General features: G+C 38.7%; 16 protein-coding genes, 2 long non-coding RNA genes, 4 other non-coding genes and 2 pseudogenes across 29 annotated transcripts; 15 read left to right on the top strand and 9 right to left on the bottom strand.

The window, feature by feature from the left end:
• The first annotated feature begins 2,941 nt into the window (after positions 1-2,941).
• LOC143846571 (uncharacterized) lies at positions 2,942-5,754 on the top strand. 2 transcript variants are annotated; one of them, XM_077355041.1, is made up of 2 exons: positions 2,942-3,183; positions 4,317-5,754. In XM_077355041.1, exon 2 carries the CDS (start codon positions 4,335-4,337, stop codon positions 5,601-5,603), a length of 1,269 nt encoding a protein of 422 aa, XP_077211156.1. In that variant the 5' UTR covers positions 2,942-3,183; positions 4,317-4,334; the 3' UTR covers positions 5,604-5,754. The 2 variants fall into 2 exon arrangements, with proteins under 2 accessions (XP_077211156.1, XP_077211157.1); XM_077355042.1 differs by lacking the exon at positions 2,942-3,183 and adding an exon at positions 3,242-3,855.
• Positions 5,755-6,606: 852 nt separating this feature from the next.
• On the bottom strand, positions 6,607-10,221 carry LOC143846588 (uncharacterized). The gene is made up of 3 exons (XR_013234791.1): positions 7,289-10,221; positions 7,061-7,130; positions 6,607-6,934 (listed from the first exon to the last, which is right to left on the bottom strand). It is a non-coding gene; the product is annotated as an uncharacterized LOC143846588 (long non-coding RNA).
• A 7,325-nt stretch (positions 10,222-17,546) lies between these two features.
• LOC143846576 (heterogeneous nuclear ribonucleoprotein 1-like) lies at positions 17,547-20,811 on the bottom strand. Of its 3 annotated transcripts, none has more exons than XM_077355051.1 (5): positions 20,574-20,811; positions 20,309-20,411; positions 19,782-20,009; positions 18,404-19,583; positions 17,547-18,093 (listed from the first exon to the last, which is right to left on the bottom strand). In XM_077355051.1, exons 3-5 carry the CDS (start codon positions 20,001-20,003, stop codon positions 18,080-18,082), a joined length of 1,416 nt encoding a protein of 471 aa, XP_077211166.1. In that variant the 5' UTR covers positions 20,004-20,009; positions 20,309-20,411; positions 20,574-20,811; the 3' UTR covers positions 17,547-18,079. The 3 variants fall into 3 exon arrangements, with proteins under 3 accessions (XP_077211166.1, XP_077211165.1, XP_077211164.1); XM_077355050.1 differs by having other exon boundaries at positions 20,309-20,404; positions 20,521-20,811; XM_077355049.1 differs by having other exon boundaries at positions 20,521-20,811.
• Positions 20,812-29,410: 8,599 nt separating this feature from the next.
• On the bottom strand, positions 29,411-32,147 carry LOC143846376 (putative inactive receptor-like protein kinase At1g64210). The gene is made up of 2 exons (XM_077354807.1): positions 30,505-32,147; positions 29,411-30,236 (listed from the first exon to the last, which is right to left on the bottom strand). Exons 1-2 carry the CDS (start codon positions 31,709-31,711, stop codon positions 29,590-29,592), a joined length of 1,854 nt encoding a protein of 617 aa, XP_077210922.1. The 5' UTR covers positions 31,712-32,147; the 3' UTR covers positions 29,411-29,589.
• Positions 32,148-35,651: 3,504 nt separating this feature from the next.
• On the bottom strand, positions 35,652-39,242 carry LOC143846577 (putative serine/threonine-protein kinase WNK11). 2 transcript variants are annotated; one of them, XM_077355053.1, is made up of 3 exons: positions 39,066-39,242; positions 37,695-38,198; positions 35,652-36,454 (listed from the first exon to the last, which is right to left on the bottom strand). In XM_077355053.1, the coding sequence occupies exons 1-3, from the start codon at positions 39,141-39,143 to the stop codon at positions 36,053-36,055; spliced, it is 984 nt and encodes a 327-aa protein (XP_077211168.1). In that variant the 5' UTR covers positions 39,144-39,242; the 3' UTR covers positions 35,652-36,052. The 2 variants fall into 2 exon arrangements, with proteins under 2 accessions (XP_077211168.1, XP_077211167.1); XM_077355052.1 differs by having other exon boundaries at positions 37,695-38,201.
• Positions 39,243-55,963: 16,721 nt separating this feature from the next.
• On the bottom strand, positions 55,964-57,851 carry LOC143846579 (uncharacterized). Its single transcript, XM_077355054.1, has one exon. The coding sequence runs from the start codon at positions 57,611-57,613 to the stop codon at positions 56,099-56,101; it is 1,515 nt and encodes a 504-aa protein (XP_077211169.1). The 5' UTR covers positions 57,614-57,851; the 3' UTR covers positions 55,964-56,098.
• Positions 57,852-59,222: 1,371 nt separating this feature from the next.
• On the top strand, positions 59,223-66,383 carry LOC143846584 (truncated FRIGIDA-like protein 1). The gene is made up of 3 exons (XM_077355058.1): positions 59,223-60,665; positions 65,402-65,577; positions 65,662-66,383. The coding sequence occupies exons 1-3, from the start codon at positions 59,903-59,905 to the stop codon at positions 66,145-66,147; spliced, it is 1,425 nt and encodes a 474-aa protein (XP_077211173.1). The 5' UTR covers positions 59,223-59,902; the 3' UTR covers positions 66,148-66,383.
• LOC143847711 (small nucleolar RNA SNORD96 family) lies at positions 65,243-65,333 on the top strand. Its single transcript, XR_013235223.1, has one exon. It is a non-coding gene; the product is annotated as a small nucleolar RNA SNORD96 family (small nucleolar RNA).
• A 1,252-nt stretch (positions 66,384-67,635) lies between the features above and the next one.
• Positions 67,636-68,303, top strand: LOC143891937 (FRIGIDA-like protein 2; annotated as a pseudogene).
• A 3,685-nt stretch (positions 68,304-71,988) lies between these two features.
• Positions 71,989-72,069, top strand: LOC143847712 (small nucleolar RNA SNORD96 family; annotated as a pseudogene).
• Positions 72,070-89,335: 17,266 nt separating this feature from the next.
• LOC143893088 (uncharacterized) lies at positions 89,336-89,930 on the top strand. Its single transcript, XR_013255716.1, has 2 exons — positions 89,336-89,628; positions 89,718-89,930. It is a non-coding gene; the product is annotated as an uncharacterized LOC143893088 (long non-coding RNA).
• Positions 89,931-91,469: 1,539 nt separating this feature from the next.
• LOC143891938 (uncharacterized) lies at positions 91,470-91,844 on the bottom strand. Its single transcript, XM_077396429.1, has one exon. The coding sequence runs from the start codon at positions 91,842-91,844 to the stop codon at positions 91,470-91,472; it is 375 nt and encodes a 124-aa protein (XP_077252544.1).
• A 1,879-nt stretch (positions 91,845-93,723) lies between these two features.
• On the top strand, positions 93,724-106,237 carry LOC143846592 (FRIGIDA-like protein 2). Its single transcript, XM_077355065.1, has 3 exons — positions 93,724-94,875; positions 105,127-105,302; positions 105,387-106,237. The coding sequence occupies exons 1-3, from the start codon at positions 94,092-94,094 to the stop codon at positions 106,086-106,088; spliced, it is 1,662 nt and encodes a 553-aa protein (XP_077211180.1). The 5' UTR covers positions 93,724-94,091; the 3' UTR covers positions 106,089-106,237.
• LOC143847708 (small nucleolar RNA SNORD96 family) lies at positions 104,037-104,125 on the top strand. The gene has a single exon (XR_013235221.1). It is a non-coding gene; the product is annotated as a small nucleolar RNA SNORD96 family (small nucleolar RNA).
• Positions 106,238-109,435: 3,198 nt separating the features above from the next.
• Positions 109,436-117,017, top strand: LOC143846594 (FRIGIDA-like protein 1). Its single transcript, XM_077355068.1, has 3 exons — positions 109,436-110,445; positions 115,942-116,117; positions 116,203-117,017. Exons 1-3 carry the CDS (start codon positions 109,659-109,661, stop codon positions 116,824-116,826), a joined length of 1,587 nt encoding a protein of 528 aa, XP_077211183.1. The 5' UTR covers positions 109,436-109,658; the 3' UTR covers positions 116,827-117,017.
• A 5,889-nt stretch (positions 117,018-122,906) lies between these two features.
• Positions 122,907-129,909, top strand: LOC143846595 (FRIGIDA-like protein 1). Of its 2 annotated transcripts, XM_077355070.1 has the most exons (4): positions 122,907-124,029; positions 128,675-128,850; positions 128,936-129,311; positions 129,375-129,909. In XM_077355070.1, the coding sequence occupies exons 1-4, from the start codon at positions 123,219-123,221 to the stop codon at positions 129,767-129,769; spliced, it is 1,758 nt and encodes a 585-aa protein (XP_077211185.1). In that variant the 5' UTR covers positions 122,907-123,218; the 3' UTR covers positions 129,770-129,909. The 2 variants fall into 2 exon arrangements, with proteins under 2 accessions (XP_077211185.1, XP_077211184.1); XM_077355069.1 differs by having other exon boundaries at positions 128,936-129,909.
• On the top strand, positions 128,010-128,098 carry LOC143847709 (small nucleolar RNA SNORD96 family). The gene has a single exon (XR_013235222.1). It is a non-coding gene; the product is annotated as a small nucleolar RNA SNORD96 family (small nucleolar RNA).
• Positions 129,910-154,928: 25,019 nt separating the features above from the next.
• LOC143845638 (uncharacterized) lies at positions 154,929-160,463 on the top strand. The gene is made up of 5 exons (XM_077354020.1): positions 154,929-155,008; positions 156,753-157,090; positions 157,176-157,553; positions 157,939-158,922; positions 160,095-160,463. Exons 2-4 carry the CDS (start codon positions 156,758-156,760, stop codon positions 157,996-157,998), a joined length of 771 nt encoding a protein of 256 aa, XP_077210135.1. The 5' UTR covers positions 154,929-155,008; positions 156,753-156,757; the 3' UTR covers positions 157,999-158,922; positions 160,095-160,463.
• A 324-nt stretch (positions 160,464-160,787) lies between these two features.
• Positions 160,788-167,114, top strand: LOC143846597 (truncated FRIGIDA-like protein 1). The gene is made up of 3 exons (XM_077355072.1): positions 160,788-161,880; positions 166,104-166,279; positions 166,365-167,114. Exons 1-3 carry the CDS (start codon positions 161,070-161,072, stop codon positions 166,953-166,955), a joined length of 1,578 nt encoding a protein of 525 aa, XP_077211187.1. The 5' UTR covers positions 160,788-161,069; the 3' UTR covers positions 166,956-167,114.
• A 1,963-nt stretch (positions 167,115-169,077) lies between these two features.
• Positions 169,078-169,151, bottom strand: TRNAT-AGU (transfer RNA threonine (anticodon AGU)). Its single transcript has one exon. It is a non-coding gene; the product is annotated as a tRNA-Thr (tRNA).
• An 8,505-nt stretch (positions 169,152-177,656) lies between these two features.
• LOC143846599 (vesicle transport v-SNARE 13-like) lies at positions 177,657-183,277 on the top strand. Of its 2 annotated transcripts, none has more exons than XM_077355075.1 (6): positions 177,657-177,916; positions 179,411-179,539; positions 181,232-181,290; positions 181,384-181,572; positions 182,549-182,719; positions 182,941-183,277. In XM_077355075.1, exons 2-6 carry the CDS (start codon positions 179,446-179,448, stop codon positions 183,091-183,093), a joined length of 666 nt encoding a protein of 221 aa, XP_077211190.1. In that variant the 5' UTR covers positions 177,657-177,916; positions 179,411-179,445; the 3' UTR covers positions 183,094-183,277. The 2 variants fall into 2 exon arrangements, with proteins under 2 accessions (XP_077211190.1, XP_077211191.1); XM_077355076.1 differs by having other exon boundaries at positions 179,428-179,539.
• A 3,994-nt stretch (positions 183,278-187,271) lies between these two features.
• On the bottom strand, positions 187,272-194,317 carry LOC143846600 (putative yippee-like protein Os10g0369500). Its single transcript, XM_077355077.1, has 3 exons — positions 193,994-194,317; positions 192,705-192,813; positions 187,272-187,622 (listed from the first exon to the last, which is right to left on the bottom strand). The coding sequence occupies exons 1-3, from the start codon at positions 194,134-194,136 to the stop codon at positions 187,539-187,541; spliced, it is 336 nt and encodes a 111-aa protein (XP_077211192.1). The 5' UTR covers positions 194,137-194,317; the 3' UTR covers positions 187,272-187,538.
• A 2,644-nt stretch (positions 194,318-196,961) lies between these two features.
• On the top strand, positions 196,962-216,918 carry LOC143846601 (WRKY transcription factor SUSIBA2-like). 2 transcript variants are annotated; one of them, XM_077355078.1, is made up of 6 exons: positions 196,962-197,382; positions 199,492-199,686; positions 207,900-208,464; positions 208,561-208,729; positions 209,132-209,290; positions 215,986-216,918. In XM_077355078.1, the coding sequence occupies exons 1-6, from the start codon at positions 197,068-197,070 to the stop codon at positions 216,563-216,565; spliced, it is 1,983 nt and encodes a 660-aa protein (XP_077211193.1). In that variant the 5' UTR covers positions 196,962-197,067; the 3' UTR covers positions 216,566-216,918. The 2 variants fall into 2 exon arrangements, with proteins under 2 accessions (XP_077211193.1, XP_077211194.1); XM_077355079.1 differs by lacking the exon at positions 196,962-197,382 and adding an exon at positions 198,572-198,726.
• Positions 216,919-229,457: 12,539 nt separating this feature from the next.
• LOC143845470 (uncharacterized) lies at positions 229,458-231,304 on the bottom strand. The gene is made up of 3 exons (XM_077353831.1): positions 231,154-231,304; positions 230,558-230,639; positions 229,458-230,212 (listed from the first exon to the last, which is right to left on the bottom strand). Exons 1-3 carry the CDS (start codon positions 231,163-231,165, stop codon positions 229,638-229,640), a joined length of 669 nt encoding a protein of 222 aa, XP_077209946.1. The 5' UTR covers positions 231,166-231,304; the 3' UTR covers positions 229,458-229,637.
• Positions 231,305-250,157: the final 18,853 nt, after the last annotated feature.

The raw sequence follows: 250,157 nt of genomic DNA on the forward strand, positions 1-250,157 counted from the left end.
ATTGAGGCAATTTCCTTCAACTTCTACTTTCTATTGGTTGATGATTTGAGGCAGACGAAGTCATTTGAAGTTTTGAACTGAAACACCCACAATCAATTGCTTGGGGCTGTCTTATTTAAAGCTTTTTGAAACCCAAGTTCCCCGAGAGTTGGAGAGCTTGTGTTGTTTTAAGAAACCCGGGGGCCTAATTAAACCCCCCTAGAGTCATCCAATTGAATGGCTAGGCTTATCCAATTGACGTAATTTTTGGGTTGGACATTTTGCCATTTGTACGTTGTGTGACATGACATGATATTGGAGAAAGAGTGTACACGGTTTCATTTCTTTAGGGATTCTTCCTACTCTGCCATGCACTTTTCTTTTTCTTGGTCAACATTAGCATAAATTCTCCTTAATGGTATCTTTTGGATGGGCCCTGACATAGATAGTGCGTGCCCAAAAAATCAGCGGTTCATCCTAACCCTTCAATCTGTGGTCGAACCGTCAACTGAGGAGGCCTACCTTATACAAATTGAAACTACAGGAGGTGTAGTTGTCACGTTTTAAACTACAGAATCGCTTGTGATTAATGGTTTAGGGCCTCTTTGGACAGTGCTAAAAATTATTTGTTTATCATCTTATATGTAAGATTCAATCCTTCTAACGTGAAGTACATCAGCTCCTCTACAGTCATTGATACACACCCAACAACCACCTCAAATAAATTAAATGAATAAGAGTATAAGACAAACTCTGCTAATTTTTTTTTAATTTTTTATTTTGGGTAGGTAAGCTGGGTTTAGGCAGACCCCGACCAGATTCCATTAAGAAAAGTAGAGCCAGCATGGTTGTTGTCGTCGTCGTTATTTTGAAAAATAGAAAAGTCCTAACCCAGAAAAGGAAAATTATTTAAGATGGTTGGAAAAATTATATGAAACTTTGAAAAATTGAACAGTAGTTTAGGTAAATAGAATGTCATTAAAATATCTAGTAGGTAGGAACAAGTGATTTTGGAAATTTTGGGAGACAATTCGGGCAAAGAGTAAACTTAAGATTATGCCGAACGCTAGCCTCACTTGTGTTTGTGGAAAAATGGACAATATGTGCAAGTTCACAGGGATGCACAATGGCGTCACACATGGATAGGTATAGATCCGTATGATGTGGTAGGAGTCCCAATGCATGCACTGAGACATGCATATGGCACTGGAGTAATGCTAGCAATCCTCAAGATTATCCAGCGTTTGTTAAGATTTTGGGAATGGATTTTGACCCCAGAACTGATTATTAGACTTAAAAATGCGTCTATTTTTTAGTCCAATAATCAGTATTAGACTCAAGATGACCTTTAATTTGAAGCCAAATAATTGGTTTTGGACTCAAATTACATTAATTTTTATTGCAATAATCAGTTGGGGCTGTTAACATAATCTCAAACGAACAGGGCCTAAAACCAACGGGGCCTAAAGTGTTTCAAGGTTATGATTCATATTTGAGAAAGCAAGAGCATTACATTGTTGGGGAATGATACGATGAGATACAATTCTAAGGTAATTGTGTCCATTTAACTGTTATTCACCAAAAGGTTAGAATTCTTTGGTAGATTAATCTTGAGCTTGATGTCTCATTTTTTAAGGGTCGAGATCAAGTTAATTTCATGTGGGTGGCTCACACAACCCAATTTTCTGAAATTTTTTTAATAGATATGAGAAATTATAGATACACATGAGAAAAGGGAAGTGATATATTTGCCCCCTTTTCTTTCTTGGGCCACCCCCTTTTAGTGTATTTATGACAAGTTTTTTTTTTATAATAGAAGGGTGTGGCCCAGGGGAGAAAGGGGGGTGAATATATCATTTCCCTATGAGAAATTATATTTTTGTAATTCTATGGAAAATTTTCTATTCAGAAAACAATTGCCCTCTAAACTGAGTTTAGAAAATGGATAAAAATTCCAAGGGAGCTGCTAGGCAATTTTTTCTGAAAGCTATTTCAGACCGACTTTTGCACGAGAGATCAGGCACAGAGGCTAACTTCTTGGGTGATTTTGTTGTATTCATTTAATTCATATGAGGTGAGCGTTCTCTAATGCAAAAGTCAGCTGCGAAATTGCCTAGCAACAGTAGGGAAATAATATATTTGTAGTTAGTGGAGGTGTTTTTAGGGATTGCTTGGGTGATATCATCTTTTCCTTTTTGGGCACATGTAATCTATTATTTTTTAATAAAATTGTTATCTTCATAAAAATAAAAAAAAACAGCAGCATGTGCATAAGATAAGTGTAGCGGAGATGTGAATGCTTAGATGGATGTGTGGCAGCACAAGGTTGGGTTGGATCAAATTAAAAATGAAGACATCCGTAAAAAGGTGGGAGTGGCACCAATTGAGAAGAAGATGAGAGAGCACCACTTAAGATGGTTTGGGCATATCCAATGTAGGCCTTTGGATGTTCCAGTGAGAAGAAGTGACTCGTGCCAAGTTGATGGAGTATAAAGAGGTAGGGGTAGACCGAAAACAACTCAGGTAGAAATAGTGAGGAAAGACTTAGGGCTAGAAATATAACAGAGAACATGACCTTAGATATGATAGAATGAAAGAAATTGATCAATGTAGACGAACCCAACTAAAAGGGTGTGTCCAAGGGGAGAAGAAGTGACTCGGTCTACACCAAATTAGACTCACTCAATTTGAGCCGGATAGATCCTTTCACCTTCTTCATGAAAATTTTCTAAAGGATTTATTAGCCGACCCAACTAGTTAAGTTGAGTTATATATATATATATATATATATATATATATATATTTGCCCATTTTTTAAACTCAGGACAGCCCCCTCTAGTATAAGAAGTATATATTTGCCCATTTTTTAAACTCAGGACAGCCCCCTCTAGTATAAGAAGTATATATTTGCCCATTTTTTAAACTCAGGACAGCCCCCTCTAGTATAAGAAGTAAGACAACCTTGTCAGACACAGTAATCCCCAAATTTAGGAAATTTTACAGATCTCAATGAAGCATGCCGTATAGTCGTATAGACCTCAAATAGAGGATAAACAAAAACAACAAAAGCAGAGCTCTCAGACCAACTTGTGATTATTCCCGTTGCAATTTTCTACTAAATTAGATTGATCACGAGGTGGGTTTGTCGACAGATGTGGATAATAACCGGAAATTCTATCGAAATCAGTTGACTTTTATACCAAGGCAAGAAAACCATCTCAGTATATCCTCTTTTTTCCTCTTTGCTCACCTTTTATATATGTTTTCTTGCTTTTTTGCCTTATATTTCTCGTGTTACGCACTTATTTAGCTTCACGGAATTCTTAGGACTGTGTGAAAAGGCTTGGATTACTGTGTTTTGCTTTTTTCCTTGTTTCCCTCCTTGGATTCTGGAGGTGTCACTTTTCTAAATAAAAATAGTATAGCTTCATTGGACTGTGTGGGCTTTTGTGGGATTTAAGTTTGGATCTTTGTGTGGAAAAAGACTGTAATTTTTCTGTGTTTTGAATTTGGGTTTTGGATTTTAAGTAACCCTCTGTAACCCAAGTTAGGGTTTTGGAATTTGGGTCTGTTATCTGATGAAATTGTCTGAAATTTCATTGTAGGATTTGGGTTTTCTCAGTTTTGACTAGGGTTTTGATTTTTAAGTTTTGGGTTCTTGGCTTTTGAAGTAGTACTAGTTGTCAGCTTCCAAATTAGGGTTTTGAGGTTTCAAGTCTTAGGTTTGGGATATTGGGGTTGCCAAATTAGTCTTGTGTTTTCTACTTTGGGTGCTAAGTATCAAAACTTAATCTGAAATTAATACTTAGGGTTTGTAATTTGGGTATCTGGGTTTCGCAAAAATTAAGTCTGTCTCAGAGCAGGTTGGAAGAACCAGTAAGCAATTTCTTCTCAGTTTTCTGTGTTGATGTTCCAGATTTCTACATTTAATATTTGATTTTAGCTTAGGCCTTGTTTGGATTGCAAGGATTTTCTGGAAAAGTTTGGAAAGGAAAAAAATTTCCCAAGTTTCCTGCTTTATTTACGCATGAAAAAGGATAACTTGAACCAATACTATTCAAATTTTACTTAGAGGGTGCTTCAATTTATGATGATATCCCTCTAAATTGTGGAAATAAACGGTCTTCTTTAGATTTTTTTTCATCAAAAACGTTTTTCTTGCAATCCATACAGGCCCTTAAGGTTTTATATTTTGAGGAGCCAGTCTTCAATTTTCCAAGAATCAGTTCTTAAGGTGCTGTTGATTTGGTTTTGTTTTACCCATCTGCACTTTTCAACCTTAGTTTTACTTTCTTCTTATTTAGGCCACTGTTCTAATCTGTTATTCTTTACTCCAGGAGTAGTGTCTGGTTTTTATGATGGATGCCCGCCAATCGTTCTTGTCATCATTCGCAAACTCCTCTTCTGTTGTCGAATCCAAGAGCCAAACTTCTGATTTAGGCACTCAGAGTTCCGACACTTTCTCTGCAGAAATTGGCACCCAGCAGAAGAAACAAATGATAGGAAATTTAGCTGGTTTCATTGGTGTTCTAGAGGTGTACATACATCAAGCTAGGGATGTCCATAACATCTGCATATACCATAAGCAAGATGTTTATGCCAAGTTATGCCTAACCAGTGATCCCGAAATCACCGTGTCTAGCCAAATCATCAATGGTGGAGGGAAAAATCCAGTCTTCAATGAGAACGTTCAACTCAATGTCCGAACGATTGACTCGTCACTCAAATGTGAGATATGGATGCTAAGCAGGGTGAAAAATTATCTCGAAGACCAGTTGTTGGGATTCACGTTAGTACCTTTATCTGAAATTGTTATGGCAAATGAGAGATTGATGCAAGAATTTTCGCTCTCTTCAACTGATCTTTTCCATTCTCCCGCGGGTTTTGTTCAATTGTCACTCTCCTATAGTGGCTCTTTGCCAGAAGTCTTGGCTATTTCTGCTCCTCCCACTTTAGTGGACTTGGAAGCAGATAATTTGCTCCCAAGTGAATATAACAAGATTGAGTTCCCTGATCTGAATATTGTGAATGAGAATCAACTTATGGTGTCAGAGTATTTTGGGATACCTTGCACCAATATGGATTCTGAGAACTCTGAGAGCTTGGTTACTGCGGAAAATGGTAATCACTTGAGTTCTGGAGTTCATGTCGTGGAAAGCTTCTCAGCTGGTAGTCTTGATTCCCATGTTTCAAAAAGTGATACACCTCCGAGCAGCTTTTCAACTAATGGGTCTCCTTCTGATCATATTACCTCGAGCTCCCAATCCTTCTGTGATCCTTCAGGAGTGTCAAAATCGCCAAGCCAGGACCAGTTTTCGTCTCGGGAAGAGAAAAGTGAAGATGCCTCAAAGGTTGAGGGGCTACAAAATAATAATGGACTTGTGCAATCCCTAATCAACATAAACATTGAGCCAGAGCAACCAGTGGTGCAACAAGAGATTGTAGATATGTACATGAAAAGTATGCAGCAATTCACGGAATCCTTGGCAAAAATGAAGCTTCCGGTGGATATTGAAAATGACACCAACAATTCTGAAAATGCTAATTCAAGCTCTGATAAGAAATTACAAGGATCAAAGGGTACTGGCTCAAGAGTGTTTTATGGGAGTAGAGCTTTCTTTTGAACTTTCTATGGCCTGTTTCAATGGATATACAGGTGACTTTAGAATTAGCACTGATGATGGTAGTACGTCTATAGTACGTGGGTGTATCAACTTGTATGTGTAACAAGCTTTGTGCTATTACAACTGCAATATCTATGTTTTTATGTTTTCATCTTCTCTTCTATTTTGAAAGTTTACTAATTACTTATGTTTTACCTTTTCCTATTAGTTTTATGCGATGTGCGTTTGAAATTCTCATGGTTCATTTGAAGTTGAAACGGTTATAGATTTGAAGTCTATTCTATTTGCTTCTGGCTCCCCATCAAACTGAAAAAGCAAAGTATATCTGTCTTGCTAGATTCCCACTTTAATCACAAGGGTGATGCTTGGAGCTGACTTTTACATGGAAATGCAAGATATGTATCAATGAGCAATTGGTGCCCCCAAACTAGGGGTGCAACTCGGGTCAGGTTGGGTTGGGTAGAGGCCAACCCAAGATAGCATTCCTTCAGCCGTTTCCCGACCCAACCTGAGCCTCGGGTTTAGGAGGTCAACCCTAACCCAACCCGCCTCCTAATCAGGTCGGGTTGAGTCAGTATGGATTTGGATTCATCTAGGGCCAAATTGAAAAATAGAAGAAAAAAAAACGCACAATCATAGAAAAATAATGAGAAATTTGAGGATGGGGTCGGGTCGGGTTGCCAACGCCTCAACCCTAACCCAACCCAGAATTAAACCAGGTTGGCTTTTCCCAACCTAACCCGAGAAAATGCCAACCCAACCCGAGCCAAAATTGGGTTGACCCCGTCGGGTTCGGGCTGATCCCGACCCAAGTTAAACCCCTACCTCAAACCTATGATGCAACTTCCTTTCAATAGGCAAAGTACAATTCACCCTTGCCAAGATATTATGGTATTGAATATCAATGAATAATATCCTAGCCAAGATCGCATGGTATTGAATATCAATGAATAATTATTTGGTCTAGTCATATATACTCTGATGGCTATAGATAACTGCTCCTTTAGTCATATTTTATTTTTAATGCCCATGGATATTCATGCATGCATGCATCTGTGTCCAGGTTCAGGGGAGATGCTGAATCATGTCCACATTCATATATTATGTCTCTTCTAAGGCCCTGTTAGTTTTAGATTATGACAACCGATTGTGAAATCCCCAACTGATTATTGGACAGAAAATTGCACTAAACTTCATGACATTCCTTTCTTTGAAAGCAACAGAGGCGCCGCATCAGTGCTCCTCCTCCCAAGGGTATCTTCATCTTCTTCAAGACCTGTCATGTTGTAAGCCAACACTGGCTAAGATCCTCATCGATGGAGATTTCCTGACTGATACCCCATATCCACAGTGCGTTCCACGAAAAATGAGTTTCCATAGACAACACTCATGCCATGGTCCATGAGTACATTGAGATTGTATATGAAACCTTATTTTCAAGAATAAGAAAGACTCACATGTCAGGTACGTTTGGCTACCATCTTCTTTTTTCCCCTGGAATATTAGCTTATCCAACAGTGAGGGAGTCTGGGAAAGGGATAGATACAAGGACTGAGTGAGAGGAGGGTAAGAAAAGCCTGAAAAATAAGGAAACAAAAACTCTAGCCAAAATATGATCAACATTTTCTTTGGTTTTATCATTAAAAAAAAAAAAACTTTTTCCTTGGTTTTTAGCCACTTCTCACCTTCTACTCATTCTTGCCCCTCCTCACTGAGTCCCTCACGTATTCCGGAAAACAAATTCCTCTCCCAGCCTCCCTCACCACTAGAAGAAAGTAGGAAATTCTGAAAAAAAAAAAAAAAAAAAAAAAAACTTTTTCTAGAAAATTCCTGCAGTCCAAAGAGTGCATAGGGTTATGGGGAACAAAGCTTATTTAGTGAGATATCGTTACAAAATGAAGGTCCTGTAAATAAACTTGAAAAATAGTGGTTCAAGTTACTCTTTTCATGTGTAATAAAAAAAAATGAAAAAGTAGGAAATTCTGAAAAAGAAATCTTCCTGCAATCCAAACAGGGCCTGAAGGGTAATGGGGAAAGATGCTAACAGAAGCTTCATCGGGAAAGAATCGGCATGATCTGGACCCTTCATCTAAGGGCCCTTAAGGTGAAGCACTCTCAGATTGAACAATCCTAACCGTCCAATCAATGGTTTATATACAGATGAGTTTGCAATGATAAACATTATTAATGCCTTCCAATTAATGTTTGGATTGTTCAATATGAATGACTTTCAACTTATGGCATCTCCATGTGGTGGGCCCAGAAGAAGCTTCTTATATTATTCATTCCCCTACTGGAAAGATATGAATGTAGACAGCAGAAAAGTAGCCAAAATCAAGACAATGGGAAACTTTGGGCAAAATAAGGAAAAGAGGAAAGCCAGAGAAAGGCAAAAGTAAATGCAAAGTGGGAAAAGGAGGAAACAAAAAGGAACAGCTTTAATAGCTTTTCCTTTTCATAGCAGAAAAGGAAAATTTGGAATAAATCAGAAAAACCCCCAATGGAATATCAAATCCCAAGGACCCAGGCCCAATCCAAGTCTAGAAGTCTAAGAGCTGATGCTTTTGGAAGTTGTTCTAAGCAACCTGAGCAAAGTTTAAGCTAATTTACATTACACTCTAATGTTATATCATCTTGTAATAGTAAATTGATGCAAATTAACATAACAATATCAATAAGGCCACTGATATTGGCACTAACATGTTTTAATAATTGCACAACCTTTGACAGCATTTTAAATAATAAAATGATGAGTTTGTGCAATTATTAAAACATGGTAGTGCAATATTAGTATCCAATCAAAAAATCTATAAATAAAAGTGCATAGTATGATATAACCATAATTTATCATATGATATTTGGCAAATATTGTAGAATACAAGCATAATACTACTAGAAGCCCTGCAATTGTTTAGACCTAGATGGTGTGCTCTACCTCTGTGCGTTAAGTTTGTATGATATATCTGTAGGAGAGAGAATATCATATGATGGTGTGCACTTCCTCTGTACATTGAGTTATAGGTGGTTTTGCATTTACTCAGGAAAATCATTTAAACTCAACAAGTGCTACCAAAAGTATGTGGACTTTCATGCAAATTTTATCGGCAAATCAAATGATACCTAGGCATTTTATTAGTGTTTACCCTATTATGTCTATTGGCGGCTGTATATTACAGCAATAAAGGGTGACCAAACAGGAAAAAGAAGACGAGAAGATGAGAGAATGATAAGAAGAGCTTAAAAACCAAACCTTAACATTATTTATAAATAAAAGCTGCAATGGCCAATAATATTTCTATACTACAAGGATATTCCAACACCAACCGTCACATTGGGGAATGCATACCATATAACCCCATGTTGGCACAGATAATATCCACAAGCCCCTGACATAATAACTTGGTAAACAAGTGAGCTAACTATTCCTTTGATATCACATATGGAGCAGATGTATCTTCACTATAACTCAATGAAAGTCCACTTTAATAATAGCCTTGGTAAGTTCATGAAATAGAAATACTGGATTGGAGGGAATATGCAAAGCAGCTCAATTGTCACAGAATAATTGCATGGATAACTTCATTTGAAATCCCAACTAGTATAATAAATTCTTAACTATGTCAACTCACATGTAGTATGAGCCATAGCTCGATACTCCGTGTATGCACTTCAACAAGCCACCACATTTTGTTTCTTATTTCATACCACCAAGTTTCCACAAAGAAAGGTACAATAGCTAGTAGTGAACCTTCGGTCGGAAGATGTCCTACCCAATCAATATAAATATACCAAGTGACCTGTAAATCCCGATTAGCCTTATACAGCAAACCCTGTGAGCTCCCTTGAGATACCACATAGCCTGCACTATAGCTTTTGAATGAGGAGCTTTAGCTCTAAGGGACTCCATAAATTGACTAACACTTTTAACAGTCTCACTGTAAACAAGATGATGGTCTGGTGACAGTCAAGTAATTCAACTTTTCTAAAAGATGACGACATCTAATTGGATCACACAATAACTCTTGATAACTAGTGTTGTCTCATCCAGTAAATCCAACACCTACTTTCTTTATAACAAATTAATCCCAGAGTTAGATCTTGCTATTTCAATCCAACAAAATATCAAAAAAGCTTTAACAAGTCATTGGTGTTGAACTTGCACAGAAGAAATATTTTTAACTTCTCAATTCCTATAACATTGCTTCCTGTAATGACAATGCCATCAACATACACCACAGAATAATCTTACCAGACTCCGAGCCAAAATAGACGACATAATGATAGCATTTAGCACAAACATCCTTTTTTCATCAAGTACTTGAAGGATGAAAGAAGTGAAAGGCGGCAGGAGTGGGAGACGAAACAAAGCGGTGGGGATTCGGAAGCTGGAAGAGAAGATTTTGGCTGGTAAAGTTTCTGAGGATAGGACTCTAAATGAGGTAGACCAGACCCTAGTGTCGGATGAAGAAGCTTTTCGTTTCTTATATTGGAATTGGAGAAATGTATAGGTTGAGGGGACCCTTTCAAGCGAAGAATTTTTTTTTTTGGAAGGAGTAGCATCAGTGGTTATTAAGAGCAGGGTAGTTCAAATGTTTTTTGACAATTCTTTGGACCTTTCCAGGAGTGGCTAGCGCCCGCGCCCGCGCCCCCCCCCCCCCCCCCCCCCTTTCCTAGTGGAGAAAGAAAATGATATTTTGGAAACATTTTGACTGGAAGACTTACAGAATTGTAAGGGTGGAAGATAAAAGGAGTTTTTGGGAGCGCCCGTCGTTGGTCTTATGGTTTACTTTTTGTTTTGTTCTTAGTAATTATTTTCAGGTCTCAATACGTTGTAATACTTAGGGGACTACTGGTCCCCTAGCATGTATCCTTCGTATAATTTTATTTCTATCATTTTTCAAAAAAAAATAAAAAATGATAGCATTTAGCAAGACACTGCTTCATGCTATTGTCCACTAAATTTACCAAACCAGGCACGTGGAGAATGCTTCAGGTCGTATCTCAAGTTCCATTATGGAGAACCAGCATCTCAACTTCTATTGTTGTCCATACATGAGCGGATAAAAGTTCTTGCACATATTTAGAAATTGACAAAAAAAATGCAGAAGTAAATATAATGAAGAGATGAGGAAAGGAAGCATAGGAAAAACCTTTATCAATGGGATGAGAAGTAGGGTAAATAGAATTACACAGATGATTAGCCATCCGTTGGACAATAGGGACATCAAGATGATGGCGAGGAAAACAAAAGATGCAGATGATAAAGAACTTACTGAAACAGAATTTGCATGCGTAAATTGATGGTGGTAACTGGTAATGGGTTGCCATTGGATGGAGGTTGATGCCCTGAGAATATACTTGAGTGATGGGTGGCTTTGAGACTCCAAACATTATATTCAAATGTGGAGACTCAGCAAAAGGCATAGGAAGATGAAGGGATGATAAATCTACATAAATGAACTGACTTTCATCTGAAAGAAGGGAACAGACTAAAAAATATGCATTATCAACACAAATAAAATGATGATGCAAAGTAGGACTAAAATATTTAAAACTGTTTTGAATCCAAGAATACCCAAGAAGCCATACTTGATAGCCAGAGGATATTCAGCTCATCAGTGTTGGGACCCAATTTATGAATAAAACATTCATAAACAAATAATAGTGGAGGAAGATGATGCAAGGAAATATTTGAGAACAAAATAGAATGAGGATTCTGACCATGGAGAACAAAGAATGACAACAGGTTGATGAGAAAACACGTGTGATTTTAGGTACTTTTATTTGAAAATATAAACCACGTGTGATTCAAAGTAGATGACGGTTATTTCTTTCAACAATCCTATTTTTTTATGTTTATGGACACATGAGGTTTGTTGTTTGATGCAGTGTTTAAAAACGTGGATGTGACGCGGAACGCAACCAAGAAAAATCCTCGTCGCCTCAGCCCGGATGTGGCTAAGAACACGGTTGACGAAGTCATAATTAGGAAGAGTCAAAGGAGTTTTTATTGACTCTGTAGGGAACAACACTGAATGCGGATGCTATGCAACGCGAAACGCGGCCAAGGTAAAAGGGGGTCGGCTCGGGCAAGTTCCGAGTCGAGTACACGAGTTTTTAAACACTGGTTTCATGCCATTCCCGATAATTAACTCAGAAAATAGACGAGAGATATACTCCCTTGCATCATCTGATTACAAAATACGAATAGAAGTGCCAAATTGTGCGTATAAAAGAATTTAACTATAGTAAACAACTTAAAATGATCTTTCATTATATGCAACTAAGTACTTCTTAAAAAATCATCTACAAATATTACAAAGTATTCAAAATTCAAATAAGAGGTGATACGAAGAGGACCACAAACATCTGGATGAAATAACTGAAAATGACTCCCGACAAAACTATCATCTCGAGACAAAAAGGCACTCTGTAAAACTTGATCCGCTGACAAGCCTCACAGTCAAAGGATGACATTTAATTCAAAAACAGAAAAAAAAAAAGAATCTTCAAACTATGTAACAAAGGATGACAATGAAAGTAGTGACACTGAAGAGTAAATCCATAGAGTTCAAACTAGCACCATCATCAAGGTAAAATAGGCCTCCAAGTTTACTAAGAGACATAAAAAATTGAAGGAAATTTAGGAACAAATTAAGGTGGAGATAATAATGATAAGGAACTTGGTTGAGCACTGCCTAAAGCAAAGACACGTGCGAGAGATAATATCATATGAAAGGGTGACAAATTGGTACGCACCATCATTATGCGTACCAGTCATGTGATCATAAACACCTGAGTGAATTACCCTTGGAGAGGAAGTGGAGGCAACATAAGCCATTGAGGTACCTGAGTGAACAAGAGAGCACCCTCATTAGCATATGTGGCATGATTGGCGAAATTACTAGGTTTTCCTTTTAGCAAAAATATATAGCGTGGCCCTCACAACAATGAGTATAGCTTTGAAGTCCATAACCTCTACCAAGGCATCCTCCTAACTCAGTACGTAAACCTCTACCATCATAACGACTTATACCATGTCCACCACGACGATCACCAAAACTACTCAGGTGGTGACCGCTATAACTTCCCATCAAGGCCAAGGCAGATTAATCCATAGCAATGTGAACTTCAGACTCAGACATAGATGCATGTTGGAGTTTGAAAAAGATATATGGTAATTGGTAAGGGTGGAAGTTCGGGACTACTGAGAATTATAGCCCAAAATGCCTCAAACTCCCATTTCAAACCAGGGAGGAATCGAGCCACATTAAAGTTATCATATTCGCGTAGACTGAGACATCTGTTGTAATATGTTAATACATATTTAGCTGCTCACAAGAACTATCATTGCCAAATAATATTCTTCCAGGCTCTTCTCACCCTATTGTTAGACTAAAAAACTACTAAGAGACCCAAGTGCATTTTTTAACATGTTCCAAAATTTGTAATTTGAGCATCATTTTAAATCCACCCAGAGAAATTGGATGCATTAGATAGAGGTTTCGCCTCTATCAGTTATCCTTTGGTAATTCAGTCATCCTTTGGTAGTAAGGAATCAGGCTCAATGGGAGGCTTAGAGGCGTCAACTGTCTGGTGACTCTGGTTGGCCTTTGATCGCTGATGCTCCTATTGTTGTTCCAATAACTATAGGAATTCCTTTATGCTGTTGCTACACAGCACAGGCGATGGAGATTGAGGTGAAACCGTCCTTGAGGGGCCAGGGAAATAGAGCTAATTTCATTGCTGATTGGATTCCCACAGTTCCCTTACCTGTGGTTTAATGAAAGTTACCGGAATATTGACACAGTCTGAAGGAAATAACATCCTGGATCAAGGGTCACTTCTATTCACCATCTTCACTTCACTTCGACACACGAACAATTACCTGGGAGGAGACAACCACCCACACAAAAAGCACAATATATGAATCAGTAACTATGATTTGTGGACACCGTCACAAGTGTTGGGCGTCAACATGGACACGGAGGGTCAGATATGGCAAATCCCCAAAGTTTAGAAACGGGGACATGACTAAAACATTAAGTATATATAATAATGATTTGTGGACATGGATTCGCGTGTCGAGTTTCGACACGGACACAAGGTGTCTGACATGGCAACCCCTAAAAATCCAGAAATGGTGACACGCCCATACACGTACAAATAAAGTTATTGATTACTATCATAATTTATGTATTCACCTAACAAGCTAATAAATCTTAGTATTAATCAACTATAATCTAAAACAAACATGAGATAATATGTCTTTGTCATAAATCCTAGAACTCCACCCTAAATCCTCTTTATTTTCTCTTTTCTATATTTTTTTTTTGGCTTCTTTGGCCTTCCACCCAAAACCCCAAATCTCAGCTCCAAGTCCCCCCAACCCTATATGTGTGTGTGTGTGTGGCAGAAGAGAGAAGGAGAGAATTATTTGAATTTCTCCCAAAATTCTATGAGAATTACACATCACTTTTTTTGACTTTTTTTAACAAAGGCACCCATTCAACCCACATATTTTCAATCCTACCCCCTCCTTTATGCTTTTTAACAAAGGCACCCATTAAAGCCACATAATTTCAATCCTACCCCCCTCCTTTATGCCTTTTTAATTATGGAAACCTCTATAGATTAGAGGGCTAGGATCAGCCTATGGAAATGATTTTGCGGGCACAACCTATTGATGTTGTGTTCCATCACATGGACGGTTTGGATTAACCTATGATGTGGTCCGTACAGTTCTTTGTCAGCCCGTGCATCGCACGAGGTTTTTTACTACTGTGTGTGTGTGTGTAGGTAAATGATTTCAGCACTCCAATGTTTTGATAAACATGCGCTCACTTGTTTGTCGTTTAGTATTTAAAGGGCTTTAAGAGCTTTTTTAGAACCGTAATATACTCTGACATCCCTTTAAATACTACACGACAAACAAGTGGAGCGCATGTTTATCAAAACAATGGAGCGCAGAAATCATTTCCCTATATATATATATATATATATATATGGTCTCTCTCTTCATCTTCAAGGTGCACCCCAAGTGTCCGATGAAATGTTCGAGATAGGTGGGGTGCCTTGAGGGGTAGTGTTGTCATGTGGTTCTTTGTGTTGTCTTTCTCTTGGTGTTGTCCTCTTTGTTGTCTTTTCTCGAGGGAGTGTTGTCTTGGTGTGTCTTCCTTGTTGTCTTTTCTTGGCTTGTTATCTCTAGGCTATGTAGTCTCGCCCGAGGGGGAGTGTTGTTGTGTTCTCTTTATGTCTTCGTCTTTCTTGGTTGGTTATCTGCCCCGGGCGATGCGCTTTTTGCCGTCATTGGTCGGTGTTCTATTAAGGTGATGGCTTTCCCGTCGACCTTGTCTCCAGACAATGGTTTCCCTATCGTTGGTTGGTTATCTTCAAGCGACGATGTTCATGCCGTCAACATTGTCTCCAGACGATGGTTTCCCCATTGTTGGTTGGTTATCTTCCTTCTTATCTTTAGGCGTCGACCTTATCTCTCCAGACAACGGTGTCCCTCTTTTTCTTCTCTTGGCGTTGTGCTACTCAGCTGATGTCTCTGCCAGTCAGTGTTACTTCGCCGGTGCTTGCAGTGCGCGCCTTTGGTGTTCCCCTTTTGCTCAATGGATCATTGTTATTTCACTGTCGAGGTGTCTTTGTTCGATCCTTCATGATTTGCAGATTTATTCACCGGGCTCTCATTCAAGGAGAGGGCCTGTTCTGATCGCTCTCGTCGTAGTGCTGCTTCAGGGGGAGCTGTGCCTTTTTTGTAGCCGCTGATCTCGACGATTGTACTCTCATGGTGACCGTTGTCTTTTATTATCATGCTTTTCAATATGTATTCACCACACCAGCTTGAGGAGTGTTGTACCAAGCTAGTTGTGTGTATGAGATTACTGTACTTTTTGTTATCTTTACCTGTTTCTTGTAGTTTCTTTGTAGCAAGCTAGAGTTCAATAGTATATACACTCCAACTTGAGGGGAAGTGTTGAATAATGTTGCAGGGTAGTTTAGTCATTACTTGTAGTATTAGGGGTATTGTAGTCTTTGTACATTGTTGCGCTATTTGGGGCCTATATATATAATATATACATGGGGAGCTCCTTAATGGAGACTCTCCATATCTCCATTCATCTTCTTCTTCCTCTCTCTAACCGTAACTCCATTTCTAACACAACACATTCATCAATTTAATCTAGTTCACTTTAGTCCCCATTATGCTGAGAGAAAGGGAAACCAATAGGATAAAATGAATATAACATTGGAATAAGAATTTGTTTAGGATTTTAGGTTTAGGGGTGGGGATATAACAACGAATATTAGTTAAAGAAGAGCTAAAAGAGGAGATTATAATAAGAGAAATGATATTAGCACAACCATGTTTTGTTATATGCGCTAATGCATTTTGTCTTTTAGTATTTAAAGAGCTGTCAAAAGGTATATTACAGTTCCCAAGAAACTCTTACAAGCCATTTGAAAAAGAATAGATAGGCTAGGACCATGCAATTATTAAAACATGGTTGTGCTGATATCATTTCCCATAATAAAATATGACCTAATAACAAAGAGGTAAATAAAATATTCAATGATAATACATAATGTACAAAAGAATGGTTTCGACAGTATGATAGGAGAAGTGCCTCTTTCAGTCGAAAGCCTTGAGGTCAACTCACCCACACTGAGTCTAACGCTTCTAGCAGTATATTTAAAAGTGTTGTAAGGAGTCTCAACACGTGTCAACAAGCATGTATGTCGGACACGGCACGACACATGCATCGACAATAAATTCAAAGTGTCGGCCAAATCATAGATGAGTACATAGCACCACCAAGAACTGCCCACACACAACAGCATATGCTTAGAAACACATAAGTTGAATAACGACCGCACAATCTGTTCAGACTAGATTAGCAATCACAAAAAAGGAAGATTTTCGATTGCGCAAATTTTTTGTGATTGGAAAATGATTGGCAATCGCAGAACGCCACCACAAGCAACATTTTCAGCGTAGCCTCAACAAGTCACATGAACACTTCTATGCTTGTATGATTGAAGAAAGATTCACATGATATTTCTAACTCCACAGGCCTTCTTTTGGGTTCACACGATGATAAAAAAGGAGAAAAAAGAGTATAAAAATATAGAGAATATATATAGAAGAAGAAGAAGAATCAAAATTTAGGGTGTATGCTCTGATACAATGTTAGTGGTTATGTATTAGATCAATAAAGAAAAGAAGAGGAAAGAGGAAGAGGGAGAAAAGAAGAGAGGAGATAATCGTGATAAGAGAGTCAAACACAAACCCTCACTCACATTATTCATATAATAAAAAATGTGAGGGACAATAATGCCCCTCCACTATAAATATATTCCAATAATGTCAATGCTACTTTAAATATTCACTAGGTTTAAGAAAATGAATAGCGTACAAATGTTGTAGGTGGATATTTCAAGCAATGGGGATTGGATTTTAAATTCCCATTTAAGAGGAAAGTGGTACAATGTAAGAGGGGCTGGACCACAATATTCATATGATGGTATTTACACAGAAAACCCAAAAGTGATCTCAAACCGCTTATAAAGCCTTTAGTTACTATAACTTAAGATGTTAAAAGTTTTATAACCAATAATTGAGCTATATGCTTACCGATTATAGCTCATTTGGCTAAGTCTATATATCTCAATCTTGAGGTCGTAGCTTAAATCCCAGCCTACCTACCAAAAAAAAGCTCAGCAATTTCAAAAGCTAGCAAGATTGCAAATGCAGATTTACCCGTTAATCATAAAGCTAATAGGCACAGCAATTTCAAAAGAAAACCAAATTTCAAATGCAGATGTAACAACTAATCATGTAGCTAAAGGAAACTCATGTTCTCATCTGAATTCTTTGACTGAAAGATGATGATAAAGGTAACAGTTTTATTCAACATCAACTACACACATGAAGCCTCTTGAAAACAACTTTCTCATTGAAATGAATTAGAATATTTGGCAACTTATTCTTAGGGACCCAGATGGTAACCCTGAAAGTTTAACACATAGTAAATAAACCAGAACTCTTGAACATCCGAGGAAAGAAAAAAGAAAAGAAAATGAGCATACCTGAAAAGACTCAGGAACTAGCAAATTTGCCAGACACTACAGCAAGAAAAAAAAAAACAGTCTATATTATGCATCGCCGAAGATGATGATGCATAAATTGGAACACTCTTCTGAATACATCCCGCAATCTGATTTTACATCTCAATCAAACCCCAAGAAACAAAATCTACACTCAATGTAAAATTATCTCAAATCTCAAACCTTGCACAAAACCCCTTATAATTCTCTCTGCATTTGAATTCTCAAAACAAACACTCCGGTTAGCTCTAGGTAATCAATTAACTGAAATATTGATGAGCCATGTGAAATTCACAGCCGTGCACCTTGAACACCAGATTTCTTCTACTACTATAAGCTCCACTATCGAAAGAATGATCCTCCTAGGTTGCAATTCCTGAGCAAGTGATGAACAAGATGCAAATATGAGAAATTTGCATTTTTATCATATTACCACATTCGAAGAAAAAAGAAATTGATCATTTAAGGAAGCAAATCATGAAACAAAATCATGAGTGAACATACTTCAGAATCGAATTCCAATCTATTGAAATAAAACTAGTTTAAGCTAAAAAGTATGCCTGCAAGCATTCGCGGTCTTTGATACCATACTTCTACAGATTTGAATATGTAGAATCGGTCACATTAAGTTTTTAAAAAAAAAGTCATTGTAAAACACTTCTATAATTGCCAAAGGGAACCCTCACCTCTATTTGATTGTCTATTGGTAACATTATAACCACCCATATAATCAGTGGAACCCTTAGCTGTAACATCTGAAGATGTAGGGCCGAGTCCATAGCCAAATGAACCAGCGTCTTCTTGTTCAGAAGTTACAGATCGCCAAGTTGGGTCCCCATAAACCGAACTGCCACCATACCGATCTGCATAGGCTCCATCATAGCCAATGTTCGATGTAGTATATGATGATAGGGCCCCACCTGTCCCACTGCTTCTTCCGTAACTGGTCCCTCCTAACCCATAACTATTTTCACCACTTCCAAATCCAAGGTTCACACTAGTAAAGCCAGAACCACTCATCCCACCCTGAGCTGAAATGTTAGACAAGCCCCAATTCACAGCATTATTACCAAAGCCTCCAATACTGTTGAAGGCTGTTGAACTTGTTGAACTGGTTGTATAATTAAGACCGCCATTCTGCCATACATTTCGTCCTGTTGAGCTTAAAACAGAACCACTTCCTCCATTGCCTCCACCATACCCGATAGGATTACCATATCTACTCGAGTTCCCACTGTAATAAGGATTCAATCCACGTCCGTAGCCAAGATTAGTATTCAAATTTGCATTCCCCCCATAGTTTGGGCTCAATCCAGGCTCAAAATTCACACCCATCCCATAACCAGGAGGACCAAACGGAGGAAATCCACTTCGACCAGGAGCAATTGGACCAAACCTACGATCAATACGCATTCCATAGCCTCCAACGGAGCCTGGATTATATCCTTGTGCATAGCTGTTTAGAAAGCTATTGAACCTATTCAGACCATGGTTATACCCGCCTAACAGAGTTCGATTAGGCCCAGGGGATAACTCTTTGGGGACAGCCCTCTTGACCTCAACCATCTTACCATTCAATTCATGGAAAGTTTTCAGCAACACTTTCTCCACAGCATCCTCTGAATCATAAGTGATGAATCCAAAACCTCTTGGCCTTTGGGTGTTGTGGTCGTACATAACCACAACATCGGTGATTGTTCCAAACTGATCGAAATACTTTTTGAAATCACTCTCTGTTACTGTGGATGCTAAACCTCCTACAAATATCTTCTTTGTGCGAGCAAGACCAGGCGATCCATGGACATTACTAATGTTTTTACTCTGAATGTGCTGATCATCCCTAGGGACAGCCTTCTTCGCCTCAACCTAACAATTTTTTGAAGATCAAAATCAGATAATGAAAACCCATTTCTCGAAATGATGTTTTAACATTCACAATGCCCAAGAGGATTGAATCTTTTAGAATTCATATAATTCAAAACAAGATAATAAAATCAAAATGTAGAACTATGTTTTGAACAATCATAACACCAAAAATAAGAATATTTTTTATGGAATACTCACAGTCCGGCCATCGATTATATGTTTCTCCATAACAACTCTCTCTGCAACAGCTGGGTTTGCAAAGATGACAAAACCAAAGCCACGGGCACGACCCGTGTTTCGATCCTTCATGATCACAGCCTCCACCACTTCCCCATATGTCATGAAATACTCTTTGAGACGATCTTCGTTCGTGTCCCATGAAATTCCACCAACAAAGAGCTTTCCAAGATCTGATTCCATTTTTATCTATATTGAATTTAATCAACAACCAAAATTTTAAAATCAAAAACTCAAACACTCAAAATGAATACACCCAATTCAAAAGAGAAAAAGAAAACCCAGTCCTTATTCGTCTAAAATTTTGATTCCAATCATTTACACAATTCAATAGCAAACAAGACATTCCACATTAGATCCAAGCAAGAACATACAATTCTATGAGAAAATGAATGCCCTGAAAGATAAGAGCCTAATAGACCCCCCAAAAAAGGAAACCCATAAATCAAAATGCAGAAAAGGAACTGATAGAACCATCAAAATAATACCTTGTTCGAGAAGTTACCCCAAATCAGACGATCAGAACCAAATGGGTTTACTTGAATTCAATCCAGTAACTTCGATCCTTCATGGATCAACTAAACCTGAATCCTTCAAAACGCAACAAGCAAAGAAAAATAAGACCCCAACAAAGATCAGATTCCAGAATCAACGGACAGAGATCTGCAGCTCAAAACAAAAAACCCACCCAAAAACATACCAATTGAATAAACCTAGATGAGAAATGAAGAAAATAAAAAGGCCTGTTCATACTCCCAAAAAGCCCCCCTCCCCTTTCTTTTCTTCCGTCGAGTCAATGGATAAAAAGAAAGATAAATTGAAACCAATTCTAAGATGGAGAGAGAAATAGAGAGAGAAGGTGTAAGTTGAGAGAGAGAGAGAAAGAGAGAGGTTGGCGAGCCTCCTGTCTTTAGAAATACAAAAAATGTTGTGTGATGATGGGTTTGGTTTGGGTTGGGTTTCAAACGAGAGGAGGTTTTTGGATTTGTAGAAAAAATATAAATTTATAAAACAATATAAAAATAAATAAATAAAAAAATATACAGAATGAAGGGGTGGGATGGACGGAAGGTATTGCTTTTGGTTCCCCTCATCCTTTCGATGCTTCTTTTTTTTTCTTCTAATCTTGTATATGTTTTGCTTGCAATGCAACCTAAGAGAGTATTTTGGCCATTTAAGTAAAGGGCATTTTAGTCATTTAAAAATACCATTCCTTATGGTAGTCCTTGGATTGCTGGAATTGGAAATCAGAATCCGCGTTTGATATTGTCTCCGTTGATTCCGGGGTGTAAACGGAAGCCCCAGGTAGAAAAGGGGAAATTTCGGATTTCGGTGAGGACCGAAACCGAAATTGCCAAAATTTAACCAATTCTCGGTTGCCGAAATTTCGGAAATTTTGTCGAATTTTTTTATAAGATATTAATTTTTATTCCTTTACCAAATTTCAACAGAAATTACCGGCTTAAATTTCAACCCAAAAATGACTTTTCGAGCCCCTTTAGCGAATTTCGGCCGAAATTTCTGGATTTTGGCTAAAATTTCTGTTTCGGTGAGGACCGAAACTACCCCCGAAACAGAAATTTAAAACCTTGACCCTAGCCAAATTCTCTCTCAGACATTCACCTTCTGGTCCTTCAATCTTCGCTAGCATCATCATCCTCTTCTTCTCCACTCTCCTCTTTTGAGAAAACTTGAGGAACCGTCAGATCTTGACGAACCTTAATGCTTATCGAAACATTAGAATGTATATGAAAATTTTATTTACGGGAGGAATAAGAATGGAATGTTATGTCTATTGTGATTCATAATTCTAGCAATCCAAACACAACCCTTTTTTGGCAGGTAATCTAGGATTGAACCTCCGACCTCAAGGTCGGATAGCAAAGCCTTTGCCATTGAGATAGAGGCTTAACCCCTTTATTCGTATTTTTTTTAGAAGAGGAACTTGTTATCCAAACGCACCCTTACTATCAAACTTGTTATCCATCATTCATGAGGCATGTGATGGTTTAGAATTGGCCTTCTGATGGGTCCAACCATGGATGGGACCACAATCCAAATATTGGTCGATGAAACAATCTTATTCATCTAATTAAGTCATCCCAAAAAATGCATGATTTAAATTTTGTGGGTGAAGAGGATAAGGGTACGCTTGTGGTTAATTACCTTTACTTCGACTGGGTCCGGTGTCTCTCGGTATAAGGTCATTGACTCTCTTCAGATCCTCACAATACCAGGTGGAGGTAAGAAACCCGTCTGCCCATTATCAACAAGAAATGGGCGTTGGAATTTCAATAACAGGCATCCCTGTTTCCCCAGAGCTTAGTATGTGAAGAAGGAACATCACTCACCTGGGATTGGCCTTAGGATCTCGTTTTAAAACACTGTAGGCCATGACGCCGCTGGCCTTTTCTTGTATTGGGTAGTGGATGTAAACTCTCGTAAACGCCCTGGTAGTTTGGCCATCCTAATTTCCACTTAATCAATCTATGCCTCTATCTGATTTCTCCATAGTCTCCCACAAAGTATGATAATATGGCTTTAAGAACTTGGCATTGAAAGACAGATCATGGATCTTGCCATCTAGGTCTTTAAGGTGATATGCGCCTTCCTTCACAACTTCATGAATGGCAAATAGTCCTTCCCACTTTGGTGACCATCTTCTATAGGCCAGATCTTTTGTACCTAAAGGCAAATGGGTTTTCCAAACCAGGTTGTTTTATGCTAAGGTTTTACTTTTGACCTTCTTGTTATATGACTCTGCCATTTTCAACTTCTGGGCTTGAAGGTTATCCAATACCGTCAGTCTTTCTTCTGATAAATCTTCTAGTTCGTTCAACATAGCTTGCCCATAATCCTTTGGGGGCATATCATTTTGCACAGCCACTCTATGGGATCGAGTGTTGATTTCCAACGGGTAGAACTGCATCAAAGTTAGAGCAAACAAGGTGGTACACTGTAGACACCCCCATTTTGCTACACTCTAACTTAAAATATTCCACAGATGATTCATGGAATTTCACTAATTTTCACACTCCGTTGTTGAGTCCAGTTCCAAAGGCTCTCAAGTTGACGTTTCGGAGGCGTCACTTGCTTGCCGCCAGATCAAATCCACCACCGGTATCCCATAAAAGGGAGCTTTTCAGCCCCAATTTATAGGAAATCGATACTGAATCCTCCTTCTACCTAGTTGTTGAGTAGAAAGAAAAGGGAAAGAAGGCGGGCGGACGAATCCAGAGTAGTGAAGATTGGGAGCCATCCAAGCACCTCTCCCGCAACAGACCTTCTTTTCGTCTTTTCCGTTTCTAGTCTTTCTTTCCCTCGAATTCCCATCCCTTCTAGAGGAGATGAAACCGATTCTCTACCAGCCAGAGTCGGATGCGAATGTCCAACCAATGTAGCAAGGCCTTGTTTTTGTTTCACATACCATGAAAGAGGCTAGATTGGGCTGGGCCGGGGCTTTTCTATTTTCTGGGTGGCACTACTTACTGAAATCGATTAAAAAAAACTAGCGTCCTCTTGGGTTCGGTGAAATCCTTCCGGATCATCACAAGCTCACTCATAAATTTCTGCTTATTCCAATGGGAGGTCGACGCGTGGAGCCAGGGAGGCGGATGGGACTCTATTTCAAGGCTTCAAGTCAAACCCCTCTCTCTTCAATAATGTCGAAGGATCACACTCAAATCCTTCATCTCCGGGTTGAGACTACTATTGTTGCTTGCGAGCTCTTTTAAAAAGACAGGGATAGAGCAAAAAAAAGTCATTTGCGATTGGAAGAGCTGTCATGATCATTCACATCAATTTCAGCTTCAAAACGGAAGTGCGACATAATGGCATCAGTAGAGAGGCTATAAAATAGGTTCAGAAGTTCGGAAAGTTGAAGATTAAGCAAACAACTCCTGATACGAAGAAGGCCCCATCTTCCTCCACTATATCACTGGGCGCTATTAGGCCCTTCCAAGAAAGAAGGCGAACTTTCCCGCTAAGCTAGTTTGACCTGGAAGATTGGTAAAGGGCCCCCGTTTGTTATGCTAAATCATGTGAGATACCCATTACCATAAAATTATGAACTTTGGGTCATCTAAACCATGATCCAACCCCACCAATTGCTAATCAAGTTGAAATTACCTAGGGTCACTTCGCAGCCCGAGCCCTAATTCCATCCTGAGACTCGATTTTTGTTAAATCATCAAATCAAGGACTGAGATTAATTTGGGTGTTTTTATCACTAATTTAGGGTCATTTGATCAAAATTAAATGGATTGGTTTCAATCCCTACTCAAATTAAACATTGGATCACTTAATTGGGGAAAAGCTCCTGTGAAAACCCACTGATAATGTGGGTAAATATGAGTCATTGAAATTATTAAATCCAATAATTAATAACAATGGAGTTTTAAATACCTTAATTGGTTTCAAATCCATATTTTAATGGCTGGAACCTCAACTCAACTAAGCCTTTGTCCCAAACTAGTTGGGGTCGGCTAATGAATCCTTTAGAAAATTTTCATGAAGAAGGTGAAAGAATCTACCCGGCTCAAATTGACTAAGTCTAATCATGACGCTAGTTGGGTTCGTCTACATGGATCATTTTCTTTCATTCTATCCTATCCAAGGTCATGTTCTCTGTTTAATGGTTGAACCATCAATCCAAAATTAATCAAGTTGGTTGATATAATCGCATCGCCAATTTGCTTCATTTTTGGGAAAATGGGTTGTCGTTAAAAATCGACGGCTCACATTAATCTAAATAATTACATTTGGAATTTTTATTACAATATTGGGCTTAAAATGTTAATGAAAAATCAGGAAGAAAGAATTGGAAATTAAAATCAAAACTAGTTGCAAAATCTCCCAAAATTCCGATTGGCTTTCATTTTCACTCTCCTCTCCCACACATTTTCCCTTGCATGGGAAAACCTGCCCATGTTATTTTTTCTCTTATTTTCCAATTTTGTGAGGATTTTTAAGATTTTGTGAGATTCTTTGCAAAACTAGAAGGGGACATGTGTCATATGTTGGTTAATTGGTGGATTTCTAAAAATTGGAGTGGACACACGTCCACAATCTAAGGGCGAATAAACCTTTCTAAAATTCCAACATCACCTAATTTGGACGTTTCCCTTTTTCCCCAAATTTATTTCCAATTTACAAAAACTTCAAGGACAAGTGGCATCATCCTACCCTTTTCCATCCCATGGGATTGGATTTCAGGCAATTGAGAAGAAGAGGGGAATGACAGTTCTTCCCTGGGTTCCACTACCTTCACACAGATGGAAATGGCTTTTTATGTGGGAAGCACGACGTTTATCCACTTATGCAATGCAAAACAAAACAAAAGGAATTCAAGAGTGATGAAAGGAGGTGCCCCACACGCACGGGGTGTGGAAAACCATCAGGGTCAACAGACCGTCCGACTCAAACCAAACCAATAAAACGAGCACAGACCCAGCGCCAGTGCGAGGGATAAAACAAACTAGAGAGAGACTCACCAGGGAAGATGAATCCATTGATTCCTTATTCCGAGTTACAGCTATAGCTACAGCTACTGGAAAAGTAAAGGAACATGGACCGGAAAGATAAAGATAAAATGCTAACAAATGATTTTGGATTTAGTTCCGAGACCTCTTCCTTGGAGATAGATGCCTCCTTATATAACTTTATTCAGGTAACCACTCCTCATTACCCCACGTTCTGCTTTGAGGGAAACTTTTTTGGTAACTACCCATAATGTGTTACCTTATTTTGATGTCCTCCATCGTATGACTGGCAACTGACATGCCACGTCTTAGTTCGTTCACATATAGTATCGTGCTAATTTGGTCCCATTTGACAGATTGTCTTCTTTAGGGTGAACGTGCGCTAATGGATATCTTCAATAACTGCCAATTTGGTCCCATTTGACAGATTGTCTTCTTTAGGGTGAACGTGCGCTAATGGATATCTTCAATAACTGCCGCCTTCTCATACACATTTCCATGTATGTCCATTAAGTGCTATCGTGGCAAGTAATTAAGTTGACCCAACCCACATGGACGGTCACTTGTTGGTCCGGTTATTCATGACCGGTGAAACCCAAAATAAGTGTAAACAATATCATAAATGATCTTAGCATTCTGTTTAGTGGGTCACAAATGCATAATTAAAAAATTAAGAGCAGAAAATGAGTATCTGACATTCAAGGGAAACAAGGACATCCATTGGTTAAACTTGTTGGATCACCAAAACCTTTTGCCCCTATTTCCCGACTATAACAATGGTCCCTTCACTGTATGCATGTATGTGCCGGAAGTGCGAGTCACAGCCCAATTATAGGTCCCTTCACTGTACACATGTATGTGTCATGGTCCCTTTTACGGCATTACTTTTTCTCATTTTCCTTCTACTAAACCACCTCTCTTTCTCTCTCTCTCTCTCTCTCCATTTTCAGTTCTGGTTTTCTTCCGTACCTTTCCCAGCAGCGAATTAAAATTACCTGATACTCCCAATTTATTGTTCTTTTATTTTGATGGGTAAGTTAACCCTTAGGCACTAGGGTGCAAGTCGGGTCGATTTTTTGAAATTCAGGTTGAGCTTTTACCTTAAAATTGGGCCGGGTCGGGGTTGATTCCAGTTCATTTTTTAGCAAAAGCTCAACCCAACCCCACCTAAGTTGCACCCCTAGTTAGGCAGGCACCTACGAGTGTATTAAATAAGAAAGATGCTAGAATAGGGAACAAGAGGGTTGATTCCAATTCATTTTTTAGCAAAAGCTCAACCCAACCCGACCTAAGTTGCAACCCTAGTAGGGGTGCACCTAACAGTGTATTAAATAAGAAAGATGTTACAATAGGGATCAAGACAGCTGCCCAATCTTTATAATAACAAGGAAAAAAAATGGTAGAACAACTAGGGTTCTGATGACCTTAAGACAAAATACACGAGGCGGATTTTTGCAATTGATGGGTCTTGGGAGACACATGATCCCTAGAGCAGGACCTCATACTCGTGAAGCCTTGTTTACTGCATAAACCTGAGAGAATTGAAACGAGGCTGACGAATACATGCACGTATGGTAATTACTGGATTAGCTTCTGATCAATATCTGAGAACTAAGCTGGTTATATTATATGCAAAAAAATACAGATTTAAAAACTGCCCACCAACTTTTCGATAAAATTCTCCAACGAAGTTTAGTTTCATGAAATGCAGTGATTTGGAGGTATGTGCATAAGGGTGTAGAAGAAGAGGATCTGAATCTTAATGATAGAATGCAACGGGCTGCTTTGAAACCGGAACAGCTCACATTTGTGTTGGTCTTTAAGGCATGTGCCAGTTTGGTGACACACTGATTGAAATAAAGGCATTTAATACCCAATTCCTATAAGGCCTAACCAATCAAACCAGCTATTCGAATGACAAGCAGAATGTGAAACAACCAATTACTCCAAAAGCTTAAGCTGATAGAGTTGGTGTTATTCAATCATTTATAGTTCAACACTCCCCATTACAGGTGGCTCCTCTTTTTGGGATTGGCCGTACACATGCATTTTTAATATTAAGGAGTTGTTTGGTTTTGACCCCAGGACCTGCCGTGAGGCAATATACCATGTTAAACAGGCAATTACTGCAAAAGCTTAAGCTGTTAGAGTTGGTGTTATTTAATCATGTATACTTCAACACAGAAACATTACCAATACTTCTCCTTCCCAATAACCAGCTATTCAATTAACAGACAAACAGTACCATTACTCCTACATCTGTATTCACATTATATATTTAGAGCCAAATTAAGTGTAAACTCATTGAAAGTTTCTTTCGTGAATATTGTTAGTGATTTTGCATTTTCAAAATCATGTATATTACATGTTTTAGTGTTTTGGAAAATGTTTTATCAAAAGCGTTTGGGAAAAAGAAAATGTTTTCTTGGAAATATTTGCTTTTACAAAAGGATGTAGAAGTGTAGTTGAAAAAGATAGTTCCACATCGGATGAGAGAAAAGAAAGAGAAGGGCTTATAAAGCACTACCTTTTCTAACTCTTGTTGATTGCACATTGGGTTGAACCCATGGTTGGACCCGCGGGACGGTGCAACGCACCGTTCGCACACGCGCACGCGCGCGCGCGGCGTGGGCAATGGGCTATAGGGCGCATAGTGGCGCTTTATTGGCGCTTTTTTAAGCGCACTTTGCACGGTTCAGTTGGGTTGGGCTTCGGTTCGGGCCTAACGGTCGGCCCAACGGGCCCATGACTCCAACGGTCAAAGGGTGTGATCAAATGGGTTGTGTCCCTTCCCCCAACGGTCATGTGCCAAGGGGGTGCGATCCACACCATAGATGGTTGATCTAACGATGACTGGGTTGGAGAGAGGTTTTACTCAAACCAACAGTCACCTCTAGAATCGATCAGGACCATTCAAAATCAATGGGTGCGATCTAACGGTCAAATTTCAAACATTCTGGAAAGGTGCCCTGTAGAGGTGTTTTTCACACTGAAAAGTCACCAGATGGTCTATAAAATATGTGCAAACTTCAGTCATTTAATATAGAAATCGAATTGGCAATTCTCACTGATTTTACACTCTCTTCTACACTCCTACAAAAATCCCCAAGTATTTCTACATACTGTTTTTCTTTTGTTTACTGTTCTAGATACTGTTTTTCTGCAGAAACAGAATCTATAGATTTCTCTAAGGCTTGAAATTTCGGAAGGGCATTTCGGGTTTGATTCCGCTAGTGCTACGCGTCATCAAACATTAGTAGGGCTTCCCTACTAGGCTTCATTGTATCTTGGAGGCAATTCGCGGATCCCCTTTGCACACTACTAGTGGGGGCGAATCTTGTCTTAAGGAAAGTGATATCACGCCTTGAAGCAACAAGTTTCTGTTTTCTATCATCAACAGTACCCTCAACAAATTTTCCAACAATAATATTTACTTCAAATGCAGCAGTCCCCATGTTTGATAACTCATCTGAGAGGAATGTCATTACATGGACTGCTTCGATCTCTGGTTATAGGCAGCAAACTAGTATTAGAGGTTTTGGAGCTCTTTCATCTAATGATTGATGAAGGGTTGAGGCCAAATTATGTTACTTTTCTGGCGGTTCTTCCTGCTTGATTGCATGAAGGCATGGTTAGTGAGGATTGGAGGTAATTTTCATCGATGGCAACAGACCAGAACACTTGACCGAGAGAGGAACACTATGCTGCTATGGTCAATTTTTTGGGAGGTACAGGGCTGTTTGACAAGGCTTATGAGTTTGTTCTGATTTTGCCTTGCAAGCAGTACCTAGTACTTTGGATTGCCTTGCTTTCTGAGTTTGTTCTGTTGAAGGATAACACCATTTTGCACTTTTTTTAAAAACAAAGGCCATTCTCTCATTCTCTGTTCTTTTCTAAATAGCAGATTAAGTCCCGCTTAGAGATACATACTGGAGAGCCTAAAATCGACACTGGCAATCCAAACTGAATGAGACAATTCTTTGGGATCAGGAGTTATCCCTCGTGCAATCTATGGCTGTCAAGTAAGCAAATTTTTAGAAGCACTTTTACATTATAGGTGTTGAATGGTGATTTTTTGGACTAATGTATGCTTACTCAATTTTGGAACTTGAAATTTTTTTTTGTTGAAGATAGAAGATCTATACAACAATCGATGATCACCTTTATTTGTGGTAATGGTATAATTTGTGATCCTAAAATATAACACATGGGTTTTCCTTTTGAACAGGAAAACATGATATCAAGACAACTCAGACTAAATGTTGCACCAAAACTATGTGATATATTCTTCATTGGTTCGATCCAGGAGTTTCCCAGCCCTCCGGTATGACCATGTGAAGTAGACAGCCATACTGTTGATTAGATTCGACAGAAGAGGTAGATGAGAATGAAAAGTCATCTTGTGCATTCGTGACCTCTTCAATCTTTTCCAATACCTCTGCCATATTTGGGCGATTCTCGGGCAACTGTGACACACATTTCAGAGAAATATTGAGCAATGGAAATGCCCCCTGCTTCCCTGCTTTATACACCTCTTTGTCAAAAACCTCGCCAGTCCATTCCTCGCTTACCATGGCCTTAACCCATTTGATAAGGTCTAAGCCACTTTTTTCTATTGTTTTTCCCGTCAGTAACTCAAGAAGAATAACACCAAAACTGAATACATCCGCCTTTTCTGTTAACCTTTTCTCAGGAGCTATATAGCCATTGGAGGAATAGAGTAATGCTCTTTTCGGATCAAGAAATTTCTGAAACCCATATTCACTGATTAATGGTTCTTCATTCTCGCCTAATAAGATATTAGAAAGCTTGAGATTCCCATGAGGGAAACTCTCCTCTCTTTCTTCCTTGTATATGTAGTCTAATCCCCTTGCTATCCCATTCGCAATTGATAGTCGATGTGTCCATGGGAAGTTTCTCTTACCATCTGCATAATCTTCACAATGAAAACAGCACAATTCTGTGAGAAATATCACGAAGATGAGATTGGTGGTGTTCAGTTATCTTAAAAACCAGCTAACATCAAAATCTTTGGTGGTGTTTTCATCTTAAAAAACCACAAATATCAGAACTATGTTGGTGTTTTTATCTTAAAAAATCAACAAATATTGGAACTTTGGTGGTGTTTTTATCTTAAAAAACCAACAAATATCAGAACTTTGGTGGTGTTTGTCTTAAAAAAACAACAAATATCAGAAACTTACTTTCTAGCAGGTATAACAAGCTTCTATTCCTTTGATATCTGTAGATGAGAAGTTTTTCTTCATTCGAAGAATGGTAAGCAACAAGAGGTAGAAGATTTGGGTGCCTCAAACTCCCAACCCGTGACATTGTACGTCTGAATTCCTCGATGGAGACCTGCAACTTCTTTAATCTCTTGACAGCAAAAATGGTATTATTTTTCAATGTTACCTTATAAAGACTGCTCCAAAGGCTTTGACCCTGTAGATCAGCTGCAGATCCAAAGAGATCATCTATCTTAAATCTCTCACATTCATCGGAAAAAAATACGAGCTCTGAATTTTCCTCCCCTGGCTTGGTATCCTCTTTTTCCTCAACCGTCATAATCTTGATAGGACTCTCTCGCAAACACTCCTGATCATCTTGTGCTACTTTAGGTTCTTTTTTGTTGGAGATGAAAATCAACAGCGCAAAACATGCAATCACCATAATTAAAAAGGCATAGTTAAAAACCCATCCCAATCCCATTTCTGTTTCATGACTTTTATCTGTCTCGTTTGTGGAATTAGAGGGCGTTTCTGACTGAAAACCAGTGGAGTTATTCGTAATGTTACCCGTCTCATTTATTCGCTTATTTCCCATATGGCTGACATACTTTGATCTGCTTTTTTCTACACTTGATACCATTGTATACGAGTACATAAGCTCAAGTTCATGTGTGAAATTTGGAACAGGTCCTGATAAGCTATTGTTAGAAATATCCAAGCTCTTGAGATTCTTCAAGTTATTTAGAGACGAAGGGATCCTCCCACGCAGAAAATTGCTGCTCAGATTCAAATGGGTCATACTTATACAATTTGATATCGAATCGGGAATACTCCCAACAATATGATTCTTTGCTAAATTAAGAACTCGCAGAGACGGGAGTCTGCACAGCGAATCTGCATCGATTATACCTCCCAGATTCAAATTTTCAAGCCTGATCTCTGTTAAAGTATCTGTCTCTAAATTGCATTCTATGCCAATCCACTGACCGGAACATCGATCGGGCATAGACCCATTCCATCCAATTTTTAACAAGTTTTTCGGGTCAATTGTTTGAAAGAAATTGATAAGAGAATTGGTTTCTGATAACTCACCTCTGCAGACTCCAAAAATGAGATTGAAAGTTGTGATATACTGCAACCATAGTAACAACAGACTGAAATCTCCTCTTGACTTCATTCTCATAGCTTTTTGGGTCACTGAAAATTGAATGGATAAGAAGATTGTGGAATTTATAATGTTGACAGTAAGAGATTTCTCCTATATGCTGATCTCTTTTGTTTTGTTGCATAAGATGCAGACGTTTTCCTTCGTGGTTTCCAAAATCCTAATTTATCATGGGAAATTGACATGACCAATGTTCAAATGATTCCAAATTATGTCTTTTTATGTGTTATGTTCTTCATACTAGGAAGTTACTGCCTTCTTGTTTGAGATTTAAATTATTCTAACAATCAAGTAGCATGCAATAACAGCAGAGTTCAGATTTTTTGGGTAATGATATCAGCACAACCACTTTTAATAATTGCACAAACACAGCCTGTCTTTTTTAATTGGCTTGTGAGAGCTTTTTTGGGAACTGCAATAACCTTTGACAGCTCTTTAAATAAAAAGACAAGATGGGTTAGTGGAATTATCAAAACATGGTTGTGCTGATATCATTTCCCTTTTGTTTTTTTACTGGGTAAGATGCAATTTATTGGAACAGAAATCTAAGATACAACAACAAGGCCACAGTCCAAAGCAGAAGAGAAGAGCAAAGCTCAGAGTCTAAACTATCAGGTAAGAGAAATTTAGTATGAGAATAAATTATAAAATAATCATCAAGATAAAATGCCATATCATTTAAAATGGGATAAGGACAAAAAAAAACGAATGTTTACAATGGGATAATCACAAAGATGACCATCAGAATAAACAATGGGATAAGGAAAAGATATGATGTTTACAATATCATATCATATAAAATGCCAAAGATGATTTCAAGTTTCACTCAGGACAAAATTTAGAAAACTATGTAAAATAAAATGCCAACCTCATCACAGAACAAGAAGAAACATGAGGTGTATTTGGAGAAACCAAAGCTTTTATTTTGGAGCTTTTGAATGCAAGCTGGTACATGCTTGTCTATCTGCTTCACCAAGCATGAGTCACGCTACTAGAAATTCTTAAATTAGTTGTGGAAATTGAGGAAAGGATGTTGCTTTCCAAGCATGGGTCCAACCCCATAAATCTTTCTTTCCGTCCAAAGAGTATCCCCATAAAATAGGATTCCTTTGCATCAAAGGAGCCTTTTAGGCCTAAATAGAGTAACACAAGTAAAACAAGTGGAAAATTAATACTTTTAAGTGAAAAAGGGAACTGTGGAAAGAACTTGTCACAACCTGGGCCCAGGCACGGGACAAGACCGGACATCCACAAACCTAAGTCCACAAACATGCCAGGCAATCCAACCATCCATGAAATATACAAAGCAAGCTAACTAGCATAATTTCATAAGCAAATCCAGATAAACAACCATACAATGAATATCTACTGTAAATACTATATCAATTGTCCAATCTGAACTACAGTGAGAATGAATAAATAAAAGTGGGAGTTAGAATAGGAGCGTCGACTCCCTACGGCGCCGGAGGGGATGGGCCGGTACGGAATGTGAGTGCAAGCTGAGAGTTGAGAAACTAATCGAGTTGGATTTTTTGATAAAATTTCTGACTATTGGGCCGGTCGACCGAACCTGTGTCCACCCGTCTTGGGTGCCTTAAATTCATTTTTTTTGCATTTATTTGTTATGTTTTGGACCTATATTCATACCACTAAATTGAATTGTAGGTAGACGAAGTTTGAATCGCGAAAAACGTTAAGATTTTCGTTCGAGACTTCGAGGTAAGTAATACTGTGTTACTTTAGTATTTTGATATCTCAAACATTCTATATTGTGTTTCCCTCGTACCTATGATCATGTATGTATTCAGATATATGTGAACCCTTATGAATAACCGCCTCATACTTGGATTCGGGTCTAGCATGCTTGTGTTCACCATGTTCTATGTTCCTTTGAACTATCTCCACAACTTTGATATTGAGCTCCCTATTGATAAAACTACATCTGTGGTTGTGATGACTTCAGTTACGACTCTTGATGGACACTTGTTTCGCCTATAATTTCATACGTATTGCTCACTTTTCTATGGACATTTCTTGTGGAGGCTTAGATTGAATTGTCAGCCGTCCCGCCAATGGGGCATTAATGCGTTGGCAACTATGTAGATCCCACCCACAGGAAATATACGTCAGCCCTGTGGACTGGTATTTGTGTAGGAATGAGTTCTGATGCGGTTGACCACCGGGCGCCGGTGAGACATAGCGTGTCTTTTGGAACCACAGTGTTTTGTGGTATTATGTGGACCAGGGTCATCACCCTGAAGTGTTATTGTTCAGTGTGTGATTCACTTTTGATACCTTTGATCCTTGTTAGATTGTGAAATGTGAACATTTGAATATTCCAACTGTGTTAAGTGACTTGTTTTGACTTCAGTATACCAGTGCCTTGGCTATGCATGTGAAATCCCTAACCATTGGCTTGTGAAGTATGTGATTGTGCTAGTCATTTTTCACTTTGCTGTAATAATGTTCTGTCGCTCTGACCTCTTATTTTCTTGGCATTCTTAGACCCAGCTAAAGTGATACATTATTAATCTATTGAGCGTTAGCTCACCCGTGGACTTTATATTTTCAGATTTGGATCCTGGTAGAGACATCGCGGGAGCTTAAATCTTATTACCTGATCACTAGTCTCTTTGATTTGCATTTAAGTAGTGCGCATTTGGTTTCAGTTACAGTTGTGAGATATTATTGTTTAGTTTAAATTTGGGATGAGAGGGAGATTTTTAAACTTTATTTCACCTTATTTATGACCTTGTTTCTATGGACAATGGACAATACCGAGAATGGATCTGAATTATTTTTTGCTTAGCCTTACATGCTTATAGAGTTCACTTTGCATGTATGTGGCGCTATCATGTTTGGGGCCATGATCACTGCCTGAGGCGTGACATATCCCTTAAACTCTAGCATGCTACAATATCACTATTGCTGTGCCCAACATTAAATACAAACAATGTAATGTGATCTTAAAGCCTCGCATAAGTCCCCACTTGGGCACGAGCATGTGGCACATTTCGATCCATGGAGTCCTACAACTTGGTCGTTTAATGAATGAATCTATGGGCCTTCCCGTGAAGCTAAAAAGCCAAGTAGACCCGAGACAGAGTCATGCTATGCGCAACTTATATGTGCTGGAAAGTCGATTATGTAGGCCCCCGCATCAAAAAAGGAAGAAAAAGTAAAAGCTGTCTCTCCTAGTATCTTCTGCTCCACCAAACCACATTTTGTAATAAGTTGGGAGGACGAAACTATGCCTTGATCGAGTCCAAAACTGTTTCGGATTTTGAGAAAGAATTGAGTCCAAAACTGAATATTATTGGACTCGTATTTAGGTTTAAGCCCTATTTATTTGTTTTGGATTTTGAGAATCGATTATGAGTCCAGAACTGATTATTGGACTCAAATTTAAGCATAAGTTTGGTCGGGTCTAATAATCAGTTTTGGATTCACAATAGCTTCTCAGAATCCAAACATGAAGCTGGGAAGGGCTTAAAACAGGACGGACAACAGAGGAGTGACCCACATAATAAACAGACACATTCAGCATTCTTATTCTTGGTTAAGTGACCCACTAAATAAGCACACACATTCAGCATTCTTATTCTTTGTTAAGGAAAAGGAAAGCCTAACCGAATAGAAATAAGGAAAAATTGCTAATGGGGGACACCAAAATACGAGAATTGCCAAAGGGGGACACAATTTTGAAAAATTGTTAGAGAGGGACGAAATGGGGGTTATCAAGTCTCTAAAAGGGGGTTATCAACCCTCTAAATCGGGTCCTCAAACTCTCAAAAGGGGGATATGAACCCTCTTTAACAATTTTTCAAAATTGTGTCCCCCATCGGCAATTTTTCCTCCTAGAAATAATTAATAGCAATAAAAGTAGAACAAAGAATAGAATAATAAGAACAAAATGCCCCAAAGTGAACGACAGAAGAAACCTTTTACAAGTAGTATATGAACAAAGTCTCTCAACGACAAAAGAATGCTTTTACACGTAATATATGAACAAAGTCGCTCATCAACAGATGAATGTTTTTTATACGTATACAAAGAGGTTACATTTCTCAAATAAAGGGAAGAAAACGAAACAACAAAATAAAAAACCTTCATATATATAAAGGACGACCTTCAACTTTAATTTGTGTATTAGTAAATGTTGTATGTGTCGTGTAAACTGTAAGGGCCCATATACACAAAAGAAGAAGACAAGGACCACTGCACATTCCTATTTACAGTTACCTTCGCATTAGCAACCCCAAACAAAATACCCTATTCCAAAACAAAAAATTGCCCCAGCAAAACCCACCAAAAAACAACACAATAACCAAATGTAATTTACCCTTCAATCAACTCAAATCAAACCCCATTCTCAGTGGAGCAGGAGTAGAGATCCTCCCCGGGACCTTCGAAGAAGGGGTCCTCCTTGAGAAGCTCTGTGGCCGAGGGCCTTGCTCTGGGACGGGCCAGGCATCTCTCGATGAAATCCCGCACTTCTGGGTCCTTGACCTTGTTCATGGCCTGAGGCCTCACCCCTGATGTCACCTTCTTGTATATCTTCACCACACTGTCGCACTCGCTGTAGGGAATCTCAAGTGTTACCATTTCAAGCACACACATTCCGAATGAGTATATGTCTACTAGTTCAGTGTAGTTCTCCTCGTAGAGCTCTGGCGCCATGAACTCTGGTGTACCCAGCATGGAGTGCGCTGAGTGGCTCTTCCCCACAATCGCCGCCAGCCCAAGGTCACCGATCTTGACCTGCAATAGCAACCAAGAACAGATCAATGTAATGCTCAAATTTGTTTCTTAATCATTTATGAGATAATCAATATCAGACCAAAATGGTACATGACAGAAATCATTCGTCGATAGGGTTGCAACTCAGGTCGGGTGGGTCGGGTCTAGTTCTTTATGGGAAAACTCGAGACTCCAAACCTTATCTCAGATATTTTTCTCTGGTTGGGTTGGGTCCGGTCGGGTTTTTATTGTTTAGCGATTTTGTTTACTGTTGATCAGAATTCTCACGTTGAGGCCCTATGAATCAATTGAAACCTCCGTATTCATACTAGAAGAAATTATCTGATGAAATGGCATACAAACTCTTACTCACCATGCCATCCTTGATATTTGATCCAGCAGCAACTCACTTGAGAAGCTACTGGTTGGATCAAATATCAAGGGTGGGATGATGGCCGTACCACCTTCTCATGTCCGTACACCTTTACGTGTTTGTACAGCAATTCATCATATAATTTCTCTCATTTTACTATACTAGAACCACGATGATTCAATAAAGAGTGAATGGAAAATGTTCAAAGGAAACTTTCACAAAATCATCAGCCAATATTATCAACTTTCAACTAAGTAGAATGGTTCAGTTGTATCTCGTGTCATAAGAAAGCGCTCTTAGTTTCAGTTCAGTAGGACGTGGGTCTCCGAAACCCGAATCCTATAGAGCGACTAATTTCAAAGATTGTAGAAAACAACAAATCTTCACACCAAAAATCTCTAATTTTATATCATTAAGTGCATAAATTTGGAAACTATTTTCTCACATCACGGACATGATCACCTCAATGAAAACAATTATATCAATATATTGCAAAATAATTCACCATGTTGTCTAAGAGATATTTAAGAAACTCATAGTACCCTATAAGAGTTGAGTCTGGTTGTTTTTCTTTAAACCCGACCCAATCTTGGTTGGGTCGGGTTTTCTAACCTCTAGCCCGACCCAACACAAGGACTCATGATTTCTAATTCTGACCCAGGTTATCTTTGAGTAGGGTGATGCTTATCCGACCCAAGTTGCAACCTTATTCGTTAAGATACCAAATCAACCTTCAAAGTTGATACCAGCCACCCGTCATCCTCAACTCCCCTCTTCATTGGTCATAACAGTACCAACAGAGAAGCTTAGAATAAACAGAGGGTACCCGTATCAAAAAATTCAACCAAACAAAGAAAGGGAACAGATTCGAAAAAAGAATATATGTACCTGTCCAGTATTCCCATTGATGAAGACATTGCTGCAATTAAGGTCTCTGTGTATGATGCAGGGGTCATGCGTGTGAAGATACTCCAACCCTCTCAATATCTGCCTCGCCCACTTCTTCAATGCCTTGATCGAAACATGCCTGTGCTTTTTCCTGTACTCCCTCAAATTCCCAGAAGTACACACCTCTGTAATGAAATTCAGAGTATTGTTCTCCTCATCCTTCCAAACCTTATAGAGATGGATCATATTGTCGTGTTTCAAACTCTGGAGTAACCGGACCTCCGAGTATAGCCGGTAAATTGCTGATGAGTCTTCACTGAATTTTCGAAGCCAGACCTGGTTCCAAGCCACCTCGATCCCTTCCTCCTGGTCAAACCCACGGTACACTTTCTTCATCGCGCCGCAGCCGAGCAAATCGCCATACCGGCCGTAGCGACCGGTCGGATCGACCTCCTCGAAGGGTTCTCCGTCCTTATCCATTGGATCGGTGCTCGGGCTCGGCATCTTCTGAAATCAAGAAGAAGACGATCACAATCCAAATAACACTGGGATTATCAAGAAAAACAAGGTCAAGATCCATAAAACCCTAGTCAACAAACTTAAAAACTAGGATTTTCAATCACAAAGACAAGATAAAGAGTTGTTAAACCCTATTTTTTGAACAAAAACTAGTATCAGGGTCCATATAACAGTGGGTTTTCATAAATAAAAAAATAAAAAAACAAGGGTAAGATCCATAAAATCCTGATCTACAAACTTAAACCCTAGGATTTTCGACCAAAGAGACAGGATAATGCATCCTTAAACCCTAGTATTTGAACAAAAACCACATCTTCAATTCTTAGACAAATAAACAAGACAGTGATCTCTAAATCGTAGGGTTTCGAGCCAAGAAACAAGATCAACAAACATGAAACAAAATTAACATCCATGAAACGGCCAATTCTGAATAAAAAGTAAAATCAAAACCCCTAAACCGTAGGGTTTCGAGCAAGAAAACAAGAAACTGCTAAAACCTGACCAGAAACAAGATCAAAATCCTTAGAAACAAGCTGAATATCCATGAAAACCACACTTCTGAACTGGGAAAAAAAAAAAGGATCAAGAAATCCTAAAACCCTATACACAAAGCAAAATCAATTTAGCCTAAACAACAAAGACAAAAATTTCAAAGAAATCAAAACCAAAACCCATAGACAGACTTAAATCGAAACAAATCAGTATAAGAAGAAAGAACCTACTAGATCTAGGTCTCAAGATCCGATTCCAATGAAAATCACTAAAATCGAGACTCATCTAGAGATAAAAACTGTAAAAACCCTACATTAAGATCTAGATCGAATAAGCGACAAAAAAAGAAGAAAAAATTACCTTAAGATGCGAGGCGTTGTAACTGTTTTCACCTTGTTTTAGATACGGAGCAGTAGAAATCCTCCTCGGTTCTATCATCAGACGTAAAAAAATTACTGCAGAGATTAACAGTAGAGACAAAACGAAAATCAGAGCGGAAAAAAAATATAAACAGAGAGTGAGAGAGCGAAAAATGAAACCTAAGATGCAAAGGGCAGAGGGGTATTTATAGTAAGGGGAGAGAGGAAATAAGCTTTAACTAGACGTGTAGGTCAAGTTAACCAAAGGCTACGGTTAAGATTTACAATTTTTCATATTGTAATGTTAAATTCTTATCTTAATGATTAAAACGCCTCTCTCTATCTCAATCAAGCTCTCATTAGGATAATACACCCCACTGTTGTGGGCAGACTTTAACTCTTGTTGACATTTTAATAGGTGGGGTGTATTACTCTACAAGGGGACGAAAAAATCATCTCCCAATTTTGTCAACCAATTCGCCCCCTTTTCTTCTTCAAGCCACCCTTTAGTGTATTTACAACTACCTTTTTACACTAGAAGAGGGTGTCCGAGGAAGAAAAGGGGGATAATTGTACGTAGAAATGGTTTCAATCGAATCCAATCTAAGATTCAAAACGATTCTCCCAGAGTGCGATTAGAACCGTTAAAAATAACAAAATAACCTCTTATCTCCGTAATTTACATGGAAGGCTCTTTATCTCGTAGTAAATTGAAAATATCGGGTAAAACAATTTATTTACAATATTGAAAATGTCTCGAACAGGAGTTTTTATATGGTTTAAGCCCTTGTAGTCCCGTAATTTTTTAAAATGTACTATACAGACCACGCTGTAGGATGATCCAAACCGTCCATGTGATGGGCCAAAATGTAAATAGGTTGTGCCCAAAAATTAACTTCTGTAGGATGATCCTAACCCTCCGATCTTAGAAGAACTGCATATTATGGAAACGTCTATGGATCGGTGGGCTAGGGTCATCCTATGGAAATGATTTTTGGGAAACAACCTATTTACGTTGTGTTCCATCACATTTCTTTTCTTTTCTTTTCTTTTCGTTTCTTTTGGGATATTCCCCACAATGTCATAGTGGGTCCCACCTTGGTTGATCGGAACCGTCGAACTGTGGGTTGAAAGGACTTTCGACTCCATCTTTGGCCCAAAGAGGTAGAGTTGTGTCCCATAAGTCATCTCACCGTCCGATTAGTAGACTTCTGACCATTAAATATAGACTACTTTTTCTTTCTCACCCTCTTTGCACAAATTGTTCTCCCTGGGATATCATGCCGGGGTTTATTTTATTTTACCCATATCAAACCCGTGACCACCAAGTCTTAATGGAGCAACCTTACCGTTGTGCCATTGCTCACCCTCTAAACGTTTATTAATTGGATTCATGGGTTGACATGGGGCAACCAAACCTTTATTAAATATAAGGAAAACACTTCTAAAGCAGGATTCTGTTCAGGAAAATAAACTTGTCATTTTCAACATATTTTTTGGCAATTTTAGGGATTCAAGCTCTCTTCATTTTCAACATAAGTTTATACCCAATGGATTCCCGGTTTGCTACTAGTTATAATAAAAGTTTGCCCAAATTCAAGACTTTCTTGAGAAAAATATTTGGGAAAATTACATTTTTTTATTTTTTATTTTTTTTTTTCAAAATTGTACTTAATTAGAATTTTTTACATCTCATTTTAAACTTTAAAAAATCTAAATAATTAAAAAGTGTGAACTTTTAAAAATTTACAATGATTTTTCAATTGCTAGAGGATTTTTTTAGGGAAGTGATATTTACGCCCCTTTTCATCACCGGGGACACCCAGCGTCAGTGTATCAATGGCAAAAAGGGGGCTCATGTACTTTATGTCTGAAAAATCCAGAGGCTTTATTGCAAAGTACACTAGCAAATGGGTGTCTCCGGTGATAAAAGGGGCGTAAATATCATTTCCCTTTTTTTAACCATGATCACGACGTTGAGGATGTAATTATTCCGTATTCTTACATTATTGTGATACATGAAGGGACCCGTGAAGGACCTAAGTCGGCTCTACGATACAAAGTACCACACGAGACATGTGAAACATATGAATAATTCATTGGCAACGAAAGTCAAGTGTAGTGGCTTGCAAAGACAGCTCATATGCAAAACTAAAACACTTATTGGGGGAGGTTATGAAGGTTGGGGCCAGGTTGTTTAGGTCGACTAAGTCGGCATCGTCCTAGTGGGCAAAATGATATTGACACCCCCACCCCTGCGCCCCACCACCCCCAAATACACATGGTGAGATAGTGATGAGTCTAATTGATGATTTTGAACTTTCTAACTAGGAATCCAGGAAATAGTGGAGGAGAAGCACCGCGAGAACGTAGTGCCAGAACCCGTTTGAATGATATATATTTTTTATGTTCCAATGAGGGTAAATATGAGAGGATAAACCATTTCAGAGGAATATTCTTTCCCTGCATTGGTTTATGTTGGGTATATAAGATACCCCTATATATGTTCTAATATAAGCCCAATAAGATAATGGACCGGTGTAGTGGGCCTACATGGGCTAGAGTCAATTAATCAGTCGATAACCCTAGTGTATCTTTATATATAGGGGCTTGAGGCAACAAACTAGGTATTCCAAACTAGATACCTAGGGTGTTCAAGAACCCTTGAATTAATTTCTGTTTTTCCAACTAAAAGGTGTATTTGATTTCTAATGTTCTAGCGACCCTATGTTGTAGGGGTAAATGTGTAACTTTTCTGAGCCATCCATTTTACACCATGTAGATCAAATGGCTAAGATCATTTTCTTAAGAAGATTTTTGGACCACAATATATCTACACTGAGGACCACTAAATGAATGGTTTAGATAATTGAAATAAGCGTCCATTCCTAATCACAAGACTGACTAGAGAGAGAGGGAGAGAGTGCGCGCATGCAACTTACCCCGTTTCCAATTACTATCTCCAAAGGGATATTCGACTTACCCCACTTTGTCGTAAATTACAGGCAGGGGATTAAGTCGCTTACCCCTTCATAAGGGGTTAGTCGTACAGATTATGGCCATTGAAACGACCACCAATTTATTTTTATTTTTTTGCAGAGATGAATTAATGTTTTACCCCCTATCTACCCTCAGCGGAAAGTATAAATGCTTAAAGAGTAATGCTAGGGAAACCGAGAGGAGGACCTAAAAGGGAACCGGATAAATTGTTTCATGCCACAACATCACTATGTGACGTGAGCAATCCCTTAAGTTTAGGGAAATCATCAAAAAGTAATTTTTTCTTTAACACATGGCATATTCTCATTGCAGGTCCCATTTTAGGTCCTAATCTAGGTCTCCATATCATTTTCCATGCTTAAATAACACCAACTCCAACAGCTTATGCTTTTGGAGTAATAGGTTATTTCACAACCAAAAATGCCTTCTCATGTATTGGATAAGTGTATGAGGCTGCTGTGCAAACAGGATTTCGCTTGGAAAATAAAGACAAACGGTATGGTATGGTATGTTGTGACACATGCGCAAGAAGGCAAGGAAGTGAGTTCGAATCCCATGAAATGAAATGCAAAAAACAGCGGAAATGACTAAATATAGGTGTATTAAGCAAAGTCAAATTGATGATGTATTCAGTGCAAATGATTATTGTCTCTATTTGAGTATTATTAAGAGAAGGGGTACCTTTCCATTGCCACAAGTCAGACTTGTTGTATCAGCAATGGATTTCCTTCCTTTCTTTTTTGTTAAACACCAGAGGGAGGTAATATCTGGTTCAAGAGACTGAGGAAATGTTGTTATTCTCTGTTTCTGATTTTCAATGTTGGATAAGAACAGAGAGAAAGCAAGCTACAATTTGACCCTTAATCATGATAAACCCATAGTAGAATCTGACCGCTATCTCCTAGCAATTGAAAATCATCTTATGGTTTCTTATGAAAATCATCTTATGGTTTTGAACGATGGGCATTGGTTTATATTCTACAGATTGGAGGGTGAGGATCATCATCCTATGGAGGTGATTTTTGGGGCATGACATATTTACGTTGAACCCAACAAATCTCAATTGACTATAATTCTCTAAATTAACTTAGCTTTTAGAGAAAAAAGGATAAAGAATAAGTTTTATATGGTGGGGGAATGCAAAATGATATCGGCACTGCCTTGTTTTGGATAATGACACACATTACTTTATTAAATTCAATCACTGTTTACACCTATATTTTAAATTTTGAAAGAACTAGTAGCACACCTGATGTCAAAATTTTCATTGAAGAGTTGATCTTAGCGTCTAATGGTGATATGGAAAGCATTTCAAATGGAAGGTGTAAGAATAAATGCATTGTGCCATCAGCCATTCGAGTTAAATTACTAAGTAAGACGATGGCAACGTATCTTACACATGCAAGGTGATCAATAGGAAGATCGAAATAGGAATGTCGGTTTGCATGTGTCATTTGGTCAGCAAAATCGAATTGGGTAGGGTGAATACATATCTAAGACATCAATGGACTGTGCCTCTCATAAGGTTGGTCATGTCATGAATTTCTTCTCTTTACACAGAATTGTTAAGCCCTTATTCACAAGGCATTCGAACCAAAAATCATTTGATTACTCGAATTCCAGGCATATTTTTATCAAAATGGACAAGCATTCTAAACCTTTGATGGACGGATATTTAATCTCTTATTAGAGTGAGATTTTTACATCAACACCGTCTTTTTTGACACACCCAGTAGGATAACTAGTCAAAAGAGAGAAGAAAATGCCGCCAAAACTCAGAAACAGGATTGAAAAGAATGAATGGAAAGTTGTCTTGTTTCCACACCCCAAGTTTCCTATTTTGGCTAGGTTTCCTAGTTATTATAAGAAACCAAAGTAGAAATAAAGAGAGGTGCTTTCTGTAAGCCCAATGATTCCCACCTTGGCATTCTCATCTTCTTTTGATGATTCCAATACACAAGTGATTTTATATCACTAATGTATTTGTATGTCTAAGTTGTAGATCATGATTGTATTAAGATATGATTGCTTGGATTAAGGCCAAAAAGCTCTCATTGGACCGCATTAGGAAGGCCAAAGACATCGGAGATCCAAGACGCATGAAAACTTGAAGCATCGCAATTGAATATCGAAGTCGTTTTAGAATGTAATGATCCAATCCAAGTTTAGATTTTAAGACCACACACCCTAAATGCTTAAGTGGTTGTCCTTGAGGTGTTGCAACAATTTGGAACCCTCATAACAATCCCACTTGGTGAAGATTTGGAAGCTCAAAATAAATATGAAACAAGAATTGAAAATCTGTCGGAAATAGGCTTCTCGGAACTCTGAGAAATTCCTCGGAGCTCCGAGATTTGGTCCAGTAGCATTTTCTTACCTTCTGTTTCATTTCCTGGAACTCGGAGATAAATTCTCGGAACTCTGAGACCACTAGTTTGGGAACAATATTATAGCCGTTGGGGTTTTTGCCAGAATTACCACTATGCCACCAAACGGTCATATTTTGGGTTTTATATATGAGAGAACATTTCCTACACACTTGTGTAGGTAAGTTACCTACACACTACCTTAAAATACAGTGGGGGCCCACATTGTTTGGGTGATCCAAACAATTCATTTGAATGGTCCTCACATAGATAGGGTGTCCACAAAAAATCAGATCTATAGGATCATCCTAACCATTCAAACTATGGAGGCAAAAAATGGACTAATTTGTGAAGGTTTATACACGTCCATTTTACCTCCACAAATCGTAGGGTTGGGATGATCTTATGGATCTGATTTTTTGTGGACATCCTATCTATGTGAGGACCATTCAAATGAATTGTTTGGATCTCCCAAACAATGTGGGCCCCACTGTATTTTAAAGTAGTGTGTAGGTAACTTACCTACACAAGTGTGTAGGAAATGTTCTCTCTTTATATATATATGGGTACTATAAACTTCCCAACAATAATTCCTAACACTCTAAAAACCTATTGGAATATCCTAAGAGTGAATCAAGCTTGTTTATGCCTCTCATCCTCTACAATTAGGATTTGGATCATAGGCTCAAATTTGTACATCTTCTTCAAACTTTGTAAACCCTTGTGAGGGATTTTTTGTTTCTTTCTTTCTTTCTTTCTTTGTTCAAGACGATTGTATTCGGGAGAGTGTCGGAGAAGCGGAGCCCACTCTCCGTGGTGAGGCTTGCCACCAAGATTAAAGGCAATTGGAATTGTAATCGGCACCGATCTTCGCCGAAGTTAAGAAGATCAAATAGTGAAGCCATCAACGGGTTTGGTTGGTGGAGTGGAGTAGGCCTCAAGTTGGAGGACCGAACCACTTTAAATCTCGGGTGCATTCTCTCTTATCTCTTGCTTTATATTTGCATTGCACTTAGGATTTAACTTGTGTGCTTAATTTTCATTTTTGATCTCTTAATATTCAAATTTGGGTTAGAGTTTTCAAAAGATTAAAACTTGTTAGTAATCTAAATTTTCCTTCCTCATAGTTGCTATTAGAATAGTACTCGGGCCTACCCTTGGAATTTCACCTTCTCTCGTGAGGCGGCCACACAAGGGGAGGCTATGTGAAGAGAAAGTTTTCTCTTTCTATGGGCGTGACAGGGGAGAAAGAGGAGGAAGAGGGTTTCTTTTTGGATTTATTTTTTCTCGATTTCTTCTTAGGCATTCTCTTGGGTTTTCTCAGATTTCTCTCGTGTACAGTCTTGATTGAGAAGAAAGGGCAAAGATTACACTTTGTGGGTTTAGGAATATAATCCATCGTATCCTAGTAATTTTCTCTCATAGTGAAGATCATGTTCTCGCCTGTGGATGTAGACAGCTTGACCAAACCACATGGTGAATTTTCTCAACAAGAAGCTTACTCAAGATAAAATTATTCAAGCAGAAAGTCAATACCAAGGATAGTCAATCCCAATAACAATGTATCCAAAGATTTTGTCCCTTAGGAGAACCACTCCCTTACTCCTAAGGGAGCAGAGGAGTTTAAAAAATCAAGCAAAATGAGAAGCGGTGGAAATCAAGGGACGATAGCCCATTTGGCTTCTTTGGTGGCTCACCAAGAACTACCTCAAACATGCTACTTCCTGTTATAGGCAAACTCAGTCATAGGTAAGATATTGCCACATCCTTTGATGTTATCTCCTACCAAGCATCGCATTAGGCTTCCCAGACTACGATTTACCGGTTCAGTATGCCTGCCTATTTGTTGATGAAATGCACTCGAGCATTGTGATTTATTGCCTATCATCTTGCACAATGTTTTCCAGAAGTAGCTCATGAATTTTTTTTTGAAAGGTAACAATTTATTAATGATGAAGAGCTATTACATCCAAGGGACAAGGTGTCCCAGTAGAATAACAGCTACCATCCTAGTTGACATTCTAGAAGTAGCTCATGAATTTGACATCACAATTATAAATAATAGTCTTTAAAGCGAATCTAGATGTCTCTCATTGCATTCCATCCAATGGATGTGTACCTTGAGGTCAATCGAGAGTCAATCCAAGATCCAAGGTTATGCTATATAGCATGTCGGATGGCTGGGCAAGAAAGAACGATTTGTGAATCATGGGCCGTCACCGTCAGATTTCATTACCGAAGTCTTCGCAAAGAAATTTCGTATTCATGACCGAGAGCTCTTGCCAATCAGTATCAAAATGTTATGATTGGCTCGATATCCAGGGAAACTCCCCACTCTCATGAAGTATGACATTCTATTTCCAAAGACTCGAAGTCCTAATATTATCCCATCAAGATGTTACTGGCCAACGGGTTGCTCGTCGTCTTAAGGATCATGTCGATCTGGTCACTTTCTATCACTGGTTGGAGGCTGTGGCCCTGAATCTCCCCACATAAGTGGGAAACGACTCATCTAGGTATTGATGCATATCCGTACTAGGATATTCCAGTGCTCATAAGGTAGTGGCAATGGTGTGTATAATCATGTGTTCTGGTTCCTGTCTTTTAATAGCTAACATGTGTGCTATGGCTGGATTGTGTACACAACATCCCTTTTTAATTATAGATAATAGTAGCGGCCCACAACTATCGCAGTGGTTTTATCTCTGCCAAAGTGTCGTGAAGATCCTCTGGAATATAATTCCCTTATTAGCGCTCTCTCTCAATGACATATTAAGCAAGCATAAGTTAGTGCCTTTAAAAAGATAGCATCATGTAGTAGGTAGGATATCTTACTGCCATGCTCTTAGTGTTGCATCCTCTCCCCCCCCCGAAAAAAAAAGGCCATCCATTGCACGAGGCTCCTGCCATTGTGGGGTCTGGGGAGGGCTAAATGTATGCAGCCCTACCTTTGCCTTGCAGAGAGGCTGTTTCCGTGACTCGAACCCGTGACCACCAGGTTGCATATATTCCTAAAAGCACGTCTTAATTGTAATCATGCATCAATTGCCCGAATCCGATGCCTTTTGACTGACATGGAGTGAAGAAGGTAGACCTTTCAACTCAAGCCATCCACGGCTTTGTTTTCCACACCTACCATAAGTTTGAGAATGAAAGTATGCTCTTGCGGAAAAACACTCCATTTTAGCATATTTTTTATTTATTTGAATTCCTTATAAACATAATGCCAACAATATAAGTGAGCTTGTATGATGTCATAGAATGTTATGACATATGCATGATGTTGTTGTTGTTGTTTTTGCTTTTTTGAAAGGAAACCATTTTAACAAATAAAAGGATCTACATCATACACAAAATTGGGACAAGACGTCCCAAGGACTACATACAGCAAAAACCCCGAAAAAGCCCACCCACCTAACCATTAAGACTCCACGCTCACATCATCTAGAATTAAATTGACCATCTCCACCACTTCCTCTTCCACTCCTTTAGAAAATTTGTCTGCTTATTCATTTGCTAACCTCTTTATATGTATACATATAATAACTGTTGCTTTGCTTTATTTAGTTTCATGCTGAAAAAAGGCCACGAGATGACCCTCTTGACTCAAAACTCCTCCAAAACCTAGATTAGATGCATTGCAGGCAACTTAAAATACTTCAGAGAAATTTGGCAATTGTAAGAGATTGGAGTCTCTGACATCCATTGCTTAATCCCCTCGAAGGCTTGAGCGGTTGCCTTTGTCCATATGAATTCGCTTTCATGAACTGGTGTGATTAGAGCCATACGAACCTTCAATAGGAGGTTGTCAACCCATGAAAGCTTCATGCTACGTAAATATTCTTCAGAATTGTCCAGACAAGTATTGCTTTCTCCTTCCTTCGGTAGAAACCACAAAACCACAAAATATAATATTGGGGCTCATAAATGAACATTTCTTTGGGTTCACATACAGTTTCTCTTGGCGGAGAACTCTCATCACCTATTGTATGTGAGACAGTTGTTCTTTCAACGTGTTACAAATAAGAATATCATCAAAATATACCACAAGTGACTTATGAAAGGATCAAAGACTTATGTCACAGCGTGCATCAATGTATTGGGGCATTAGTAGTGGGACTAAAAGGCATCACCAAACACTCATAGAGCCTACCTTTCGTCTATCTCCTAGTCTCACTCGTATTAATGGTACAAAGTGACCTATGAAAGGATGAAAGACTTATGTCATCACGCGCATCAATTTATTGGGGTATTAGTAGTGAGACTGAAAGGTATCACCACACACTCATAGAACCCACCCTTGTTCTGTCTCCTAGTCTCACTCATATTTATGGTAACGACTTCACAGATCAATATTTAAGTAGATATAAGATTCAGACATCATGTCTAGCATACTCCAATCGTTGGATAGGAAGTCACCATTTAACAATGATCTTGTTAAAAGCTCGACTATCTATGCACAATCTCCATTATCCATCTTTCTTAGGTGTCAGGAATACAAGCATTACACACGGGAGACTTTCACGAATGACGTCAACTCGTCGCATCAAAACAGTATGGTAAGTGGGGTTCATGTGATATGCTGGTAAGTTAAGCAAGGACGATCCTGAAACTAAGTTAATGGAGTGTTGCACGTCCGGCATGGGAGGCAATTCATCATGTAGCTCCTCAGGTGTTACATCAGAAAAGTCTAATAAGATTTTCTGGACCTTAGGAGGCATTTTACATTGGTTTCTCATCATCTGATGGTTTGAGTTCTTTAGCAATTAAGGTGAATGCTACTTCTTTGTACTTAATTTCATTCTCCAATTGTTCCTTATTCAATAAGTGTAGAGATTTTGGTTCTTCTGCAAACTTTGGAGCCTCTTTAACATTGTTCTTAACCTCTGCCAATCATGGGATTCAAGAGGATATGTTAACCATTGTCCTAGAAATGATAGAAATAATACAAGAAATAGAAATATAAGGTACGAGAAATGGAAATATGCCCATAATAAAAAGTGGTCCCAAAGAAGTGGTACAAAAAATAGAAACTATACTAAAGCGGAAACTCGTAAAATACAAGCTCCTCATGGCTGAATCATGAATCACGTCAGAACCCAATTAAATTCCTCAATTTCATGCCATAAGTTTTCCTAAGGAAAAAGCTCAAAGCAAACTACAGCTCGAAAGAAGAAAACGAAAACCTGGGCTCAAAAGCTGCAAGGGATTCACGGGCAGGAAGGAGTAACTATGGCTGAAAAGCCATAAACTGGTGCATAGCCAACCGAAATGGAATGAGAACCTGGCCTTACAAGCACGATAAATGGCTGCCTTTCTTGTTTGTATATACTTATTTCCATATTCTATTTAACTCCTATTTTGTAGCTGCTGCACAGCCCAATAACTATCAAACTCAGGACAACAGATTTTCTTAATTAGGCTCTCTTCAAAAGTTATCAAAATTACCACTAAAATTTTCAAATATTAACAAAATCTCATAGAAAATAAAAAGATTGATGAAAATTCATGATTTTTTAAGGTAGGTAGACATCGCTACTAACATCGGCAAATTGTACATTATAGGGCCTACTCTGCAAGTCCCTTCTTTCTTCATCCTTACGCACATAATTGTATTCAAAAATTGGGAATTGTTGGGCTCTCATTTTTTGCATCAGTGTCAATTCCTCAAGGAACCATACTCTTAGAAATGTATTTAACATTTTCTCTTCCCTCTCTAAAGAAGAGCATGCATCTTATCCTTCATCTCCTTTTGGATGCTACCTCGGTTTCCCAAGCAAAAAATACAGCAATTAATGTAACAAGAGAATCCCAGCCAATATATAATTTTTATTTTTTTTGAAAGTTGACATATTTTCATTAATACTATGAAAATTACATTGGGGACTAAGAGTCCCAACTGGCATTACATAGTATCGAATAAAGTTGGCCAGAGCATACCCTGAGCCAGAAAGACTGAACAACAACAACAAAAATCTGGGTCCTTTCTTCCTACACCATACCATGGGTGGATCTTATTCTACAATCAGTCCTAAAAGAAGCTTTCCCTGCCCATGCCCAGCCATCTGCCTTGCATTACGATCATTCCAACCTACATCCATCGTCTTCCTCAAGAAACCCCAACACTTCTTTATCAGCAACACCACAACATTCCTTTACTAATGGCAGAGTAGAAAATTTCCTCCCAAGCGGAATTGCCTCGAGAAGCGAAAGACCATTGTCTCTCAAGCTATTGGAGATCTAATACTTTCCTCGGCGCACCTGGAATCTGACATTATATGGGGCAATTACTCCCACTATCTCTCCAATCCACCATTCTAAAACACCACCTTAACACCGACCAACAGAACTAAAACCAACTTCATGGATTCCACACACTAACAACAAAACACCCAACTTCCCCTTTGAACATCCCTTTTTCCTTCCCCACTCCACTAATAGTAAATTACGACAAAACATAACCATATCTAAACTCAGCACTTCATTGGAGACAAATGTTTGTAACACTCAGTACCCCCACTTCCTCTTAACAAAAGATCTCTCCCACCCTGGAGGTCTTGTGAGCCAGATTAGCCTCCTCGACCACCAATTCTGCCATCTTTTCTTTCCAACATGGCGATTGAAGTTTCAATTTCTTTTCTCCAAACCCTTCTCGAATTAAGACTGATTTTTCCATGGGATATCTCCGGCTCTGGCCCACTGGAATAAGACGACATTTTCTTCGCTTCAACACACTGTTGTGGGGCCAGCTCCCTACCTTGGTGATCAGTCCCTCTCTTAGTTTAGGAGTGAAGCCACCCGGACAATGTTTAGAGAACCCAAGAATCTACTCGCTTTTGATTTTAGACCTATTTTTTTCTGATCCGAGTGATCCGTTTTTCCCTTACGCCATGTCCTTAGCTTCAAGGTGGATTCCACGTGTCCTCCTTTTACATTTTCCAACGGTCCCAAGTTACTTCCAGTAGTGAGGGGGCCATACAACTGAATATGCTTCTTTTTTTTAATTATGCCCGGCCGCCTGTTTCTCCAAATTTGAACCCGACTGGTGAGGCTTATTGGGAATATTCGGAGCCCTGCTTTTCGAACAATGTCTAGTGAGAGATTGATCGACGGTTGAAGATTTTCTTTTAGCCACATCCTGATCAACGGTAGGGATTTGCCTTAGCCTTGTGCCTTGAACTTGCTGGATGGAGCTGCGGTAACCCGCCGGATCGACATCCCGATGCAAGTTGGGATGGGAGGGCGCCATTTCCGGTTCCGCCGATTCATCTCTTTCCTCCCGCAGGGAATTTCACAGATTTAGATATTTTCATTTCGTTGATTTCTTCTTCTTGGATTTCGACCCCAATGGTGAACCAACAGCTTTGGACCTAGAGAGGAACAAATGACCTCGACAAATTCCACTCAGTTGTGACTATTTTTGCCGATACAAATCTCATGCAGTCCATTTTGATCTCCAACACTGACCCAAAATTTTTTCCCAAGGCTTCAACCGTCGATGTTGCAACGCATGAAGAGGGATTCCGTGAAATTGACCCAGATTGCTCTCACTCCCTGTTGGTACCCCGGGCTCCACGCATCAAGTGTGAGGAGATAGTGACCAAGGGCTTGTCCTCCCTTCCTCAATATCTTGGAAGACAGTTCCGAAGACTCAAACATGAAGAGGACCTCGTTGTTGCTAAGGATACAAGGTTGGGTGGGTCAAGGGTGGTAAATCCCAAAACCATTTTGCCCATTGCCAAAGGTCTTCTAAATCCCATTCTTCCACCTTCATCCTGCCTATCAAACAGGCATTTAGAAATTGTCTACGATCCTCCACCTCCTTACCAGTAATTGATATTACTGGGACTCCTCCTTCGTCGCGGACTTGAATTTCACCTGAGTCAAGCCACCCTCCAACCACTTCCTCGGGCAATTCCTTCGGGTTTGGGACCTTCGAAGCAGAGACCTTAATATTCGGATTTTGACACAATCGACATAAGTGTCTCCTTTTGAAGTTGTGGTAGCCACATCTTTTACAAATCCAATCTCCCGGTAGCAAGAACATTTCATCCCAATAGCCCTCTCTCTGATCCACTAAGCCCTCTTCGGCCTTTTGTTCTCTTTTACAAACTCTAGCTGAGATTTTCCAATTGCAAACCCAATTCCAGCCTTCTTTTGCAGCCGTACAGTTCAGATGAATGAGTGGAGATGGGCTGATGGTGGTGTATGAGATGAAATGGGTTTCATCCAAATTTCTGAGAGATAGGGTTGGAAGATTGAGTTCTAATGGTAAGAGGTGGCTGCAAATCCTCTTCTCTATGTATTTTTGCACTGACTCCAAACCCTAGATCCCCTTTCTTTCTTTCTTTGTTTTCTTTCTTCAGATCTATAATATGTGAATGCCAAGGGGGAGAAGGGCCGTGGAACTTGGATTTCAAAAACAAGGGAAACGAGGGTTAATGGAAAAGGGTGCCTGTGATGAGTGGTAGCTAGTGCAGAAGATGGAGGTGGCGATGGAAGTGGTGGAGGTTGGTCGGCGGGTCACCGGATTCCGGCGGAGATTAACGGATCTGATGAAGCTTTTGGATCTCCATTGCCTATCAACTCCGCTTCTTGGGACTTTGGATGTGTACAGTTTAGGATGGTGACCCACACACGGCAATATTGGGAGGGCTGTTATGAACAACCTTAACAGAAGCTTATAATTCATTGAGTCACAATCATTGATAACTAAGTTGACTGAATTTCAGTCCAACCAAACAATTAAGAAACGTGTTTCCACTTGCATGAGTCAATCAAAAACTTTGTTGGTCAATCATAGACTCAGCTAAGTCAAGCCAATTTTGGCTTATGTGAGTTCTTGACCAAAGTATGAGTTTCTAAACATTGTCCCAGGCATGAATAGTAAACCATTTAATCATTTCATATGAACCCCCCTTACAGTCCCACCCATCTATCATCTAAATCAGTCAATATTTTAAACTGGGTGGATGAGAGAGAGAGAGAGAGAGGGGGGTGGGGGGGGGGGGGGGGGGGGGGGGGGGCATGACCGTGATGGTCAAAACAAAAAAAGAAGAGCCAGAAAAATAACGAAAAGGCACAAGAAACAATTGAGGCCCTCAAAGGAAACGAAAATAAAAAGTCTCCAAAGACACTCCTCCAACACCCACACAGGCAAAGTCTATCTCCTAACATCCTGGAATTGGACATGATCTCGTCAACCATGTGGGCAAATCTCCATGGGTGAATGTGACTCCCATCCATCCACCTAATTACATTAACTGAATCTCCTTCCACAATCAACATGCTTAAGTCTCTCGACTCAATAATCCTGATTCCTTACAAGACCGCTCTCAATTCTGCTTCATTTGAATTTGTGATACAAATGGGGCCAGAGAAAGCCCACCTGGTCAGACCCAGATCATATCTGAGAACTCCACCTACATTGGTTGGCCCCGAATTACCCGGGATCGGTAGACACCACCGAGGAGAGGGACCATCCTTTTCCCCACTGGAGCATATCTCTCTCCAACAAGACCACATAGATCAAAAGTCGACGTAAACCTGAAGCAATGAAGAATCTTCACCCAGAAAATGGTTAGTGAGATGGCTTTCATAAACAAACAATACAAGCTTTTAATCTAGCCTCTAAAGACGCTGTCATTTATTTTCTTCCAAATAACCCAAATTGTAGCCATCAACACCACTCTCCAAAGAATTCTCCCCCAGCTCCTCCAGGGATTGGAAAACCAACAATCAAGAAGGTCAACAAGTTGAGAAAAGAAAACCTACAATAATCCGAATCTCCCAAGAATGCTACACCAGACATATTTGGCAATCCTACAATGACGAAAGATATGATCCAGAATCTCTCCTGCCTCTACACACGGGGCGCAATGATCAATAATAAGCACCTTACAATTTCGCAAATGGCCCATGGTCAGAATCTTGTTTTGAAAGGCAGACCACCCGAACGAGCAGACTCTAGGTGGAGCTGGAATGCACAACACTCTGGCCAGGTGAGGAGAGCAAGAAACAAGATGGTGGTAGAAGGAATTGACAATGAAGGCCCAAACGAACACCAGATCCACACTCTTTTTTATCTTTGCCCGACTTCTTAATGTAGGAACAACCCAGCACATCCTAGAGACAAGCTACCCTATCGATCTGCCTACTCAAAACAGTCTTGGACAAAAGCATCCTTATCTAAAGCCACAGCAAACGGGAGCATAACAGACGATACCAACCCTTCACACCATTTATTATGCCAGAAATTTATCCTATCCCTTGCGTAAACTTTGAACCCTATCTCCCGTTCAGCTTATGATCTATTTTCAGAATATCCGTCAGCACAGTCCATCCGCTAGTTTTCTTTTTCTTTTTTTGATTTTTTCAGTCCATCCACTACTACGATTCAAAAAAGAAAAGAAAAAGTCCATCCACTACTCCTGTGGATTGACTCTGTGATGCTGACAAGAATTTTGTGATTAAGCTTAAAGACGTGGTAATAGAATGGAAGACAGGTATTCTCAACATTAAAGCAAAGGAATTACCCTTACAGAGTTAGGGTGTGATTAGGGAAAAAGAAGTAATTTAAGGAGGTCCCTACCGGATCTCATAAAAATGTTAATAAAAAAATGTTCTTATAAAAGGTAGACAGAATTTCCTTCCCAGGGCCTCTCGTAGAAAGAGATCCACTCGTTACTACCAAAGGAGGCATAAAGGTTTGAATGTTGAGGGTTGCAAACCTTAGATGTCAAACTCTGAGATTGTCTTACAATCATACTTTTCGCTTGCTTTAAGTATCAATACACTATACCAGGTAGTAAAAGAAGTCAATCAAGAAATGTTGTTCTAGTAGAAGGAAGCTGCCAACTACCATCAGATGAGTGAGGCTTGCATGCCCTAGATGTCACTCTTTGTGATTGTCTTACCATCACACTCTACACTTGCTTCAAGAATTACAGCATCATATTCAATGGCATTAAAAGATGTCTATCTTGATAGCACACCCCCCACTGGCTTATTAGTCCCATTGACATTAAAAGGCATTAATCAAGTAATGCTAAGCTAAAAGAAATGTAGCAAATTTCCTAATTAAGAAATTTTGTACTGGAGGGAGACCCCTCATTACCATTATATCAGCACAAGAAACAATGTTTTGAATTTGGAGGCGCACAGAAATAATGTCAATTTTTGTGATTCTCATACGATGACACCCTCTGCTTGCTTGAACACATCATACCCAATCTTATGTGTGTATTTTATGTTTTCCTTCTCCTTGCCATAAAAACTAAAACCCTGCAACAAAATCCATCTTCATATATACAACATATCATTTACATAAACCTATAATTTTTTTATCATTGGATTTTAATTTACCAGCATGCGACGATCTGTGAAAAAAAAACTTGATAATAAGGCAGTTTTCAACTAAACCCCACACACCAAAAAGCTTAACTCTTGCCCAAGTCTCAGCCAGTGGCTAAAATTCATGTACCTAAAACTTACGAAGGTGAAAATTGAAACTAATATTAACAATTAACACAGGTAAGTGCACATCTGCAATGATAGGTATTGAAATCTGTGAAATAGTATGTTTATTCAAAAGCTACAGACATAGTCATAAACATACTGCTTAACTATATTTATCCATAAACAAAAGAGCGAAGGAAATGAACCAACATCACCCAGGAGGTTTAGAATCCTCTCTTACTGAAGGCGATCTAGAATCCAAGCTTCCATCTCTACCAAATCTTGTCAAGCTCCTCCCTGCTTTCGGAGTCCCTATACCCGGACTGGTGCCACGATAACTAGCTCGAAGGCTTTCGTCAATAGAGGATGATGACTTTGCGATGGCATTCCTCACAAACTTCTGAGCAGCTCGAGAAAGCGTTCGAACATTAGGGCTCATGCTGCCCCCTCTAGCCGGCGAATGTAATGGTGGCTTTTGAAACATCCTCGATCTCTCCCTCAATTTACGGGCAGCATCCCTTGACAATGAGTGGGCCTTCAAATCTCTTGAAGGCGGGCATGGGATCTTAAAATGTGCCCCTTCACCATTTCCCCCAATACCAACCGGTGTGTCCTCTTGCTCCAATCTCAATGGCGTCCCTTCAATCTCTCCCCATGTAATGAATGGCGATTCACCAACACCCGGCGCAGGCGATGGAGTCCTAACAAAACTATACCCATTTTCAGATTTTTTCGCAGACTCAACGTAAAATGGATTCGGGGTCTTTCTCAAATCCTCCAAATCATATCTTTTCAACCTCTCAGCTTCTCTATCCGAAAAGGGCCAAGGCACGGGTGTCGCACCAGCAACAGGGGTGTAAAGAATTGCAACAGTCTCATCCTCTTTCGGCCTAGAATCCACCAAATTTCCATGAAACCTCGTGCTCAAACGATCAATTTCCTTTGTCAGACCCTTTAATCTCTCCGCCCTTTCAGCCACAGTCAACGCAGCTTCCTCACGATTAGTTGAATCATACATTAAAGCATTCTTCGCAGTATAATTCCACCCTTCTAACGTACTCGGAGGCTGATCAGACGTCCCATATCCATCAGTAATCCGATCCCGCTTCTCAATTTCTAGGCTTTTCCTTTTCCCTTCCCCCTCCTCCTCCCCTTCCATCAAATACCCATATCTCTCCTTCCTCTTTAGACTAACTTTCTCCATAATTTTCGAAAAACTATGGTTATCTTCACTCGTATAATGCCTAAAAAACTCGTCTAACGACAATTTATCATCGTCAATTCCCAAATCATCCCCCCCAAATTCCCCTAAACCCGATGTCAAATTAGACGGGGTTTTGTCGATATGGAATGGTGTTGGTGTTGGTGATGAGAAAATCTTAGAAGCAGGAGTTTGAATTTTACCGTCTAAATTGTTGGGAATTGTGGTTTTGCCACGGCGCTCCAAGATCTTTAATTGGGCGTCTCGGATCTGGATCGAATCTCCGGTACGGATGGCCTCGAGCCAGTCGAGACGGTCTCGGAGCTTGGGGAGGTCAGGGAAGAAATCACGCTCGATGATCTTTTCAATGGAGGCAACATAGCTGTCTTCATTGAGGACAACGGGGTGGCGTTTGGTAGGGTTTCTAGAGTTTGAAGAATTGAGGGTTGATTCTAGGGTTTGAGAGGATGATGGGGAAGGGGAGAGGGAGATGTGGCGAGGTGAATGGCCTGGAGATAAAAGCATGGTTTTGGATTAGGGTTTGGGAGAGAGAGAGGGTAGGAGAAATTGCAGAGGAGATGGATTAGGATTAGGGTTAGGGTAACAAAAGTAAGAGAAAGAAAGGGAGAAGAGGATTTGGGGGTAAGGGTTAGGGCACAGAAAGGTCTCTTTTTGTGTTTTTTTCTGGTTCCGAAGGGGGTTTTCTTGGCTCTAAAATACGCCTGCTGCGCTGTGTGGACTCCGGTAATGAAAAAGAGAGTGAAAAGGGTTGGTTTTTATGTTATTTATAGGGAGATTTTATATGGTGTAAGGCTGTAAGCCCTTGTAGTCCCGTAATTTTCAAAAAGTAATGTACGGACCACACTATCAGATGATCCGAACCGTCCATATGATGGGCCATGACGTAAATAGGTTGTGCCCAAACAATCATTTCTATAGGATCATCCCAGCCCTCTGATCCATAGATGAACTGCATATTATGGAAACATGTATAGATTGCTTGCTGGATTCCCTACTAGGTGCGTAGGTTTTGCTAAAATAGGCCTTTTGTGGACAGCCGTGCAAGCACGAGAAATGGCAAAGAAAAACAGTGACCCTACCCTGCTTAGGTGATCTCAACCATTCATTTGTTGGGTCTCTGTTGTAGATAGTGTGGGTCCGGAAAATCTTCTCTATAGGATGTCCCGAAAACCCTCTTATCCGTGGAAGTTTATGGGTACTCTTATGGGGGAACGGTATCCATTGCCTGCCGCTCTATCCCAATCATACGCCTTTCCATAAGATAAGGGAGGGCTGTCATCTAGCTCGTTCGATCCTTTACGGAGCGCTAGGCTCATCCAACGGTGAAGATTTCTTGAGCCCACCCTTTCAAAAAGTCTCATAAGCTTTTTGACGCGGATTCATGTGAAAGGGGTCCGGATCATCTTAAAGGGGGTGCGAATTTATCATCTCCCAAAAGTTATAATTTTCTCTTAATTTTGTTGGCTAAGTTATTTGATTGTGCTTTTATAGTTTTTGGGCTGCACGTGCCGTGGACTGTATAACTTCTCCCCTAAATGAGGCTCGATCCTTCAAGGGCTACGATTATTCAATGAATGCAGACCCCATGGAAAATGTGCCACACTTGTGCACGCTGATCAGATCACTTCCACATGCACATCCCATGTGGGGCCTAAATTGAGACTTTTGAATAGGAGCCTTACAAATAGGAGTTTTTATAGTACATTATTTTTCAAAAAATACTATATGGACCACGGCTGATCCAAAGCGTCCACGTGATGGGCCACAACGTAAATAGATTGTGCCCAAAAATAGGATGATCCCAACCCTCTTATCTATAGAGAATATGGAGACTTCTATAGATAAGTGGGCTAGGATCATCCTATGGAAATGATTTCTAGCGCACAATCTATTTACATTGTGTTTCATCACATGGATGGTTCCAACCCTCCGATGTATCCTATTTAGGATCATCCTATCTATAGAGGAACTGCATATTATGGAAACTTATAGATATAAGAGAGCCACGATCATCATATGGAAACGATTTCTAAGGCGCAATCTAATCTATTTACATTGTGTTTCATCACATGGACGGTTCGGATCATCTACTTCTTGAAAAATGTGGGACTAGAAGGGCTTACACCCCCTCTTTCCCACTCACAACCGACTTTCGGGTTTAGGGATAGGTTAGGGTTAGTGTTTTTTTTATCCAGTTGAAGTGAAGGCCTGTTCGTCTTTCTTTAGCTCTAAGATCAAGTTTTTAGAATTCCGGTTTCGTTTTTTCAGATCCATTCAGACTGTAACGTTAGGGTTAGGGATTTGGTTCTTAGGGTTTCGGCATTATATTTCCGTTCTTTGGGCTAGGGAAATCACGTAAGATTTCGTCTATTAAGGTTTTGATCTTGTGCATAAATGGCTTCTTCTACAAAATCGGTTTTGAGAAGAAGCCATGCTTATGTTTGTGGGACGGGCCATCCTAATGATCTAGGGTTTCTTTTCAGATCTAGGATTACGTTCTTATGACAATCGCTCCCCCAACTTATGGGCCCATTCCTATCTTTTCAGATCCAGGGTTACGTTCTTAGGGTTACCTCCATTCATACTGTAAGATTTTCCCGTTCTCAGGCGTAGAGAAGAGAAATCACGTAAGATTTCGGCCATTAGGGTTTGTTCTGCGTATCTTTCTGAAAAATAACACGTAAGATTTCGTCTATTAGGGTTTTTGGTTCTTAGAATGTGGTTCTTAGGGTTTCAAATCACGTAAGATTTTGGCAATTAGGGTTTTGTTCCACGTATAAATCTGCATAAAAAATGGCTTCTTCTACAAAGTTTATTTCTGCAGCCATCAAATCCATTCCTGCAAAGAAGGAAGCTCTTCGAAAAGCCTTCGAATATCTCCAATCTTATTCCGCCTGTCTCTCCTCTTTCACCCTTCAATGGAAAGACATCGAGGCATACATCGACTCGGTTGAAAAATCGATCAAAACTCGCTTCAAAGAGGTGGAATTGAAAGAGATTGCGAAGGAGATTAAGAAGGAGAAAGTTCCAGTAGAAAAACTAGAAGAAGTGTCATTAGAGGCGACTCTGCGGGCGGCGGAATTGAAATCCTTGTGTGAAAAAATGGATGGAAAGGGATTGAGATCCTTCATCAATGAGAACAGGAAAGAGGTGGCGGAAATTAGGAATGAGATTGCTAGGGCTCTTCAGTTTGCTTGTAATCCAGCAAAGATGGTTTTGGATGCCATGGGGGATTTTCACAATTCAAAAAGAGATGAATTGATGGGGATTAGACATAGTTGTATTATTCTGTTAGAGTCTCTTTTTTTGATATCTCCAGAGATTAAGAATCCCGCAAAGGAGAGGGCGATGAAATTGGCAGTTCATTGGAGGGGGTCGATTGGTCTGCAACGTGGCCACCCTTTAAAAACTGTTGGTTTTTTGCAGCTTTTAGCAACCTACGGATTGGTTTCTGCATTTGATGTAGATGAGTTATTGGACCTTCTCGTTATTGTTGCTCCGCAGAAACAGACTATTGATTTGTTTAAGGGGCTTGATCTTGTAGAGAAAATTCCTGGTAAGGAACTGAGAAATAATTACTCTTGTGTTATTTTGTCTGCAATTTTTCATTCTTATCTCATATAGAGGAAATGTTGTTTCTACTAGTCAAGATATTTAAATTTTTGCCTGTGGGCGCTTTTCTCCTATGAAATTTCTACTCACTTAAGAGTTTAAATATTGTCTGTATGTTCATATATTCATTCATATAATTTTAGCATCTGAACCTTTTGTCCAGAAAGATTTTGTCTTTCACCACCTCAATTATTTTAGTGTCACTATCTTGGCCCTTTCAGGTGTTTTTAGCTAGCTAAAAGTTTCCTTTTCTGTTTCTATATGTTAACCTTGGTTGTTTCTAGATGATATGTCTTTTTTATATTTGCTGTAGTCTATGATGGTGCATATTTTCTTTTTGATTTTTTGAAGGAAGATTTTTCTGGGTGAAAGTCTCCTTACCATGTTGGAGCAAACTAAACGTGTTTGTACATTCCGCGGTAAATCTCTTTGGAGTTGATGGTCCTTTTTGGGGATCTCCTCTTTTACCGAGCGGTCTCATATTCCATCGCCTTGGGGATCTCCTCTTTTACCGAGCGGTCTCAAATTCCATCGCCTTGGGGAGCAGCGTTGCTGCCATTACTTCCTGGGATTGGCCATGATGCACACATTTCATTTGTACAATCCTCATTTCTTTTGTCTGCCCATTTTCTGATGAGTACAACGCTACAACCTTGAGTAGAATCATACTATCTCTTCTGATATAACTTCCTTCTCCTCCGCGATAATCCCATCAGCCTTCAGAGTGGCTATGCAACTGGCTTGCCTTCAAGCAATCCTATGACAGTAAGCAGTATTTTTGTCTCCCTCTTTGAACCCTAAGCCTCTAAATCTCTGCCTCCAGAAAATCTCCTCCTGGAGCAATAGTCGGTTATACTGCTCTTATAAAGATCTCGTCTCCTCCACCTTCTCTTCTCTGGCATAGCAATTTCCCGAATTCGGCGTAGCAACGCTAGTTTTTTTTTCCTCTTGCTCCCGCCTGGATTCCTGATTCCACTCATTTAACTTTTTTTTTTCAGATGTCTTAGCTTGTTACCAATGATTACGTCAGTCAGTCTTGAAAAAGAGACCTCATTCCACCACTTCCCCAATCTCTCTCCCCCATCTTTGGGATCTTGAGCCATGCCTGCTCGAATCGGAATGAAATATGTCCCCAGCACTGCAGCCTAGGGTCGAGTAGCAAGGGGCAGTGATGGGCAAAACTTTTTGATATGCATCTCGGAAAGCCTCGAACAACGCGGGTAAATATGGAATCTTTCTTTCGTTCCTCGACCTAGTGAATTGAGCTCCGATAAGCGGTAAGTCCATGAGCTCGTATCTACCAATGAAATCTGCAAATGCCCTAGCCTTCCACAAGTCTAGCGATGTTAAAGTCACCCCTTTATACACCACGAGAAGGCCCATCTGCTCCTTAAAGACCTCCAGCTCATTGCAAAGCAGGCCCGGGTCAACTCTATGAATTGGTCAATAGACCCCTGTAAACATCCGCATGGTCTGGTCAGATACCTTACTCAATACAATGGATATCGAGAATCACCCGATTTAGGTCTCCCTCATTTCAACCTCGACGGAGTCCAAAGCCACCAAGACGCCCTCTGCAGTGCCTATGGCGTCAATTGTCAAATAATTCCACGATGACAGATGTCGCAATGCCTTCAAAATAGGCGTGTGCATGCACCCATTTTAGTTTCATGGATGCATAGGGCAATTTGATTTCAGGCTATGTTATCCAGAATAAGCTCTTGTCTCAAACCATTGTTGTCACGAATAGTTTATCCCGAGTTAGTTTTATGTTTTGTTTGTTGACAATGTTTTTTAACTTGTTTGTTAACAATGATTCATCTACTGTTTGTTCAATGTTATATTATCCAGGAATTGTTTTCTCGAACTCGTCTATCAAGGTAGCCTTTCCATTGAAAATCACACCATCTTCTTGATTCTCTTAACCAATTCATCAATCTTGAAAACCACCAATAGACCCCTTCTCAACCGATTCATCACTTAACATTCTCCTTCAACCTTTTCCTCCACCAATTCTTGTTCTTTCTTTAACCCCTTTCTTGAATTCTAACTACCTACGTTAACCTCCCCAAGAATCCACTTCTTGATCTAACCTTAACCAATTTTCCCTTAATTTGCTCCTTGTCATTCCCTACACGACTCCATCTCCCTTCCATCAAAGATTTCCATTAGTTTCAAATGTCCTTTCAACCATTTAAACCATCCTTTTCAACCCTTTCTACTGCCCTTTCATCCCTTTCAACTGCCCTTTTCCACTCTTTCAACAACTGGCAAACTCTGCAAGTGCAGAGAGAGACCTTGCCAATGTGATGAGGGTGCGAGAGTGGAGACGGAGAAATGGTACACGTGGTGAGCGTCATGCGTGAAAGCCTTTTTTTGGATCCGATTTTGGATAGAAATGGGAGCATACGATATTTACCCAAGATTTATCTTTGAGTGGGCAACTGAAATCGCTCCTCATGTGGGTTTTCAGTTACTCTAATTTCAGGGTTAAAATGTTAATGTGGGACAACTTCTATTACGAATAGTTGCTCGACAAACGCTGAGTATATGGTTGTTCGAGATTTTTTTTTGTCCTGGAAACTTAACTTGAAATCAAATATGCCCATAGAATGTTTGGTTTATGCTTCCTCTTAAATTTCTTAACCCGGGCTAATTGTACTGAGGCGGCCCAAACCTCTCACATTCCATATTATGATCTTCATTGATCACCAATATGAGACAATTGCCCCCTGTGACACAGTTCCATCCATTCGGCCCTTCCCTCAGCCTTGCATTGTGCTGCTCGAAGTGCCTTCGTTATTAACCGATGACTGCACTCTGATTAGGTCCCTCAACATCCTTCTCGAGGCCTATGATATCAATGCATCTACTTGGTGGTCCTTCACATGCCTTTCCCTTATTTCAGCTATATGAAACAATCGGCGAAAGCTCGGCTCCAGACTCACATATGTTAAACCCAAAGCTCTGCTGATCGCCAATATATGATTTCCTAGAATCTCTAACAGATTGCCATCAGGTCTTTCCATTGCAATTGGGGACAACCGTTAGATTGATGAATTATAATTAATTCTTTGCATTCTTTCCTAGCATTCCCACATTTTCCTTCTTTTCTCTTTATGCTATCACATTCTTCCCGACTTTCTATGTAACGTCCGTCATTTGAATCTCTGAATCTTCTGGCTCAGATTCACTTTCATCCTGTCCCTATGGGGAGATGCTTGCAAAAGGGTTTGGATCGAGAGATGCCCTTGTCGGATAGCTTGGATTTTTGTCAGTCATCTGAGTTCTTGCCCCTGCATCCTGCCGAACACAAGGAGTCATAGGCAAACCACATATATTCTCTTTAATTGAAACTCGCATAACTGCGGGGGACAGATAATGATTGGTAGGTTGATTCTCCTTGATCTCCGCTGCAAATGCAATTTCCACAACCTGGGTTAGTAGGTTTACCTTTGGCTCCATCGCCTGGCTAGAAAGAACTGCAGAGCCCGATCTATACCTTTCTAGTTCTTAATCACAGTGTTACCTAGGGATGGAGCTACCCATTCTTCCCTCCTTGGCAAGGGGGCTAAGGTCTAAGGGAATCAGAAGCCGATGGAGATAGAACAATCACCTTATGACTGAAAATTAGCTGCGGCTCCGCCTCCACATCCAACACTTAAGGATTATGAACAACTGCTTGCTAAGAATGGTAAACAACCGGCTGGGCCGAAGAAAATGACATCAGATTAGGAACAGGTGGCTCATGGCCTCTAATTTGTACCCTTCCAAAATGGTTTGATCCTTACTTCAACTAGACCCCTTACAAAACCTGATATCTTGTCGCACAGAACTCCTGAAGCATGCTTCTACTTCAACCAACCTGCTCTTATTCTGTGGCTAACCTCCTCTTCAATCTCTCCTTCCTTATGTAACAGAAAAAAAGAAGAAAAAAGGGGCATTTAGGTTGATGACCTTGACAGGGTGACATCCAGTGGTAGAACCCCCACCTTTTGCTTCCTTGGTCTGTCTCCAGCAGATTATCAGCGCGATATCCCCATCCGGCAATCTGCCATCTTGTTCTCCTATGCTGGTCTCCATTACACTTTGGAGGCCCACCGTTCTATCTGATCAAACCCTCCATTGAACCCATCTAGGAGAGAGAGAGAGAGAGAGAGAGAGAGAGAGAGAGAGAGAGAGAGAGAGAGAGAGAGAGAGAGAGAGAGAGAGAGAGAGAGAGAGAGAGGTTAGGGTTTTAATTGATGGAGATAGGCCGATTCACAATAGTTCATGAAATATGACAAGGGGCATAAATTTTGTATTTTTAGGGATGCATCTTTTGATTAGTTGTTGAAATCCTTAAAGAATGTCATTCTCTTTATTTTTTAGCCAAAAAACAGAAAAATAACTCCCTAAAATGGTTAAAGAACACAATCTTGATTGCCGTTTCATGGAAATATTGCCAATGACTGGGTGCTCCTTCGGAATTGAAAAGACATCTTGACAATGACATTCCATCTTCTAGAGTCTTCACATTGTTCGCCACTGATGTGATCATATTAAAAAAACACCATCTTTCAGGACTGAATGGTTTTTGAAGCATTGATGTTATTCTTCAATTCAGAGACCACATTTTACTTATGTTTGTCCATGGTGTGGATTATGTGTTTTAGTCATCCTTTTTTTTGCCTGTATCAGATTTTCTTCAGAAACTGGTCAGCAAGGGGAAGCAACTTCAAGCTGCTAAGTTCATCTATAATTCTGAGCTTATGGATAAGTTCCCTCCGATACCGTTGTTGAAAGCATACTTGAAGGAATCCGAGAAGGCTGCTCAAGAAATCCGAAAAAAGGGCAATCACTCAGCTGAGTCTCATGTATGTAGCATCATTATATAGATTCCCCAAATAATTCAATGGCTTTACTCTCAGTGATACTATATACTGTCTATTCTGTTACAGAATTTCGCCACCGGAGAAGAAATTCATGCTGTAAAAGAAGTAATTAAATTTGTAAGGGGATACAAGCTTGAATCTGAATTTTCATCTATGAATCTCGAGAAGCGTATTTCCCAGTTTGAGCAGCAGAAGGCACAGAGGGAAGAAAAGAAACGTGCTGCACCTAAATCCCAGCACCAGCCACCAAACAAGAAGCATCGACCTTCTGCAACTACTGCCCCTTATGTCCCCTCTCCTACTTCATCTCAAAGAGCAGCCAATCAACAACAACCACAGCCTTCTGGGCCCTTGGTCTATTTGATTCAACAACAAACAAAGCCTTCTGGTGGTTTGGCGGGATCTGGTATGGCAGGAACTAGTATGCCCTATGACTGCCCAGGTACCAGCTTTCTGATAGCACCTTTGGGTTTTAGTGCTCATAAGCCATTAGGTTATAGTGGTTACACTTTGTCTGGTGGCTTGTCATATCATCCACAATACGACCCTTAGTCTGGTGTAGTTCAACTGAGTTCGGTCGATGTGGATAACTTGGTAAACCTTGGCATCACTTTCTGAGTCATTTGATAAGCCGAACATAGACTGTTATTTCTGCTTTTGACATAGGTTGTGACAATTATGGTCATAATTGTAACTTTGGCTTAGTTCCTAGCTGCTGTGGATCTTAATTGAATGTGTTATAATCTCCTTTGGGGTTTCATCCATATTAGATAGTGGTCTTTATTTTCCTTTGGTTTTCTACATTCTATAGACAGTTTAGTCTTGGTATTCTACACCCTAACCTGCTCTATAATCAAGGTCAGGGTGCCCACATATTAGTAGTTGAATAGTGTTTCATTTCATGTTGATTGACTAGGTGCTTAATGGCAATGCCTCAGTTTTATTTTCTTTTCTTTTTCTTTTTCTTTTTATTTTTTGGGTACTCTGGGCTCTTTTCAAGGTTCTTGCACAATCTCTGGCTAGACAGCTATCATGTTCTATGTTTCCTAGTGCCTCAAATCAATGCCTTAAATACAAGGTTCAACGTACCTTCCCTTCCCTCGAATCAAACTTCTCTCCTGGTTCCTTTAGTTCAGCTTAAGGGCCATTGCCTTACATTCCGCCTTGGTTCTTTCACTCCTCTCATCGAATCTCCATTCCTCCACCCTCGCATTCCCTATAATAGTACAATCTTTAACCCAGTCCCCATCTTATTCCCTGATTAAATCAGTGCCTTTACTATGACATTCCATTAAGTATGATTCTCTTGTTGATGATTTTTTGCTTTGCAGCGATCAAGCAACTATGTCAGATCTCGAGTATCTGAATCAGTTATCCTGCTAGCTTTTGTCAAAATGCAGGAGATCCTTTATCACGACACTTGAGCAAGAAAACAAGAGTGCAAATCCCTATAAAGTACAATGAAGAAAGGAAAATAACTAGCTCTCTTGCCTCTTAGTTCCAAAGCACTTCTCACACTCGAAGAATGATTACTAGTTGATCCTAGTAGTCTCTCAAAGAAATTCACAAGTTAAGGCACTTGAGAGGGAGTGAGTGAAGAATTTGATCAAAGTGAAGATTTTAAGGTAAGTAAATGATCATAAAAGGATTAGGTAAGCTATTGAGATGGTTTTAAATGAGCCCAATGACCATATTTATAGAGGGGTGGCAAAACTAGCCATCATTGGTCTCCCTACGGCTAGTACAGAGGCTTCACGCGGAGCTCTATGCAAGCCGTCACCCAATTTTTTGTTTTGGACAGAACCACCGTACGAAGCTCCTTGGGATTTCACGTAGGTCCATGGGTGGAGGCTATCTGTTTTGCAATTTTGCTTGTTCTTTGCTGATTTTTCAATGGGCCTTTGAACTCACTTTTTACTACTTTCATGGAGTGCCATATTGGTCCAACCAAGTTTGGACACCACCCTGGCCATCCACAAATCCAATTTAGTTATTTGAGTTTTTTAATCCCTCTTGTAGGGTCTTGTAATATGAAAAAATATCGAGGCATACATCGACTCGGTTGAAAAATCGATCAAAACTCTCTTCAAAGAGGTCGAATTAAAGGAGATTGCAAAGGAGAAAGTTTCAGTTGAAAAACCAGAAGAGTCATTAGAGGCGACTCGGCGGGCGGAGCTGAAATCCTTGTGTGAAAAAATCGATGGAAAGGGATTGAAATCTTATATCATTAATAAGAATAATAAAGTGATTGCGAAAATTCGGAATGAGATTGAGGGGGCTCTTAGGTTCGCTTCTGATCCCGCGAAATTGGTTTTGGATGCCATGGATGGATTCTATAGTTCTGTTGATCTGAATTCAAAGGGAGATAAGGATGTAAAATTGGCGATGATTAGACGTGTATTCTTCTGTTAGAGCGTTTGGTTTTGATATCACCGGCGATTAACAATCCGGTGAAGGAGAGGGCGATGAAATTGGCAGTTGAATGGAAGGGGAAGATTAGTCCAGGGGGTGAAAAACCTGTAGAAATTGTTGCTTTTATGCAGCTTTTAGCTATACTTGGATTGGTTTCTGCATTTGACGTAGAGGAGTTATTGGAGCTTTTCGTTTTTATTCCTCGGCATATTGATTTGTTTAAGGCGTTCCATCTTGCAGAGAAAGTTCCTGGTAAGGACCTGAGGAATAAACACTTTTAGATGCTTTTGTGTTAATTACTTACCGTGTTTTTGTCTTTGTGATTTTTCATGCTTATCTTGTAGAAGAAATGCTATTTCTACTAGTGAAGATATTCAAAAATTTACTTGTTGGTGCTGTTATACTACACAATTTTTTCTCACATAATAGTTTAAATCTTCGATGTCTGTATGCTCAAATATTCATTCATATAATTTTAGTACCTGAACCTTTTGTCCAGAACGATTGTCTTTTAGATGCTGTGTCAATTACTTCTGTGTTTTTCTCTTTGTGATTTTTCATGCTTATCTTGTAGAGGAAATGTTATTATGTGATTTCCACTAGTTGGGCTATTCAAAATTTTGCTTGTGGTTGCTTTTCTCCAATGTAATTTCTCCTGACATGATATTTTGAATCTCCCTATACTACTAATTTTATTTTAATCAATGTCTGTATGTTCAATTATTCATTCATCTAATTTTAATATGTAAGCCTTTTGTCCTGAAAGATTCTATCTTTCACCACCCTAATTATCTTAATGTTACTCTCTTGGCGATTTCAGCTGTTTGTAACTAGCTAAAAGTTCCCTTCGTTGTTTCTTGATGTTAATTCTTTTTTATAGTTGCTGTAGTATGTGATGGGGAAGAATTTTTTTTCTTGAATGGCAATGACGGGGAAGATTTTTCTGGGTGAAAATTTCCTTACCATGTTGGAGCAAACAAATTGTGGTTGTACATTCCTCGGTAAACGTCATAGATAAAGCTCTTTGGAGTTGATGGTCCTTTCTAAGGATCTCCTCTTTTATAGAGCGGTCTCATATTCCATCGCCTTGGGGAGTAGCGTTGCTGCCATTACCTCTTGGGACCGGCCATGAGGCACACATTTTGTTGGTGCAAACCTCATTTCCTTTGTTTGTCTTATGCAGAATAAATCATTGTGCATTGTCTTTCGATATTTATGTGCTGTTGATTCTCTTCAGTTTATCGATCTGTATTTGGTTGTAATTGCCTTTCTATGTTTTTCTTGCTCATTTTTTTCGTATGTGTCTGGGTGAAAGGCTTTGTTGAGTTGAGTTGAGTTGAGTTGTGTCTGGGTGAAAATCTCCTTACCTTGTTGGGGAAAGCAAATCGTGTTTGTAGAATCCAAAATAAATGTCACAGATAGAGCTTGGAGATGTGAAACACATTTTTTCAGTCTGTTGACATCTGCATTATCTTTTTTCTATTCAGTATTTGGTTCCCTGCTGATCCTTTTTATTGGAATAGATCATTTTCTTATATTTTATATGCAGTCTTTAGATTTGTATATACTCTCTGTATATGTATAGGTGTATACGTATATCTATATGTGTAATATATATATATATATATATATATATATATATATATAATATGAGGAAACTGTTGGTGCGCTTAAGCTCACCAAACTTTTGGTGAGCTTAAGCGCCCCAATCACATGAGGGCCCACTTTGTTAGGTGATCCAAAGCATTCATTTTAAAGTCCCCTACATGGATAGGGGGTGTACCAAAAATCAGCTCCATAGGATCATCCTAACCCCTCCATTTGTGGAGGACAAAAATGGACAGACACAAATCTGCCCATTTTTGTCCTCCACAAATGAAGGGGTTAGGATGATCCTATGGAGCTGATTTTTGGTACACCCCCATCTATCATAAGGCCTTTAAAATGAATGCTTTGGATCACCTAACAAAGTAGGCCCCCATGTGATTGGGGAGCTTAAGCGCACCATAGGTTTGGTGCGCTTAAGCTCACCAACAGTTTTCTCATATAATATATATATATATATATATATATATATATATATATATATATATATATATATATATCTTTTCACATTTCGTCCCTTGTGAATGGGAAGTTGAAAAAGGGGGGCTACGCGCATGAGTCGCCAGGTGGTCCCGGTGGGCTTTTGGCTATACCACACGCCCGGCTAGGCTCGGCTCGGCCGTCTGAGCGTGGCCCGAATCTTTCTGTTTTCTTTATTTTTAATTTTAAAGTTCATCAAACTTCGTCCCTTTACGACGACATTAAGAGCACTTTTTTTTTTGAATTGCAATGACGGGGAAGATTTTTCTGGGTGAAAGTCTCCTTACCATGTTGGAGCAAACGTCGTGTTTGTACATTCCTTGGTAAACGTCCTAGATAAATCTATTTGGAGTTGATGGTCCTTTCAAAGGATCTCCTCTGTTACTGAGCCGTCTCATATTCCATTGCTTTGGGGAGCAGTGTCGCTGCCATTACACCCTGGGACTGGCCATGAGACATTTCATTTGTACATTCATCATTTATTTTGTTTATCCTTTTTTAGTTTTAGTTATTTTTCTCATGCAGAATAAATCATTGTGCTTAGTCTTTAGATATTTATGTGTTATTGATTCTTTGCAGTTTATCGATCTTTATTTGGTTGTAATTGCCTTTATATGTTTTTCTTGCTCATTTTTTTAGCATGTAATGGGGAAGATTTTCTGGTTGAAAATCTCCTTACCTTGTTGGAAAAACAAATCGTGTTTGTAGAATCCAAATTAAGCGTCATAGATAGAGCTCTTTTGGAGTTCATGGTCCTTTTTGTTGATCTCTTTTGCACTGTGGTCTCATATTCCAGCTCCTTGAGGAGCATCCTTGCTGCCATTGCCTGGCCATGAGAGACACATTTCCATACTAGAAACGTTTTGTAAAAATCACACCAAAAAATTATGAAACATATTAAAACGGAAAACAGTAGTACACATAGTAATAAAAATAGAAATAAGTAAAACATTCTACAAAAAAATTAAATAGGTAAGGAACATATGTAAATAATCCGTATTTGCTTCTAATTTAATAACAATTATGAAAAAAGTTTGGTGCATTCCTCACATATTTCTCATGCTTCTCTTGTATCTCTGTGTTTCTCTTGTATTTCATGTGTGTTTTCCTTGACGTTTATTATCGTTTCTGAAACGTTTTTAATGTGTTTACAAGACGTTTCTTAATGTGTTCATCATATGATTTTCTATTGTTTCTACGTTTCTCGTTTTCCCTGTTTTCCACGCTGTTCCCTGCTTTCGTTTCGAATTTCGCTTCCTGAATTTGTTTCCCTGCGTGGTAACTATGGTTGTAACCAAGGTTTTAAATTTCGACTGAAATCCGATTTCGGTCATTACTGAAATCGAAATCCTTGTTACCTGAAAGGCCGAAACGTTACATTATTTTAAATCGAAATTCCGAAATTTCGGACCTTGGTCCAAAATTTAAGGGATTTCACCAAAAAATCTGGAATTTATTCATTATCTAATACTTTTCCGAAATTTCAGCTGGAATTACCGAAATTTTGGCCGAGCCGAAATTTTCTATGGAATAAAATATTATTTTATTTGATTTCGTGGAGTTTGTCCGAAATTTCGGCCAAAAATTTCGGTTTCAGTAAGGACCGAAACGCATTCCGAAACCAAAATTTAAAAACAGGTTCCTTTTATCAAATTTTCTTCTTTCCACCATCTCCATATACCTAATTCTGTATAGTCATTTGTGCACTCCAGTTTAGCTAGCAACTTTGTGTGCTGAAGAATGCTTATCTAGCATCCACGTTTGCTCCTTTAGATATCTTGTGAGGCTTTCTGATTGCCGTTTCATGGAAGTATTGCCAATGTCTGGGTGCTCCTCTAGTATGGAAAAAACATCTTGACAATATGGCACTCTAGGGTCTAGAGTCTTCACATTGTTGGGCAGTGATGAGATAAACACCATCTTTCGGGACTGAATGGCTTTTGAAGCCTTGATGTTTATTCTTCAATTGTGAGGCCTCTTTTTACTTATTTATGTCCATTGCCTTCATCACGTGTTTGAGTGATCCTCTTTTTTAATTTGTAAATTGTGGACAATCTCTCTGATACTTTTGCTGTAGTTTTGTATCTTCTTGTCATTGAGTTGCGTTGCATGGATTCTGATTTGCGTGTCGGGATCCGACACGGATTCGAGGTGTCGGATTTTGCAAACCCCAAAAAGTAGGATTCGTGGATTCGGTAATTTTTAAATAGAATAAAATTTCAAAATTCAAATGTATATATATATATATATATATATATAGAGAGAGAGAGAGAGAGAGAGAGAGAGAGAGAGAGAGAGAGAGAGAATACAGTTCCTGCGGGTGCCCTCATATAAGCTTACCTGCGGTGGCTCTTTCAAAACATAGGGGGCCCACATTGTTAGGATGATCTGAAGCATTCATTTGAAAGGCCACATCATAGATAGGGTGTGTACAAAAAATCAGCTCCATTGGATCATCCTAACCCCTCCAAAAGTGGGGGCAAAAATGGGCAGATTTGTGGACAAAATGTGTCTACCCATTTTTGCCCCTACTTTTGGAGGTGTTAGGATGATCCAATGGAGCTGATTTTTTGTACACACCATATCTATGATGTGGCCTTTCAAATGAATGCTTCGGATCATCCTAACAATGTGGGGCCCTTATGTTTTGAAAGAGCCACCTCATATAAGCTATATGAGGGCACCCTTAGGAACCCTTTTCTCATATATATATATATATGAATTTTTTTTTAGGTCGAGGCGAGTTTTTATCAGGATTCGCATTTTAAAAGAGACAACGATGACTTGGATTCGTCCAAAAAAAAAAGGATTCGTGAGGGACACAGCTACGACAAGAATCCCGGTGTGTCCTACGCGAATCCATGTCCGATTCGCTTGTGGAGACGTTTTGACACGGATTCGGCATAGGGGGTCAAAGAATCCATGCAACAATATTTCTCTTACTGAACATGCAACAATCCGACAACTTTTAGGTGTTTTACAGTGGTGGTCTTAACATCACTCTTGAAATCACCAATCAAGGTTCACTTCTGCTTTGGATAATTATATTTTTCCTTCTATTTTTGAATGAGATTATATGTCAGGACAGGTTCCATCCATGCGAATCTTATGTGGCTATATCAAATAGTAAAAATACGTCACTAATTGTATGGAGTTCTCATCTCTTGGTGTGATATGGTAGTTGGGTTATTTTTTGAAGATTGTTTTGGGCTGGCTTACCTAGCTTTTTGCTGGAAAAATGAATGAGGAATTTGAGATCTTTGCTCATTAGTTTGTGGATAAGTTCTTCCAGTGACCAGTAAGCTTTTTATCTGTATCAGATTTTGTTCAGAAACTAGCCAGCAAGGGGAAGCAGCTTGAAGCTGTGAAATTTGTCTATGCTTTTGAAATTCAAATGGCTGCATTCAGGGAAGGTGATTTCAATGAAGTAAAATCCAAATGGGAAAACTGCCTTCTCGGGTACTTCTTGGGCCAGAGGCCTTATTACAGAGCTCTCAAGAATCACCTCTCTAGAATATGGCAGTTAAAAGGAGATTTTGATCTTATTGCTCTCTCTAATAGTTTCTTCCTTTTCAAATTTAACTCGGAGGAGGATTGCACTAAAGTATTGGAATCATCTACAACTTATGGAGGGAGACCTCTCATATTGCAAATATGGTTCCCGGATTGCGCCCTAGAGAAACTGAAGTTGTCTTCGATTCCCATCTGGATAAACTTCCGGGTCTTCACCTCAAATACTGGACCCCTTCTGGTCTGGGTAAATTAGTCAGTACTGTTGGTAAACCTTTATATGTGGATACCCAAACACCAGAGGCATCGAGGCTAAAATATGCTAGAGTCTGTGTTGAAGTGTCCGCAACCAAGCCTCTCCCTGATGTCATTCATATTCAAACCCCACAGGAGATGAAACTCAGATTGTTGAGTTTGAGTGGAAACCCATTCCTTGCAACAATTGCCATGATTTCAGTCACTCTATTGGAAACTGCCCTCAGATCCCTCCAAGCTGCTCTCAGGCCTCTTACTCTGTAAAGCAACAATGGGTTATTAAGAATCCTAACAATGTTTCCCTTAATGAAATGGCTGTCCCTAACCCAAATCAGCTCAAGCCCCACCCACAAAGTTCAAAGGATGCTGAAATTGTTCAGAAGAAGCCTCATGCTGTCAGTAGAGATCTTGCTAATGGAAAAGAGACATAAGTCAGAACTCCGGATCACCAAATTAGAGTCGACAAATATAAATTTTCGGTTCTCCAAGATCTGTATCACAACTCATCCACCTTTGAAGCTACCCCTCAGGATCCCCTCTCATCGGAGAAAGTCGAGAACCCTGCCATGGCTTCTAATCCGGGGCCCTGGCATTTAGTCCAGAAAAGAAAATCCAAATCCCATTTCCTCTTCCTAACCCCTACCCATTGCAGACTCCCTTTCCCGCTCAAGAAATCTTAGGTCTTCCCTTTGATCCTCTTGGGCCCTCGGGTTTCATGGTCTGTGATGTGCTTATTTTGGATCCACTTGTTGGTGCTTGTGTCTGTTTTGAGCAGTTCTTCGTGCTGGTTTATTTTGTTTAGTTTTTCTCTTGTCTGGCTCTAGTTTCCTGGAGCCCCTTATCTTTCCTTTTGTTCCCCTCTCCGCATGTGGTTGGGGTTGTCATCTTATTCTTCATGCTGTATCTTTCTTTTTTATCTATATATCTCGTAGGGGTCTGCCTAACCCCAGCTTACCCATAAAAAAAAAGTTCCCTCTAGGACCATTGTTGAAAGCATACTTGGAGGAATCCAAGAAGGTTGCTCAAGAAATCCTAAAAGAGGGCAAGCACTCCGCTAGGTCTCATATATATTATCATTATATAGATTCCTCAAATATTTAAATGTCTTTCCTCTCAGTGATACTATATACTGTCTATTCTGCTACAGAGTGAGGCCATCGCAAAAGAAATTGATGCGTTGAAAACAGTAGTCAAATCCGTAGGGAAATACAAGCTTGAATCTGAATTCGCGTCTGTGAATCTTGAGAATCTCATTTCTCAGTCGGAGCAGCAGAAGGATCAGAATGCAGACAAAGAAGCGCAGAAGGCAGCCGAAAAACGTGCTGCAATGGAAGCCCCACACCTAAACCCAAGCAACAGCCACCACAGAAGAAGCCTCGAGCTGCTGCAACCACCACCACTTTTGTCCCCGTTCCCACTGTGCCTCAAAGAGCACCCAATCAACAACAACCACAGCCTTGTGGGCCGTCGGTAAATTGGATTACGCCTTCCTCTGTTTCAGCTGCACCTTACTCTGGCTCAGTTGCACTTTACTCCTGGGTGGTCATACGGTAATATGACCACCCAGGTACCAGTTATCTGGGAGCAACTTTGGGTTATAGTGTCCAATATAGCCCTCCAAAGTCTCTTCTCTACCCTTCAGAACTTCTTCTTGGATCTAGTTTGTATGAGAATAAACCATTGGGTTATAGGGGTTACCCTTTGTCTGGTGTTTTGCCATATCCTCCACCATACTACCCTTAGTTTGGTGTGATAAACCAAACATAGAATGTTATTTCTTGAAATTAGGTTAGGCAACCCAAGGGGGGGTGAATTGGAATTAATTAAGATTTAAAGATATAGATGTGATTAAATTCAAATTGAAATTATAACTATCCCTTGTTAACTTAGAATTAAAATAAATGTAAAGGGAAAGAGGTTACCAATCACATATGAAGAATGATGAGAGGAAGAAGAGACCACACAAGAGTTTTAGAGTGGTTCAACCTTAGCACATACTAAGGTCTACGTCCACTTGCCAAGACCTCCTTGGAGATTCCACTGTAAGATCCTCCTTTCTCACCGCGCCGGACCAAGAAACCCTCTTACAATGATTCACCTCTCTTATCGGGCCAAATCGAAGACCCTTGTACAAATAGTTGAAGAAAAACGATGTTGAATCTCTCTTACCCTCTTATAGGCTTGATGTACAATGATTGCTCTCAAATAGCTCTCCAAAAGAATGTTACAAGAAACCTTAATCCAACTCTCCAAAAATGAGTACAAGTGAGCTTGGTAGATCTTTGAGTTGATGATGATAAGTGAGCCTTGAGTGTGTCTTCTCCAAAGATGATTGCAAGTAAGATTTGTGGAGATCTTCTTCTATGAGTTTGCAAGTTTGAAAGCAAAGAAGAAGAGAGCTTTTGAAAAATGCTTGGAAATGCTTTAATTCACAAGTATATATCTTTTCCCAAGTTGCTAAAGTGTGTTAATGGTGTTTTAGATCACGTATATAGACCAAACAAGAATACAACCGTTGGAGGGCAAAATGGTCTTTTTCCAAGCAAGAAAAGTAAAAAATACAACTAGTCGTTACTCCCAACCGCTAGTTTTTTTACCGCACTAGACGTCTGGCCAGACCAAGGTTTTAAATCTCGGTTTCGGTTTCGGTACGAAATTTCGGACGAAATCTTGTAAAAATTTCGGTGAAATTTCGGTAATTTCCGAAACGTTTCACCGAAATTTCCGAAATTTTCGGCCGAAATTTCCGAAACGTTTCGGCGAAGTTTGGTACTTTTCCGACTCACCTTGAATTTCGTTTCGTTTTCCACCGATTTCGTTTTGGCCGAAATTTAAAACCATGGGCCAGACGTCTAGTTTTGCCCAGGTTGCAAACCAGATGGAAGACCAGACATCTGGTCCATCATCTGGTTTCAACAGAAGTTAAATATCCTGGCAGCTGATGCTTTAATTCACAAGTGTATATCTTTTCCCAAGTTGCAAAAGTGTGTTAATGGTGTTTTAGATCACATATATAGACCAAACAAGAATACAACCGTTGGAGGGCAAAATGGTCTTTTTCCAAGCAAGAAAAGTAAAATATACAACTAGCCGTTACTCCCAACGGATAGTTTTTTATTGCACTAGACGTCTGGCCAGACGTCTAGTTTTGCCCAGGTTGCAAACCAGATGGAAGACCAGACGTCTGGTCCATCATCTGGTTTCAACAGAAGTTAAATATCCTGGCAGATGATGGACCAGAGGTCTGGTCCAAGATCTGGTTTTCCTAACTTCTTGTTTTTCATTTGTAACTTTTTCCATTTTTTGTGTGATTTAACCTTAAGCTTTGGGAAGGTTTTAAAACATTTATGGCCCATTTTTTAAGACTTTTTGAATCCCCTTGAAATTGATCTCCATTCGATCTAAGCTTGTATGATTCCTTTGAGTTCAATGGTTGAATGAGTTAGCTTGACCTTCCATGTCCATGCTTTGACTTTGACCTTCAACTTGGCTTAACTAGCATGACTTCCACTTTGATTGTGATCGAGCTTCAACTTATTTGTTCATGTGACTTTACTCCAATCCTGAGAATCTTTAATGGACCATGAGTAGGGCCACCAACACTAGATCACCTCCAAGCTTGGCTTTGGCACTTCGCAAGTGATATTGATTTTCATGGAAGTATGGAACCTGGCTTAAGCACAACACCAGCAAAGGCTATTATCAACACACAATCAATTTGGGTTTGTTGAACATCAAAACAAGGGTTGAACCTCTTGGGTTTACAATCTCCTCCTTTTTTATGATGACAAACCTAAATTGATTATGGGGTGGAAGCTCTCCCTATAGATGTTAAAGATGTAATTGTAGCTCCCCCTCACATTTTGCTTATGACAATAGTTATCTCAAGTTGAAATAAACATGGATTACATGGGTTTTAAAATTAATAAGGCATTAAGCAAGGGTGTGGCAAGGTAGATTGAATAGACATGATATGAGTGAAGTAAACACATTAAGACGGACAATCATTCTACAATCATGCTTGACATAATCAGTTTATCATATTTCTCCCCCTTTTGTCACATCTAAAAGGTGGGGTAGAAATTTTTTCAAGTTAAGTCCCTTATCTCTGTTTTTTTTTTTGAGTAGGCAAGTTTTGCTCCCACCAAGCATCTTGCTTATATGGCAATATAATTGATACAAAGGACATAACATAGACATGTTCATGGTCTAGATGGTGGCTTGAGCCCATGGTTAAGTGTGTTAATTAGAGATGTAGGTAAAGTCTCCCTCTTTGAAACAAAGAAGGCTAACAGAACCAATTGAGTGAGTTTTAGTTTAAGATTTGGCCAACTAGACATGCTGTCAATATCAAAAAGATCATCCAAGTAAAAATATAGTAAATATAATATCTTAACTTTTAAATTCTTTTACTTGGTTAAAACTCCAAATGTTCAAACTACTTCTTAATTGATAAAACCTTTCTTCACTTAATGGTTAGTGAATATATCTGCAAGTTGATCATCTGTATTGATGTATTCTATTGAGATATCCCCTTTTTGTGAATGATCTTTAAGGAAATGGTGTCTAATTTCTATATGTTTAGGCCTAGAGTGTTGGATGGGGTTCTTGGTCAAATTTATAGCACTTATGTTGTCACAATGAAATGGAACACATTCAAATTTCAAACCATAGTCTACTAGAGTGTTCTTCATCCAAAGAACTTGTGCACAACAAGCCCCACCTGCCACATATTCTGCTTCTGTAGTGGATAATGCAACTGAATTTTGCTTTTTACTAAACCAAGACACAAGGGATTTTCCTAAGAGCTGACATGTGCCACTAGTACTCATTCTATCTACTCTACATCCTGCAAAGTCAGCATCGGAATATACTTCTAGGTTGAATTCATCACTCCTTTCATACCACAAGCCTAGGCTAGGTGTCTCCTTAAGGTATTTGAAGATTCTTTTAACAGTACAAATGTGGGACTCTCTAGGGTCAAACTGAAATCCAGCACACAAACAAAAGCTAAACATAATATCAGGTCTGCTAGAGGTCAGGTACAATAGACTACCAATCATGCCCCTATACTTCTTTTGATCAACTTTGGGACTTAGATCATCTTTGATTAGCTTGACAGAAGTGCTCATAGGAGTAGATTTTGTTTGAGCAGTGTCCATGCCAAACTTCTTCATTAGTTCTCTAGTGTACTTTTCTTGATTTATGAATATCCCAATTTTCAATTGGTGAATTTGAAGACCTAGAAAATATTTGAGTTCACCCATTATAACTCACTTTGCATTGATTGGGCAAAATCCTCACACATACTCTCATCTGTAGATCCAAAGATGGTATCATCTACATATATCTGCACAATGAGTATATCAAGTCCTTTTCTCTTTATGAATATTATCCACTTTACCCATTTCAAAGCCTTTGTCTAATAGGAATGAGCTAAGCATATCATATCATGCACGAGGAGCTTGCGTTAAACCATATAGGGCTTTATCCAACCTATAGACATAATCTGGGTTTTTAAAATCTTCAAAGACGGGAGGTTGCTCAATATAAACTTCCTCCAAAATGTACTCATTTAGGAAGGCACTATTGACATTCATTTGATATAGCTTGAATTTCTTATGACATGCAAATGCAAGAAGCATCATAATGGATTCTAATCTAGCAACTGGCGCAAAGGTCTCATCATAATTAATACCTTCTTCTTGGTTGAAACCTTGGGCGACCAATCTAGCTTTGTTTCTTTGGATATCCCCATGCTCATCTAGCTTGTTTCTATATACCCACCTAGTTCTAATAACGAGGTGATCTCTAGGTCTAGGAACTAGCTTCCAAACCTTATTCCTTTCAAATTGGCTAAGTTCCTCTTGCATAGCAATCGACCAAAATTTATCAAGTTCAGCCTCTTTGATCGATTTGGGCTCTATTTGGGATATAAAGGCTTGAAAATTACACACATTCCTATAATGTGATCTAGTCTTAACTCCTTCAGAAGTTTCTCCTATGATTTGGGTTGTAGGATGATCAATTAACAAGATTTCGTAATTCTTCTTCACTTGGGGGTCTACTTTCAAGATTTTTTGCTAGATTGACATTATCTAATGACTCAACAATATCATCAATTATCTTACTAGTTTGAGGGTTAATTTCATCATCATCTTCAATTGGGTGAGAAACTTCATCAAATTTTACACGTATAGCTTCTTCAACCACTAGAGTTCTTTTGTTAAATACTCTATATGCTTTGCTTCTAGATGAATATCCCAAGAATGTTCCTTCATCCGATTTAGTATCAAATTTTTGTAGGTTTGTCCTTTATGTTTAGAATGTAAAACTTACAACCAAAAACTCTAAAGTGACTTATGCTAGGTTTTGTATTGTTCCACAATTCATAAGGTGTCTTTTGAGTGTATGGTCTTAGCATTACTCTATTAATTATATGACAAGCAGTATTCACGGCTTCAGCCCAAAAATGTTTAGGAATTTTGTTATCTTGAAGCATATTAATTATGGTCTTCTAGCCATTTCAATTAACACTCTATTTTTCCTCTCAACAACAAATTTTGTTGAGGGACTCTAGGAGTTGAGAAGTTATGATGAAATACCTTTTTCACTACAAAATTTTTCAAATTGAGAGTTCTCAAACTCGGCTCCATGGTCACTTCTTATTTTACTAATTGCAAAACCCTTTTTAATTTGTAGCATATGACATAATATGTAAAATTTATCAAAGGTTTCATCTACACTTGCTAAGAAGGAGACCCAAGTATATCTTGAGAAATCATCAACAATTACAAACACATATTTCTTTCCACCTATGCTACATGTTTTCATAGGACCAAATAAGTCCATATGCTAAAGTTGTAAGGGCCTAGATGTAGAAATAATGTTCTTTGGTTTGAAAGAGTTTTTAGTTTGTTTTCCTAGTTGACATTCTTTACAAACATCATTTTCAAATTTTAATTTAGGCAAACCAACAACTACTTCTTTAGATGACAATCTAGAAATGGGATCCATATTTGCATGACTAAGTCTTTTGTGCCAAATTCATAAATTGTCTTCCAAAGTGGAGAGGCATTTCACCTTTTGGTCACAAAGATCATTAAGATACATAGTAAAAACATTTCCATCTCTAGATGCAATAAACATAATTTTGTTAGTTGAATCCTTGACAATACATTCATTGTTTTCAAAAAGTACTTTATAACCATTGTCAAGTAATTGACTAATGCTAATCAAGTTATGCACAAGACCTTTAACTAGAAAACATTATTGATGGTAAGGTCTTTGAATGAGATAGTACCTTACCTTTGCCTTAGCATTGTCCCTAAAAGTTACCTGAGCCTTGATTTTTTCTTGACAGGCTTGTAAATTTGGAGCTATTCCCCGTCATGTGTCTTGAACACTCACTATCCCAGTACCACTTTTTTGATTCGGACTTAGACTTCAAGCACACCTACAAAATGAATGATCAAGTCTACACTTTAGGTACCCAAGTCCTTTTGGGTCCTTCAATGTTAGTTCCATATTCTCGATCTTTTCTAACCCAAATATATGATGAGGATAATCTTATTTTACATGCAAAATAGTAATGACCATGTTTGCCACAATAATGACATGGAGGAGTATATTTCGAGTTACTAGCATGTGAATGATCATGTGAGGTGCTAGCATATGTATCCAATGATGGTTTAACAAATCTATTTTGATAATTTCCTTGCAATTTGTTAAAGTTAAAACTAAGGCCATTCTTTCCACATATAATTTGTTTTTCTAAGATTTCATCTAATTTATTCTTTCCACAAGTATGTTTAAGTAAAAGCTTTTCAAGTTCCTCTTTCAAATTTTCATTTTCCAAATCAAGTTTTTCTTTTTCATCTATGAGCTTATCAACTCTACTACTAAGCAAAGCGTTTTCCATAGCAAGGTTATCATTAGAGTTGGTTTTCATTTTTCAAAATTCCAAAATCCTTTGTTATTTTCTCAAGAGTTTTCTAAGTTTTTGATTTTTTGAAACTTCAACAAGTAAGGCACTCTTAACTCTTTGACAAGTATCAATTAAATGATCAATAGTAGGAGGTTCAATCTCACTATCACTATCATTGCTATCACAACTATTGAAAGAAGTTAGATTAGCACTTACATTGGTTTGTTGTGATTCAAATGCCATGAAGCAAAGGTTGGCTTCTTCACTTTTACTTGATTCACTCTCGGATGAGCAAATAATGCCATTCCAATTAGCACTCATGCTTTTCTTCTTTTTTCTTCTCCTTTGATCTCTATCCTTTTTTACTGAGGGACATTCCAGACGAATGTGTCCAACTTTTCCACACTCATTACATTTAATTAGATCATCATCCTTCTCATGCTTGTTCTTATCTCTTCTTGGAGACTTGCTTCTTCTATAATTTCTTCCCTTCTTTCGGTTGTATCTTCCTAGTTTGTTGATTCTCTTGGTGAGGAGAGCCACTTCATGAGTCAAGTCATCTAGGCATGCTTCTCTCTCACTTTCTTCATCTTCACTTGCTACTTGTGCTTTGAAGGCTATCCCCTTTTTCTTGACATCTTCCTTTAGAATTGTCTTTTGAGTTTCTCTCTTCTTTAACTTCATTTCATGGGTAATGAGTGATCCCACGAGTTCATCCAACTTCAAGTTGTCCAAATCTTTGGCTTGTTCAATTGCATCAATTTTGGCATCCCAATATGGTGGAAGAGACCTAAGTAGCTTGTTCACTAGCTCAATATTCAAATAGGTCTTCCCTAATGCCAGTAACTCATTCATAATGTTAGTAAATCTAGAATACATTTCGGAAATAGTCTCATCTTGTTTCATAGTAAACATTTCATAATCAAACACTAACATGTTTACTTTAGATTTTTTAACTTGGGTTGCACCCTCATGAGTTACTTGAAGAGTGGTCCAAATGTCTTTTGCCGTTTGGCAAGTAGAAACCCTATTGAATTCCTCAAGGGATAGAGCACAAAAGAGTGAGTATATCCCTTTGGCATTCAATGCGGCTCTCTTCTTTTCGTCCGCCGACCATTCACTCTTTTCTTTCGTAGGAGGAGTGTATCCTCCTTCAATTAACTCCCACACTTCATAATCATTTGATTGAAGATAAAAAGACATTTTAATTTTCCAATGATTATAGTTGGTTCCATCAAAGAATGGGGGTCTAGAAACGGAGTGCCTTTCGACACCTCCGAAAGGACTAACATGTGTAGATGAAGAGGGATTGGTTGCCATGGATCTTTTTTTCTTGAAGAAATTTGAGCAATCAAAATTCTATGTAAGAGCCTAGTGCTCTGATACCAAATGAAATTAGGTTAGGCAACCCAAGAGGGGGTTGAATTGGAATTAATTAAGATTTAAAGATTTTAGATGTGATTAAATTCAAATTGAAATTATAACTATCCCTTGTTAACTTAGAATTAAAATAAATGTAAAGGGAAAGAGGTTACCAATCACATGGGAAGAAGGATGAGAGGAAGAAGAGACCACACAAGAGTTTTAGAGTGGTTCAACCTTAGTACATACTAAGGTCTACGTCCACTTGCCAAGACCTCCTTGGCGATTCCACCATAAGATCCTCCTTTCTTACTGGGTCGGATCAAGAAATCCTCTTACAATGATTCACCTATCTTATCGGGCCGAATCAAAGACCCTCGTACAAATAGTTGAAGAAAAACGATGTTGAATCTCTCTTAGCCTCTTATAGGCTTGATGTACAATGATTGCTCTCAAATGGCTCTCCAAAAGAATGTTACAAGAAACCTTAATCCAACTCTCAAAAAATGAGTACAAGTGAGCTTGGTAGATCTGCCTTTGAGTTGATGATAAGTGAGCCTTGAGTGTGTCTTCTCCAAAGATGATTGCAAGTAAGATTGTAGAGTTCTTCTTCTATGAGTTTGCAAGTTTGAGAGCAAGGAAGAAGAGAGCTTTTGAAAAATGCTTGGAAATGCTTTAAATCACGAGTATATATCTTTTCCCAAGTTGCAAAAGTGTGTTAATGGTGTTTTAGATCACATATATATAGACTAAACAAGAACACAACCGTTGGAGGGCAAAATGGTCTTTTTCGAAGCAAGAAAAGTCAAAAATACAACTAGCCGTTACTCCAACGGCTAGTATTTTTACCGCACCAGACGTTCCGGTTTTGCCCAGGTTGCAAACCAGATGGAAGACTAGACATCTGGTTTCAACAGAAGTTAAATATCCTGGCAGATGATGGACCAGAGGTCTGGTCCAAGATCTGGTTCTCATAACTTCTTGTTTTTCATTTGTAACTTTTCTCATTTTTTGTGATTTAACCTTAAGCTTTGGGAAGGTTTTAAAACATTTATGGCCCATTTTTTGAAAACTTTTTGAATCCCCTTTTGAAGTATATAACTTGATAAACAAAAGGGCTTAAGTTGTGGTTTTGAAAATCTCTTTTTAAAAGTGGACTTTAAAAATAATATTTGAAAACACCTTGCAAACCACAGTTGAAATTGGTCTCCATTCAATCTAAGCTTGTATAATCCCTTTGTGTCTAATGGTTGAATGAGCTAGCTTGACCTTCCATGTCCATGCTTTGACTTTGACCTTCAACTTGGCTTAACCAGCATGACTTCCACTTTGATTATGATCGAGCTTTAACTTCTTTGTTCATGTGACTTTACTCCAATCTTGAGAATCTTTAATGGACCATGAGTAGGGCCACCAACACTAGATCACCTCCAAGCTTGTTTTTGGCACTTCACAAGTGATGTTGATTTTCATGGAACCTGGCTTAAGCACAACACTAGCAAGGCTACTAGCAACACACAATCAATTTGGGTTTGTTGAACATCAAAACAAGGAAGGGTTGAACCTCTTGGGCTTACATTTCTACTGTTGACAGAGGTTGTGACAATTGTGGTTCTGTATATATAATTGTTACTTTGGCTTAGTTCTTAGCTGCTGTGGATCTTAATTGAATAGGTTATAATCTCCTTTGGGTTTTTATCTGCATTAGATGTGGTCTTTATTTTCATTTAGTTTGGTCCAGTCTATACAGCTTAGTGTAGTATTCTACACCAACCTGCTCTGCAATCAAGTTCAAGGTGTCCCACATATTTGTAATTGAATAGGGTTTCATTTGATGTTGACTGGTTGCTTAATGACAAAGCCTCAGTTTTCTTTTCTTTTCTTTTCATTTTTTTGGGCACTCTGGGCTCTCTCCATGGGGTACTTGCACATTCTCTTGCCAGACAGCTGTTATGTTTTTGCGTTTCCTAGTGCCTCAATTCAGTTTTATTCACTTGACATTTGGGTGCCACTTTAGCAAAATTCCTTGTTTGGTTGCCGAAGGTGTCTCTTGGTTATTCATTGCTTGTCTGCTGCAGAGTCACCCTTGTCCTCCTCCCTATAATAACCAAGCCCAAAACCATAGAAAAGGTGGAATTTTGCTTGGATTTATTACCAATGTTGCCCTTTCTCTCTCCTCTCTCTCTATATTGGTAATGACACGCCCTACCACTACTCTACTAAGTTGACAACCAAACGCTACTTACCATTAATCTCCGACTCCGAGGTAAGTTCCGGGCAAATCTAATGCTTGTCTCCACCCTATTGACTACTTATTCCACTACCCTTGGTTCTTTTACGTATCGAATATCCAATACTTGGCTCTCACATTGCGTGTGTGTGCGTGTGTGTGCGTGTGTGTGTTTAACCCTGTCCCCAACTTCTGCCCTTAAGTAGGAGTTAAATCAATGCCTTTTCTTGACATTCCGATGTTAGATCTCAAATATCAGAATCAGTTATCATAAATGTACAAATGATTATGAGGGCTGCTAGCAACACTGGATCCTGTTTTGTAAAAATGCAGGAGATCCTCTTATCATGAGTCATGACATGTGAATGTGAAAAACCATGTGAGTGACCAAATTGGTGGTCCTTTTAAATTGCATCTTTATTTTCAAAAGGGGATCCCGCTTTAGTAGTTTTTTCCAATGATTATTGTTGAAAGTCTGAATTTCTGTCTTTGATCGGTCTTAGTTTTTATGTAGATCTCACAAATTTGTCTCCTTATTTCTGTAGCTGCTGAATGTCCAAAGGTTGCATTGTTAGTCTGTTCTTTAACCCAACCTTTACATGCCTTTGTATTACTGAAAATTTTGTTGCTCTGTTCTGTGCCCTCTCTTGTGAGCTTCTTCTCTAAAAACCAAATCACCATCTCCTAGAATAACTTATTACTATTTTTACAGATCATCCATTGTAAGGTACTTGGACCTACATTTCTTCAGAATCAATTAGGGGCTGTTTGGATATGCAAATTTTAGAATCTTGGATTTCCTCCAAATCGTAGTTGGGAGATGAGAGGAGGAGAGCAGCCGTCGTTTTCTGTTTTCTCACCCTTATTTCCTTGAGCAAGAGAGCAGGAGATTATCCCATGTTTCCAGGTTTTAGAAATCTCAGGATGCGGGAGAGATTTCTAAAACCTGGTTTTCTTACTTAAAATCCAAGATTCGAAAGAGAAGTGAAGCAGTCGGTCTCCTTCTCTCGTCTCCCAACTACAATTTTGAGGAAATCCAAGATTCTAATATCCATGTATCCAAACCATGGCCCCTTAGTATCAGTTAGCCTTGCCCTGTTTTGGTGAACGGTGGATCAACCATAATTTCTCACCTTAGCGCCCAGGTCAATTTAGGCAGGTTTTGGTTTGTACAGTGTTGGATTTACGATTGGTATATATGCCTTACAGGCGTCATCAACATCCACAGCACTGCACTGCACTGCACTGCTACTAATATATTGGTTAATGGTGCCTTGCAGGAGTCATCAACAAGAGGTTTGATAAACTACTGCCGACTGGGCTTTACCAATAGAGTTCATTTTGAAGAATATAGTATTTCATAATAGCACTGAGATAGAGGACCCTGAGCAGGAGATAGAAAGAGTGCATATACTATAGTTTTCCATGGCGGTTATTTCTTACCCTTTGCTTCTTTTTCTTCTTTTCAACTTGTACACCGGGAAGAGACTAACTGCAACAACAATAGCAGTAGAAGATATTTAGAAGATCCTAACCCCCTATAGATCGGAGGGTTAGGATCAACCTATGGAACTAATTTTTGGGGCACAACCTATTTAGGCTGTAGCCCATCTAATGGATGGTTTAGATCATCCTATGGTGCATGCCATCCTGTACTTTTAATAAAGTGAGGAGTGCCATCATCAAAATACAGTAGTGTTGAGAATGGGCCAGATGATTAGATGCTTGTGCGAAGGGCTATCCTAAATGAGGCTTGATCAATCGACAATCAACGGGCTACAATCATTGGATCTGATCACATCCACCATTAGGGGCGCCCTTAATTCTATCATTCCTCTTTTCTCTTAATAAGGAAGTTCGAACCCGTATATCTTAAAACTAGTAAACTGCGCGGGCTAGAAAATGGTTATAAAAAAAGAAAAAATATTATAATAGTGCAAAGTTTTGGTGAAATTGAGGATTAAGGGTAGACATTTCAAATTCATCAAAGAGGGGCTGTCAGGTATGAAAATATTATTTTTAGGACAAGTATACCCCCTGTGCTTTTCCCTCCACCTTTTTAGGCTCTAATTCCCATGTACTTTTCACATACCCATTTCACCTTTTACCATTTTCTTCCGCAAGCCTTCTAACGTGAGAAACTCTATTGCCATACGTTAGAAGCTCCATTGCCATTGTATTTTGAAAAACATCTCCATTGCTTCTCACAAATTTCTATTTGGGTGATAAACATATGTTCCGGTAGGTCTATTCTCCTCCACCGGAATATGTTTTACATGTTTTCAGGTTTTCCTGTTTTTTGTGCTTTGGTTTATTTTCATTCTTTATTTGGTTACCATGTTTATCTTGACCTCTCTCTCTCTTTGTGTGTGTGTGTATAGAGGGCATGAATGAAATTCCTATTTATACAATCATGTTTGATTACATGTGTGAACCAATTTATAAATATCGGAACCACTTTTTATACCCCTGGAACTATTATTTATTATTCCAAACCAATCAATAGTGGTTCCTAGAATAGACATAGTTGTTCAAAGTGTGTACATACACTCATGACTCTTTCTAATCAAAATGAGGTACTATGTAAACAGTGAGAACATCTATTTATACAGTTGGAACCATTACGTAGGCCTCCGAACCACAATTTAGTGGTTTTAATTGGTTAAATATTGGTTCCAAGAGTGTAAATTATGGTTCCAAGAGTTCAAGTAGTGGTTGGTACATTGTAATAGTATTGTATTAGTTGTAAAACATGAGTGTATCATTGGTGTTTTAAACATAGTATACACTTGGAACCATTTCGTAGGCCTCAGGACCACAATTTAGTGGGTTCGATTGGTTAAATAGTGGTTCCAATAGTATAAATTATGGTTCCAATTGTGCAAGTAGAGGTTGATATATTGTAATAGTATTGCATTAGTTGTAAACGTGATCATGAGTGTATCATTGGTGTTTTAAACATATGTATACACATGGAACCATTATGTAGGCCTCAGAACCATAATTTAATGGTTTCGATTGGTTAAATAGTGGTTCCAAGAGTGTAAATTATGGTTCCAAAAGTGGAAGTAGTGGTTGATACATTGTAATAGTATTTCATTGGTTGTAAAAGTGATCATGAGTGTATCATTGGTGCTTTAAACATATGTATACACTTGAAACCATTATGTAGACCTCGGAACCACAATTTAGTGGTTTCGATTGGTTAAATAGTGGTTCTAAGAGTGTAAATTATGGTTCCAAGAGTGCAAGTAGTGGTTGATATGTTGTAATAGTATTATATTGGTTGTAAAAGTGATCATGAGTGTATCATTGGTGTTTTAAACATAGTATACACTTGGAACCATTATGTAGGCTTTAGAACCACAATTTAGTGGTTTTGATTGGTTAAATAGTGGTTCTAATATTCTAAAGTAGTTGTAACATTGTAAATGGTGGTTCATGGTTTGTAATAAATGTTTCAGAAGGTTTAATTTTGATTCTTGTCCAATATGGCTTGCGAAAATGGTGGAAATAAGGATTTCTTTTATCTTACACGTTGATGGGTACTTGAAGGATGAAGTATCATTCCAGTATATTGGCGGGACAAAGATGTCTTTAATTGTGAATTGACATATAAAATTTTCAGAATTTCAGTATCTAGTTCACCTAAAATTTGGGACCATAGGAACCAGCGTCTAATTATCTATACAATGTCTATATGTCATGGATCCATATCAAATCTTGTTATACGACATTCGAAATGATGATGACCTAGCTATGGTGATGTTGCTTTTTGAGAATAGCCTCTTCAATTCTATGAGTCTGTACATAACTAAAGAGTACAAAGTTGGAGGAACTATTTCTACACCCATCCCCATCCAGAGGTAAAATATTAACTCAGCTGGAAATTGTCATTCTTTGAATTCTCATTCCATTAGACTATTATCTCATGTAAAAATTGTCATTGCTCAGAAATGTGGTGGATACAAATGGAACATTATGAAGATCCTTTTTTATATGGAAATATTTGTGAACCTTCTTCTCCTCCAGTCGAACCGGCTTTGAGCCCTAGAAATAATTCCGTTCGTGCAGTCTCAGCAACACCTATTCAATATGAAGGTGTTAGTCCTAGAAAGGGAATAAGACATGGCGAAGGACATACCAATATTGATTGGGTGGGTAGATATTCAGTGGACTTGAACGAGGATTATGATGATCGTATTTTTAATGAGACAGAGGAAGATACTACTCAACTTATCACCACTACCATGTAATCTACTAATTACCAATAACATTTAGTTGGTCAGTTCTATGTTTGTCTCATAGAATATTCATTCTAACGTAGTCCCTACCATGCAGGCACGAGGCTAAAAAAAGTAAGAATCAGAAATGCAACAACCAAAAAGCTGAAAATGCCAATGATGGAACTGTCCAACAAAGTCATTTTGAGAATTTTTAAAGCTTTCCTCAAAGTTTTTATATGCTTGTCTTGGAGCCTTACCTGAAAGTGTTCATATGTTTCATTTCAATGTTGCTGGTCAGAATATTAAGGAAAGAAAGGTTCTTATTTTCTGCCAGGTGCTTTTCCTTGGATAGAATCTACATTAGCAATAAGCTAATCATAAAGAAGCTTGAGTTGATAGCCAATTAGAAATAAGGGAAAAAAGATTAAAGGGATATAGTTGTTGCTTTCTTACCTTTAAATGCAGTGGATGGAGTTTATCCGTGGTCGTCATGATGTGTAATACAGCTCTACGAATGATGCTGCCTTTGTTTTTTAACAAAGTGCCATGGAAAAGAAAAGCTAGTGTTGTTACTGAAAATAAGGCAAAAAAAGGAAAAGATTAATCAACCGCCAGCGTTATTTCCCATTCTTATTGTGCTCCTATTGATGAATTCACCACAACTTCGAAAGATTGTACATATTCAAGAAAACCTTGGAAATTGCATTTTTAGGGAAATATGCCACGCAATGTCCAATTTATTTACTTCGCTCCTCGTTGAGCTTAAGGGCCATTACTACGATTGGGTTTGACATTCCATTGAATATGATTCTCATGTTGATGATTTATTTATGTATTTTTATTTTTGCTTTGTAGTAATCAAGCAACTTCAGTAATGTAAGGAGGCAGGATGAGGATGTAGTAAATATGACTGGACAGAAGGTATCTAAGAGGGGTATCTTTCGCTATCTTGGTTCAATTCTACATAAGGAAGGAGAGATTGAAGATGATGTTAACCATGGAAAAAGAGCAGGTTGGTTGAAGTGGAAGCTTGCCTCAGGAGTTTTGTGCGGCTGTAAAATCCCTACCAAGTTGAAGGGAAAGTTTTATAAGACAATTGTGAGGTCAGCCATGCTATACGGCTCAGAATGTTGGGCCACCGAGAAGCATCATGTGCAAAAGATGAGTGTAGCGGAGATGTGAATGCTTAGATGGATGTGCGGCCACACATGGCTAGATAGACTTAAAAATGAAGACATTCGTAAAAAGGTCGGGGTGACTCCAATTGAGGAGAAGATGAGAGAGCACCGTTTAAGATGGTTTGGAGATATCTAACGTAGGCCTTTGGATGCTCCGGTGAGAAGAGGTGACTCGTGCCAAATTGATGGAGTAAAAAGAGGTAGGGGCAGATCGAAAACAACTTGGGTAGAAACATTGAGGAAAGAGTTGATAGCTAAGAACATAACAGAGAACTTGACCTTGGATAGGATACAATGGAAGAAAATGATCAACGTAGAAGAACCCAACTAGAACCAGGATTAGAGCCGGGTAGATTCCTTTTACCTTTTTCATGAATTTTTTCTATAGGATTCATTTAGCCGACCCCAACTAGTTTGGGATAAAGGCTTTGTTGAGTTGAGTTGAGTTGACTAATCAAGCAACTATGCCAGATCTCAAGTATCTGAATCAGTTATCCTACTAGCGAAACCGGACCCGTTTTGACAAAATGTAGGAGATCCTTTATCATGACATGTGCGAAGAAAACAAGAGTGCGAATACTTGTCTTCTTGTTTTAGGGGCAATTGGGTTTAATGTGTCCAATGTTCTTGCATTTATAACACCGGAGTGATTCATCCTTTTCCTATTTTGGTGGTTTTCTCTCTTTCTTCTATCTAAGAAATTTATTCAACCTCTTATTGAAAAGGGCAAGATCTCCCATCTTCGCTTTCTCCTTCGCTATTCGTCTTTGCTTTGAAAGTGACTCCCTTCTTCTTGGTGTCTTCTCGTTGGTTGCTCGGTTGTTGAGAACCATTTCATATGTAATGAGCGATCCACTCAATTCCTCTAATGCTGGTTTGCTGATATCCTTGGCTTCTTGGATGGATGCCACCTTCGAATCCCATCTAGTCGGAAGTGATCTCAAGATCTTGTTGACTAGATCAATGCTGGAGTACTCCCTCCCAAGTGACTTCAACTCATTTATAATGTTAATAAATCTTGTAAACATTTCGGAAATTGCTTCTTCATTTTTCATATTAGACATTTCATATTGGTTGACAAAAAGGTTAATTTTGGATTCCTTCACATGAATAGTCCCCTCATGGGTGACTTTTAGTGTCGATCAAATTTCCTTGGCCATTTTACAAACAGTGACTCAATTGAACTTTCTAGTGAGAGCGCAAAACAATGCGTTCATGCCCTTGGAGTTCGAAGCGGCCATTTTCTTTTCTCATTCTGTCCATTCCTTCCTTAGGTAGTCTGTCCATTCCTTCCTTAGGTAGTTGGGAGCTGTATATCCATCTTCAAGCGATTCCCACATTTGAATCTCCATCGATTGTAGATAGATTGTCATGCAGGTTTTCAAATGGGCATACGTAGTGCCATTAAAGTATGGAGGTCTAGAAGTGGAATGACCCTCCGCATACCCTAATGTGGTTTCCATTTCTCTTTTAGACCCTTTGTCTTTATCAAGAACCCTAATGTGGTTTCCATTTCTCTTTTAGACCCTTTGTCTTTATCAAGAACCTTAGCTCTGATACCAATTGTAATCCCAAGTGCAAACCAAGAGGAGGGGGTGAATTGGGTATTTAAAAACTTGCTTCATTAATTTTGAAATCAAATTAATTATAAAACTTATTTGAAGGTGATTAATACTCATCTCAATTCAACAAAGCCTTTATGTGATCAGAGCCGTGGATCATTTACTTTCATTCTCCCAAGGATTAATAAGGAACAAAAACAAACAAGTGTGTTACCAAGCACCAGGAAGAAAATGAAGTAAAGTGAGAGAGAAGAGGCTTCCACCGAGTTTTTTTAGTGGTTCTGGCCAACAATGGGCTACATCCACTCTCGCAAGGATCCCTTCCTTGAGGCTTCACTAAGTACTCAATCGCTTGCCGGGTAGAGATCAAACTGTTACACTTTGATTGCCAGCTTCCATTCTCCAAGGGGTTGCTATGGTGACCCTACCACCAAAGTAGAATGAAGAAAGGAAAATGACTAGCTCTCTTGCCTCTTAGTAGGCTAATACAAAGCACCTCTTACACTCAAAAGAATGATTACTAGTTGATCCTTAGAAGTCTCTCAAAGAAATTCACAAGTTAAGGCACTCGAGAGGGTGTGAGTGAAGAATTTGATCAAAATGAAATTATAATGAAAAACTGATTTTACTGATTTTACAATAAAAAAAACTGATTTTACTTTCACAACCGATTTAAAAAAAGTAGCTGAAAATGATGTGGATTCAATCAAGGGCTCTTTATGCAAGGGTACCCTTGAGTCTATCATCCCTCAGACGAAATCCAAACACGCTTGATCAATATCAAGGGGCTACAATCATTCCATCAAGGTAGGGCCGATGAGAATGGGCCATGCTTATGTTTGTGCTATGGGCCATACTAAACAAGACTTGATCAATCAAGGGGCTACATTCATCAGATCTGATCACATCCACATGGCACATGTGGGGCCTAAAATGAGACTTTTAGATAGGAGAACTAAAAAAAAAGCTTAGTGATACATTCACCCCCACTGCTTCACCTTTTTATAATATAAGGGGGGGCCTGGGTAAGAAAAGGGGGGTTGATATATCATTTCTCACAAAAATTCGTTTCTTCTGAAATTACTTTTGTTAATCTCAAGGGAAATGATATCTGCGCCTAGTGTTTTTGCTACACATGCGCTCTACTTGTTTGTCGTGGTTATCAAAACACTTGGCGCAGATATCATTTCCCAATCTTAATAGGGCCCACCAATCTAAAGGGAATTGTTACAGGGAAAGTGATATATTTTTCCCCTTTTACTTACTTGTGACAGCCCCCTCTAGTGTAAAAGTGTAGTCTTAAATTCACTACATGGGGCTGTCCTGTATAAGGAAAAGGGGAAAAATATATCACTTCCCCGAGTTATGGGCCCAAGTGGGCAACGCGAAGGAGCCATCGCATCCGCTGATCTCATAACCAACGGTCAGAAAACCGTAGGGTTAGGGTTAGTTTTTTTTCTCCAGCCGAAGGAGAAGGAGCGTTCGTCTCTTTTCAGATCTAGAGTTACGTTCTTAGGGTTAGGGTTAGGGTTAGGGTTAGTTAGCTCTCCATTCATACTGTAAGATTTTCCCGTTCCCCGGCCTAGAGAAATCACGTAAGATTTCGGCCATTCGAGTTCTGTTCTGCGTATCTTTATGAAAAACAACACGTAAGATTTCGTCTATTAGGGTTTTTGGTTCTTAGGGTTTCAAATCACGTAAGATTTCGGCAATTTGAGTTTTGTTCTGCGTATAAATCTGCATAAGAAAATGGCTTCTTCTACGAAGTTTATTTCTGCAGCCATCAAATCCATTCCTGCTAAGAAGGAAGCTCTTCGAAAAGCTTTCGAAGATCTCCAACCACATTCCTGCTCTCTCACCTCTTTCACCCTTCAATGGAAAGATATCGAGACACACATCGACTCGGTTGAAAAATCTATCAAAACTCGCTTCAAAGAGGTGGAATTGAAAGAGATTGCAAAGGAGATTAAGAAAGAGAAAGTTTCAGTGGAAAAACCAGAAGAAGAGTCATTAGAGGCGACTCTGTGGGCGGAGCTGAAATCCTTGTGTGAAAAAATGGATGGAAAGGGATTGAAATCTTATATCATCAATAAGACTAAGAAAGTGATTGGGAAAATTCGGAATGAGAATCAGATTGAGAGGGCTCTTAGGTTTGCTTTTGATCCCGCGAAATTGGTTTTGGATGCCATGGAGGGTTTTTATAGTTCTGATGATCTAAATTCAAAGGGAGATAAGGATGTAGGATTGGCGGTGATTAGACGGGTTTGTATTATTCTGTTAGAGGGTTTAGTTTTGGTATCGCCGGAGATTAAGAATCCGGTGAAGGAGAGGGCGATGAAATTGGCAGTTGAATGGAAGGGGAAGATTAGCCCAGGGGGTGAAAAACCTGTAGAAATTGTTGCTTTTATGCATCTTTTAGCTATATTTGGATTGGTTTCTGCATTTGATGTAGAGGAGTTATTGGAGCTTTTGGTTTTTATTCCTCGGCAGATTGATTTGATTAGGACGCTCCATCTTGCAGAGAAAGTTCCTGGTAAGGACCTGAGGAATAAACACTTTTATATGCTGTGTTAATTACTTCTGTGTTTTTGTCTTTGTGATTTTTCATGCTTATCTTGTAGAGGAAATGTTATTTCTACTAGTGAAGATATTCAAAAATTTACTTGTTGGTGCTTTTATCCTACGAAATTTCTCCTCACATAATAGTTTATATCTTTGTATGCTCTACTAATTTTATTTTAATCCATGTCTGCATGTTCAAATATTCATTCATATAATTTTAGTATCTGAACCTTTTATCCAGAACGATTGTCTTTTAGATGCTGTGTCAATTACTTCTGTGTTTTTGTCTTTGTGATTTTCATGCTTATCTTGTGGAGGAAATGTTATTATGTGATTTCCACTAGTTGGGCTATTCAAAATTTTACTTGTGTGGGTGCTTTTCTCCAATGTAATTTCTCATCACATGATAATTTGAATCTCCCTATACTACTAATTTTATTTTAATCAATGCCTGTATGTTCAATTATTCATTCATCTAATTTTAATATGTAAGCCTTTTGTCCTGAAAGATTCTATCTTTCACCAACCCAATTATCTTAATGGCACTCTCTTGGCGATTTCAGCTGTTTGTAACTAGCTAAAAGTTCCCTTTTCTGTTTCCATATGTAGACCTTCGTTGTTTCTTGATGTTAATTCTTTTTATAGTTGCTGTAGTATGTGATGGGGAAGAATATTTTTTATTTTCTTGAATGGCAACGACGGGGAAGATTTTTCTGGGTGAAATTCTCCTTACCATGTTGGAGCAAACGAACCGTGTTTGTACATTCCTTGGTAAACGTCATAGATAAAGCTCTTTGGAGTTGATGGTCCTTTCTGAGGATCTCCTCTTTTACAGAGCGGTCTCATATTCCATCGCCTTGGGGAGCAGCGTTGCTGCCATTACCTCTTGGGACCGGCCATGAGGCGCACATTTTGTTTGTGCAATCCTTATTTCCTTTGTTTGTATATTTTAGTTTTAGTTCTTTTTTTTATTGGAGAATGAATCAGTGCGCATTGTCTTTTGATATTTATTTGCTGTTGATTCTCTTCAGTTTATCGATCTGTATTTGGTTGCAATTGCCTTTCTATGTTTTTCTTGCTCCTTTTTTTTTTTGAATTTGTCTGGGGGAAAATCTCCTAACCTTGTTGGGGAAAACAAATCGTGTTTGTAGAATCCAAAATAAACGTCACAGATAGAGCTCGGACTTGTGAAACACATTTTTTCAGTCTGTTGACATCTGCATTATCTTTTTTCTATTCATTATTTGGTTCCCTGCTGATCCTTTTTATTGGAATAGATCATTTTCTTATATTTTATATGCAGTCTTTAGATTTGTATATACTGTCTGTATATGTATATGTGTAATATATATATATATATATATATATGAGAAAACGGTTCCTACACATTTGTGTAGAGAGTTCTCTACACACTAGCTTAAAATACAGTGGGGGCCCACATTGTTTGGGTGATCCAAGCCATCCATTTTAAAGGCCCTCACATAGATAGGGTGTCTACAAAACATCAGATCCATAGGATCATCCCAACCCTACGATTTGTGGAGGTAAAATGGATGTCTTTAAACCTTCACAAATTAGTCCATTTTTTGCCTCCACAGTTCGAATGGTTAGGATGATCCTATGGATCTGATTTTTTGTGAACACTAAAAATGAATGGTTTGGATCACCCAAATAATGTGGCCCCCACTGTATTTTAAGCTAGTGTGTAGATAACTTATCTACACATATGTGTAGGAACCGTTTTCTCATTTTCTCTCTCTCTCTCTCTCTCTCTCTCTCTCTCTCTATATATATATATATATATATATATATATCTTTTCACATTTCTTCCCTTGTGAATGAGAAGTTGAAAAAGGGGGAGCTACGCGCATGAGTCAGCCAAGTGGACCTGGTGGGCTTTTGGCTATACCACACACCCGCCGCCGGCTAGGCTGAGTTCTGCCGTCCGAGCGTGGCCCCAATCTTTTTCTCTTTTCTTTATTTTTTATATTAAAGTTCATCAAACTTCGTCTCTTTACGACGACATTCAGAGAGTTTTTTTTTTTTTTTTTTTTTCGAATGGCAATGACGGGGAAGATTTTTCTGGGTGAAAGTCTCCTTACCATGTTGGAGCAAACGTCATGTTTGTACATTCCTTGGTAAACGTCATAGATAAAGCTATTTGGAGTTGATGGTCCTTTCAAAGGATCTCCTCTGTTACTGAGCGGTCTCATATTCCATCGTCTTGTGGAGCAGCATCGCTGCCATTACCTCCTGGGACTGGCCATGAGACACACATTTCATTTGTACAATCATCATTTATTTTGTTTGTCCTTTTTCAGTTTTAGTTATTTTTCTCATGCAAAATAAATCATTGTGCTTAGTCTTTAGATATTTATGTGGTGTTGATTCTTTGTAGTTTATCGATCTGTATTTGGTTGTAATTGCCTTTATTTGTTTTTCTTGATCATTTTTTTAGCATGTGATGGGGAAGATTTTCTGGTTGAAAATCTCCTTACCTTTTTGGAAAAACAAATCGTGTTTGTAGAATCCAAAATAAGCGTCACATATAAAGCTCTTGGAGTTCATGGTCCTTTTTGTTGATCTCTTTTGAAGTGCATTCTCATATTCCAGCTCCTTGAGGAGCATCCTTGCTGCCATTGCCTCTTGGGACTGGCCATGAGACACATTTCCATACTAGAAACGTTTTGTAAAAATCAGACCAAAAAATTATGAAAAAGGAAAACAGTAGTACACATAGTAATAAAAATAGAAATAAGTGAAAAATTCTACTAAAAAATTAAATAGGTAAGGAACATATGTAAATAATCTGTATTTTCTTCTAATTTTAATAAAAATTATGAAAAAAGTTTGGTGCATTCCTCCCATATTATTCATGCTTCTCATGTATCTTCGTGTTTCTGTTGTATTTCATGTGTGTTTCCCTTGATGTTTATTATCGTTTTTGAAACGTTTTTAATTTGTTTATAAGACATTTCTTAATGTGTTTATCATATGATTTTCTATTGTTTTTGCGTTTCTCGTTTCCCCTTTTTTTCTGCTCTGTTCCTGCTTTCGTTTTGCATTTCGCTTCCCGAATTCGTTTCCCTACCTGGTAACTATGGGTTTAACGAAGGTTTTAAATTTCGACCGAAATCCGAAATTTCGAATTTCGGTCAATACCGAAATCGAAATCCATATTATCCGAAAGGCCGAAATGTTACATTATTTTGATCGAAGTTTCGAATTTTCGGTCCGAAATTTAAGGGATTTCACCAAAAAATCTGGAATTTATTCATTATCTAATACTTTTCCGAAATTTCCGCCGAGCCAAAATTTTCTCAACTCAATTCAAGTCAACTCAACTCAAGAAAGCCTTTGTCCCAAACTAGTTGGGGTCGGCTAAATGAATCCTTTAGAAAAAATTCATGAAGAAGGTAAAAGGAATCTACCCAGCTCTAATCTTAGTTCTAGTTGGGTTCTTCTACGCGGATCATTTTCTTCCATTCTATCCTATCCAAGGTCATGTTCCTAGCTATCAAGTCTCTCCTCACTGTTCCTACCCAAGTTGTTTTCGGTCTGCCCCTACCTCTTTTTACTCCATCAATTTGGCACGAGTCGCCTCTTCTCACGGAGCATCCAAAGGCATACGTTGGATATGTCCAAACCATCTTAAGCGATGCTCTCTCATCTTCTCCTCAGTTGGAGCCACCCCTACCTTTTTACGAATGTCTTCATTTTTAATTCTATATAGCCTTGTGTGGCTGCACATCCATCTAAGCATTCACATCTCCGCTACACCCATCTTATGGCCCAACATTCTGAGCCGTACAGCATGGTTGGCCTCATAGTTGTCTTATAAAACTTTCCCTTCAACTTGGTAGGGATTTTGCGGTCGTAGAGAACTCCTGAGGCGAGTTTCCACTTTAACCAACCTGCTCTTATTCTATGGTTAACATCCTCTTCAATCTCTCCTTCCTTTTTTTTTTTGAATGATTAATCTCTCCTTATGAAGAATTGAACCAAGATTGCGAAAGATATCCCTCTTAGGTACGTCCTGTCCAATCATATTCACTACATCCTCGTCCCGGCCCCTTACATTAGTAAAGTTGCATTCCATATATTCTGTCTTAGTCCTACTCAGTCTAAAACCTTTAGATTCAAAAGTAGTTCTCCATAGCTCTAATTTAGTATTTACTCTTGCTTTGGTGTTGTCGATTAATACTATCATAGTTGTAAATTCCGTTTCGGTCGCCATTTCGTTTTGGCCACCGAAACGAAATTTTGGTGGGATTTCGGTCATTTCGGTGCATTTCGGTCGAAACTTTTCGTTCACACAAAAAATATATTAAAAAATATGAGAAAAATCCAAAAAAATAAAAAATCAATAGAAAAAGATGAAAAACTAATAAATAGTCCAAAATATGTGTCCCAAAAGGCATATTCATTACTTAAAAACATACAGTCTTGCACGAGTCCAACTGATAGTCTGATACATAGAAAAACATAAAAAAAAGAGATACATGAAAGTGAAACATAGACAATAGCTAGCAACAACTCTCAGTCATCATAACCCGGATGATCATACTCAATGTCTTCTTCGTCGTCGTCGTCGCCGCCGTCATCACCACCTGGACCACAAGTAGGGACACCTTCTTCAAGAGGCATGAGAAAGTCGTCGTCGTCGTCCCCGGCCCCAACCACAGCAGTAGGTGCTTCAAGATTTTCTCACCCAATGTCTTCCGGCGTGAATATGACATCTTCTTCTTCTGCAACCTAATCCATCATGACATCTAGATGGTCTATGCTCAAAGGGTCACTAGTGGTAGATGATTTCCTCAACAAGTCCCTGAAAACAAAAACATTAAGTTTAATGTCAAAGGTTAAATTTAAAAGCTTAAAGTGATGAGGTGAGAGTTGAAAACATTATATTACGTTGTATACCTTTCTCGAAACTTAAGATTTTAATGAACAAACATCAAGTCATCTAATCTCTGGTGCTCAAACCTATTTCTGTTTGCAGAGTGAATGTGTTCGAAGGTGCTCCAATTCCTTTCACACCCAGTCGCACTGCAGGTCTGACTGAGGATTCTGATCGCAAAGGTCTGTAATTCTTCCACGTCACCTCCGAATTGATTCCACCATGCAACTGTAAAGTAACAAATAGTAAAGCATTATTTGTTGAGAAACTGAAAGTTAAAATGAATTATACTATACTTAATTAAACAAACAACTCAAATATACCTGGTCCCAACTTCGTTCGGTTGCGGATTGCAAGCTTCATTCCAAACATACCGTTAGCCTCTCGATAATCCTCAATTTGATTGGTGATGAGGTCTTGTGTAGCTTCATCGGGTACCAGTCGAGTGATGCATGCCAACAAGCCTCTGGTTACTTCACTGTGCTTAGAGAAGGTAGGAGTGAAAAAGAGAGCAGGGTTAAGAAAATATCCTGCTGCATGGAGGGGACTGTGGAGTTGCCTATCCCATCTTTGGTCGATGATCCTCCAGATGGGCATTTAATCTGATTTTCTCTTCAACCTCTCCTTGATGTTCTCTTTGGCCTTATCCATGGCCTCATATAGGTAACCCATCGCCGGTTTGTATTGCCGATCTACCAAACGCAGCACTCTCACTAAAGGCTCGCTGATGTTTAAAATGTACTTGCATTGGTCCCAAAAAGATCTATCCAACACGGGTACTAACTACCCATTCACTCAGTGGGTGTTGGACAAATCTACTAGTACTATACTCATCAGACACAAACATCTGCTGAAGTGCTTTCTGATTCAATACCAGACTTTCTATGCTAATGAAATTTGTAGCAAATCTGGTTGCAGCAGGGCGGCACAACTCCTTCCCACCTGTGAACTTCTTCCTCATCAAATTCAAGAGGCTTCCATGGTTGGAGATGAATTTTGTAATCGTCCGAGCCCTCATAATTGTGGTTACTATGTGAGGAAATACAGTCGGTTTGCACAGATGCTCCAAGATGAGATCTAAGCAATGAGCTGCGCACGAAGTCCAGAAGAATGTACCAAACACGGCTTCTAGTCTTTTACCAGCAGCTTTGTAACTTGGCTCACTATCAGTTACAAATTGCACCACATATTCCGGATTCACCTCTCCGACAATCTTTTCAAAGATATTGTATAATTCATCGGCATTCTTCACTATGCCAGATGCATCAACGGATTTGAGGAATATGACTCCTTTAGGGCAGTACACCAAAAAGTTGATTAGGGAACGTTGTTTGGTGTCTGTCCATCCATCTGCCATAATGCTACAGCCAGTGTAGCTCCATGACATCTTAATCTCCTCCAAGTAGTTGTTTACCTCATCCACTGTATTCTTCAAAATGGAAACCTTTAAAGCATGATAAGTAGGTGCCTTATAACCCAAACCCACGGCATTCACAGCATCAAACATAGGTTGCCAGAAAGGTGAATTGGCAACGTTGAAAGGGAGATTGGCATCGTAGCAAAGCATGCCAACCGCCATGTCTGCTCTATCCATTGTTTCTTTGGTAGCCAAAGCACTTTTAATGCTTGGCTGGGCTCCAGGGGTTGTTCGTGGTGCAAAGAAATTCCTGATCCCACCTGTGATTCCCTTCTTCTTCCTTTTTTGTACCACTCGGTTCTACAAGAACTTCCTTACCTCTTCGTTGAGGCAACTGTGTGCCAATGTCTTCTTCATCCTGCTCTTCTTCGTCTAGTGTACTATAAAAACCTCCAACCTCTGCTCTGGATAGGCTCATCCTAGCCCTTTCTTTTCTCTTTGCATCTAAAAGTTGCTTCATTCGATATTTTACATCTTCAATCACTTTTTTGCATGATGCTACTTCACCAGGAACAGCCGCTAAATGTTCTTTCAAGCGGGTTATACCTCCACCCGATATGACTTTGCCACAGAATATGCAAGTTACTTTATTTTTTTGACCTGGAACCAATGTACCGTAAGCCCATGCCGGGTCATCCGATCTAGCGGGTGCCGAACCAATAGAGGATGCTCCTGCAGAAGGTCCCGAGCCCGACCCACTCATTCTGAAATGAAGTAGAAGAAGGGGAAAAATGAATTAGAAGAAAGAAAATTGAAACAAATTACAAAAAAATGAAGTAGAAGGGGACAAATGAAGTAAGAAATAAAAGAAAGGAAATGGAAAGAAATAAAGAGAACCTTGAGGTGAACTTGATTTGAAGAGAATAAGATAATATTAGCCTTCCCTCACTTGAAATTTGTAGTGTAACTTGTAAGCCTTCACTTGAAATTTGTAGTGTAACTTGTAATTTGCAAGCCTTAGGAAATAGTTCTTGTAGTTGTAAGTTGAAGGTAGGCCTTCCCTTTGCTCCAAAATGGACTTGGATTGAGTTGAAGAAGAGTGTAGACTTGTAGGAAATTTATTAGAATAGATAGTGTAAGTGAAAGTAGAAAAGAGAAGGAGAATCACTTATGTGAAGGTGGAGGAGAAGAAGGTAGGGGAAATGTTATTTATAGAGTTTTTTTTATTGTTTGTGCAAGTAAAAATGACTAGAATACCCTTCCCAACAGCTATAAACGGTCACATTTGGAGGCTAAAATGGTCAAAAACCCAAAAGAGCCGTTACAGGGGCATTGATGTAATTTCTGCAAAAAACAGTCAAACTAGCTGTTATAGCCAATTTCAGACGAAATTCAAAATTTCGTCCATTACGGACGAAATCCGAAATTTCGGTCAATTTCGAACGAAATGACCGAAATTTCGGACGAAATGAAATTTTGAAGATTTCGTTTCGTTTTCGGAACGAAAACGAAATGTTTCGTCCATTTCGGACGAAACGAAACGAAATTTATAAGTATGATACTATGTCATCTGCAAATAACATACACCATGGCACCTCATCCTGGATACCCCCCGTAAGCTCATCCATAACTAGCGTAAAAAGATAAGGGCTTAGAGCTGATCCTTAGTGTAGTCCTATTGTAATTGGAAACTCACTAGATGTTCCATCGGTGGTTCTGACACTAGTTACTGCTCCGACGTACATATCCTTAATCACATCAACATATCTAGTAGGCACTTTTTTCCTTTGAAGGACCCACCACATAACACTCCTTGGAACCCTATCATACGCTCTCTCCAAATCAATGAAAATCATATGAAGGTCCTTTTTATTTTCTCTAAATCTCTCCATTAACCGCCTAATCAAGAAGATAGCTTCCATAGTCGATCGTCCGGGCATGAAGCCAAACTGATTCTTTGACACCTTAGTCTCTTTTCTTAGTCTATGCTCAATTACCTTCTCCCAAAGCTTTATGGTGTGACTCATTAGCTTAATTCCCAGCTAATTGGTGCAACTCTGAATGTCCCCTTTATTCTTATAAATAGGTACTAATGTACTCTTTCTCCACTCATCAGGCATCTTCTTAGTCTTCAAAATATTGTTAAATAATCTAGTTAATCAAACCAAACCCACATCACCCAAGCATCTCCAAGTCTCAATAGGAATATCGTCAGGCCTCCTAGCGTTACCTAATTTCATATTTTTCATAGCTATTGTTACCTCTGATGTTCGGATTCTATGAACAAACCTCCGATTTATATCATCAAAAGCGTTATCAAGTTCTCCCAAATTTGTTACAGGTTCTCCATTAAACAACTTATCGAAGTAACTTCTCCACCTCTCTTTAACCTCGTTTTCTTTTACTAAAAACTTTGATTCTCGTCTTTCATGCATTTTATATGATTCAAATCCCTGCTCTTCCTTTCTCTCATCTTAGAATAAAATATTATTTTATTTGATTTCGTGGAATTTGTCCGTAATTTCGGCCAAAAATTTCAGTTTCAATGAGGACCGAAACGCATTCTGAAAAATTTAAAACCTTGGGTGTAACTATGCGTTCAACATGTTCAATGAAACATGTTCTTTTATCATTTTTTCTTCTTTCCACCCTCCATATACCTAATTCTGTATAGTCATTTGTGCACTCTTGTTATCTAGCAACTTTTTGTGCTGAAGAATTCTTTATCTAGCATCCACGTTTGCTCCTTTAGATTTCTTGTGAGGCTTTCTGATTGTCGTTTCATGGAAATATTGCCAATGTCTGGGTGCTCCTCCAGTATGGAAAAGACATCTTGACAATATGGCACTCTAGGGTCTAGAGTCTTCACATTGTTGGGCAGTGATGAGATCATATTAAAAAACACCATCTTTCGGGACTGAATGGCTTTTGAAGCCTTGATGTTATTCTTCAATTCTGAGGCCTCTTGTTACTTATTTATGTCCATTGCCTTCATCACGTGTTTGAGTGATCCTCTTTTTTAATTTGTAAAATTTGGACAATCTCTCTGATACTTTTGCTGTAGTTTTGTATCTTCTTGTCATTGAGTTGTGTTGCATGGATTCAGAATCGCGTGTCGGGATCCGACACGGATTCGAGGTGTCGGATTCTGCAAACCCCAAAATGTAGGATTCGTGAATTCGGTAATTTTTAAATAGAATAAAATTTTCGAAATTCAAATATATATATATATATATATATATATATATATATATATATATATATATATATATATGTGAGAATAGAGTTCCTAAGGTGTCACCTCATATAGCTTATATGAGGTGGCGCTCACAAAACATAAGGGGCCCACATTTTTGTGGGGAGGGGGGGTCGTCGATGTTCAAGGGTCGAGCCGAGTTTTAATCAGGATTCGCATTTTAAAGAGACAATGATGAGTTGGATTCGCCCAAGAAAAATAGGATTCGTGAGGGACACGGCTACGACAAGAATCCGGGTGTGTCCTACGCGAATCCATTTCTGATTTGCTTATGGATACGTGTCGACACGGATTCGGCATAGGGGTCAAAGAATCCATGCAACAATATTTCTCTTACTGAACATTCAACAATCCGACAACTTTTAGGTGTTTTACAGTAGTGGTCTTAAACTCACTCTTGAAATCACCAATCAAGGTTCACTTCTGCTTTGGATAATTATATCTTTCCTTTTATTTTTGAATGAGATAATATATCAGGTTCCATCCATTCAAATCTTATGTGGCTATATCAAATAGTCAAAAGACGACACTAATTGTACGTAGTTTTCATCTCTTGGTGTGCTATAGTAGTTGGGTTATTTTTTGAAAATTGTTTTGGGCTTGCTTACCTAGCTTTTTGCTGGAAGAATGAATGAGGAATTTGAGATCTTTGCTCATTAGCTTGTGGATAAGTTCTTTCAGTGACCAGTAAGCTTTTTACTTGTATCAGATTTTGTTCAGAAACTGGCGAGCAAGGGGAAGCAGCTTGAAGCTGTGAAATTTGTATATGCTTTTAAGCTTGCGGATAAGTTCCCTCCAGGACCATTGTTGAAAGCATACTTGGAGGAATCCAAGAAGGTTGCTCAAGAAATCCTAAACGAGGGCAAGCACTCCGCTAGGTCTCAGGTATATATTATCATTATATAGATTCCCCAAATATTTAAATGTCTTTCCTCTCAGTGATAATTTATACTGTCTATTCTGCTACAGAGTGAGGGCATCGCAAAGGAAATTGATGCTTTGAAAAGAGTAATCGAATCCATAGGGGAATACAAACTTGAATCTGAATTCGCGTTTATGAATCTTGAGAATCATATTTTTAAGTTGGAGCAAAAGGCTCAGAATGTAGACAAAGAGGTGCAGAAGGCAGCCAAAAAACGTGCCGCAATGGAAGCTCCCATACCTAAACCCAAGCAACAGCCACCAAAGAAGAAGCCTCGAGCTGCTGCAACAACCACCACTTTTGTCCCCCTTCCCACTGCACCTCAAAGAGCACCCAATCAACAGCACCCACAGCCTTGTGGGCCTTCGGTCGATTGGATTCCGCCTTACTCTGTTTCAGCTGCACCTTACTCTGGTTCAGCTGCGCCTTACTCAGGTTCAATTTCGCCTTACTCTGGTTCAGCTGCACCTTACTCTGGTTCAGCTGCGCCTTACTCTGGTTCAGCTGGGCCATATAGTTCAGCTGGGCCTTACTCTGGTATTGCAGGACCCAGTACGCCCTATGACCACCCAGGTACCAGTTATCTGGGAGCACCTTTAGGTTATAGTGTCCAATATAGTCCTCCAAAGTCTCTTCTCTACCCTTCCGAACATCTTCTTGGATCTAGTGTGTATGATAATAAGCCATTGGGTTATAGTGTTTACCCTTTGTCTAGTGGTTTGCCATATCATCCAACATATTACCCTTAGTTTGGTGTGATAAACCAAACATAGAATGTTATTTCTGCTGTTGATATAGGTTGTGACAATTACGGTTCTGTATATATAATTGTTACTTTGGCTCAGTTCTTAGCTACTGTGGATCTTAATTGAATGGGTTATATTCTCCTTTTGGTTTTTATCTGCATTAGATGTGGTCTTTATTTTCATTTAGTTTTGTCGAGTCTGTACAGCTAAGTCTAGTATTCTACAACAACCTGCTCTGCAACCAAGTTCAAGGTGTCCTGCATATTAGTAGTTGAATAGGGTTTTATTTGATGTTGATTGACTGGTTGCTTAATGACAATGCCTCAGTTTTCTTTCCTTTTCTTTTCATTTTTTTTTGACACTCTTGGCTCTCTTCATGGGGTACTCGCACATTCTCTTGCTGGGCAGCTGTCATGTTTTGTGTTTCCTAGTGCCTCAATTCAGTTTTATTGACATTTGGGTGCCACTTCAGCAAAATTCCTTGTTTGGTTGCTAAAGATGTCTCTTGGTTATTCATTGCTCTTCTGCTGATGAGTCACCCTTGTCCCCCCTCCCTATAATAACCAAGCCCAAAACCAGAGAAGCAATTTTGCTTGCCAGTGATGCCCTCTCTCTCTCCTCTGTCTATATTGGTAATGACACCCCCTACTACTACTCTACTTGGTTGACAACCAAACATTACTTACCATTAATCTCTGACTTTGAGGTAAGTTCCGGGCAAATCCAATGCTTGTCTCCTCCCTATTGACTACTTATTCCACTACCTTGGTTCTTTCACTTATTGAATATCCAATACTTGGCTCTCACATTCACTACAACAGGTGACTGTTTAACCCTGTCCCCAACTTCTGCCCTTACAAAGTAGTAGTTAAGTCAATGGGGGCTGCTAGCAACACTGGATTCTGTTTTGTAAAAATGCAGGAGATTCTCTTATCATTAGTCATGACATGCGCTCAAGAAAACAAAACGAGAGTTAAGAATCCCTATAAATGTCAAAAACCATGTAAAGTGACCAAATTGTCTGTCATTTTCAATTGTATCTTTATTTTCAAGAGGGGATCCTGCTTTAGTAGTGTTTTCCAATGATTATTGTTGAAAGTCTGAATTTCTGTCTTTGATCAGTCTTAGTTTTTATGATTAGTAAGATGTCACAAATTTGTCTCCTTATTTCTATAGCTGCTGAATGTCCAAATGTTGCAAGGTTAGTCTGTGACTCTGTTCTTTAATCCAACCTTAACATGCCTTTGTATTACTGAAATTTTTGTTGCTCTGGTCTGTCTCCTCTCTGGTGAGCTTCTTTCTAAAAACCAAATCACCTTCTCCTAGAATAACTTATTACTATTTTACAGTATCATCCATTGTAAGCTACTTCTAAAAAAAATCCATTGTTAGCTACTTGAACCTACATTTCTTCTGAATCATTTAGGGGCTGTTTGGATATGCGGATTTTAGAATCTTGGATTTCCTCCAAGATGGGAGACCCGCAGAGGAGATCAGCTGTCGTTTTCTGTTTTCTCGCCCTTCTTTCCATCAGCAGGAGAGCAGGAGATCATCCTATGTTTCCAGGTTTAAGAAATCTCAGGATGGAGGAGAGAGAGAGAGAGAGAGAGAGAGAGAGAGAGAGAGAGAGAGAGATTTCTAAAACCTGGATTTCTTACTTAAAATCCAAGATTCTAAAGAGAAGTGAAGCAGTCGGTCTCCTCCTTCTCTCAGCTCTCAACTACGATTTTGGGGAAATCCAAGATTCTAAAATCTGTGTATACAAATGTCCCCTTAGTTTCAGCCAGGCTTCCCCCATTTGGGTGAACAGTGGATCAACCATAATTTCTCACCTTAGCGCCCAGGTCAATTTGGGCAGGTTTAGGTTTGTTCAGTGTAGGATTTACAATTGGTATATATGCCTTGCAGGAGTCATCAACATCCACTGCACAGCACGACACTTCTACTTATACATTGGTTAATGGTGCCTTGCAGGAGTCATCAACAAGAGGTCTTATAAACTAATGCCGACTGGGCTTTACCAATAGAGTTCTAATTTTGAAGAACATAGTATTTCATAATAGCACTGAGATAGAGAACCCTGAGCAGTAGATAGAAAGAGTTCATGGACTAAAGTTTTCCATGGCAGTTATTTCTTACCCTTTCTTCTTTTTCTTCTTTCCAACTTCTACATCACGAACAGACCAACAGCAACAACAATAGCAGGAGAAGCTATTTACAAAATTTGAATCTACCTTTTTGCTTTTCAAAAATCTTCATTTTCTTCTTCAGAAGCGAGAGGGGATTTAAAGTATCGGACACCTATGGTAATTGAGACAATTGATCTGGTAGACCATCATGAGGTGAGTCATAAGTTCCTGGCCTCATGCTGGACCATCGATCTTGTAGACCGTCATGAGGTGACCCATATGTTCGTGGCCCCATGCTGGACCATTGATCTTGTAGACCGTCATGAGGTGACCCGTATATTCGTGGCCTCATCTTAGAAGCATGAACCTTCTCTCGGAGTGCCGCTCCCACCTCGGAACCTCGATTATGCGCTCCTTAGGAAGGAGCTTCCAGGGAGCGTGACCCCAGAGAGACGGGAACCGCTCTAATGACGCTCTCAGCCTGCTCATATTACTGTAAAAGTCTCACAATCACCAACTTCCTTATATCAAACTCCTCCAATTCTTCAAAGTACTTCATTGGAGTAAGCACAAAGGTGCATCTTCAAAAGGCACGAGGAACGAGTGCACACAAATGAAGATAGTTAGAAATTAGCTTTTAGATGTCCTTAAATTTTGAATGATACATATGAAAATTGTTAGAAACTATTATTTTTTGATGTACTTGAATTTTGAAAGATATATAAAGAAAATATTACATACACACTCCCAAACTTAGACTCTTCTAGACCCCGCGCTTTCCTGCCTCCGCCCCCGTTTCGTGCTTCTAAGGGCCTCATGCTAGACCATTGATCTTTTAGACTGTCATGAGGTGACCTATATGTTCGTGGCCCCCGTGCTGATCAAAAATCCCATTTAGAAGTCCACAAAATAAATAAAATTAACAGTTTTAACTTTCTTTTTCGCAAAATCCAAAGGAGGCCAAGATGCTACAATCATTCGATCAAAGTAGGGCCAATGAGAATGGGCCATGCTCATGCTCGCCAATCAGATGATTAGATAGTTATGTGAAGGGCCATCTTAAATGACGCTTGATCAATCGACAATCAACGGGCTACAATCATTAGATCTAGTCACATCCACCAATAGGGGCGCCCTTGTACCTCCTCTTTTGCAAGGGCGCCCTTCACTCTATCATTTCTCTTTTCTTCTTAATAAGGAAGTTCGAACCGTATATCTTAAAATATAAGGTGGATTAGACCTGGAATTGCAATACTCTAGGGTTAGGGTTTGTGTTTTTCTCCAGCTGAACGGGTGCTCATCTCTTTTCAGATCTAGGGTTAGGTCTTAGGTTTTCGGACCGTATCGTTAGGGTTTTTGGCATTGTATCTTCTTTGCTTTTTCTGCTTAAGATTTCTGATATTAGGGTTTTTTTTTCTGCGAGGGATTTTGATCTTCTTCATAAATGGCTTCTTCTACAAAGAAGAAATCTCTTCGGAAAGCTTTCGAAGATCTCCAATCGCATTCCGCTGCTCTCGCATCTTTCACCCTTCAATGGAAGGATCTCGAATTGCACCTTGACTCGATTGAGAAATCGATCGAGACTCGCTTTAAGGAGATCGAATTGAAGGAGAATGAGAAAGGCCAATCTGAAGTCTCTACTCTGCCGGAGAAAGAAAAGACTCCGGCAAAAAAACCGGTGAAAAAGTCACCGGAAAAAACAAACGAGTTTATAGAGGCGACTCCGCGGCCGGAGATTAAATCATTGTGTGAAAAAACGGATGGAAAGGGATTGAGATCTTTCATGAATAAGAATAGGAAGGAGCTTGCGGAAATACGGAATGAGATTGTAGGGGCTCTTAGGTTTGCTTCTGATCCCGCGAAAATGGTTTTGGATGCCATGGAGGGTTTTTATAGTTCTAATCTGAATTCAAAGGGAGATAAGGATATAGAATTAGCAGCGATTAGACGTAGTTGCATTCGTCTGTTAGAGTGTTTGGTTTTGATAAATCCGGAGATTAAAAATACGGTGAAGGAAAGAGCGAAGAAATTGGCATTTGAATGGAAGGGGAAGATTAGTTTGGGAGGTGAAAACCCTTTTGAAATTTTTGCTTTTTTGCAGCTTTTAGCTACGTTTCAATTGGTTTCGGAATTTGGTGTGGATGAGTTATTGGACCTTTTTGTTCTTATTGCTCGGCGGAAACAGACGATTGATTTGTTTAAGGCGCTTGATCTTGTAGAGAAAGTTCCTGGTAAGGATTTGGGAATGAACAGTTTTAGATGCTGTGTCAATTACTTTTTTGTTTGCCTTTTTTGCATGCTTTTCTTGTAGAGGAAATGTTATTTCGACTAGTCGAGATATTCTAAAATTTGCTTGTGGTGCTCTTCTCCCACTCAATTTCTCCTCACATAATAGTTTTAATCTCCTTATGCTACTACTAATTTTATTTGATTAGATCTGTCTGTATGTTCAAATATTCGTTGATATAATTTTAGGATATTAACCTACTGTGCAGAAAGATTATGTCTTTCACCACCCCAATTATTTTAATGTCACTATCTTCAGCTTTTTGTAACTAGCTAAATGTTCCCCTCTCTGTTTCTATATGTAAACCTTGGTTGTTTCTAGATGATATTTTTTTGTGTTGACTCTCTTTTCCAGAGCAATCTCATATCCATCGCCTTGAGGAGCACCCTTGCTGCCATTGCCTCCTGGGACTGGCCATGTGTCACATTTTTTCAGTCTGTTGATATCTGTATTATTTTTAGCTATTCATTATTTGGTTTCCAGTTGATTATTTTATTGGAATAGATCATTTTCTTATATTTTATATGCAGTCACTAGATTTGTATATCCTTTTTTTTATTTTGAGTCATGTTCTTCTGCGACGGGCTTGCATAAATTATCCGCAGTTTAATTTTTAGTCATGTTCTACTGTGGTCGATGGATTTCTTTTACCAGTTGTTTTGTGATATTTACATATTTTTTCTTTGGCAATGTAAATCTATTTTCAGTTATATTTTTTAAGCCTTTCCTGTGCTGCTATTTCACATGGCTCCGTGTTTAAGTGATCCTGTCTTTTGTATTGGTTTGTAAATGTTGGGATTTTCATGTAGAAGATCTTAATTACAATGTCTTTCTAAGCATTCTTAGTGGTTGGGCTTTCACATCTCTAAATCCATGTCTTTAATTCTACCTTTCCTTACTGTGCTGTTCTCACTCAACTATGTGGATATAAAAAAATTTAATTCCCTATAATGATCATTGCATCACTCATAGTTGCGTTCCAGGTACTTGGTTAGATTTTGATGCCAAGCTACATATTTCTGGACTGTGGTAAGCTCAAAGCTACTGCTTAAGGTTTTAAAAAACAATGGAGGCAATGCTTCCAAGTAGACTCTTACGTGGCAAAGTGCTGCGTTTTCTTGTTAGTATTTGCTTCCTCTAGGAATGTTGATGTCATTTTTCATTTATAGACTACAATTTTATTTTTACCCATACCATTTTATTCTCTATTTAATCTTGGTTGATTCTTTTTTTGGAGCTGATAAATCCGCCCCTTTGGATTCCGCGGACGCCCAGTCTACTGGTTGCAAACAGTTTTCCCTTTTCTCTAATCTTTCTTTTCGCCAGTCACATTTTACCCATGTGGGTCCCACTTGTACAAATAGGCGTGCCAGCTTGTTCACCTTTTCTTCTCTTTACTTGAACTTTTTCCCACCGAGTCTCTCTCTCTCTCTCTCTCTCTCTCTCTCTCTCTCTCTCTCTCTCTCCATGGCGGAAATCTCAGAACTCCAAGAAATGCAACAATAACCCCATCTCCTCCCCTTGCAAATGCTTATGGAAGCTTCCGATACCCATACCACGAAGCTCGCCAAAACCATCTTTTTCTTAGGTTAATTTGTGGGCGCCGGAGAAGATAGGCGGAGTCCAGTGTCGGGGCGGGGGGCACCGGTAATGGGGCCAGTGAGTTTTGTGTAGGGAATGGGGTTGACGTTGAAGATGAGCCCATTAGCCCACCGATGTGGGTGCAATTGGATTCCGATAATAGGTTTTTGGACCAAAATGGATCGAGGTTTATTCTTCGTTGCCACCACTTGATGATTCCATACTCCCATGGATTCCATGGCTGTAGAGAGTAGATAAGATGATGGAGATGATTAAAAGGAATGGGTAGGGACTAGGGAGAGGGAATTTGGGTTTGGGGGCAGCTCTGTAGCTTAATGGAGCGGTTCACCCACTGGGCATGGCTTAGCGGAGGGAGAGGGCCCAGGGTGTGAACTCTAAAGCCGCTGTCTTTCGTTGGATGAGCCAGGTTTCGTCGTCGCAGTTGAAGATGCCTTAGACTTAGTGGAGAGGGAGGGACCAGGGTGTGAACTCTATAGTCGCTGTCTTTCGTTGGATGAGCCAGATTTCGTCGTCGCAGTTGAAGATGCCCTGACAACGAGGGTCGTGGAAGGCGGCTTGCCAGTTTGGGCGTTTTGGGTAGTTATCGAATTGGGAACGGAGAACGTGTTCATGGTTTTTGGGGTTGCACCGGGCCGTCACATGGACTTGTTTTCAGGCCTTTCACACGTGTGATACATTAACAAACCGCCTTTTATCAGAGATTGGAGCCGATCCAGTTGTGTGTGCAGTTCCAGTTCACGATTAGACTTGGGAGGCTTATGACAAGGTGCCACTTTTGGACCGGTTAGGGTTTTGGCGAGGAACCCTAACCAAAGGAGGTAGATAGACGTAGCAACACCTAGAGCAAAGAAGAGGGTGAGGGTCTCCATGCGTGCTGGAGTAGAAGTGTTGAAGGGATGAGAGGAGTAGGGTAGCATACCCGAAAGCAATGTTTTGACGAGAGAGAGAGAGAGAGAGAGAGAGAGAGAGAGAGAGAGAGAGAGAGAGAGAGAGAGAGAGGGAGAGGGAGAGGGAGAGGGAGAGGGAGAGGGAGAGAGAGAGAGAGAGAGCGCAATCGGTTACAGTGGTAGGGGCTGTCCGCAGAATTAAAATGGGCGGATTTATTAGGTCCCTTTTTTTTACTACATTTTTCCATATAAAGCACCTTCATTCTCTCTTGCTGGAGAGATGTAACAAGAAAATGGCAAAATTTGCCATTCCCTTTGATGACTATTGCACTACGCTCATAGTTGCGTTCTGGGTTAGCTTATAAAACCAAGCTACATATTTCTTGACTGTAGGAAGCTCAAATCCGCTGCTTTAGGTTTTAAAAAATAATGGAGGCAATGCCTCCAAGTAGACTCTTAAGTGGCAAAGTACTGCTATTAACTGATAGTTTTGGTTAGTATTTGCTGCCTCTTAAGAATGTTGATGTCATTTTGACTTTATGACTAAAATTTATTTTTCCCCATACCATTTTATTCTCTATTTAATCTAGGTTGATTTTTTTTTAACTTCATTTTGTATATAAAGCTCCTTCATTCTCTCTTGCCGGAGAGATGTAACAAGAAAATGGTAAAATTTGTCTGGGCTCAAAGTGAATACTGAATACCATTACTAAAGAAGAACGTTGATGTAATTTTCCCAGACAAGAAGTTTAATTTTAACCATACCATTTTTTCTCTTTTGTTTCTTTTTTTTAACTAAATTTTTGTGTATAAAATAACACAGGTGGCCATGTATTGACTCAGGTTGCTCAATGCTAGCCTATGGTGCCAAAACTATGCATTTGAGTCTCCTTATGGATTATGTCAACTAACTGAGATGGTTTTGTTATCAATTTTTCTAAATTAGTCTAGTCTTTATGCAAACCATTGTTGCTAGAAACGCCTTTGGGAGGTGAGAAACGTGTTTCCTGGGAAATGCGTTTCGGAAACATTTTCGGAATATGAAAAAAGTTGGGGAAACATTTTCGAAACATATGGGAGAAGCGCGTGGGAATTATATGGGAAACTTATGTGGAACACATGATAAACATATAAAACACATGCATAGGAAACATATGTGAAACAGACGAGAAACATTTTGTAGAAACCACCGCAAAAATTATGAAATATATATTAAAAAGGAAGATGATAGTACACATCGTAATAAAAATAGAAATAAGTAAAAAATTCTTGTAAAATACAAAATACCATTTAAAATAAAATAAAATATGTAAGGAACATATATAAATCATCCATCCATGTATGCCTGCTAATTTTAATAAAAAATTATGAAAAAAGTTTGGTGCATACTTCACATATTTCTCGTGTTTCTCTTTTATATTAGTGTTTTTCTTGTATTTCATATATGTTTTCCTTGATTTATTTATTTTTCGTTTCTGAAACGTTTTTAATGCGTTTCTAGGACGTTTCTTAATGCATTATCATATGATTTTCTATTATTTCCACGTTTCTCGTTTCACCTTTTGTTTTTTTCCCTCCGTTTCCTACTTCCATTTCAAGTTTCGCTTCCTGAATTTGTTTCCCAGCCTGGCAACTATGGGTTAAACATATTCACTGAATCATGTTCCTTTTATCACTTTTTCTTCTTTCCACTCTATATATACCTAATTCCATACAATTGTTTGCGCATCCCTGTTTATCTAACATTTTTGTGTGATGAAGAATGCTTTAACGTCTCATATTTTGCTCCTTTTGAGAACGTCATGTGCAGCCGGTTTTTGTGTATCCTTCAAATATTCTGTGTCCCATGGCCATTTATTGACTTCGGTTGCTCCTTTTATCACTTTTTTCTCTCCATCCTTAATATACCTATTTCTTTACAGTCGTTTGTACATCCCTGTTTATCTGGTATCTTCGTGCTCTGAAGAATGCTTTAATCAAGGTTATTTCCCCTCTTTCCTTAATAGATTGCTACCTTTAAAAAAAAAGATTGCCTTTAATCTTTCACCCTTTGCTCCATTTGAGAACCTCATGTGCAGCCAATTTTGTGACCTTCAAATATGAAGTGACTGAGTTCCTTCATCCTCTCGCTGGAGAGAAGTAACAAGAACATGGCGAAATTCGTTTGGGCTGGAAATGAGCGTTCTTAAAGATGCGTCTTGCCATAATTTTCAATTGTGACAATATTTTTTTACCCATATCATGTTTTTCTCTATCTAAAATTGGTTGATTCTTTTTTTTTTGAACTACATTTTTGTATATAAAATAACACCTGCGGCCATGTATTGGCTTGTGGTTGCTCATTGCTAGAATCTGGTGCCAGAACTATGCATTGAAGTCTCCTGTTGGAGTTATGTCACTAACTGAGATGGTATAGTTTTCAATTTGGTCTAAAATTTTCCAGTCCTTTGTCACACATATTTAATGAAATCTGCTCCTTTTTTTAATTTGTAAAATCTGGACAATCTGTCTGATGCTTTTGCTGTAGTTCTCTATCTCCTTGTCATTGAGACATTTCTCTTACTGAACATTCAACAATCTGACAATTTCTTAGCTGTTTTACAGTAATGGTGTTAATGTCACTCTTGAATCACCAATCAAGATTCACTTCTGCTTCGGATATTTTATTTTTCCTACTCTTTTTTTTTTTTTGAGTAAGGCTAAATGTTAGGTTCCATCCATTCTAATCTGACGCGGCTATATCAAATAGTAAAAAAATGTCACTGATTGTAGGGAGTTTTTATCTCTTGCTGTGATATAGTGGTTGTGCCTTTTTAAAAACAAAAAAAGGATTGTTTTGGATCTGCTCACCTAGCTTTTGCTAGATAATTTAATGAGGAATTAGAATTCTTTGCTCATTAGCTTCTGGATAAGTTCTTACTGTGACCAGCAGGCTTTTTTGCTTGTATCAGAGTTTGTTCAGAAACTGGCCAGCAAGGGGATGCATAATCAAGCTGTTAAGTTTGTCTATGCTTTTGAGCTTGTGGATAAGTTTCCTCCAGTATCATTGTTGAAAGCATACTTGAAGGAATCCAAGAAGGCTGCTCAAGAAATCCTAAAAAAGGGCAATCACTCAGCTATGTCTCAGGTATGTAGCATCATTATATAGTTTCTCCAAATAATACAAAGTCTTTTGCACTCTGTGATGCTATATACTGTCTATTCTGCTACAGAATCAGGCTTTCATAAGAGAAATTGAGGCTGTAAAAGCAGTAATCAAATATGTAGGGGAATACAAGCTCGAATCTGAATTTTCATCTATGAATCTTGAGAATCGTATTTCTCAGTTGAAGCGTGCTGCTCTGGCAGGCAAGAAACGTATTTCTCAGCAGAAGGAAGACAAGAAACGTGCAGCTCCCACAACTGCCACTGCACAACCACCAAACAAGAAGCCTCGACCCACTGCAACAACCACCGCTTATGTCCCCCCTCCTACTGCACCTCAAAGGGCGCAGCCTTCTGGGCCGTTGGTTGATTGGATTCCTTCTTACTCTGGTCCAGCTGCATCCTACTCTGGTCCAGCTGGCCCTTACTCTGGTCCAGCTGCACCTTATTCTGGTCCAGCTGCACCCTACTCTGGTCCACCTGGCGCTTACTCTGGTTCAGCTGGGCCTTACTCTGGTTCAGCCAGCTATGTGGGTGAACCTTTGGGTTTTAGTGTCCAAAATAGTCCATCAAAGTCTCATCTCTACGCTTCAGAACGTCTTCTGGGATCTAGTATGTATGATATGCCATTGGGTTATAATGGTTACACTCTGTCTGGTGGTTTGTCATATCATCCACCATACTACCCTTAGTTTGGTGTTTTTCAACTACAGTCTGGCATCACTTTCCAAGTCATTTGTTAAACTAAAGATAGAATGTTATTCATGCTGTTGACATAGGTTGTGACAATTATGGTTATCCATTTATAATTCTTACTTTGGCTTAGTTCTTAGCTGCTGTGAATCTTTCATCCATAATAGATGAGGTCTTTATTTTCATTTAATTTTCTCTAGTCTATTGACAGTTTAGTCTGGTGTTCTACACCTTAACCTGCTCTGCAATCAAGGTCAAGGTGTCCCACATATTAGTAGTTGAATACCGTTGCATTTCATGTTTATTGATCGGTTTTCTTAATGGCAATGCCTCTGTTTTCTTCTCTTTTCTTTTCTTTGCTTTTATTCTTTTGGGCACTCTGGGCTCTCTTCAAGGGTCTTGCACATTCTCTGGCTAGACAGCTGTCATTTTGTGTTTCCTAGTGCCTCAAATCACTTTTATTTGCTTGACATTGCAAAACTACTCCTTGTTTGGTTGCCATTATAGCATTGAAATCCCTTACACACTCCCTGGGATGTCTGCTGTTTAATCATTGCATGTTGTTGAAACTTGAAACCAAATAGTATACAAGACAAAATGAAGATGATGAAGAAGTGAGGGAGAAGAAGAGTCTCCTCGAGAGAGCTCCCATGTAATGTCATATATAGACACACACAAATGTGCAAATAGGGTTACATACATAAAGACCAAAATAACCTCTAGCATTCCCTCTCAAGATGGAGTGCATATATCAAACAACCCCAGCTTGTTATAAATATCCTTCAACTTGGAATTTGCCTGTGGTTTAGTAAATACATTGACAAACTGATCTGCAGATCTAGTGAAGAAGGTAATAATCTCTCTGCACTCGAAAAAGCATCGCACGAATGAAGTGACAGTCAATCTCAATATGCCTTGTCCTCATGAAACACTGAATTAGAGGTAATATGAAGTGCTCACCTATTGTTATAATCCAAAGACGTCGAAGATGAACTATGAATTCCAATCTCTATCAAAAGAGACCTTCAACCATTTCAGCTCTTCACATGTATGAGTCATATCTCGATACTCTGCCTCTGCGCTCAATCTTGCCAAAACATCTTGTTTCTTACTACGCTAAGATACAAGACCTTCAACCATCTCTTATCTGCTAGAGATCCTGTCCAATCTGCATCTGTGAACTCCTCCAGTCTTATATGATTATGCTTTATGAGAATAACCATTTTCTAGGAGCACTCTTCTAGTATCTAACTATCTGAAGGGTAGCGGCCGAATGTGAAGTATGAGGAGAACTCATAAACTCGCTAACCACTACTACTGCATAGGTTATATTGGTAATAATCATAGTCAAGTAAATCAACTTACCAACAAATCTCCTATATCTGTCGGGGTCATCCAACAGCTCCTCCTGATCTGGAAGAAGCTCCACGTTGGGATCCATAGGAACCTCTGCTGCCTTTGCTCTTAAGGATCCCATCTCCTCTAATTTGTCCAGAACACATTTCCTCTGAAACAAGGAAAGACCCCCTTAGAGTATGCCACCTCGATACCCAAAAAATATTGAAGACGTCCTAGGTCTTTGATACAAAACTTTGTTTGAAGGTATGTCTTAAGTCTCTGGATATTTGTGTATCATCCATAGTAATCACAATATCATCGACATACACAATCAACAAGATGTAGCCATCACCAGGATGAGTACTGAATACAGAACGGTCGAGTGCACACTATCTCATACCAAAGCGCCTAATAGCCTTGCCGAATATGCCAAACCAAGCTCGTAGAGACTGCTTTAGCCCATATAACGCCATCGGAAGACAACATACATAACCAACCCCCCCCCCCCCTTGCGAGCAATAAATCCAGGAGGTTGCTCCATATATAACTCTTTATGCTACTTTTGGTTGCTTGGAGTGGCTTGGAGAGTAGTGGAATAGAAAGTCAAAGGGAGGAGACAAGCATTTTTATTTTCCTAGAATTATCTCGAAAAATTGTGTAGTAGTGTTTGGTTGCACGACAAATACTCGGAGAGTAGGAGAAAAAGTAGGGGGTGTCATTACCAATATAGGGAGAGAGGAGAGAGAGGGAAGAGAGATGGAGAGAGCATCATTCCCTAGAAAATTCAACCATAATTCTTTGCTTTTGGAAGGGGACAAGAAAGAGACAAACAATTATTACATGAGAGAAATCCAAGAGAATCAATGGGAGTCCAATGCATTTTGGCAACCAAACATGGAATAGCATGCCAAATCCAAACAAAATTCCGACGACTGCCGAGCTTTTGTGCAACCAAACGAGGCATTAGAGAGGTCACCATGGAGCAAGGCTTTTTTCACATCCAACTGATAGACAGGCCAACCACGGTTAACAACCAAAGAAATTAACACACGAACAAACAATATCTTCGCCACTGGGGAAAAAGTCTTCAAATAATCCACGCCAAAGGTCTGGGTATGCCCCCTAGCTCCCCCACGGTCGGTCGCGGATGTAAGGCTGAGTGAATACGGTTAGCCATGGTGGGGTTGCCCTACGAAAAATTCTGAGAGGGGGCCCCTGCGAACGAGCTTCTTGATTTGATTTTGTAGGAGGCGACAGTCCTCCGTATCGTGTCCGGATCCTCAATGACTTCCCGACTCTCCTTCCACCAAAGCATAACCTCTCCGGCCACCATGAGGAGGTTGTACCACTCTGGGATATGTAGGAGAGGATGTTCCCCAAAGTGGTGTTAAGGGGAGTGTACTCTCCGGGCCTCTGGGGCGGATCAACGGCTTGCACTGGGGCAGGCATTTTGCGCCTAGGAGGTCAACTGGCCCCCTCCTTATGGATACCAACATCACATCCGCCGTGCTGTTGGGAGGGAAGAATTCTCCGGGCTCTTCTTCCGGCGTGGCCTTTCGAGGGCGATGAAGGTGTTGAGCTTGGCAGCTAGGTTGGGGATATCCCGAGGGTGTGTCCTTTGCAAAGAGTGGAGCAGGGAAGACAGATCTAGGCCCATTTGAAAGGCAAACATGACCGTTTCTATGTCTGTGTCCTTTGCAAAGAGTGGAGCGGGGAAGACAGATCTAGGCCCATTTGAAAGGCAAACATGACCGTTTCTATGTCTGAACCTTGCATGCTGACGGCATGAGCCTTGCCGTTGTATTGGAGGAGATACCTGTCCACCCGTTTTAAGGGTGGTCAGGGATCATGGGGAACTCCAATATCCCCGTGTGGCGTCAAAGCACATGGCCATCTGATATCCGAGCTCTTCATAGGAGTTGATAGAGTTGGGTTGAAACATGGTGAACTAGACCCATGCCACCTTTTTAAACGGTGGAGGGGAAGATCCGGCGTCTGACGGCCTTTGGTATGCTGGCGAGGAGCAGGGTGGTGCTAAAGGCGTCCATGTACTCCCTGGGATCCTGGGAACCATCATACGGAGCGAACGACTGTATCTACAGGTCCTCTGGGATAGGGATATTGGTGATTCTCGCCGTGAATGGGACGTCATGATCAGGATGAAGGTTAGACTCCATTTATTTGCTCGAAGTGGGGATGGAAGATTAGAGGAAGGTTGGAGGTAATCCATATGCAGTAGCGGATTCACACTCAACGAAAGCACCATTCTGATGCAGCTCAAATCTGTATTTGAGTGTGAATTGTCCGGATCGGCTCATCCTTCTTCCGAGGGGTGTGCATCCAACGGTCCAACCTGTATTTTGCACCCACAGACAAAGGGGCTAAGGACTCCGAGTGGACCCTTCGACACTCAAGTCGGATCAAGGCACCATGAGGAAAGGAGAATTAGAATGGGTTGGGTGGTGGCACACTTGGAGGGGTTTCTTACCCTAACCCTGGAATCTCCAAGGATTTTTGTAAGGTGGAGCTCTCCTGTTTTTTCCTCATTGCCTCTTTGAATTTGGTGTGTGGGGGGGGGGGGGGCAGGCAGCAAAGTGAAAGTCACTTTGCTTCTTTGTTTGGTTGCACAAAAGAGAGAGAGTCACTTGGAGTGACTTTCACTTTGCTTCTTCGTTTGGTTGCACAAAAGCTCGGTAACCGTCTGATTTTGGTTTGGATATGACATGCCATTCTACATTTTGTTGTTAAAATGCATTGGACTTCCATTGATTCCCTTGGATTTCTCTCATGTAATAATTGTTTGACTCTTTCTTTTCCCCTTTTTCCAAAAGCAAAGAATTATGGTTGAATTTTCTAGGGAATGATGTTCTCTCTCTCTATCTCTCTCTATCTCTCTCTCTCTCCTCTCTCTCCTCTCTCCCTGTATTGGTAATGACCCTTCCTACTTTTTTCTCTTACTCTCTGAGTATTTGCCGTGCAACCAAACACTACTACACAATTTTCTGAGGTAATTCTAGGAAAATCAAAATGCTTGTCTCCTCCCTTTGGCTTCCTATTCCACAACTCTCCGAGCCACTCCAAGCAACCAAGCGTAGCTAAAATTCATTGCAAACCATCACCAAATAGCATCAGAAAATTGCAGAAGCCTGTGTCTTCAAAATTATTTTTTGTTTCATTCTCTGCAATGAAAAAAGTGCAAAGATAATACAGAAGAAATAATCGGATTTAGAAAATTATGCAGAGTGGATGATCATTCTTCATTTTCCTCTTTTGAAGAGAGGAATCAAAAGGTCTTGGACGGCTAGGGGACCATGAGCAGGTCCATATGCCCGTGGCCCCATGCTAGACCATTCATCTTGTAGACCATCACGAGGGGACACAAATGTTCCTGGCTCCATGCTGAAATATCCCATTCAAAAGTGTACAATTTTTTTAAAAATAATATAACAGTTTATTATTATTTTTTTTTTTTTGCGGAATGAGTCAGGGACTACAATCGTTCCATCAAGGTAGGGCTGATGAGAGTGGGCCATTCGATGGGAGCTTTAAAAAAGGAATGAAAAACGAGCCAAATACAAAGGGTGGCCCATTTTTGGAATGAGGATGGCCGGGAAAGAGAAATGGACGAAATATTTCATTTCCCAAAAACTTATTTTGTTTTGGAATTACTTTTGCCAATCTTCATAAGGCCCACTATATTGGACCTGGGAATCCACCCGGTCCACCTGAAATTTACAGCTTGGGTCACTAAATTAGTGACCCGTTAAAATTTGACCCGGCCTGTGCAAGTCCCATCAAAATTGGGCTGAGCCGGGTGGACCCATGTGTGCCCGTAAAAACCCAAATCATCGAGATTTTATATGGTGAAAGCCGTTATAGTCCTATACTTTTCAAAAACTACTGTACGGACCACATCATAAGATGATCTAAACCGTCCATGTGATGGAACACAATGTAAATCGGTTGTGCCTAAAAATCATTTCCATAGGTTGATCCTAGCCCTCCGATCTATAGAGGTTTCCATAAATAATAATATGCAATTCCACCATAGATATGAGGGCTAGGATCATCCTATGGGAATAATTTTTTGGGCACAACCTATTTATGTTATGGCCCATCACATGGACAGTTTGAATCATCCTATTATAGTGTGGGAATAAAAATAGCAAATGATCTGCGGGTCCACTCGACCCATATGGGTGGGGCCGGGTTACCCGAATAGTGACCGGTAAGATTTCGGGTCAGTTGTGACCCGGCCCGTACCCGTAAGGGTTGAGTGAAACCTACCCGGCCCACCCGTTTGTCTGGTCTACACTATATTAGACAATCAAATTGTCAATCTTCATGGACAATCTGAAGGGTAATTAATATAGAGAAAACTGCTGGTGAGCTTAAGCGCACCATTTTTTTGGTGCGCTTAAGTTGTTATAACGCCTCCCATTGGTGCGCTTAAGCGGGACCTAGCAGTACCCAAATATTTAAACGAATGGGAGGCGTTATAACAACTTAAGCGCACCAAAAAAATGGTACTTAACCGCACCAATAGTTTTCTCATTAATATATTCACCCCTTTTTCTAAATTGGGACAGCCCCTCTACTGTAAAACTGTAGTCATAGTGGTCTCACAGATACTGAGATACACTAGAGTTGACTGTCCCAAGTAAGAAAAGGGGTCGAATATATCACTTCCCCGCAGCACCCCCCATTGTGCTATGGGCCCGACTCTATAAATACACGGTATCCGCCGGCCCTCTCGTGCCTCCAACTCGTCTTCTAGGGTTTGCTCTGCAATTCTGAGATTACAAAACTCTAGGGTTTTTAGGGTAGATTTTTCTCCAGTTGAAGGGGTTTTCATCTCTTTTCAGCTCTAAGGTTAGGTTCTAACGTTTTTCATCCCCATTCAGACCTTAACGTTAGGGTTTTTGGATTTCGACGTTGTTTTTCTTCTTCCCTCTTTCAGATCTTAGGGCTAGAGAGAAACCACCTAAGATTTCGTTACATAGGTTTTTTTTTTGTTCCGTATGTCTTGAGAAATTTTGATCTTTCTGCATAAATGGCTTCTTTTACGAAGTCGATTTCTGCAGCAATCAAATCCATTCCTGCAAAGAAGGAATCTCTTCGAAAAGCTTTCGAAGATCTCCAATCACATTCCACCTCTCTCTCCTCATTCACCCTTCAATGGAATGATATCGAGGCTCATTTCAACTCCATCGAGAAATCAATCGAGACTAGCTTTAAGGAAGTAGAATTAGAGGAGAAGGAGAAGGAGAAGGAGAAATCTAAAGAAAAGACTCCAGTGAAAAAATCTGATGAGAAATCTATAAAACAGAAAGAAGATTCAATAGAGGTGACTCCACGGCCGGAGCTGAAATCCCTGTGTGAAAAAATGGATGGAATGGGATTGAGATCTTTCATTAATGAGAACAGGAAAGAGATTCCCACACTTCGGAATGAGATTACGGAGGCGATTAGGTTAGCTCCTGATCCGGGAAAGATGGTTTTGGATGCCATGGAGGGTTTTTATACTTCTGATGATTTGAATTTAAAGGGTGATAAGGATGTGGAGTTGGCGGGGATTAGACGTAGTTGTATTCATCTGTTAGAGCGTCTGGTTTTTATATCGCCGGAGATTATAAATATACATAAAGAGAGGGCGAAGAAATTGGCAGTTGAATGGAAGAGGAAGATTAGTCCAGGGGGTGATAACGCTTTAGAAATTATTGGTTTTATGCAGCTTTTAGTTACATTTGGATTGGTTTCTGCATTTGATGTAGAGGAGTTATTTGACCTTTTTGTTTTTGTTGCTCGGCGGGATCAGGTGATTGATTTGTTTAAGGCTCTTGATCTTGCTGAGAAAGTTCCTGGTGAGGACCCAATAAATACTTTTAGATGCTGTGTCAATTACTTATTTGTTTTTTTTTTCTTTGTTGCGATTTTTCATGCTTATGTTGAAGAGGAATGTTGAGATTTGTTGCGATTTTTCATGCTTATGTTGAAGTGGAATGTTGAGATACTCAAAAATTTGCTTGTGGGTGCTTCACTGCCGTATAATTACTCCTCACATAATAGTTTAAATCTCCCTATACTACTAATTTTATTTTAATTGATGGGCGTATGTTCAAATATTTATTCATATAATTCTAGTATCTGAACCTTTTGTCCAGAAAGATTCTGTCTTTCACCACGCCCATTATTTTAATGTCACTGTTGTTGCGCTTTCAACTGTTTTTAGCTAGCTAAAAGTTCCCATTTCTGTTTCTATATGTAGAGCTTGATTTTTCTTAGATTATATTCTTTTTAATATTTCCTGTAGTCTGTGAACGGGGAAGATTTTTCTGGGTGAAAGTCTCCTTACCATGTTGGGGCAAACGAATCGTGTTTGTACATTCCTTGGTAAACGTCATGGATAAAGTTCTTTGGAGTTGATGGTCCTTCTGAGGATCTCCTCTTTTTCTGAGCGGTTTCATATTCCATCGCCTTGGGGAGCAGCATTACTGCCATTACCTCCTAGGACTGGCCATGAGGCACACATTTCATTTGTACAGTCCTCATTTTTTTGTTTTCTATTCATTATCTGGTTCCCTTTTGATCATTTTATTGGAATAGATCATTTTCTTATATTTTAAATTCAGCCCTTAGGTTTGTATATCCTTTTGATTTCGAGTCATGTTCTTCTGTGATAGGCTTGCATATATTCCCTGCAATTAAATTTTGAGTCATGTTCTGCTGTGTTAGCTAGGTTTCTTTTTGTAGTTGTCCTGTGATAGTTACTCTTTTTTTCTTTTGCAAAGTAAATCTTTGTTGGGTTATGTTTTTTAAGCCTTTCCTGTGTTGTCATTTTACTGGCTCTGTGTTTAAGTTATCTCGTCCTTTGTAGTGGTTTGTGTATGTTGGGATTTTTGTGTGGAAGATCTTGATTACAAGGTCTTTCCAAGCATTCTTGGTGGTTGGGCTTCATATCCCTAGATTTTATTTATTCTACCTTTCCTTATTGTGCTGTCCGCACTTCACTCAATTATGTGTATATAAAGATTTATCATTCCCTATGATGACCATTGCACTACACTCATGGTTGTGTTCTGGGTGCTTGGCTGGCTTGTAATGCCAAGCTATGTATTCCTTGACTGTAGTAATCTTGTATTTGCTGGTTTAGGTTTTAAAAAACAATGGAGACAATGCTTCCAAGTAGACTCTTTAAGTGGCTAAATACTGTGATTACCTGGTTGTTCTGGTTAGTATTTTCTGCCTCTAGGAATGTCGATGTCATTTTGCCTTCATGACTACAAATTTAGTTTAACCCATACCATTCTATTCTCTTTTTAATCTTGGTTGATTCTTTTTTTTACTACATTGTTGTATATAAAAGCTCTTTCATTCTTTCTTGCCGGAGATGTAACAAGAAAACGGCAAGTGTGGGCTTGAAGTGAATACTGAATACCATCCCTAAAGAAGAATGCTGATGTAATTTTCCCTTGTGATAAAATGTTTATTTTTACCCATACCAATTTTTCTCTATTTATTCTTTTTTACTAATTTTTTTGTATATAAATTAACACCGGTGGCCATGTTGCTCAGTGCTATAGCTTCTGGTGCCAAAACTATATATTTTAGTCTCCTGTTGGAGGTATGCGAACTAAATGAGATGGTATTGTTATCAATTTGTCTAAATTTGTCCAAATGAGATGGTATTGTTATCAATTTGTCTAAATTTGTCCAGTCTTTAGTCAAACATATTCAATGAAACCTGTTCCTTTTCTCACTTTTTCTTCTTTCCACGCTCCATATACTTAATTCCGTACATTCTTTTATGCATCCTTGTTTATCTAGCATCAATGTGTGCTTAAGAATGCTTTAATGTCTCAGCCTTTGGTTCTTTGAGAATGCGAACTAAATGAGATGGTATTGTTATCAATTTGTCTAAATTTGTCCAAATGAGATGGTATTGTTATCAATTTGTCTAAATTTGTCCAAATGAGATGGTATTGTTATCAATTTGTCTAAATTTGTCCAGTCTTTAGTCAAACATATTCAATGAAACCTGTTCCTTTTCTCACTTTTTCTTCTTTCCATGCTCCATATACTTAATTCCGTACATTCTTTTATGCATCCTTGTTTATCTAGCATCGATGTGTGCTTAAGAATGCTTTAATGTCTCAGCCTTTGGTCCTTTGAGAACCTCATGTGCAGCCAATTTTTGTGACCTTCAGATATTCTATAACAGGTGGCCATGTATTGGACTCCAGTTGCTCCATCAATTGTTTTCTTTCCATCATCAATATACCTAATTCTTTACAGTTGTTTTCCTGTTTTTCTAGCATCTTCATGTGCTAAAGAATGCTTCAATTTCTCGCCCTTTGCTCTTTTTGAGAACCTCATGTGCAACCAATTTTGTGACCTTCAAATATCAAGTGACTGAGCTCCTTCATTCTCTTTCTCGATAGAAGTAACAAGAAAATGGTGAAATTCATCTGGGCTGGAAGTGAATAGCATTTCTAAAGATGAGTGTTGATGTCATTTTCCCTTGTGACAATATTTTATTACCCTTATCATGTTTTTCTCTAACATTGGTTGATCTACTGTAATGCTTGTGTAATGCTTCTGCCGGCAGGACGAGGCTTAGCATAAAAATGGTGCAAATGAAAAAAGAAATTCGTTTTTCCTTTGATTCTCTTATGTTTTGATGGGATTTTAATTTCAGTGTTCTTTCATTTCCACAACAGCCTTTTCGTGGATCCTTTCTCTGATTAATGCGTACACGATTAGGGGTTTCCACCATATCCTTTTATATTGGAAAAAAAAGGCTTAAATTACACGCAGGAGCTGTTGAGTCGCTTCACCATATATAATAGCAGGTGCCGCGAATAATATCCTGCAAAATTCCATTAAAACACGCAAGCCCTACTTTTTTTAAAAAAACATTGGTTGATTCTTTCTTTTGAACTATGTTTTTGTCTGTAAAATAGCACCTACGGCTGTGTATAAATGCTCTGGTTGCTCATTGCTAGCCTCTGGTGATAGAACCATGCATTGAATACGTTTAGTTTTCAATTTGGGCTATAATTTTCGAAGTCTTTGGTCAGACGTATTCAATGAAATCTGCTCCTTTATCACTTTGTTTTCTTTAAATCCTCCATGTACCTAATTCTTTACAGTCATTTGTGAATACCTGCTGATCTAGCATCTTCATGTGCTGAAGGATGCTTTAATGTCTTACCCTTTGCTCCTTTCTTCTTCTTCTTTTTTTTGAATGGCTACCCTTTGCTCCTTTCTAGAACCTCTTTTGCAGCCAATTTTTGTAACCTTCAAATATTCAGTGACTGAGCTCGTTCATTCTCTCTTGCTGGACAGAAGTAACAAGAAAATTGCAAAATTCGTATGTGCTGGAAGTGAATACCGTTCCTAATGAGGTTGTTTCTGGCTCCTTTTTGTTCTAAATTTTCCTGCTAAGGAGACGGTTATATAGTCCCTCTAGATAACTGTTCTGCTGGAGAGTGTTTTATGAAAAGTCTGGATATATAAAGAACTGTTCTTCTCATTTGGAGTAAATGGTTTCATTGATTAAATGGTATATGTTCACTAGATGGTCCTGATGTGACATGACTGGACTAGTTCTAAACCTGTTGTTGAACATTGCTTTCAACCAGCAATTTGTTTGTAGATGGTAACCAGCAATTTGTTTGTAGATGTCAGAGGAAGAATGAACTACATTAGATTGCATCATTCAGAAAAAAAGAAAAAAAAATGATTGCTGTTTCATGGAAATATTGCCATTGACTGGGTGCTCATCCTGTATGGAAAAGAGGAAAGACATCTTGACGATGGCTGTCCAGTGTCTTCACATTGTTGGCCAGTGATGAGATCATATTATAAAACACCATATTTCGGGACTGAATGGCTTTTGAAGCCATGATTTATCCTTCAATTCTTAGGCCTCTTGTGACATATTTATATCCATTGCCTTCATCATGTGTTCGATTCATCCCTTTTTTTTTATTTGTAAAATCTGGACAATCTGTTCTATGCTTTTGTTGTAGATTTGTGACTTCTTATTTGTCATTGAGACATTTCTCTTACGGAACATTCAACAATCCGACCGTGTTGCACCCTCTAATTTTACCATTCAAAAAAAAAAAATCAACAATCTGACAACTTTTTAGTTGTTTTACAGTGGTGTTGTTAACATCCCTTTGAAATCACCGATCAAGCTTCTTTACTGATTTGGATATTAATATTATATTTCTTCTCTTTTGAGGGAGGTTAAATATTAGGTTCGATCCATTATAATCTTATCTATGTATATCAAATTGTCAAAAAGGGATGTCACTTTTTTTTTAAAATGGTAACTCAAAAAGAAGTCACTAATTTTACGAGTTTCCATCTCTTGTTGTGTTATTGTTTGGGCCTGCGTTCGTAGTTTTTTGCTATATAAATTAATGAGGAATTTGAGCTCTTTGCTCATTAGCGTGGATAAGTTATTCCAGTGACCATCAAGCTTTTTGCTTTTGTCAGATTTTATTCAGAAACTGGCCAGCATGGGGAAGCAACTTCAAGCTGTTAAATTCGTATATGCGTTTGGGCTAGTGGATAAGTTCCCTCCAGGACCTTTGTTGAAAGCATACTTGAAGGAATCCAAGAAGGTTGCTCAAGAAATTCGAAAAAAGGGCAATAACTCCGCTATGTCTCAGGTATGTAGCATCATAATATAGATTCCCCAAATAATTCAACGTCTTTTGCACTCAGTGATACTATATACTGTCTATTCTGCTACAGAATGAGGCCACCGAAAAAGAAGTTGCTGCTGTAAAAGCAGTAATCCAATATGTAAAGGAGCACAAGCTTGAAACTGAATTTTCATCTATGAATCTTTGGAATCGTATTTCTCAGTTGAAGCGTGCTGCTCTGGCAGGCAAGAAACGTATTTCTCAGCAGAAGGAAGACAGAAAACATGAAGCTCCCACACCTCCCACTGCACAACCACCAAACAAGAAGCCTCGACCCGCTGCAACAACCACCGCTTATGTCCCCCCTCCTACTGCACCTCAAAGGGCACAGCCTTCTGGGCCGTTGGTTGATTGGATTCCTTCTTACTCTGGTTCAGCTGCACCTTACTCTGGTCCAGCTGGCCCTTACTCTGGTTCAGCTGCACCTTACTCTGGTCCAGCTGGCCCTTACTCTGGTCCAGCTGGCCCTTACTCTGGTTCAGCTGCACCTTACTCTGGTCTAGCTGGCCCTTACTCTGGTTCAGCTGCACCTTACTCTGGTCCAGCTGGCCCTTACTCTGGTTCAGCTGCACCTTACTCTGGTCCAGCTGGCCCTTACTCTGGTTCAGCTGCACCTTACTCTGGTCCTGCTGGCCCTTACTCTGGTTCAGCTGCACCTTACTCTGGTCCAGCTGGCACTTATTCTGGTTCGGCTGGGCCATACTCTGGTTCAGCCAGCTATGTGGGTGAACCTTTGGGTTTTGGTGTCCAAAATAGTCCATCAAAGTCTCATCTCTACTCTTCAGAACATCTTCTGGGATCTAGTATGTATGATATGCCATTGGGTTATAGTGGTTACTCTCTGTCTGGTGGTTTGTCATATCATCCACCCTACTACCCTTAGTTTGGTGTTTTTCAACTACAGTCTGGCATCACTTTCCAAGTCATTTGATAAACTAAAGATAGAATGTTATTTATGCTGTTGACATAGGTTGTGACAATTATGGTTATCTATATATAAATCTTACCTTGGCTTAGTTCTTAGCTGCTGTGGATCTTTCATCCATAATAGATGTGGTCTTTATTTTCATTTAGTTTTCCCCACTCTATATACAGTTTAGTCTGGTGTTCTACGCCCTAACCTGCTCTGCAAACAAGGTCAAGGTGTCCGACATATTAGTAGTTGAATAGCGTTGCATTTCATGTTTATTGACAGGTTTTCTTAATGGCAATGCCTCCGTTTTCTTCTCTTTTCTTTTCTTTTCTTCTTTTGGGCAGTCTGGGCTCTCTTAATGCTCTGTTTGGTTGCCGGGTTTTTCTTGGTCCTGGGAGTTATGTGGGAGAGTAAGTTAAATTTTGGTCTCATAACATGTTTGGTTGCCTTTTAGCACTAGGTTTTTTTTAATCCCACTCTTGTAATGATTACTTGTGGGGTGAATTTTTTAATCCCACTTTTGAAATGATTGCCTTTTCATCCCATCCCAAGATAACCCCAGGAACAAAAATAAACTTAGGAACCAAAAATAAGCTTGAGAAGAATTTTTTTCTACCTAACAGTTCAAGCAACCAAACAAAGGTTTTTTTTTCCCACCATATCTCCCAGGGTATTTTTTTTCTCTCGCAGAACCAAATATGGGATTTTTATTTTACCAGGATACTTCTAGGACTTTTTTTTTCCCACCTATCTCCCAGGGTATTTTTTTCTCCCACATAACTCCCACGAACAAAAAAAACCCGGCAACCATACAGAGCATAAGGGGTCTTGCACATTCTCTGGCTAGAGTCGCTAGACAGCTGTCATTTTGTGTTTCCTAGTGCCTCAAATCACTTTTATTTGCTTGGCATTGCAAAACTACTCCTTGTTTGGTTGCCATTATAGCATTGAAATCCCTTAGACACTCCCTGGGATGTCCGCTGTCTAATCATTGCATGTTGTTGAAACTACATAGTATACAAGAGAAAATGAAGATGATGAGGAAGTGAGGGAGAGGAAGAGTCTCCTTGAGAGAGCTCCCATGTAATATGTCATATATAGACACACACACATGTGTAAATAGGGTTACATACATAAAGACCAAAATACCATCTAGCATTCCCTCTCAAGATGGAGTGTAAATGTCAAACAACCCAAGCTTGTTACAAATATCCTTCAACTTGGATTTTTCCGATGGTTTAGGAAAAACAGTGGCAAACTGATCTGCAAATCTAGTGAAGAAGGTAATAATCTATCTCGCACAAATGAAGTGACAGTCAACATTGATATGCTTTGTCGTCTCATGAAACACCGGATTAGAGGTGATATGAAGCGTTGACCTATTGTCACAATGCAAAGACACCGGAGATGGACTGTGAATACCAATCTCTATCAAAAGAGACCTTCATCCATGTCAACTCTCCACATGTATGAGTCATGGCTCGATACTTCGCCTTTGCTCTTGATCTTGCCACGACATCTTGTTTCTTACTATGCTAAGATACAAGATTTACCCCCACAAACGTACAATAGCTTGTAGTTGATCTCCTATCTGCTAGAGACCCTGCCTAATCTGCATCTGTGAACCCCTCCAGTCTTATATGATTATACTTTCTAAAAAAATAAACCTTTTCCAAGAGCACTTTTCTAGTATCTAACTATCTGAAGGATAGCTACCCAATGTGAAGTATGAGGAGAACTCATAATCTTGCTAACCACTCCCACTACATAGGATATATCAGGACAAGTCACAGTCCAGTAAATCAGCTTACCAACAAATCTCCTATATCTGTCGGGGTCATCCAACAGCTCCTCTTGATCTGAAAGAAGCACCATGTTGGGATCCATAGGAACCTCTGCCGCCTTTGCTCGTAAGGATCCTATTTTGTCTAGAACACATTTCCTCTGAAACAAGGAAAGACCCCCTTTAGAGTATGCCACCTCTATGCCCAAAAAATATTGAAGACATCCTAGGTCTTTGATACAAAATTTTATCTGAGGGAACGTCTCAAGTCTCTGGATATCTATCGCATCATCCATAGTAATCACAATATCATCGACATACACAATCAACAGGATGTAGCCATCAACAAGATGAGTACTGAATACAAAACGATCGACTGCACACTATTTCACATCCAACTGATAGAAAGGCCAACCACGGTTAACAACCAAAGAAATTAACAAACGAACAAACAGTATCTTTGCCACTGGGGAAAAAGTCTTCAAATAATCCTCACCAAAGGTCTAGGTATGGCCTCTACCTCCCTCGCGGTCTGTTGCGGATGTGAGGCTGAGTGAATACGGTCAACTGTGGTGGGGTTGCCCTATGAAAAATTCTGAGAGGGGGCCTCAGAGAACGAGCTTCTCGATTTGATCTTGTAGGAGGCGACATTCCTCCGTATTGTGTCCGTATCCTCAATGAAATTAGCAATATTTGGACTTGTCTGACTCTCCTTCCACCCAAAGCGTAAGCTCTCCGGCCACCACAAGGAGGTTGTACCACTCTGGGATATGTGGGAGAGGATGTTCTCCCAAGTGGTGTTAAGGGGAGTGTGCTCTCTGGGCCTCTGGGGCGGATCAACGGCTGGCATCGGGGCATGCCTTTTGTGCCTAGGAGGTCGACTCATAAGGGGTACCAACATCACATCCGCCGTGTTGTTGGGAGCGTAGAATTTTCCGGGCTCTTCTTCCGGCGTGGAAATGCGCCTTTCGAGGGCGATGAAGGTGCTGAGCTTGGCAGCCAAATCGGGGATATCTTGAGGGTGTGTCCTTTGCAAAGAGTGGAGGAGCGTGGAAGACGGATTTAGGCCCCTTTGAAAGGGTAACATGATTGTTTCTATGTCTGACCCTTGCATGCTGGCGGCATGAGCCTTGCAGTTTTATCAGAGGAGATAATTTTGCAGGGATTCGCTCCGCTGTTGTTTAAGGGTGGCTAGGGACGATGGGGGACTCCAATATCCCCGTGTGGCATTAACTGATCCTTCTTTTGAGGGGTGTGCATCCAACCTGTATTCTGCACCGACTGACAAAGGGCTTAAGTACTCCGGGTGGACCCTTCGACACTCAAGTCGGATAGAGCCAACAAAGGGAAAGGAGAACTAGAATGGGTCGGGTGGTAGTGCACTTGGAGGGGTTTCTTACCTTGACCCTGGAATGTCCAAGGTTTTTTCTAAGGTGGAGCTCTCCTGTTTTTTCCTCGTTCCATCTTTGAATGGGGTCCCCTTTTGTATAGGCGGGAGTTTCAGATGGTACAATGACGTGGATTGTGTGTATCGCTGGAAAGGTCGGCGTGGTAGTGCATGCGTGTACGATCCTAGAAGACAAATCGACGGGATAGGAGATCTGTTGTTGACAGATTGGTGGCTGGCTATCGCAGTCTTTAATACGGCGAAACAGGAACCTGGAGCAGGTTTTGGCAATGTCAGCTCATGATGGTGGAGTTCTTTCAAGGGACTTCCTTGCAGAAGATGCTACACTGCTCGAGGGAGGAAGAGTGGAGGCCGACTGGATTTGGACTTGGTAACATAGAGGGCCGGGGACTCAGCCAGGATGGTAGTGCCATGTGTCATAATCCGAGGTACATTTTGCAAATAGTTGGTATTTGCACTTCTTTTGCATGTGATAAATAAATCACACTGTTTTCCCCACCCCTTCCTTCGTATGCGTTTGATTGCCTGAGTCTTGAAATTGAACTGCTCAATTAGATTCCTTTTCCATTCCGAGTGCCTTGTTAAAGCTTCCCATTCTTCTTTTTCTTAGATTGGACAATACAGGCAGAAGAGAATCTCTTAGATGCGGCCAATTAGGTAATTCTTTATATTTGTTCTAAATAATTTTATAATTTGTTTTTTGAATGGCCCGTTCTAAATAACTTTTGGTTGTTTCTTTGTAAAGGGTTTTTTTCCCCTCGTCTTGTATCTTGTTGGGTTAATATCTTGTAAAGGTTTTACATTCTCCTCTTGTAATTATTTTTTCTTATTAATATCCTAGATAAATTGAGAGAGAGAGACCCTTGGACTGATTTTCTCTTTGCTTTTGAGAATTCATTGCAAACCATCACCGAGTAGCTACAAAAAATTACAGAATCCAGTGTCCTCTAGGAGTGTAAACGGATCGAATTCGAAGAGGATATGGCTATATCCGAATTCGATTACAGTATACACTATCCGAATTAAGATTCGAATTTGACGGATATTTAATATCTATTACCGTATTCGATTCCGGCGGATATTGTTCGAATTCGGATATTATCCGTATCCGTTTATCCGGTAAATTTGAACATTTTATTGCAGCACTTTATCTTTCTTCTCCTTCTTACTCCTCGAATGAATTTCTCAAACCTTAAAGCCAGACCTCCACCTTCCTTTTAAAACAAAGACAGAGAGAGAGGGGCGGTGGGGATGGATGGTGTTGGTAGTGGTCTTTGGGTTTTTTCTTTCTTTCTTTTTTTGTGTATATGATGGAATGGGTTTGGGCTATTTTGAACAAAGGGAAGTGGGAGTGCTGATGGTGGAAGATGAAGAGAAATGGGGATCGAGATAGGGATTGGGTTAGAGATGTTGGTGGCTGGAGGTGATGGAGGTGATCGTGAGAAGGTGGAGAGGGGCGGCGGTGGATTTTGGTGGGGTTGGGAGCACCAAGGAATGCCGGAGATGGTGTCTCGACCTCCTCCTTTCTCCTCTCTTGCTTCTCCTGGCAAACCTTATAAGTCTCCTATTTTAATTGCATTTTGGGTTTTCATATAACCCTAAGTTGGAAAATTAATCTGAGCCGTTCAATTACCATCAATGACCTAGATGGCCTTTTTGCTTTAGAATTCTCCAGAAGCTATGCCGTCTTCTTTCAATCACCATCATCCATTTGTCTCTTTCATCCTACACCCATATCTATTGCTTCACAAAGAAGCCACGTCAAACTCCAGGAATGCCCTTAAAATGAGAGATTACTCCATTTCCCACCCAAAACACTTTTTGTTTTTGTTTTTTTTTTTTTCTAAAAAGAAAATTCACTTTCCTTTTAGAAACAAAAGATAGTGTGTCATTACTAAAAATAAATATTAATGATATTATTTATAAAAAATAAAAAGGATATACCTCTCGGATTTGGATATTAAACGGATCGGATATACCATTTACCAGATTCGCATCCGCTAAAAGCCGGATATCTCGTAAACGGATTCGGATAATATCTGCTTGAAACGGATCCGGATAATATTCGCTTTAAACGGATTCGGATGCAAACGGTAATCGAATTTTCGAATATCCATTTACACCCCTAGTGTCCTAAAAAAAATTTCATTCTCTTCTTTGCAAAGAAAAATGGTGCAAAGATTATACCTAAGATGAGATAATCGGATCTAGGAAATTATGCAGAGTGGATGATCATTCTTCATTTTTCCTCTTTAGAAGAGAGAGGAATCAAAAGGTCTTGGATGACTACGAGACCATTGATCTTGTAGACCATCATGAGCGGATCCATATGCTCGTGGCCCCATGCTGGACCATTCATTTTGTAGACCATCACGAGGTGACCCATATGTTCCAAAGGGCAGTTATATATCGACCCCCTGATATCTTAAATCGACCTCAGTATCTTTCTCTCTATATTCTCTAAGCACTGCCTATATGGGGTCGATAAGATATATGGGGTCCATTTATCACTGCCCATCATTCGATCAAGGTAGGGCTGATGAGAGTGGGCCATGCTTGAGTTCTACCTTGAGAGTGGGCCATTCGATTGGAGCTTAAAAAAAAGGAAGTTATATATTCGCCCCCTGCTACAACTTATACAATACAAAGGGTGGCCTGGAGAAGAAAAAGGGGACAAATATATCATTTCCCAGAAAATTATTTTGTTTTGGAATGACTTCTGCCAATCTTCATATGGCCACTTGGGACACCCATCAGCACTGTATCGATGACTGCAAAGGGGCTGATGTACTTCATGTCAGAAGGATTCAGTGGTCTGATTGCCACGTACACTGTTGCTGGGTGTCCCAAGTAATCCAAAGGGGCGGATATATCACTTCCCCAATCTTCGGGCCCACTATATGGACAATCTAAAAGGAAAGTAATATTCACCCTTTTTTCTTAACTAGTAAAAATGCACGTGCCGTTGAAGTTATGATCAAAGCTGAAATTTGAGCGGGGTTAAGCAGTGAAATCCATGCTTATAAATTAAAAAAAAATGTACAAATCAGTAGTTTTTAGTACAAATAGTATGATGTTGTATATATTCATGCATATATATGATTTATGGAATGATGCATATATCTTCTTTTTTTTCCGAGTGGTGCATTCATTCATATATCTATCTTAAGACAATGTATCCAAAGTATGATCCCTGCAATTTAATGAGAAGAAAAATAAATAATATAAATGGAACTATAAGCTATATTCAAAAATACAAATGGTAGATGAGAGTATCTTTACATTGATGTCAGAGATTCTTCCTATCAATTGCGGTTATATTAATTAAAAATGATCACAAATTTATCAGATAACAATAGCTTCGCATTCATTAAAGAGTAATACACTATTAATTGTATGTGCATATGCAAGTATATGTCCCAAAACTTGTACATGGGTTGTAATAATTTTGTGGTGTATCAGATCGAAGAAAATTCTATAAAGTGTAAAGTAGTATGCAGTTCAATTAAATACTAAGCATTCTAGTTGTGCTCATGGTAATAGATAGACAAGTATAAAGAAATGCAAACATAAAGAAAAACAAATATTTGGTCTGATAAGGCTCTGTTTGGATTGGAAGACAAATATTTTCTCATTATGGTTAACGGTGGCTGTGCATATATGCTTAAATAGTTTGTATGCTTCGACAATGTGACATGCATTACAAAAAATTATCATTTTATAACAGTACACGTCAGTGTAATGATCCAAGATAGGGTACTCACTACAATGCATCTTATCAGAAAGCAAGTGAAATGTATCACCGTAACACATCCAACCTGCAACAGATCCAAATCTCTCAGAACATTTCAATACGTCCCAATTGAATTATATTATCAAAAGATGAAAGACCTAAAATTAGGATAAGAAGCCATCAATCCAAATTGTATTTTAGGAGATTTGAGAGAAATGCGAGAATTTCGGGTTATGTTTGCTTTTTCTTTCATTGATGGTTGGGAAATTCAACCTTTTGTCAATCCATGCTTTATAAGCTTAGGAAAAAGTTGAAGAACATTAGTTCTACCAACAAAAAGAATCAACTTTAGAAACTATTTTCTCCAGTCTGATTATCTAATGGATGATGGAAAACTGTAAACCTCATGAAGTTTCTTTCGTCGCCCATTTGATTCAATGGGGAAGCGCCTCCGCATGAAAAACAGTCTGTGAGCAGAACATTTATATAATGTTACCCACATCTACCCGGAAGAAAAAAAACAAAAAAAGAAAGAATCATATGCATGAATCAAATTAGAATGACATTGCTTTAAAAAGATGTCAATTTTTTTTTCAGTTACTCCAGATGATAGAAAATAAAAAGAGAAAACTGACCTTCCTCCATATAGCAGGAAACCCACTGCTGCAATAAATGACATCACTGAAAAAGTAGCAGGTATAATTCAGCAGAGAAGAATATCACTATTTATTGATTTATTTATTTTGAAGATAATACTTTAAATAAAAGAGCAAAAAACTATAATGAAGGCATAAATTTTATGGAGCTTATAAAGAGCTTATAAATTCTATAGGCAAACAATTCAACTACAAGAACTACTTGGCAGAGACACTAACCTGCAATAAATATTTGTCCAATTGACTCCACAACAGTGTTGTCATTTATCCACAGGTAAATAGATAGCCAAGTATAAAGAAATGCAAACATAAAGAAAAGAAAATATTTGGTTCCATAAGGCCCTGTTTGGATTGGAAGCCTTTCAGGCATTCACCATTTTATCACTTACCATGGTACCTGCACATAAAGAAGAAAACATTTTCTTTTAAATGATATAAAGAAGAAAACACTTGAAGTAAAAAAGTTCATAAAGCTCAAGATTACTTACTAAAATTAGGTTAGTAAAATTAACCAAGCACAATAGAAACTCGTAATGGTTTTATACCTCGAGGCTTTAATGTCTATGATGCCGCTGTAGAGTCCATGGAAGATTTGAATATCTTAAACAGATCTGCCCAACACCCAAACAATCAATCAACTTCAGATTCGAGGTTTGTCTAATGCAAATGGAGAATGACACAAGTGACAAAGTGTGTAAAAGAAGACAACACCTGCCATGTGTTTGTTAAAAGAAAAAAACACGTGTCATTTGTAAAGAACTTTAGAAGCTTCTATACATCAGGCAATACACAATAGATGTAAAGCATTAGTTAAATTTACATATATCAGGTAATATATAAAAGCTGTAAAGTATTAATTAAATTTACAGAACATCTTCACTTGTAATATTTACATAACATCTTCATATGGTTCTTTACATAACCAGAATTTGACAAAAAAACATAACCAAAATTGCTCTTGTATGACCATATGGTTCTTTATGTACATCAAGGCTGAGTACAACCTGGAAGAAGTTAATTTAATCCACAATATTTAATTATTTAGATGTATAATTAATTTTCATTATATGATGTAAATCTCTATACAAATATGAAATACTATTTACGGAAAATGTAGAGAAAATAAATGAGTTACAAACCATTATATTTAAGTGCTCATGAGGAAAGATGCTATTTCTGCTGGTGTCATTTTCTTCCTCCAATCTTCTTCATCAAGTTTTTTCAATTTTGATGCATGTAAATTGTCGGGAGGGTGCGTCAAAAAGTTGTTTTCAGAAATTCTGATTGTACAAATGCATGGTATCCACAAACATTGTTGGACCCGGCTAACAAACTCTGCATCATCTTTTTCCTATGGTAATAAAGGAAGAAATACGTGATATTAATAATTTGGAATAGTATTTAAAAAAATTGCATTACTTTTTGTACCTTCATTTCCTTCATTTCGGACACTTCGCAATTGAATATTACTTCGACTTGTTTATCAAATACTGTCATCCATAACGCCCCACTCTTATCTCTAACTTTTATTTTTAGCAAATATCTGTCAAATGACGATTTAATAGTAGGAGAAATACAAATATTGTGATGATATGTCTACATCATATCTTTGCACTATCATTTTGATGATGCATGATAAATTTTCAATGCTATAATTAAACTGTAGTTCGTAAACAGAAATTGAGAATCATCAACGAAAAAGGAAAAAAAAGAAGAGATCTAGATCGAGAAGCAATAGGGGTTGGAACCCAAATGTTAGAATAAAATGATAAAAATGAAGACATGACATTATTAAGAATGGGAAATGACAGTTTATTATGTCTACTGAGTTCACAACTTTGATACACAAAAGAGTGAGTGTTTTTATTAGAAGATAATGAAACTAAATGAAAAAGGATACTGGAGTTTGAATGAGTGATCCAATGATGCCACAAAGACCATGGAGGTGATGATGTGCGAAGTGTAGATTCAAGAGAACAATAATCTTTGGAAATTGATAAATGCGCGCCTTTTCATTACTTGGGACACCTTGGTACTTTATCTATGACTACAAAGAGGCAGTTGTACGTCACATGGTAGGATTGAAGGGACCTTATTGCCGCACCCGAGTGTCCCAAGTAATGGAAAGGGGCGCATTTATCATTTCCCTAATCTTTGGGTAGTGATATTTGCACTACCATGCTTTAATAATTATACAAAATTAGCTTGTATTTCCTTTTCAATTGGCTCTAAAGAGCAATAACATTTTATAGTTATTTAAATAAAAAAAGACAAGATTAATTATTGCAGTTATCAAAACATGATAATTCCAATATGAATACTTTAATATTTGATTTTCTTGCTTTTGTGTGTTTATCTCTTCTATGTATATTTTTTCCCGTGTATTCTGTTTTGTTGGCAATTATGATTATGAATTTTGATTATATCCCTCCCAAGGGAGCTTTGATTTGTGCTTTATTTGTTTGGATGGAATGGTTTAACAACTCTATGGTTTGTCTATACTAGATGATTCTGTTAATTAGTGAATTTGTTTGGTTTGTGTGTTTATATTGACTGAACAGAGTTGAGATTAGACATACATCTAGAATTTTGTCCACTCTGTGAGGCAATAACTAAGTCCAGGTTATGACAAAATGCCCAAAAGATGATATCGATTACTCCCTTGTGGCCTTTAAACCCACCCTTCAAATATTCAAATAGAAAATGCAGGTAACGCAAAGTTGAGACCAATTTTCAGTCCAAAGTGAGGAATTGTTCAAATCAATGTTCAGCAAAGGATTCTTCAGGATGTATTGGTCATACCATGTCAGTCAAAATCTATGTAATCACCTTAAGCATATATAAACTTCATTGTTTTCATCAACATATGTAGTTCCAACAATAATTTCCAATTAGAACTGAGGTCTGTACATGCTTTCGATAGATGTATTTTTCAAATTGCACTGCACTTTTGTGGCTCCTCATATCTTATGCTTTTTCTGTATCATACATTTCAAAAATTGTATTAGCTCCATACTTGTCTTTATTTGATTTTTACTAGTGAATGGAAATAAGGAAAAAGTGACGATGAATTTAACCTATGATTCCCGCTATATATATATATATATATATATATATATATATATATATATATATAGCAGAAGAGAAAATGAGAGAATTATTTGAATTTCTCCCAAAATTCTATGAGAATTACACATCACTTTTTTTGACTTTTTTTAACAAAGGCACCCATTCAACCCACATATTTTCAATCCTACCCCCCCCCCCCTCCCCCCCCTTTATGCTTTTTAACAAAGGCACCCATTAAAGCCACATAATTTCAATCCTACCCCCCTCTTTTATGCTTTTTTAATTATGGAAACCTCTATAAATTGGAGGGCTAGGATCAGCCTATGGAAATGATTTTACGGGCACAACCTATTGATGTTGTGTTCCATCACATGGACGGTTTGGATCAACCTATGATGTGGTCCGTACAGTTCTTTGTCGGCCCGTGCGATACAGGGTTTTTTACTAGTATATATTTATATAGCTAGAGAAAAAAAGGAATTTTTTTCCTTTTTCTATGAGATTTACACATCAGCATTACTCTTTTACCATTAACCCCTTTGATGATATCTAACATCTATCTCTATGAGAAATTATTTTAGGGTAAAATCGTAATCTACATACGAAAAGTACCAACCCGTGTACCTGTCTATGACAATTACAAAAAAAAACTACTAAGAAGAGATAAAGACATATGACAATGACGAAAGAACTATTTTATATTACTCATCCAGGACACTTGCAAAATATTAACGGATTCCAGGCACCTGAAGAGGAACAACAATTATAGAAACCTCTATCAATTGGAAAGCTAGGATCAGCCTATATCGATTGGAGGGCTAGGATCAACCTATGGAAATGATTTTACAGGCACAACCGATTGATGTTGTGTTCCATCACATGGACGGTTTGGATCAACATATAACTCGCTATAGATCGGAGGGTTCAGATCAACTTATGAAAATTATTTTTGGGGCACAACCTATGTAGGCAGTGGCCCATCTAATGGACGGTTTGGATCATCCTATGGTACGGGCCATACCGTACATTTTAATAAAGTGAGGAGTGCGATCACCAAAATACGGTGAGTAGTGCCATTATAAAATATGGTATTGAGGACATTATGACTATATATAATTTGAAACCATCGTTGTTACTTGGATGTTCCCACGCGGGTCGGGTTCAACCCGAATTTGGGTCGGGTCGGGTTAAGCTTTTTCGCAAATCGGGTTGGGTTGGGTAGGGAAAAATCAACCCGAATTGGCAATCGGGTCGGGTTGGGCTGTCAAGCAACCCGACCTGACCCGAAACTCGAATTTGGGTTCCATCTGAAGAAGTTCTGTATATGTGTTTTTCTTTTTCAACATTGAAATAGTCTCCACAGTCCATAAATGGACGGTTTGGATAATCCTATGGTGCGGGCCATACCGTACTTTAATAAAGTGAGGAGTGTGATCATCAAAATATAGTAGTGCGGATAACATTTTCCTTTGTTAATTGTTAGTCCCTGTTTGGTTTGGATTTTGAGAATCGATTGTGAGTTAAAAACTTATTATTGGTGACTCACTATTGGTTCTCAAAATCCAAAACAATCCAGTTTGAGTTGAGGTCGTCAACAATTGGTACCATATCAAATCGGGTCAACCCGACCCGAATTGGAAATCAGGTTGGGTTGGGTTGAGGAAATTGCAAATCGGGCTGGGTCGGGTTGGAAATCGGAACTTTTCCTTATTCACTATGTGCGGGTCAAATTACGGAAAGTTTATATTACGAATGTAGGACACCTGTAAAAATATTGACGAATTCTAGGCACGTTAAGAGGAACAACAATTATGGAAACCTCTATAGATTGGAGGGCTAGGATCAAACTATGGAAATTATTTAATGGGCACTGTGGACCCCGATCTCGAGGACGGGTGGGCGAGGGACACGAGGTCCCTCGTCCGGTCCTCTAAGATCTCCACAATGTGAAGGAGAGCTCTACCAAGGAACTCTCGAAATGATGCCACTCACAGCATGGGTGGCGATATAAATGAGATACCTCTCGATTCAAGGACCAGCCCGGAACCAAGATGTACCTATAACAAAGAAGAGTCGCCATCCAAGGAAGTAAGCCCTGGATCCCATGAAATACTCTGTTGCAACGGATAACCAGAGATACAAAAGTCTGTGCCTGATGACGAATGGGGAAGGTATTAAGCACCCCCAATTCGCCCAAGTGCAAGCACCTGGTCTCTTATGCCATTTTTAATTAATTTTGAAGAGTTTTGGGCTAAAATCATGTGAGATGGGAAAGAGTATCCCCGAGAAAACGTCTATCTAAGCATGCATGACCCGGGGATGGGCAAAAGAAAATAAACATCCAAATCCTAACTCACCGCATCTACTCCTAACCCATCACATCTAGGAAAGCAATAACATCCGCATGCACAGCTACAGCTAAGCAAGTAATGGCAGATATGATAAGCAGAAAAGCAGTAAATATCTACAGCTAAGCATGTGAGACTAAACGCACAAAGAATAAGCAAGCTGAAAGTAAACACACAAGGAACCAAAGACAAACACACAACAAGCTGAAAGATGCGAGGCAAGGAAGGGATCAGAAAATAGACGGTGTGCGCAAACCCAAAATGCCAGGGAAAAGAAAATGGGACATACGATAGACTCAGGGAGCGATTCTAAATGAATCGAGCTCAATGATCCTGATCCGCTAAAGATCGGACAAGTCTCACGATCGTCATAGCCTATCGTTGGGCTCAGCGAGGACAATCCCTGTGAAGGGGCCACGCTACGTCGTCGCCCGTCCCAAAACCCGATAAAACGTCGGAAAATTGATAAAACCGGCAAACCACGATCAAAATCGGAAATGAAATGAAAGGAAGGCTCCGAGTGACCTGGCAATCACCATCCTTACCCATTTTGGTTTTTTGTATTTTTGAGAAAAGCTAGAAAGATATTTTCAGATGCTGAAATGATTTTTTGAAGGGTTTAAAGGATTTTATTGAAAAGTTTGACTGAACTTGGGATGAAAATCCCAAGCTGCCTACGTACCCTGTAGAAAGGGATCAAGCCAACGTAGTTCGAAACAGAACTCCTAACTACTCTCCTAATGACTCTTGATTTTTGAGATTTTTCTATTTTTAAAATATTTTTTGGAATTTTTGACACAAGAGGACAGAAACCTATCATCATAAGGGCAGGATAGACTCTAGATATCCCGCAAAGGTTGGACAGCATCCTATGCTTTACGGGGGAAAGAACAGAATCACAGCTCTGCAAGGGTTGGACAGCATCTTATACCTTGCAGGAGCGGATAAAATTCACATGATTTGATGAGAGGATGGATAGAATCCTAACCCCTATGATGATAGGACAGACTCCTGAACTGAAGGACTCTCTAGCTAAAGACAGACTCCTATGCTAATGACTCTGAGAAGGGCTCTAATGAGACATGACATATCTCCTAAAACAAAAATGATAAGGAGCGCCAATGAGACAAAGCCTGTCTCCAAAAGGTTTGAATTCCTACATGAGACATAGCCTGTCTCCTCCATGCTCAAGATGACTCTTTCATCGCCCTTGCAATGAGAAGGACTTTATGTTTTAAAGGATACAAAAGACTGGGCAAGTCTTAAAAATAAATGAGGGGAGTGCTACTTGGACTAAGCGAGTCCCCTATGGATGGGCTTGGGCTATCGCCTTCATCGCCCTTTTGCAATGAATGGGGCTGGTTACATGAGGACAAAGCTTATGGCTCAAACTTGTGTGCTGTACATGCCTTGTTGTTGTGAATTTGATTTTTGATTTTTTTTTATACTCGTTTGCCCCTAAATTAGTTTACTATCTTGGATTTTATTTTATTTTTAAATCATGAGGTAAGACTCATCATAGTGATTTGCCAGAGGCTGAATTTCAGAGAAATCTAATTGTAAAACCAATGATTGTATGTTAGTACAAATGTGGTTGAAGGTTTATCCCCTTAAATTTCAAACAGGTTATGTGTGATAATGAAGACAAATTTCTTTAAGTCTCAAAATAAAAGCTCAAGTATTTCAAAGCACAAGCAGTCATACTGACATATTCAAAAGCAATTTGTATATACAAAAATATTAAGATCATGTTTCAGCACTTGTGTTAAACTCTTCTTCTCATAGCATAATTTTTCAAAGTAATTGAATAACATGGATTTCATCATCACAAAGCCATGAAAATCACAACCTTATTTAAAGTTTAACCTATTATCTAGTTTAAAACAAAACATAATCAAACAGATGCCATTCCTTTATCCAATCACAAATGCTAAGTGCTTAAGCCCTGTTTGATTTTTCAAAGTATATAAGCGTGATTGCATGCTAATTACTACACACAGTCTAATCCCAAGAACATTCTGACTGCAATGAGAACACATATCAAAAACCTAAACCAAATTATACTCCTAATAATATATGAATTAAAGCATCTCAAACATAATTAAATAGTTTTTTCTAGTCATTCATTCATCTTTTGATCAGTGGAAACTAAATTCCTAAAAAAAAAATCAATTAATGTTACAAAAGTAGAAAATTAGACAATCATCCAAACAGCAACAAAAATCATAAGCTTAAAATCCATACAAAAAATGACCATAGCACAGAAAAAGATGATAAGAATCAAATACAATAAAAGAAAATTTACCTCTTCTATGCTTCGTTTATACCTGACTTTGGAAGAGATTAGCGAAGAAATACTTCAATACAAGTATACCAAATTGGATCCTGATTGAAAATTGCAAAAACTAATAGATCTGAACCGAACAAGTACTCCTTGCCCTCCTTTTCTCCTCTTTACACAATTCGCCAAACGCCTCAGATTGGAGCCTTGCAGAAATTATGCCGGAAAATGACCGGAGATTGGCCGGTAAAGAAAAAGGAATAATAGCTAGGGTTTCGGTAGAAGAACCTCTCAGATCTGAACGTTTGAGCTACAAAAGAAAACTTGAAATCTTCAGCTGATGACAGAGATCTAACGGATCGGAGAAAATGACTGGATCTCTCTCTCTCTCTCTCTCTCTCTCTCTCTCTCTCTCTCTCTCTCTCTCTCTATTCAGATTTTAGATCTGAAATGCTGTAGAAAACTCGAGGAAATTGCCAATACAAATAGAGAAGAAGATCGGAGAAAATGTGAAAGACTAGGGTTTCAGAAGTTAAAATGGAGGCTAGCAGAGGAGGTGCCGAATTTCATGAGATTCACCGGAAATTGCATCGTTCAGAATTACAGAGTGAGGATTTTCTAAATCTAGATGAAGATGAGCTATAGCCAAGGGTTTTGATATCAAGATTTGAGCTCAAACGAAAATAGAAAAGGACAAATCTGAGTGGGGAAGAATGATCGATCGGAATGTTAGCCGGAAACTCAAGGATTTGGTCGGAGAAGATGACCGGAGTTAGGGTTTCAACATCCTAAGAAGAATTTCTTAGAATTTCCAGAGACATAGCTAAAGAAAAAGAAGAAGAAGAAGAGGAAGAAGAAAATTTGGTCGATGCTTACCGTAGCTTGCCGGAGAAGACGAGATTAGGGTTTGGAGATTGGATCGGATTTTTCTCTCTCGTTTCTCTCTCAAATTTGGGGAAAATCCTCTCTTCTGCAAGAAATGGGTTTTTCTCGATTTTTTATAGATTAAGAAAGGAGGGATATTGGCACTACTAACTTGATGAGCGCGCGGAAATTGATAAACGCGCGCGCGCAATCCGCGTCTTTTTCGGCTCAGATTCGTCCTTTCTAGAATAAATTCGCCCCCCTCTTAGGATAAACTCACCCCCCTCTTCTGTTTTACACTACGGTCCTCTCTAGGCCCGTTTGCTAGGCAAACGCGCTCGGATTTTGACGAAATTTTATGGGGACTTAGCTGAGATCCTAAGCTAGCCTAGGGTGAAGTTTGGGACCCTAGTTCAATCATTTGATAGGATTTTACACAAAATTGGAAGGTTTAGGGCACGGTCAAAATGGGGTGTCTACAGGCACAGCCTATTTATGTTGTGTTCCATCACATGGACGGTTTAGATCAACCTATGATGTGGTCTGTACAATTCTTTGTCGGCACGTGCATCGCACGAGGTTTTTTGCTAGTATATATATAGAGGAAAATGAGTGTGCGGTCGAGCGCACCTAAGCTTAGGTGCGGTCGAGAGCCCAAACACATGGGTCCCACATTTTTTGTCCTGGTCAAAACCATTCATTTGCAAGGCCCCATCATAGATAGGGTGTGTACAAAAAATCAGGTCCATTGGATCACCCTAACCCCTCCAAAAGTGGAGGGCAAAAATGGGCAGATTTGTGGCAAACGGTGTCTGTCCATTTTGACCTCTACAAATGAATGGGTTAGGATGATCATATGGAGCTAATTTTTTGTACATACCCCATCTATGTTAGGGCCTTTCAAATGAATGCTTTGGATCATCCTAACAAAGTGGGCCCACATGAGTTTGGGGCCCTCGACCGCGCCTAAGCTTGGTGTGGTCGACCGCACAATCTTATTCCTCATATATATATATATATATATATAGAGAGAGAGAGAGAGAGAGGAAAGTGTTGGTGAGCTTAAGCTCACCAAACTTATGGTGAGCTTAAGCGCCCCAATCACATGGGTCGCACATTTTCTGTGGTGATCCAAACCATTCATTTGCAAGGCCCTATCATAGATACGGTGTGTACCAAAAATCAGCTCCATAGGATCATCCTAACCCCTCCATTTGTGGAGGACAAAAATGGGTAGATTTGTGGACAAATAATGTCTGTCCATTTTGACCTCTACAAATGGATGGGTTTGGATGATCCTATGGAGCTGATTTTTGGTACACACCCCATCTATGTAAGGGCATTTCAAATGAATGCTTTGGATCATCCTAACAAAGTAGGCCCCAATGTGATTGGGCGCTTAAGCTCACCAACACTTTCCTCATATGTATATATATATATATATATATATATATATATATATATATATGAGGAAAATGATTGTGAGCTTGAAGCTCATATAGCTTATATGACCTTGAGGGCCCAAACACATGTGGGCCCACATTGTTAGGATGATCCAAAGCATTCATTTGAAAGGCCCTTACATAGATAGGGTGTGTACAAAAAATCAGCTCCATAGGATCATCCTAACCCATCCAAAAGTAGAGGGCAGAATGGACAGACATCGTTTGCCACAAATCTGCGCATTTTTGCCCTCCGCTTTTGGATGGGATAGGATGATCCAATGGAGCTGATTTTTGGTACACACCCTATCTATGATGGGGCCTTGCAAATGAATGGCTTGGATCACCACAAAAAATGTGGGACCCATGTGTTTGGGCCCTCAAGCTCATATAAGCTATATGAGCTTCAAGCTCATAATCATTTTCCTCATATATATATATATATATATATATATATATATATATATATATATATATATATAGAGAGAGAGAGAGAGAGAGAGAGAGAGAGAGGAAAGTGAAGCTACACCGCCGGCTTAAAATACAATGGGCCCACATTGTTTTGGTGATCCAAACCATTCATTTGATTGACCCTCACATAGATAGGGTGTCCACCAAAAATCAGCTCCATAGGATCATCCCAACCCTTCAAACTGTGGAGGCAAAAATGGACAAATTTGTGAAGGTTTTTACACGTTCATTTTTGCCTTCACAAATCGTAGGGTTGGGATGATCCTATGGAGCTGATTTTTGGTGGACACCCTATCTATGTGAGGGCCAATCAAATGAATTCTTTGGATCACCAAAACAATGTGGGCCCATTGTATTTTAAGCCGGCGGTGTAGCTTCACTTTCCTCATATATATATATATATATATATATATATATATATATATATATATATATATATATATATATATATATGAGGAAAGTGTTGGTGAGCTTAAGCGCCCAATCACATTGGGGCCTACTTTGTTAGGATGATCCAAAGCATTCATTTGAAAGGCCCTTACATAGATGGGGTGTATACCAAAAATCAGCTCCATAGGATCATCCTAACCCATCCATTTGTGGAGGTCAAAATGGACAAACATTATTTGTCCACAAATCTGCCCATTTTTGTCCTCCACAAATGGAGGGGTTAGGATGATCCTATGGAGCTGATTTTTGGTACACACCCTATCTATGATAGGGCCTTGCAAATGAATGGTTTGAATCACCACAGAAAATGTGGGACCCATGTGATTGGGGCGCTTAAGCTCACCATAAGTTTGGTGACACTTTCCTCTCTCTCTCTCTCTATATATATATATATATATATATATATATATATGAGAAAACGGTTCCTACACACATGTTTAGATAAGTTATCTACACACTAGCTTAAAATACAGTGAGGGCCACATTATTTGGGTGATCCAAACCATTCATTTTTAAGGCCCTCACATAGATAGGGTGTCCACAAAACAAATGGAGGGGTTAGGATGATCCTATGGAGCTGATTTTTGGTACACCCCCTATCTATGATAAGGCCTTGCAAATGAATGATTTGGATCACTCCCCAAAATGTGGGACCCATGTGATTGGGCAAGCTAGCTCACCATAAGTTTGGTGAGCTTAACAGTTTCCTATATATATATATATATATATATATATATATATAGATATATATATATATATAGAGAGAGAGAGAGAGAGTATATACTATTAAGTAAGTAGGGAAAACGGGAAGAATATGTCACTTCTATAAGGCTCTGTTCACTTGCGTTCCCGGGAGACCAAATCCCGGGAAAACACCTCTTTTTTCCCGAGAAATCTTAAATTAGCGGTGTTCACTTGTCTTCCCGGGAAATTAGCAGTGGGCAGCTGGAAATTGAAAAAATGACGTGGAAATTGAATAAATGCGCTGGAGAGAAACATTTTCTCACGAGACTGGGAAACCAAATCCCAATAAATTGGTGCGATTTGGTTTCCCGGGAAAGAAAAACTGGGTTTCGTGAAGTGGGTTTTGAGAACTTCATCTCGCACGTTGTCTTCCTCCTCACTTCCTTCTGAAGAAGCTCGGAGGTAAGCCACTGCTAGCTCCTTCCTTCGCTCGGTTTTATGAAGGTCGGTGAGACTCTCCTCCAAAGACGAACTATTTATCATTCTACCTGCTAAAGGAGTGAAGAGAACAGAGGAGAGAGAGAGAGAGAGAGAGAGAGAGAGAGATTTCCAACATCACAGAACCCCCAAAGGTTAGTGAATTTCATAATTGTGGACCCCGATCCGAGGACGGTGAGGGGACGAGTCCCTAACACCCTCAGGATCTCCACAACGTGAAGGAGAGCTCTGCCAAGGAACTCTCGAAACAGGTGCCACCCTCACAGCATAGCATGAGTGGCGATACAAAAAGAAAGAGATATATCTTGATCCGGAGCCAGGGCTCGAAACCGAGATATATCTAAAAATAACTCAGAGTCGCCATCCATGGACAAGCCATGGAACCAAAACAAATGCTCTGTTTGCAATGGATAACCAGAGATACAAAAGGTCCGTGCCTGGTTACGAATGGGGAAGGGGTTAGGCGCCCCCAATTCGCCCGAGTGCGAACACTTGGTCTCTTATGCCATTTATTATTAACTCCAAAGAAGTTTGGGTAAAAATCATATGAAATGGGAACAATCATCAGGAATCGTCTACCTAAGCATGCATTTCCTGATGATAAAATAATAAGCGCATAAAATGAAATGAAAGATGTGTCACCTAAACATAGCTAGGTTATGAGTGACATGCCTAATGGGTGTCTAAATTCTGATGTGCAAACACATGCAAGCTATAGCTAAAGGTACAGGATCAGTACAAGAAAGTAAGAAAACACATCAAAACATATAATAACAATACAACAAATCCTAAGACTCTAAATTATTAGCCCGAGTCCTCGGATGGTCTGGTATTCATCCAAAGAAGCCTACGTATCCCCGCCTCCGCGAGAATCAAGGCAACGTAGTTCTTCGCGCCTATTCTAAGCTAGGATGCCTAAGACACCTAGACCTCTATCCTAGACTCGATCTAAAAGACCGGACTAATTATTAAAGTTTATTGTACGATTATTTAAATTCCAGTGAATTGTGGATTTTAGGACACCCTATATGCCCTAACTAAATGCAGATTAGCCCTAGGCTAATGCAAGTGGTTCCTACAACCTATGTGTAACTAGGCTGTGTGTCCTAAGGAAAACAATGGGATCACTAACGCATCCTAGACCTAGTCATCAGTCGGCGATGTGAATCGCCAACTGACCGGACGGAGGCGCTCCTATAACTCTAGGACAAACCCCTAACTCTAACACAAACACAAACAAACCACACAGCACATCAAAGACAAACTCTAAACTCTAAAAATCTTTATCTAGGACAAACTCCTAACTCTAGAGGAAGATCTTGTTGAAAATAAGGTTTTAAAGAAAAAAAGGTTAAAATAAATTTATTTACAAAGTTTGGCTGGACTTGGGATGTAAATCCCAAGCTGCACTACGTACCTCGTGGAAGAGGATCAAGCCAACGTAGTTCGAAACGAACTCTCAAACTACGCTTCTAAAATAAACACTCACACTTCATATTTTTTTTAAGGTTTTTTATATTTTCAAATGTTTTTGATATTTTTAAAGTTTTCAAATATTTTTGAGTTTTAAATTTCTAATGTTTTTGGATTTTAAAGCTTTTCCAATGCTTAGGACCTTTAAATGTTTTCAATCTTAAAGGGAACACGCAAGAACAACCACAAACTAGGGCAAAGCCCTAAATCCAAAAGGGAAAACCCCGAATAAGCAACTAGCGTCTCAAAGAGACAAACCAAAACAAGAAAGATAGCGTCCCAAGAAGAGAGAAAACGATCCAAGATCCCAAGCAAGCAAAGCTCTAATAAGACTGAGTTAGCCTTTAATCAAAAGCGAAGTAATCAACAACTCTAAAGGAGAAACTCCGAACTAACAACACTAAAAAGGGGGAACAAATGAGTCAGAGACTCTCTAATAACACTACCGAGTCAAAGACTCACTCTAAAAGAGGAGGCCACTCTAACATGAGGCTAGGTAAGCCTCCTAAAGGGGAAACTCTCTACATGAGACAAGGCTTGTCCGAGACACAAATGACGTAAAAAAGAATAAGAGACCCTGTGCATATTTGGCAAAGGTAAAACACCCAGCCGGGCCAGACAGCTACCTAGCCCTAGGGTGCAACAAATGTGCAACCCAATACCCATAAGGGTAGGGGTATGAAGCCAAGCCGAGTAGGGTGTTCTCCCAAAACCAAACGGCGCACAAAGAGGACTAACGAGAGAATGAGACCGGGCGGGTCTCCCAAACACACACAAAAATGGGCTCCAAGTAACCTTATCATTGCCCTTGCAAAGGGGGAAGCAAGGCTAAGACTCACCCTTATTTTAAATAAAATACCACTCTTCACTCAAATTTTTGAAAAACCTTTGATCCAATGTCCGATCCGATCTGACAGTTATTTTACTCTATTCAAGTAGAACATCGTATTAAATTTTGGGACGAAACGGATTTGAAACACTCATGCAGATCATGATTTTAAGCATACACATTTAATAATGAATTAAAATCATTTAAATGCTTAAAAATCATGCAAAAATCTAAAAAATTACCAAATAATTTCCGAAAAATTCGAAAAACAGTGTACTTACAGTGGTGGAATTTCTCACCGAATCCGAGAGCCGAAGGAATCCAAAAATCCGGCCGTTATTCGATCCGCGCCACTTTTATTCTTCTCTTTTGTTTTTTCTTTTTTTTTTTTTTTTTTTTTAAAAAAAAAAAACTACTGTGAGTGGGGTGGATGGGAAAAACAGTGGAGAGGGTAAGGGAATGAGAGAGAGATCGGAGGGAGACTCATCATGAGTCATCATGAGGGGGAGAGAAAAATGAGAGTGGTTGTCCCCCTCATGTCCCCCCCCCCCCATTTTCTTAATTTTTCAAAAAAAAAAAAAAAAATAAAAATAAAATCATTACATGCATCGGATACCAAAAGAAAACAAAAAAACATACTCATTACGCCCAATTTTAAAACCAAAGAAAATGATGACTGTCCTTATCCTCTCTTTGAATACAAGCGGATCCCACATTAGCGGGCCCCACACCAGCGGGTCCCACACAAACGGGTCCCACATCAGCGGGCCCCACACCAGCGGGTCCCACACAAACGGGTCCCACATCAGCGGGCCCCACACGAGCGGGTCCCACATCAGCGGGTCCCACACCAGCGGGTCCTACATAAACGGGTTCCACACAAACGGGTCCCACACAAGCGGGCCCCACACAAACGGGCCCCCATAACTAGAAATATTACAATCAAAATCTCAGAAAATCCAGCGAAGACTTCCTTTCACAGTAGTTTTTCTCTTATTATTTTTTTTTAACCAAATTGTTAGGAACATCCATTAAAACAACGAAACCAGATTCCTATTCAAATCTACTCAAATACAATCAACTGAAACATAAACTTTGTATATATAAAAAAAAATTAAAAAAAATCACACAGGAAAAGCTAACATCCAGAGAAAACATGATTTAAATTTCCAGTTCTAAGCATAAGCATTGAAAGTATATAAAAATAAAAAGAGAAGAATTATGAAGGGAAATACCTTCTTTTAGTCAATTCTAGCTATGCTTTGGTCCAATCTACTCTGGTTCTTCCTCGATCAACAGTAAGAGAATAGGTTTGCAGTAAATTGAGGAGATCGCGACGGATTACAAAGATCGGAGAAGACGATCGGAGCTAAGGTTTGGATCGGAAATGAATCGGAGATGGATCGGAGAAGTATCAGAGAAGGATCTCAGATCGGAGCTTAGATCGGAAAAAATGAATCTCAGATTTGCAGAAAAGGCCGGAGGAAAATGGGGGAAGACGATCAGAACACGGCCGGAGAAAATGGAAGCCGTAGGATTGGAGGTGTAGAGGTTGCCGGAGAAGGCGGTGGTGGCGGCCGGTGAGGGAAGAGGAGATGAAGGTTGGATCTCCGGCAGATTTGCCGGAGATGATGAGCTCTCTCCCTCTGCAATTCTCTCTTTCTCTCCCTCTTTCTTTTTTTCTTTTTTTCTTTTCTTTTTTCCTTCGTCTTTTCTCTGGTTTTTTCCACTGTCCTTTTCTCTCCTCTGCGAGAGATGAGAGCTTGAGTGGGGAGACCATCATGAGGAGAAGAACTCATGATGAGTTTGTCCCCCTCATGTCCTCCTCCCATTTCCCATTTTTTGCAAAAATAATAAAAAAAAAATAAAAAAACAATCATCACATGGCATTGGATGCCATACGAAAACCAAAACGCTATTAAAAAAGAAAAGAAAATGATGACATTCCGTATTCTCTCCTTGAATATAAGCGGATCCCACATCAGTGGGCCTCACACAAACGGGTCCCACACAAGCGGGCCCCACACAAGCGGGTCCCACATCAGCGGGCCCCACACAAGCGGGTTCCACACAAGCGGGCCCCACACAAGCGGGTCCCATATCAGCGGACCCCACATCAGCGGGCCCCACACAAATGGGTCCCACATCAACGGGCCCCACATTCATTCATTTTCCGCCTGACCTCGGGATTTCATTCGAATACGCGGGTTTAGGGTCCTGTCAAAATGGGGTGTCTACACTTAGCTCGTTCGTTAGGCAAACGTGGTCGGATCTTGACAAAATTTCACAGGGACCTTGGTGGGACCCTAAGCTAGCCCGGGGTGCAATTTGGGACCCCAACTCACTGATTTGACGAGACTCGCACAGACAACGCAAACTTGGGTCTGGTCAAAATGGGGTGTCTACAATAATACACTTTGATTTTGTGTCTTTGATCTGTAACTTTGATTTTTTGGTCTAAACCTAGGGCTTTTTTTTTGTTCCTTTTCATGTTATTTCTCGATAAATCCTCTGATTCTATGATTTTGAGCGTTGGATTCTGATAAGCATGTTTCTCCCAGGATTTTAGAGTTCTTGCTATTCTTTCCTTCTTCTTTTGCCTTTTCTTCTTCCAAACCTGAAAATCTAGGGTTCGGTTGCATTTCTCGTTCGAACATCGTTAAAACTATTTTTTTTGGGTTTTGTGTGCACTTTGAAATCTTGTTTTCATCACTTTTTATGTTTCTCTTGTGAAATCTGGTTGTTTTCCGATGAGTGAGGGTTTGAATATGGTTTACTGAAATCTAGGGTTCTATTGTTATGGTAACTCTGTTATTTTTTTTAAGAATTTTGAGAACTTAGGAGGGTTTGAATTCAATACTGTCGGAATATTAGCTTTTGCAATTTTTTTTGCCATCGAAATCGCTAGTAGATTGATGGTTTCAGAAATATATTTGTTTGCAGTTTAATCGTTGGTGAAAATATGTGCTCTCTTCTATTCTCTTTGCCATTTCTGTGTTAATTTTCTGTTTCTCTATGTCAAAGCTTTTATTTTCTGATGAGCTAGCGGGTCAAATCTAATATATCATCTGAAATTTACTTTCATATGTGTTGTGTTGTTTCAAAAGTCCCTTCTCATACATCTTTCTTCTTTTTTTGGTAGACTCTTCTCTCCGGCACCGAACGACGTTTCTGTTCTCCCTCCCTCTTTCACTCCTACTACTACTGTTCGGATCTTGAGGTATATTTTCTCCTATAAGCCCCATTCCATGTCGTGTTTGGGGCTTCTTATTATCTATGCTTGGGATTGCTTTCTATGTGGTGCCTATGTTTGAATGGGTGGTTGTGGGTCTTTTGGTGGTTCGGCGCTTGGATGTTTTGTCTTAAAGGGGATTGTGGGTGTTGTAGGGCTACCATCATGCCGCGAGAAGCAGTAAATAGGAGGATGATGATTGTTCGAGCAGCAGCGGTAGTTATGGCTACGGCGTCTGCATTGTTATTTAGGATTAGACGAAACCTTCATCGCAGGACACGAGCCCCTTACGAATCAGGGTACCTAACCCATAGGGAATATGTTACACGTATCACACATGCAGAGAATCACTGTCTCGCTGTGCTTCGTATGGATGTTCGCTGTTTCCGCACTTTTGTGGCCATCTTAAGAAACACGGCCCTACTCGAAGACACAATCCATTGTTGTGTCGAGGAACAAGTGGCCATTTTCTTACAAATACTTGGTCACAGCGATAGGAACCGCCGTGTTAGGGCAGTAATTAGACGGTCAGGGGCGACGGTTTCGAAGTATTTTAACAAGGTTTTGGATGCCGTGCTAAATATCCGGCACTTGTTCATCTTACCTCCTTCAACGGAGACACCACATCAAATCGCTGGAAATCAGAACTGGATGCCCTACTTTAAGGTAGCAAGCATTACCTCTATATTTCATAGTAATTGATTAGGGCCTTAGGTTCATATGCTGACGTTTCGTGATGTTTAATGTGTACATTGTAGGATTGCATTGGTGCAATCGACGGGACTCACATACATGCAAGAGTAAGTGCAGAGTTGAATGGCAGATTTTGGTGTCGTAAGGGATACCCATCTCAGAATGTGCTCGCTGCATGTGACTTCGACATGAAGTTCACTTACGTGTTAGCTGGGTGGGAGGGGTCGGCATCAGACTCACGGGTCTTGGCATCCGCTTTATCACTCGCGAAACCCATTCCATGCCCACCTGGTACTTAAGACTTTATTTTTTACACCTTACCTTACCTTTAGTTTATGGTCTGAGTTATGAAACTTAGACATAATCCTTTTTGTGAGTGCAGGAAAATACTACCTTGCCGATGCTGGGTACCCATGCCTGACTCATTTTATAACTCCATTCCGCGGCCCTAGTTACCACTTGAACGAGATCAGGGGGCGCAGGCCTCGATCTCCTGAGGAGTTATATAATCAGAGGCATTCAGGGGTTAGGAATGTAATCGAGCGAACTTTTGGGGTCCTGAAGAAGCGATTCACCATAATAAATTCACCACCCATGTATTCTTTAAAACGGCAAGTGGACATTGTGTTAGCCTGTTGCTGCGTCCACAACCACATCAGGAGGGAGATGCCAAACGATGGGTACATTGAAGTGGTTGACCGTGAGTTGGCAGTAGCCCCTCCGGAGGAGATTCCGCCACCGCTTCCTTTGCCCCCTATTTCTAGGGCCGAGGATGTGAGAGCAGGAGGATTGATCCGTACAGGCATTATGGATCATTTGTGGCGTGATTTCGAGGCACGCCGTGGTCATACTTAGGATGATCTGTTGTTTACTATTATATTTTATTATCTGTCTTTGGGTTGTAACTATGTTCACTCGTGAATACTTTGTCTTTTTGATGAATGCGTATTTGCTTTTAGTACTACTTTGTTTGCTTTTAGTACTATTTTTGCGTCTTCTGTTTGATGGTATCATGTTTCCTACATGAACAATGTCACAGGTAAGATGGCGTCTACTTCAGGGGTGTCGAAGGCCAGGAAAAAAAATCACTGGGGAGAGGATGAGGATAGACTACTTGTTACAAGCTTAGCTCATCAGGTTGCCTTGGGCAACAAGATTGCTAACGGGTTTAAAGAGCTTGCATTAAACGCAGTGGCACATGATCTTACCATTAGAATTGGTAGGGATATCACGAAAGATCATGTGAGGAACAGAATGAAGACAATGAAAACCAATTACAGGATTCTTCACACTATCCTCAGTCGCAGCGGTTTTGGGTGGGATACAATACAATGCAAAATAAGTGTTGAGAATGAAGTGAAGAATGATTACCTGCAGGTAATCTCCAATAGAGTTGTTTATGATTTGTTTTTTTCTGTAATCAGTTTCCACTCATTACTTACAATTACACATTTTTTTCCAGAGTAGTCCCGGACACCTTCGGTTCTTTAACACCCGTTACCCCCTTTATGAAGAATGGAAGTATGTGTTTGGGGAGGATCATGCTACAGGAGAGTTTCTTGCTGTGAAAGTGCCTACTCCGGGTAGCAGCGGAAAGAGGACGCGGGGTGCAGATGCAAAGCTTGGACAAAATATGGATAGGTTGTCCGACAGTATCAGGATGATGGCTGATGCCATCACATCGACTGCCGAGGTGCACGACCTCAGTCATCTTAAAGACTCGATGATGAGCATGGAGAGTTTCTCCTACAGGGAGCGGGTTAGAGCCTACATGTACCTCCATAACCATCATAAGGAAGCTGAGGTCTTCCTTTCCCTGGAGGACGAGGGACGTCACGAGGTAGTTATCGCTATTTTAGAGGTTTTGATGGGGGGTTGACTATTTCTTATTTTGAAGTTAATTAGGTTTTTTGGATATTGTTATGGTGGGTTCTCAACCTTATGTTGGTGGTGGGAAACTCATGTTATGTTTTTTTTGGTTCTGTTTATGGTTGATGTTATGGTTTGATACTGTTATGGTTGGTTATGTTGTGTTGTTTGGATACGGTTATGTTTAAAACTTTTGGTTATGTTGGTGGGTATGTCCAGCAGGTTTGTGTTGCTTATGTAGGTGGTGAGAAATTTTTGGTATGATGACAAACTATGGTTATGTTGTTTATGTCAATGGTGGTTATTTGTACTTGTATGTAATTTTCATTATATTATTTTGAATTGCATTCCTGTAGGTTAATGGGGAAAATAAAATTTTATGTGGTCTTCAAGGGAAGGCAGGTAGGTGTATATGATACTTGGCAGGACTGTCACGATCAAGTGAACAAGTTTAGTGGAGCCTGCTACCGGTCCTACGGTACTAGGGATGAGGCAGAGGTTGCCCTTCAAGCATTTATACAAGCCAATAGTGGGCCCAGAGAAGATAGGAAAGCAGAGTCCAACCACCTTCATCTGGATTCCCAAGGCTCGACATGTTCTGATGTGACGGGTTCATCATGTAGTTAGTTTTCGTTGTGGCTCCAGTGCTAACTCGTGTATGTAGGGAGTGCAGAAGTTTGTTTTTTTACGTCATAGTTTTGGAGGTTACCTTATGTTAGTACACAAGTATGTGTTTGTGACATATAAATTATCTTCCACCTTGCTCATCAGTTCTGTTTTCTGTCAGCAATTTGTTAGTGGACTGTTTTTCTTTGGGTTGGGCTGTCATTATTTTTGTACTGCCATTGTGAACATGGAGTTGTTTGCTCCTATGTTATGAAGTGTGGGATATGGGTCTGTTGATTTAGATGAAAGGAATGTAATGTGAGCATGGGATTTAATACTTAGAAATTCAGTTTGTTGGAACTTTGGAAGTACAAATTCCTCCTAGTTCAGATCAAGTCCAGAAGAATTTCATCATATTTGCCTTCACATTTCAGAAGCTAATGAAGGCTTGAATTGAGCTTTCCAGTTTTGCTATATTTCTGCTTTGTGAGAGTTGATTATCTCTTTTCATCCTGGTTACTGTCTCTCTTTCATAAGAACAGTCTTGACTGATCTAAATTGGTCTGGATTTAAAGGGCTTACTGTAGGAACTTTATGATTGGGAAGTACAACCAAGAAGCTTGTTTTGAATAAATTATTGCGTGGTAACAAGAGGAACCGACAGTTCTTATTTACTGGTTGGTTCTGAACCACTCATGGTGGTGTAAGCTAGTCGAAGCTACTCTTGAAGTGCGGTAAGCTTATGAGTTACAATAAATTTGGGATATGTTTTGCTTTCATCTCCTCATTCTGATTTTTTTATATGGATTTTTTTCTTTCATTCTTTTTTTTCTCATGAGCTTTTCTATTGTTTCAGTTTCAGTTTTCGGTTTATTTTCTGATATTAGATGTTTTTAAAAAAATCTGTATTTAATTTTGCCTCTAATTTATCATATTTTCTCATGCTGCATTTCTGAGGAATGAACATGTCTTGCCAGAAATGCAGCACAGATCTAGTTCATGCTTCAGTTAGATGAATCCTTCTAAGGTTTATATCTCTTTTGTTAATGGTTGTATGTGGGGAATTCTGGTCATATTGCTGGTATTATGTGTTTAAGAGCTGACGAAATTCTGGTAAAAAAATATTGTTCTTATAAAATAGAAGTGCCAAAAAATATTGTTCTTATAAAATAGAAGTGCCAAAAAATATTGATCTTATAAAATAGAAGTGCCAATCCTGCTGAGGAATCACCATGCTTTCGATCGAAGTAACTCAGCTCCAGTGGTTGTATTTACTTTTCTTTTCTTTTTTTAATTCTATACATTATTTAGGTATCCATTATGAAAATTATCTATTTGAGGATATTACTCTGTTTTAAATACAAGATTTTGTACTAGTGTCCTGTTTCTTACTTCTGATGCATTGGATTTCTTCTAATACTTAGTTTGCATGTACAACACCCAGTTGTAGACCTTTGATGCCCGAACAATTCCCCTCATTACCAATATAACTGTAAAAGCAATTGTATGTAATGGCTAACCAAAAGATGTCTTTTCATGACAATTAGCAAGTTCTGTACCAAAGAAGTATTTCAAATCACCCAAGATTGCGACGGTCTAGGTTGTAATTTACAGTGTATTTCAAAATACCATGTTGTAAATTAAAGTGTACTAATTGTGGCTATATTTGATATTCTCCTACTGGATGTTTATGTCAAGTGGTGTTTATCTACTTTCCGCTTCGAGATGCATCCAAACTAGGGGTGCAACTCGGTTCGATTTTTCAGAATTCAGGTTGAGCTTTTACCATAAAATGGAGTCGGGTTCGAGTTGATTCAAATTCCCTTTTTAGCAAAAGCTCAACCCAACCTGGCCCAATTTGCACCCCTAATCCAAACCACTTTCAAATGAATTTTTTTTGTTCCAGGAGGAGCAAGTGGAATTGGTGCAGAGACATGTTATTATTGCTGCAAGGAACATTGAGGCTGCAAACGATACGAAACAATTCATTGTGAATGGAAACAAAGCTGCTCGTGTGGATGTATTGAAACTTGATCTTAGCTCGTTAAAATCTGTCAGGGCATTTGTTGCTGAGTTTAATGCTCTTGATATCCCTCTTAACATCTTAATGTAATCTCTCTCTCTCTCTCTCTCTCTCTCTCTCTCTCTCACACACACACACACACACACACACACTATTTACACCCATCTGAATGTAAAAAATGGAGCCTTGGGAATGTAAATATCAGATGGGTGTAAAACAAAATTTCAAAGGTTTGACCCATTTATGTTGTAATCCAAATGAGAACATGTATCTTACAAAAATGATTAAAATGTTTAAAATGATTTCTTATGTTTAGGTTTCCCACCAATGTTTAATTGGCAAGTGAACAGGCGTGGGAAACCATTTCCTGCACAATTTCCCGGGATTTCATGTGCAAGTGAACAGGTGTGGGAAACCTTTTCCTTCACAGTTTCTCGGGATTTCTTTTCCTTTTGCCACGTCAGATTCTCGGGAAACCTTTTCTTTTCCTTTCCCGGGAAAACAAGTGAACAGAGCCTAAGAGAGAGAGTATATAGTAAGTAGGGAAAACGGGACGTATATATCACTTCTATAAGTACACCCGTCCCCTCGTCCCTCAAACTCGTCGTCTAGGGTTTGCTCTGCAATGCTGAAATTACAATACTCTAGAGCTAGGGCCCCAGTTGAAGGTTTTTTCATCTCTTTTCAGCTCTAAGGTTAGGATCTTAAGACTCCCGCTTCGTTTTTCATCTCCATTCAGACCCTAACGTTAGGGTTTTTTGGATTATAGCATTGTTTTTCTTCTTCTCTTCCAGTTCTAAGGGCTAGACAAATCACTTCAGATTTCGTTCCATAGGTTTTTTTTATCTTTCTGCATAAATGGCTTCTTCTACGAAGTCGATTTCTGCAGCAATCAAATCCATTCCAGCTAAGAAGGAATCTCTTCGAAAAGCTTTCGAAGATCTCCAATCACATTCCTCCTCTCTCGCCTCATTCACCCTTCAATGGAAAGATATCGAGGCACATTTCAACTCAATCGAGAAATCGATCGAGACTAGCTTTAAGGAGGTAGAATTAAAGGAGAAATCTACGGCAAAAAACTCTGAGGAGAAATCTATAAAACAGGAAGAAGAGTCAATAGAGGTGACTCCCCGGCCGGAGCTAAAATCCCTGTGTGAAAAAATGGATGGAAAGGGATTGAGATGTTTCATTAGTGAGAACAGGAAAGAGATTCCGACACTACGGAATGAGATTACGGAGGCGATTAGGTTAGCTCCTGATCCGGGAAAGATGGTTTTGGATGCCATGGAGGGTTTTTATAGTTCTGATGATTTGAATTTAAAGGGAGATAAGGATGTGGAGTTGGCGGGGATTAGACGTAGTTGTATTCTTCTGTTAGAGCGTCTGGTTTTTATATCGCCGGAGATTATAAATACCCATAAAGATAGGGCGAAGAAATTGGCAGTTGAATGGAAGAGGAAGATTATAAATACCCATAAAGAGAGGGCGAAGAAATATCCAGGGGGTGAAAACGCTTTAGAAATTTTTGGTTTTATGCAGCTTTTAGTTACATTTGGATTGGTTTCTGCATTTGATGTAGAGGAGTTATTGGATCTTTTCTTTTTTGTTGCTCGGCGGAACCAGGCGATTGATTTGTTTAAGGCTCTTGATCTTACCGAGAAAGTTCCTGGTAAGGACCCAATAAACACTTTTAGATGCTGTGTCAATTACTTATTTGTTCTTTTCGTTGCAATTTTTCATTTTTATGATGAAGAGAAAATGTTGGGATATTCAAAATTTGCTTGTGGGTGCTTTACTGCCGCATAACTACTCCTTGCATAATAGTTTAAATCTCCCTATACTACTAATATTATTTTAATTGACGTCTGTATTTTCAAATATTTATTCATGTAATTCTAGTATCTGAACCTTTTGTCTAGAAGATTCTGTCTTTCACCACGCCAATTATTTGAATGTCACTGTCTTGGCGCTTTCACTGTCTTGGTGCTTGATTGTTTTTAGATTATATTCGTTTTGATATTTCCCGTAGTCTGTGACGGGGGAGATTTTACTGGGTGAAAATCTCCTTACCATGTTGGGGCAAACGAATTGTGTTTGTACATTCCTTGGTAAAAGTCATTGATAAAGTTCTTTGGAGTTGATGGTCCTTTCTAAGGATCTCCTCTTTTTCTGAGCAGTCTCATATTCTATCGCTTGGGGAGCAGCATTGCTGCCATTGCTTCCTGGGACTGGCCATGAGGCACACATTTCATTTGTACAATCCTCATTTTGTTTGTTTTTCTTTTCTTTTCTGTTCATTATCTGTTCCCTGTTGATCTTTTTATTGGAATTGATCATGTTCTTATATTTTAAATGCAGCCCTTAGATTTGTATATCCTTTTGATTTTGAGTCATGTTCTTCTGTGATAGGCTTTGCATATATTCCCTGCAATTAAATTTTGAGTCATGTTCTGCTGTGTTAGCTAGGTTTCTTTTAGTAGTTGTCCTGTGATACTTACTCTTTTTTTCTTTTGCAAAGTAAATCTTTGTTGGGTTATGTTTTTTAAGCCTTTCCTTTGTTGTCATTTTACCGGCTCTGTGTTTAAGTTATCTCGTCCTTTGTACTGGTTTGTATATGTGGGATTTTTGTGTCGAAGATCTTGATTACAAGTTCTTTCCAAGCATTCTAGGTGGTTGGGCTTCATATCCTTAGATTCATGTTGTTTATTCTACCTTTCCTTATTGTGCTGTCCGCACTCAACTATGTGTATATAAAAATTTATCATTCCCTATTATGACCACGGTGTTACACTCATGGTTGTGTTCTAGGTGCTTGGTTGGCTTTTAATGCCAAGCTATGTATTCCTTGAATGTAGTAATCTCGTATTTGCTGCTTTAGGTTTTAAAAAACAATGGAGACAATGCTTCCAAGTAGGCTCTTTAAGTGGCTAAATACTGTGCTTACCTGTTTGTTCTGGTTAGTATTTGCTGCCTCTAGGAATGTCGATCTCATTTTGCCTTCATGACTACAAATTTAGTTTAACCCATACCATTCTATTCTCTTTTTAATCTTGGTTGATTCTTTTTTTTAGTACATTGTTGTATATAAAGCTCTTTCATTCTTTCTTGCCGGAGATGTAACAAGAAAACAGCAAATTTGTAGGGGCTTGAAGTGAATACTGAATACCATTCCTAAAGAAGAATGCTGATGTAATTTTCCCTTGTGATAAAAGTTTATTTTTACTCATACCAATTTTTCTCTATTTATTCTTTTTCACTAATTTTTTTGTATATATATTAACACCGGTAGCCATGTTGCTCAGTGCTATAGCTTCAAAATTATATATTTTAGTCTCCTGTTGGAGGTATGCGAACTAAATGAGATGGTATTGTTATCAATTTGTTTAAATTTGTCCAGTCTTTAGTCAAACATATTGAATGAAACCTGTTCCTTTTGTTACTTTTCTTCTCTCCACTCTCCATATACTTGATTCCTTACATTCTTTTATGCATCCCTGTTTATCTAGCATCGATGTGTGCTTAAGAATGCTTTAATGTCTCACCCTTTGCTCCTTTGAGAACCTCATGTGCAGCCAATTTCTGTGACCTTCAAATATTCTATGACCAGTGGTCATGTATTGACTCCAGTTGCTCAATCAGTTGTTTTCTTTCCATCATCAATATACCTAATTCTTTACAGTTGTTTTCATGTTTTTCTAGCATCTTCGTGTGCTAAAGAATGCTTCAATGTCTCGCCCTTTACTCCTTTTGGGAACCTCATGTGTAACCAATTTTGTGACCTTCAAATATCAAGTGACTGAGCTCCTTCATTCTCTTGCTGGATAGAAGTAACAAGAAAATGGTGAAATTCATCTGGGCTGGAAGTGAATAGCATTTCTAAAGATGAGTGTTGATGTCATTTTCCCTTGTGACAATATTTTACTACCCTTACCATGTTTTTTCTCTTACATTGGTTGATCTACTGTAATGCTTGTGTAATGCTTCTGCTGACGGGACGAAGCTTACCATAAAAATGGTGCAAAAAGAAAAAAAAAATCTTTTTCCTTCAATTCTCTTATGTTTTGATGGGATTTTAATTTCAATGTTCTTTCATTTCCACAACAGCCTTTTCGTGGATCCTTTCTCTGATTAATGTGTACACGATTAGGGGTTTCCATCATATCCTTTTATATTGGAAAAAAAGGCTTAAATTTCACACAGGAACGTTGAGTTGCTTCACCTCATATACTAGCAGGTGCCGCGAATAATATCCTGCAAAATTCCATTAAAATACGCAAGCCCTACTTAAAAAAAAAAACAGCATTCATTGATTCTTTCTTTTAAACTACTTTTTTGTCTGTAAAATAGCATCTGCGGCTGTGCATTGGCTCTGGTTGCTCATTGCTAGCCTCTGGTGACAGAACTATGCATTGAAGTCTCCTGTTGGAGTTATGTCACTAACTGTGATGGTTTAGTTTTCAATTTGGGCTAAAATTTTCGAAGTCTTTGGTCAGATGTATTCAATGAAATCTGCTCCTTTTATCACTTTGTTTTCTTTAAATCCTCCATGTATCTAATTCATTAGTCATTTGTGAATACCTGCTGATCTAGCATCTTCATGGGCTGAAGAATGCTTTAATGTCTTACCCTTTGCTCCTTTCTTCTTCTTCTTTTTTTTTGAATGGCTACTACCCTTTGCTCCTTTCTAGAACCTCTTGTGCGGCCAATTTTTGTAACCTTTAAATATTCATTCTCTCTTGCTGGACAGAAGTAACAAGAAAATTGCAAAATTCATATGTGCTGGAAGTGAATACCATTCCTAATGAGGTTGTTACTGGCTCCTTTTTGTTCTAAATTTTCCTGCTAAGGAGACTGTTATATTGTCCCTCTAGATAACTGTTCTGCTGGAGAGTGTTTTGGTTTCATCCAAGGAGTGTTTTATGAAAAGTCTAGATATATAAAGAACTGTTCTGCTCATTTGGAGTAAATGGTTTCATTGTTTAAATGGTATATGCTCACTAGATGGTCCTGATGTGACACGACTGGGCTAGTTCTAAACCTGTTGTTGAACATTGCTTTTAACCAGCAATTTGTTTGTAAATGTCAGAGGAAGAATGAAATGCATTAGATTGCATCATTCCGGAGAAAAAAAATTGATTGCTGTTTCATGGAAATATTGACATTGACTGGGTGCTCATCCTGTATGGAAAAGAGGAATGACATCTTGACGATGGCTGTCCAGTGTCTTCACATTGTTGGCCAGTGATTAGTTCGTATTATAAAACACCATCTTTCTGGACTGAATGGCTTTTGAAGCCATGATTTATCCTTCAATTCTTTGGCCTCTTGTTACATATTTATATCCATTGCCTTGATCACGTGTTCGATTCATCTTTTTTATTTTATTTGTAAAATCTGGACAATCTGTCCTATGCTTTTGTTGTAGATTTGTGACTTATTTGTCATTGAGACATTTCTCTTACGGAACACTCAACAATCCGACCGTGTTGCACCCTCTAATTTTACCATTCAAAAAAAAATCAACAATCTGACAACTTTTTAGTTGTTTTATAGTGGTGATGTTAACATCAGTTTGAAATCACCGTTCAAGCTTCTTTACTGATTTGGATATTAATATTATATTTCTTCTCCTTTGAAGGAGGTTAAATGTTAGGTGTGATCCATTATAATCCAATCTATGTATATCAAATTGTCAAAAAGATGTCACTTTTTTTTTGAATGGTAAGTAAAAATGATGTCACTAATTGTACGAGTTTCCATCTCTTGTTGTGTTATTGTTTTGGGCTTGCATTCGTAGTTTTTTGCTATATAAATTAATGAGGAATTTGAGCTCTTTGCTCATTAGCATGGATAAGTTATTCCAGTGACCATCAAGCTTTTTCCTTGTGTAAGATTTTATTCAGAAACTGGCCAGGATGGGGAAGCAACTTCAAGCTGTTAAATTCGTGTATGCGTTTGGGCTAGTGGATAAGTTCCCTCCTGGACCTTTGTTGAAAGCATACTTGAAGGAATCCAAGAAGGTTGCTCAAGAAATTCGAAAAAAGGGCAATAACTCCGCTGTGTCTCAGGTATGTAGCATCATAATATAGATTCCCCAAATAATTCATCGTCTTTTGCACTCAGTGATACTATATACTGTCTATTCTGCTACAGAATGAAGCCACCGCAAAAGAAATTGCTGCTGTAAAAGCAGTAATCCAATCCGTAAAGGAGCACAAACTTGAAACTGAATTTTCATCTATGAATCTTGAGAATCGTATTTCTCAGTTGGAGCAGCAGAAGGCCCAGAGGGCAAACAAGAAACGTGCTGCACTGGTAGATCCCACACCTCCTACACCTAAATCCCAGCAACGGCCCCCAAACAAGAAGCCTCGACCTTCTGCAACAACCACCCCTTATGTCCCCCCTCCGACTGCACCTCAAAGAGCACCCAATCAACAACAACCACAGCCTTCTGTGCCATTGGTCGATTGGATTCCTTCTTATTCTGGTTCAGCATACTCTGGTTCAACTGGGCCATATGGTTTGGCAGGACCTGGTATGGCAGGAACTTTTACGCCTTATGACCGCCCAGGTACCAGCTTTCCGGGAACATCTTTGGGTTTTGGTGCTAGTCCACCAAAGTCTCATCTCTACTCTTCGGAACATCTTCTAGGATCTAGTATGTATGATAATAAGCCATTGGGCTATAGTGGTTACACTTTGTCTGGTGGCTCGTCATATAATCCACCATACTACCCTTAGTTTTGTGGAGTTCAACTTAGTCTGCGCGATGTGGATTACTTGGCAAATCTTGGCAATACTTTCCAAGTCATTTGATAAACCTAACGTAGAATGTATTTATGCTTTTGACATAGGTTGTGACAATTATGGTTATCTATATATAATTGTTACTTTGGCTTAGTTCATAGTTGCTGTGGATCTTAATTGAATGGGTTATAATCTCCTTTGGGTTTTCATCCATATTAGATGTGGTCTTTATTTTCATTAGTTTTCTTCATTCTATAGACAGTTTAGTCTATAGGATGCTGATTGACTGGTTGCTTAATGGCAATGCCTTAAGGTTTTTTTTTTTTTTTTGGGGTACTCTTGGCCTCTCTTCAAGGTTCTCTAGCTGTCATGTTTTGTGTTTCCTAGTGCCTCAAATCAGTTCTGTTTGCTTGGCATTTGGGTGCCACTTCAGTAAAGCTCCTTGTATGGTTGCCAATATATAGCATTGAAATCCCTGGAGACTCGAGGATGTCTCCTGGTTAATCACTGCATGTCTGCCAATGTGTCACTCTTGTCCCCTTCCTATAATATCCAAGCCCAAAACCACTAAAAAAGTGGAATTTTGCTTGGATTCATTGGGAATGATGCTCTTTCTCTCTATATTGGTAATGACACCCCTAACCAGACACTATTTAGTGGCAAATTCAATGCTCGTCTCCTCCCGGCTGACTACTTATTTCCCTACTCTCTGAGTCCAGGCAAATCCAATGCCATAGCCTCACATTCAACCTCGGTTCTTTGACTGACTTATCGAACGGGTCACTTATCGAATCTCCGTTCCTCTGCTCTCGCATCCACTATAACAGGAGTGTTTGACACTGTCCCCAACTTCTGCCCTCGCATCCACTATAACAGGAGAGTGTTTGACACTGTCCCCAACTTCTGCCCTTACCAAGTAGGAGTTAAATGAGTGCCTTTACTACATCAGGGTTCGACACTTCGTGGAATATGTAGTTGATGTGAATCAAGCGACTATGTTAGATCTTAAATATCTGACTCAGTTATCGTAAAGTCTTCTAATGATTTGAGGCTGCTAGAAAAATGGGATCCCGTTTTGTAAAAATGCAAGAGATCCTCTAAACAAAAAGAGAATGATTGAGGCTGCTAGAAAAAATGGGATCCCCCTTAAGGATGAATTCGCCTCCTTTAACGCGTCCTTAACGCTTTCGTTACCCTTCTTTAACCGGGTAATATGATGACTCTCTCTCCTTAGTACCCTTGGTGGGGCCAAAATCTCTCTCTCTCTCTCTCTCTCTCTCTCTCTACACCCTTCACCTTTGGTGGGCCTCATTGTATTTGTAGGCCTCAACATAAATAGGCTTGCCCATAAAATCTTCTTCATAGGATGATTCTAACCCTCTGATCTGAAGATGGACAACACCATATATAAAACTATTCAGATCGAAGGGTTAGGATCATCCATTGGAGATTATTTTGGGGGAAACACGTATTTACAATGAGGCTCAACAAACGAATGGTTTGGATCTTCGAAAAAGGTGGGCCCTAATAAATTTTCTAATAAATACGTGTTATGTTGGATCTGTACATTGGTGCATGCATTTTTTAATATAAAGTGGGGCCCACAGTGCTCAAAGATCTAAACCATTTAGTTGATGGGGCCATTGTAAATAGGCCACCCCCAAAAGTTGGGAGAGGGGCCGTGGGGGCCTTTATCATTGGCTAGGGTTGCCACCCATTTGGACCCAACCTGACCCCCTCTGGAATAAATTTGCCCCCTTTAACGCCTCTTTAACCTTTGCATTATGGTATGTCTTAAGGAGAGAGATGAGAGAGTGAGAGATTGCTCTTGGCCCCACCAAGGGTATGGAGAGAGAGAGAGAGAGGAGAGAGAGACGTTGGCCCCACCAAGGATGTGCAGATAGAGAGAAGGGAGAGTGTTTATCCTAAAGGGGGCGAATTTATTATCAGGCTTTATTTTAATTTTTAAGAGGAAATGACTAAAATGCTCGGGAGACCTCTAGCACTCACACGACAGGTTGAAAAAAATGCACCATGCTTTCATCGAGAGTTGAACTTGAAAACCTGTCGCATGTTTCTTCTAAGCACTCAAACGAGCGGTTGAAAAAATGCATGATGCTTTCATTGAGAGTTGAACTCAAGACCTCCCGCTTACTAAACGGGTGCTCTAACCAACTGAGCTATGAAAGCTTAGACGAGGAAGTCCTAAATATTTAATGCATATAACACTGGAATAGCTCATGCCAATAAAATCCTCATTATTGCGTGCCGCTCAATCGGAAATCGGAATGCAAACAAACATTGACCGAAACTAGAGAGGAGGGTGTGCTAATTTCCAAAATTAGCCATGTGGCAGTATAAACTAATTTTTCAAAAATTATGGTAAGTTTCACTCCATAGGGTGATCCAAACCTTCCATTTGTTGGGCCACAACATAAATAGGTTGCTCTGCCAAAATCATTTCTATAGGATGATCCTAACCCTCCGATCTATAGAAGTTTCCATAATGTGCAATTCCTCCATTGATCGGAGTGTTAAGATCATCCCACAGAAATGATTTTCGGGGTGCAACCAATTTACGTTTTGGCCCAACAAATGGATGGTTTGGATCATCTTATGGAGTGGGCCGTACTGTACTTTTTGAGAAGTACAGCTTTATAGGCCGCACATCATATAACATCTCTCTAAAAAGATATCAGGTTTCATTTTATTTTGAAAGATGCAAGCATTTTCATTGTAAGGCTTAATGATAACAGTGTTAGCAAGGCCTTCAATCTTCACAAAGTTTTGGAGCCCACCTTTAGTACGTGCAAGTTGCATCATCCATTCATTCCATACTATAATGAGGAGCACATCCTTAGTTCATTGACCATTTTTCTACAACCATTCTTGATTAGTACTCTTGAGATCTAAGATGGAAGAAATCCAACGGACAAAATCTGATCAAAGGCAAGAAAAACACAATCTCATAATAATTGCAAAAGGCTAAGACACAAAGAGCACACACTATTCTCTGTTTTTGTTTTTTTTTTGGGGGTCGGTAGCACAATCTATTCTTGATTAGTATCTTCTGTGTACAATGGGGGCGCCCTTGCGGCTGTTTTTTACATGGGTGCCCTTAAGTTTAGCATTTCTCTAAACACAAATAGCAATGAAGACACTTGGGTCAAGATCCTTCCAACATCCCCTTCATCAGTTCATCTAGTGCCACACTTTACCAAAGTAGGGTGTATTTGTTATTCCTCAAACCGAAAGAAGTATTTTTGCCATGAAAATAGTTATTAATATATGATTTGACATGCGGCACAATGTGAATGGCTGTTGGGATGCCCCGTGACACAGGCTTGCTTTCCTAACAAGTCTAACCAATAAAAGAGATTCTGCGAGAACGTAAAATGGCTATTTCCCCGCAATCATTTCCATAGGATGACCCTAACCCTCTGATCTATAGAGGTATCCTTAGTGGAACAATCAAATGACACCATGAGAAATTAGTAGATGATAGTAAAAGAAAGCAAGTTGACCTTATGAAACCTTCTTTTTTTTTTTTTGATGGGTAAGCTGGGGTTAGGCAGGACCCCTGCCAGATTTCCATGGTAGGGGTTAGGCAGGACCCCTACCATGGGTAACCTTATGAAACTTGACTTAGAGATAACTTACTGTGAAATAAATTTCCAAAGTGTACGTTCAATGCAACCATAGTCTGGTAGTGATGTGTCTCAATAATGAAAGAGAGGAAATCAGTAATTGTTCACATTGATGAAGGTAAGAAGCTAGCAGCAGTGGGAAAGCCATACCAAAGAAGATTCGGGTTTTCACATGAAAAACTGTGATTGTAGCAATCGACTTCTCTGGGCGAGAATTTAAAATGACAATCTTCTCTACAAGACTCAGTGTTGAGACTAAGAGAAGTCTGAAGCCCTAATAGCCCTAATACTCGGCTAGTCCCCATTAGAAAGTGTCAAAACAAGAGCCAAGTTGTTTAAGAAAGAAAACTTGAGGTTAAGGGTTCTAAGAAGTACAAACTTATGAGAGCTTTAAGGGATTTGCTACAATTGTGAGAAATAAGGAAGTGAAGTCGAACTATCTGTTGGACAAATTAGATGTTGTCCAGTAGGGTCTGATATATGGCTTGATTGAATCCAGAAATTAGAAATGTAAATAAATCAGTACTTAGCTTTTGTAGAAAACGTTTCTGTAAAACAGATCGAGAAGAAGAAGGCTGAGTCGTGCCACAGGTCACTCTCCTTAAGAATCGTATACGCCCCCTACCGGTGCGAACCGGGATCCGCGAACCGATGCTCCAAGATAAAACAGCCAAAGTTGGCTACAGTCCACGTGCACTCGCTGACTGGTCCACCCAGAATCACCGTAGAACTGTGCTCAGATCAGAACTGAGGAAAGGAAGAAGACAAGCAGAAACTTTGATGTTTTCTGTAAAAACTATATTCTCCAATGGTGATGTTCTCTTCTTTTTATAGATGAGAATATGACTGTTGGAGGATAATTAATCACCATTAAAAGACAAAAACGTTTCTCTCCAACAGTCATATTTGTGACTGTTGAGATTTGAAACGGTTTTGCAATTAAGAGGTGTATCTTTATAAAAAACATGGGGTAAAAAGAAAAATCGTTTTTGGGCAATAAAAATAACCTTTTTTATTTAATACCCAAACCCAGACCCAGACCCGGACCACGGCCACGGCCCGGCCCGGCGAGGAGCGCGCGCGCGTGTGTGATTTACATATGGGCTTGTGCTCTTCTAAAAGCCCAAGACCCAACAAATTCTAAAGCCACTTGAAGGCTCAAGCCTTTCTCCAACTCTCCATCTTATATATATGAGAAGAATTTTCTTCCAAAGCGATGTGGGACTATTAATTTGCCTTTGGTTTTGAAAACACACCACAAGCACACTCATCAAGATCTTGGGTTCAAGTCCCCACACATGCAAAAGTCTTTTGCTTTAAAACGAGAGAGGGAAACATAATTTGAATCTTCCCTCCAAATTTTTAAACAAAAAGAAAAAGCATCTTTGACTTTTCAAATCTTTTATTATTTTTTTTGTTCAAAAATTCTAACAATCCCCCACAAGATTCAAAATACAGTTGAAAATTGAAAACGGAAGTATCTGAGCACATTAGAAAATAGAGTGGATTCATACCGGTGTCTTTTGGACTTCAACCGATATTTAGGATAAACAGATTACGTTACCGAGTACGGGTAGAGTTAGACTCCTTCAACCTTTCCTCGTGGGTGTAACTGATTAACCTGTTATCTACACTCTACATTCGATTCCTTGGTGATTCATTCACAGTTTTGGAACATTTTGGCCTTGTTCCCCTCTTGGTTCTCATGAATGTTCTAGAGAATTACTCGTTAAATTCTCACAGGAAGCGGCCTTACCTCCACATTCACTTAGGTCAGTCATCAAGTATGCACTGCAAGTAACATACCACCCAATACAGGTTATGATCTGATTAAGAGTCTATAACTCATCCTCTCTCATTTGCAGTGAACACTATCTTTCATCATTTTGCATCTAGGAGTAGGGGGTGATAGTGTTAACAAACCATCCGGTGACTTGTTAGTACCCATTGAACCAAATTCCAGGGATTTCCTTTCACATTGGTTGGGTGTCCATCACTAATGGTTCATGCCACGAGCTTTAACCCCATTCCTTGCGATGTCTCATAAACCACCTTGTTTATTTGTGGCTTTGTCAGAGGATCTGCCAGATTCCTCTCCGACCTTACAAAGTCGAGTGCTATTGTTCCCTCACTCAAGTATTGCTTTACCAAATTATGCCTCAGGCGTATATGCCTTCTTTTGCCATTATAGGTCTTACTTTTGGCCTTGACTAAAGCAGCTTGACTATCACAGTGTAAAGACACTGAGGGAACCGGCCTTGGCCATAAAGGCACATCTGCCATAAAATTCCTGAGCCATTCGGCTTCAGCTCCTGCTAGGGCTAAGGCTATAAATTCCGCTTCCATAGTGGAACTTGTACTACAAGTTTGTTTAACCGATTTCCAAGAAATCGCACCACCACCAAGGGTGAATACATATCCACTGGTAGACACTGAATCTCTTGAATCAGAGATCCAATTCGCATCACTATAGCCTTCTAAGACAGCAGGATACCCCTTAAAATGCAGTCCAAAGTTTATTGTACCCTTTAGGTACCTTAACAACCTAGTCAAAGCCTGCCAGTGTTCATGTCCTGGTGTATGAGTGTGTTGACTAAGTTTTCCAACTGCTAGAGCAATGTCAGGTCTAGTACAGTTCATCAAATATGACACTGAACCTATAATCCTTGAGTATTCCTTTTGGGATACCATCTCACCTTTGTTTTTCTTTAGGTGTACCTGACAATCTAAAGGTGTCTTTGCAAGTGAACTATCATATTGTCCAAATTTCCTTAGAATGCTCTCTACATAATGAGACTGAGACAATATTATTTCATTTTCTTTTCTGATGATCTTCATCCCTAAGATTACATCAGCTTCACCCATATCTTTGGTTTCAAAGTTTGACATTAAAAATCTCTTAGTAGATTTTACTATGTCCAAATTAGTACCAATAATTAGTATATCATCTACATATACACAAAGTATTACATCTTTATCCTCATTAAACTTACTATAAACACATTTGTCGGATTCATTTATCTTATACCCATTTGTAATTAAGACACTATCAAATTTGTCATTCCACTGTTTAGATGCCTGTTTCAAACCATACAGTGACTTAATTAGTTTACAAACTTTGTTTTCATGACCAGACACAATGAATCCTTCAGGTTGTTTAATGTAAATTTCTTTTTCTAAATCTCCATTTAAGAAAGCTGTTTTTACATCCATTTGATGTATTACCAATTTATGAATAGAAGCTATAGCTAATAATATCCTAATGGTGGACAACCTAGCAACAGGAGAATAGGTATCAAAATAATCTATCTCCTTTTTATGTCTAAAGCCTTTAGCTACTAGTCTTGCTTTAAACTTGTCAATTGTCCCATCAGGTCTTAGCTTCTTTTTAAATATCCACTTGCTATCTAGTGCTTTTGTTCCAGGTGGAAGGTCTACTAGTTCCCAAGTGTGATTTTCTTTTATGGAATCTAATTCACTTTAATAGCTTCTTTCCAAAATACAGCATCTGGAGATGTTACAGCTTCAGAGTAAGTTACAGGATCTTTATCTATTAGATAGGTGAACATCCCATCTCCTAGATTTGTTTCTTTTCTTTGTCTTTTACTTCTTCTGAGTTCTTGAAACTCAGAATCCAATTCCTTTTCAGTTTCAGGTTGATTTCTTGAATCATTACTAGGTTCTTTAGGAATTTCTTTCTTCATAGGGAAGTGATGTTCAAAGAACTCAACATCCCTAGATTCAATTATAGTATTATATTCAAGGATATTTTCAACTGATTTCAAAACTAGAAATCTGTAGGCTGTACTATTTTGAGCATATCCTATGAATACACAATCACATGTTTTAGGTCCTAGTTTTCTTTTCTTAGGTTCTGGTATTCCAACCTTAGCCAAACAACCCCAAACTCTCAAATGAGATAAACTAGGCATTTTGTTATGCCACAGATCATATGGTATTTGACCCTTTTTCTTTGGAGGTATCCTGTTATATATATAACAAGCTGAAAGAAGTGCTTCCCCTCACAAGTTCAAGGGTAAACCAGAACTTATCAACATAGCATTAAACATGTCCTTTAATGTTCTGTTCATTCGTTCTGCTATACCATTTGATTCAGGTTGGTACGGGGCTGTGGTTTCATGGATAATATCATTATCATCACAGAACTTAGTTATAGAGTATTCTGTACCTCTATCTGTTCTAAGTCTTTTAATTCTTCTATCTAACTGATTTTCCACTTCATTTTTATATTTGATAAAGGCTTGTTCAGCCTCATCTTTAATTCTAAGAAGATATACTTTAGTGTATCTAAAGTAATCATCTATAAAGGTCACATAGTACCTTTTACCTCCTCTAGATTCAAGATTTCTAAAATCAGCTAGATCACTATGAATTAACTCTAATAAGTCAGATTTTCTTTCAACACTAAAGTGAGGTTTCTTTGTGAATTTTGCTTCAACACATATTTCACATTTTTCTTTACTAGGTTCAATTTTTTCATTTATTAAACCTAAATTACAAAGTCTTTTAATGTAAGGTGCACTTCTATGTCCTAATCTACCATGCCAAATATCAAAGGACTCAACAATGTAAGCAGAAGAAGATGATACTTTTTCATTCAGGATTTCAAGTACATTAAGAACAAATAAACCATTTGCATTATAGCCCTTCCCTACAAACACATTATTTTTGCTAATGATTGCCTTGTCTGCTTCAAAAGTGAGCTTTAGTCCATTCTTGTTCAAGAGCGCACCAGACACCAAGTTACGCCATATATCCGGCACATGCAGCACCTCCTGAAGTGCAAGTACTTTCCCTGAAGTTAACTTCAACAAGACCTTGCCCTTACCAACGACTTTTGAGGTCTGTGAGTTCCCCATGAAAACTTGATCCCCTTCCTTAACTAAGGTGTAGTTGTAGAAGGAGTTTCGGTTTCCACAAATGTGCTTGGTAGCACCAGTATCCAGAACCCACTCCTTTGGATTTTCCACCAGATTTACCTCAGTCACAACCGCTGCAATCACATCTGCCTCGGTTAAATTAACCTTGCACTGGACGAACCAGTCTTTCGGTGTCGGCAGTCCTTCTTGTAGTGTCCGGGTTTTCCACATTCAAAACAGACTCCTTTCTTTTTGGGTCCAAATTTCTTGAAGTTCTTTTCCTTCTTCGGTTTCAGATTCTTAGACCCATCATTCTTAGTCTCAACAATGTTTGCCTTAGAGGTATACTCTTTGGCATTTTGTTGCTTATCTTTTAGTCTGTTTTTCTCTTCGATTTTAATCCGAACAACTATTTGGTCTAAGGTCCATTCTTTTGTCTTGTGCTTCATTCCGATTTTAAAATCTTTCCAAGACAATGGCAGTTTCTCAATAAGAGAACCAGCCACGAATGTGTCAGGTAACTTCATACCTTCCTTAGCCAATTCTCCAATTAGGAACTGATACTCATCTATTTGAGCAGATATAGGTTTCCCATCTTCCATAGCAAAGTCTAAAAAATTCCCTATCACATATTTCCTATTTCCAGCATCCTCTAAATCATATTTAGTTACCAATGCATTCCAAAGATCAGCAGCATGTTCAAATGAATAGTATACGTTATAAAGGTCATTTGACAAATCATTCAAGAGATGGTTCTTGCAAATATAATCAGCATTATTCCAGTTTTCAAAATCAGCAGAATCTTCAGATGGTTTTGATTGTGTAAGAACAAAAGCGGCACCAATTTGTTGTAGAGCAAACAAGATCTGTTGTTTCCATCTTTTATAGTTCAATCCAGTAAGGCGTTCGATCTTGGAAAAATCTGGAATGGTGTTGAGAATTCTGTTCACAACAGAGGTGCAAACAACCGTTGGATTGGAATTCTCAACAGAGATGGTATCAACAGAAGTTGGGTTCGGATTATCAGAAGTCATATGATCAGATTTGAAAAATACGATTCTTAAGATTGTTGGACAAATTAGATGTTGTCCAGTAGGGTCTGATATATGGCTTGATTGAATCCAGAAATTAAAAATGTAAATAAATCAGTACTTAGCTTTTGTAAGATACCTGAAGGGTATAAAATACTTCAAGTTAACATATCAATGCATTGATATGGTAGTTACTGTGACGCCGATTAGGCGAAAGACCCTTAATGACAGAAAATCCACTTGAGGATATACACACTTGTTAGGAGGAAGAGTAATATCTTGGACTAGTAAGAAATATACTTTTGTAGCTGAGTCTATAATGGAGGCATAGTTAATTGCCTGTAATGCAGTTGCATTCAAAGGCGTATGGATCTGATGTTTGTGACAAATATCCAGCGATCCTATTCAAACTGAGATGCTCTATAGGGGATTTGAAGCTGTGGAAAATATCCAGCTACCCCATTCGCATTGAGATGCTTTATACGGAATCTGAACTTGCGACAAAAATTCAGTGATTCCATTCACATTGAGATGGTTCATAAGGAATCTAATGCTGTGAGAAATATCTAGCAATGCTATGATATATGTGAAAAGAAAGAGATATCAGTGGGAAATCTACCCTAAAAAATAAGATACAAGGATTAACTCAAAACCCACAAACCCGCAACCCTCATTGCTTCTCAACCAAGACCGTACAAGAGAGTAGCCTGAGAAAAAAAACCCAAGAAGAAACTCAAGAAAACAATCAAGAGAAAACCTGAGAAAAAAAACCCAAGAAGAAACTCAAGAAAACAATCAAGAGAAAACCTGAGAAAAAAAACCCAAGAAGAAACTCAAGAAAACAATCAAGAGAAAACCCAAGAAGAACCCTTCCTCTTTCTCCCTCCTTCATTTCTCTCTCCCTCTCCTACCTCTCACTCCTTGAGGTAGCCGACCCACCACTAGAAACAAGGCAACTTTCTAACATAAATGTTTTCATTTAAATAAGTCTGCCCATTCGAGGTGCATCTCCACACCTCGCGTCTTTAACTAGCATTCAACATAAAAACAAAATTTACAGATGCACATGAGACATATATAATACACGCACGCGCATTAACAAAAGAAAGAACAAAAGTAGGAGAGATGATTTTTTCAACCCACTGTAGGATTATGCGCACCACTTGTAAAGTGAGTTGCGGCAGACTTTAACGCTTTTTTATGACAAATCACGTTAAAACGGGGCGCAGAGTCCTACAGGGGATGAAAAAAATCATATTCCTAAAATAATCACAAGAAGAAATTAACCCCAAAATAAGAAACAAACTTTGATCAATATTGAGGGAAGAGATCTTGGATCAGAGTAGGATCGATCCTATTCGATCTTTGTTAGAAGGCGAATTTCGCATTCTATAAAGGTGAGCCACTTTTTCTCTCTAATTTTAAAGTTAGGGTTTTTCAGATTCACGAATTGAGGACCTTTTGAGTTAGGAATCTATAGATTGCTAGGGTTTTTTTTTTTTTTTTTTTTTGAACAGTTCGATGATCTTTTGAATTTCTGTTGAATTTCTTCTTACAACTTGTAATGATCGCGAGATTTTTGCGAGATCGCATTCTAGACTTAGGCTCTGGTTTCGATTTTGTTAGGGTTTCATTCAGTTATGTTTCCTCCTTTTTTGTTCTTTCTGTTGCTGCGTTTCTTCGCGTTTTCTTTCAATTTTTTCTTCGTTTTTTGGATGCTGGATCGAATCTAAGGTCCTGTTTGGATTGCAAGAAAAAATATTTCTGATTTATTTTGTTGGCAATAGTTGTTTTGGTCTATGTGTTTTCCCTTTCTCTCCTTCATATGTAGTTATTATGTTTCTTACGTTGCATTACGGCGTTGGGTTTTGCTCGTCATCGGTGAAGCCATGGTGTAAAATTAGATGTGCTTCAAAATAAGTAGGGAACTCACCAAACATAAAAATCCCCAAATAAAAGGGAAGAAGAAAAAATAACAGAAAAGATCAACAGATTGTATACCAGATCTTCCAGAAAAACCCTTTTTCTTTCCTTTTGAATACCATACAAAGAAGACAAAACATAGATACAGTAACCATAATAGGTTTTGAATCCAAGAGAAGCAAGAGTAAAAACTCTAAAACCTTAAGTACAGATTCCCCTTGTATGGAACCTGATTGAGTTTCCATAAATTCTCTCCAATGCCAAAAGGACCACTTTCCCACTCTTTTGCAAATAATACACATGGCCAGGAATGTGAGTTTCTTATGCTGAAGATGATAATTTCTTTGAATATTAGCTGTGAAGAATACATCCAACTATTGGTTCTCCTCAAATGTCACACCTATTGCTTGTATGTTTTCCTCTTAGTAGGTTAAAATGCTTTTATTTTGGGAGGATAATTTGTTTTCTTCGATTTGGAACAATATCACTTGTGTTAATGTCCATTTGTTTTCGTTGGGTAGGTCCATTGCTTTGATTTTGTTGTATTTGGACAAGAAAAACATATTTTAACGTACAAGTAGAAATATTTCTCTAAACTTGAGATATCTTCTATAAATTGATTGTCTCTTCTTTACTTTGATTTAACATTAATTTTGGTAAGAGAATAACTTGTTTTCATTTGTCATATTTATTGGGTGCATTTGGATTTAAACCCAAAATTCACTTTGGGTGGACTTTGAGCCTTTTCAGCTTGCATTTCATGTTTTTTCTGCACTCTAAGAAGCCCAATTGCAATTTGGTAATACGGATAATCACATCATTAAATACATTATTGCCACTATAATGCCTATTGCGTGGGTACCTAATTTAGATCATTTTATGTCGGTGTTCAATGATTAATTGTTTAGAAATGGGTTTCTTGTATCATTTGACTGAATTTCGCTTATAGTCATTCATCTAACATACAGGATACTTGTGTATCTAGCACAAGTTCTTGGCCACAATGAGTCAGGTATTTGAAAGTTATGAACGCCAATATTGCGAGCTTTCTGCAAATCTCTCTAAAAAGTGTACATCTGCTAGTCTTCTCGATGGAGGTAAGAATACAACTTCCTATCCATCGTTTTTATAACTTAGCTTAATCATGTGAATTTCCCTTTGTCTTTCCATTTCTCTGTTACATGTCATTTGTACTATGATGAGCATATTCACTAGTTAACTTGTTCTCCTAGTTTTTCAAAATCAGCTTTTAAATTGTAAGGGCTTTGAGTATTGTTAATATTTTTTTTTCTTTCAAATCTTTAGATATTGGCAAGTGGGACTAGTTTTTAAATTGTAAGGACTCTTGAGTATGTTATATTGATTCCATGTAGAGTGACAAATATGCTACCTTGATAGGTGAGTATAGACATGACGTTGCCAATTCATTAGGGCCTTCTGGTCAAGAAATAATATTTTCCACATGTATATTACAATTGTTCATTCCCCTTCACGAAAGTTATTTCTTTCATTTGTCTTTGTACGTTTATTAAGTCATTATAATAGCTTTTTGTGACTAAAAAAAAATTGGTACAGGTGAGTACTCCCCAAACCCCACACCTGGAAGCATTTACCTAAGCTCCAGCAGATTTTGTAAGGTCTTGCTAGGGTCACACTTGTAGGGGGATCCCTAATGTGTGTAGAGAGGTCATCAACTTGCAGGATGCATCATTGGTAGTCCTTACGGAATTTGACCCTCAAATCACAGTGAAGGGGTCCATAATGTGCTTAGAGAGGTCAACTGCTTAGAGGATAACAATTCATGCACCGTTTGTAGTTTCTTAGAAAATTTGTCCCTCTAATCATAGTGGAGGGACCTCTCATGTGCATAGACAAGTAAACAACCTGGTGGATAACAAACCATGCACCATTTTTTCTTAAAGAATTTTTCTTCTTTGCAGGCCTCTATAATTTCCATTTCAATTATAAAATTTGATCCGTGTACTTCTTCCATAATAAAAAAGAATGTTCTACAGGAATGCGTACATCTAAACCATTTATGCTTATTAAAGAAAAAAATATAAATTTGGGGAAATGACGTCCGCTGTTGTTTTGATAAATGATACTCCATATTATTTTGAAATGGTATTATTATTTTTTTTTGAAATGGATGATACTCCATATTATATGAACCTTTATTCTGATTGGTTGCTGAGGGCTATTGGGAATTGTAACAGATTTTAAAATCTGGCTAGAAAGTACCCAAAAAAAAGGATAGAGTGCCAAACCATTCAAGAAAAAAGGGTGAAGTACCATTATTGAAACAAGGGGGTGCGGATATCAATTCCCTAGATTAGCTTGATAAGAATGTGGACAAGCATGGTAAGAATTTTCTACCTCCACTCACGCATAGAACAAGCCTTAGTGATTGCGACCCACTCTACTTTGTCCAGTTCCTATATGTTCTCTCTCACATGGGAGAATGCAGTTTAGTTTGGCACGTTGTTGTAGTGGCCAATTTTTTTATTATTTGATCTGACAGAATTTTGATTTTATATTAAATTAGTTGTTTTATGGTTTGCATTGCACATGTAATGCATGGAGTTATTTGCTGATTTGGCATGATGGTACCTTCTCCATGAACCAAACGTTAGGTCTCTTTTGGTATTCTGATTGTGATGCTATTTTTATTTTTTATGCATTTTCGCCCCAGTTACCAAATCCACTATGATCGAAAGAGAATTTCTGTCATCTCCTTAGTTACATACTTGAGTCTTTTCTTAACATTATTCTTTTCTCTAATATCACAGAACAAAAGAAGCAGAAAGTCTCAGAAGTAAAATCTGGAATTGATGATGCGGAGGCCTTGGTATAGCATGATCGATCTATATTTGAAGTTAACCTTTTCTTTCTCACATTGCAATATTAACAAATTTGTATTAAAACGTTGCCTGAATTCTAGATTCGGAAAATGGACCTTGAGGCTAGAAGTTTACAGCCGAGTTCGAAGGCCATGCTTCTTGCCAAGTTAAGGGAGTATAAATCTGATCTCAACAATTTAAAAAGTGAAGTTAAAAGGATCACATCAGCTAACGCTAATCAGGTTGCAAGAGATGAATTGTTGGAGTCAGGAATGGCAGATACACTGATGGTATGACTTCTTTCATTTTAATGCTTATTATTCCAAAAGTGCCATGTCATTTTATATATTTTATGAGGACTTCTGAAAATATTGATGATCAGTCATTTGAGGACTGCTTGGTGTCAAGATCAATAGACTTTGCTTCCAATTACAGTATACTGATGTTTATAGTTCCTTGATGTAAATTCAAATTTCTTGGACTCACCTGTGCACTAGCTCTTCTAGATGTTTACTCTATTGACCTGGTCAGATTGTGTGGTCTGCTTTTTCTACATGTTGATGCAATGGGATGTGCTTTATTTTAATTTAGTTCTAGATTTACTTAATTATAAATTCAATTAACTTATGTTGGAAAACCTAATTTAAAGGCCTTTCAGTTACAATCAAATAGATTTCCGTAAGGGAGCCATAAACCAGGAGTCCAAGCTATGTGATTAAATAATCATCCTCTTATCTGTTATATGGTTCTTGAGGTACATGTTCTCGCACATGTCTCAGTTCTGCATGAGTATTTCCTGTGTTGAGAAATGAGACGTACTTGATTTCAATTCAAAATAAATAATACTTTATTTCAATTTAGCCTATGAATATGATACAATAGTTTGATAGTATATGTTTAATTAGATGTGTTTTAAAGGTAAAATCATTGATCTTCTTTTGGGATATGGAAAAATTATCTATCAATCTAGAATCATAGACATGGCATGCGGATGCTAGATCTGGACTTTTCATCTGAAAGATCCTAATGATTGGACTATCCTATCTGACTGGATTCTTTTTGCTGTTTAATGTTTACCATTGCTCATTTTCTTCTATAACTGTCCATACAAGAGATGCAAAAGTTCTGGGTTTGTCTTCACTATTGAAACAACTGGAAACTTTGATCTGTTATACTATAACTCCAATATTTTGTGCATAATATTTATGTGAATAATGATCCTTTTGTTAGTTGGTAACGATATTTATGTACTGGTTAATGGTGCAGGCATCAGCTGATCAAAGAGGAAGGTTGTTAATGTCAACAGAAAGATTGAATCAGTCTAGTGAAAGAATTAAGGAGGGTAGAAGAACCATGCTGGAAACCGAAGACCTCGGTGTTTCAATTCTTCAAGACTTGCATCAGCAACGGCAGTCTCTCTTGCATGCCAATAACACTGTGTGTCCTTCCAAACCTTGCTTTTCACATTATGCTTTCTAGCTTCATAAATCTTTGGTGTTTGATGTTTTGCCATCTTGTCTTGTTTTACTCAGCTTGCTATTTTTTTATTTTTTTTTATGAATATTAGAAATATATCCTATTTGCTTCAATCTTTGTTATTCCTTTTTTTGTGTGTTATCAGTATCTAGATTAAATGTTCAATTTGTTTTGGGTGGCAGCTTCATGGCGTAGATGACAACATTGGCAAGAGTAAGAGAATCTTGACTGCCATGTCAAGAAGGATGAGTAGGAACAAGTGGATCATTGGGTCTATCATTGCTGCCTTGGTCCTGGCAATTATCTTAATCCTTTATTTTAAGCTCTCCCATTAAACCCAAAGTTGGATTTCTGATACTTGGTATTCTCTGATTGGTTTGCATGTTTGTATAATGTTGAAGTATAATCAATTTCTCTTTATACAGGCCCACTTTGGTTGTCTGTTTGCTTTCTCTTTATCTTGGACTCTTGGCTTTGGTTAAGACTCTGGTTGTGAGTAAAGTTCTAGTCTTTTGAGTCCATTTTTTTTGGAAATGATAATGTAGTTAGCAAATCTATTTCTTTGCATTCAATTTAGTGATTGTTCACGGGTATGTTGATCTTAATGTCATATATGATGACGACATAAGGTTCCTTAGGTAACATTATACAGACATCGTACCTGTTGTGATTAAGGAAACAATGGCAGGAGATATGATGTTTTAGTTTCTTTGCAGACTTAAAATTGTTCTTAGCTAACTACGGTGACAAAAAAATCTTGTTCATGTATGATTAGCACATGTTCTTGCTCCTATACTATATGATGTCCAATCTCAATCATTTGGGTAGTCCCTAACCAGGCACATTGGTGTATATACCATGTAATTACATTGAATAAAATCGCATATAGAACATCCAGTGAAGTGATTATTGTTAGTTGATATGGCTTTTTCCTATTTATAGGATACATGAAATCTCAAGACACGAGTTCATATTATCGTGTATATTATCTATATAACTTGGGGAGTGATAAATCGACCCCCGTATATCTTAAATCGACCCCTATGTGTGTCTCTCTCCTCTTTCTCTCTCTAACCCAGAGGAGAGAGCTTTCATGGGGAATCGATTTAAGATATTTGGGGGTCGATCTATCACTGCCCTATAACTTGGATATTACCAAACATTGACTCCCAATCAAAGGAATAATTATAAATATGTTGGCTTATACGTAGTACATGAATGGATGATCAATATGGAATCCACAACTCCAATTTTTAGAGATAATATTCAGAAGGTCTATCATAGAGATAGGGAAGTGATATCATCACAACCATGTTTTAATAATTGCACAAACCTAGCTTGTATTTTCTTTTTTAATTAACTTGTAAAAGCTCTTTGGGAACTGTAATGACCTTTGACAGCTCTTTAAATAATAAAAGACAAGATAGGTTAGTGCAGATATCAAAACATGGTTGTGCTGATATCATTTCCCTTGAGATGTTAGACTTAAGGAATACAGTCGATGGTAGTATTTTTTAAAAATATTTTATAAAAAAAATAATATCTATAATATTTACTAAGCATGTTTCTTTCTATTATCATTTGCTTTTTTTCATGAATTGTTTTTTGAAAACTTTTTCCCCTAGAAATGTCACCACTAATTTTTCTACCCATATGCTTTTGTCGCCTGATTTAATTTCGGTTTGGGTTAGGGTTGAGGCCTTGGCAACCCGTCCTAAACCCGACATCTGTCCTTTAATATTATCTTGATTTTCTTTGGGTTATTGTATTTTTCTGCTTTTGGCCTTAGGTGAGCTCTAACCCAACCTGACTCAACCAGACCCGATGACCCGATTTCAACTTAGATGGGTTGGGTTAGGGTTGAGAGATTTAGATGTGGGTTGGGTTAGGGTCGACCATCCTCAACCTGAGGCTCGGGTTGCATTGGATTCAGTTGGGTTAGGTTAGGGTTGAGGGAATGCTATCTCGGGTTGGGTCAGGGTTGGCCTCAGCTTGATCCAACCCGACCCGAGTTGCACCCCCTCAGCAAGGATGCAGCTTTCAATGAACTTTTTCTTCTGCTGAAAATGATGGGAAAGCCGTGGAAAACATATTCAATATGGAATTCATTTGAAAATGGATTCACTTCGGGTGGTATATACCTTTCATAGGCGGATTGCTTAATTGAGTTAAGACATAACTAGTTCGAAGGACTAGAAATGCTCCTGGGGTAGTGGGGTGAAGAGAAAACGAAATTATTTTTGAGGAAAAGAAACTATGGGAAATAAAAAAATTCCTTTGAAAATTTATTTTACGAAAAATAAAATTCCAGGTCTATTTGGTTTGCAATTTTCCTTGAAAAATATGGAAAATTTTTGAATTTGGGAAAAAAGTCATGGAAAATGATTTACCGAACACTTGAAAACTCACTCTTCATAAAAGAAATTTTCCCATGAGTATTTTTCCCTTTCCAAACAGCGCCCATGTCTTCCCCTATCAGAACGGATCCCTTTTCAAAGTGCTTTTCGGATCATGCTTTACGAGTCTGGGTCACGATCCATTAGGAATTGGACCGTCTATTGGTGTCCTCGGTCCTGGTCCTAACAAAAGGGGAGAAAATAATTTTGTCTTTTTAGCAGGGTTGTTAAATGTCACGGGGAAAAAAAAATAAAAAAAAATCGCTTTTGTCGATGGATATAAATGAATGAAAATATGAAGGCTATTTTTTGTACATTGATGCTAGTCATCCAGATTTAGGACGCTCCATCGAATTTTGTGGCTATGTTAGGGTCACAAGGAATAATTTTGGACCTTAGGATATGGATCCAATGGACACGGTTCAGGCATTTGACATTTGGATCTTTGATCCATCGGACTGGATAGGTTTTTTAGTTTTCGATTATATTTTAAAGAGAGAAGTGTTCCTGAGCTCTAGCTCAAATAAGCTTATCTGAGCTAGAGCTCGGGAACAAGTGTGGCCCCACATTTCTGGGGTGATCCAAATCATTCATTTGGAAGACCCTTCCATGGATAGGATATGAACCAAAAATCAGCTCTATAAGATCATCCTAACCCTAACATTTGTGGAGGGAAAAAATGGGCAGAAACATGGACACACAGTGTCGATCCATTTTCCCCTCCACCTTTGATTAGGTTAGGATGATCCTATCAATCTGATTTTTGGTACACACCCTATCCATGGTTGGGTCTTCCAAATGAATGTTTTGGATGCCCCAAAAAATGTGGGACTACATGCGTTTTTGAGCTAGAGCTCATATAAGCCCTTTCCTCTATTTTAAATGTTACAAAAATGCAGCTCGTAAATAGATATAAATGAACAGAAATATGAAAGGTAGAATGTATTTGGATGCTCCATCCGGATTTTGCTTCTACTATGGGTCACAGTTAAAAATAATTTCAAACCTTAGGATATGGTTCCAATGGAAATGGTTTAATGTCCAATAATCAGTTTTTGACCCAAAATCAATTCTGAAAGTCGAACAGAGCCTAAGACAATAAGATAAATAAAGCAATTGATTCTTTGTTGAGGGTCCCAAAAGTGTCACAGTGAAAAAACAGCCCAAATTTGGAGAGAAATCAAGAAAAACTAGGTTGAGTTTGTAAAAATATTGGGATGAATTGGCAAAAATCAGGTTGAATCAGTTAAAAATCAACTTCAATCAAACAATCAAGTTGAAACCGTAAAAACACGAACCTAATATTTGGGTGATTCAACCCAAAAAATTTCTGATTTTTTTTTCCTGATTTTCTGGTTTTAAGTCAATTTTTCTCTTCTTCTTTCTGGTTGAATAGACGGTCAGTGGTGCAACAAATACAAACACAAGCCATGAAAAACAAGAAAAAAAATATATAGATTGAAGGAACAAAGAAGCCAAAATGGTCTTTTGAATCATACAACACCCTTCCTAGGTCAATAGTTTTCAAGCTACTACTAATTCATAATTATTTAGTAAAATACCTAAGTACATGATGAATGGTCAGTAAGGTGCAACCTCATTGTAATACAGTTAGGCACATCCATTACCACGTAGTGGGACCCACCTTTGATTGATCTGAACCATTCATTTGTATGCATTGCATTGAATATCATATGGCCCCAAAAATTACCCCAATCATGCAATCCTAACATCCAGTTATATACGTGATCTAACACCAAGTATACACGTACGTGATCGAGTATGAACCTTTGCCTAAATAGATTTTGTTGATTACGACAATAAACACAGATTATCAGAGGTAAACACCGGATTGTAGGTGCGCATTGAAGGTCATGAGATCTAAAGCAAGGCCGATCAAATGGACGGATCACATCAATCAAAGATGAAACTCACTATGTCGTAGCCAGCATGCCTCATTGTATTACAGTGAGGATGCATCAGTCTGGAAAGAATGCACTTTGCCAAAGATTTCCTACAGTAATGAACTTTAATGACTACTGCTTGCTAGAGAAAGGATACATTGAGAAGAGAATGAAGGATACAAGAGTGACAAGAAAATGAACTTAAGGAGAAAATTAGGCTAAAACAAATGGATTTCATTCTTATACCATTATCTAAGTTTCTCTGTTCTCACACATATTCGAATTCTAAACTGTGCTGAAGACAATGAACTGTTCTTACGGTTCTTTTCCTAAGTTTACTATACTGACAATCCCGGCCACCATACCTAAAAATTGTACAGCCACGCCAGAAATATCACATTGATTCTACTGCTCTTTTAAAAATTAACATGTGTGTTGGGAGGGGGGGACCTTATTTTCTGCCTACCCGTCTCTCCCACATCACCACCCCTCTTTCAACAATCTGGCTTTCTCAAGGATGTATTTCCCTTCTTTATACTTCTGACTTTCTTCATAAGCTTTCTCCTGCAAAACAAGAAATAACAAATAATGAATGCCCAAAGCACAGTGGTAAAAACATCACACAATAACAATCCACCCTTTATGAACTAATCTTACACACATTTTGGAACTCTCGGTGTGTAACATGCACACACATTTCTTAATAATAAAGTTGGAGCTAGGAATTGTATTGAGGTAAATCAAAATAATGAAATGATCTGCATCAAAACTGCAAAAAAATATAAAAATGGTTAAAGCCTACAACTTAAAATTGTGAAGGATGCTACGTTTGTAAAGGCCATAAAATCGGAGGCCAAGCCTATCAGCAGCAGGATAGCCAAAGGGAGGAGTTCAAGATCGGAGGATGGATGGGAACCATCACCTTATTACAATTTTACTAGATGACTACCATGTGATCTTAGTTATGAAGTTCTTATCAGCGACAAAAGTAATTTTCATGCCTCACCATGGAATGGTGACTATCATGGACAAGAGGTTCCCATGCATGGTCTCCATCGTGCATAGGAAAAGGGTAGGGTTGGGAGGGTCTCAGATTTACAATTAACCGAAGGCCCTGCAATGGAAGCAGCAAGTCGAGCCACAAATTTTGAACACTCGAACACCAAGCATGAGGGTTGGATGATGGAAGGATTAAGCACATCACTAGAAGAATCAGCGAAGGATTTGTCAAAAGAGGCAACATGATGAAGACGTGACAAGGATGTTAGTGAAAATAGATGGGGCCATGGGGGAGGAATGTTACGAGATAACTGGTTTCACTTGATCCCCTTTTGTAGGCCTAAAAAGGAGGCTCAAGCCAATCTTGGAGTAAAAAAATATTCCAAAACTCCTAAGTTATGTAGAAGAGTCTTTGAGGGCCTGGAAGTATGTATTTGTAGGTATTTGGAAGAGTTTTAACGGTATTCTAGTAGGCTATTTGTCAAGACGAGCACAGAATTCTAGTGAGTCTTTTTATAGGGCGGTACTGGGCCGGTTAGATAAATACCATGTGGCATGAGCAGGTAGAGGTGTCAATGGACCCAGACCGGCTACTGTATTCAAAGGATCTAAACGTTAATGGACAGGATATGGGCACAACAACTGGATTCAAACCATCCATTGGATACATTTCCTAAAGTCAAAAATTATTTAGGATCATGACCTAGACATAGCCAAAAAAATCTGATGTGTCCTAGATCTGAATCAAGGGCACCAATGTGCAAAGATACCCTTCGTGTTTTCATTCATTTATGTCTATTCATGAGAGGTATTTTCATAATATTTAAAATCCCTACATTAAACGACACGCGTAATTTCATTTTCCCTCTTTTCACTTTGATAATGATTCTCTCTCTCTCTCTCTCTCTCTCTCTCTCTCTCTCTCTCTCTCTCTCTCTCTCTCTCTCTCTCTCTCTCTCTCTCTCTCTCTCCAAAACCCTAAGCCCTAAATGTGTACAAAGTAAGTAGGACCTAGAGCATTGATGGACAGTCTAATTCAAAATGGATCGTGACCTAGATTCAAGAAATAGAATCTAAAAATCATTTCAAAAAGGATCTGACCGATAAGGGATTGGATTGGATTGGTAAGCTTTGTAGTAACATGGGGGCATTATGTGAGTGCGTCACTTGTATAAGGCAAAGGATGAGCAAGGCCACAACATATTGGTTCCTAAAGTGAAGAACCACTCATACCACAATGTGAAATCCTAGCATAAGAACATAAGGTATAGAATCATTCCTTTTTACCCTATTAGTGGATATAAAAGTTTTCTAACATAGCAGTGCGCTGATATCAGTCTCCAACGCTCAAGTCATGGTTGCCCCCAACAATGGGAATAGTAACTCAAGATGGTTCCAGCTATGTTCTTGAAATGTGTACTTTACATTTTAGGTAAGCTTATTTACACACCTCAAGTATGTTTCAGTCCATTCTTAGTACATGACACATTTTGGGTATAGTTCCAGGATGCTCTTGATAGCAGTCATATATGTATGGTAGCACATACTTGGTCTTTTGCATGAGATGAGGATCGGATTTCTTGGAAGCTTAATTTCAAGAGGAATTTCTTTGATAGAGAGATTCACGGGATAGGCCTTCGCCTAGACATCCTCTAGTCCCTTTATATCAAGAGGTTTAGGAAAGACAAAGTGTTTGGATCTGGAACTCAGACGGGACGGCGTCACATCAAACTCTTCTGGGGTATTCAAGTCCTTCTATCACTACATTTCTCCTAGCTCGCTTTCCTCGCATTTAATCAAAGTGTGGAACATTTCTGCACCGGCTAGATTGTGTGTGTTCTGTTGGACTGCTTTCTAGGATAAGATTTTGACGAATGATCATCTACGAAACCGGAAAGTCCTCATTGTCGATCATTGTGCCTTTATGGGTGGGGGCAAGAGAGATCAGAGACGGTAAATCATATTTTTATTCAAAGCAGAATAGCTAGAGAGGTGTGGAGTCGCATCCTTGTGAGGTTCGGGGTGTGGGTTGGGCCTTTATGGGTGGCAGCAAGAGAGAAGATAGATCTTTTTTTTTAATTTAAAGCAGGATAGCTAGACGTGTGGAGCCCCATCCTCAGGAAGTTCTGTGTGTGTGTGTGTGTATTTATTTACAGCAGGATAGCTAGACGTGCGTGCGTGTGTGAATCTTTTTTTTTTGAATGATTTGTGTTCCTGAATCATATGCAGACCTTTTAGATAGTTGGTCTTTCGTGCCCTTCCTAGGAAACGAAGGATCTTATGGAAAAGTTGCATTTTTTACTACTATATGGACCCATTGAAGGAAAGGAATGCTCACTTTTAAAAATGCAGTAAAATGGTCATATTTCATCTACCAAAAGATCATCTCACTAATCATATCTTGGGTAAGGATTTTACCTTGCTTCAAGTTTTCCTCCAACACTGATCTCAAAAGGAGTTGGAGGGAGATTTGTTCTAGCAAAGAAAGGGCTGAGAAGATAAATCCCTAATTATGCCCTCCAGAATCAAGATTGGAGAAGCTTAATTTTGATAGTTCAAGTAATGGTAACCCTGGCCCGACCAGTGTAGAAGAAATCCTTAGAGATGAGAACTGAGGTATCAGGTGGGTCTTTCGGGTCCCATTGAAGTTAGAGACACCAACAAGGCATAGGTGAGGGCCTTGCTTTTAGGGATTAGGATTATGGACGTCAATGATCTTGCTTAACTTAATGTGGAGGGAGACTCCCTCAATGTTATCAGGTGGATGGATGGGAGTTCCACTCACCCGTTGAGGTTCAGGGATATGATTGAGGAGATTCAAGATCGAGTGGCGGGGTTCCCAGCTCGCTTCCTAAAAGAAGATCGGCAAATAGTGAGACGGATCGCTGATCCAAAATCAGTTTCAATGTTTAATCTAGTGGCTCTGATACCACAATCTGTTATTTAACGGACTAGATCTCTTTTGTAGAAACCGATTGATCTCTAATTGCAGTGGATATTTGGTTGCTCCTTGGTTTTTAGTTGAAACTACTCTCGTGTTGCAATGATAAGGGACTTTGCAATCAAAGTGGCTCTCTGTTTTATATAAGAAAAACTCACGGCTGTAATCTGTTGTCCAATGTGAGACTTTGGGGTAAAAAGCAGACGATTTCTTTTCACAGCAAGTAGAAGCATGGACTACAGAATAGCAACGCCATGGAAAAGAAACATGTATCAGAAATAAAATAACAATTAGATCCAAATAAAAAAAAGCAAGTCCGCACCTTTATCTTCAACAAACTGAGAACATTGATAAAGGGAATAGTGGCCAGCCTTCCCTTATTCCCTGCTGTTTACTAATAATCTTCAAGCAAAACAGAATATAAGAAGACCTCTGGACGTGGTCTTTGCCATAGATTGTATATATAAAGAAAAAATAAAGACAGTCCTAATGCAAACTTTCTTCTAACTTCTAATACCTTTGAAACTCTTATTCTTTATCACCTTAGATAAGATAAGCAAACTTCAAGTGTTATAACCTTATCCTTGGGAAGTTTCCAAGTTGGAAAAAAAAAACTCCTCAAAACCGAATTTGGGAACCAAATAAAGACTCACTGATTGTGGGATCTATTGCCCCTTTATTTTGAATTTAAAGAAGAGAAAAAAATTCCTAAAAAAATTCTCCTTTTCCTAAACTAATTTTAACAGGCTGGAAACTAGCTTTTCCTTGGCTTCTTATTGAACCCCAGCAGGGCCCACATCTGTCACGAACCACATGGATCAATCACCTTGCCCGTACTGTAGTTGATAGGGGGAGCATGGAGACCTTTGGTGTGATGCCTCATTGATTGTCCTATTGTAATGTTCTGTCTTGTATCTTAGTGGCTTTATTTGTTGTTCCGACCCTCTAGGTCATGCTTTCCCTCTCTTTAATAAATTCATTTGCCATTAAAAAATAGTATAATCCTCTACCATTCTAGGGTCCATTAGTTCATCATATCATAGAAGAAAGCCACTTCTTTATTTAGCTGCAGTGAGGGCAGGTTCCCTCTGTAAAAAAAAGTAAATGGATTTAAATTCAATATAAAATGGGCTTGCAAATTAGTTGTAAAATATTATAAGCAAAGTTAATCCTTACAGCTGGGAAAATCATTCAGATACTGTGGAGATCTCCACAGAGACAAATGAAACCCATACAAAATTATATACCAATTGCATTATGATCAAAAGAAATTTCAAACTTTCTATTATATTTGGAACCTGTACCAATTATACTTAACACACATTTCAAGTGCATATCACCTTTTCATTCCAATAGCATTTTGTACCAATGACCAAAATTGGCACGACAAGTATTGGATACAGTAATCCTAAAGGTGGAATCTGAATAGCTATACTAATGACCTTAAAATTGATTTAGCATCCCAAACCGTCATATGTTGGACAAGAGATTATTGTTTGAGCACAGAATAGGAAAATCGTAAGTATCAAAATATCAAACATCGCCTTTAGAAAAAGACAACAAATTATTGTTTGATCACAGATTAGGAAAATTGTAAGTACCAAAATATTTAAAGCCACTTTTACAAAAATAATTAAGAAAAATGACGAAAATACCAGTTCAATAAGGCTTCATGAGAAAAAAGAGGGGTCAGTTAGCCAACTCACATATCTCCAACCCAATATTTGTTGGCAGCAGCTACAATAAATGTCATTCACTGTATGTAATCCACTCAAGAGTTGTCGTTCTTCATTAGGCCCGAGAGAAATGTTGACCCTGAAACGATGTAACAGTGATTCATAAATTCTTATGCAGGCATAATGATACAGTAACCTCCCTTTTTTTTGGATAGATTTCAAGAAACAACTTTATATAGACCGACCATTCAAAAAAAGAGAAGAAAATAAAACTTTATATCAACCATCATGTTAAACAAGAGGTGCTGTCGCAAAGGCCCTCACAGAGGTCCAAAATCCAACTTCTCTTTGCAAGATATTCTACTCTTTGAATAAGTTGTATAGAATATCATTCTTTCAAAAGAATCACAAGGAAAGCAGGTTGTCAAATGTCATAATCATACCACAAGGCCAAAAGACATTGGGTAGGTTCCTTTCTTCTCTCCTTTAAATTTCTCCCTTAATTTATGATTTCTGGACAAGGACACGAGTGCCGTATGTCGACACGAACATGGGGTGTCAGATACGGTGAACCCCCAAAATTTAGAAATAAGGACACGGCTAAAATAGAAAGTATATATAATTATGATTTATGGTTACAGATTTGTGTGACAAGTTCCGACACGTATATGAGGTGTATGACATAATAAACCCCTAAAAATATAGAAATGGTGGCACACTCACATGCATACAATACATACATATAAAATTACAAATTACTATCATAATTTGCAACAACATAAATATGGTATTCATTTAACAAACTAATAATCTAAAACAAACACGAGATAATCAAATAACAATGCATTCATCAATTTAATCTAGCTCTCTTTCGTCTCCAATATGCAGCAAGAAAGGGAGACCAATAGTATGCGATTAATATAATATCGGAATAAAATTTTGTTTAGGGTTTAGGTTTAGGGGACGTGATATAACAGCAAATATTAGTTAAAGAAGAGATTATAATAAAAGAAGAGTGGCAAACGCAATATTCAATAATAAAGCAGAATGTCATACTTAGCAAGGTTTCAATTTAACTCTTTCAAATTTAACATGGTGTCAAGATCCATTCCAATTCATACCCATGAGTTGATTTTGAATCTAACACAAAGAAAAACATTAAAAAAAAAAGAACCCAAAGAAATTCTAGCAGTGAATTTTACTCTCAACAGAAAATCAGTACCTCGAAACGAGACATTAATAAGAATGAGCCAAAGAAACATGAAATTAAATCAACCAAAACTTGAAAGAACATAACAAAAATGGGGGGAAAAACTGACACTGTCTTGAAAAGATAAGCCCTTCCGAAACGACCCACGAAATCCTTAGAAACGATATCTTCATGTGAGGCGGAATGAGCGTTGCAGCATTTGCATTTAAAGATCTTGGGACCAGGGAGCGATTCCAGGAAAATCAGCCCCATATAATTTCCTCAAAAATCCCTATGATTCAATCAAAAATTCAGATTTCTTCCCTAATTCCAGCCCTGGAAACCCTAGAATCAAGGAAACCCCATATGGTAGAAGAGGAGATGGAAGTAAAATTATGTGTTAGAGGTGAGGGTCTATAAGTCTATAACACTCTAACCCTCTATAGATCGGAGGGTTAGGATTAACCTATGGAAATGATTTTTTGGGCACAACCTATTTAGTTTATGGCCATCTAATGGAGCCGTACGATACTTTTTAAAAAACAATGGGCAATGATAAGCCGCACCCCCTGTGGGATAACTCGCAACCTGTTAGCAGACTTTACTACCCGTTGTGTGAATTATCCTACACGGGGTGTGAATTTATCATCACCCAAAATAGTGGACTATAAAACCAGGGCGGTGTAGTACTTTCAATTCGTTCAACCCAAGGCTATTATCGTCTTTTCACAAAACTAAATGATATTTCTGTGGGAAAAGTACGGAATGCGTGCCGATGTTAAGTGAAAATACAGAATGCGGGCTCCTTTTAAAACAAGAACAAAAAAAGGCTAAACTTCAAAATGGGGTGATCAAAAGACCCTGATGCCCTTCTGACATTGATAGAGTCATCCTTTTTCGTTACTGCCTCTTAAATTGGCCTGATTCACGAGGCTTCTTTTGGTTCATTTAAATGTGTATTTGAACTGAGATAGTCTTGGGTTTATTTCTATCTTGGCCGACGGAAATAACTAGAGACGGATGGATCTTGACACGTGTTGGAAAACTTTTTGAAACCCCGACGTTATTGTACTTTTTGGAACACTGACGTTATCTTTTCGAACTTATCTTTTAGCTTAGAACGGTAGACGTTATCTGTTCTCACTTATCTTTTCAACACGTGTCAGGCATCCATTCGTCTCTAGGTATTTCTGACAGCTAAGATAGAAATAATGGGTACGTCGATGGAAATAATGGTTACAAAGAGGGGAATAATGGGTACGCCAGAGGAAATAACGGGTACGCCGATGGAAATAATGATTACAGAGATGGGAATAGGAATAATGGGTACGCCGGAGGAAATAATGGGTACGCTGATGGAAATAATGGTTACAGAGAGGGGAATATGAATAATGGGTACACTGGCGAAAATATTAGGTACGCCGATGGAAATAATAGCTACAGAGAAGGGAATAATGGTTACAGAGAGGGGTATTATTAGAAGACGTCACCATTTGATATTGATGTCCACGTGTCGTTGATCCGACTGTCTATTCATATTGGCGATGACCAAGATTTAAAGGAACCTAAGGACTCTGGGTTCACAGAAAGATTTCAATCCAAACCAAACCGACTATGTATAGAGGCGCTAGCATTTCAAAAAGTTTTTCAACACATGTCAGGCATCCATCCGTCTCTAGGTATTTCTGACGGCCAAGATAGAGACGAACCCAAGGTTCTCTCGGTTCAAATACACATTTAAATGAACCAAAAGAAGCCTCGTGAATCGGGCCAATTTTAGAGGCAGTAATGAAAAAGGAAGACTTTGTCGATATCATAAGGGTATCAGGGTCTTTTGACCACTTGAATTTGAAGTTTAGCCATTTTTTTGTTCTTGTTTTAAAAGTTGCTTGCAATCCATATTTTCACTGAGCATCTGCACACATTCCGTACTTTTCTCTATTTCAATTGGGGTATGTTCAATTGCGCTTATTTTGAAGAAAGGAAACGAAAAACGAGCTCTTTTTTCCTCGGAAAGCGCTAAAATGGTCATTTGGTTGACGGGATAAGGAAAGCGCCAATCTGAAGTGGAATCCGCCGAATCCCACTTGGCAACTTACTTTCTGCCCTTTACAGTCTGTAAAAAATAGTCGGATTTGTCACGGATTCTCGCTAGGGAAAGCGGAAAAAAACAAGTCGCGTCCTCTTTTTTTGGTTTTGAGAATACGAAGCCCTGAACTCACATATCTTCGTCATCATCTTTGGTCTGTGGAGAGCAAAACTGCTGCAATCTTCTCCAATGCGGTGGTTTCCCGATCTCCACTCCACTTTCCTCGAGAGGTAAGCTTCTTACCTCGTCCTTTTCTCCTCTTTCCTTATTATATTTTTTATTTTTTTTGTTTTATTGGTGTTTTACCGCCATTCTTTAGGAGTTTTCTCATTAGTTTCAGATGAGAAAGAAGAATGGGTTTCATGCACATTTTAATAGGGATTTATCACCATTTTTTAGGGGTTTTCAGTTTCAGATCTTGGCACTACCTAAACTCTTTTTCAGAAAATGCACATTTGAATCTTTTTCTATTTCTTTCTCTGCCATTGCAAAAACCCCTAATCTGCTTTTGATTTGATTAGATTTCCCTTTGGCTTTCTGATTTTTGTAAAGTTCTTAAATATGATTAGGGGTTTATATGATGGTTCGGAAACCCTCTTTCATATGTTTTGATTTTTGAGCTTATTTTTTGAAACCCGTTTCAGATCTTGTGTGAAACCCCCTTTCATAATGTTGTTTTTTTTACTGTTTCTTTTCCGTTTCCTGGCAACTGAATGCGCACTCCTACTGCTTTCTTAGTAGTTTATTTTCCTTTTCATTTTCTTCTGCCACGTCATTTTCTTTTTCTTTCCGTTTCCTGCGCGCCTTGTTGTTTACTAGTGACAGCTCCCTCGTAGTGTATCTATGATTTCTCTGCGACTGTACTACACTAGAGGGAGCTGTCCGAAGTTAGAAAAAGGGGTAAAGAATATATCAGCTTGTCTGAATTATTATGGAAGCGAACAACTCAACAAAGTCAACTACACTCACTAACGAGTCTCTGACAAATTACAAAAAACGCCACAATCAGAATTTTCAATAGCGAAAATACCCCTGACACCACCACAAAACCCGTAGATTCTCCTCGTTCTTCTCCTCCCTCTTCACAATCACACATAGCTTCTGATCTCAAAAAAATGGAGGAAAATGGGAGATCGGAGCTTCAAGATCCCCATTCGAGAGATCCCGAACACGATTCAAAACCTCCTCTCGAGCTTCGATTTGACGGTTTTAACAGCGGTGAGATTCCGTCGGAAAATGGTCGGAAAATGGATGGATTTTGGGAGAAAACCGAAGTTAGGGTTTCTCAGATCTGCGGATCGAATGCTGCACGCTACAAAACGATGTCTCCGGCTCGACTTCCGATCTCGAGATCTCCTTGTTTATCGATTCCTCCGGGATTGAGCCCTAGTACTCTACTCGATTCTCCAGTTCTTCTTTCGAATATGAAGGTTAGGGTTTCTGGTGAATTTTTTGTTTTTTTTGTTTCTAATTGTTTGATTTAATCACACTGTATCTGTAATTGAAGGTTTTGACACTTGAAATCTATATCTATATACATCAATGGGAGACTTTTGTATAGTCTAGTTTTTTTTGTAGAAAGTGATATACGGATTACACTATTAGATGATCCAAACCGTCCATTTGATGGGCCACTACGTAAATAGCTTGTGCCCAAAATATCATTTCCATAGGATGATCCTAACCCTCCGATCTATAGAGGTTTATATAGCAATAGATCGGAGGGTTGGGTTCATCCTATGGAAGTGATTTTTAGGGCACAATATATTTTTGTGACCCTTCAAATGGACGGTTTGGATCATCTAATGGCGTAAGCCGTACAGTTTTCTGAAAATTAATGGACTATACGGGCTTACACCGTATAAAATCTCCATCAATTAATTAAATGACTTTTTTTTTTTAGTATATGGAATTTCGGTTTATTCTACTTTCCTTAATTAACTGTAAATTTCATTATATAATGGGTGAATCTGTTGATTCTGTTCAAAAATTCTGTGCATCAATTGGTTTTTTATTAGTTTGTGGAGGGAATTTCTCATTTTTTTTTTCTATTTTCCCCTTTTCTCAGTGCTTCTCTATTGAAGATTTGGTGACTTTATCTATGATCTTTATACGTTAACTGATTGATATTCTAAAATTTGAGCTCCACGGAAATTTCTCATTTTTCATTTTTTTTTCTATTTTTTTCTTGCTGTGACAGCAATCTAATGTTGCAAGAGGGTATCTGTAATCTTTATGCGTAAGTTGATTGATTATTTTGACAACCCATGGAATTTCAAGCTCTCGATTTGTATCTATTAATCTCTTTTCTTCTGTTTGTGTGTGGAGATGGTAGGGTAAGTAATGGATCTGTTCATTTCTTTTTAGTTACCTTTAATTTATAGCATGTTTTGAAAAGGATGTAAGATTTCAGCTGTGGCCGTTAACTAGATTCTGATGCTTGCTTTACGCTATTCTGTTGGGTTTTTAACTTTATTCAATTTTTTCCTTTCAAATATCTGCCTTTGGTGTTGACTTGTGTTGAGAATCTTGCCTTTCTGTAAAAAATTCCACCTTTTTCTTGTTTAGGTGGGTATGCATTTTTCTTTTCAGAATACATCTTTTTGTGGGTGCTTGGCTTTCCTGTTTGTCTCAACCACCGCGGAATAGGGGTAAAAAGATGAAATCATATGGATACAGATTTATTTTTTTCCCCATAAGCAAAACATTGAGAAACGGGCAGCAGCTTTTGGGTAGGGTGGTGTAGAAGGATGGAGAAGGAAACAAAGAAACTGGTATTTGCTTCTGCAGCCTTATGTTGGTCCATCTTAAAAATCTCATGTTGGTGTGCCTTTAGTTTAGTTCTTTGCTTTGTATGTCTTGACAGATTTATTGCAACCTTTAACCACTCAAGTTGGAGAATTGAAAACTGAGGGATCATATGGATATGGATTTATTTTACATAAAGAAAGAAATGAACATATGGGTATCGACTTTTAGAAAGGGAGTCTAGAAGGTGGAGAAGTGAGAAAATGGGTATGGCTCTAGCAGGCCTTACACAGGTCTAACTTAGAAATCTTTTGTGATTGTTTCAGATTGATTTTGTATGGTTTGGGCCTCCTGATTGCAACTTTTTATATCTCATCTTTGAGAGAATTGGATGCTTGAACATTGATTTTGCTCCTTTGGTTCTGATAACTTGGAAGGATTACTTTGAAAATATTCTGATTTGCTAGTTAGTGATTTGATTGATGTGCTGCTTAAAATGGAGTCCAATATTATCGTGTTTGAAATTTCTATCAAATCAATGCTCACTCGCAGATTCTATATGGTGTTCTCCTCAATGCAAAACATGGTTATATGAGACATGACTGTTAAGGCTTGTAGAAACAGAATTGTCTTGGATATTTTTCTGTTTGCTAGCAGCCTTTTATTGCCTCCATTCAATAAATTTTTTTGTTAACTAACAAACTAAGATAAAATAACCTTACTCTTTCATAGGAACCGTTGCCGAGTACAAAGTTTCTGACTCATTCTTTTCACTCCTTTCGGTCTTGCAGGCAGAACCATCCCCTACTACTGGTACCTTTTCCATGCCCCAGATCACAAGTGATGCTGTTGGTTCTGATAAGTTTTCTCCTGCAAGGGACACGCCTAATAATAGTAAATGTAATGAGGGAAGCTCTGGAGACTTTGGGTTCAAACCCCATATCAGACCACGCACGAGTTCGGGCCTATCCTCATTGGGGCCTTTGGTAATTTCCACAGTTATTCACTGCTTAGTTAGTGATAAAAATCGTGAAGACGTGGATATAGCCTTCTTTATGTTTTTATAATTCTTCTCTGACTTCATATGAATATGATTCAGACAAAACTGTACATCAAATTTATTATCTTCTATAGGCGTTGGGGTATTAAAAATTAAAATAAGTGAGATTTACCGATTACAGCTAATCTCTAAGATACCACTTGTTATGCAAATCCCTGTACTGTGCTTCTTTTTTTCTTTTTCTTTTTCTTTTTTTTGACAGGGAGCATAATCTTTTATTCTCATCAATTTGTATGGGGTGCACATGATAAGTAATGACCAATGTCTTAATGAAACACCAAACCCATCCAATGATTGTGTACTCAATTTAAGTCTCATGATTCTGATCAAAACCTTGACACACTGTCCAAATTGAGTTATCTTTACTTTGATATCCCAATATAATGAAATACTTCAATCATAAATGAAGATAGTATCTTAAGCAAGAAAATAATTAAATAGGTTTTAATATGTGGATTGACTCCCTGGATTATTATTTGTTTCCTGGTATACTTGATCGAATGTTTGTGTGCTAAACAGAAGTCATCTGACTCATCTGCCAGAAGTTCGTCACGATGAAAGTGCCAAAATTAGTAAGAACCTTCATGAAAATGTCTGCAAATTGATTATGTATGGTTACAAAGCTAGTGTGAACTTCACCATTCTCAACCTTTTCATGGAAAAAGTGAGAATCAATCTTGATGTGCTTTTTCATGGCATAGAAACTGGGTTTTAAAATAGCTTGATAGCACTCTAGCTGTCACAATAGGGTGTGCGCCTGTGATCTCAAATGAAGTTACTGTAAGAGATTCCACAACCAAGTGAGCTCCGTTGTTGTGGAGGGCCTGGAGGCCATAGCTCTATATTATGCTTCTGCACTGAATCATGCCACTATCTTTTTTCTTATTGCTCCTAGAGATGCACAATCGTTCACTAATATGCAATACCGTGTGACCCATGTGACCCACGACTGACCTTTATGATTTTTAAATCTTTTGCCTAATCAACATATTAATATTCACACACTCGGACAGCCTTATGTACTGTTAAAATAGTTCATGGTCTGGGGTTCCTCTATTGCTCATGTATCTTTTGGTTGCCTGTAGGTGCTTCACTTGTAGATCATGTTGTACTGCATATGTGTTGGGCCTGGTAAAAGTGAGATACTGAATAACTCCTAGCATGCTGCAATAAGTTTTTGGATCTCTCACTCCTTTCCCCTTCATTTCCATTAGTCTTTTTTTCGAATGGTTTCATTTCCGTTAGTCTTCTTGTTCTAAACTATAGAAGTGATAACTGGCTTGCAGTTCATCATGTGAAGCCTGTTAAGTAGATCTGCAGCACACTTCTTCTATGAGAACTATACCTGTCTTGGGTTCTGTCAACCTTGAATTGAGTCACCTAAATCTTTCATTTCGAAGGCCCTCTTAACTATCACTATTTTTAGTATTAATGTCATCCACATAGACCAAGACCAAGACATACATATTGGAGTGTTCTTGATAAAAATAGTCATTTAATTTGCTTCTCATGTACCCATTATTCTCAAGTGTTGATGTAGTCTATTGGATCGGTGTCTATTTTAGCCCATATATTTCCTACTTTAGTGTACAGATACAATTACTTTTGCTTCTCTTCTCAAACCCTTCAAGCTCCCCCATGTACGTGTCCTCCTTTAGGGACCCATGAAGAGATGCATTCTAACATTCATTTGACTGAGTCTAGCCAGATATATTGGCTAATATGAGGAATAATCTCAGTATGGTGCTCTTGAGTCATGACCAAGGTTTTAAATTTCGGTTTCGGGTATAATTTCAGTCCTCACAGAAACTGAAATTTCAGCTAAAATCCCGAAATTTCAGCTGAAATTCGGTAGAAGCGCTCGGTCTTTTGGGCTGAAATTTCAGTAATTTCGGCTAAAATTTTGTAAATAAATAAAAATTAATATTTTATCGCGCCTGAAATTTGTAAATTTCGGTTTCGGTCCTGACCGAAATCCGAACTTTCAGATTTCGGCCTAATTTTAAAACCATGGTCATGACTACTAGACTGAATGCCTCATCAGTCATCACAGTCAGATGTGTCCATGGTTATACCCTTTGGCCACTAAGCCTTGTACCAATCTATGGTTCTGTTAAGTCATGGCCTTCTACCTATCTATGATTCTTTTATGTCATTTGTTTTAGCTTGAAAACCCATTTACAACCATGGTTTTAATTTGTTTTAAATTTTCCTGAAATTTCACCAAAACCACTGAAATGTTTATGTTTCAATCCCCACCACTGAAACAAAATCTCAATAAATTCCTTCCACGTCATTATTTCCGATCAAAATTCTCGAAATTCAACTGAAATTCCCAAAATTCAAATGAAATAGTTGGAAAGAAAAAAAAAAATGGAAAGATGTTATGATTTACATCTTATAGAGCTATTTTTTCTCAAAAAAAAAAAAATGATGCCCTAATTTGCGGTAAATTGAAAAAATATTGGAAATAAAATAAACTTGCTTTTCTATGGAATTTTTTCTGAAAAAAACCCTATAGAAAAACATTTAAGATTTTTATTCTTTGTCAACATGCTTTGTGGGCCCATCCTAGTTGAATCGAAGGTGGGCCCACTTTTCATTTCAATGTGAAGAGTCATGGGAATTTCAAATCTTAAAACCTAAGCATCATACAAATGATGAGCTGATTAAGCACCGAAAAGAGAATTTTTTTTTTTGTAAGACATTTTACTTGCATTTCATCTCATTTCATTAATCTAGAGAATGGTATTTGGTAGGCAGGATCATCGAATTGCACATCAAAGTAACCATATCTTATATATGGGATGCCAGATCTACATGAGACCAATAATACCTCATAAGTCTATTTGGTATTGACATAGAGTTGGGGTCTTTGGAGCGGAGACTGGTCATTGTACTTTCTTGTACTTCGTTACATTGTACTTCTTTGGGAGTGTTTGATTGCAGGATAATCTAACCTTCAAAAGGAACTTGCCCAGGATTGCTTGTTATCATGGATAGCTTGTCCAGAATTAGTTTATCTTCTGTTTGTCCACTTTTTTTTATCAGAGTTATTTTTGTCCGTTGTTTGTTCCATGTTTTATTATAAAAGAATTAATTATCTAGAGGAATGATAAAGTGAAGGACGTTGCTGCAAGAGTCCTATCATTAAAATTACCAAACTACCCCTATCTCAAAGAAACTGGCCAAAATGCCCTTATCTCATGAAAAATAACCAAAATACCCTTATCATAAAAAATGACCAAGATATCCTTATCATGAAAAGATCAAAATAATTATCTCATAGAAAATTACTAAAGTACCCCTACCTCATAAAAATTATCAAAATACCCCTAATTCCAAGGAGGTATGGATGAAAAAGGTAAGGGTATTTTGGTTGTTTTTTGAAATACAGCGTTATTTTGGTCATGGTTTTAACTTTCGGCCGAAATCCAAAATTTCGGCCGAAAGTACATTAAATCGGATTTTTACATGATTTCCCCATAATTTCGCCGAATTAACCCAAATTTCGTTTTTCACCCTTACAAAATTTCTACCGAAATGTAAAAGATTTCCGCTGAAATGTAAAGATTTCCACTGAAATTTCCATCGAAATTTTGTACTTTCCGGTGGAAACTTTAAGGAAACCGAATTTTTTGTCAAATTTTTACATTATTTCAGCCGAAATTTCCACTGAAACCGAAATATTTCGGTTTTCGTTGTGGCCGAAACCGACACCGAAACCGACATTTAAAACCTTGATTTTGGTAATGTTACTAGTTTCGCAAGACATCGGTATTTTGATCATTTTTAGAGATAAGGTTGTTTGGTTATTTTTAACGAGTGTGGTCATTTTTAATGATAAGGGTATTTTGATATTTTCCTATGACATAAGGGTACTTTGGTAAATTTTATGAGATGATTAATTTTCTCCTTTTTTAATAATAAAAGTTTTTTAGGATTTTTTAAAAACTCATTTTTCATTTTTATATTCTTACTCAAACATACTATAAATACACACATAGGGTGAGCCTTGGCGCAACGGTAAGGTTGCTCCATTGTGACCTTGTGGTCACAGGTTTGAGTCACGGAAACAGCCTCTCTGCAAAGCAGAGGTAAGGCTGCGTACATCTAGTCCTCCCCAGACCCCGCAATGGCGGGAGCCTCATGCACTGGGCCGCCCTTTTTTTTATATACTATAAATATACACACTTTGTGTAAGGGTATTATGATCATTTTCTATGATGTACGGGTATTTTAGTTAATTTTCCATGAGATAAGGGTATCTTTATCATTTTGAATGAGATAAGAATATTTTAGTTTTTTTTTGAACGGTGAGAATATTTTATTTACTTTCTAAAAGTTATAGGTATTTTGGTCCTTTTCTATAAATAGGGGTATTTTGGTCATTTTTGTTGAGGTGGGTATTTTTATCAATTTTTATGAGACAGGGGTATTTCGGTCATTTTTTGAGGTGGGTATTTTGATTATTTTCTATGAGATATGGGTATTTTGGTCATTTCTCATGAATTATAAGTATTTTAAGATTTTTTTTTCTGTTTTTGGATTTTTTTTTTTAAATTTGAGTTTCTAGTTTTTCATTTTTTTGGTCCTGGGCAAGTGAAATTCGATATTTCATCTAGAATTTCAGTTGCTCTCATTTTCTAGGTTGAACTCAAAAGTTGGGATTGTTTTGTTCAGGATAGTTCTTCAACAAATGCTGAATGGCCTCTTATTCTCGAATAAGTTCTGCCCCCAAAAAACTATCCGGCATTCAAACAGCCTTTATTGATTTTACTGTTCCAAACATGTGCAGCATCGTAGGTCACTAGGTGTTTGATGCCATTATAGATGGCTTTCTTGCTTATTTGATGATTTCTAAGAATGTATTTGTGCTTAGTCTAGTATCTCTCGAAGTTTCTTCTTAAAATTTCATCATGTGCATATGTTTTCATACATTTATGTGATTTTACAAGATTTCAATTGAAATTTCCACCGAAACTGAAATAATTCCATTTTCATGCCAAGCGAAACCAAAACCGTAATTTAAAACCTTGTTTACAATCTACCACATTCTCGTCTTGAGATCTGGCTACTACTTCTTACTTGTCATTTCTATAAAGGTGCACCCATCTCTTCTTCCATAACTCTCATCCACTTGTCATTAGACAATGCCTTTGTGCCTAGCAAGGGGCTTCCATGTTCGTACCTTTACAATATCATAATTGGGGATACAAATAAAATAAGAACCAAATTGAGAGACAGGCAAAAGTTCTCGTTGAATGCTAAGGACTACATATACATCAACATAGGAGGAACCAAAAGTCTGAAGAGACACACTAAACTTGCATGAGTAATGACAAGGGAAGATCCATCAACCGTAATAATGTGAGAGGAACCATAATATTGAAATCATGTTACTCGAGTCATCATTGATGTGGTGGGTGGCACCAGTATCGACCACCCAGGAAGCTTCTAAAGGAGTAATGAGAGAAAGATCCAGTATATGATATGCCAAATCCATTGGGGAACAATATTAAGTAAAACTTCGATGGTTGTTCCCTTGGAAATCTAGGTCTAGCAGGGGACTCTGATGGTTGTTCCCTTGGAAATCTAGGTCTAGCAGGGGTGGATGAAGTATTCAGACCTGGCGATGGTGAGATTTTGTTATCTTACTGTGGCCCTATCAGAAGATCCAACTCCAACAAGACGGAAATTAGGGTCCTCAATGGTGCTAAGATTTACACAAGAATATTTCACAGTCCATTTATTGTTGGAGGTCATTCGCTGAATGTGATCTCATGTGCAGAAGGAAGGAATTTGGGGCCATGGCAATTAGCATCCTTTATTGGTGAGATTGTGGACAGTTATAGGGATATAGATGTTTCTTTTTCTTACATTCCTAGATCTGCTAATGAGTTAGCCGATTGTTGGCGAAATCTGACGTTCTTAGGGATACAAGGACTCTTCGTATGAGGGCAACCTCTACCTCTGTAATTTTTCTCTCTTCTAATGTATTTTAGGTTATCTTTTCAAAAAGAATAAAACGATATGTCAAGGCCATATCCAAGTCTATATGAGGCTGAGAATCATAGCAACGGTAACAATCAATGAAAGTGATTCTATATCCACACATCTAACAAGCTGTAACAATCAATGAAAGTGATTCTGTTTCGACTCAGTGCAACAGAGCCTGGGGCATGAGGATAGAACTGAGGTAATGCAAAACCTAGCTGTGCCGGTGCTATAGTATAGAACTCAGTCGAAGAAAAATAGTGTTTCCTTCTGTAGGAGAAGACCTCCGTGGGCATGCTAGGGACACCCTGTCCTTGTTAACCATGTAGAGTGCCACATATGCTACTAGATATTGAGGAACATGGTGGCAAAAATGTTGAAAACCAATGCCACAACCTTGTCCGTGACCATGTCCACATCCAAATGGATAAGTAGGGGTTTTTTGTTATTAAGGTGCTAAAATGCACTTTTTTAAGTGAAAAGAGAGTGGTCTCTGCTTTGTTGTGTAAAAGAAAACCATTTCGCTAACATGCACCTCACTCAAATGAGGCTTGTGTCAGCAAAGGAGAGAGGAAAAAAAAGATGAGAAAATGAATGCAAGGGCAGTTGGACCGAAGGGTTTGAGCGCTGTTTAAAAACTCCTTGAGTCAATTGTCGACTTGTCCAGGTTGACTCCCTTTTACCTTGGTTAATTCTCATCCGAGTCTGAGTTTTTCCTCACCAAGTTAATCAAAACTCCTTAGACTCGCTCGAGTTAATGAAAACTTGACCACATCAATTGTTGACTTGCCAGAGTTGACTTCCTTTTACGCTGGCCGAGTTCTCCACTGAATATGAGTTTTAAACATTGAATTTGAGAAACCCTTGGTTATTATGTGAAAGAGAAAAAGGGAAGACTGAAGGAGAGAAAATGGAAAACAATAAGGAGGTTTAAAGCTTTTGAGATTGAAGAGAAAGAAAAATAGGACGGAGTGAGAAGAAAATTAGGTTAGCATAGAGTATCTATTAAGAGAGGAAGAAGAAATATGTAGAGGAGAAGTACGTTTATGATGGAGAGTAAATGGTTGGCTGCTGTTCTTGATCGAATGACTCTGATACCATGTAAAATCTATTGTAAATGTGATAGTGAGATGAAAGTAGAGAAGAGAGAAGGCTAGAAATTTTGCGGGAACTCTAAACCCAGTTTTTTCATATCATCAAAATAACTTAATAGAATTGCTACACGAGTATCATAATGACCAAAATATCCCTACTTATGTTGTTCGACTAGTTCTAATACCCCTGCTTATGTTGTTCGAGCAGTTCTACTTCTAACAGTATGGTGCATGGACATGCCAAACATGCCCCCCCTGTGCACGCGCAGCCGGCCTGACCTGACCCAATCCGAGAAACTATCTCAGGTAGGGCCGGTTTTATGAATCATGGGTTTTTCTAAAATAAGCCCGACCCGAGACAGTTTCTCGAGTTGGGTAGGGTTTTGGAAAACCCGACCCGAGTTGCAATCCTAATATAAAGTATACAACTGGGCCAACTGGCCTTATATATAGGCAACAAACAAATAAGAAAAGACCAACATGTCCCTAAAATAAGTAAAAGACCAAAATAACCCTAATAAAGCCAAAAATCCCCAAAATATCCCTACGAACAACAAATAATCCCCAAAATGTCCCTACGAATAATAAAAGATACCTATGGGGTCCTCTGTGTGCGGCCCCGCCTAGAATAAACCCGTAAGGGACGTCTACGATCCCCATCATATATAATTTCTTGTTCTAAGGCTATTTTTATAGTCATTAAAAAATGCTATTTGTTTTATTTTCAATAAAGGAGTTCACAAATGAGCTTGTTTGGACATGTTTTTTCACTTAGAAGATGCGGTTGGTATAGTTAGCGTCATTACTTTTAAACCAATTTCTCCCTTAAATTGTGGTAAAATATGGGTGCTGTGCTAGTGAGGATGCAGGTTATTGCTACTGAATTATCTCAACTACTTTTATGAGGAGTTAGTTTCTATTCTTCTTTTTACATTAGTTTGCATTGGACCAGCGTGTTTTTTTCCATCTATGTTCAGTTGTTTACATTTGCAATTTAGCCAGATTTACTGGTACTAGTTGCCTAACATTCTTTTTATTTTCTATTAAGCCTTCTGTTAGTTCAAGCTACTCTCACTGCAAGCCATTTGCACAAGTTCGAGGTCAATGCCAGCCCCAGGAATTTGCATCCTCACCTTCAGTAACAACTGATAACATAGGAGTCTCTTCACACGAGTTGACTCTATCTGTAACACCTTCAAATACACCAGCTTACATGGTTACCTCAATGGCTAATCCACCTTCTGAAGTTACTTCCGATGAATCACGGCAAAGGCAGGTCTCAGACAATGGGACCCAAGCATCAAATAAAGGACATAATCCTTTGGTTGTAGTTGAGAAATCATCAGAAGATGGGTATAACTGGCGAAAATATGGGCAGAAATATGTTAAAGGATGTGAATTTCCACGGAGCTATTATAAATGTACTCATCCGAATTGCCAAATGAAAAAGCAATTTGAACGCTCACATGATGGTCAAATTGTGGATATTATATATAAGGGTCAGCATGACCATCCTAAGCCTCAAACTAGCCGTCGATTAGCAGTTGGTGCAATCCTTACTGGTCCTGGTGAAGAAAGAACTGGTGGGCTTTCTTCTGTATTCAGTGTAGAAGGTACGGTTTAGTGTTCCACTGATAATGGTATTTTTATGCTTGTATGTTCTATTTAAAAATGAAAATTTGGAAGATTTTTACATACTTTTTTTGCAGAGAAGCCATCAAATGCCTATGCCCAGACAGCTCACCATATTGATTCAAATGGTGCCCCTGCGCTTTCTCCTGTGTCAGTAAGTGATGATGATATAGAAGTTGCGTGTGGGCCCTCCAACAAGATTGGCGATGATGTTGAAGATGATGATGATCCTGAGTCAAAGCGCAGGTGCCTTAAGTTGAATTTACTTGTATGAACTTTACAGGCACGTTTGGCTACCATGATTTTTTTTTCATGATAAATCGGTGTCTCCAAGTGGAGATGAGGGTGAAGTGGCTAGAAATCAGGAAACTAGCTCCAAGTGATGAGAAGTGGCTAAAAATCAGGAAACAAAAAACTCTACTCAAAATAGGATCGACTTTTTTCCTGATTTTTAGCTACTTCTCAGGCTCATCTCAATCTTGCCCTCTCAAATCTCTCTCCTCCTCCTACTGCCCTACCCCTCACCACTTGGAGACACTGATTTATCATGAAAAGAAATTTCCTGGCTGCCAGGTATGGCCTACATATAAGCAAGTGCATCTATAAATGCTAACCTTGTATTCTATTCCTGAATAAAATTGTGAGCAGGAAGAAAGATATTGGAAGTATAGACGTTACTCCGATGGGCAAGGTAACCCGGGAACCACGCGTTGTTGTACAAACTATGAGTGAGGTCGATATCCTGGATGATGGGTATCGTTGGCGTAAATATGGGCAGAAAGTAGTGAGAGGGAATCCTAATCCAAGGTATGTGTTGCTACTTAGGATCAAGGTTTCAAATTTCAATTTCGGAATGCGTTTCGGTCCTCTCCGAAACCGAAATTGCAGCCGAAATTTTGAAATTTAACGAAATCAATCACCAGCTATTTTATCTCCTACAAAATTTCGATCGGAATTACCGATATTTCGGGATAATAGTAAATAATTATCATAAATCAAGATTTTTGGGTGAAATCCCTTAAATTTCGGACGAATTTTCGGGATAAACAAAATTTCGACTGAAATAAACTACTACTACGGGTTTTATCGATTTCGATTTTGGTATCCACCGAAACCCGAAATTTCGGACCGAAATTTTGGATTTCGGTCGAAATTTAAAACCTTGCTTAGGATCAGACAACTAATGGGCAGAAAGGATTATCTTATTGATTTTGGTTCTCTTTATTCTTTTATAATTCTCTTTCTTGAAACTTAGATCATGAAATTTGGAGAAGAATATTACTGTTTATTTCTTCCAGTTACACAAACTGCTAAAAGCACATAGACAGTCCTCGTCCATTTATTGATACATACATGATAGTCATCATGAACTCTTCCTTCCATATATATACATATATATATATATATATATATATATATATATATATATACATATATATATATATATGTATATATATATATATATATATATATATATATGTATGGACCTTCAAGGACAGTGAGAAGAGTAACTGGGGACTTTATGGCCTCAGAGAAGGGGGCGACCTTGATTTCTTGTTGTAGATTTAGTTCTTTATGGTGCCCATTAAAGCTCTTGACAGTGTGCTGATATCATTAACCATGAAGAATATAGTCAGTCACTCAAATGTTCAACATAGAAGGCTACTTATATGGTTCACTAATTATGCCAGCACCATCATTATGCATGGCTATGTCAAGTTCTTCGCATGACAATGGCTAAATATATTTCTTAGCTATGAATTCCGTTTCGTTTTGGCCAGTTGAACGGAATGCTTCGGCGTTTTGTTTCAGAATCGATGTTACGACAACCGAATTTTTTTAATAGTTAAAAATATGAAAAAATGCTAAAAAATTCCCAAAAATTGGAACAACATGGTCATCCTGTGCTACCCAATCCATCAAAACATCAAGGTTGTAAAGATCCAACATTTTTTTTGAAAGGTGAAGATCCAACATTTACTTGAAGGAAAATCAATGTCAACTGAGATGCCTATGTTTATCGGTGCCTGATTAGATGAAAGAATTTTAGAGATTAAATTATTAGATTTTTTACCTGAATTCTGGGATTTAATAATGTTTGGACATGATAGTGATGTAGGACCGTGAAGGGAAATTTGATGAAAGGGGAGAGAAATACACGAAAAGGGATAGAATTAGAAGAATAGGGGAAGAAGAGACGAAAATAACCTGAAGAAGAGACGAATTTAGGGAGAAGTAGAAGAAGAAGAGAAGAATAGATGAATTTAGAGAGAAAAGAGAAGAAATCAGAAGAGGGAAGAAGAAAACCAGAATTAGAGGGAGAAGAATCTTTATTCAATATCAATCAAAGTTACAAAATAAGTTCTAAAGATGCCTATATATAAGCAAATAAACAACCTAAAAGATAGAAACCTATTAAAATAAGAATTCCTAAAAATAACATGGAAAATAAAATCCTAGAAACTAATAACATGGAAATAAAAATACTAGAAACTAAATAATGTGGAAATAAATCCTAATATCTGCATCATTCTCCCTCGCTTGAAAAGAACTTGCCTTCTAGCTAATCCGCCTAGATTAAATACGTAAACGACCCACTCAAGTAGCATGAATCGCAATCCTCCGAACTCTGGAATGCTGCACAACGCTCTTAAGGACTGGGAAAGTGGTAGGGAACGTGAGCGTAGTACTACAGAAGAAATCAACAATGCAGAATCATAAAGACGCGAACCTCTCTTGACAATCAAATAAGCTGGGAAGATGACAACGTACTCCTCCTGGATCGGTATAGTGATATCATGCGGGCAATCTTCCTGATCAATGTGTGTAACAAGCTCCACTGTCTCAGCACAAATCTCGACAATCCGCTCAATCGGCTCAAAGATAGGGAAATCCTCAACAATATGCTCTCAATCATTCGTCTCAAGTAATGGCGCATCAAGCAAGGCACTCGCCGCTGAATCATGACGGTACTTGGTCAACTCTGTCAATAGAACAACCTCACATGGCTCGGTCACAATATTTGCATCAACTGTGGAAGTGGCAAGCTGTCTCTCTAGATGCTCGGCAGCTGGTGCTGGGGAAATATCTGAATCATTATGCTTGGCAATTGGTGCTGGAGAAATATCTGAATCATCATGCCTGTCGATGTCGGTCTCAGCAATCACTGGACTCTCTTGCTATATAACATCTCTGACTCAGTAGCTTACGTAATCATAGGCTCAACAACTATAATGGTCTCATCCACAAGATCATCTGTCGGACCAATAGCATCAAATTTCGTCGCTGGTTCAATTTCAGCCTCTCGTGCATGGTGGGCTGTGATTTCTCGTTCAAAGCGAGCGAAGACTTCGGCATCTTGTTCGCACAACAATTTACTCTCATGCAAGTTACGCGCTATCATTTCCAAGGTTGCCTGAAATTCAGCTTCTTGTGCAAGTCGAGCAGCTGCTTCACGCATTAATTGTTTTTCATACCGATTTGCCCTTATCGCATAAATACTCATAAACTCATCACGAACATCCTCCCATCGACGAAAATAAGAACTGTGATGACGGTCCGTGATTCAATTTATCCATAACCTCTCGGCTTGTCGTCATACAGAGAAACTGGCTCTGTAGATGGTCACTCGGTGATCATAGCCGTATTACTCATGATATGCATCCAAAGCATTGATCCACTGTAGACATATAGTCTCATAATAACTATAGGGAGTGCGGTCTTGGCAATATTGATCGTCGTACCCATCAAAATATGGAACATAGGGCGGAGCCATTGGGATCGGCGTCGAAAACTGAAATCAACCGTCTGATTTGTTTGTCATGTCGAAAGGAATACAACACCTGTCTCGGATCTCAAATTGGATGAGTGAAAGCTGATGATCGGAAGAAGCGGCTCGATCAACGGTTGAGATGGCTCCTGAAACTGTACTGAAGACTGCTGTCCGCTACTGAAAATAGGCTGGATGCGCTCTAAAAGTTGTCACGAACAACTTCCGCGTTGAGGTCGATGGTCAATTTTGAACAGAAATAGCTCGAAAAACGAGAGAAAAACTAGATAGAGAGAGGAGAGAGAAAATAGGAGAGGAAGAAACTCTCTCTTTTTTTTTTGTATTTTTTTCAATTTTGTATTTTCTGATTTTTTTTTGCCGAAGGGGGTGCCTGAGGTAAAACAAGGGACTGATATCCCTTAAGTTATAAGGTGTGTAATAAACTAAACAGGGGATGGTCAAATTGGGTTAAAAGTAAAAAAGAAGGCGTGGCCAAGGAGAACAAGGGGGTGAGGTTAATTGGTCTTGCCTATATGGAAAGGGGTGTTGAGGTGAAGAATGGGGGGCTGATTTAATTCAAGTTTACTTTTTTGTCCTCTTGTTAGTTGCAGATACGAGAAAGAGAACTGATCTTCTTTTTTCAATTGTGGTCACGCGACCCACTTGGTAGAAAAGTAAAAAAGATTGGGGTACCTGTGTAATTTCCTCAAACATTGAGCCTCTTTGCCTTCTTTGAAAAAAAGTCACACTAGTACTTTTGCTAGGCAAAAAGCAACTTTAGTTGAAGAAAAAAGTAACTTTCTTTCTCTAGAAGGTAACTCCAGACCACCTTTTCTTTTCTATAAATAACTCCTCTAAAAAAGTAACCTTTTCCAAGAAATTTGAGGAAACTTACTGTGCAAGGAATCCTCCTTTTTTTTATTACTTTCTTTGCTTTATTTGAAAACCCACAACACCTACGTATCTGTTGTCTTCTATAGGAAGGAACTTTCCTTTTTCCTTTTTATCAATCGGATATTCCAAAGAAGCTGACTTCCCAAATAAGTTCGGAAACTTACTTGCTAAGGCAACTTAACTTAGGAGGTTGTTTTAAGATAGGAATAAGAGGTTTCCTACTTCAGCACAAACTCTGAGAAGACGAGATAGCCTGCGATGGACTCACGCACGGGTGCAACAGCGATGGTGATGGAGTCTTGGCGGACAAAAAATGGTCACGATGGCGGCAGATCTTTTCGAAAATAGAGGGTTGGCTCGGTGAAGAAGGTTAGGGCTGAATATCCAAATAGGGACTGATTTTAGGGTTTCTGATAGTTAGGTTTGAAAGAGATGGAGAAAATCCAGGGAGGTGATTAGGGTATGATGTTGAAGTGGGTTTCTATTGGGTTGGCTATGAAGGGAAGAGGCGTGGCTGAAATTTGTTGAGTTGAAAATTTGAGTGGTAATTGGGGCTGAAACAGGGACTGGCTGTTATTCGGCTAATAAAAGATGGTTTGGGACAGCAGGTTTATTGGGTAGGAGCAGGTTTATTGGGTAGGACTAGGAGAGGCCGAAAATAAGGGCTGAAAGGTGAGAAGAAATTGGGGTATGTTTTTGGGATTCGGGTAACAGATTGTGGGGTAATTTGAGGTGGCTCGCGATTCGATATGCGGACTCTGATCTTTGGCTTTGATACCAAATTGATGTAGGACCGTGAAGGGAAATTTGACGAAAGGGGAGAGAAATAGACGAAAGAGGATAGAATTAGAAGAATAGGGGAAGAAGAGTCGAAAATAACTTGAAGAAGAGACGAATTTAGGGAGAAGTAGAAAAAGAAGAGAAGAATAGACGAATTTAGAGAGAAGAGAAGAAATCAGAAGAGGGAAGAAGAAAACCAGAATTAGAGGGAGAATAATCTTTATTTAATATCAATCAAAGTTACAAAATAAGCTCTAAAGAGGCCCATATATAAGCAAATAAACAACCTGAAAGATAGAAACCTACTAAAATTAGAATTCCTAAAAATAACATGGAAAATAAAATCCTAGAAACTAATAACATGGAAATAAAAATACTAGAAACTAAATAATGAGAAAATAAATCCTAATATCTGCATCAGTTAGACTTTATGAATTTTTAAATTTGGAAAAATACCCCATCATTTGGAAGTTGAGATTTTGACCCGACCCGAAATGACAAAAAACGGTTGAATTTTGTACTAAAACTAGAAAGTTGACTTTTTATTTTTTTAGAATTGGATCTTGAAACTATTTTGAATAAATCCAAATGAGGGGTATTCCCCTGTTTAAATGTAAATCTGAAGTAAATGAACATTAAAAAGTAGTAAAAACATTTACTTGCCGAAACGGACTGAAACAAGGTGCGAAACGGAACATTGGGGGGGGGGGGGGGGGGGATTGCGGTTTCGTTCTGGAATCTCGGCTGAAACAAAACAAAATCCGTAACTATGATATATTCCAATACTCTAATGTTCTAGCGTTTCATGTTCTCGATCTTTCCAACTTACAATAATATTTATTTGAAAATTTTCATTTAGAGAAGTATGTCATCTATTTTGTTAACTGAAAAATTAATAACTTGTCCAAAATTGCTTGTGGCTTTTCCTGTTCTCCATGCAACTGAATTTCTTTTCTAGCCAGAATGAAAATCGGAAAGGTTATCCAGTAATAGCAAACTACTATTAATGCATGTTTCCCCGGTTATACATGTATCTCCATCAAATGCTTGGTTACTTATTCAATAAAAACAAATACACAACTGTACCTACAATAAATAGTGCAGATGTACATTGTCAAGTTGGGTGAAATATTTCATTTTGTGCATGTTTCTCTTTTACTTCAGTCACATGGTTTGTCTTTGTTTCCCTATGATAGCATTATTAGATGAGGCTTAATGGGGTCATAGTGCTGTTACACTCATCCTCATATAGGTGAACATGGTTGCTGAAAGCCTAATTAGTGCATCTTTTGATTCTATAACTGATAGTAGTGTGGGTAGTTTCTTTTGCATTTATTAGTTGCTTTAGGTTAGTTAAAGTTTGTTTCTTGCACATTATACTGTAAAGACAGCTCACAATGCTGCACATTTTAGTGTAGTGACATCTCATAACCACGGTTTTAAATTTCCTCAAAAATTTCCAGAAACGACCGAAATATTTCCGTTTTCATCTCCACCAAAAACTAAATCCCAATGAATTCCTTCCACGTCATTGTTTCTGTTTAAATTCCACCGAAACCTAAATCTTTCCATATTTGTACCGACCGAAACCGAAATCTTTCCGTTTCCGTACTGACCGAAACCGAAATTTAAAACCTTGCTCGTAACCCTGACATTCATAGTAGGATGGTTCAACGTAACCTGAAGCAACTTATATAACAAAGCATAATTTGTTTATGTAATAATGTAACTAAACTGAATTCAAAGTTAAAACTAATATAATGCTCCATTTCAACCAGGATTTTGGATTTGAATCAATCTTTTTTTTTGAAACTTATTCTTATTATTTATGATATAATTCTCACAGCAATGGATGATCCTTCCATCTAAATGCTACATTTAAGGAGGCCAAGCTTGTGCTTTAATTTTTCTTCGGACTTCACTAAGTCGGCTCAGTGGATGCATGATTTGTTGTGTTTTACAGCATTTGCCATTTTCTGCTACTACAAACTATAAAGCTTTCTTGACATTTTTCTTATTTGAGATCTGTGGGTATTCTCATTCTACTCATGTTATACAGGAGTTACTACAAATGCACAAACAATGGATGCCCCGTTAGGAAGCACGTTGAGAGGGCATCACATGATCCGAAGGCTGTTATAACCACATACGAGGGAAAACATAACCACGATGTACCTTCCGCAAGGACTAGTAGCCACAACACTTCTGGGCCCATGGTATTAAATGAAGCCAATACTTTAAATGATCACATGTCAGCAGGTTTGAACTGCATGTTGCAGACGAACGACACTACGAGGGCAATTCCTCGGCACTATGACCAATCAGAAGAAAATGGTGTGATTAGCCTTAATCTTGGTGTTGGGATCAGTTTAAGTTCTGAAAATAGATCAAATGAGAAGCAACAAACACGAGAGAAAGAACAAATCCAGAGCCAAATTCAAATCACCGGGAGTTCTGGTTGTGGTAAGGTGATTGAAGCAACCCCAATTGCAGCTTATTATAGAAGTTACAAAGATGGAACAAATTGTTATAGATCTGGAGAAGAACAGAGAGAAAGTTTTAGCTTCAATACTCCACCGTTAAACCATTCCTCCAACTCTTATCGGCAGAACATCGGCAGATTAGTACTGGGTCCATGAGATTGATACCTACAGCTCCCAAAGGAAATCAATATAACAGCTTGCATTCTATGGATGCAAACCGTTTCTGTTAAAAGCAAATGTTAATCTTCTACAGGCAAGGCAAGAATCTAATGTTGTAATATAACTTAGTTTAGAACACACTCTTCCTGTGTAAGAGCTTTGTTGCTTTATACTGTAACTGTCCATTGCAATCAGCTATTTTTCATGTCCTTGTAAGCAGATGGCTTGTGTAAATTTTATGAAATTAATGCAGGCAAGATGTTGTGATGGCCAAAGACTAACTCTCCATCTGCACTGTATATCGTTTGTAAAAGAAGCTGGCTGGAAAAATCTATCTTTGTTGATTATCAGCAAGGCTTCGTACAAGTTGTATAAACTGTGGATATCTTAATTTCAGTTGGAGGGGAAAATGTCGATGGATTGCGAATCCCCATCAGCAGAAGAATCCTACTTTGCCGGTATCATCAACTAACGACGTTCTGGCATTCGAAGGCGATGGGTGGCCGGACTCGGGTGAAATCTCAACTAATTTGGAGAATGGATTACCTCTTCTTTATATTCCGGGGAAGGAAATAGATGGCATGCGACATCTCGTGAAAGCTTGTTTGATAGGACGAACTATGCAGAAGGAATGGAGTGCTGAGGAGCTTAGGATCTGGGCTCGGAAACATTGAGACATTCCGTCTCTACCTACACCCCTGGCTAAAAATGAATTCCTTTTTATGTTTGATTGTGAAGTACTAGCTCTTAAGGTTCTAAAAATGGGAGATGAAGCTGGTGGTGGTCACCTTCTTTTTCTTAAAAAATGGGACCATGATTATCAACAAGGAATGGAACAAAACAACGGACAATGCATGAGTTATGCGTTGGCCAAAATCCTCACCCTAAAATGGAGGCTATCAGTTCCCTTCTTACGCCTGCGAGTTCAAAATTCTGACTTTATGGTGGGTTGGGAGTTTCAGGATCCGTCTCCATCGCCACTGGAAAGGTTCCAAGGGGAGCCAGGGGCCTTCCCGGCGATGATACCAGTTGACCGCCGGGGGAAGACTCGGGTTAGCCCAAAGGTAGATCCACCGGTTAATTTTTCCCCTGTAGCTGTCAGTGAGAATGTGCGAAAGTAGAAACCGACATAATGTCAGGGATATGGGGCCTTGTCAGGACGTGGGGTTTTCAAAATTCAAATTTCAAATTCAAAATCCCAATCCAGTTAAGCAAGTAGATCAAATGACAGGTGGAGAAATGAATAATTGGCGTAAAAAAACATAACAGGAAGGCTCCTACGATTTCTCCTGGATTAGAAGCTAAAGTCAACGGGCCCTGGGTATTCTCAAGAGTAGTGTGGGTGGGCCTATTTTCAAAAAAAGGATCACGACAGAATGAAACAATATCAGGTGTGAATGGAGACGGGAAGGTGAGGTCTTTAATTCTGAATATCCAAATAACAGCGGTGGAAACCTAGGTACTAAGAATCTTAGGGAGATAATTTCTCATCCTCAATCTTTGCTTGGTAAATTCTCACCCTGGTCCTTGGAAGAGGTTGACTCTCAGAAACCTCTTTCAAGGGTAGCATTTTCTCTTAATCAAACCTTCTACTCGTTGGGACTCTAATCCTTGCTCCTAATGAGGATGGGATTTTGGAACATAAGAGGATTGGGGGAAGATAACAAGATACGTTTAATCAAAGATTTGGTTTCTCAGAGGAAATTAGATTTGGTGGTCATCACTGAATCAAAAGTAACGGGAGTCACAGATCAATTTATTAACAAATTGTGGGGGAGGAATCATCGGGAATGGGTTGCTTTGTCATCAGTTGGAATGGCTGGGGGAATAATTGTAATATGGAAGGAAGGAAAATTTGCTAATGAAGGAACCAGGGTTGGGAGGTATTCAGTCATAGTTTTGTTCAAATCAGCTGAATGGGATGAGAAGTAGATATTTACGGCGGTATATGGTCCAGTAAGGGTGAGAGAGAGGAAGGAATTGTGGAAGGAATTACGCTTGATTCGTAATGCATATCTATTTGATTCCCTTCAGAAAAGAATTCCCAAACCAGGATAACCACAAGGATGAGGAGATTTTCGAATTTCATACAAGAAATGAAATTAATTGATCTGCCACTAGAAGGGGCACACTATACTTGGTCAAACAATCAGGTGAGATTAGTAATGTGTCGACTGGATCAGGTTATTATATCCTCAAACTGGGAAGATTGATCCCCTTTGATCTCCCAGAAGGCTTTTCCTAAGCTTCTTTTATATCATAATTCTATTGTATTAGAAATGTCTGATTTCCCTGGTGGTCCAAAACCCTTTAGATTTAATTTAAATCTTCTTGAAGCTCCGAGAATAGATGAAAAGATCAAGCAACGGTGGGATGGGATTTCTATACAAGGTTGGAAGGGATATATTCTCTGTAAAAAGCTCAAGGCTATTAAGCAGAAGATAAAAGAATGGCAGAAAATGGTGGATGAGGAATCTAAATGCAATAAGGCAGAGACAATGACAGCTTTGGAAGTCCTGGAAGAAAAAGAAGAGGCAAAGTCTCTATCGACCACTGAGAAAATGGAAAGACTAGAGCTCCTGGAAAAATATGAGGAGTTTCTGCGTACGGAAGAGATCAGGTGGCGTCAAAAGTCAAGGGCTACATGGCTTAAAGAAGGAGACCGGAATACAAAATTCTTCCAAAAATTGCCAATTCGAGACGGCGAATTAATACTATCTCGAGCCTCAAGGAGGGGAGTTCATTAATTGAAGACATTGGTTTAATCAAACAGAAAATCGTTGACTTCTATCAATCTTTATATTCAAAAGCAGTGGAATGGCGGCCGAAAATAGAAGGGATTCAATTTAAATCTATTAGTAAGGGACAATGGATTTCTTTGGACCGTGATTTCACAGAGGAAGAAGTAGAAAGGGCTATCTTCTCCATGGCAAGAGACAAAGCTCCGGGACCAGATGGTTTTCCAATGGCGTTCTTCCAGAAGTATTGGGATATCATGAAGGAAGATATTATGGCATTTTTTCTTGAATTTCAGGAACGAGGCATAATAAGCGAAGCGGATAGAGCAATATTTATAGAGCTAATTCCGAAAAAGGAAGGGGTAATAGGGGTAAAAGATTACAGGCCAGTTAGCCTAATCCACAGCGTTCCAAAGATTGTCTCCAAATTGATGGCTCGAAGGGTAAAGAACTATATGGGGAATATAATCTCTCAATTTCAAGGGGCCTTTGTGGATTATAGGCAAATTTTGGATGGGCTCCTTATAGCTAATGAAATTATAGATCCGGTCAAGCAAAGTGGAGGTTCTAGTTTAATCTTCAAGATTGATATAGAGAAGGCCTATGATCATATTGACTGGGAGGTCGTCGACTTCATCCAAGATCGTATGTGGTTTGGGGAAAATGGCGAATGTGGACAAGATCGCTAATATCAAACAACAACTTCTCAATTCTCAACCATATTGGTGGAAGGATTCTTTAAGTGTTCCAGGGGATTGCGTCAGGATGACCCTCTAGCTCCTTTTCTCTTCATCATGGTGGTGGAAACCCTCAGTCTTATGTTGACAAAGGCGGGGGAAACTGGTTTATTCCAGGGATTATCGGCTGGGCTAAGAGTTGATAAGATTACACACTTACAATTTGCAGATGATACCCTGATTTTCTTGCAGCCAACCTCTCACGCCATTCCTAATGTCATCAGAATCTTTAAATGGTTTGAGGCGATCCTGGGGCTCAAAATCAACTTTACGAAAAGTATGTTGCTGGGCATCAATATGGAGCAACAACAAATACAGAACCTGGTGGGATCTATGGGATGTATTGCGGGGGCCTTTCCGGTATCATATTTAGGATTACCAGTGGGTATACCATCGGCGTCGCAGTGGGATCCGGTAATTGAAAGGGTGGAATGAAAACTCGCAACCAGGAAGAAAAGATACATTTCTCTGAGGGGCAGAATAACATTGATAAAAGCTGCTCTAGCCAACATGCCAGTGTATTTTATGTTGCTCTTTAAAATCCCGGTGAAGGTAGCGCTGCGCATAGAAAAATTACAAAGAGACTTCCTTTGGGATGGCAGTGGAGAGTCTAAAAAATTAAGTCATCTGATGAATTGGGATACAGTAACCAAATAAGGGAGCGATGGCGGACTGGGGATAGGAAAGTTACGTCTGCGAAACAATTCACTGTTAGGGAAGTGGCTATAGCGATATGGTAAAGAAAAGAAGGCTCTTTGGCGCACTGTGGTTGATGCTAAATATGGCATGAAAAATGAAGACTGGACCGTTAAAAGTTTGGCTGCTGGAAAGGGATCGGGCTCTTGGAAGTTGATTTGCTCGGTCAGGGATGAATTCATTCAGAGAATTAGATATAAAGTGGGACCCGGGAAAGAGGTCATATTCTGGAAGGATCTATGGTGTGATAAAACGTTACTCTCGATGAAATACTCGAGGTTATATCGGATTGCAGTTAACCAAGAGGCCTTGGTGGTGGATTATCTCAAGCGAGAGGGAGATTTTGGGAGGGTTTTTTGGGACATACGTTTAAGAAGAGATCTTAAAGATGAGGAGATACATGATCTTGAGCGGCTTCTACTACAGCTACACTCGGTGTATTGCTCCATATCTACAGATGACGATATCTTGTGGGCCCCGGAATCAAATGGTGTATTCATGGTCAGATCATTCTTCACAAAACTGAGTTCGGGACAAAAATCGGATAAGAGGCGTATCTGGTGATCTTTGGCCCCACCGAGAGTGGTTGCCTTTGGATGGACTTTGGTACATAGAAAGATAAATACTTGTGACCGACTGAAAAAAAGACATCTTCACCTTGCAAGCATCTGTGTGCTATGTTAGCAAAATGAGGAAACACTAGACCACCTGATGTTGCATTGTCCCTTCTCCTACCAACTTTGCATACGAGCAATTGGAGCGTTTGGTATGTGCTGGGTTTGTCCAAAATCCAGTAGCTCGCTTCTTATTTATTGGAGGGGAGGTCCTTTTGGAGAGGTATGAAAACTTCTTTGGGCCACCTTTCCCTACGCCATCGTATGAAATATTTGGAAGGAGCGGAATAGGCGTATCTTTCAAGATCAGAGTTGCACCTTGGGGCGTGTGGTGACTGATTAAAGTAGAATTGATCACATGGGCTAAGGATAAAAAGAAACTACCGTATTGAGTGGGAGATCTAATTAGGAATTGGTGGGCAATCATTTGGGATAGAGCGATTTGAATCAAACCCAAACCCAAATGGTTGGCCCAGCCAAACGGGTGGCTTAAACTTAATTTTGATGGGAGCTCGATAGGAAACCTTGGAAGGGCAGGGATTGGAGGCCTAATCAGGGATGCGCAACAATCGATCATCATGTCTTTCTCGGGCCCAGTAGGAATTTGTGATGCTAACGAGGCCGAAATCAAGGCATTACTCTATGGACTACGTTGGGCCTATGAAAACAATTTGCGATCTTTAATAGTGGAAGGGGATTCTACGAATGCAGTGGGCTGGGCCTCGGGTACTTCAACAGGGCCATGGCGCCTACAAAATGTTATAGCAGAAATTCTAGACCTCATAAGGGTCCTGCAACCTAGAATTGAACGTCGGAGAAGATCAGCGAATGAAGAGGCGGACGTTTTAGCCAAACCAGGAGTGCTCAAGGAGGAAATCATGGTATCTACATCTCTGTAATTTCTTTTAGAAATGTAATTGGACGCCGTTCCACTTTTGTATAATGGTGGAGACAACTTGTCCCAACCACTATTCAATAAAATGTCAACTTCCAAAAAAAAAATACAAGCAACCAAATGGCATTTATTGCAAAAAGATCATAAACTTCCAGCGTTCTCCCTTTAGTCTCCACGCTAACCAAGCATCACTTTTTTCCCAACCCTTCATCTCACCTCCATTCCCAACACGTTTCGTTTGACTACTTCTTCCATCTATCGCCCACTATGAGATTAACAAAGTAACCAGAGTAATCCCATTTCCTGTCTCCTCTGTGTTGACTACTTATCCTTGTGCTATACCAGTAGAAGAAAGAGATCAAAACAGGAATAAAACTAGAAAGCAAAACCAAAAACACAAACCAAAAGAAGAGAGAACTTTTCTCTTGAATATTGAATAAAACAAAAAATTACACCACACCACTTCACGTTTTGCACTTCCTTGTTTATAGATAAATAAGATAAATTCCTACTCTAATTCAACTTCTTATATACCAATCAACTAAAATCCTATTTCTATCTAACCTAATCACTTTGACTTATCACCCAGAGGATGAGATAAAAACAAATTACAAGGTCAAGTTTATCCAAATTTAAATTCTAACATAATCTTAAACTAACTCCAACTCCGAATTAATTGGCCTAATGGCCCCACCGGCCCTACCCATCCGGTGAGTCAAGAATCACGATTACTCTTAACACTTCCCCTTAGCATTGACTCTTTACTCATCACGTGGAGTTGCCATCGGAACTTGTAGAACTTTGGATAAGACAATCCCATGGTGAAGATGTTCGGCGTTTGCTTTTCGGTGTTAACTGTGAGAAGGCTGATGTCCTCTTTCAGTAGCTTCCCACAAATGAAGTGGCGATGCAATTCAATATGTTTTGTAGGAGTGTGAAAGATTAGGTTTTCTTCCAGTCGAATTGCGCTCTTGTTGTCGAAGTATAGCCCAACTGAATAGTTCGCCACTTCAAGTCTGGCATAAACTGCATGAACCACTTACATTCATGTGCCCCCATAGTTGCTGCCCTGTACTCAGGCTCAGTTGTAGAAAGCGAAACCGTTGGTTGTCTTTTACTACATCAAGATACCACTCCCAAACCCAAGCTAAACACATAGTTCCTGAAAGAACATGGGAGCCATATGGATTTCGGTTTTTGCTGGGATTGGATCTTAGCATGGTCATCTCTTCTTTCTCCTTCAACCACGTGACGAGAGGAGCCACTACTTCGACTTCCGAAGTGGCACGGTTTTGAGAAATGTCAAGCACCTAGCTGGGAGTAGATCAAGCAGAGATTGGCGGTAATGGTCAATCAAATTGTGTTGATAAAGTTTTCTCTACTTATGTTTTCAATTCAACACCATGAATTAATCTAGTAACTAAGACCGTGGTTCGGAGTTTGGACTCCGGAAGACTACTCCGACGCTCAAGTTAGAAATCGGCACACAAGCCGGAAATCCAAGCAATAGAGAAGAGAAATAACAGAACTTGCGAGTTGTTGGGAATATTGAAGATGTGTACTTTTGAGTGTGGGGGTTAACTTAAAGGAGAGGAGTCCAAAGCAGTTTAAGACCTCTTATACCACGAGGGTTGCTAGGAAAACGGGATCTCTTGTTGAAAAAGAGCACGGGATCCTTCATCGTGAAACGTGCACACACTCCCAAAAAAGAAAAGGGATTTTTGCTGATTAGTCCCTACATGGTAAAATAATTGTTTATTAGTCCCTAAGAAAAGCATATTATCTTATTAGTCCTACTTCTAGAAAATATTTGCTAAAAGGTCCCTAAAACTCACCTACGTCAATTTTCTCCGTTAAAAATTCTAATATTGCAAATTAACTCCCCCCCCCCCCCCCCACCATTTAATCTGTTTTAGCGTTTTTTTTTATTTTCCTTCCATTATTTTCGAAAAAAAAACTAGGAAATAAGCAAAATATTATTCTCTTCCAATATCCCTTCCATTATTTTCGGTCATATTTACACCTCCTTGAGATCTATAGCAGCCTTTTAAATAGAGGCATCCTGGTCATTTTAAATGCAGACCAAAAAATCAAAGGCTTTGGTTTATTTCTCTGGTTTTCTGGTTTTTTTGGTTTTTCTGAAAGTTAGAGAAAAAGAGAGAGAAAGTAGAGAGAAGGTTCTGAGAAGCTTCTAGTTTCTCAAAGGCACTGGGATAAGTCACCTCTGACTATCCAGTTTCTTTCAGAATCCCTTGCAAACCTTGGGACATCATCACTCTTCCGAAATTCTAAGGAGTCGGAGCGGCGCCCACTTTCACATCGGAAGGCGAAGCGATTTTGAATAGAAGTTATAGATCCCTCTTTGGCAGAAGTAATTCTTTCTTGTAAAGAACCCAATTCCTAGGTATATTTACGGCTTTATTTATTGCTTTCCCAGTATTTTAATTACAATTCGGTATGGGTAGCTATAGGGTTTGGGGATCCATTGGCCCCAAACATTGTAGCTTAAATCCCCTCCTTTTTCACAGTTAGGGTTCTTTTCTCTCTCCTATCCCCCTACTCTATCCCCCTCCCCATAGGTCATGAGAGATAGAGAAGAGAGCTTCACGCTCCTTAAGGCGAGGGAAAAGTGGAGATAAATGAACTCATTTCTTCTACTAGCTTTTCGTCATTTAAAATCTGTCATTTATATTCCATTTTACCTAGCCATAAGATTTGGGGTTCCTGTAGCCCCAGGTCTTATAGCGGAAACCCACTTGCAGTTACGACAAACCCATTTTTCTCATTTTCTCTCATTTTCTGTTAAATCCCAACTCGGGAATAAGCTTAATCATAACAACAGTTTGAAACCAAATTTTGTCAAGTTCTCTCACATCCGCCAAGTCAAGTTAAGAGACCGGGTTTACCCTGGCATGAGGGGTGCCTAACACCTTCTCCCCATGTAACCATATCCCTTACTCATGTTTATGTTGAGACCATGCTTACAGAGTTAACCTAGCTGGCGACTCTGGCCATTGTATTTTTGGTGAATTTCATATTTTATTCCAAGTTCACCAGAAACGCAGACGTGTTGAAAAATCAACTGACGGGGGCTAGAGTGAAAGCCCCAATAAAGAGAAAAGAGAGAGAAAAGATACTCATGGGACCCCAAATGATCCCCGTGTGGGGGCGCAATGCGAGAGGGACGACCTCCCGGGTCGCAGGATCCACAGATTGGCGACTTCGTTGGGGAAACCCCAGGGATAAAGCTCTGAAATGACTTGAAATGGCCATATTTGAGGAAACTTAGAAAATTTTGAATTTAAACTTTTGTTATGATTAGCCTTGACCTCAAGTTGTGTTTGGAGGTAATCGTAAGTTGTGAACCATTCGCAAGTTGCGGTTACTCCTCGCAAACAGAGAAAGGAAAAAGAAAAGGAAAAGATGTTTTTTTAGGGCTTTCTTGCCAAAACCTAAAACACCTAATTGCAATGTTGAAACAAAAGCACTAGAACCTTTCTTTCCAGGTTTGCTTGCCAATGCTCAAAATTGCCGTCGAATGTGCGAAAATGCCCAGGGAGGCAACCTAGGCAGCCCATTGCTCACATATCACCATCACTTACACACACTCATTATTGCATACCTATTTTACCCCGGAGTTATTAGCACACAGGACTACCCGTAGCTTGCACGAGTGATGATGTGCTTGCCGTCGGATGTGACACTGTGTTTGTGAACCGCTCCACCTCTTAGCCTAGCACTTTTTAGTGAGTAAAACAAGTTCCGATTCGTGTCAACGTACCTTAAGGACGTTAAGGCTGGGAATCTCGGTCGGTATATCGGACCACGGACTAGCACTAAGAGGGAACTTTGGCTTTTCCTATTTCATACCCAAGTATATTCACATAGCAATATACCATGCCTATCTAGGGTATGTTGAACCTAGACTAGGTTTGCCATAACTCATGTTGAGTGATGTAAGGATTCCAAGTAATATGGACACACCTAAGCCTTTGCGCCCATGTAGGGTATGTCCATTGACTCTATGAAGGTGTCCCCGGGCTGCCAATTCTCACTAGGGATTTCACCACGCTAGTTCGATACACATGGTACATGATTGCGAACCATATCATCAAATCTAATCTTTGTGGTAAACAATCATAAACCCTAGGGAAGGGTGTAAGCCCTATAAACAGTTCCTTCATTCCAATGGCCTACACTTTAGCTAGGGCATCCTTTCACCATCTTTTCTTCACTAAAATTTCGATTTCAGGTCCTTCCCTCTGGATCATTTCTCACCATATTTCTGAACTAAGGATTCAGGCCCATTCCCTCATACCTCAGTCTTTGGCATTCCGATTCTCAAACTGGGGCACCACCCAATCTCTTCCGAAAAGTATTTTTTATGTTTAAAATAAAACTAGAACAACAAACAAAATGATTTCTCTCTAGGTATCATTCAGGCCCATTTTCCTAAAAGTATCATCTGTCCTGCAAACACCTTTTCCATTAATCCTCTGTGAAATACCCCCCTCAAATTTGATATTGACACCAGCAAAAAATTCATACACCTTATAAAATCCAGGGGACTTTGCTATGATTGTACTTTGTGAAACGTGTTAACGATTTGAAAAGGCATAAAATTACAAACGTCTATTAAATACTTTATGAATGTAAATTTCTTTATAGCTAGCTTTAAATAAAAGCCTTATATTTTAAGAAAAAGGAACATATAACTTCCCTTATTTTTTACCCTTATAAAAATTAATGGAAATATAATTTCCCATCTAGTTATAAATAAAACGTGAAAGGACTATACACTAAAAAAAGGTGTATACACTACATATAAAGATCGTTCATCTCTAGGAAAATTCATTGCCCCTGCACAATCCCAAGTCAAAATGCATAGAGCTTGGACAAAGAAGTGATATACACTAAACAATGCTGTATATACTCATCGACAAAAGTGGGGATGTTGCTCTAAAATTACATTACATTCTGTAGACAGGCCTGTAAATGGACATTCGAAAATCCGATTACCGTCCGCAACCGAATCCGTTTAAAGCGAATATTATCCGAATCCGTTTGAAGTGGATATTATCCGAATCCGTTTATGAGATATTCGGCTCTTAGCGGATACGAATATGGTAAATGGTACATCCGATCCGTTTAACATCCGAATCCGAGAAGTACATCCGTTTATCCTGAATATCCGGATCCGGATCCGTATATCCGAATCCGGATCCGTATATCCGAATCCGTATCCGACTATCCGGATCCGGATCCGTATATCCGAATCTGTATCCGAATATCCGGATCCGAATCCGTATCCGAATATCCTGAATATCTGTATCCGTATATCCGAATCCGTATCCGTGTATCCGAATCCGTATCCGAATCCGTGAAAATAATTTTCTTAGAAATAAATCCAAAATAACTACAATAGAAACAATTTTCTTGAAAATTATTTTCTCTTCACATTCTAGAGGGAAATTAAATGAATATGGTTACTTGCTTGGAGCCTTGGAGGTAGGGGTGTTCATTATTCGGTTAAAACCGAATAACCGAACCGAACCGAACCGAATTGGTTCGGTCGGTTCGGTTCGGTTTTTTTCCGTTTCGGTTCGGTTTCGGTTTTTTTTATTTGGCAATTCGGTTATTCGGTTTCGGTTATCTCAAAAGAAAATTCGGTTAACCGAAATAATGATAAAAATCATTATTTTTTCAAAAAAAAAGTGTGATATGGGCACTCCAAAGGATGATCAAAACCGTCCATTTGATTGATCACAACTTAATTAGGTTGTGCTCCAAAAATCATTTCGATTGAATGATCCTAGCCCTCCGATCGAAACTAAGATTTTGCTTTTTTCCCTCTTCATTAGAATTAATTTAAGAGAAAGTCAACTTGAAATACCAGAGAAATTATCTGATGCCCGACCGTGATGTCACGTCAAGGTGGTACGCCAGAGGTATCACCCTTGATATTTGATCCAACAACAGCCTCTTAAAAAGTGATCTGCTGTTGGATCAAATATCAAGGGTGGCACCGCTTTGACATTACTTCACGGTCGGGCATCATATAAAAACTCGGAATACCATACGGGTTTTCAGTTTTCTAATAGGGAAATGTTATCAGCACTATGTATTTTGATGAGGGCACTCCTCACTTTATTAGAAGTATGGTATGGACAGCACTATAGGATGATCCAAACCGTCCATTAGATGGGCCACAGCCTAAATAGGTTGTGCCTCAAAAATCATTTCCATAGGTTATAACCCTCCTATCTGAATATTATAGTGTTGATCCTAACCCTTTTCAACTTGCTCCTCTCATTCATGTTGCCTTTTAGGAAAACCCTAATGTGTTGCCTTTCACCATTTACTATTGATGGTGAAAGTGATTTCCTACATAATTGTTCTCTTCTTCTATTCTCCATCACTTCTCTCCACTCGCCTTCATGTAATATGTTCCCTTTTACCATTTACTATTGATGGTGAAAGTGACTTTCTGCCTAGTTGCTTCTTCCTTTATATTTTATTATTTATCACCAGGCAACTGATTGGGCGGTTAGGATTGCTTGATTGATGCCATTGACCATCATCCCATTGGTCTAATTCTAGGGAGGTAGAAAAATGTATGCGGGAACAAACTCATTGTCACAGATGACTAAAGTGCGATGTGGATATACAAGGTGGGGTCCACAATCTAGACTTAAGCCTTCACGCGGTGTTTTGCAAATTTAGTCCCACATCGGGAGAGAGGAGAAAACTTGTGTGGAGCTGTGGGTATAAATACCGGCCGGGGGTTAATGAGAAAATTGCCTTAAACGAATGAGTAAGGAAAACAAAGCGAACGGTGGGACCTGCTCGCCGTGCTTATAAAATGTTTTGCGGATTTAAATTAGGATATCTATTTATGAATTCGAATTCGAATTTTGCGGATTTAAATTTGGATATCTGTCTATGAATTTGGATAAACAGATATGTTCAAATTCGGATTTGAATCCAGTATCTGTGTTCGAATTCAAATATCCGTTTATGAATTTGGATTTGAATCATAATATCTGAATTCGAATAATATCCGTCGGATGCGAATTAGGTAATAAATTTTAATTATCTGTCGAATTCGGATACGGATACTGAATTTTGTAGACGAATTCGGATTCGGATATAGCACTATCCGATTCGAATTCGATCTGTTTACACCCCTAAGATATCCAGAAGGACGCATTCTCCATCTCAATTGACGCTTTTATTATATCATTCATTAAACTCCAGCATAGAATCTACAATTCAAAACCCATAAAGACAAAGAAGCAAAATACTGAATAAATTCAGCACTTGTAGAGATTCAATAAGGTGTAGTCTACACCTCAAGGGACATACACCAAGCAATGGTGTATACACTCATTACATGATAGTGCATGCTGCGGGATCTTCTTCACTGAAGAAAATGCAACTACTCACGCGGGCCCCACCAACATTCCTGCAGATCATATCCCTTGGATTACCTTCGGCACACCCCTTACAACAAAATCCATCCCTCGGATAACCATCATAATAAGGTTTAAGACACACCACTGGAACTGGAACCGGAACATAAGGTTGGTATGGTGGGTACGCTGGATAGTAAGGTGGGTACAGTGGGTAGCATGGACGAAACGGTTCAGGGTGGGGCACCACCGGTTTTGTTGGTTCCTCCTTAGGTTTTGGTTTCTCCTCAGCTTTCTTTGGTGGGTCCTCCTTAGGCTTCCCCTCAACTTTCACCACTGCTGTTATTTTTATCTCTTTGGGTTTCTCCTCGTCTTTTTTTGGTGGGTCAGCTTTTTTTGGTGGGTCCGGTTTGGGCTTCTCTTCTTTGATTTCGATTTTTGTAATGCATTCTCCGGCCTTGCAGCGGAGTTTTTTGGCAAGCTTTTCCGGATCAAAAGGGCCTGAGATTGTTACCTTATTTTGCTTCCTGTCAAAAGTCTGGCTTCTGATATCTCTCGTTCTCAAATGGAAAAATTCATAAAGAACTCAGTTTTGTAAATTTGAATCAATTATCTAAAATCTTCTTATTCATCGGTTGCAATGAGTACTGTAGATATATATAGAGAAATGATATCAGCACAACCATTTTTGATATTTGCACTAACTCATCTTGTCTTTTATTATTTAAAGAGCTGTCAAAGGCTATTACAGTCCCTCAAAAGCTCTCACAAGCCAGTTAAAAAAAGAAAAGACAAGCTAGGTTTGTGCAATTATCAAAACGTGGTGGTGCTGATATCAATTCCCTATATATATATATATATATATATATATATATATATAGAGGAGAGAGTACTCACCACAGAACTTGGAGAGGATTTTTTTGATCTTCTTACAACATCGATGGCAATCAAGATCAACATCCAATATTAAGGTGGAAACCTGTGACAAAATTAATATAAAAACAAGTTTAGAGAGAGGTGTGTTCTTGAAGGGAACAAACAAAAGTGAAAGAGAAGCAAAACCCACTGTAATTACGAAGAAATTTGTGGATTTAGGGGAAGACAAGGAGAAATTAAGGTTTTTAATGTGGGGAAGACAAAAGAAAAAACAAACTCAATTTGTGCCAAAACAGAAAAAATTAAGGAAAAAGGTGATTTGAGTTCAAATTTCACACACACACACAAAAGGATTGAACCTAGAGGCTATTAAAAAAAATCCAAAATCAAAGGTGGATTTTGGTCAAAACCAACCTTTGATTGTAAAATTCAATTCTAATATGAGAAAAAAAGAAGACAATGTAAAGGATAAAATTGAAGAAAAAAAAAACCCAGTTTGTAAGATTGAGAATTGGGGAGATTGTATACACAAATATAATCACCAAGCAAAATACAAATATGATAAATCATGAAATGATTGGAGCATAAAAACCTAAGTTTTAAAATGAGGAGTAGACCTTCTCTGCCATTCTTGAGAGATCGATCAAGATCTGAACTCCCTAGAGAGAGAGAGAGAGAGAGAGAGAGAGAGAGAGAGAGAGAGAGAGAGGGAGAGCGCGATCAAAATACATGAGTGAAGCCCCATTAAATACGAGGATAGAAAACAAACGTGGAAAGCATGTGAATCCAACAGGGGCTTAAACAGCTATTTTCTTACGTATCATAAATTGATATCATAATTTCCAAATGATGTCATCAGGGTTGCATTTACAAATCCAGTGCATTTAAATTTGAGGGCATTTCTTAAACAAAGCTAGGGTTTGTACATTTGCAGTCATAGAGTGGGGGCATTTTGGGAATGGATTGGTAGAAGTGCTCAAGTCCCCCAAACAATTAGGTGCCGTTTGGATACGCTGAGTTTAGAATCCTGGATTTCTTCAAAACTGTAGCTAAGAGACGAGAGAAAAAGCAGATCAGCCGTCATTTTTGACTCATTTTTAACTTCTCGCCCTTCTTTCCGTCAGCAAGAGAGTAGCAAATCCTCTCATATTTTTAGGTTTTAGAAATCTCAGGATGCAGGAGAGATTTTTAAAACCTGAATTTCTCACTTAAAATCCAAGAAACGTTGCCAAGACAACATACGACAACTTGATCATGAACCCTCTTTTACACTGTTTTCAAACTAAAAACTTGGATTCAAAAATCCGCGTATCCAAACGGCCCCTTAGTCTAATGACAGTAGCATTTGACATTTACAACACGTTTTGACCTTGGTTTTTCCTTCTTCCCTCTTCTTTTACTTTTCCATTATCACCTTTTTGATTTTTTACCCTACCAGTCATCTTCCTCCTTGTTCAGCCACCATTGTTGTTGGCAAATCTTGAAAACTTGAATGTTGAGTTTTTACCATCTATCTCTTTGTATAAGAAAAAGTTGATGTAATACATGAATGGATAGCTACACATTTTTTGATTAACTCAAATTTTTGTTGTTGTTGTAATACACAAATTGGGATGTAATACATGAAGCACATTTAATGAAAACAACAACATCCATTTCTTTTGTTATTTCTATCATGAGCAGAATTGTAATGCCATTAGAAGAGTTGCTATAGGCAGGGGGTTTTGTAGCAGAAGGGGTTTATCAACTCTCTGGAAGGGGGTTAGTAACTCTCAAAAGTAGGGTTACCAATTTTCGAATGGGCTTATCAAGTGCTTGAAAATTGGCGGAGAGTACTGAAGTTTTGGAAGAGGGTTTTCAAGTCTCTAGGAATGGAGTTATCTAGTATAAAAAATGGGGTTACCAATTTCCGAATGAGGTGATCTTTTGAAGGGATCAACCACCACTATGTCACTGGCCTTTCTTCACACCCTTTGAAAGTTATCTCAAAATTGAAAGATTAGGTGACTAATAAAGTACTTTTGTAGTTACTTGTGGGCCCAAGTAAAAATCTCATTTGTCTTTTTTCATCATCCTTACGCCCTAAGCTTTCATTGTTGTGGCTTCTTTAAGCTTTCATTACTTCTCAACTACTTCAACTACATGTTGCTTCCCCTGGGCCCTGTCTGCTGGAATAAAAACATTTCTGATAGAAAAAAGTTTTCTTAGGAAAATTTTTCTTTGTACAATTTAGAGAGAAATGGTATGATTATGTTTAATTTAGAGGGATATTATCATAAATTGAAGGTCCCTCTTAAGTAAAAATTGAATATGGTTGGTTCAAGTCATCTTTTTGTGTGCGTGTGTGTAACAAAAGTAAGAAAATTTAGAATATTTTTCCTTTCCCAACTTTTCCATAAAATTCCTGCAATCCGACCTAATAGAGGGCCCTTCCAATGTAATTGTAAAGGGTCTAGCCTCAACATGGAGGGTGCCAATATCAATTTTCCTACGAAAAGTGTATACACCGAATAATTGGTGCATAGCTACTAGACGGTCCACATCAAACAAGAGTGGGACCCACATCAAACAAGAGTGGGACCCAATTAACGTGAATCACGTTAGCAGGGGGCGCATTATCCTACAGGGGGCGAAAAACCAATCTCCCAAAATATATTACAACTTTTTGATATATTATCGCAAATAAAAACTCATTGGAGTACTCATTATTGTATTTTAGTGATCATTTTAGGAATCTTTACAAAACTGAACCCACGTAGAAAAAGTCATCAAATAATAACTTATTGTTAATGTTGTCGATGGTGGGTGATAGATGAATTCTATTAAAGATAAGTATCAGATTCAACTTACCAAAACTTTAGTTAGTAAGTTGCATCACAAATTTGTCTTGGTACAAGTGATGGGACACACCAAAATGTGATGGGCGAAATTGTCATTGGCCTTTGGAGAGAGTGAAGAGAATGTAATATTTTTGTTAAAAATGATGGAATAGACATTTGGGTCGTGTACAGTGGATAAGCATGCCACTATAAGATTCAGAGATTACAAGAGAAGATCAGTCTCTCTCTCTCACACCAACCCACTAGAAACCTAGCACACCCTTTTTCCCTTTCTTTTGAGCTCTCAACCATCTTTACAAGGCTAACACACGAAATAAGCCCTAAAAGCCCATTTATATAAAGCGGGCCATCAGTTAGTTTTCTTATTAATGTGGTCGTCCCTCTTAAAGTGTTCTTTTATTGATTATGACTTCCTCATGAGTAATGAGGTGATGCAAAAATACATCCTTAACCTTAAAGTGATGGGAAGCAAACTAGGAAACGACGCAACCATCTTTTTTCTTGTTTCTTTATATCTTTTCTTTTTTCAATTGCTAGTGACCTGGGAATCTTTACAAATAGGGGGTGGAAGTATCATTTCCCATTCTATAGTACTCTATATAATGCCTTCTTAGAAAAAGACAGAAGGAAAAAGATGGAAATTATATTTCTAAATCCATCAATCATTAATCCAGGAAACAGTGATGTGTCATATCATGCAAAACTCCCATGAGTTGTTTTTTTATATATAATATGAATTCAAATATGATTAGACAACTTAAGATGCTTGAATAGAACTCTCAAGACAATCATAGAGGCTTAGGGCCTTAGGGTACCTCTAAATGTTATTTCCAAACCGTGGTTGGTCCCACTAGTAATTTCTTTATAGATATTAAAAGAAATACAGTGTGTGCAATGCATGCACGACTACAATGCTTAAAAAATTATGATGGTGGATGTTTGGTTTCTTTGAGTATAGGCAAGTTTTACATTTATGGTGGTCTTAATTGATATTAGTATTTGTTGGTGCCAAAATCTGCTCAGCGTATATGTGCTTCGGTAGAGCTCGTCATGCGTTATAAGATCACGCGTTAGGGGGTTCCTGGAGTTTGGACTCCGGAAGACCACTCCGACGCTCAAGATAGAAATTGGCACACAAGCCGGAAATCCAAGCAATAGAGAAGAGAAATAACAGTACTTGCGAGTGTGGGGGGTCAACTTAAATGATAGGAGTCCAAAGTAGTTTAAGACCTCTTATACCACGAGGGTTGCTAGGAAAATGGGATCTCTTGTTGAAAAAGAGCACGGGATCCTTTATCGTGAAACGTGCACACACTCCCAAAAAAGAAAAGGGATTTTTGCTGATTAGTCTCTACATGGCAAAAATAAACGTGTACACACCCCCACGATTTAATCTGTTTTAGCGTTTTTTGATTTTCCTTCCATTATTTTCAGAAAAATAAACTAGGAAATAAGCAAAATATTATTCTCTTCCAATATCCCTTCCATTATTTTCGGTCATATTTACACCTCTTTGAGATCTATAGCAGCCTTTTAAATACAAGATAGATTAGTGCTTCTCTTACAAAATGCTCTCCACCTAGGCCCCATTGGATTGTAGGAATTTTATTGGAAAAGTTCGGAAAGGAAAAAAATCTAAAATTCCTTATTTTTTATACATAAAAAAAAGCTAAGGTAAACCAACCCTATTAAAATTTTTAGTTAGGGACCTTCGGTTTATGATGTTATCCCTCTAAATTAATCAGACATAATTCCCCTCTTAAATCACTGGATTAGAAAAATCTCCATAGAAATAATTTTCCATCATAGTTATTTTCTTGCAATCCAATCAAAACAGGAATTTCTTGGAAAAGTTAGAAACGAAAAATATTCCTAAAATTTCTTACTTTATTCCGACCCTAATTAATATTTTAGAGAGATTTTCAATTTATTTAATTCTGGAAAAGTTAGAAACGAAATTTTTTCCTAAAATTTCTTACTTTATTCCGACCCTATTTAATATTTTAGAGAGATTTTCAATTTATTTAGTTCCTAAAATGATTTTTTTGTTGAAGGATTTTTGAAGAGAATATTAGAAGAGATAATATTTTACTTATTTCCTAGTTTTTTTTCGAAAATAATGGAAGGGAAATCAAAAAATGCTAAAAGAGATTAAATGGGTTGGGGTGGGGTAAATTTACCATATTAGAATTCTTAACGGAGAAAATTGACGTAGGTGAGTTTTAGGTACCTTTTAGCAAATATTTTCTAAAATAGGACTAATAAGATAATATGTTTTTCTTAGGGACTAATAAGCAATTATTTTGCCGTGTAGGGACTAATCAGCAGAAATCCCAAAAAAAAAACGAGGGGCGCGTATCTTGAGATATGCAAAAAGCACTCAAATGGATCGGGCATGCTTATCCTGTCTTTATTTTTGGCAAGGAATCCCGTTTTAGAAGTGTTTTCCTATAACCATTATTTACGAAAAGATTATATACAAATGAGGAGAAACTATATGGTGTTTGTGTGCCATTCAAAAGAAAAAAAATTATATGGTGTCTCTACGTACATTCGCTTAAAGAGGGTATGATAAAGGTCCCCTTCTAGTCATTTGATCTAACGACAATGATTTTTGAAGTCTCCTTGGGTCAAATATCAATGATTACATGTAGCTAAGCCCAAACACCTCTTAAAAATCAAATAAGACTTATATGAGAATTTATATGGTGGACGCCGTGCATACAAGTGCAGCCCAAAAATACAATGTGGGCCCATTAAATGAATAATACAAAATCTGTTAAAAAATGAGCCTATGTTCTCTCTTGCAAAAGGATTGTGAAATGGTGTTCTGGTAAATTCCCTAATATATATATATATGAGAGAACGGTTCCTACACACATGTGTAGATAAGTTATCTACACACTAGCTTAAAATACAGTGGGGGCCACATTATTTGGGTGATCCAAACCATTCATTTTTAAGGCCCTCTCATAGATAGAGTGTCCACAAAAAATCAGATCCATAGGATCATCATCACCATTCGAACTGTGGAGGCAAAAAATGGACTAATTTGTGAAGGTTTAAAGACATCAATTTTACCTCCTCAAATCGTAGGGTTGGGATGATCCTATGGATCTGATTTTTTGTGGACGGCCTATCTATCAGAGGGCCTTTAAAATGAATGGTTTGGATCACCCAAACAATGTGGGCCTCCACTGTATTTTAAGCTAGTGTGTAGAGAACTCTCTACACATGTGTGTAGGAACCGTTCTCTCATATATAGTGGAGGCCCACATTATATATATGAGAGAACGGTTCCTACACACATGTGTAGAGAGTTCTCTACACACTAGCTTAAAATACAGTGGAGGCCCACATTGTTTGGGTGATCCAAACCATTCATTTTAAAGGCCCTCACATAGATAGGCCGTCCACAAAAAATCAGATCCATAGGATCATCCTAACCATTCGAACTGTGGAGGCAAAAAATGGACTAATTTGTGAGGGTTTAAAGACATCCATTTTACCTCCACAAATCGTAGGGTTGGGATGATCCTATGGATCTGATTTTTTGTACAGACCTTATCTATGTGAGGGCCTTTAAAATAGATGGCTTGGATCACCCAAACAATGTGGGCCCCCACTGTATTTTAAGCTAGTGTGTAGAGAACTCTCTACACATATGTGTAGGAACCGTTTCCTCTCTCTCTCTCTCTCTCTCTCTATATATATATATATATATATATATATATATATATATATATATATAGAGAGAGAGAGAGAGAGAGAGAGAGAGAGAGAGAGAGAGAGAGAGGAAAGTGTCTCTAGTCTACCGACTAGAGATCATTCTCTAGTCCGCCGACCAAAAATACATGGGTCCCACCTATTTGGGTGATACAAAGCATTCATTTGATGGGCCTTGACATAGAGACGGTGTCCATAAAAAATCAGCTCCATAGGATCGTCCCAACCCTTCAGTTTGTAGAGCTTAAAATGGACGGCAATAAACTGCCACAAATCTGTCCATTTTTTAGCTCCACAAATTGAAGGGTTAAGATGATCCTATGAAGCTGATTTTTTGTGGACACCCTATCTATGATGGGGCCTATCAAATGAATGCTTTAGATCACCACAAAAAATGTGGGACCCATGTGTTTTGGGTCTGCAGACTAGAGAATGATCTCTAGTCGGCAGACTAGAGACATTTTTCTCATATATATATATATATATATATATATATATATATATATATATATATATGAGAAAATGGTTCCTACACATGTGTGTAGAGAATTTCTCTACACATTAGAAACCTCCTCAACGCCTTATAACCTCAGCCGCTAGATTGATTTGATCTACACCATACCGGCTTTCATCGTTTTGGGTTTGAAAATTAGGGCACGAAATGAAACGAAACCCAAAACTCAAAACAGAGCTTCTCTCAAAACTCAAAACAGAGCTTCTCTCGCTGGTTTTTTTTTTCTCGCTAGAGTAAAACTCTAAACGATTCTCCTTTTCGGGTTACATCTTCCCCAGGTAAGGGTTTCTCCACCTCTTTCTCTCTTTTTTTCTTTTTGTTGTACGCTGAAGCTTCGATTTTGTATCAAACCTGGTTTTTATACACATAAAAACCATTTTTATGCACATAAGGAAGCCAACAAATGAATGAGAATTTATCTGGTTTTTGTAACAAATAATTTTTATATAGCCGTTAGATCGATTCTTCATCTTCCTAGGTTTCAAAACCTGGTTTTGTAAGACCTAAAATCTGGTTTCCATTTTTATACACATAAAAATTGGTTTTTATAACACCTAAAAAGGGTTAGGGTTTGTTAGCTTTGAAAAACAAGGAAACAAAAAATCCATTAAAAAGGGTTAGGCTTTTTCTTCTGCATTATACATCCCCCTTTTCTCTCTTCTCCAGTCTGAAATACCTCTCCTCATTTTCTATCTTCTCCGTTGGATTTTGGAAATTACGTTTGGGTTTTTATGGTTTTAGGTTATTGGTGTTTTGTTTTCTTTTTACACCATACCTTAACCCTTTCTCTCCACTTGAGAAACTAATTTATCATAAAAAAAAAGAAGAGGTTTAGGGAGTTTAACCATGCCTTATTGGGAAAATGGTTGTGGAGATTTGGGGAAGAGCAGTCTAATTTATGGGCTAAGGTGATTTGTAGTAAGTATGGCTGTATTCCGAGTGGGTGGGAATCAAAGGACGAATATAAGAAAAAGGGGTTGACTGCGTGGAGAGATATCTTGAAATTAGCTTGCTCCTTTAATCTAAAGGTGAGGTTCAGGGTCTATGGTGGTGATAGAATTAAGTTTTGGAGTGATGTGTGGTGTGAAGAGGAGCAGTTAAGGATCTTGTTCCCTAGGCTGTATCGGGTGGCTGTTAACAAAGAAGCCTTCGTTTGTGAATGTTTTGATCGTAGTGGTGGTAAGTTGATATGGTGTCTTGCCTTTAGAAAAATCCTTTTTGAGTGGGAAAGTGAGGATGAATCTCGGTTGCGGCGGCTCCTTAATAAGTGCTATGTAAAACGTGGGGGTCAAGACAAAAGAATATGGACAGTGGAATCATCCGGCATTTTCTCTGTCAAATCTTTTTATAATGGTTTGATGCCTCCTTCTGTTCCTGCATTTTCTGCAAAGGTATGGAATTTTCATTGCCCACCTCGGGTTAGTATCTTCGGTTGGGCCGTTTGTCGTCAAAGGATACAAACCATTAACTTCTTGAGAAACCGTGGGTTGTTGCTAATTGATCACTGCCCTCTTTGTCTTAATGATGGGGAATCTGTGGATCATTTGTTCATGCACTGTTCTTTCACCAGGATCATATGGAGATGTATTTTTCTGAGGTTTGAAATCACTTGGGTCTTCCCTAGAACTATTCAGAATCTTTTGAGTATGTGGGGGTTTATGCCATGGAAAAAGAGAGGGAAATTATTGTGGAATGTGTGTTTGCTAGCTACGTGGTGGGTGGTTTGGAAGGAAAGAAACTCTAGGGTGTTTGAGGGTTTGGCCAAATCACCTTATTATTTGTACATGCGGATTATAGCATTGGTCATATCATGGGTTAGATGTCTTCCATCCTTTGTTTTTGTATCGGCCTTTGATCTTTGAGAACATTGGAGGGAAGTGTGCTTTAGTACTGAGAGGAAAATTAACATAGTCCAAAGATGGGAGCCTCCGATGCTAGGAATGTTGAAAATAAACTTTGATGGTGCTTGTTTTGGAAACTCGGGTCCAGCGGGGGTGGGCGGTCTTTGCCGTGATGAGTTTGGTGAGATTATTTGGGCTTTTTCTGGTCCTATTGGTGTGTGTGATTCTTCTGAGGCGGAAGTTAAAGCTGCCTATTTTGGGATCAAGAAGTTGAGTAGAGAAGTATTAGACCATATCATTGTTGAAGGAGATTCATTGAATGTCATTCGGTGGTTGAAGGGTGGTGTAGCTCATCCTTGGAGATTTTTGGCGTTATTTGATGAAATTGAGGATTTTGTTGCAGGTTCGGCTATTGTCTTTAATCACGTTTGGAGGTCGGCAAATGAAAAGGCGGATGGGTTAGCCAAGCAGGGAGTTGGGAGGGAGAGTATTCTCTGGTTCGATCATCTTCCCCCGTAATATAATCTTGTTATTTTTATTGTATCTTTTCTTCTTCTTCTCTGTTTCTTCTTTCTTGTTTTTGTTCTCTGGGTTGCCCCTTCTCGGGTGCTCCCTTGTCATTTTTTCTTATTAATGCAAATCGCTATTTCAAAAAAAAAAGAAAAAAGAAGAAGAAAATCATGGTTTCCATTAGCATAAAACCACCTGTGTGTAGATTGTGTGGGATGAAAAAAAACTGTCATGGCTTCATCTACTTTAAAAAATGCCAAACAAAAAAATTTGTGAGGAATAGAAAAAGTCTGTCATGGTTTCATGGTTTCATCTACTTGAAAATTTGTGTGGTTGAGTTTCCAGGTTTTAGCATCTTCAATCTAGGTTTTAGCTATTTGTGGCTGCAAAAGCTATTTTGGGGTTTATATTTGTCGCCTAAACTGGATTTTGTACTCTAAAAATTTGGATTGAAGAGGCTAAAAACTAGATTTTTGCATCTAAACTTGGTTTCATTTTTGCTAAGTAGATATCTTTTATTTTCTTACAGAGAATACCATTTTTTCTTATTGGCTATCTCATTGAAATAATTTATAACTTTGATTCTTAACTTTGATTTGCAAAGACAAAAAACAAAGTCATGTCTTCATCGAGCAACAATAATGGGAGGTTCCGTGGGTTCAGAATACCCCCCATAAAATGTGAGTGTGGGTTTAAAGCAACTTTGAAGATCGCTGAGACTGATAGGAAAGATAACCGAGGCCGGGTTTTCTACTCGTGCGCATTCAATGTAAGTTTAGATTGATTACATTTGATTAGGTTTGTAGTATATTTTAAGTTTCTAACTTTCCTAAAACACGCAGGATGGTACGAAGTGGAACTGCAAATTTTTCCACTGGGCAGACGAAGTCGTAGACGCTTATGAAAGTTGGCGTCGTAGGGAATCCAACAACCATATGGAAGGATGGGAGATTGAGTTACATGAAATGAAGGAGTTGATGGAACACATGAAGGATGAGCTACAAAGAATGAAGTTGTTGATGGAACTCAATATGGATGAGATGAAGTTGTTGATGGAACAAAATAGGGATGAGGTAGCCCAAATGAAGGTCTTGATGGAACGCGGGAATGGAAATGCGTTGGTTAAAGTACTTGGAATTGTTGGGCTTTTTTTTTTGTTTTTTTTTGTATATCTCCAAGACTTAGAACATGTAGTTAATGTGATAGTGTGGACCCCGATCTGAGGATGATGAGGAAACGAGTCCCTACATCCTCTAAGATCTCCACGTGAAAGAGAGCTCTACCAAGGAACTCTCGAAACGGATGCCACACTCATAGCATAGCACGGGTGGCGATATAAATTGAGAAACCTCTTGATCCAAGGATAAATCCCCAAACCATGACGTACCTAAAAAAACTCAGAGTCGCCATCTATGGATAGGCCATGGAATCCCAAAATCAAATCTTCTGTGCAATGGATAACCAGAAATGTATATGGGCTCGTGCCTGATTACGAATGGAGAAGGTCCGAAGAGCACCCCCAATTCGTCCGAGTGCAAGCACTTGGTTTCTTATGTCATTTATTATTAACCTCGAAGAGATTTAGGCGAAAATCATATGAAATGGGAACAATCCTCAGGAGTTGTCTACCTAAGCATGCATTTCCTGAGAATACAAATAATAAGCACATAAAAAAAGATAAATGAAAGAGGTACCATCTAAACATTGCTAGGTTATGAGTGACGTACCTAACTGGTGTCTAAGTTCTTATGGACAAACACATGCATGCTACAGCTAAAGGTGTAAAGTCTGAACATGAAAGTAAGAAAACATAACAAAACACACAACATAACAAATCCTAAGACTCTAAACGATTGAGCCCGAGTCCTTGGATGGTCTGATATTCATCCAAAGAAGCCTACGCATCCCCGCCTCCGCAAAAAATCAAAGCAACGTAGTTCTTCGCGCCTATTCTAAGCTATGATGCCTAAGACACCTAGACCTCTATCCTAGACTCGATCTAAAAGACCGGACTAGTTATTAAAGCTTCTTGAGTAATTATTTAATTTTCAGTGAATTGCGGATTTTAGGACACCCTATATGCCCTAACTAAATGCAAGTTAGTCCTAAGTTAATGCAGGTGGTTCCTACAACTTATGTGTAACTAGGCTGTGTTTCCTAAGGAAAACAAAGGGTGGACTAACGTATCCTACTCTAGTCATCACTCGTCGATGTGGATCGCCGACTGACCGGACGGAGGCGTTCCTATAACTCTAGGACATACCCCTAACTCTAAAACAAGCACACAACAAACAAACAATCAAACACCCTATCAAAAGAAACTCCTAACTCTAAAACTCTCTATCTAGGAGAAACTCCTAACTCTAGATGAAGATCTTTTGAAAACGAGGTTTTAAAGGTTGCTTATTCAAAAAAATTTAAAATGATATTTACAATAGTTTGGCTGGACTTGGGATATAAATTCCAAGCTGCACTACGTACCTCGTGGAAGAGGATCAAGCCAATGTAGTTCGAAACGAACTCTCTCTTAAACTTTAAAGAATTTCAAATGACTTAAGGATTTTGATATTTTTCAACTGTTTTTGAATTTTAAGATATTTCAATGTTTTGGGATTTTTAAATGTTTTAACATGTTTTTGAATTTTAAGATATTTCAAATATTTTTGGGTTTCAAATTTCTAAAGATTTTGTGATTTTTAGATTCCAAATGTTTTCACCCTTTTGGTCAAAAGACCTAAGGGAACACAAAGCAACACCCTAGGGCCAAACCCTAGGACTAACAGGGGAAACCCCTAAACCAGGTAATGAGTCCTTACATCCTCTGGATCTCCACATGAAAGAGAGAGCTCTGCCAAGGAACTCTCGAAACGGATGCCACCCTCATAGCATAGCACGAGTGGCGATATAAACTAGATACCTCTAGATCCAAGGATAAATCCCCAAACCAGGACATACCTAAAATAATTCAGAGTCGCCATCCATGGATAGGTCATGAAACCCCAAAATCAAATCCTTTGTGCAATGGATAACCATAAATATATATGGGTCTGTGCCTGATTACGAATGGAGAAGGTCCGAAGAGCACCCCCAATTCGTCCGAGTGCGAACACTTGGTCTTTTATGCCGTTTTTATTAATTTCAAAGAACTTTAGGCAAAATCATGTGAAATGAGAACATATATCTCCGAGAAGACGTCTATCTAATCATGCATGTCTCGGAGATAAAATAGTAATCACGCACAAAATAAATGAAAGAAGTGTCACCTAAGCATTGCTAGGTTATAAGTGACATACCTAATGGGTGTCTAAGTTCTGGTGGACAAACACATGCATGCTACAACTAAAGGTATAAGGTTTCTACAAGAAAGTAAGAAAACATAACAAAACATATAATATGACAAAACAACAAATCCTAAGACTCTAAACGATTTAACCCGTGTCTTCGGATAGTCTGATGTTCATCCAAAGAAGCCTACGTATCCCCGCCTCCACAAGAATCAGAGTCACGTAGTTCTTCGCGCCTATTCTAAACTATGATGCCTAAGACACCTAGACCTCTATCCTAGACTCGATCTAAAAGACCGGACTAATTATTAAAGCTTCTTGAGTGATTATTTAATTTCCAGTGAATTGTGGATTTTAGGACACCCTATATGCCCTAACTAAATGCAGATTAGCCCTAAGCTAATGCAAGTGGTTCCTACAACCTATGTGTAACTAGGCTGTGTTTCCTAAGGAAAACAAAGGGTGGTCTAACGTATCCTACTCTAGTCATCAGTCGGCGATGTGGATCGCCAACTGACCGGACGGAGGCGTTCCTATAACTCTAGGACAGACCCCTAACTCTAAAACAAGCACACAACAAACAAACAAACAAACAACCTATGAAAAGAAACTCCTAACTCTAAAACTCTCTATCTAGGAGAAACTCCTAACTCTAGAGGAAGATCTTTTGAAAATAAGGTTTTAAAGGTTGCTTATTCAAAAAGATTTAAAATGTTATTTACAAAAGTTTGGGATATGGATCCCAAGCTGCACTACGTCCTCGTGGAAGAGGATCAAGCCAACGTAGTTCGAAACGAACTTTCCTAATACGCTAAGACCTAATACTCCAAATGATTTAAAGGCATTTGATGTTTTCAAATATTTTTGATGTTTTTGGATTTTTAAATATTTTTGAATTTCAAATTTCTAATGTTTTTTGGAATTTAAAGCCTTTTCAAAGTTTTGGACCTTTAAATGCTTTCACTCTTAATGGGAACACGCAAGTAACACCACAAACTAGAGCAAAGCCCTAAATCAAAAGGGAAAATCCCGAACAATCAACTAATGTCTCAAAGAGATGAACCACAACAAGTAAACAAGCATCCGAAGAACAGAAAAAATAATCTTAGATCCCAAGCAGGGAAAGCTCTAATAAGACTGAGTTAGTCTTGAATCAAAGCGAAGTAATCAACAACTCTAAAGGAGAAACTCCTAACTAAAAACACTAAAGAGGGGTACAAATGAGTCAGTGACTCTCTAGTAACGCTACCAAGAATGGGGTAAAAATGAGTCAAAGACTCGCTAGAAGAAAGGGTTATTCTAACATGAGGCTGGATAAGCCTCATAAAAGGAAAACTCCTTATATGAGAAAAGGCTTGTCTCCCAACATGAACTCTATCAATGAGGCAAGGCATGCCTCCTATGGATATCTCTCTAATACAGCTGAGGTAAACTCCCTAAGGGGTAGGCTGTAAATCCCTCAACCTGCGGAAGCTCTAATACCGGGAGGGAAGGGGTTGGCTCAAGAAACATTCCGTCATTGCCACGTAAACCCGAGGAATCGACGGAATCCCGAAAATCGACTGAATCCTGAAACTCGAAAAGGATCCCGAGGAACGTGCAAAGAATAATCCCGAAAAGACAGAAAACCCCTCAAACCCTGTGAAGACCCTAAGATGGGAAAAATGATAAGAAGGGTAAAGGGGGTTGGCTCAATGAAAAATTGAGAGAGAATATGATTTGAACAGGAGCCAAGATCCGACCACCTGGATTCTATCATGATGAGGACTGAAAGATCCTAAGAAAATCAAAGCAAGTAGAAATAGCATGAACGAACTCCTGTCCAGCTATTGGTGTGCACACTACTTGGCTTTTATGACTCCATTAACTCAAGAGAAAGATGTAAAAAAAAAAAAACTTAACCATGAAATCATTTAACACACATTTAACACATAGCAACTCCCCATACCTGTGTAATTTCAAATGTATACAATCAAATAGTGAATCTCATATAGTGGTGAATTATAGTTAGAGCATAAATGAGATTAAACTATTTACAACCAAAAATAAAGCTCAAATGTGTAAGAATTGATGACGGCTGAATTTTGCCCAAACACGAATGAATTTTGGCGGAGCATAGCTAGTGCTCTTTGACTGAATTCAAGATTGCCTAAATGAGACACAGATCATAAGCTCAATGCAAGGAAAGATATAGTAATTCATGGAAATAACAAACATGACTGATGTATCTTGAATAGGACCAAAATAGAAAGAATTATTCATAGAGGTTATGGAGGTTATACCAAAGATTTTGAGTCCAATTTTATAGCACCCATTACTCCAACTGGAATAACACATTGACAGAATGGTTGAGATTAGCATTGGAGACCAAAATCATACCATTGAATCTTGCAAATATGCATTTGCTATTCATAAGCACATTGACTCATAAAATCAATGAGAACCCAAAATACAGAATTGAATTGTTATTGCCAAGACAAGGGCCGAAACATGGATCGAACCTAGTGCCAAACTGGGTTGAAACATGGACTAAAGTCTTGTATAAAACTGTGACTGAATTTATATGCTAAACAGGGCAGCAACATGGACTGGCACTGTGCTGAAACAGGGGCCAGCAATGGGGCTGAAATGGGGGTGAATCTGTGCTGAAACGGGGGCAGCAACAAGGACTAGCATCATGACAAAACATGGGCAGCAACATGGATTGGTATTGTGCTGAAACAGGGGCTGATCTTAATCCAAAACAGGGGGGCAGATTTTGGGGACAGAACCTAGGACCAAACAGGGCAGATTTTGTGGACAAAATCTGTGCAGGAATTGGGACAGATATCAGGGGCTGAATTGGACAAAAATTGGGACAGATTTCATGGGCTGAACTGGGCAAAAATTGGGACAGATTTCATGGGCTGAACTGGGCAAAATTTGGGACAGATTGTGCTTCGAAATGTGCATAAACAGGGCTGAATATGGGTCTGTACTGTGCCAAAAGAAAATTCAGAAATGAACTCATACTTGAAAACCTTGCACTGTGAATTGAATCCGGATCAAATATTTAAACTTCCCAATCCATGACTGACTTTTGCAATATCAGATTCCAAAATGTGATGTAGGAATAAGCAATTAGAAATCTATAAATCTGTCTGTTTCCTTCACCTCCCTGCTGCACAATATAAGCTGACAGATCCATTCATTTGGTACTCAAAACTCTGCTCTAAATCCGAATACATGATATGAGGTACTCAAATAAATCAGACAAATCACACAGCAATCAAAACAAATGATTTGATACAGTCGTCAAAATCAGAAATAGCAACCCAGGCAAAGAACATTTGTAAATCAGTTTGCAGACATAGCATAACCAAATTGATTTTCAAACCCAAACTCATTTTTCCTATCATAGATCATTTCAAAACTAAAATCAGAGGATGGAAATCAAGAAAAACACAAGTAGAAAAATGCAGGAAATAGAATTCAAGGAAAAGAATCGGATAAGAGTTACCTTATTTTCTTTATGACATTCAAAAGGGGTATCCAACATCATAGAGAACATTTTACTAGAATCGCAGCAGCAAGGAATGATGACAATGGCTGCTGCCGATGCATATATTCTTCTCGACTCCTTCCTTGAACCAGCGCGGCCAATGGACGTCAAGTTCTCAACCAAATTAATTCTTCTTCTTCGTCCGAATCACAAACAGAATAAGCGAAATTTGCAGAATTAATCAATCAGATTATCAATTCCCGCCTGATCTCTACAGTATGGCAATGGAAAATCAGAGAAGTAATAGCAACGGAAATTATTTCCGAGCTCTTCCCTTTCCTCTCTACGGATTTTTGCAGACTCCTTAAAACCTTTCCCTAATTTTCTTTACAAACCCCCCATAACTGAGTGATGATAGAGATGGAAAATGGTAGAGGAGAATAAGAAGGTAGTTGTGGGACCCGATCTCGCGAGAGGGGTGGGGCGCGAGCCGCCACGCTCTCTCTTGGTCTCTCGTACCCACGCGATTGGCGTGTGCTCTTTTTTTTATTGATTTTAATTCGTCTTTTATGTGAACTTGGGATCACTAAGGCAATCCGAATTCCACACAAAAGATAGTGACAGAGTCGCCACCTAGATGTGGGATCTAGGACCCATAATTAACCAGAAATCTAGACTCGCTACCTGGTTACAAGAATGGAAGGTATGGGGAGTTATCCATCACATGCACCATTCCTGTCCGATAATTGGTCTTCAATTCCAAAAGTTAACTCTTTTAAATTTATTTTAAATGGCTCATTCAACTCTCTGTTAGTGTGCGAACTATGTGACATGCATCCTATGATCTAATTTCAATGTAGATCCTAAATGTGTATCTTGATTTCTTAATTTGTTTGAGTTCAATCTAAGTGAAAGTTCTCCTAAAATTCTAATTTCAGGAAAATCCTACATATTTTAATTAAGAATGTACAAGAAAATTGATATACAAAACCCCACAATTTGTTGTGGAGTCGACTCGCGGTTGGTATGCCATCAGACATCCAAGCTGCCTACGTACCCAAGCCTCACTGGGATCAGAGTCGACGTAGTTCAGTGCACCTAAGCTAAGCTACTTATGCCTAACTCAACTAAGACACCGACCTAGACGGGATTGACTATTTCAACAGTTTTAGGAGAAGTTATTTAATTCAAGTTGAGGATTTTATTATCCTAGGATTTCATCTAAGATGCTATATGATTCTTACCTAAATGCAAGTTGTTTCTTAAACTAATGCAGGTTAGCCTACATCCTAGTTTACTAGGCTTGTCCTAGGGAAAAGTGAGGTGACTAGTGTAGCTAGACCTATGGCACGATTGCTATCCATAGCAAACGCCAGTGATGAGGCTGGACTCCTAACTCTAGGACTCCTAAAACCTAAGACTCCCTAAAACTTAGGACAAGACACGACACCAGTGTTCATAAATTGGGCTCTACGGGTTCTTATGACAGAAACCGTAATCCAACGGTTCCGAAAGACACGAGATGAATCGATTTTAGTTCTTGAAGTTAATTAATTTCAGATTTCAAGGATTTTCGGTTTCTAGACATTTAAGGAATACCAATGGTTCTAGGGTTCACCAATTTTGGCCCAGAATGGCATCCAAGGAAGGGAATCGTGCGCTCTTTCCTTGTGCAATTTAATACTTAGGTTATAGCATCTTATTGCCTGGCATATCTCAGGATTTCCGTGGACAGTAACATCGGAGCCAACAACATGCTATAACTTAAATATTCAAATTGTCAAAGATCGAGTGCAATTGGGATACGATTATGGATGCACTGGCCATTTTTCCAGGGAAATCTAAAGATCCTAAAATTTCTGTTTCAATGGATTGAGGACTTAATATGTGACAAAATTTTAAGGTTCTTTAGAAGCTTTATGATGATTTTTAATTAATTTCAGTTTTTCAATGGATTTTATCAATTTAAAACCATATGAGTGATTTTAGAAGTGAAATTGTTGCAAACGAATTCGAAATGAGTTGAAACTTCTACAGCAGCAAGACATGATGGGATGTAACTTATTGAAAGAGTTTTGCAGATTTTTACATTAAGCTCATATTTAATTTTGATTTAACAACAATAAGACCAGATTGCAAAAATAACACAGAAACTGCTAGAAGTAGAAATCTAAATTCATTAAAATTTCTACAGAAATAAGATATGAAAAAACATTACATGCTGTGAGATTTTCATGAATTTTAGAAACTATTTACTATCAATTTCGGATTTTTCAATTTTCAGACCAGATTATGAATTAACACTACATCCCATATGAAACAAGATTCAAATGAATTGAAAACTTTACAGCAGCAAGAAATAGGAAATATAAGATTACTGTAAAAAGTTTGTAAATTTTAATTGTGATATGATGTCAGTAAAAATTCTCACAAAATCTGATAATTTTCAAAGAAAGCATAAAATAATATACCAAACAAAATCCAAAAATTCTCAAACATTCAAGGTAGAATGTATCAGCATCATATTATTTTTCCACAAAATTTCATTATTTTTCGGATTTGTTTAGTATATATTTTATTTTTCTTCGTCGAAAAGATATTTTTGAAGAGTTTTCTATTTTTAAAACACGATTTTCGAGAAAATTACGACTCCGAAAAATGTCATTTAATCTTGTTCTGATATGATGAACACAAGACAAATTTAAAATTCCAAAAAATAGATCATCCTGATATGACTATTTTTTTGAATTTCGTAATTTCTCAGCCATTATTTTAAATAAAATTCCACTATTCACTCAAATTCTAAAAAACCTTTGATATAATGTCCGATCCGATCCGATAGTTATTTTAGTCTATTTAAGTAGATCATTGTATTAAATTTCGGGACGAATCGGAATTGAAACACTCATGGAGATCATGATTTTGAGCACACACATGTAATATTCAATTAAATGCTTAAAAACCATGCAAAATACATAAAAAATTCCAAATAATCCTGAAAAAAATCTGAGAATTGAGCACCTACCTGTGATCGAGATCTTCGCCGAATCCGAGAGCTGAAAAAACCGAAAATCCCGCCGCCGCTCGACCTGCTCCGCTTCCTTCTTCTTCTTTTTTCTTTGTTTTTCCTTTTATTTTTCTTGTTTTCTCAAGTGGATGGGAAGAGAGAGAGATAGGGAGAGAGAGTGAGAAACTGAGAGAATGAGAGATGAGGAGGTAGAGAGGAAACAAATATATAGAGAAATAGGAGAAACAGATAATGAGATAGGAAGAGAAACCGTACTCTGTTTTTGTTTTTTTGTTTTTATTTTCTATATGTAGGTGAGGTTGAAAAGGGTGAGCTTGATGGAGAAACAACACCAAGATACCACTCCCAAACCCAAGCTAAACACATAGTTTCTAAAAGAACATGGGAGCCATATGGA

This window comes from Tasmannia lanceolata, unplaced genomic scaffold, assembly GCF_043159265.1.
Source record: "Tasmannia lanceolata isolate RefF3 unplaced genomic scaffold, GAP_Taslan_0.1 ptg000015l, whole genome shotgun sequence".
NCBI lineage: Eukaryota > Viridiplantae > Streptophyta > Magnoliopsida > Canellales > Winteraceae > Tasmannia > Tasmannia lanceolata.

Bases quoted from the DNA above. Each gene is read 5' to 3' on its own strand.
- LOC143846571 (XM_077355041.1), top strand. From the start codon at position 4,335: ATGATGGATGCCCGCCAATCGTTCTTGTCATCATTCGCAAACTCCTCT.
- LOC143846576 (XM_077355051.1), bottom strand. From the start codon at position 20,003: ATGGAATCAGATCTTGGAAAGCTCTTTGTTGGTGGAATTTCATGGGAC. The intron at 19,584-19,781 runs GTGAGTATTCCA...AAAAATTGTTAG, and splicing joins ATATAATCGATGGCCGGACT to GTTGAGGCGAAGAAGGCTGT.
- LOC143846376 (XM_077354807.1), bottom strand. From the start codon at position 31,711: ATGAGAATGAAGTCAAGAGGAGATTTCAGTCTGTTGTTACTATGGTTG. The intron at 30,237-30,504 runs GTAAGTTTCTGA...TTCATTGTGAAG, and splicing joins CTTGTTATACCTGCTAGAAA to ATTATGCAGATGGTAAGAGA.
- LOC143846577 (XM_077355052.1), bottom strand. From the start codon at position 39,143: ATGATAGAACCGAGGAGGATTTCTACTGCTCCGTATCTAAAACAAGGT. The intron at 38,202-39,065 runs GTAATTTTTTCT...TCTTGATTTCAG, and splicing joins ACAACGCCTCGCATCTTAAG to AAGATGCCGAGCCCGAGCAC. The intron at 36,455-37,694 runs GTACATATATTC...TTGCTATTGCAG, and splicing joins TCAATGGGAATACTGGACAG to GTCAAGATCGGTGACCTTGG.
- LOC143846579 (XM_077355054.1), bottom strand. From the start codon at position 57,613: ATGCTTTTATCTCCAGGCCATTCACCTCGCCACATCTCCCTCTCCCCT.
- LOC143846584 (XM_077355058.1), top strand. From the start codon at position 59,903: ATGGCTTCTTCTACAAAGTTTATTTCTGCAGCCATCAAATCCATTCCT. The intron at 60,666-65,401 runs GTAAGGAACTGA...TGCCTGTATCAG, and splicing joins TCTTGTAGAGAAAATTCCTG to ATTTTCTTCAGAAACTGGTC. The intron at 65,578-65,661 runs GTATGTAGCATC...ATTCTGTTACAG, and splicing joins ATCACTCAGCTGAGTCTCAT to AATTTCGCCACCGGAGAAGA.
- LOC143891938 (XM_077396429.1), bottom strand. From the start codon at position 91,844: ATGTCTAATATGAAAAATGAAGAAGCAATTTCCGAAATGTTTACAAGA.
- LOC143846592 (XM_077355065.1), top strand. From the start codon at position 94,092: ATGGCTTCTTCTACGAAGTTTATTTCTGCAGCCATCAAATCCATTCCT. The intron at 94,876-105,126 runs GTAAGGACCTGA...TACTTGTATCAG, and splicing joins TCTTGCAGAGAAAGTTCCTG to ATTTTGTTCAGAAACTGGCG. The intron at 105,303-105,386 runs GTATATATTATC...ATTCTGCTACAG, and splicing joins AGCACTCCGCTAGGTCTCAG to AGTGAGGGCATCGCAAAGGA.
- LOC143846594 (XM_077355068.1), top strand. From the start codon at position 109,659: ATGGCTTCTTCTACAAAGAAGAAATCTCTTCGGAAAGCTTTCGAAGAT. The intron at 110,446-115,941 runs GTAAGGATTTGG...TGCTTGTATCAG, and splicing joins TCTTGTAGAGAAAGTTCCTG to AGTTTGTTCAGAAACTGGCC. The intron at 116,118-116,202 runs GTATGTAGCATC...ATTCTGCTACAG, and splicing joins ATCACTCAGCTATGTCTCAG to AATCAGGCTTTCATAAGAGA.
- LOC143846595 (XM_077355069.1), top strand. From the start codon at position 123,219: ATGGCTTCTTTTACGAAGTCGATTTCTGCAGCAATCAAATCCATTCCT. The intron at 124,030-128,674 runs GTGAGGACCCAA...TGCTTTTGTCAG, and splicing joins TCTTGCTGAGAAAGTTCCTG to ATTTTATTCAGAAACTGGCC. The intron at 128,851-128,935 runs GTATGTAGCATC...ATTCTGCTACAG, and splicing joins ATAACTCCGCTATGTCTCAG to AATGAGGCCACCGAAAAAGA.
- LOC143845638 (XM_077354020.1), top strand. From the start codon at position 156,758: ATGGCGTCTACTTCAGGGGTGTCGAAGGCCAGGAAAAAAAATCACTGG. The intron at 157,091-157,175 runs GTAATCTCCAAT...ATTTTTTTCCAG, and splicing joins TGAAGAATGATTACCTGCAG to AGTAGTCCCGGACACCTTCG. The intron at 157,554-157,938 runs GTAGTTATCGCT...GCATTCCTGTAG, and splicing joins AGGACGAGGGACGTCACGAG to GTTAATGGGGAAAATAAAAT.
- LOC143846597 (XM_077355072.1), top strand. From the start codon at position 161,070: ATGGCTTCTTCTACGAAGTCGATTTCTGCAGCAATCAAATCCATTCCA. The intron at 161,881-166,103 runs GTAAGGACCCAA...TCCTTGTGTAAG, and splicing joins TCTTACCGAGAAAGTTCCTG to ATTTTATTCAGAAACTGGCC. The intron at 166,280-166,364 runs GTATGTAGCATC...ATTCTGCTACAG, and splicing joins ATAACTCCGCTGTGTCTCAG to AATGAAGCCACCGCAAAAGA.
- LOC143846599 (XM_077355075.1), top strand. From the start codon at position 179,446: ATGAGTCAGGTATTTGAAAGTTATGAACGCCAATATTGCGAGCTTTCT. The intron at 181,291-181,383 runs GTATAGCATGAT...CCTGAATTCTAG, and splicing joins TTGATGATGCGGAGGCCTTG to ATTCGGAAAATGGACCTTGA. The intron at 181,573-182,548 runs GTATGACTTCTT...TTAATGGTGCAG, and splicing joins GAATGGCAGATACACTGATG to GCATCAGCTGATCAAAGAGG.
- LOC143846600 (XM_077355077.1), bottom strand. From the start codon at position 194,136: ATGGGGCTGATTTTCCTGGAATCGCTCCCTGGTCCCAAGATCTTTAAA. The intron at 192,814-193,993 runs GTCAGTTTTTCC...ACATCGTTTCAG, and splicing joins GCTTATCTTTTCAAGACAGT to GGTCAACATTTCTCTCGGGC. The intron at 187,623-192,704 runs GTGAGTTGGCTA...CTTGTTTTGCAG, and splicing joins AAATATTGGGTTGGAGATAT to GAGAAAGCTTATGAAGAAAG.
- LOC143846601 (XM_077355078.1), top strand. From the start codon at position 197,068: ATGGAGGAAAATGGGAGATCGGAGCTTCAAGATCCCCATTCGAGAGAT. The intron at 208,465-208,560 runs GTACGGTTTAGT...CTTTTTTTGCAG, and splicing joins TTCTGTATTCAGTGTAGAAG to AGAAGCCATCAAATGCCTAT. The intron at 209,291-215,985 runs GTATGTGTTGCT...CATGTTATACAG, and splicing joins AGAGGGAATCCTAATCCAAG to GAGTTACTACAAATGCACAA.
- LOC143845470 (XM_077353831.1), bottom strand. The intron at 230,213-230,557 runs GTGAGTACTCTC...TGAGAACGAGAG, and splicing joins AATCCTCTCCAAGTTCTGTG to ATATCAGAAGCCAGACTTTT.